The sequence below is a fragment of the Dendropsophus ebraccatus genome, chromosome 6 (genome assembly GCF_027789765.1).
Source record: "Dendropsophus ebraccatus isolate aDenEbr1 chromosome 6, aDenEbr1.pat, whole genome shotgun sequence".
In the NCBI taxonomy this organism is placed as follows: domain Eukaryota; kingdom Metazoa; phylum Chordata; class Amphibia; order Anura; family Hylidae; genus Dendropsophus; species Dendropsophus ebraccatus.
The window spans coordinates 39,615,808-39,904,165 of NC_091459.1; the positions used below are offsets into that span (position 1 = coordinate 39,615,808).

General features: G+C 43.5%; 2 protein-coding genes and 1 non-coding gene across 4 annotated transcripts; 1 reads left to right on the forward strand and 2 right to left on the reverse strand.

Moving 5' to 3' along the window:
* Positions 1–1,832: 1,832 nt before the first annotated feature.
* On the reverse strand, positions 1,833–25,403 carry TUBE1 (tubulin epsilon 1). The gene is made up of 12 exons (XM_069973637.1): positions 25,301–25,403; positions 23,598–23,671; positions 22,945–22,997; positions 21,225–21,282; positions 11,624–11,739; positions 11,024–11,145; positions 8,489–8,676; positions 7,762–7,931; positions 4,504–4,644; positions 3,921–4,061; positions 2,658–2,832; positions 1,833–2,171 (listed from the first exon to the last, which is right to left on the reverse strand). The coding sequence occupies exons 1-12, from the start codon at positions 25,323–25,325 to the stop codon at positions 2,013–2,015; spliced, it is 1,422 nt and encodes a 473-aa protein (XP_069829738.1). The 5' UTR covers positions 25,326–25,403; the 3' UTR covers positions 1,833–2,012.
* LOC138796080 (U2 spliceosomal RNA) lies at positions 3,192–3,382 on the forward strand. The gene has a single exon (XR_011363713.1). It is a non-coding gene; the product is annotated as a U2 spliceosomal RNA (small nuclear RNA).
* Positions 25,404–36,489: 11,086 nt separating the features above from the next.
* LAMA4 (laminin subunit alpha 4) lies at positions 36,490–147,405 on the reverse strand. Of its 2 annotated transcripts, none has more exons than XM_069974859.1 (40): positions 146,672–147,405; positions 125,268–125,369; positions 119,345–119,472; positions 116,405–116,485; positions 100,771–100,985; positions 96,698–96,798; positions 94,133–94,313; positions 93,099–93,191; positions 91,373–91,524; positions 84,394–84,504; positions 81,274–81,385; positions 78,727–78,894; positions 77,847–78,043; positions 76,046–76,162; positions 72,977–73,125; positions 70,386–70,527; positions 69,574–69,670; positions 68,751–68,855; positions 66,740–66,925; positions 65,031–65,170; positions 62,301–62,456; positions 61,199–61,344; positions 57,513–57,675; positions 55,907–56,040; positions 55,313–55,484; positions 55,089–55,220; positions 52,899–53,038; positions 52,668–52,803; positions 51,507–51,644; positions 50,845–50,978; positions 49,092–49,250; positions 46,434–46,584; positions 46,064–46,260; positions 45,182–45,371; positions 42,701–42,856; positions 41,145–41,304; positions 39,345–39,472; positions 37,932–38,025; positions 36,761–36,880; positions 36,490–36,673 (listed from the first exon to the last, which is right to left on the reverse strand). In XM_069974859.1, the coding sequence occupies exons 1-40, from the start codon at positions 146,903–146,905 to the stop codon at positions 36,528–36,530; spliced, it is 5,763 nt and encodes a 1,920-aa protein (XP_069830960.1). In that variant the 5' UTR covers positions 146,906–147,405; the 3' UTR covers positions 36,490–36,527. The 2 variants fall into 2 exon arrangements, with proteins under 2 accessions (XP_069830960.1, XP_069830959.1); XM_069974858.1 differs by having other exon boundaries at positions 39,345–39,475.
* Between the last annotated feature and the right edge of the window lie 140,953 nt (positions 147,406–288,358).

Sequence of the window (288,358 nt, forward strand, 5' to 3'; positions counted from 1 at the left end):
GAAGCGCTACCCTCTGTCCAGAAGATGCAGGAAAAAAAGGGCCAGGAGCCCTCACCTCTGTCCAGGATATGCAGGAAAAGGAGGGTCAGGAGCGCTCACCTCTGTCCAGGAGATGCAGGAAAAGAAGGGCCAGGAGCGCTCACCTCTGTCCAGGAGATGCAGGAAAAGGAGGGTCAGGAGCGCTCACCTCTGTCCAGGAGATGCAGGAAAAGGAGGGTCAGGAGCGCTCACCTCTGTCCAGGAGATGCAGGAAAAGAAGGGCCAGGAGCGCTCACCTCTGTCCAGGAGATGCAGGAAAAGGAGGGTCAGGAGCGCTCACCTCTGTCCAGGAGATGTAGGAAAAAGAAGGTAAGGAGCGCTCACCTCTGTCCAGGAGATGCAGGAAAAGAAGGGTCAGGAGCGCTCATCTCTGTCCAGGAGATGCAGGAAAAGGAGGGTCAGGAGCGCTCACCTCTGTCCAGGAGATGCAGGAAAAGGAGGGTCAGGAGCGCTCACCTCTGTCCAGGAGATGCAGGAAAAGAAGGGCCAGGAGCGCTCACCTCTGTCCAGGAGATGCAGGAAAAGGAGGGTCAGGAGCGCTCACCTCTGTCCAGGAGATGCAGGAAAAAGAAGGTAAGGAGCGCTCACCTCTGTCCAGGAGATGCAGGAAAAGAAGGGTCAGGAGCGCTCATCTCTGTCCAGGAGATGCAGGAAAAGGAGGGTCAGGAGCGCTCACCTCTGTCCAGGAGATGCAGGAAAAGGAGGGTCAGGAGCGCTCACCTCTGTCCAGGAGATGCAGGAAAAAGAGGGTCAGGAGCGCTCACCTCTGTCCAGGAGATGCAGGAAAAAGAGGGTCAGGAGCGCTCACCTCTGTCCAGGAGATGCAGGAAAAGGAGGGTCAGGAGCGCTCACCTCTGTCCAGGAGATGCAGGAAAAGAAGGGTCAGGAGCGCTCACCTCTGTCCAGGAGATGCAGGAAAAGAAGGGCCAGGAGCGCTAACCTCTGTCCAGGAGATGCAGGAAAAGGAGGGTCAGGAGCGCTCACCTCTGTCCAGGAGATGCAGGAAAAAGAAGGTAAGGAGCGCTCACCTCTGTCCAGGAGATGCAGGAAAAAGAAGGGTCAGGAGCGCTCACCTCTGTCCAGGAGATGCAGGAAAAAGAAGGGTCAGGAGCGCTCACCTCTGTCCAGGAGATGCAGGAAAAGGAAGCAGGAAAAGGAGGGTCAGGAGCGCTCACCTCTGTCCAGGAGATGCAGGAAAAGGAGGGTCAGGAGCGCTCACCTCTGTCCAGGAGATGCAGGAAAAGGAAGCAGGAAAAGGAGAGTCAGGAGCGCTCACCACTGTCCAGGAGATGCAGGAAAGGGAAGCAGGAAAAGGAGGGTAAGGAGCGCTCACCTCTGTCCAGGAGATGCAGGAAAAGGAAGCAGGAAAAGGAGGGTCAGGAGCGCTCACCTCTGTCCAGGAGATGCAGGAAAAGGAGGGTCAGGAGCGCTTACCTCTGTCCAGGAGATGCAGGAAAAGGAGGGTCAGGAGCGCTCACCACAGTCCAGGAGATGCAGGAAAGGGAAGCAGGAAAAGGAGGGTAAGGAGCACTCACCTCTGTCCAGGAGACCATGACCAATCACAGGTCCCTAACCTATTGTAAGTACAGAGCCTACACTGATAATGTAGGGCTGCCATTATTAGTGTAGTACCTCCATTAAAAGTCCCTGCTTTATAGAGTCCTGAATGATTTTAAAGTAAAAGTACAAACTCTCTTATTCCAAATGGATTTATTTTCAATTTCAGTAAAAAAAAAAGTAAAATACTCTACACAATAAATAGATGTTGAAAAATATAAACTATGTCCAAGATGAAATTGAAAAATTAGCAAGTAGTACTTTAATAAATACCCAAGGGAAAATACAAAAGCAGCATAAACATTTTTTTCAAGGCCCCAAATGCAGGTTAGAATTGGTATAGTGTCTGTAACCCAACTACCTTATATAAAATATATTCATACTTTACAAATTAAACAATAGTCTATAAAATACAGTTAAACTGCTATGTTAATTCTAGGCGGGTCAGGCATAGCTAGCCCCTTAGATGCATCAAGCTGGTTGTACTCATCGATTAGGGAGGATAAAGATGAGAGAGCATCTGTAAAGCAGCTCTGTTCCATGCCGTCCACTTGAAGGTAATGGTGCAGATGAGCCTACAGTGATGAAAAGCAGTCAATCAGCTGAGTCACATGGCTTCATGGGATAAATGATAGTTACATATTGCTGCATTAACACTATTAGCTATACTTATGTACCTGCTCACAGCATCATTAACTACAGGATCAGTTTACATAAAACTACAAGTGCCTAGGGGTCCGTTTACACACAGATTTATCTGACAGATTTTTGCAACCAAAGCCAGGAATGGACTATAAACAGGGAACAGGTCATATAGGAAAGACGAGATTTCTCTTTTTTTCAAATCCATTTCTGGTTTTGGCTGCAAAAATCTGGCAGATATCTGTCAGATAATCTGTGTGTAAACAGACCCTAAAACTCTACAATCCTCTATTCTGCAGGTTTACCCATAAAGTTTAAAATCCACATTTCTACAACGTTCCTTGTATAGAATATGTAAAGCATAAAACATGATGAAACAAGTGTATCCTAATATCCCCAGCTAACAGTTATCTACATACCTTCTTTCTGTACAGTCTAGTGAACCGGTCTTTGAGATCTATAAATGTGGGTTTTACACACGTGTTGTTGGCTAGAGCCAGGAGAGAATGGGTATGACCGACAGGAGGGACAGAACACAGACTCGTTTTCCATCCTTCTTGGTTCCAGGACACAAACTGCAGCGAAGGTTTTAGCCTAAAATAAAATACATTTACAGTTTATGTTAATCATGTGGGATGGGAAAAATTATTTTTGATAAATAAATCGCTGAACCATTCATTTGAATATATTACTATATATCTGCAGAGAAAATGCGTATCAAGTAGAATCATCTTTTGGCAGATGTTTTCTTGAGGCTCTTGGGCCCCAGTCCTGCTAGCACTCATTAATATGCATAGGATTAGTTTTTAAAAACCATATGTGAAACTTGGCTGGAAATGTGGCATGTTAAACCAATGTGAAAATAGCTTCCAACAAATTTAGTTTTTATAAAAACTGATTATTTACCTTAAAGGGGTTATCCAGAATAAAAAAGCAAAAAACAAAACAGAGCTATTGCTTCTCGGCCTTTTGGCTAAGATCAAGTGTAGTATCTGTTCTTATCAGTTTAATATCTGATACGTCCCCGATCTGGGGACCATATATTAAATGGAATTTTAGAACAGGGAGATGGTAAAAGAGCTTGCGCTGTCCTCTCAGAGCATTGACCTGGCATTGCAGTGCTTCCAGGTTCAGTGCACAAAAAAAAAAAAAACTGTTGGGTTGTATCAAAAATAGTGTCTATAGTTTTTGCGTGGGACAGCAGCAGAATGAATGGGGCTGATTTGTAATAGCACAAACTGTTTGTGTTGTTTGAGGAAAATAGTTATGTTTATTTATTTTTAGAGATTATCAGATTGGTTGCATCTACGTTCATGCATAGCTTATTGGTTACAGATTCCGCACTAGAAAGTATACCATATTTTCTGTTTTTTAAGATGCATTCCCCCCCCCCCCCAAAGTGTGTGTGTGGGGGACTTGGTGTGTCTTTTAAAACAAATGTGTGAACCCCAAACGGCCACCCCCGCCGCCGACACACACTCAGCCCGGCCGACATGACTTTGTTCATACACAGTGCAAGTGATATGTCATACACAGTGCAAGTGATATGTCATACACAGTGCAAGTGATATGTCAAAAATTGCACGTAAACTGACTTTACCCTTTCCACAATGGATTAAGATTAGGAAAAACAATATGGATTACCAATATATTATTCACAGATAACTCCTTCTCATGCTTACCGTTCAATATTTCTGCGGAGGTCTGATATATGGACATTTCCTCTCACCATCAGAGCACAGGCTAGGTAGAGACTGTGTTTGGGGTCTGCTCGGATTAACTGATGATCTTTGTTAAAGGCATCTGAAAACATCTGATCCAACCTGTATAAATATGTGTGTAGAATGAATGAATGTGAATGCAAAAGCAACTCTTAAAGCATTTTATTGTAGTGTACTCTCTACGGTCAGCCATTTTTCTATAATATAGGATTTAGCCCCTAGACGACCCATGACGTACAATTAAGTCATGGATGTCTGTCATCAGACGACCTCTGACGTAACTGTACGTCATGGGTCTCTAAGGTGCTATGAAGCGCGCTCCAGGGTGGCTCATTTACAGCTGTTTCCTGGCAGACCAAACAGTGATGTAATGAGATTCCTAAACCATACAGGGAAGACTTCCTAAGAGAGTGATCCAATAAATGACAATAAAACTACATGTAGTATTGATACAGTCACATTAGCCACGATTTTTATTATGTAACTAGTACAATATAAATGGACGAGAGAGAGAGAGAGAGAGAGAGAATATCACAGGTCTTACCTTCTTGTTGGCACATTCACATCAGCCAGTGTATAGAGAGGTGTCAGGCTTGAGGTGAGGTAATGAAGATGTGGAAAAGGGACTAAGTTCATTGTAATTTCATTGAGATCCATATTAAGTGGTCCTTCAAACCTTGAAGAGCTGAGTGAAAGAAAGACACAGAGTATTACCAACCAACTGAAAGTGGACAGACTCTTCCTTCTTCCAATGACAAGAGATCTGCTACATCAGGGTCCAGTTCTGCATATGGACCTTCAGGGTCTACGCTTCTTTACATGGCTGCTGAAAAGTCCATTGTAATAGCAGGAGGGGCTGTCCTCTGCAGTCATCAAAATTACATAGCAGCAGTAGGAAGGTAACAAATCTACTGTACTTCAAAATCTAGAAGAACTTCTGTTCCTGGTTGGGCCCCCTCCTTCCAAATCCTTTTCATCTATATATTGCAATAATTCTGGACTTTCTCTTGGCAGGTTAGGACAAAGGTCTGGACTACAATAGGATCATGGGAGGGGTGGATAATGTCCTGAAGCACTTCAGTGATATGTGGAAATCAAGGGTGACCATGCACATCATACAGATGGCATTGTACTATGTGTACGTGTTACACCAATGTGCAGACGAGCAGGGAACTTTCCTAAATTTTCAAGGAGTCTGCTCCCACATCACTGCACCCTAAAACAAATCCAGTAAAACCTGGCCTTCAAAAGCCTAAGGGCAGGCCTTCCCTTGTGAGCCCTTGCATGTACCCAAAAAGCATTTTCTTAGGGGCTAAAGCAATGCTTTAGTGTAAAAATTGGGACTGGTTGTTAGAGAGCACACTAGAGCGACACATTGGATGTTTTTAAAAACTGCAGAACCAGAGTAATACATAGTGACCACAGAGTTACTGAAAAAATGGATTTTCATGGAATATTTTTCAAAAAATTGTAATATGAAAAAAATCCTCTTGAATCCATTACTTCTATAGATAATTGCATTATAAAAAGGTATTCTCACAAAGTGACAGATTTAAAAAAAAAATGGGTAAATTTAGCGGTTTTCATACCTTATTTTATATCTAACGTTATGGTGCTTGTTCAAGTAAAAAGTCATCTTTTATCAACTGCAGATTATGTTAAGTGGGCAGGGCCTCGCGGCATTAGCGCCACTTAGCCCCACCCACAACTCCACCGTTGGCCCCAAACTCTCACCAACCATTGGAACAGGCTGGCCTAAAGGTCTAGGCCCCACCCCCTCTAGGTCGGCCCACCAATGGCCGCCAAGGGGATGGGGCCAATGGTGCAATTGTGGGCGGGGCTATGTGGCGCTACTGCCACGAGGCCCCGTCCACTTAACACAATCTGCTGTTCATAAAAGATTACTAAACATGCACCATGACGTATGATATAAAATAAGGTGTGAAAACTGCTAAATTTACCCATTACCCCTGTGTAGAGATGTCAAAATGCACAAAAGGGGGTGAAAGTGTCACTTTTAAATACCCATCTGGGACACTTATGGCATATCCACAATTGTCCCCTAGATGCTGGTCCCACCTCTGGGACTTGCACCTATCTTCTGATTAAGGACTCCCCAAGCCCCCTCTGGCCTCTTCATGGCCGCCTGGAGATGGTTGGAAATTAAAAAAATGCTAAATACAGCAAGTTACACAACTTAAGTAGCTCCCATTAAAGAACAACTCCGGCCAAAAGTATTTTTTAATATGTTATTACTTATGGAAAGTTAGACAAATTTCTAATATACATTAATTATGGGAAATGCACATATACTGCTATTTCCCTTAATTTAGTAGATCATGGAGACTTCAAATTCTTTGAAATACTGTGACGTCACAAATCAGGGTGTAATTCTTATAGAGTGTCCAGCAGGGGACGCACTATATATAGAAGTCAATGAGTATTATTGACTATATAGTGCGCCTCTTGCTGGACACTCTATTGAATCAATTGATGTGTATGTAAAAATGTTATGTACAGTACGTTTTGATTGAATACATTTATGGAATACTTTGGGGAGCAAGTGTCCTTGCTCCCCAAAGTATCCTATAAATGTATTCAATGAATACATTTGGAGGGCACCGAGCAGGGAGAGAGAGAGGTGCCTATGCATCTACCTCCCCCCTGCCTCCTCAGTGCTGGACACATATACACAGTACTACTCCTCCCATTATCTGCTCATAGTATGAGCAGATGATGGGAGGAGTAGTACCAGGGCCATCCCTAAACAGTCCGCATACCCCCCTCCCAGCCATACCTGCACTGTACTACTCCTCCCATCATATGCTCATAGTATGAGCAGATGATGGGGGAGTAGTACCTGTGCTATCCCCATCACATCTCCGCCCCTGCCGCACCTCACACAAGGGCTGTTTCATGCCCCCTCCGCTCTTCCTCCTCCTCCCAGCTTCAAACTATCCCGCTGCTGATTCCCCACCGCCGGCCGCCCGGCCAGGGACATCAGGAAGCACCGGGAGTGCCGTGCTCCCTGCGAGGTGGGGGAGGGCCGACATACAGTGTGAGCATAGTTTGAAGCTGGGGGGAGGAGGGGGAGCGGAGGGGGCATGAAGCAGCCCTTGTGCGAAGTGCGGCGCAGGCAGCGGCGATGTGATGGGGATAGCACAGGTACTTCTCCCCCATCATCTGCTCATGGTGCCCTCCCATCATCTGCTAATGCTATGAGCAGATGATGGGAGGAGTAGTACTGTGTATATGTGTCCAGCACCGAGCAGGGAGGGAGGGAGGGGGGAGGTAAATGCATAGGTGCCCTCTAAATGTATTCATTGAACACATTTATGGGATACTTTGGGGAGCAAGGACACTTGCTCCCCAAAGTATTCCATAAATGTATTCAATCAAAATGTACTGTACATAACATTTTTACACACACATCAATTGATTTAATAGAGTGTCCAGCAAGGGGTGCACTATATATAGAAGTCAATAGTACTCATTGTCATTTCTCTCTCATATTATATATATATATATATATATATATATATATATATATATATATATATATATAAGTGTGCCCCCTGATGGACACTCCATAGGAATTACACCTGATTCGTGACATCACGGTATTTCAGAGAATTCGAAATCTCCATAAGTAAGAACATATTAAAAAATATTTTTGGCTGGACTTAAGATACTTTGCTGAAAAGAGGGGATGACATAAAATACATTTTTGCCACTTGGTTTTTCTAACCTGGTGCATACAGGCCAACTCTGGACAGAACATAAGCTATAGTAAGCAGGTTACCTAGTCAGATTGAGGAGTAAATTAGCCACAATGTTGTTCATGGCATCAAACGGTTTCTCATTCTCTTTAACACCACGTTTATTAGAAGTAACCAGACTATTTGGCTTCACAACTCCAAGCTTTCCAGAACTTGCCATCTGGTGAATTTTATTCACAATGTCAACTAAAGACTAAAAGAAAAAACAAAAAAAGGAAGATTATTCAAACATTTATAACAAAATTTCATACATTACACTTTACTAAAAGAAATAAAGATGGTATCACTGCACCTGTAACTATAAAATTATCCATGTCAATTATTCTGCGTGATGAACGCTGTAAGGCTATGAAAATGCATGTGTGAACACATCCTTAGGGACCCACATTTCCAGAAATCAGCCTACAAATCAGTCTCTAAGGGCCCTATTACACCAGCAGATTATCTGACTGATTTTATTAAAGTGACTCTGTACCCACAATCTGACCCCCCCTACAAACCACTTGTACAGTCAGATAGCTGCTTTTAATCCAAGATCTGTCCTGGGGTCCATTTGGCAGGTGATGCAGTTATTGTCCTAAAAAACAACTTCTGTCAGATAATCTGCTGATGTAATAGGGCCCTTACACAGGGCAATAATTGCCTTGTTTAGCTGATAGTCGCCCTCTGTAATACGTCCTTTACTTTTCAGACACCTGACCCTATTACATTTTTTTTAAAATTTCCCTGGAAAACAGAAAAACATCTTACTTGATTTTCAATGGGCAGCACACAGTCAGCATGTTCTGTAAGTTCCCTCATGGCTAAAACACTGTTGTATGGAGAAGTGATAACGTCATCCTCGGCTGATGGATAGACAGAAGTGACAAATCTGTATACTTCAGGGAACTCATCCTCTAGCACATTCAGTACAAATGTACCTAAGCCAGAGCCTGTGCCTGAGGGCAAAAAGGAGTTACAACATAAAATGAAGAAACACTAAAAGCTTTGGCTTAAATAGAGCCTGAAAAAGACTTTTCCGACTGAGGACTGTATTAGACGACCAGATATGTAGGAGCAAGCGAGCGGCGACTTGTCAGCGCATGCTTGCTCCTGGCAGGGAACTATCCAGACTATCTAAAAAGCCCACAGAAGATAGCGGCGGTCTGCTGCTGCTGCCGCTCCTGTTGCACGAAGCAGTCTGACGCTATCGTTATAGGGATTTTGGTTAATTCAAAAAGGCAAGGATTAGCCGACATCATGCATCGTGCCTTTCTGCATGTGCTATTACACGAAATAAATATCGTCCGGTAATCGGTAGATTACGGCCAATAGTTGCATCGTGTAACAGTACCCTTAGTGTGGACATTCAAATGCAATAATGGGGAACTTTTGGCCCTTCAGCTATTGTAAAACTACAATTCCCATCATGCCTGGAAAGCAGAAGCCTCAGCTGTCAAGGCATAATGGGAATTGTAGTTTTGCAATAGCTGGAGGGGGGAAGGTTCCCCATCCCTGTTCTAATGAATGGTATTATGGATATATTTACACACACACATATATATATATATATATATATATATATATATATATATATATATATATATATATATATATATATATACACATACATACATACATACATACACACACACTACTGTTCAAAAGTTTGGGGTCACATTGAAATGTCCTTATTTTTGAAGGAAAAGCACTGTACTTTTCAATGAAGATAACTTAAACTAGTCCTAACTTTAAACAAATACACTCTATACATTGCTAATGTGGTAAATGACTATTCTAGCTGCAAATGTCTGGTTTTTGGTGCAATATCTACATAGGTGTATAGAGGCCCATTTCCATCAACTATCACTCCAGTCTTCTAATGGTACAATGTGTTTGGTCATTGGCTCAGAAGGCTAATTGATGATTAGAAAACCCTTGTGCAATCATGTTCACACATCTGAAAACAGTCTAGCTCGTTACAGAAGCTACAAAACTGACCTTCCTTTGAGCAGATTGTGTTTCTGGAGCATCACATTTGTGGGGTCAATTAAACGCTCAAAATGGCCAGAAAAGGAGAACTTTCATCTGAAACTCGAGAGTCTATTCTTGTTCTTAGAAATGAATGCTATTCCATGCGAGAAATTGTTAAGAAATTGAAGATTTCCTACAACGGTGTTTACTACTCCCTTCAGACGACAGCACAAACAGGCTCTAACCAGAGTAGAAAAAGAAGTGGGAGGCCGCGTTGCACAACTAAGCAAGAAGATAAGCACATTAGAGTCTCTAGTTTGAGAAACAGACGCCTCACAGGTCCCCAACTGGCATCTTCACTAAATAGTACCCGCAAAACACCAGTGTCAACATCTACAGTGAAGAGGTGGCTGCGGGATTTTGGGCTTCAGGGCAGAGTGGCAAAGAAAAAGCCATATCTGAGACTGGCCAATAAAAGAAAAAGATTAAGATGGGCAAAAGAACACAGACATTGGACAGAGGAAGACTGGAAAAAAGTGTTGTGGACGGATGAATCCAAGTTTGAGGTGTTTGGATCAGAAAGAAGAACGTTTGTGAGATGCAGAACAAATGAAAAGATACTGGAAGAATGCCTGACGCCATCTGTTAAGCATGGTGGAGGTAATGTGATAGTCTGGGGTTGCTTTGGTGCTGGTAAGGTGGGAGATTTGTACAGGGTAAAAGGGATTCTGAATAAGGAAGGCTATCACTCTGCACCGCCATGCCATACCCAGTGGACAGCGCTTGATTGGAGCCAATTTCATCCTACAACAGGACAATGACCCTAAACACACCTCCAAATTGTGCAAGAACTATTTACAGCAGAAGCAGGCAGCTGGTATTCTATCGGTAATGGAGTGGCCAGCGCAGTCACCAGATCTGAACCCCATTGAGCTGTTGTGGGAGCAGCTTGACCGTATGGTACGCCAGAAGTGCCCATCCAACCAATCCAACTTGTGGGAGCTGCTTCTAGAAGCGTGGGGTGCAATTTCTCCAGCTTACCTCAACAGATTAATAGCTAGAATGCCAAAGGTGTGCAATGCTGTAATTGCTGCAAAAGGTGGATTCTTTGACGAAAGGAAAGTTTGATGTAAAAACAATGTTATTTCAAATACAAATCATTATTTCTGACCTTGACTCTATTATCTATTCATTTCACAAGGTATGGTGGTGAAGAAGTGTGACTTTTCATGGAAAACACAAAATTGTTTGGGTGACCCCAAACTTTTGAACAGTCGTGTATATATAATAAAATTATGACCAGGTACATGTGCAATGAAATCCAGTTTTTACCTCCTCCCATAGAATGAATCACGAAGAAACACTGCAGGCAATCACACTGTTCTGCTGTCCTCCTTAGGTTCTCCACAATTTGCTCCCGATATTGGCAACCATACAGTTTGTGGCCAACTGCCCTGGGAAAATATACCAAGAAAAAGATTTTATATAATGTTTTTGGACTAATTTATCTTTGTCTTGTTGTTTTCTGAAAACATAGACATGGCTGCTTTTAATACTAGTAAATCAATTCTGGTTTGGATAGTGGTTTAGCCTATTCTGCTGTCTAACATGCCACTTATCAGCGTACAGTCGATTCTAACAGTGTACCAACTTCTGAGCTCCCAAAATACAATGACATTCTGCAGAATTCTAGCTGCAGAATAGGTGATAAGTGGCTAATAAGGTAGCTGAGGTGGGAGTCTGTCTGTTGGGACCTCCACAAATCACAAGACCATGAGCCCCTTCTCCCCCGTGTAGTAGTGGCAGCGTCAATGCTCGACCGCAATGCCATTAACTTGCTGTGGGACTTCCAACAACAACTGTTTTATTCTGCAGTCACACAGAGAGTGAATGGAGCAGCAGCCATGTTGTTCATAATAGTGGCGTACCTACCAATTATTTCCTGATCCCGATACATCAGTAATGAATTGTTTGCTCTCAAATAAGTCTCGAAGTGGCCCTTGCAATATTTCATTGACCACGCCTTCTTCCATGTCTATTAAAACAGCCTAAGGAGAAATAATAGAGTTTACACTTTATGTATAATGCAAATAACGCATTAGCTACTTCCTAATAAACAGATATTAGTCAAATTACTTCCAGTGCGCTCATCAAAGGGGTTATTTTGCGCTCTTCCAAAAACAGTCCTACATCTGTCCACAGGTTGTGTGTGGTATTGCAACCTGTCTCAATTCACTTCAATGGAACTAAGCTGCAATTCCACACACAACTTCAGCTTAACAGTGGTGATGTTTTTGGAAGAAAGTAGCCATGTCTTCTTAATCCTGGATAACCCCTTTAAAAAAAGGTATGGACTGTTTCAATAAAGTCTATAGAAAAGATCATGCAACCTCTGCAAATATAAACTACATGGGTATGTCTCTCATTGGAATGGGACTTCTTTGGCTAATGAATAATTATTAAATGCGTACTTGGAAAAAAAAAACTTTTGACATGTTCTAGAGACATACATAAATAGAGAAGTCCAACAGCATCTTTAACACACACACACAAAAAAAAAATCTTTATTTAAAATTAAAATTCTCAAGTTTTGTCCCCCTATGGGTCTTTATCAAGCCTTAGGGGGTCCAAAATAGTACCTAAGCATTTGTGAATCACTGTGTGTCACTGTGTCACCCTTTATCTCCTCTGACAGTCAGCACTGACCTCTGATTACAGCTGTCACCCAGCTCCGTGCCTAAAATCCTCTGTTATCTGCTTTCTGCTGCCGTCTAACTCCCTCCTTCCTCCTCCCCCCCCTCCCCTCTCCCTAGAGCAGACAGGGTACGTCTGATGCAACAAGTCACAATTTCCTTAATTTTTGCAGTGGATGGAAAAGAGGAGGGAGGGGGGGACCTGGGAAAATGCTTTTTAAATGCAGATAATGGCAGATTTGGCTAATAAACCCAATTACAAAGTTTCTTAAAATCGCCTGGACTATTGATTTCTGCAAAAAAAAATTAAAAATACGACGGACTCTTTAACCCTTTCAGGACATGGCCCATTTTCGTTTTTACGTTTTCGGTTTTTCCTCCTTGTGTTTAAAAGGTCATAGCACTTGCATTTTTCCACCTAGAAACCCACATGACCCCTTATTTTTTGCGTCACTAATTGTACTTTGCAATTATAGGCTGAATTTTTGCATAAAGTACTCTGCGAAACCAGAAAAAAATTCAAAGTGTGGTGAAATTGAAAAACGCATTTCTTTTATTTGGGGGAAATGTGTTTTTACGCCATTCGCCCTGGGGTAAAACTGACTTGTTATATATGTTCCTCAAGTCGTTACGATTAAAACGATATATAACATGTATAACTTATATTGTATCTGATGGCCTGTAAAAAATTCAAACCGTTGTTAACCAATATACGTTCCTTAAAATCGCTCCATTCCCAGGCTTATAGCGCTTTTATCCTTTGGTCTATGGGGCTGTGCGAGGTGTAATTTTTTGCGCCATGATGTGATCTTTCTATCGGTACCTTTATTGCCCATATACGTCTTTTTGATCGCTTTTTATTACATTTTTTCTGGATTTGATGCAACCAAAAATGCGCAATTTTGCACTTTGGGATTTTTTTTGCGCTGACGCCGTTTACCGTACGAGATCAGGAATGTGATTAATTAATAGTTCGGGCGATTACGCACGCGGCGATACCAAACATGTTTATTTATTTATTTATTTGTTTACTTTTATTTAAAACCTGGGAAAAGGGGGGTGATTCAGACTTTTATTAGGGGAGGGGGCTTTTTACTATAAGCAACACTTTATTTTTTTTTTTTACACATATACTAGAAGCCCCCCTGGGGGACTTCTAGTATATACACTGTGATCTCTCATTGAGATCTCTGCAGCATAGATATGCTGCAGAGATCCATGAGATCGGCACTCGTTTGCTTTCGGCTGCTGCAGCCGAAAACGAACGAGTGCCGAGCCGAGGACGGCGCCAACTTGGACGCGTCCCCGGCCGGCATCAGTAACGGAGATCGCTCCTCCGGGACAAGGTCCCGGAGGAGCGATCTCCCCCACTAGACACCAGGGAAACGTTGCCTCCGGTAATCGGAGGCAGCTGTCAACTTTGACAGCTGCCTCCGATTAGCTAATTAGCGGGCACGGCGATCAGACCGTGCCCGCTAATAGCAGCGGTCCCGGGCTACTCGCGGCACTTCAAAGCGGGGCCGCCACGCGGCCCCGCTTTGAAGTGCAAGTGCGGACATATGACGTACCGGTACGTCATATGTCCTTAAGAGGTTAAAGGAGAAGTCCGGCGAAAATTTTTATTAAAGTATTGTATTGCCCCTCAAAAGTTATACAAATTACCAATATACACTTATTATGGGATTTTTTTCCCCTGCACCTACTACTGCATCAAGGCTTCACTTCCTGGATAACATGGTGATGTCACGACCCGACTCTCAGAGCTGTGAGGGCTGTGGCTGCTCTAGAGGATGATGGCAGGGGGGCACTGAGGGACACAGGGCACTTGAGGGACACTGAGCGTCCCTCTGCCATAATCCTCTCCAGCAGCCACAGCCCGCACAGCTGTGGGAGTTGGATCGTGACATCACCATGTTATCCAGGAAGTGAAGCCTTGATGTAGTAGTAAGTGCAGGGAAAAAAAACACTTTATGTGCATTACCCGTAATAAGTGTATATTGGTGATTTGTATAACTTTTGGGGGGCAATACAATACTTTAATAAAAAATTTTGCCGGAATTCTCCTTTAATATACTTTGAAGATTTTGTATGATTGGATGCAGCCCAATCATATTCTGTATGTTCCTAAAGGCCTTAGTTTAGAATAGTTGGTAGAGATGATTGAACCTCGAGAATCTGAGCATGTGGCATTTGGTTACCAGCGACTGAAGAAGTTGGATGCAGCCCTAGGGAGTCCTGGAAAACATGGATACAGCCATTGGCCATAGGCTGTTTTCCAGGACTTCCTAGGCTGCAGCCAACTTCTTCAGCCATCGGTAAACAAATGCTGCACACTCGGGTTGGGATGGACACAAACATGCTCGAGGTTCGCTCAACTGTAATAGATATCGGTCTAGAGTTTGTCTTCCTCTCTCTAACAAGCCATACGAATATTTACTCCTTGGTGCTGCTGGACCCTTAGTTGGTTAGGTCCTGGAGACATGTTATAAGTTTTGATTGGTTAGGGTCTGGGTGTTCAGACCCCACTGATTGTTAGAAAGAGTTGCCAATAGCGCATCATTGTTTTTCCGTCCCGCTACAGGAGATGGTCTCGATGTTAAGTCTCTCGCAGTGAGCTGAGGATTGAAGTGCTTAGCAATGGGCTTCTCCTGGCTATATCTAACAATCAACGGGGGTCTGAACCTACAGGCCTTAACCCAACAAAACTTTTGACATGTCTTTAGGACGTGAAATGTGAAGGAATCCAACAGCTTCCTTGAAATTTGCAAAAAGTGTCAAAGATTTATTGCGTCACCAAGCAAAGAAGCAACAACGTTTTGATCAGAAGACGTTTTATGGTTGAAACGTTGCTATTTGTGCCGGTATATGTTGGTACCTGACACTGAGAGGCTGTTAACGTATATATGCAATGGAGAGTAGAATCATGATGTGAATGAGCCCATATTCTGATTTGCCCATAGCAACTGCCAAGTTTTTAGTTTACTAGAACAATAAGCGGAATGAAAGCCGAGCTGTAACTACCTGCTATGAGATATATCTTTACCAGTACTGTTTTCAGCAGTCAGTCACTTATGTGGTATTATACAGCAGGTTAGGAAAAGTTATGCTTGAAAGCCAGCAGTACATGGCTAGAGAGGAGTAATAAGTGTTCATAAGCCACCATTGCCCCCCTTACCCGCTGATGCTTGACAGATTTCTGCCCATTACTGTGCACAGAGGCACATCCATGAATCACTGTCCAATGGGCAGCAGCCGCTATTGGACAATTAGGGCTCTTCTCTGGCTTTCACATATAACTTCTCTAAAAGTAACTGTCGTTTTTTCTTTTTTGCAGAAATCAATAGTCCAGGCGATTTTAAGAAATTTTGTAATTGGGTTTATTAGGCAAATATGCCATTATCTGCATTCAAAAAGCCTTTCCCCAGCCCCCCACTCCTCTCCTCTATCTCTTTCTCATTCACTGCTCATTATCAGGAAATCTCGACTCTTTTACATCAGTCGGGCCCTGTATGTTCTATGGAGAGGGGAGGGGGAGAAGGGAGGAGGGAGATTAGTCGCCAGCAGAGATCAAAGGATTACACAGTGGGACCTGTGTAAAAGCCTGTATTCAGAGGTCAGTGCTGACTGTCAGAGGAGATAGCCCGGTGATGTAGCTGTAAATTAACTTTTTGTTGTCCTGTTTTGGTGCCTCATCTCCCTCCACCCCTCCCCTCTCCATCATGAAGACAGGGGGGAGAGCTTCACACTGCTTTCTCATGATAAAAATAAATTTTTCAGCTAATGAACCCAATTACAAAGTTTCTTAACCCCTTAAGGACCGGGCATAAAATGGCCTTAAGGACCGGAGCAAATTTTATGAATATGACCTGTGTCACTTTATTCATTAATAACTTCGGGATGCTTTTACCTATCCGGCTGATTCTGAGAATGTTTTCTCGTGACATATTGTACTTCACATTTCTTGTAAATTGGAGTCGATACTTATAACGAATCTTTATGAAAAAACCCAAAATAACATGAAAAATTGTAAAAAAATGCATTTTACCAACTTTAAAACTTTTCTGCTTATACAGAAAATGGTTATGCCACATAAAGTATATATTAAATAGCATTAGCAACATGTCTACTTTATGTTGGCGGCATTTATTAAACTATATTTCATTTTTTTTAGACAATAGAAAGCGTAAAACATTAGATATTTTTAGGGACCTGTTCAGGTTTAAAGTGTATTTGAGGGGCCTGTATGTTAGAAAGCCCCACAAAGCACCCCATTTCAGAAACTGCACCCCCAAAACTCTGCAAAAGCATATCCAGAAAGTTTTTTAACCCTTTAGGGGAGTCACAGAAATAAAAGCTAAGTGTGTAAGAAATTTGAAAATTTTAATTTTCTGTGCAGAGATTTTATTGTAGTCCAATATTTTTCATAATTATAAACTTATTACCAGAGAAATGCACCCCAATATTTACTGCCCCGTTTCTGCAGTTTATAGAAATACCCCATATGTGGCCCTATTGCGCTATTTGACGCAACCACAAGCCTCAGATATAAGGGAGCGCCTAGTGCATTTCAATGGCTCCGTTATATTTGGTCATTTCTGACTGTACCACTTCAGGTTGGCAGAGGCTCTGGGGTGCCAAAACCTAAAAAACACCACTAAAGGGACACCATTCAGAAAACTACACCCCTCAAGGAATTTAACTAGGGGTGCGGTGAGCATCTGGACCCCACAGGTGCTTCGCAGATTTTCCTAACAATATGGCGTGAAAAAAGACAAAAGTATTTTTTACACTAAAACGTTGTTCTAGCCTTCAATTTTTCATTTTCACAAAGGGATAAAAGGAAAAAAAAAAAAACACAAAACATGTAGCGCAGTTTCTCTCGAGTACAGAAATACCCCACATGTGGACATAAAGTGTCAAGCGGGCACAGGACGAGCCTCCAAAGGGAAGGAGCGCAAATTGGCTTTTGGAAGCTGGATTTCACTGGAATGGATTTCAAGGGCCACGTCGCATTTACAGAGCCCTCGTGCTGCCAAAACACTGGAAACCCCCCACAAGTGACCCCATTCTGGAAACTACACCCCTCAAGGAATCTAACAAGGGGTGCAGTGAGCATATGGACCCCACTGGTGACGGGCACAAATGTGGAACAGTGTGACGTGAAAGTGAAAATTTTCATTTTTTCACTTTCACGGCACAAATGTGCCCATCATCAAGGGGTCCATATCCTCACTGCACCCCTTGTTAGATTTCCTGAGGGGTGCAGTTTCCAGAATGGGGTCACTTGTGGGGGGTTTCCACTGTGTTGGCAGCACCAGGGCTCTGTAAATGCGACATGGCGTTCATCATCCATTCTAGCCAAATCCAACCTCCAAAATCCAATTGGCGCTCCTTCCCTTCGGAGGCTTGCCCTGCGCCCACATGGCGCTTTATGTCCACATGTGGGGTATTTACGGACTCGGGGGAAATTGCTCTAAACATTTTGTGTGTTTTTTTCTCTTTTAACCCCTTGTGAAAATGATAAATTCAAGGCTAGACCAACATTATAGTGTAAAAAATGTAATATTTCATTTTCACGCCACATTGTTCCCCATTTGTGCCCGTCACCAGTGGGGTCCATATGCTCACTACACCCCTTGTTACATTCCCTGAGGGGTGTAGTTTCCATAATGGGGTCACTTGTGGGGGGTTTCAACTGTCTTGGCAACACAGGGGCCTTATAAATGCAACATGGCCCCTCGAAATCCATTCCAGCCAAATCCAGCCTCAAAAAAACCAAATGGCGCTCCTTCCCTTTGGAGGCTTACCCTGCACCCGCATGGCGCTTTATGTCCACATGTGGGGTATTTCTGTACTCAGGGAAAATTGCTCTACAAATTGTGTTTTTTTTATTCTTTAGCCCCTTGTGAAAATGAAAAAATCAAGACAAGATCAATGATTTAGAGTAAAAATTTTAAACAAATTACACTAAATGTTGGTCTAGCCTTGATTTTTTTCCATTTCCACAAGGGGTTAAAAAAGAAAATAAACGCAAAGCGAGTAGGGTAATTTCCCCTGAGTACGAAAATACCCCACATGTGGATATAATGTGCCATATGGGCACAGGGCAAGCCACCAAAGGGACAGAGCGCCATTTAGAGGCTGGAATGGAGGATGGAGGCCATGTCGCAATTACAAAGCTCCTGTTCTGCCAAGACAGTAGAAACCCCCCACAAGTGACCCCATTCTGGAAACTACACCCCATAAGGAATCCAACAAGGGGTGCAGTGAGCATATGGACCCCACTGGTAACAGGCACATATGTAGAACATGTGCCGTGAAAATAAAAAATTCCATTTTTTTCATTTTCACTTCCAAAATGTGGCCGTCACCAGGGGGTCATATCCCCGCTGCCCCCCTTGTTAGATTCCTTATCGGGTGTAGTTTCCAGAATGGGGTCACTTGTGTGAGGTTTCTACTGTCCTGGCCGCACAGAGGCTTTGTAATTGCATCATGGTATCCTCTAATGGGAATGGCGGCCATGTCTATTTATCTGGGGAAAAGGGACAATTCTAATTTATTTGGGGGTATTAGGCCAATTATTAGTTTATAAGGTTGAAAATGACAGGTGTCCATCAAATTCAACCTGTGTTGATCCAGAGGAAGGCAAAAAACCCTCGTAAGGCAGATGACAGTAGCCTCATCACAGGGAAAAAATTCAGAATAATCCCTGGATCAACGTGACCCCTGAAATAGGAATAAGGACAATGTAGAACCCCAGTGACGTGTGGTGCGCCTTGAAGCGATCCAGTATGCAGAGGCCGGGGTGATCAGGACAGGTGGCACACTGGTAAATGGTGTCCTTCCTGATCCCCCTGTTACGCCACACTCTGCACTTCTTCTGGGGTCTCCTGTTTTCCAGTGTGGGGACGTCACCTGGAAAATGTTGCCCTTGTGCTATACGGGGTCCTTCATATCCAGAATCGCTGGGTTCGCTCCATGGCTGCTAAATATTAGGGCTCTATTACTACTTCTGATATGTTCGGATGCAAGCTACAGTAGCTCGGGCAGCGAGGGACCAGAAGAGGGGGTGCTGGTATAAAAATTATCCCTGTAGAGGTGGTAACCTTTATCCAGCAGTGGGAAGATCAGTTCCCCAACGATCTCCCCACTAACTCCGAGGATGGGGGGGGCATCTGCGGGCTGGATTCGGGTGTCCCTTCCTTCATACACTCTAAGGGTACGTGCACACTGCGGAATGGCGAAGGATAACCCTTTGTGCATTCCGCAGCTGGCACCCGCCGGCGGACTGATGGAGGCGTGATCTCTTATTGGGACGGTACTGGCGGAAAGACGTGTCTGGGGGGCAGCGTACGCTACGCTACCCCCAGACACGTCACTGGATGATGAGGATGAATGGAGGAAAGAAGGATCGGAGTGTCAGTGTCGGAGGCAATAATAGCGTATGCGTCCGACACCAAAAACACCCTGGGGGCCATCTTTATACGGGGATTGGTATATGGGGTATGTAAATGTGTAGTGGTGTAGTGTAAAACTTTATTCCGTTTAGTGTAATGGTGTTTTTTACATGTTTTTTTAACATTAAGTATAAAAAAAAAAACTACGCCAAGAAAGGAGTTGCCGATAAATGCCGCACTTATGTGGGGCACTTATAAGCAGACCGTGGCTGTAGGATATAGGAAAAAAACACCCTACGCCAAAAAGGAGGAGTTGCTGATCAGCGGCGCACTTACGTGCGATGCTGATCAGCACTCAGCGGCGATAGGGTGCGGAAAAAGAAAAAAAAAATACTTTCTTCAACCCTATAGCTACTGATATGTGTATTATATACACTTATCAGCCGCTAGGGGGCAGTAGAACGCAAACTCCGGAAAAAGCCGAAGTTTGACGACGCTGGAGCCGATGATTGCCGATGGGGACCGCCGGAAAAAGACGAAGACGCCGACGAAGAAGAGGACGCGATCAGAACCCGGAAGACGCGATCGGGACGCTGGATCCGGTGAGTATGGGTCAATACCTGCTCTGGACACCTCAGCTACCTAGCTGAGGTGTCCGCAGCAGGTATTTAACCCTTTCATGGGGTACTTATATCGCCGTGATCGGCCGGCCGGTCACGGCGATCGGAACGTGGCACCGTTACTTTTAACAGTAATGGCGGTCGATGCCGTTCTCGGACAGCACCGACCGCCATTGCTTTCCGGGCCATCGGGTCACCGATGACCCGGAAAGCTGCAGATCGCCGCCATAGGCTGATCTGAATTGATCAGCCAATAGCGGCGATCGTCAGCATGGGAGGGGTTAATCACCCCCCGTGCCGACAAGCAGGGATGGCCTGCTATACATTATAGCAGGCTATCTTCCCCGATCGCTGCGTGTGTACACGCAGCGATCGGGGAAACCGCGGGCGTAAATGTACGCCCGTTTGCGTTAAGGCACGGGTTTTGGGGGCGTACACTTACGCCCGCGGTCGTTAAGGGGTTGAAACCGCCTGTACTATTGATTTCTGCAAAAAAATTTACATGACAGTGACACTTTAACCTACAGTATATTACTTCAGAAGTGACAGACCTCCTAAAACAGCAAGGACAGCCAAACTAACATGACAGATTCACTTTGACAATACGTATCCTGCCCTCGGTGAGAAAACAGATACATAAACGATCCACTTCAAGTAAGGAATTAATAATCTCAATGTACAATGGTTCATGACCAAAAAAAAAAATAACGTGTAAAAAGTGGCAATTTGTTTAACATCTGATGGTGCTTTGTGTTTAGTTACGACATGATATTAGATGTATGGGTAAAACGGCTCAGGATGTAATCAGCATCATTTGTCTTACACGTGCTTTAAGGGAGCAAATCTTTCCTCTCTGAACATCTGCTCCAGCAGCGTCAGCTCTGGAAGACAAAAGCAACATTTCAACTTACAGAATGCTTTTACATGACATAACTTTTCTATTAAGTCCCTGCTGAGACAGCAATAAGCATCTTATACTGTAGCTAGGATCACAACAGAGAAAAGTGTCATATAAAGCAAGTAAAAAAACAATGTAGACTTGTCCTTGGGTGTGCAGAATAGGGTGTGAGGGTCTGCAGGGTTTTTTGTTTACAGCAGGGGTTGCAAAATTCAAACTCCCATCATGCCTGGACAGCCAAAGCTAAAGCTTTGGCTGTCCAGGCATGATGGGAGTTGGAGTTTTGCAATAACTGGAGAGCCAAGGTTCCCTACCGGAGCTCTAAAGGCTGGAGCTTCAGTAAGGTCATTGATTAATTGTGTATATGGTATTCTGCAGTCATTATGTGTCAGTCACCCTTCAATATATAAAGAAAGCTGCTAAATTGTATAGTCTGTGTTCTGGACAGGGCAGAATCTCTATTATATATTTAAAAATATAATGCGGCTACAGCCACATCGGGGTACATTAGTACTACTGCTTTAGTGCTGATGTCACCATATATACCACCCTTAACAAGAGTCTGTGTGTATATTTGTATGTGTGCTGGTCCTTTAACGTTTTAAAGCGACTCTGTACCCACAATCTGAACCCCCCCGAACCGCTTGTACCTTCAGATAGCGGCTTTTAATCCAAGATCTGTCCTGGGGTCCGTTCGGCAGGTGATGCAGTTATTGTCCTTAAAACAACTTTAAAACTTGCAGCCCTGTGTCAAACTGGCTTGGCCTAGGGTATCTATGCCCTAGGATTGCAACACCCGTCCGGCCCTCCTCATCATTAGGAATGCCCCTGGAACATTTTCTCCTATTCATCACCTGTGTGAACACGGCACATGAGCTGGATCATTAAGGCACCTGTGCCATGTTCAAACAGGTGAGGAATAGGAGGAAATGTTCTAGGGACATTCTTAATGATGGGGAGGGCGGAGAGGAGGGACGGAGGGGTGTCACAATCCTATTGCACAGACACTCTAACCCACGCCAATTTGACACAGGGCTGCAAGATTTAAAGTTCTTTTTTAGGACAATACCTGCATCACCTGCCGAACGGACCCCAGGACAGATCTTAGATTAAAAGCAGCTATCCGAAGGTAAACACGTTTTTTTGGTGGTCAGATTATGGGTACAGAGTCGCTTTAAGCAAACCCATTCTTCTTAAAGGGATACTATCAGCAGGTTAGAAGAATCTATATCCCTATAAGAACCTATATCCCTGTAGCACACCGAGGATGAAGGTAATTTTCTTAGCTTGACCCTCAGCGCCATTTTTGGGAACTTTGTAGTTTTTTAGATATGTAAATGAGAAGCTGTAAATGCACTGAAGAAATGTCAAAGTTTTGACTGTTCGGGGTCTGAGTGTTGAGACCCTGACTGATTGTAACAACGAGCTGAGAGAAGACCGTGGATCGGTGTGTTCCTCCCCCCAGCTCTGTGTCACATGATGAATTGGACTCATAGTGTAAGCCTATGAGGCCGGGTTTTTCTTTAGTGACGCAGAGTGGTGAGCGGACCGCGCGGCAGATCATTGCCTCTGCATTCTTCTGCTGTCATTTGGGATCCACAAGATCTTATAATGTACAATGTACAGAGCAATCTTTGAAACATACCTTGTATCAACATTTCTAAAAAAGCTGCAGAGTGCTTCATCGTATATTCCTTTCTAGAAGAAAAAAAAAAAAATTCTGACTTCATTTATGCATCCTGCACACATGTAGAAACCAAGTATACAAGTATAACAAGTACACACATTTCCCCTTACCCTTACATTTCTGGAAGAGCCCTGTTGCCTGATATCTATCTCCAGTATCCTTTTTTTTTAACAACGATATGTATGTCAATTAACATTTTCATGTGAATTGTTACAGCTATAACTTACGATTTACAGTATATGCTATACATATAAAAAAATATATACCGCGCTAAATGGCCGCAATAAGAAGAGATCCAAGAGATGAGCATGTTATTATATGAGTTTATTATTAGATAAGCATATTATTATATTATATGCATAAATCCTGCCATACAGGGTATCTGCTTGATGAATCTCCCCATGCTGGCTACCTGCAGCCACCACTAGAGGGAGCCTATGGGCAGACTGTGATATACTGACTGATAGTAAGCAGCTTTGCTTTTCCTAGTGAAAGCTACAGATGTTACGTGAAGCTCCGAGAGGTATAATTCCTACCAGCACCCACATTCTTATTTTTTTTTACTATTTTGGCTATGTATTATATATAATTTCAGTATCATATACTTTTACCTTGTTAACAGCGGCATGTTCTCTTAAGGCAAGGTCCCAGAACCTGCAGCCGATCTGATTTCCACACTGTCCAACTGGAAGGATAATAACAATGGTTAATGGTAAAATAGCATATACTACCGAGCATTATGGGTAAACGGGTGAAGTTTTCACAGTGAATCTGTAGAAAGATACAGGAGAACGTCTTCACACTGTTTGCCCTGTGGTAAAGCTGACATGTTATCTATGTCATTACCATAACAAAAATTTTTTTTAAAACTTACATTTGTTTAAAGTTGCTCTATTCTGATCCTTATAGCGCTTTTATCCTTTGGTCTGTGGGGCTGTGTGAGGTGTCATTTTTTCTGCCATGATCTGTACTTTCTATTTGTACCTTGATTGTGTATGCAACTCTTTCATCACTTTTTATTAATTTCTTTCTGGATGTGATGAGATCAAAAATCAGCAATTTTGTGCTTTGGTGGGTTTTTGCGCTTACGCCAAACCGCTCCATCCGTCCCTCGTGCTGACCCCCCTCTGCTGCGTCATCAGTTGCTCAACCGTGATTGGCTGAGCATAACTGTGCTCAGCCAATCGCGGCTGAGCAGCTGATGACGCAGCAGAGGGCGGCTGGCACTAGGAAAGGTCGGAGCGGTTCGGCCGGCCGCCCGAAGATGACATGATTGTCCCAAGATGGCGGACGGGGGTCGACACGAATCAGGTGTGTATAGAGCACTACACTTCTAGGTACACGGGGAAGGGGGCAATTCACTAACATAACATACATTACAAAGTTGTATAACTTTGTAATGTGTGTTATTTAGTAAATAATTGCTTACCGCCGCACTACCCCTTTAAAGGGGCTGTGTTGCGATCCAGTTACCCACGATCCTGACCCCAAAGTTGCAAAAAATTAATCTCGTATTAATTTCTTGCACCTGCTGGGTGGAGGTCGATGCCATTTATCAGTCGTGATGCGGCAAAATCCCTGGAACAACAATCTATCACTGCGCATCCCTTGCAGTTAAAGTCACCATTGTCGCCCAATTAAAGTGGTAGTTTACTAAAAAAAAAATAATGTTTTCGAATCTCCTGGTGCCAGAGGTTTGTAATTTACTTCTTTTACAAAAATCTCCAGTGTACCAGTACTTATCAGCTGATGTATGTCCTGCAGGAAGTGGTGTATTTTTTCCAGTCTGAACCAGTGCTCCAAATCTCTGGCACCAGTTGATTTGAAAGATTTTTTTTGTGAACTACCCCTTTAACTGTCATATGACAAGTGGAAATTTTTTTATTGATGGGGGTCCAAATGCTGACACACAAGGGCACTGGTTCTCCCAGCTGTATATGGGCTGGTAAGTCATGTGACCTTGTGCTCTCTATAGGGCTCTGTGCAGGATGCTAGGAAGCTATGAAGCCCCGGACAACCATTATACAGCTAAAGCACAGCAGCTCCTGCTCTCACGGCAGACTCCCTCACAGACTGCATAGGGAGGGCGCCATAGCTAACCTTGCTGCTTAAAGCAACCAATCAGAGCACAGCTTTCATTTTATTCCAGAGTAGTTTATGGAAGCCGAGTTCTGATTGGTTGCTAAGGACAGGTTTACTGGTAGACAGCAGTAGCCGCTCCATGGTAATGCCACCATGTATAAGGAGCTTACAGGTAACTAGAAGAGCTGACGGGTGAGAGGAGACTGTGCGGATCACTCTCTGCCGGACTCACCTTGTACTACTATGGACTGGGTCATTCCGCTTCCGTAACAACCGCCGTTACTGGCCGCTTCGGGCTGCCGAGCAACAGGACCTTACAGCGTGTCATGTGATCAGTCACGTGTGTGGGAGGAGTCAAGCCGTAAAACGTTCAGCAATAGCAGCCGCCCAATGTGTGCAGTGTATATCAGGGGCAATGAGTGTAACGAGGATAATGAGAGCTGTGTATGTACTGTGCATAATGCAGGTGTAGCAGAGCTGTGTGTACTGTGCATAATGAAGGTGTAGCAGAGCTGTGTGTACTGTGCATAATGAAGGTGTAGCAGAGCTGTGTGTACTGTGCATAATGAAGGTGTAGCAGAGCTGTGTGTGTGTGTGCTGTGCATAATGCAGGTGTAGCAGAGCTGTGTGTGTACTGTGCATAATGAAGGTGTAGCAGAGCTATGTGTGTCCTGTGCATAATGAAGGTGTAGCAGAGCTATGTGTGTCCTGTGCATAATGAAGGTGTAGCAGAGCTGTGTGTGCTGGTAATGGGGTGTAGCAGAGCTGTGTGTGTACTGTGCATAATGAAGGTGTAGCAGAGCTGTGTGTGTGCTGGTAATGGGGTGTAGCAGAGCTATTTGTGTACTGTGCATAATGAAGGTGTAGCAGAGCTGTGTGTGTACTGTGCATATGTAATGTACATGTAGCAGAGCTGTGTGTGTGTGTGTGTGTACTGTGCATATCTAATGTACATGTAGCAGAGCTGTGTGTGTGTGTGTACTGTGCATATGTAATGTACATGTAGCAGAGCTGTGTGTGTGCTGTGCATAATGCAGGTGTAGCAGGGCTGTTTGTGTACTGTGCAGGGCTGGCCTTAGAGTAGATGTCGCATAGAAGGCGTCTTCTCTGATCAAAGTCGTTCACTTTTTCTTCTTTTCTCCATTCTGCCTGGGCCATCTTGCAGTCCTCTCCTGGCCATGAATCCTCTCTCCAGAATCTGCCACAGAAACATTTTAGGCTCCTTTCTCCAGCACATATAATAGTTAGATCCCCTGTGCCCCTATATAGTAGTCTGACCCCTCTGTAAAGCCCTTATATAGAAGGGGGCCCTCTTCTGTGCCATCCCCATAGTAATCCCCCGCCGTGCTCCCCCATAGTAATCCCCCCTGTGCTCCCCCATAGTAATCCCCCCTGTGCTCCCCCATAGTAATCCCCCCTGTGCTCCCCCATAGTAATCCCCCCTGTGCTCCCCCATAGTAATACCCCCTGTGCTTCCCCAAAGTAATCCCCTCCTGTGCTCCCCCATAGTAATCCCCCCTGTGCTCCCCTATAGTAATCCCCTCCCATACTCCCCCATAGTAATCCCCCCTGTGCTCCCCTATAGTAATCCCCTCCCATACTCCCCCATAGTAATCCCCCTGTGCTCCCCCATAGTATTCCCCTCCTGTGCCCCCCATAGTAATCCCCTCCTGTGCTCTCCCATAGTAATCCCCTCCTGTGCTCCCCCATAGTAATACCCCCTGTGCTCCCCTATAGTAATCCCCCTGTGCTCCCCCATAGTAATCCCCTCCTGTGCTCCCCCATAGTAATCCCCTCCTATGCTCCCCCATAGTATTCCCCTCCTGTGCTCCCCAATAGTAATCCCCTCCTGTGCTCCCCCATAGTAACCCCCCCCTGTGCTCCCCCATAGTAATCCCCCCCTGTGCTCCCCCATAGTAATCCCCCCCTGTGCTCCCCCATAGTAATCCCCTCCTGTGCTCCCCAATAGTAATCCCCTCCTGTGCTCCCCCATAGTAATCCCCCCGTGCTCCCCCATAGTAATCCCCCCTATGCTCCCCCATAGTAATCCACCCCTATGCTCCCCCATAGTAATCCCCACTATGCTTCCCATAGTAATCCCCCCTATGCTCCCCCATAGTAATCCCCCTATGCTCCCCCATAGTAATCCCCCCTATGCTCCCCCATAGTAATCCCCCCTGTGCTCCCCCATAGTAATCCCCCCGTGCTCCCCATAGTAATCCCCCCCCATGCTCCCCCATAGTAATCCCCCTGTGCTCCCCATAGTAATTCCCCCCTGTGCTCCCCATAGTAATCCCCTCCTGTGCTCCCCCATAGTATTCCCCTCCTGTGCTCCCCCATAGTATTCCCCTCCTGTGCTCCCCCATAGTAATCCCCCCTTTGCTCCCCCATAGTAATCCCCCCTATGCTCTCCCCTAGTAATCCCCCCCATGCTCCCCCATAGTAATCCCCCCTATGCTCCCCCATAGTAATCCCCCCTATGCTCTCCCCTAGTAATCCCCCCCATGCTCCCCCATAGTAATCCCCCCTATGCTCCCCCATAGTAACTCCCCCCCGTGCTCCCCATAGTAATCCCCCCCGTGCTCCCCCATAGTAATCCCCCCTATGCTCCCCCATAGTAATTCCCCCCCGTGCTCCCCCATAGTAATCCCCTCCTGTGCTCGCCCATAGAAGTGCCCCCACAGAACATCAGAAGCAAACAAATAAACTCACCTAGTGCAAGCTCCACCGCAGCAGCGCGTCTCCCGGCAGCCGGCGCTCCTCTCCTCTCTTCTTCTCTCCTCCAGTACAGATGCTGCTGCCGCACACACACACACCGTACTCACCCGGAAAACCGGGAAGGGTGTCCTGGATTCCAGGGATGCCCCTGCAGCTATCGGAGCCCACCGGAGGCTCTTCTAAACCTCCAGTGGGCCTGTCCGACATTAAAAGAGTTTACCCGGCGGCGCCCCCTTTGATTGATGGGGTGATGCGCCCTATGTGGTTGCACAGGTCGGACACCCCTAAGGCCGGCCCTGGTACTGTGCATATGTCATGTACACAGGGGTGATTCTAGCCTCTCTGCTGCCCGAGGCGAACTATAGGATGACGCCCCCCCCCCCCCCCGTCAATCCGCCCACATTATAATCCACTACTGCCCCCCCCCACCCACCCACTGCTGTCCCCAACAAACATAATGTTTGGTCCCTTGCTGCAAAGAGGATGTCAGGAGAGGAGGGTGCTAATCCTATAGGAGAGGTCCCAGCAGCACAGAGGAGGTCAGGAGAGGAGGGTGCTAATCCTATAGGAGAGGTCCCAGCAGCACAGAGGAGGTCAGGAGAGGAGGGTGCTAATCCTATAGGAGAGGTCCCAGCAGCACAGAGGATGTCAGGAGAGGAGGGTGCTAATCCTATAGGAGAAGTCCCAGCAGCACAGAGGATGTCAGGAGAGGAGGGTGCTGATCTTTTAGGAGATGGTCCCCCTCTTCCCCCCTTATAGATGGACCCCCTCTTCCCCCCCTTATAGATGGCCCCCCTCTCCCCCCCCCTTATATATGGTCCCCTCTCCCTTATAGATGGTCCCCCTCTCCCCCTCCCTTATAGATGGTCCCCCTCTCCCCCCCCTTATAGATGGTCCCCCCCCCCTTATAGATGGTCCCCCTCTCCCCCTCCCTTATAGATGGTCCCCCTCTCCCCCTCCCTTATAGATGGTCCCCCTCTTTCCCCTCCCTTATAGATGGTCCCCCTCTTCCCTCTCCCCCCCCCCTTATAGATGGCCCCCCTCTCCCCCCCCCCTTTATAGATGGTCCCCCTCTCCCCTCTCCCTTATAGATGGTCCCCCTCTTCCCCCCCCCCTTATAGATGGTCCCCCTCTCCCTTATATATGGTCCCCCCCCCCCCTGCACAGCAGATAAAACAAAAACAAAAAACAGCACACAACTCACCTGTCATCCGTTCCCCCGTCGAGCCTCTCTGGTCTGGTCCCGGCTGATGTGCGGCTGCTGGGGGTATCCCGTCCTGTCCCCGGCAGCGCGCACATCAGAGAGCTCCCTGTGCGCCTGTGGCTGTGACTTCCGGCGCACAGGGAGCTCTCTGATGCGTGCGCTGCCGGGGACAAGATGGGACACCCCCGGCAGCCGCACATCAGCCGGGGGACTAAGGCTGCATTCCCACGTTCCGTGATCTGTTGGAATGCCGGTACCGGAGACCCCTGCGCCCGGACAGCATCTGTAATTAGATGCTGGGAGCGGGGGAGACTGTATTCATAAGCGCCGCGCTGTAGTAACAGCACCGCGCGGCTGATTCATTACAGCGCGGCACTTATGAATACATTCTCCCCCGCTCCCAGCATCTAATTACAGATACTGCCCGGGTGCGGGGGTCTCCGGTACATGGTACAATCAGTGGCGGATTATAATGTGGGCAACTGCCCATATTATAATCTGCCACTGAATGCCGCCCTATGCCGCCCCCATGATAACAGCTGGTGGCGCCGCCTGAGGCAGACGACTCAGGTCGCCTCATCATTGCGGCGCCACTGCATGTACATGTAGCAGAGCTGTGTGTGTACTGTACATATGTAATGTAAATGTCGCAGAGCTGTGTAGGTACTATGCATATGTAATGTACATGTAGCAGAGCTGTGTGTATACCGTGCATATGTAATGTACATGTAGCAGAGCTGTGTAGGTACCGTGCATATGTAATGTACATGTAGCATAGCTGTGTGTATACCGTGCAGTAGTGGATTATAACAGGGGCGTTTCGGGCGGCAGCCCGGGGCCCTGAGCTCCTGGGGGGCCCATGACCACCCAAAAAGACTTATACTTTCAATGGTGTACTGTCTCCTGGCTACACTTCCGCCATGATTTGCAAAAATCACAGGTTTTTTATGGCAATTTTGCACAAATCAGGACATCATGACATTATCTGTCCTGTACTATGAACGCCAGGCTAATGCTGCCTTAGTTACAGTGGGGTGGGGGGGCCCAGGCTTGGTGAACAGCCCGGGGCCTATGGTAAAGTTAATCCGCCCCTGATTACCGTGCATATGTAATGTACATGTAGCAGAGCTGTGTGTGTGCAGTGCATATGTAATGTACATGTAGTAGAGCTGTGTGTGTGCAGTGCATTATATGTAATGTACATGTAGCAGAGCTGTGTGTATACCGTGCATAAGTAATGTACATGTAGCAGAGCTGTGTGTATACCGTGTATATGTAATGTACATGTAGCAGAGCTGTGTGTATACCGTGCATATGTAATGTACATGTAGCAGAGCTGTGTGTATACCGTGCATATGTAATGTACATGTAGCAGAGCTGTGTGTGTGCAGTGCATATGTAATGTACATGTAGTAGAGCTGTGTGTGTGCAGTGCATTATATGTAATGTACATGTAGCAGAGCTGTGTGTATACTGTGCATATGTAATGTACATGTAGCAGAGCTGTGTGTATACCGTGCATATGTAATGTACATGTAGCAGAGCTGTGTGTATACTGTGCATATGTTATGTACATGTAGCAGAGCTGTGTGTACTGTGTATACTGTAACGCTTGTAGATCTAAAAGTACTGAAAAGCTGTGTGTTTCTGTGCATGTATGTTATGAGCTGTATAGGTAATATACATGTAGCAAAGCAGTATGTATAAAGCTGCGTTCACATTACAATTTGCCGACACTTTTCACCTATACACCATCCTGTGACAATTGGACTCCAGTGTTCTTACAAGCATGGATCCAAGAGTTTGATGGCCCCAACAGTCAGTAACTATACTTAGGTCATTTTCCAAGCATATACATGTATACTTCACCACCTTTCCATTTTGACTGGTTACCCATGTAAATATGAAACATGTCAGCAAATTGTAATGTGGCCTAATATGTGTGTAGCAGAGCTGTGTGCATTCTGTGGCATTCTTGGACTGGCCCACAGGGGATCAGGGGAATCCCCCGGTGGGCCCTACGCCTTGTTGGGCCCCTAAGCAGGAGGTGGGCCTCCCTGTCTAGCAGCTCCAGGAAGACATATAATGGGCCAGCACTGCTGCACATGCCTTTTACCCTATCACTCACTGCCTCTATCTAGTAACCTGGGGTTTCATCATATTATATAGAGGCAGGGGGTGACTGGGGTGACAGGCAGCAGCATGTAGGGTGCAGTGCAGTCCCTGTCCTCTCCCCTGGGACCCTCGGCCACCTCCTCCTGTCAGGCTGCCTCCATCTGCTCTATGTGCTGCTGCTGATAGAAGGGACACAGATGGGGAGGAGAGGAGGGAGAGGGGCTGCAGCCTGCACAGTGTGGCCCTGGAACAGCACCTGGAGCTGCAGATCTGACAGCATGTGTGCTGTACCTGGTGCTTTCCTGTATCAGAGGTAAATCCATGTGTGCATGTATGTATATTATGTGAGTCTGTGTGTATGGAGATGTGTAAATGTGCGTATTGTGCATGTGGGTGTACTATGTGTGTGTATATAGGTAACATGTATTTCTTTATATCTTTGTATGATGTGTGTGTGTATAATATTTGTATGTAATATATATGTACATGTTATGTGCACTAATTTGTAACTCCCCCTCCAATACCTAAATATACCTGCCGGGGGCTTCCAGGTGTCAATTAGGCAGGGAGGGAGGAGAAAGAAGCTATTTCAGCTTGCATCTATTCAGGAGCTTGGAGAAGCCTCTTTGACTCTTTGTACTAGAGAATAAAAAACCTTTTCTATGCTATGGAAGCACAGACCAATATATGTAAGGTACCATGTGTCTTCTTGACTTAACCTCTTCTAACAGTGTCAGCAGTTTGGAACACGAATTACAGCTGACAGATTCCCTTTAAAACCTTGTTCACACAACGTATCTTTTGTATAAATCACTGCCGGTCGTGATTTATATAAAACGTACGTTGTATGTGCATGAATGGAATCCTGCCTGGATTGATACGTAATGCTTTGGCCGGGTCACAGAACGCCCGGTGTTTTACAATGTGTGAACATGGCCTAAGGGTGCGTTCACACGCACAGGATCTGCAGCAGATTTGAAGTCGCAGATTCAAAGCAAATCAAATCTCCTGTATGTGTGAACAGACCCTAATTGAGAAGTCTTGTGAAATTAACAAATGACAGGCAGGCATGGGGGAGTGGGAAGATAATAAAGAAACTATACTCACCAGTCCCTGTCACTCTGCGCCGCTCTCTCCTCCACATGCGCTGAAAATAATTTTCAGTCGGGTTCCGTGTATGTCACGGCCCCAGCTCCTTTAGCTGCAATGTTATGGAGCGGCTGATGGATCGCCTGCTCAGCCAGTCAGTGACTGCAGCGGTGTTCATCCCAAGCCAGTGATTGGCTGAGTGGGCGATCAATCAGCCGAGTATGCAACGTTGCAGCTGGAGGAGCTGCAGGAGGCCGGAGACTAATGGTGCGTTTACACGAAACGATTATCGTACAAATTTGCGCGATAACGATCGAATTCGAACGATAATCGTACGTGTAAACGCAGCAAACGATCATACGACGAACGATACATCGCGCATTTTGATCTTTCAACATTGCAAAAAATTCTCAAATCGTTCCGTGTGAACAGTCGTTCGCCGATTTAACCAATGTGTGAGATAGGGTTAAGCGTTCGCAAAACGATCACACAACGAATTTTCCGTACGATATATCGTACCATCTAAACGCTGCTCGTTATGAAAAAAAACGTTACTCCGACATCGTTAATCGTACGATCGGGCCAATTATCGTTACGTGTAAACGCAGCATTACACTACGGGGCCCGGGTAAGTATACTTTCTTTGTTTTGTTAGTTTCATGGGACTTCTTTGAAAAAAACTTCCACAGTGGTGGGGCTGGTGCTCTCGCTAAAAACCATAGTATAGGGGATATCAAGCTGATTGGTGGGGTCCCACTGACCACTGTATAGGGCTTGTTATCCTGTGAATAACTTTGGGAGATGTTGCACTATTGCAATCTGGCATATGGCTTTTTTTTTGGTGTTGGTGGGGGGTGGGGGGTTCAATGCAATGGTAGCTGAGAGTCAATAGGGAAAAGTTAAACACAATACCCATAGGATATTTTTCTGCTTTTTGTTCATTTATGTGGCAGGCTATGCGTTTGATGTTTTACCAAAGACTTCTATAGGGGGGAAATTTGTGTTTTTTTTCTCAGTTCTTCAATAGAAACCTGAAATCACATGATAATGAATCACATGACTGAATAAAAACAAACACAGGGGATAAAACGCCAATAGTAATGTACAGAAAAAGAGAAAACAGCAGAAAAAGTGCCAGGAAAAAACACCAAAAAGCAGGAAAATGTTCAACAATCTTAATCTTGGTTCAGATTTGTAGTGAATTTTCTGCTGCGACTTTTGTGGATTTTGTAGAATTAAAGGGTTACTCTTTTAAAAAAAACTTCCAGTCTTCCAGTACACATCAGCTGCTGTATGTCCTGCAGGAAGTGGTGTATTCTTTGCAGGCTGAAACAGTGCCCTCTGCTGCCACCTCTGTCTGTGACAAGAACTGTCCAGAGTAGTAGAGGTTTTCTGTAGTGATTTGCTCCTGCTCTGGACAGTTCATGTCATGGACAGAGGTGGCAGCAGAGAGCACTGTGTTAGACTGTAAAAAATACTCCACTTCCTGCATGACATACAGCAGCTGATGAGTACTTGAAGACTTGACTTTTTAAAATAGAAGTAATTTACAAATATATATAACTTTCTAACATCAGTTGATTTGAGAAAAAAGCTACTTTTCGCCCGAGTACCCTTTTAAATAAAAAAAAAAAAGTAAATGGGGAAAAATTAGAAAACCTAGACTAGACAGTCTACAAATGTGCCATATTAAGGCCCCTTCACACCAGATTTTTACTCTTTTTGCAGGTGGAGCCTGCTGCAATAGCAAATACAAACCTATAGACAGGAGTGGAGCTGTTTCTGGGAGAAGGCTGTGTTCACACAATGCGGATATATATGTTGCATTTTTAACATGCAGTTTGATTGGTGAACTTATTGAGAGACTTGGAAGATCACCAACCAAATTGCATCATAAACGCACTGTGTGAACCCAGCCGAAAGCTGCCAAGTCTAATCATGCAGCAGCTGATAAGTACTGGTAGACTGGAGATTTTTATTAATAGAAGTAAATTAAAAATTTCTGCACCAGTTGATTTGTAAAACATTTTTTCTTGCTGGAGTACCCCTTTAATACTATTTTACTTTTTAACAACTAGACAGCCCCTTTCGTACAGTCAATGCGGTTTTTCCAGTGATCAAATAATGGGGTGATCCCCGATTTCCTATGAAAGCCTGGCAAATGTAGTGTTACATGCCACCCATACTGCTTGTGTCTACTCTGTAGGATTTCCAGGTGTGGATCCCCTCCGTGTCTTTTTATTTCACCAGCTTTATTAGTATTACTCATTGGCAGCCCTTTCCACATACAATTACATCAGATTGTCAGCAGTCTCCTTCATGTTAACAAATCTCCTGCATATAACCGTATACCAGTGGATTCTAAACTGACAGGTAATGCTGGGAATTGTAGTGTATAGAAATGTCTGTGAACCACAAGTGTCCCTCCAAAAAGTTGGGAGGTATGGAGGAAGGGCTGACTGCAAAGCATTATGGGTAAGCTTGATGTCATGCGTTTTCAGTCATCATCATAAGCTTTACAGCAATAGAGCAGCTTTATCATTCTGCCAGAGACAAAACATGGTCTGATTTGCCCATAGCAACCAATCACATATCACCTTTCAAGCTCTTTTAAAAATAAAGCGGAGCTGTGATTGGTTGCTATGGGCAGGTTAGACTGTCTGATGGTGCATTTACACAGACAGATTTATCTGACAGATCTTTGAAGCCAAAACCAGGAGCAGACTGTAAACGGATCAGGTCATAAAGGAAAGACTGGGATCCATCCTCTTTTTAAATCCATTCCTGGCTTTGGCTTCCAAAATCTGTCAGATAAATCTTTCTGTATAAACACACCCTAAGTTGTACATGGCAACCAATCACAATTTAGCTTTTATTTTAGCAGAGTAATTTGAGAAAGGAAAGTTTAGTGTTTTAGTGTTCTTAGGGTCAATTTACACAGAAAGATTATCTGACAGATTATCTGCCAAAGATTTGAAGCCAAAGCCAAAAATGGATTTGAAAAGAGGAAAAATTTCAGGCTTTCCTTTATGACCTGATCTCTGTTTATAGTCTATTCCTGGCTTTGGCTTCAAATCTTTGGCAGATTATCTGTTAAATAATCTTTCTGTGTAAATGGACCCTCAGTGTGGCCTAACAATAAGCTGTTTGCTTGTTTACAAGTGTGTTTAGTGACCTCTGCATGAAAAGAGAATCGCCAGTCATTAATGGGTTAATGCGTCAGATGTGTTTACCTGCAGTAACCATAGCAACCGTGCACTTTGATGACAAGCGCTTATGTCATAAAGAAGGTTCCATAAAGCAATGCACTGCACCCTGATCAGTGAGGACCTTGAGCTTGACTACTTTACTCCCCCCTACCCTTGAAATCATTTGGAGGTTCTAGCAGGGGAAAGGGTGTGGTCTGTTTTAGACTACCCCTTCATCAAGTCTCCACCTTCTTGAGAAGTAGATCTGGATCTGTGAGGAAGAAGTGATACATCCGCCTAGCCATCAATAAGGTGACAGATATTGCAGCCAGACCTTTTTCTCTTACATCCAGTTTATTATACTTATAGTATGGTTTTATCCTCTAAGCCCAGTGGAGGGGCAGCTCAACAGCCATGGCTCCCTCGAGGTTTCCCCCACAGGGTTTTTTTCCTCGCCTGAGTGCTGGAGGGTGACTCTTCGTGAGTCAGGGGTCTGCCATTTTTAGGTGTCATATAATTTTAAATAAAATTGGGACCCTTTGACACCTGATTACAATGTGTTGTGTCTTTATTTTGCGTTCTTTGGTTTCGCTTATTATGCTTGGGAGTTGGGGATTCATCACATTGCAGAGTCATAAAGCTGAACATCTGTCTGCTACTAGGTTTAGCATTTAAGATGGATCTGCAGCACAGCCATTTTTTTTACTATTTTTTACAATTTTTTATTGATTTTTCCTCTTTCTCTCCCTCCTCCTTTGTAACCACAACTTGACTTGCTTGTTTTTGTTCATCTCCTTCTCTTCTTATCTCATTCCTGGTCTTGGCAGACACTGAGCCACCATGCAAAAGACACTTGTAGGAAGACAGACATTTCCTACCTATGGATAGAGTGGGTGGAGCTAGATGCAAAGAGGAGGGGTGGAGCTACAGAGCTGTGATGTCACTGCTGACACTCTTCTTTATGTAAACAAACACAAATCCAGAAAGCAGCAGAGGAGGATGCCCAAGGACACAGAGACGAGAAAAGGTTAGAGAAAACCACTAATGGAAAGGAACAGATTACAAATTATTCCCTTTTCCAATAAGAAAAAAATGTTGGACAATCTCTTTAAGTAAACACACAAACTTTTATTGTACGTAGTGACTTAGAATGAAGGACAAGTATTGATGCTGACTGCCCCGTTGACAAAGGATGCTTTGCTGAAGCTCACTGCTGTCTTGTCTATCACAAAGTTGCGAATGCACCCTGTGAAAGAATTTCTTGTGGTCAAAGTTGGTGCAAGCAAAGGATCTAAAAATGGGAAGAAAACAGAAAAATATCAGGAAATTTTTATGGCAAGTATAAAGTGAGACTTGAATATTATATTAACTTGCATACCTGGTACGCCTCCAACAAACATAGGCTCTGTGAAGTTGACTTGTGTTCCATTTTGAGGTCCAACAACATGGTTTATCTCCGAATCCACATCCAGCTGCACCACATTTGCATCCCTTATAACTTTAAGAATACATATGGAGATTAGTATTTATTGTAATAAAAAAGTGTGTGTATATATATATATATATATATATATATATATATGTACACACACACACACACACACACAAACACTGTTTATATATTTTGCCAGATTGAATAGACAAACACAATGGCTCGATAACATAATAACATACTGAACCTTTCTTGAGATAAATAAAAAATAAATAAATAATTATATATACAGTGGTGCCTTGGTTTAAGGACTTACAGTATTTCAAAATTGTGACTTGGTTTAAGAGCATTCCTTTGGTTTAAGAGCTCCCTGTACTGGGGGAGTGGGGGAGGAGCATGGTCTGCATGGTGTGGTCTACAGCCCTGTACTTTGACCCAGGAAGTCTCCCTCACCTTTCAAATAATAGCAGATCCACTTCAGGCTGGGGCTTACATCAGGGGACAGGACTGTGGGGGTAATCTCTTCATAGCTGTAATCCCTCTCTCCCCGGACAGAGAGTGCTGCATGTATGTGCCCACATCTGCCCTGCTCATTCCTTCATGCTCCCTGCAGTCTCTGTCCGCCCTTGTGTTTCCCACCCTCTCTTACTGTACAGTAATTTATATTATCACATATTCTGCTGTTTCTGAATGTTTGTTTCATCTGTTTTACATGTTATTCAGAATAATAAATCATTATTTTTGGGGTGTGGAACCAATTGTCTGCATTTCTATGATTTCTTATGGGAAAATTTGCTTTGGTTTAAGAGTGGATTTGGATTAAAAGCGTGGTCCCGGAACGAATTATGCTCATAATCCAAGGCACCACTGTGTATATATATATATATATATATATATATATATATATATATATGCTCAAGTCCAGTTGTTTGGCATTTCAATATCGTTGGCTGACGATACTACATCAAAACCACAGAGTGGCCACAGGTATTGTAGATCAATAAGTGTAGATCAATATGTGTAGAATATATAAAGATATTGACACGTGTATGCCTAAATTTTACTAAGTTTATGTTACAGTAAAGTTATAATGTAAAAGTAAGAGAGTTTCACAAACCTGCTATCCTGTGCCATTGTCCGTCACATAGACTCTGCTTTGGAACAACATGGGTAGAGAACTCTTTAGTCCCAAAGTTCACTTTCACTACAACCTGTATTAAAATATAAATGTTAAAATATATTAACTGGACTGTAATATTGGTACAAGACCAAGCAGCTTACCACTTGCTTAGAAAAAGCGTTTGACATGTAGAAACAATGAAGAAAAGAGGGTCCAACAACAATGAGAATGTGATCAAATCCAAGTTTATTCACATAATCCGGCAGAGAGAAAGATTAAGTGAATAAACTGGATGCTGATCCTCTTCTCTTCAAGTTCCGTGCGCCTGTTTTCGGGATTGCAGTCATTTTCAGCATTCATCCAAACACTACTGTGGCTACATTAGACTGAGTTCCTTGGTTCTGTTGGACATGCTGCTTTTTATATTGTAAAGACAAAAGTTTTGTTCATAGGACAAGCGGGGAAAAAAGCCTGTTGACTAAGCAATTCTTCCCTTGCTTTCTGTGTGCATAACTGAAATGGTCCCATAGACTGTGTGTGGCTTGGAGCTGGGAGAGAACACACTTAGGGGCCTATTCCAAGGGAGCGATAATCGGCCCGATTCGGCCGATTGTCGCTCGGTGGAATAGAGAAAACAATCAGCCGATGATCGTGTCATCGGCTGATCGTTTATTTAGTGCCAGACCTAAAATCATCGGTCCCCCACCGCGCATCGCTACGGTGGAATAGCAGTGCGCGGCGGCCGGCGACCGGCGATTTGAGAAGAACCATACATTACCTGGCAGGACTTCTCCTCCACTCCGTCTTCCTCCCCAGGTCCCGGGGAGGAAGAAGGAGCATAGGAGAAGCCCTGCCAGGTAATGTATGGTGCAAGGGCTGCAAGGACATCGGTAACGATGACCCTGCAGCCCTCGTTCAAAGATCATCGGGCTGTGGAATAGTCCCAGTAAATGAGCGCCGATCTGCTAGATCGGCGCTCGTTTACATCGTTGATCGGGCCCTGCTCGGCCCGTGGAATAGGACCCTATAGGCTCCGTTCACACGGAGTAAAACTGGCGTGTCATAATGGCCGTCTATGGGAGGCTCGTGCGCCTCCTCTCTCTGCGCTGAAGAATGGACATGTCCATTCTTCAGCGTGGGGAGACGCGGAGAGACGAGGCGTGCAAGCCTCCCATAGACTGCCATTATGACACGGAGGCTGGCGGGATTCCGCGTTGGAGAATTCTGCTAGTTTTACTCCGTGTGAACAGAGCCTTAGTGTGCACTTCTCCCTGCAATTGGTCAGGGTCTTAACATTCAGAGTCTGACCAATGAAAACCTTTGACATGTCTCCACAGCATGTCAAAAGAGACAGTGCCCATTAAATTTGACAACCTTCAGTACAGTTCAGTATTGCAAACATATCTTTACCTGTCCGTCCTTCATGTGCAGATTTAGATATTCTCCATATGTATTTTGAATGTGGAATAAAATACCCGAGAGGCTTCTTGGACGAAATTCTACTACAAATTCAAATTTTACTCCGGAATTGAAAGATTCTGCTACAAAAAAGAAAATACACAATCTGTGTAGTTGGTTACCTATTGAGTGATCATTTAGATTTTGTGTGTCACTTAGAAATATTACTAAGGTCTAGAGATGAGCGAACCTCAAGCATGCTCGAGTCGATCCGAACCCGAACTTTCGGCATTTGATTAGCGGTGGCTGCTGAAGTTGGATAAAGCCCTAAGGCTATGTGGAAATCATGGATATAGTCACTGGCTGTATCCATGCTTTCCAGACAACCTTAGAGCTTTATCCAAGTTCCGCAGCCCCAGCTAATCAAATACCGAACGTTCGGGTTCGGATCGACTCGAACCCGAACCCGGTTTGCTCATCCTTACTAAGGTCTCTTCTGCATCTACGAATACAGGTCAGTCAGTTTAAAGACATTGGGGGAGATTTATCAAACATGGTGTAAAGTGAAACTGGCTCAGTTGCCCCCAACATCCAATCAGATTCCACTTTTTATTTTCCAAAGAGTCTGTGAGGAATGAGAGGTGGAATCTGATTGGTTGCTAGGGGCAACTGAGGCAGATTCACTTTACACCATGTTTGATAAATCTCTCCCATTGTCTTTTTTAAATCTGACGATGAGTCCCACAGTAAGTAGTCCACAAATCCTGTAATATAACATGCCTCTTGTTAGCCAAGATTTGTGTAGGTCCCTAATCTAATTTGAGTGTTAAAACTCTAGGGGGGAGATTTATCAAACATGGTGTAAAGTGAAACTGGCCCAGTTGCCCCTAGCAACCAATCAGATTCCACCTTTCATTTTCCAAAGAGTCTGTGAGAATTTACACTATGTTTAATAAATCTCCCCCTGTGTCTCTAACCTACTTTTGCTGAATAGAAGTGTAGCTGTGATGCTGTGTTTGCGGGGTTGTGTTGCGCAGATCCAGTGGGCTTGGTCCGGCAGCAGTGGTGTGTTGCTGAACCAGTTGGTCGCTCCCTCTATGGGTGCTGGTGCTGTGGCAGTAGTGGTTGCCCTCTGCCCTGCGCCATTTAGGAACTTACATTACCTTGCTTTTTTCAACTTCCCCTTTCCCCAATAAATAATAAAAACTAATCAATTATATCTGTATCCCAAAATAATATCAATAAGAACTACAACTCATCCTGCAAACAAGAACCCATATGACTAAGCTAATGAGAAAATAAAAATGTTAAGGGTCTTAAGGGAATGCAGCAACACAATAATTAAGTTTTTTGTACAAAAATACTAAAATGTAAAAAAAAAAGCACCCACAAAATACATATTTAGTATCACTGCATTAATATCAACCCACAGAAAAAAGAGAACATATTGTTTTAGTATATGGCTAAAAAGGCCAAATTGTTCCCTAAAACAACTTCTTTCACAACATTTTAAATGAGTAGAAATATAAAAAAAAGTTTGGCTCTTGGAATGTTCTATTAAAAAAATTGTAAATTCCTAAAGGCCCAAAATAGAAAGGGTAAGATGGTGTCCTCTGCTATATTAAAATTTAGTTTCTTTTATTGGGTGCAAGAAAACATTGTATCAACTGGATAACATAGTAGAATTTTTTTTTTCTTTTGAGGTGCTGGTATTGACTCACATATTCATGTTAAAGAATTGCTGTTGTCAGGACCGGCCAGACAGGGTCTAACTGCTGTATAACACAGTGTTTCTATTCATTAGGTCATTACCTAAAATGACATATCCTCCTTCTGAAGAAATATAGGTTCCGGATTCCATGGGGCCTTCAAAACAAGGTGTTACACTAAATGTCTGGGATGGAGTGGTTACAGTGCGCCCATTGAGCTGCAGGTCTCCGAGGCAGCCATTGAAACTGTACACTGAATTGATCTGAAGGAGAGTAAAACATGTAATTATATGCAACTCTACAAGTATAAAAATACACATTGCTTTAGAGGGACGTCATGTCTATCCAGGGCTGTATTATCCACTAGGCACCCATGGACCAGTGCCTAGGGCAGCACCTTGGGGGGGGGGGGGTCGGGGGGCAGCACCAGGGAGCAGGGGGAGGAAACAACTTTTTTTTTGTTTTTATATTTTTTGTCTCCCACCTCCAGTTCAGACTTGCCAGTTAATCCAGTGTCTTTTTGAGGGGGCAGGGGGGAGTATGGTGGTATTGGTTAGGTCTGGTATGGGGGTGTTATCCATTCACAGCAAGGCGGTATTGGTCAGGTCTGGTGTGGCGGTGGTAAATGTGACACCTGGAACTATTACCTACTAATCTACTAATTCTGTTGTTTAGAAACCATCTATCATTTGGTTCTTATTTTATTTATTGTTGTATTATTATCTATCATCAGTTTATACTATGGAATGTAACATATAATTCTCGGCACTCACCAGTTAATCTTTCAAGTCTTTATTGTATTATTCCATCATCGGTGTAAAAAACTTTACAGGACGCGTTATGGCTTCTCACCTTTATCAGACAGTTGATTAAGGTGAGAAGCCGAAACGCGTACTGTACTGTTTTTTGTTTCACCGATGATGGAATAATACAATAAAGATTTGAAAGATTAACTGGTGAGTGCCGAGAATTATATGTTATATACAGCGGGATTTGTTCTCATCTACAAGCACCACCCACTGACAGAGTGCCGAGCTTGTATAAGAATTATACTATGGAATGGACTGTTACAGGAAAAACAGAAAATTCTCCCACCCTATCAAAAAGTATCTACCTGATTATCCATCATGTTTAGTTCTCAAGGTCTTTCTACTTCAAAAATCTAACCTGCTGATATCTTCCTATAGTGCACAAGGTGCTGAAAATGAAGGTAAGTTTCTCACCTTCATCCTCAGCGCCATTTCTGTGCTATTAGCAGTTCAATCCTCATGCTAAATATGCGTTTTGGTGCGCTGGGGACTACATATAGCACGGAAACAGCACCAAGGATGAAGGTAAGAAATTTGCCTTCATCCTCAGTGCCCTGCGGCTATGGGAAGATATGGGATGATATGGAATGGGATGATCAGGCTCTCATAGTGAAACAATCCTCATGAAGCAATCAAAAGGTCTGGATTTTAAAGCGTTACAGTCATTTGCAGTAACTTTTCATACATTGTCAGACAAGCCGAGTACTATCCTCTGGCTGTATCTCTGGATAGCAGCAAGTCTGAAGAGTGAGACCTGGTGTGATCAGTAACTTTTAACATTTAAGTTACTGCAAATGATCATATAAGACCAAATAAAGGTTTAAAAAGACCAAAGAAGATTTGCGTGTACCTGGACATTCTTCATAGCTTTGTCAGGAGCTACGCCTCCTACATAAAGAGGGGCCATGACACTCCAGACAGCATGGCGCCCAGGAAGTCTGTCTTCAATCACTCTTAGACCATCAATTATTAGTTTACCCTTGTTCATATCACGAATGCATCTTATCTAGGAATAAATGTAGGACAAGAGAGTTTACTAGTGAGACATTTAACATACATTATCATTCAATTAGTAAATCAGACATTACTAACAGTGTTGTTTTATAGAACCCCCAGAATCTTATTGCTATTGAGACAGAAACTGTAGAAAGAAAAGAGGGTAACTAATGCACCGCAGAAAACATGACGGATTCTAGCACTATGGTACCCAAACATATATAAGATTTATGTAATATAAGAACGGCCTGTCTCACATCTAACAACATAGGATGAAAAGAGGGCTTCAGCCGGTTGAATTTCAGAGGGGTCATTGATACATCTGGCACATTTAAAGATTGTCTAGTCTAAAGGCCCCCAAACACCTTTAATAACTGATGACCGAACAGTCGTTTGGCTGTCAGTTTTATATCCCACCCACCACCCATCCTCCCCATACGCAGGAACGTTCTGCACGGCTGAGTGTTCCTATGCTGTCTATGGGAAGGGTAGAAGTAAACTGCAGCAAGAGTGCTCTCACTGTGGCTTATTTTTCTCTGAACAAGTGGATTGGCTATGATTTTCCATCACAGCCGACCCCTATCACCACAACATTATCAGTCGGTGGTTTTTCAGGATGGCCCCACACAACAGTGGTTATGGCTGACCTTGGTTAGACATTCAGTTTGCACATGGACAGTTTTAGTGAATCTAAGCCAATGTGAGTAGCCACCTCTAATCTTGTCAAGAACCTAATTACCCTATTAATGAAGATCAGACTCCCATAATCCATATTTCCACTGCAGTACTCCATACAGCTATATATATTGGGGGACATTTATTAAATTGCAGAGATGCCATTTCATGGTGCAGATGTGCCCAATGCGTATAAATATATTTGCATTTTTAATCCTGAAGGAAAAAAAGCCAGACTTAATAAATGTCCCCCATTCAGGTGTTTAATAGTATGTAATAGTATGTTGGGCCAGATTTATTAAGCTTGTGCAAGGTGCCAGTCACAAAATGTACATCTTTTTGCCAGCACACATGTGCCTGGATTTATGTAGCGGCATGGTGGATGGGAGATTACTAATGACAGTCTTAGTAAATCCCCCCCCCCCAGTTGTTGTTTTTACAACAAATAGAGTGTTACCTAATTTAGGGCCCTATTCCACCGGACGATTATCGTTCAAATTATCGTTAAATCATTCGAATCTAAACGCTAATCGTTCGGTTGAAATCGTTGATCGCTTTATAAGACCTGGACCTATTTTTATCGTTGCTCGTTCGCAAAACGTTCGCAAATCGTTCGCATTGAATAAGACATCGTTCGGTCGTTTGCAGTAGATACGAACGCAATAGCGAATAAATAGCGAAGAAGAAACGATCGCAAATACGATCATAAGTAACGATTATCGTTCCATGGAAATGAGTGAACGTTTTCAGGTCTTTTGTAATAGCGGTCGTTTGAGATCGTTAATCGTTAACGGTTATGCGGACGATAATCGTCCGGTGGAAAAGGGCCCTTATGGTACTTTTACACAGAGCGATAATTCGCCCGATCGCACGATTAACGATTTTGAATGAACGATGTTTTTTTTTTATAACGATCAGCATTTAGACGGAATGATACATAGTACGGAATAATCGTTTTGCGATCGTTTTGCGATCGCTTAAGCCTATCTGACACATAGGGGAAATCGTTGAAAGACTGTTTACACTGAACGATCTGCGAATTTTTTGCGAACGATGATTTAAGAACATGTTGAAAGATCAAAATGAACGATTTCTCGCTCGTCGCTTGATCGTTCGCTGCGTTTACAAGGAACGATTATCGCTCAAATGCGATCGTTATCGTGCAAAAACGAACGATAATCGCTCCGTGTAAAAGGACCATAATGGTCCTTTTACACGGAGCGATAATTTGCCCGATCGCACGATTAACGATTTTGAATGAACAATGTTTTTTTTATAACGATCAGCGTTTAGACGGAACGATACATCAAACGGAATAATCGTTTTGCGATCTCTTAAGCCTATCTCACACATAGGGGAAATTGTTGAAAGACTGTTTACACTGAGCGATCTGCAAATTTTTGCGAACGATCACCGATGATTTAAGAACATGTTGAAAGATCAAAATGAACGATTTTTCGCTCGTCACTTGATCGTTCGCAGTGTTTACAAGGAACGATTATCGCTCAAATGCGATCGTTATTGAGCAAAAATGAACGATAATCGTTCCATGCAAAAGGACCATTAGTCTCTCACCTCTCAGTTTATTACTACTCTCATACTACTATAATACTACTAAACTAATTAAAATCAAATGTCTTTTCAAGGGATCCTGACTTACAGCGTGCCAGACACCATCATTGTACGTCTCTTGGCTCTCAATGGTTAACTTTTGTTCGCCAACATTGAACTTAAAATGTAGTTGACCATCAGCAAGGAAAACTGTTAAAAAGTTGTTTTCATCTTCGTCTGATACATAAAAAATCATTCCATGGGATGAATGTGTCCGGAAGCGGAAGGTTAAGTCAGATCTGTCAGATATATAATAAGAGTACATTGATCACTGTCACCTTATATAACAATGTTCCCTTATCATCAACTCAGAATAAACAACTGAGGTTAAATAATAATAATAATAATAATAATAATAATAATAATAATTTTATTTATATAGTGCCAACCAGTGAAGGCCCTGATAGCAAAGGCTTACAATTAGTGTGCAGCGCATCTGTCAAAATGTTCGGGACTGATTTCTGAGGAAAACGGTAAGGGCTTATTCCCGCTGTCCATAAAACAGGGAACCTACAGATGGGGAAGCCCTGTAGTGGACTCTTTTCCCACCCGGCATCATGTATCAATTTGATGCCAGGAGTGGAAAATCTTCATGGCACTGTAATGAAGCAGCGGCATGGGAGTGTCATTACAGTGCCGCGAAGATTTAAACACTTTCCCCGCTCCTGGAATCATATAGATACAGTACATAATGCGGATTAGGGAGTCCACTGCAGGGCTTCCCCATTCATTGGTTCAGTGTTTCACAGAAAGTGGGAATAAGCCCTTAGGGGAAGAGGAGAAATAGAGCTGGTGAATGATACCCTGAAGGCGCGGTCAGAGAGGTACAAGGAAAAACCAGAAGAAAGCAGAATCTTTGGGGCCAATAGCGTGAAGTATAGAGTACAGCTAAACACAAATGTGGTCTTCATTGTGTAGGTCAACAACTTACTTTTGATTGAATTGTTTCGGAATGTGATTGAATTCATGATGACTGTTAGCAGTGCCGCCATACAGATAGGCATTTCGGACTGCTCTTGGTCTGCTGGGGGATGAACACTCAGATAGAATGCCTGGTTGCTCTTCTGTTTTTATGTTCTTAGCACCAATAATGCTGTGTGGTGAGGGATCTGCTTTATGTTTTCCAATCTGTGTATAAAGAAAAAAGGTAAGACATTCCTCCTACAATGGCTAGTGATAGCCATTTATGCTACACGATAATCATAATCTGTACAATCACCCAAAACCTATTATATACAATAGTTCTATTGGTCACCTTCTTCTTCATTTCCACTTTGTATATATTCATTTGTATTACTTACTCTGTGCTTTTGTTTTCCTTTGGCTTTTGAAGAGTTTTTGCGTTTATGGGTAAGAGCAATTGGAGGCGCCTCAACAGGACATCCATATAAAGACACCTGAACCTTTTCCATATATTTCTGAAAGTCTTCAACTTCTACATCTCTGTCAGTTCTATGAAGTGGCAAAGACAAATAATATGACTACATGTATGACACTACTGAGTTGAATTTTCAATTCACATAGTAAATTAGCCAGTCAGTTAAAGGGAAATCTGTGGCCTCACATTTATCGTGCTCGCAGGTGTAAATCACGATCCAAATCTACATATGTAGGTTTGGTACAGCAGGCCTAGGTACAGGCGTGCGCCTCTTAGTGAATTCGACCGGAGAAAAGGATTTGGGATTTAATTACAGGTACGCCGGTCTTCATAAATCCCCCCCCCCCCTTAGTGTACCCTTTGGCATAAGCCTAAAAGGAAAAGATCATCATAAAATCACTCCTACAGCTATAAATACGTTCCTACATGGCCCCAAGCACTCTTTCCAGGCATATAAGTAAACGCTATGAGCGTTACTTATATTGCCCTAAAACGTACTTTGTAAATCCTACCTATGTAGACATGGGAGTGGTCCTCAGCTGCCCACTAGTCACGGCTGGCCAGAAACCTCTTTGGCAATCATGCCTCCCTGGGAGCACCAGCGTATAGGAGCCTGCAGCATCACAGAGGGCCATCACAGGGACACTCTTATGGAGGCGTGATTGTTGAAGAAGTTTCACACCAGCCATGCCTAGTTAGCAGCAGAGGACTGCCTACATGTCTACATAGGTAGGATGTACAATTTATTACTAGCGTTTACTTATATCCCTGGGAAAAGTGCTCAGAGCGATACAGGAATGTATTTATAGCCGTAGGGGTGATTTTATGATGATTGGATCCCTTTAATACCACCAGTATACAGCAGTGCCAAGTAAGTGCATTGGAAGATGGCTCCACTACATCATAGATCCATCTATGAACAGCAGAGCTGGACTTGTCTAAAATGCCAGATTTTCCAGTACACTCTGTAGGTCAGTCCCATCCTTCTCCTGTCCCGGTGACTTCTAACCCCTCTACCATTGGGGAAAGGCCCAGAGAAAAGCCAGATCCGCCTTTGGAAGGCCAGTGTTGGACTGTCCAGCACTCCAGAGCTATCCCAGGAATCCAAGACACCTGTCCCACGGGCAAACGCCTCACAGCAAGTGGGCCTGTGTGCTCTGACATGCCAGAGGTGAGTTTCAGTCCCAGTCTGGCCCTGATGAACAGAGTAACATTTTGGCAATACTTTAACTTGCAGCATGACTTTAATGGTTCTCTGTGCTCAGAATGTACTATGCAACCATTGGCAATAGTCAAATTGGGAAACTCTGAAGTTTAAGTGCAAGGGGCGCTAATACAATGTGATTTTATCATGACTTATAATTAAAATGATAGTAGAGCCCATCCAAACCAATGGTGACCTTGGGTAGGTAGAAGGTAATGCCACCATAAGAGGGAGCGAACTGCATATGGATGTTCAACACTTCTATTACAGTCAACAGGAGCTGCATAATAACATATGGATTCAGCTCCCTGAAGTTATGGGCGCCAACTGAATCTTGAAAAAATATTTAGCAGCGACTAAGGAGTTAAGCTGGAGGAGGGGTTCTATCTTTGTCTATGGCAGAAGTTCTGAAAATTCCTCTGCTCCAAAGTCATAGGTTCAATCGTGCACAGGTCAGATAGGTAGCAGATTCCTTGTGTGATAAACATTATTTATTTTACTAAAACATAACGCGTTTCAATAGCAGTTTCTTTTCAAGTGTTACAGATGATTCAAGGTAAGACAGACATATTTATCATTCACCCATATGTATGACACCACACATGAGACTGCGTCATTAGCTTAGGTAGCAGTTTCATGATGACAAGTTCCCTTAAATAAAACCTATGGGATATGTTGAGGGTGCCTTCACACCTACCGTATCGCAGTAGAAAATCCGCTGCGGATCCGCAGCAGATCGGCAGCAGATTTAACTAAATGAACACAGCATTAAATACGCACTGTCAAATCCGCTGCGGATCCGCAGCAGATTTGTAAGTGCGGATTTAGTGCTGTGTTCATTCATTTAGTTAAATCCGCTGCGGATCTGCTGCGGATTTTCTACTGCGATACGGTAGGTGTGAAGGCACGCTGACTCTGCATTCTGGCTTTAGAAGTCCAAGTTATTCTGGCACAGCTATAGGTAGCAGATTTTATACTTGTGTTTAAACATGTTATTCTTTGATCTTTTTATGCCACTTATTATGAATTTTATGAAAATATAATGTAGAATATGTAATGACACAGTCCTACGAGTGATGTCATACGTATGGGTGAACCTTTGACTTTGGAGTGGAGACATTTTGAGATTTGTGTTTAATTCTGTGTGGATTACATAGGAGTGGCTGTGGTCTATTGCCCGGGCCATTATCCCGTCTATGATATGGAGTGTTGTGCCGCTCTCTGTCTCACTCTAACTCCATCAGGTGAGAAACACCAATACTTTTGCATATGAAATTTTACATTTTGGTGGTTACTACACCATGGAGCACTGTTTCTTTCCATTTAGCATAGCATGTTGTACGAATGGTAACCATTTTTCAGCAGTAAGTAACATACCTGGAGAAGTAAGCATTGCTAATGCACCCTGAGAAGTTAGCCTGTGACACACCATTAGGGGAGCCACCAAAGTAGAACTTTCTGGCAACTGGCAGGTGTATGTCTTTTTTATCCCGGTCCTGGGAATTGATGTCTGTTTCATCTACCAGCAGGTGATACCTACAGGAAGAAATACACGTGGTCATTGGAATGACATCTAATCCTGTTGAATTATATTTACAGAATTTTTGTTTATGGTGAGAAATCAAAAACCATCTGTAGCATCTGAGTTTTTCCCACTGCGATTACTCTTGTACTATGCCCCCCCCCCCAAAAAAAAATCCCTTTAAATTGAACACACCCCAAAAATCCTACTTTACATGGATGGTTGGGTGTGGAAGTCACCTAAATGACACTTTGCCCGGGGCTGCCCAGCCAAATTCAAGAAAGTATAGGGCTCCTAGATAACAAATCCTTGCACAGCAACTTAAAGCAGATGTATCACTAGGTACATTCGCTTTAAGTATTACCTATGTACAGAACAGCGCTGGCGCGGGAAAGCCGTGGTCCTCTTTTTGAACTGCGGCCCAGTTCCCGTGTAGGGTGCCATTCTATTCCAGGGAACCATGGCGAGGGTGAAGCACTGGATGCAGGCCGGCCCGCCCCCCCAATGGAGGGAAACCCCCGCCCCTCTATGACGCTGCTCACTGATGCTAAGTCAGTAAAAACAGTTGTGTGTTTACTGTGCAATAGTAATGACAGCAGTGGGCAGGAAAGAAAGCTAAGGGGGTGAGTACGCAAATGGACCAATCAGGCAAATGCATGATGGGAAATGTAGTTTCCTATCTTGGTTATTGATCGGCTTTTAGAAGAACTTGTAACTCAGGAATGGCAGCAGCTAGAAAGACAGGAGAAGGCTCAAAATACTCAGGGGGGACTTGGTGAGTAAGACCAACTAGCATTGAATTTTTTCGCTCTTAGGTCTCTCGATTATCTCCCTGATGCTTTGCTTTAAGTCTAGACTGCTTTAGGTCTAGTTCTTAGTTTTCTTTTCCTTTGTTAGTTTACATTGTAAACTTATACCTCACAATACAGTTCTGTTTTCTTTGTGTATAAATGACGATTTACTGTTTCCCAACTGTGTGGAGGACTGTTTCTACTTTTCCCGCTCTTGTGATTATTTTCTCTGCTCTGAAAATGGTGGTGTAAAAGTACTTGTTTTTCAATAAACGTTACTTAAAGGGAATGTGTTATCAGAAAATTACTTTTTACTATCTGTATTCTAAAATAAATATTAAATCTTGCATTTTTTATTCTCACCACTGGGGCTAAAACTAAGCTAAGACTTCCTGTTGTGTCTATGGTGATAAAAGGAGGCTGCTGTAAAGTGATCTGTACTGCATTGCAGCATCGTGTGACCCCATTAGATAGTGGAGACAATGGCAGCTTCCTGTGGAATGACCTCTTCAAAGATCACAGAGCACGCTCAGTAATGTTTCACATTTATCTCAAGGGGACAGGTCTTGTCTATTGACATCTATGTCCACAAGTCTTTTTGTAAAGCATGCCACTAAATGCTGTTAAGAACTGCCAAGGCAAGATGGCAGCCCCCATAATCATGTCCACAAAAAAAAAAGAAAAGAAATAAAAAACTATAGTCAGAAAATAGAAATAGATTAAAATAAAAGAATAACTTTTAGTAAACTTTTCTAACTTTTCTTTTAAAAAATAAAAATAAAAGCATTGAATAACCACTAATGAACAAATACTATACCTTGTTGGTGATACTGTAGCAACAATGAAGTGGTTGTGCCCATCGTTATATTGCATTTTTTTGGACTGTAACTTAATATCATTTACAGTTAAGACTACAGCACCTTTATCCATGGAAACGGAAAACATGTCAGCCTAAAGGTAAAAAAAAATAAATTGTTATATAATCACACTCCGCCAATACATGATCAATATGGCTTAGAGATTGCAAGTCGGGGTAAAATATGTCTTTCAACCCCATTTTGGGGGAACCTCTGGGCTGGCAATTTTAGATACTTACTTAAAGGGGTTATCCAGCTTTAGAAAAACATGGACACTTTCTTCCAGAGACAACACCACTTTTGTCTCCAGTTTGGGTGAACGTTATGCAACTTAGTTCCATTAAAGTGAATGGAGCTTAATTGCAAACCACACCTGAACTGGAGACAAGAATCATGTTTTCTCTGGAAGAAAGGGGCCATGTTTTTTTATGCTGGATAACCCCCTTTCAATTAAAAAAAAAAAAAAAGCATCATTGCAACAAATCATTTTTTGTATACAATAGTGTAGTCACTTGCACTTAGTATACAGCAAAATAAAACAGAATCAAATGGAAACTGAAATGTAACCATAAAGTGACCCCAAGATACACGATAACCAGCTTCATGGTAGATTTCTACTCACCCCTTCAGCATGATAAAGCAACAGTCCACTTGGCTGTAGTGTTTTGAAGCTAAAACCTCCTTCAAAAGAATCAAATGGAGCCAGTTTCTGACTGGATGCAAGAAAGCTTTGTCCATTAAAATAAGCACTGCGGGACATCTAGGAATAAACAAAAAAAAAAACAACACAAAAAAAACATGTAATAAATATATATATATATATATATATATATATATATATATATATATATATATTTATTTCCAGCAGGTGGTTGAGCTGCAGTGCTCCTTCAGTTAGGTCCTGGAAGTTGGACCTCCAATAGAAAATGACCACATATCTGAGTAACGGGTCAGCTTTTGTGGTGAGAAAACTTCTTCAGCTCTACTGTTTGTCTTATCCACTGTTCCTTATTAATTATCCATCGTCTCACTTCTCATCTGCAGCAAATTTAAATGCCAACCAAATGATCAGCATCCTAACATCAAACGCACTGGAGACAACAGGGCAACAACTGCATCAAATATAGCACATGTCCTTTTACATAGCCCAACGTGGAGCTGTGCAAGGACGCAAAGAACGCTGATCAGTGAGATCGGCATTTGTTTGCTCTGCCTTTACACTGCACAACAAATCGAGCTGCTATAGAAATTGACAGCACAGATATGCATACAACCGTGCTGTCAGTTTCCAGATCACAAGCAGTGCATACTTACCCTCTGTGCTGCTTGTGATCCAGCATCCCTCTCTCATCCCTCTGTCCCATCCTCCAGTCGCTGCTGTATCTTTAGACCACTGCCTCCTCCGACTGTCAATCATTCTGAAGAAGGCAGCGGCCTGAAGATACAGCAAAGGCTGAAGCATGGGAGAGCCTGAGAGTAGGATGCCGGATCAAAAGCAATGCAGAAGTAAGTATGCGCTGCTTGTGATCTGTAAACTGACAGCACGGATATATACCTATGCGTGCCATCAGTTCCTCTTTCTCATCACTATTAAATTACTCAGCTAACTTAAAATATTAAATATTAATTAACATAAAATAACTTTTATTATCTATAAATTGGTAGTAAATAATTTTATATAATACAAATAATAGTAAGAAGAATATATTAACTTTTCTTGTAAGTGTGTACTTGTATTTTTGATTAGAACCTGTGAACGTACGTATAATATTTTAAAACTTACTAATGACTCTTCAGGACATCCATAGCTGATACCGATGGTGTCTTGTTCTTCTAACAGATTAAAATCTTTCTTCTGGAACTGGAAACCTTTCATGCATCCTCGGAAAGCTATATCTGCAGCCAGGTGTGTCCGCATACTGTGCAACAGACATGAACATTAGCTAGTGTCTACTATATGTTTTGTCGCTATGTGGCTATGTTCACACTAATATTGAGAAAGTACTGAACACACCTTTGCAGAATCGTTGAAGGAGCTCCACCTATAAATATGTCCGTGAAGGGAATTGAGGTTTTATCATTGTCAACGCTCTTTACATGTTTTCTGTCCACCACCAAAATCATCTTCTTAGAATTGTGATAAATTACAGAAATCTGGAAAAATTTAAATTGTAGTATAAATCATGTAAATGACTGTGTTCATGCTGTATTCATCCCTCTTAAAGCATACCTGTTATTTCACAAGGTAAAAACTGTGTGGTTTTGTTGCCTTGAATCCTTCAGAGTGGTAACAATGGGCTCCCATTTAGAGATGAGCAAATTGCTGATCTCAACAAAGCGAAGCACTTCGTTTGATCAGCGCTCCAATCATCAAGCCCGCAGCCTTTCAGCGTTGCTCCTCTCCCTGCCGCTCCAGCCTGGGTTCCGGGGTGGAGCGGCAAGGTGAGGAGCAACGCTGAAAAGCTGCAGGCGGGTTTGCGCTTCTCTACTCTCATTGCTGTTATTTAGCCCACTGATGCTGCGTTTACACGGAACGATTATCGTGCGAATTCGCACGATAACGATCGAATTCGAACGATAATTGTACGAGTAAATGCAGCAAACGATCAAACGACGAGCGAGAAATCGTTCATTTTGATCTTTCAACAACTTCTCAAATCGTCGTTGATTGTTCGCAAAAAATTCGCAGATCGTTCCGTGTGAACAGTCGTTCGCCGATTTAACCAATGTGTGAGATAGGCTTAAGCGATCGCAAAAGGATCGCAAAACGAATTTTCCATACGATATAGCGTACCGTCTAAACGCTGATAGTTATGAAAAAAAAATCGTTACTCCAACATCGTTAATCGTACGATCGGGCGAATTATCGTTTCGAGTAAACGTAGCATGAGTCCCTTTAATGGTGCATGTTACTGACACTCCTGCCAATCGGTGATTCAGGTGGTGCTCATATGCAGATCCATAAGAATATATTCAAGAAGAATATGGACAGCAGCACAGCATCTTAAAACCTCAACCTATAATTCATCCAACAGTACATAGCAGAAACGCTCATTCCCTGCCCATGCATGTGTTGCGCTGTCAATCGCTTTCTCAAGGCATGGTGGGAAGTGAAATGTTCCCTCATATACACGGAATTCACATACATTTGCATAAAAACTATTAAAAGGATATACACAAAAAAACATAGAGAAATACACTGTAATCACTTCTGTTATTTAGACCAAGACTGCCCAATGCTTCTGTCTCTATAATAACCTGATTTTGTTCTTTTTACGACCTGAAAATTTTGTGAATTGTAAAGTATTGCATGGATCTGATAAAAATACTTTAAAATTCGCAGGTCTTAAAAGAATAAAATCGGATGGCAGAGGGAACTTCCTATAAGGAACTCCAGCAAGCGGAGGCTCCTGTTATTATAGAGACAGAAGCATTGGGCAGTCTCGGTCTAAATACCAGAAGTGATTACAGTGTATTTCTGTAAGGTTTTTTCTGTATATGCTTTTAATTGTTTTTATGCACATTTATGTGGATTATGTGTATATAGCGGAGGGAACTTCCCACTTTCCATCATGCCTTGAGAAAGTGCTTAACACAGTGAAACGTGCGTGGGCAGGGAGTGAGTGTTCCTTGGCGATTCGGCTATGTACTGTCAGATGAAATAAAGGTGAAGTTTTAAGGTGATCTGCTGATGTCCGCATTCTTCTTGAATTATTTCTTATTTTAGTACCGTGCAGTAGTTACTTCTTTCATTGCTCACAGCTAGAGATGAGAGAACATTGTGCTCGCTTGGGTCCGTCCGAACCGGAGCGTGTGGCATTTGATTACCAGTGGCTGAAGAAGTTGGATGCAGCCCTAGGCAGGCTTGGAAGACATGGATATAGCCTATGGTCTATGACTGTATCCTTGTTTTCCAGGCAGCCTTAGGGCTGCATCCAACTTCTTCAGCCACCGGTAACAAATACCACACGCTCGGGTTGGGACGGACCCAAGCGAGCACGATGTTTGCTCATCTCTAGTCACGGCACATGAATACTCTCTGCTATGCCAAATGGCCAAGAATTTACAACTTTTTTTCTGGGGTAAGGAGTACTGCAAATATGTTAATAATGGTGTAGGCTGTATCAGATGGAGGGATGTTGTCTAAAAGTGACAGTAACCATTTATTAACACTTGATTTATCATAGAGTGAGTTGGGTCATACCTCATGATATCTTGCATCATTGATCTGGGCTTTTTTCATCGAGTCATCCAGAAGCACTGGACCTTTACTAAATCCAAAGTCATACAACAGTCTCAGGTAGCCATCTTGGACTTCCAGACTAAAGAACTTAGTCTAGAAGAAAGTTAAAGATTTAGTATGTAGATAGCCAATGTTATATGTGATAAAAACAAAACAAAACAGGATTTAACAAAATGTATACTTACTCCATTAACCATTAGGAAAATGAGAGCATTATCCACAGCTGTTCGAACTTCAATGTCAAAACGAGTGACTTGGGTAAAGCGTCCTCTTTTTTCTATATTACGTATCACAGCATATCCAGAACCGTCAAAGAAGTAACTGGCCGCACGACTCTGGGTGAAAGCCAACCGATTTCTATACGAACGGAGAAGCAAATTGTCATTAAAGCTATGTTCACACATGGTACGGACAACGGCCGTTGTTTGGCACTCAAAAACAACGTCCGTTGTCTTGAGTGTCAAGTAATGACCGTTGTTGCATTGAAAGTAGCATTGAAATCAGTGCAGAAGGGCCTAGGGCAGGTGAGGCAAGTAGGTAGGGACAGCTGGGTGGGTTTAGCATTAGGGCTCACTGTTCTTGTCTTCCCTCTCCCTCCTGGAATTACTGCAGCAGCTGATACCTTATACTGTACCATATAACTTTTACTATGATAAAATAACTAAAGAGCAAACAAATGATGATGTTTTTCTGCAAATATTTACTTTGTATACAGAAAATAAGGAAATATATTGATTAAAAACCTTAAAATGAAGTTAGTAAAACAATGACCCTCTCACCTCCTGCAAGGTGGCGACGTGACTGTATTTATGTTATGTTTGTCCCGGAAATTGTATAAGCTGACAACTTCATCATTGACAGATGCCAGCTCCAGGCAACCCACAAAACTGGGCAGGTTCAGACTGTCGGGGAGCTGAAAAAAACAAATGACCAAAAAGAGATTTAAATTCCATTACAATACAGATTAATATGTGATCTGTAGAACAAGTAAGCTGTTATAAGTGCCTGTAACATCTCCATTATAACCGCATTTATAACAGCATATTTCTCACTATAAGCTTATAGTAAATCTGTGAATGGGAAATGTAGGCTGCATTAAAGGGGTTGTTCACCAATTTTTTTTCTTTCAAATCAACTGGTGCCATAAAGTGCCAGAGATTTGTATTTCACTTAAAAAATCTTAAGTCTTCCAGTACTTATCAGCTGCTGTGTGTCCTGCAGAAAGTGGTGTTTTCTTTCCTGTCTGACACAGTGCTCTCTGTTGCCTCCTCTGTCCATGTCAGGAACTGTCCAGAGCAGCAGCAAATCCCCATAGAAAACCTCTCCTGCTCTCCAGACTGGAAATAATACAACTTCCTGCTGGGCATACAGCAGCTGATAAGTACTGGAAGGCTTGAGATTTTTTTAATAGAAGTAAATTACAAATCTCTGGCACTTTATGGCAGCAGTTGATTTGAAAGAAATTTTTTTTTGTGTACAACCCCTTTAATTTGTTGACATGCAACAGTGCACAAGTTTCCCACAATCCCCCTTGCTTGCAGGCTTAGTGGAAACCAACTGCCAGTACTTCCTGGAGATTGCAGTGGAACCTAGCATGCCTGGTCCACCTTAACGAATGAACCCCACTGAAATCAATGGGAGACTCGAACATGTAACCAAGTGCTTGACAGAGTAGAGGGTGCCTGGTTCACCTTCAAAGGATGTGTAAAGGAAATATACAAAAATTAGAACGAAAAAAGGCATTATGTTACAGCAAGTCACATTAGAATTCCGGCGGTATGCAGTCAATTGATGACATAGCATAGTTCTAATGTGTCTTGCAGACACCCGAGCAGGTGCTCGGTCGAGCATAGTGCTTGAGTGGAGGGGTAAGCCACTGCCAGGCTCTTCTGGTGTCTTATCTCTCCAAGAACAATGTATGTATGTCCTGCAGGAAGTGGTGTTTTCTTCCCAGTCTCACATAGTGCTCTCTGCTGCCACCTCTGTCAGTGACAGGAACTGTCCACAGCAGTAGCAAATCAGCATAGAAAACCTCTTAAGCTTTGGACAGTTCCTGACATGGACTGAGGTGGCAGCAGAGAGCACTGTGTCAGACTGGAAAGAATATGCCACTTCCTGCAAGACATACAGCAACTGATAAGTACTAGAAGGCTTGAGATTTTTAAATAGAAGTAATTTAAGTATCTGTATAACTCTTTGGTACCAGTTGATTTGGGGAAAAAGATAATAAAAAAATGTCCTGACGTTTCCCTTTAAAGTTTTGAAATTCTAAAGATAAACTCAAGCAACACAACTCTTTGTAAATTAAAATATAGATTTCTAAGGCATGCTACAACTTGAAAGGACTCATACAGTAACACTACAGCTTGTGATAACAGTGCCTACCTTAAAGCCTTCAGGCACACCGCCAACATAGAAGACTGTGTTATGAGGTTCTAGATCAAGCAAAGAATCACTTCCAGAAGCCTCACCCTTCTTGATGAACTTCTCCTCTGCTGTACTGCTCTCACTGGGTATAGTAAGAAGCACTTTACCATGTCTTCCCAATCTATGAGAAAAATAACATATCACAGCATTATTACAATTTTCTCAATTTTCCAGTAGGTTACAAGTCAATATACTAATACAGCATTTATCTATGCACTATTGTATACTAAAAGAGTAATATAATAAATATCATGGGAAGAAGATTGTACACCCCTGGTCTATGGTTGACTTCCAACAGGCAAGTATAGACTACTGTCAACAGCAAGGAAAGGGGGGGTAAATTCACTATGACTGAATAAGAATAGGTTTGGATGGCGTATGCTTGCTATAGGAACCATTTGGATGTTAAAGAACTTCCAATGGAACTGTCCACAGCAGTAGCAAATCCCCATAGAAAACCTCTCCTGCTCTGGACAGTTCCTGACATGGACAGAGGTGGCAGCAGAGAGCACTGTGTCAGACTGGAAAGAAAACACCACTTCCTGCAGGACATTCGGCAGCTGATAAGTACTGGAACACTTGAGATTTTTAAATAGAAGTAAGTTACAAATCTGTATAACTTTCTGACACCAGTTAATTTTAAAGAAAGAATTACCAGAGGTCCCCTTTAAATATTCCTTTATATAGAAATTGAAGGCTTTACTTTGCATGTCAGTCTTTGCAGTGTCCATAAGGAGGATATTGCTGGAGTTACAGACCACCTAGGGCCCTCTGATTGACTGCTTTACTACTAATATGAATATTCCATATACTCCCATTATGGTATTTGCAGGGAATGTGTAACCCATGCTCCTGAGAGATGATGCAATTTGTGCATTTTACATTTGAATTCAATAATAAACCTCTTTAATATGACAAGAAGAAGTATTATCATGAGAGAGGATGAAGCCAATACATATTTTATCCAGATTATATGTAAATCATAATACCCCTGTGCCCAAACATCTAATTCCTAGGTTTCTATACTGCAGTGGCGTCGCTAGGCAGTTTTATTCGGGGCTCATGCCCCGAATAAAATGCCTGCTGCCCCGGATTTCTTCAGCCCCGGTCTTGCGAGACAGATGCGGCTCTTTTGATGGCCGCATCTGGCTCGCAGATCGCGGCTGCTGCCCGCCTCGCCAGCTGCTCATCTCATCTACTGCCCACCCGTAGCGCCCGCCGTGCATGCTGCTCCAATCCAATCAGCGGAGACCGGAAGTGCGGGGCCGCTGCGGCGGGCCGTGGCGCACGCGCTGATTGGATGCGTACACCACGGCCTGCCGCAGCGCAGCACATCCGGCGGCCGCTACGAGCGGCCAGTAGGTGAAACTCGGTGGAGGTGAGGTGGAGGTGACTGTGGAGGTGAGGAGGCATGGGGGAGAGAAGCATGGGGGAAGAGAGGTATGGGGGAGAGGACCACGGGGGAGAGAAGTATCTGGGGGAGAGGAGCAAGGGGGGAGAAAAGCATGGTGTAGAGAAGCATATGGGGGAGAAAAGCATATGGGGGAGAGAAGCATGGGGGAAGAGAAGCAAGGGGGAAGAAAAGCATGGTGGAGAGAAGCATATGTGGGAGAGAAGCATATGTGGGAGAGAAGCATGGGGGGAGAAAAGCATGGGGGGAGAAAAGCATATGGGGGAGAGAAGCATGGGGGGAGAAAAGCATGGTGTAGAGAAGCATATGGGGGAGAAAAGCATATGGGGGAGAGAAGCATGGGGGAAGAGAAGCAAGGGGGAAGAGAAGCAAGGGGGAAGAAAAGCATGGTGGAGAGAAGCATATGTGGGAGAAAAGCATGGGGGAGAGAAGCATATGGGGGAGAGAAGCATGGGGGGAGAAAAGCATGGGGGGAGAAAAGCATGGGGGAGAGAAGCATGGGGGGAGAAAAGCATGGGGGAGAGAAGCATATGGGGGAGAGAAGCATGGGGGGAGAGAAGCATATGGGGGAAGAGAAGCAAGGGGGGAGAAAAATATGGGGGAGAGAAGCATGGGGGGAGAAAAGCATGGGGGAGAGAAGCATATGGGGGAGAGAAGCATGGGGGGAAAGAAGCATATGGGGGAAGAGAAGCAAGGGGGGAGAAAAGCATGGTGGAGAGAAGCATATGGGGGAGAGAAGCATGGGGGGAGAGAAGCATGGGGGAGAGAAGCATGGGGGAGAGAAGCATATGGGGGAGAGAAGCATGGGGGGAGAAAAGCATGGGGGAGAGAAGCATGGGGGGAGAGAAGCAGGGTAGAGAAGCAGGGGGGAGAGAAGCAGGGAAGAAGTATGGGGGAGAAATATGGGGGAGAAGCATGGGAGAGAGAAGTGGGGGGAGAAGTATGGGGGAGAGAAGCAGAGGAGAGAAGCAGGGGGGAGAATTATGGGGGGAAAAGCAGGTGAGAGAAGCACAGGGGAGAAGTATGGGGGATAGAAGCAGGGAAGAGAAGCACGGGGAAGAGATGTATGGGGGAGAGAAGCAGGGGTGAGAAGTATGGGGAGAGAAGCAAGGGGAAGAAGTATGGGGGAGAAAAGCAGGGGGGAGAAGTATTGGGGAGAGAAGCATAGGGGAGAGAAGCGGGGGGGGGGGGGAGAAGCATGGGGAAAAGAGGGGGCCGGGTGGGGTAGTGTGTGTGGGTGGAGAAGGTGAGGTGGGGTAGTGTGTGTGGGTGGAAGGGGTCAGGTGGGGTAGTGTGTTTGGGGATGGCAGTCGGGTTAATTGCAGGCAGGATGGGAACTTTATTACTATGGTATGTACAGCAGGCGCATTATTACTATATAGGAGGCACAGCAGAGGGGGTATTACTATATGGAGGGTACAGCAGGAGGCATTATTACTACATAGGAGGCACAGCAGAGGGTGCATTATTACTATATGGAGGGTACAGCAGGGGGCATAATAACTATATAGGGCACAGCAGAGGGCATTATTACTATATAAGGGTACACAGCAGGGGGACATTTTACAATGTGGGGTAATACAGCAGGAGGCATTGTTACTATAGGGCACAACACTGGACATTATTACTATTTGGGGGCACAGCAGAGTATCCTACCTACAGGGGGCAACATACTTACCTACCTACTCACTGACACCAGGTAGTGGAATAACTACTGTATGGGAGCCTATAGGAGGGGAAAAGGGAAGGAAATTGAAGGAAAAGTGCAGAGCCTGAGATGTTTGTCTGGCAGGTTCTGAAGAGATGAATTGCAACTGAAAGAAATCATCATGGTGGTTTGGGCCGGATGGAGAGGAAAAGGGAAAGAGAACAACTCAGATCAAAGAAGACGTCACCTGTGAGTCACTGAATGAGGTTTTTGCATTTTGTAGAACGTTATCTGGTAGGAGTTCCCCGAGGTAGAAAAGGTTGGGAAACACTGGCCTAGAGGATAGGAGCTAGGGCAGACCTCCCAGAGGCTGTGTGTACAGGGGGAGCTGTGAAGGAGCTGTCTGTGCCTGCTTAGCCACAGTTATTAAGAGTGGAGGCAATAGAGCAGGACTAATTGAGCAGTCATTGGGGTTACTAGCTTCTGCATCGGGCTCCTTCGCTAAGCGCTTATGACGGCACTCAGAGGGCCCGGGCCCCGGATGTTTTAGGACCCTAGCAACGCCCCTGCTATACTGTATGTTACCTTTCTATTTTCACAAGACTGAAGTAGGATGGCCATGTACTGACAGGCTTGGAATCCAATGGAATCTCAACATCTCCTTTTCCCAGGTTGTAGACATATACAAGACTGTTACGTTTAATTGCAAGGCCCATGTAGTCTGATTTACCCTGTAAAATGTAAATAGATGAATTAAAGGGGGTTTCATTTTAGCAGTTTAATGAATTAATATATAAGTAAATGCAGTTATTTTACTTCTTTTACTATCTTTTTATGGCGTTCCATGCTTTTTCTTGGCTTCTGATGCAAACTGTCGTTTTTATTGCCCCACTTCATGTCTAGTGTACATCTGGTAATGAACTTCCTGCTCCTGCTGTACACTCTAACTGGGAATTCAGTCAACTCAACCACACTCCAACCTCTTGACTATAATCCCACCTATTATACCTTCAGAAAGAGTTGGCATAATTCCTAGCTGCAAAGTCAACAGAAATCTAGCAGAAACTTTTTCTTTTAGCCATTATACTTTATATTCATTTAGAAACAAAATGATTGGGCCTCATTATAAACCAATTGAAGGGCCCTTAGTAAAGAACACACTTTTTATTACTGGGTTTACTTTTACTGTTGACTTTTGTTTTGTTTTTTTCCCCTCTTGCCTTCTAAAAGCCATTACTCTTTTTTTTAAATATTAATATATATATATATATATATATATATATACAGAATAGTTTCGAGCAAACTCTTTGGGTTCGTCAATGTTCCCTGAACCTGAATGCTCGGCATTTGATTCCCGCCGGCTGGAGACCTAGGATGGTGCCCTAGGGCCTTTAGGAAAACATGGATAAAGTCCACGGCTAAGTTCAAACTACGGCGTTATATTGAGGTGCATTTTTATAACCCAATGTATTTTCCTGCTAGTACTCTAGCTTCACAGAGAGTTTCCTTGCAGAGTCCGGGATGTAGCAGCAGGTTGAAAAAAGATTTACATCTAAATTGTTTGCCTTAACACATACAATGTCTTTTTTAGGTGAAAAAACGCCTTTTTCATAATGATTAATGACGGCCATTTTTTTTTTGCCTAAAAAAGACGTTGTGGGAGCATAGCCTCACTAAGATCACTTACGTTTTTGTGCCCCAGATACATAATAAATCTGTCTTCTTGACGAGGCTCTGGGTTTATGTACAGACCAATGGAGGAATAAGCCTTCAGGTCAGCTAGGTTTGTTTTCATGTTCACATTAACGGCTGATTTGCCTTCAAACTTCATGGATACTTGAACCTTAAATGGGGACGACAGAACACAAGGGTAATCAGCACAGAGTAGGGATGAGCGAACTTTTGAAAAGTTCGGTTCGGTTCGATCCGGCGAACTTTCCTGAACTTTGGCTTTGTCTTAACCGAACCTAAAACGAACCTTGCAATAACGGCTGAATAATTGCAGCTACAATAGTGGGAGTGTGATAGGGTATAGTTTTGTTTAGTTGCTATTACAATGAAAAAAGTGGAATAAAAACAAAGTGCAAAAATAGTGGGAAAAAAAATTGCCGGCATTTGCCGCACCCTTTAATAGTTAATATTTAAATAATAAAACAAATTTTCGTTCTAAAAAAACAATTTTCGTTGTCTAATAGCATAATTAAAAGGAATCCATGCTTTTGCATTTAAATATACTGTTAATAAAAAAATAAATATGTAAATAAATGTGTGAGTGTGTATATATATATATATATATATATATATATTTATTTATAGTATATTTAATTGAAAAAGCATCGATCCGTTTCAATTATGTTATTGTACAACGATAATAACTTTCTTAGAATGAATATCTACTTTATTAATTAAATATTAACTATTTAATGGAGCTATATTAATGCATAGGTCGGGTGCAGTGCACCTGGTCCATGGAGTTTAAAGGGTTAAGTAGTGATGCAGTAGCATCACTACTAACCCTCTGTGGCTGTACAGTAAGGAGGGGTGCATAGCGCACCCCTCCTTACAGTACAGGAGCAGGGAATCCCTTAATTAAGTGGGGATTCCCTGCCCTACGGGGTTTCCCACCGAGAAGCAGAAAGCGGTCTGCTTCTCAGTGGGAAATTTAAAATCCCCTGCATAGAAGTTACAGTCTGGCTCCCAGGGGCTTAAGTCCTTGGGAGCCAGACTGTAACTCCCATGCCTATGCTGGAGGTCACCCAGCTTTCCCACCATCCTGTAAGGTTAACCCTAACAGGATCCTGGGAAAGTTGGGTGACCTCCTGCATAGGCATGGGGGTTACAGTCTGGCTCCCAGGGACTTAACCCCCCTGGGAACCAGACTGTTCTGGCACTGCACCTGTGCCAGCAAGGAAGGGGGTTAAGTGTCCCCTCCCTTGCTGGGGCAGATGCAGTGCGATCTCCATAGGGTGGGGGGTGAGGGGGGTGATGGCTGGGGCCCCGCCCCGTGATGATAAGCCCCGCCCCTGTATTGGCTGCAGCCTCGGGGGCGGGGCTTATCGGGACATTCCGGGACTGCTAGCAACTATGGACAAAGCAGCAGGTAAGCCCCAGCCATCACCCCCCTCCCCCACCACCCCATGCAGATCGCACTGCATCTGCCCCAGCAAGGGAGGGGACACTTAACCCCCTTCCTTGCTGGTGCAGATGCAGTGCCAGAACAGTCTGGCTCCCAGGGGATTAAGTCCCTGGGAGCCGGACTGTAACTCCCATGCCTATACTGGAGGTCACCCAGCTCTCCCAGGATCCTGTTAGGGTTAACCTTACAGGATGGTGGGAAAGCTGGGTGACCTCCAGCATAGGCATGGGAGTTACAGTCTGGCTCCCAAGGACTTAAGCCCCTGGGAGCCAGACTGTAACTTCTGTGCAGGGGATTTAAAATTTCCCGCTGAGAAGCAGACCGCTTTCTTCTTCTCGGTGGGAAACCCCGTAGGGCAGGGAATCCCCACTTAATTAAGGGATTCCCTGCTCCTGTACTGTAAGGAGGGGTGCGCTATGCACCCCTTCTTACTGTACAGCCACAGAGAGTTAGTAGTGATGCTACTGCATCACTACTTAACCCTTTAAACTCCATGGACCGGGTGCACTGCACCCGACCCATGAATTAATACAGCTCCATTAAATAGTTAATATTTAATTAATAAAGCAGATATTCGTTCTAAGAAAGTTATTTTCCTTGTACAATAACATATTTAAAACGAATCCATGCTTTTTCAATTAAATATACTGTAAATAAATCAATATATATATATATATATATATACACACACATTTATTTATATATTTATTTTTTTATTAACAGTATATTTAATTGCAAAAGCATGGATTCCTTTTAATTATGCTATTGAACAACAAAAATGTTTTTTTTTAGAATGAAAATGTGTTTTATTAATTAAATAATAACCATTAGAGGGATCGGCATTATTGTCGGGGATCGCTAACCCCGGTAATGCCGATTCCTGTAATACTGTTTCCCTGCTTTCCCAGATGCATTCCAGAGGTGTTTGCATCACTTTCTTAAGATTTTATTTGTTATTGTTATTTTAACCAGATTCGTTACAAACTCTCTCAAAGTTCGGTTCGGTGACGAACCGAACTTTTTGTAAAGTTCGTAACGAATCTGGTTCGTTACAGTTCGGTTCGCTCATCCCTAGCACAGAATAATTCAACTGCTAATCTCACTGTATAAAATACAGTGTTATAGGATGTTAAATTGATACAGCAAATAGAGGCTGATGTAGTTGTCGCTCCAAAAACTTCAAATCCATAGACATGAAGAAACTGTGACATACAAAATTCCCAATCCATTGTTGCCTCAGTGCCAAGATAACAATTGTTGTGGAGGCGTGAATTCTCTTACCTTACTGGCTATGCTTCTTGTCTGTGCAATCAGCTCACGGATACGGTTAATGCTGGATGAGATGTTGTTAGAAGGGACTTTGTATTCTACACTGCGCAGCTTATTCAGGAGTAATGGCATTACCGCTGTCAGGTTCTTAACTAAAAAAAAAAACTTTAAGTGTAGGTTCACACTGCATTTTTGCAGTTTATTTCTTAAATGGTAATTTAATGTACTGAAAAAAGTGGTCAATCACAATTTTGTGTACAACAATTTTTTTTTAAATGGATCCGTTTTGTTCCGCTTTTTTTTTTTTTCATAATGGAAGTCAATAGGAGAAGTGATTCAAATGGATGGAACACAATTGCATCTGTTTTTCCCCCCTATAAAAGTGCTGTATACATTATACTAAAAACAGATTAGAAACCCATCAGAGGTTAGCTGGACAACCTTTCTTATTGCTTTGGGTTGTTTTTCTCAACTTCCTATGAGGTCTAACCTTTTTTTTTTAAACAAAACATACACTACTCCCGATTACTGATCATCCAGCCATGTGAATATATATAGTCTAATAAAACCTCAATTCTAAGGAAAAATGGATCCTAGGCTTGTGTTATGCAGTTATGATATTAACATATATAGGGTATTTGGGTCTGTACTGTACCACAATCATACTTCCACACTGACATGACATTCCTGATTTTGGGAATCATCCCATCCTGGGACTGCCCCCATGTGTTACGCATGCTAATTAAATATCATGGCTCGGACTGGCCCTCCAGGGAATCATGCCAGTAGGCCCCAGAGTTATAGTAAACTCCTCTTGCCAGCATCAGCACTGGGTGCTGTGCATGGCCCTTTAACTGTCAGCGTTTACAGTTAAATGATGGGGTACCGTGGTTGACTGGGTCAAGAGCCATTGGCTCCCTGCTCTGCCAATCACTCCCCCAGAGCATACCAGTGATGTCACTTGTGCATTCGGAGAGCAGGTAGGGGAGATACCAGAGCACTGCGGCACTTCAGCTAGGTGAGTATGGATTTTCTTTTTATAATTACACAAGGGGTATGCCTATATGTAGGGGGGTCCTAACTAACAGGGGAAATGTCTACATGGGGGGTGGGGGTGGGAGGAGGGGGGAGGCTATCTAATGGGTGGCTCACTAGCAGGCGGACTACCTACAGAGGGATCCCTACTTTATTGTGGGATTCTGCATAATGGGGAGGGCGGCTAACCAACAGGGGGATTACCTACAGAAAAAAAATGCATTGCAAGCCTTTCATTTAGTGTGTTAATTCTGGGGAAGGGAGGGACATTAAAAACCATATACTTAATCCCCTCTGTGTCTTAGGGCCCTATTCCACCGGATGATTATCGTTCAGATTATCGTTAAATTGCTCGAATCTAAACGATTAACAACCGAACGAGAAATCGTTGATCGCTTTATAAGACCTGGACCTATTTTTATCATTGCTCGTTTGCAAAACGTTCACAAATCGTTCGCATTGAATAAGAAAAAAATGATCGCAAATACAATCATAAGTAACGATTATCGTTCCATGTTAATGAGTGAATGTTTTCAGGTCTTTCACAATAGCGGTCGTTTGAGATTGTTAACGATTATGCGAACTATAATCGTGCGGTGGAATACGGCCCTTACTGCCTCTCTCATCCTCCCATCCGGCTTTGTTTTTTCCCCTGCAGCAATGATGGTAGAGGGATCATTTTTTACCTGTTTCTCCAGCTGAGTTCACAACAGAGTTGAAGTCAGAGGCATCAAAATCTGAATTACTCAGGTTCTCTGCCCACATGTTGGCATTTTTTTCCATTGGGTCTGTCATCTCAGATACTGCAGCGGTGACATTTAGAGCCTTGTCTGCCAAGAGTTTAGAATTTGCAAGCTGTTTTCTAGTGTCATCTATCAGAAGGTCATAGAAACAAAATGATTTCACAATGACAAAACAAAATGCATCATATATCAATATACACAATGATCTGAATCACAGAGTTCTACTAACATGTTCTGTCACAGATGAGACCAACCACTTACACAATGCGTAAAAGTGTGTGTGTGGGAGTTTATAAAAGGGGTACTCAGGCGGAAATATTTGTTAATTTGTAATTTACTTCTATTTAAAAATCTCCAGTCTTCCAGTACTTATCAGCTGCTGTATGCCCTAAATGAAGCAGTGTTTTTTCTCTAATCTGACACAGGCTTCAGGTCCTGCCACTGATTTCCATGTCAGCAACTGTCCAGAACAAGAAAAATTTTCTATGGGATTTATTACTGCTCTGGACAGTTTGTGTCTTGGTTAGAGATAGCAGCTGAGAGCAGTTTGTCAGACTGGAAAGAATACACCACTTCCTGCAGGATATACAGCAGCTGATAGCTACTTGAAAGAGTTTTTTTTTTTTTCAATTACTTTAAGTAACTTACAAATCAATATAACTTTCTGAGACCAGTTCATCTGAATAAATAAATAAAACAATAAAATAAAAGGGGGTTTTCTGGGAAAAGTTAACTTTTCCCCTATGCACAGGATAGGGGAAAAGTAAGAGATCGCAGGGGACCGACCCCTTAACCCCACTACGATCTCTGTATTGGACCCTATTGGGTCTGTTATGGACAGAGCCCGGGGTCGTCAAGCGACCTGCGGCTCTATTCATTCCTATGGAACAATGGAAAGAGCCGAGTACAGCGCTCTTCCAGCATACTAGGCTCTTTCCGACGCTCCAACTGAATGAATAGAGGTGCGGGTTGGGTGCCACCCCTGGACTCTATTCATTAAAGCGTAACTCATTTCAGGGCCATTTTTCTGAAAACATTAAATATCAACAGTACAAGCGATTTTAAGAAACTCTGTAATAGGTTTTATGTAAAGAGTTTCCTTCTGGACTGAAAAAGCAATCTCCCAGCCTCCCCCCTCACTTCAGAAGAAGCAGGATTTCTGTCTCCATTATGTGGCTATGGAGAGGGGAGGGGCTGTTAGGAGTGACTGAGCACAGAGCAGTCCTGCACAGCACAACACCCTGCAATCTTCTCTCAGTAAGTTCATAGATAAGCACTGACCTTTCTGACCCCAGAATCCTGGTTTTAGGTGCCCAGAGAGTCTACAAACAGTTGCCCTTCATGACACCTCTTCCTGCTCCCTCATCTCCCTCAGCTCCTCCCCCCTTCATAGGCTTACAATGGAGAGAGCAGAACCCGTCTTCACTGGCTTCTCTGTAATGAAGACGTGTTTGCCTGATAATGCTCAGATAAGAAGTCAGGGGGGGAGGCTGGGAGATTGCTTCTTGAGTACAGAAGGAGGCTTTTTTGGCTGATGAAACCTATTACAGAGTTTCTTAAAATCGCTTATACTACTGATTTCTGCAATAAAAAAAAATATGACAGTTACGCTTTAAAGAACCACGGGGTCCGATACGGAGATCACCGATGGTGGTGGTGGGAAAGTCGGCAGGTGTCGGTGTGCCCCCCTCAATACTGCTTCCTTAGGCAGAGGACCACTAGTGTCCATGTAGACATACACAATACTGAATACAATATTGTTGGATACTCTCAATCCATCCAATGTGCAAAATTGCATTATTTCTTGTATTAGATGCAGCGGAGCAATAAATGGTTAATAAGAGGAACATAACTTTGAGACAATGTAAAACTAAGCTCACCAATTCACTTATGGTTGTATTTAGCCTTTTTATACAAATAATATTCTGTAATAGAATGAGAACTGCCTGCTTACCATCCTTATGGGCTTGAAGCTGAGCGAGAACGTTTGCCAGTCTATCGTTCAAGATTGCCCTCCTTAATGCAGCAGCTCTGATACGCTGTTTAGTCTCTGCTAAACCTAAAACAATGAGGAAATGGAGAAAAGGAATACAAAAATGACTATAGAAGACAACAGGGCCTCTAGATGTCCTCCTGGGTGGTAAGATGTTTCTATAAGAGGGCTCTGTATGAAATATCCAGCAATAGTCTATTGTAAGTTGTGGTTTTCCAATAAGGTATATACTGTAAATATAGCTATGAGTAATACTCAACACAAATGACTAGAGGTGAGCAAATTTACATTACAAACGAAGTGAAGCGCTTTGTTTGCTCGGCACTCGGCTTATAAGGCCTTTAATTTCTGTGCCGCTCCTCCACGGGTGCCTGGAAAAGCTGAATCCAGTCCTGGGAAACTGGGAGAAGTTTCTCAGGACTGGATGCAGTTTTTTAGGGATCTGGGGTGGAGCGGTACAGAAATCAAAGGCAACCGACATATAAGCCAAGTGCCGAGCAAACAAAGCGATTCACTTCGTTTGTAATGTAAATTCGCTCATCTCTACAAGTTACCGTTTGGATTAAAAGATAGTATAAAGCATAGTTAAAAAGGAATAATATTTTATACAACTGCAAATCCTTTAACCTGAGTGCATAGGTACATCTAAAAGTACAATCTGCAGAAGACCTCTATTGGTTGTGGTATATCTACCTGTGTTTCTGCAATGTAGAATATGTCTGTATAATGAGTAGATACAGTGTATTAACATTATGCCCAGTGATAACTAGGACTCCATCTTTACCTAAATCTGAGGGGTTCCGCAAGTCTCTAGCTTCCATCAAGAGTCGCTCACTTTCCCCTTTTTGGTAAACAATCTGGTTATTAGTGACATCCACAGCCTGGAAACAAAATGACATCATTTAATAATATAGCATATAGATAAGGAGTTAAAGGGGTACTTTGGCGAATCATTTTTTTTTCTTTCACATCAGCTGGGGATCAAAAGTTACAGATTTGTAATTTACTTCTGTTTTAAAATCTGAAATCTTCCAGTACCTATCAGCTGGTGTATGTCCTACAGGAAGTGGTGTATTTTTTTCCAGTCTGGAGAGCAGGATAGGTTTTCAATGGGGATTTGCTACTTCTCTGAAAAGTTCCTGTCTCAGACAGAGGTGGCAGCAGGGAGCACTGTGTCAGACTGGATAGAAAATTCCACATCCTGCAGGGTATACAGCAGCTGATAAGTGCTGGAAGACCAGATTATTAAGTAGAAGTAAATTACAGATCTCTAGAACTTTCTAACACCAGATGATTTGAGAAAAGTTTTTCGCCAGAGAACCCCTTTAAGTGTATTAATGAGAAAGAACTATTCTGCTTCCTAACAAAGAATATACAAGAGACTAGCAATTTTTGTTATTTCCTTACATCACAGCAAAACCAGTGACAAAAACGATGTGTGCATAGTAATTTTTCATAATAAAGAATAATTAAGGTAGAATTATTGTAAAAATAAATATTCTTACTGGCAAAAATCCCAAGAATTGAAACGTCACAGTCATGTAAGAGAACAGGTGTTCATATCAACAGGTATCAGACAGTGTCCCTGCGACTTACATCAATAACTCTTTCCGCAGTGCTCACTGCCAGAACAGATGTCTCGTTGGCATCCTCAACCAATGTTAGAATTTTCTCATAGACATTGGAGGCATCGATTGCTTTTTGGACCAGTCCATTTGTATCAACACTTTTTAAGTCTCTGTAGTTGTGGAAATGTAGAGTGGAAGAATTAGAACAAATATACAATATGTCATAGACTTTCCATCATTCTATCTAGGGCGGTTAGTTTATATAGTGTTATATTATATAACTGATTGAGCCTCATTATATCAGATAGTAATAGAAAATGCTTGGTGAATGTCACAACAGCTCTCAGACTCACTGAGAGTACTGCTGTACTTACCCCAGAATACAAGCAACGGCCATTCCGCAGCTAGCCACCGCTTCAACAAGCCTTGTTGTATCAGTGCTTAGCCACAAACCGTCTGGCTTGTTTTTTTACTCTGCACCTTGACCAGTTGTTTTTTGCAAATAAAAGTAGGAATACTTTTAAAGGAGAAGTCCCGTGAACTTGAAAAAAAGGACAAAGCCGGGGCGATTAACAAATTATTCTTACTCATCCTTGTGCCACTCCTGGGTCTTGTTGACAGCTCTCCTAGCTGCAACATCACATACACAGGTGACTGATTGCCCGCTCAGCCAATCAGTGACTGGGGCGGGACATTGTCCCAGTCACTGACTGGCTGAGCGGGCATTTGAGTTTACTCCCTTTTTTCAATTTTATGGGACTTCTCCTTTAAAGAGTTCAGTCGAGTGCCATCCTTTTAATTTTTTTTTTATCATTGGTTAATAACTAAATATTTCTATTTGGCAATTGGGAGATTATTCAATCACATCTGTTTAGGGGGGATTGTTCATTTTATATAGGAAGCATTCTCATCTGACTAATAATCGGACCTGCAGATAGGGGACATCTAAAGAGGAAAACCACATTAACAGGTAATATAAAATTTAAAAAATATATATATATATTGATTTTGAAACTACTTGGCAGATAACATAAGGGGGGTTACTTACTTAAAAATTCCAATCTATACTGCTATTATCAGAATTGTTTCTTTTAGTGACATGATTATACTGTATGCAATCCTAGATAGGGTTTCTCACACTACCAGGTTAGGAGTATCTCTAGAATCTATTCAACCTCTCTGGATATTTTTTTTCCAGCTCAGCACCACTTATACAGCAGCAGTATATAGCAGCTTTGGTTTGGATCTGTTTTAAAGTAATATAAGAGTTGAGTTAGAGGGGTGGAGCAGTGCCAAAGACACAGATCTGTAATGTCAACACCAGCGCTGACACGTCCATGGAATAAGGCAGAAACACATGACCGACACTGAGAGTGAAAGAAACGCCCCATTATCAGGAGAGCGATGTGGGCACTGAACACCAGGTACCAGGGATCTATAACAGTAGGCTGTATAACCCCTTTAAAATGTTATGTAAGATTTTTTTGGTGGTGTTTGGTGGTGTTTTATTTTCTATGTAACTTTAAAAAAAAAATCTACTTGAAAAAAAAATAAAAAATGAAATATTGCACTGTTCAGTCTTCAACACAGGGTCCCACCATTCACAATAGGGGATGGCCACAGCTCTCCTCCTTTTCCCGCTACCGACACAGTCACTTAGAAAACTCTCCAGCAGACAGGAAGAGTTAGCTTTACACTTTTTTTTCCATGGTCCATTTCACTACTGTAAAAAATATCTTTAACTGCAGTTTAAAGGGGTAGTTTACAAAAAAAAAAATAAAAAATCTTTAAATCAACTGGTGCCAGAGATTTGTAATTTACTTTGATTAAAAAATAGTTTTTCAGTACTTATTAAAAGGGTTATCCAGTGCTACAAAGACATGGCCACTCCCCCCCCCCTTTTTTTTTTTGTCTCCAGTTTGGGCGGGGTTTGAAACTTCCATTGAAGTAAATGGAGCTTAATTGCAAATCACACCCAATGTAGAGACAAGAGAGGGGGAAAAGTGTCCATGTTTTTGTAGCACTGGATAACCCCTTTAACTTTTGTATGCCCTGCAGAAAGTGATGTATTTCCTCCAGTTTGACACAGTGCTCTCTGCTGCCACCTACAGTATGTTCTTGTCAGTTACTGTCGTGCTTTTCACACTGGAAAGAATACACCACTTCCTGCGGGACATGCAGCAGCTGATAAGTATAGGAATGAAATTTTAATAGAAGTAAATTATTAATCTCCGGCACTTTCTGGCACCAGTTGATTTGAAAGAATTTATTTTTTGTGAACTACCCTTTTAAAGTAGGAATATAGCTGCCAATAGAATACAATACCTATAATCAGTAAGTAAAAGTAGCTAAGAAGAAAACAATATGTATCAGTTTTGGCTTTTCTTATTAAAAAAAATATAGATGATAAATTCCTTTTCAGGGTATGTTCACACTTACCGGATCCGCAGCTGATTTTCTGCTGCGGATCCACAGCGGATCTGCAGCAGATCCGCAGCAGATTTCATTTAAATAACTGAACACAGCATCAAATCTGCACCATCAAATCTGCTGTGGATCCTGTAGGTGTGAACGCACCCTCAATACATACACATCATATATCAAATAAGTTTCACCTACTTGGCCAGGTCATCTGCTTGTTTCTGAAGGTGTAGGGTATGGTTAACGCTTCTCTGTACTAAATCTTCAGCGTTGCCAGTCAAGTTACCTAATCGTTCCTGAAGACCATTATGAGCTCCATCGATCTCAGCATGATGGCCGGACGTATCCTACGTATAAAGTGATAGGAAAGGAGAACAAACATTAGAGACTATCAATGGTAATAAATTCTCATAAACCTTGTGCAAGTATATAAAATGACAGCCAGTCTGTCTAAAGGTCCTATTACTTGAAACGATTTTTGGCCGTACTTGGCTGATTACTGGCCGTTCTGACCGATAATCGTTTGGTGTAAAAGGACATGTTGAACGACCACAATCAGCCGACATGCATGATGTCGGCTGATCGTGGTCTTTCAACATGTTAAAAAATTATGATCATGTTAGCGATGGTCTTCTGTGAGTCTCTTCGCATAATAGGAGTGGCGACCGCTGCTGACTACAATAGGCAACCCAGGCGATGTAAGAATCATCTAGGCCGCCCCTCCTGCTGCTACCATTGCCCCCTCGCTCCTCCCCGCTCGCTGTCTGTATGTGTCATAGAACAAGCAGTGTGCAGGGGGAAGTGAGCGCTTACCTGACAGGTCAACGTTCGATTCCCCCTCATTTTCTACCCTTAAAGGGGTAGTGCGCCGCTAAACAATTATTCACTAAGTAACACACATTACAAAGTTATACAACTTTGTAATGTATGTTATGTTAGTGAATGGCCCCCTTCCCCGTTTTCCCACGCTAGACCTGGAAGTGTGATGCACTATACTCACCTGATTCGTGTCGACCCCCATCCGCCATCTTGTGACAATGATGTCATCTTCAGCCGGACCGCACCAGCCCTCCTTCATGCCGGCCCCCCTCTGCGGCGTCATCAGCTGCTCAGCCGCGATTGGCTGAGCACAGTTATGCTCAGCCAATCGCGGCTGAGCAGCTGATGATGCGGCAGAGGGGGGCCGGCATGAGGGACGGTCGGAGCGGTTCGGCCGGCCTCCCGAATACTACGTCATTGTCCCAAGATGGCGGACAGGGATCGACACGAATCAGGTGAGTATAGTGCATCACACTTCCGGGTCTAGCGTGTGTGTGGGGGGGGACACGGGGAAGGGGGCCATTCACATACATAACACACATTACAAAGTTGTATAACTTTGTAATGTGTGTTATTTATTGAATAATTGTTTAGCGCCGTACTACCCCTTTAAAGGGAACCTGTCACCAAGACAATGCTATCTAATCTAATGGCAACACGTTATAGAGCAGGAAGAACTCAGCAGATTGTTATATATCTTTCTGGGAAAGGATTCAGTATAACTTGTAACATTTTAAATGAAATCCAGGTTCATTCTGTGATAAGGAGTCCAGAGGGAGGTGTCACTAAATGGACTGGACTCTTTAGCATGGAAACATCAGAGATTTCAATCAATAAATTACAAGTTATACTGAATCTTTTCCCATAAAGATATATATATATATATATAACATGATGCCGATAGCTTAGGTAGAATTTTCACGGAGACAGGTTCCCTTTAACCCATGAGCTGATAGGGCAGGATTCATGTTCAGGGGAATGTGGTTATGAGCGTAGCACACTTAGCTTCACTCATTTTGCAATATAGGTTCTGCCCATCTGACAATAGAGCGAAAAGTGTAAATAGTCAACTAAATAGTAAAAAAACATTGTTTCAATTAGGGCACCTGAGACCACAAAGATATATATATATATATATATATTTTAAAACTGTCAAATTTACCCACAGCAACCAATTACAGCTCAGCTTTCATTTTACCAGAGCAATTTGAGAAAAGAAAGCTGAGCTTTGATTTGCTGCTGTGAGAAAATTAGATATTTTTGTTTCAGCTTTGATAAACCTGCCCCATAGAGTAATTATTACCATTATAGCAAGGCTAGAATGTGTGTGATTAGGAATAATTCCTGGAAGTATCCCTGGATACAGGATAAGGCTATGTTCACACGTTCTATGACACTGGCCGTTCAATGACCCGGCCGGGTCATGGAACTGCCGGTGTCAGAAAACATCATTCCGGCCTGTACTGCCACCGTTGAATTCTGATGCTGGCGCATCCGTGCGCGCCCGCATCAGAATTCCCCACTGCTCACAATGGAGTGTGCGGCCGGAGCCGCACGCTTCATTGTGTGAACTGACAGGGTTTTCTGTGGCCACTAATCAATGAATAGCGGCTGCAGAAAACTGACGTGTCAGTTTTCCACGGCGTCGCTAGGGATCCCGGCCGGAGTGTATGCTATGGAGGACATGTATCAAAAGGCGAAAATGCCTTTTTTGGGCGTAGATGGGGCTGATTAGTGTAAAAATATTCGCAAAGGGTATTTTTGCGAATATTTTATTCGCATCTGCCCCATCTGCCTCTGTGTGCGCCGCATTTATCATTTTTCTGGCGAAAAAATTACACTGAAACCTACGCCAGCTCTGAGCTGGCGTAGGTTTCAAAATTTTTGCACGGAGAGGCTCTGTGTGATCGGGATTTATGTAGAGGCAATGTGATATTACATAAATCCCCTGAGCTCCGGAGCTGCGGGGACATTTGTAAGCCCGGCGTAAAAAACGCCGGACTTCATAAATAGTATACATTCCAGCCGGGATTCCATAGAAGGCATTACTACTTAAGCTACGTAGTAATCATGGCCATTGTTGCAAATATGTAAGTCTAAATATGTGCGTATACATATATATATATATATATATATATATATAAACATGTACATATATACCTCACAAGTGTCCTGTATGCTGTATTTATGTTTGGAAATGCAAGGATAAGTAATAAAATAGAAGGATACAGGGAAGGTATGAATAGCAGAATATCTAATTGTATCTCATTACGGAGCTCCTGCGGTTTCATATATTATATCATGACATTAAACTGGCAGTATCCTCATTTGCATCTTTCAGAACAGGCAGAGCTTTCCATTTATAGCCTGATAACTGGCATCAGCAATGCAAACCTTCCTCCCTGCTTATACACGGTATTTCCATCTGAGTTGGTGATATGGTAGTACCTTAAGCAGATCTGTTATATCTGCAATGATCTCCAGAGTGTCATTCACTGTCTTCCTGGCCTCAGTTACAGTGTTACTGGCAGATGCTGCGGCTTCATTCACGTCAGCTATGTGGGACTAATAAAAGGAAAAGTTTCATTAAAACTGAACATATAATAACTCAGATCTCTGACTTCTTTGCCGCTTGAGTAAAAATAGTAATATTCAAAGTCCATATTACAAATGCAAATACTAGTGGGGAAGTCTGAATCATGTAAATGTAGTTACTGAAATAATTAAACATTTAATATGAATATTATTTAGAAAAGAAAATTGAACTTTCTTACATTTAAGTTGCAGTTACTATACTTAAAGGGGTACTCCGGCAAAAAAATGACATTCTTTCAAATCAACTGGTGTGAGACAGTCATAAAGATTTTTACTTTACTTCTATATAAAAATGACAAGTCTTCCAGTACTTAGCTGCTGTATGTCCTGCAGGAAGTGGTGTACACTTCCCAGTCTGACACAGTGCTCTCTGCTGCCACCTCTGTCCATGGCAGAAACTGTAAAAAGCAGTGGTAAATTTCCATAGAAAACTTCTCTTGCTCTGGACATTTCTTGACATGGACAGAGATGGCAGCAGAGAGCACTGTGTCAGACTGGGAAGAGTACACCACTTCCTGCAGAACATACAGCAGCTGAAAGCTACTGGACTTGAGATTTTCAAATAAACGTAAATTATAACTCTATAACTTTCTCAAACCCTTGATTTGAAAGAAAAAGCTATTTCGCTGTAGTACCCCTTTAAATCTACAATGTTCCCTTCGCTGGAATGTACCCCCAGCAGACAAGCACAAGCCAATAGGCAGGAATAAAGGATTCTCAAATAAATATCAACTACAGTGGTACCTTGGTTTAAGAGTAACTTGCAAAAAGAGCTCACAGTTTTTCAAAATTGTAACTTTGCTTAAGAGCATTGCTTTGGTTTAAGAGCTCCCTGTACTGGGTGGGAGGGGGAGTGGGGATGGGGCATAGTCTGCATAGCGGTCTACAGCCCTGTACTCTGACCTAGGACGTCTCCCTCACCTTCCAAATCATAGCAGATCCACTTAAAGGGACAAGACTGTGGAGGTTATCTTTCCATAGCTGTAACCAATCTCTCCCTGGACGGAGTGCTGCTATACTGTGCTCACCCTATACCCTGCTCATTCCTTCCTACAGTCTCTGTCAGCCCTTGTGTTTCCCATACTCTCCATTCCTGCTATAATGTGCCTGCACTCACACTCAGCTATACACACTGCTGCTATAATGTGCCTGCACTCACACTCAGCTATACACACTGCTGCTATAATGTGCCTGCACTCACACTCAGCTATACACACTGCTGCTATAATGTGCCAGAACTTACACTCAGCCATTCACACTTCTGCTATAATGTGTCTGCATTCACACTCAGCTATACACATTGCTGCTAAAATGTGCCTGCACTTATACTCAGCTTTACACACTGCTGTATAGAAAAGTTTCTGTCACTGTCCTCCTTTACAGGTCTGTGATTCTCACTTCCTGATTGGTCCATGCTGAACACACCCCCTTCCCCATTGCTGTCATGTGACCACACAGACCTCTGACGCTACTGCATTATGGGGATCTGCAGTTCCATCCTATATCTGCAAACTGCTGCTGATTTGGATTACAAGCACGGTCCCGGAATGAATTATGCTCCTAATCCAAGGCACCACTGTATATTTTCAACGTTGTCTATTTGTTCACCATGTAATCAGTTTTTATCCCCTGAAGGAAATAGTACAGATCTTACATCATGTATATGCAGTCTGCCACTGTTTTTCTCGTTTTTATCAGTTGTGTCCACGATGTGCTTGCGAGCTTCCTTTAAGGCCTCTTGAAGGTCAGTGAGCTTTTTATTGTATTCAGCGATAGGCTCCAGCACAATAGGGAAGAGTGATAGAGTGTTGTTGTGTGTCTGCAGCCAGTCCTCCTGAACCTCTGTTAACACTGTAACATCAAGAATGCGTCACTCACTCACAGTATAAGTAACACATACATGTGATTCTATAGACAACAGGAAAGGCACTATCATAGAGCAATAACATCTATGGGATATGGATAAGGAGACATGGATAAGTAATTACTCCCTATATGGAGACATGACAAGGGGAACTTCGGCTTTTTTTTTATTTCTTCAAATCAACTGGTAGCAGAAAATTCTATAAATTTGAAAATTACTTCTATTTTAGTCTTTCAGTACTTATCAGCTGCTGTATGTCCTGCAGGAAGTGGTATATTCTTTTCAATCTGAAACAGTGCTCTTTGCTGCCACTTCTGTCCATGACAGGAACTGTCCGGAGCAGTATCAAATCCTTATAGAAAACCTCTAGTGCTTTGGACAGTTCCTAACATGGACAAAGGTGGCAGCAGAGAGCACTTTTTTCAGATTGGAAAGAATACACCTTTTCCTGCAGGCCATATAGAACCTGATAAGTACTGGAAGACTTGAGATTTTTAAATGGAAGTAAGTTACCAGTTGATTTGAAATAAATATTTTTTTCACCAGAGTTTCCCTTTAAATGTATTGTTTTTTAATTATTATATTTTTATTCTTTTAATATAATATAGCAGGTAATATTACATCAAGCAACTAATATACTTCATACATGAATATACACAAAGTAACTTACAGTAATAGGCATTTTGTATCTCATCCAAAACTAATTTCCTTTGTAAACTAAAGTCTAGTAGTGCGAGGTCCTTGAGCATTTGTTCTGCGTCCTTCATGGTCTTAACACGATCAGATGAGCTGACCTCTCCTTGTAAGGATTCATAATGCTGTAGTTTTACAAGGGTCTCTGTGGAAATATATATTTCATTAAGAATGTTAGAAATGACAGATCAGCCTGTATCCATGGTAACAGACGACATGTAAACTCAGTGTAGTCTGATTCTAAAGTTGGATGATGGAGCCCCAACACAGCTGTATGATGCCCCAAAACCTCAACTGTTTTGGTGCTCCTCTTTTAGAGAGTCGTCCTTCCTACTCATTCTTTACTTTAGGTCATAATGCAGCACAAGGTTTGTTATATAATCATTTACATGGTTAGGTTAAAGGGGTTAGAAAAAACACAACTACTTTATTGCAAAAACAGCACCACCCCCCTGTCCCAAGGCTGTGCATGTTATTGCAATTCAATTCCATTGACTTCAATGGAACTGTTCTGCAAAACTCACATGCAAGCTGAGGACAACAGCTGTGGTGCTTCTGGAGGAAAGCGGCTGTAAGTTTGGATAACCCCTTTATCATGTACTTTTGAGGTTACGTTAGTAGTCTTTGTGACAGATTTAGCCAAAAATGACAGATGTCATGGTGCAGGATGCTGTGGGATGCTATGAAAGTCAATGGAAACTGTTGGGCACATTAGGTGTTTGGGGTGCCACGGAACCAATGTGGCAGTTATTTCACTGGTCAACGCCAACATCAAAGTAGCAAGGTAAAAGGAAAAATTAACAGTTGTGTGTACACAACCTTACTCTTACGCTACCTAACTAACAATAGTAGAAAGGTCAACATACACCATACCTATTTGCATTTTGACTGCTCTCCACAGATGTAAAGGGTAAATGTTACAGCTTTCATTACTTATTTTATATAATACCTCATGGTGCTTGTTCTGGTAAAAAGTCGTTTTTATCACCTGTGGATTGGTATATGTGGGCAGGGCCACGCCCCTAGTGCCACTTAGCCCCGCCCCATCTGTGACATCATCCCGCATAGGCCATTGGTGTGGGACAATCTAGAGGGGCGGGGCCTAGAGCTTTAGGCTGGCCCTTCTAATGGCTGCTGAGGGGGCGGGGCCTATTCGGTGATGGCGTCACAGATGGGCGGGGCTAAGTTGCACTAGGGATGGAGCGATGTGGCACATAGGGCGTGAGGCCCCGCCCACATATACCAATCCATAGGTGATAAAAACAACTTTTTACCAGAACAAGCACCATGAGGTGTGATATAAAATAAGTAATGAAAGCTGTAACATTTACCCTTTACACCTGTGGAGAGCAGTCAAAATGCCAATAGAGGTAACAGTGTCACTTTAAAGGGCCGACTAGATGGAACAGGTGGTCTTTTTCTGTCGACAATGAGGGAGATTTATCAAACATGGTGTAAAGTGAAACTGGCTCAGTTGCCCCTAGCAACCAATCAGATTCCACCTTTCATTCCTCACAGACTCTTTGGAAAATGAAAAGTGGAATCTGATTGGTTGCTAGGCGCAACTGAGCCACTTTACACCATGTTTGATAAATCTCCCCCAATGTGTCTTTGTTTGCCAGTCTTAGATAATGCCCTGCGCACAGTTACCCGCCGGATTCACTATGAAACGCATGACTCTTAAGGTCCTTCTAGGCACACAGATATCTGACAGATTATCTGAAGCCACAGCCAAGAACAGACTATAAACAGAAAAGGAAAGACTGAGATTTACACCTGCTCTTTACCTGGTTTACTACAGAGAAAAAGGTTTTCTTTCAAATCTACTGATTTCAGAAAATTATATAAATTTGTAATTTACTTCTATTTAAAAATCTTATCAGCTGCTGTATGTCCTGCAGGAAGTGGTGTATTCTTTCCAGTCTGACATGGTGCTCTCTGCTGCCATCTCCGTGACAGAAACCGTTGAGCGCAGTAGCAAATCCCCATAGAAAACCACTCCTGTTCTAAACAGTTCCTGTCATGGACAGAGGTGGCAGCAGAGAGCACTGTGTCAGACTGGAAAGAGTACACCACTTCCTGCAGGACATACAGCAGCTGGTAAGTACTGGAAGACTTGAGATTTTTAAATAGAAGTAAATTACAGATATATACAACGTTCTGACACCAGTTGATTTGAAACAAAAACATTGTCACCAGAGAACCCCTTTAATGTGGTCACTCTGGTGACAAAATGAAAGCAGTATAAATGAAAAAGAAAGCAATGAGGATACAGTAACCATGTTTATTTCATTAGTGCAGTTTGCGGCCAGTTACTTGAAAATACTTTTTGTTGTGTCTTTTTAACATTCCTTATTGTTCAGGGAGATATCCATGTCTCCGATGTTCCCTACTCCCTCCCGTAGATCATAAAACTCTGGAATTTGTTATGTTACCAGTAACGTTTTCTGATAAGACCATCTCTATTTATTTTAATAGTAACAACAAAAAAGTGTAACTGAACCAAAAATAATGTGTTGTTTACCTTGGATGCCATCTTCGATATCACTGATCTGTTCTGCGGTCATCTTTGCGCGGTCCAGCGTTGCTATGGTTTCTTTGTGTATGCGCTGGCCTTTCATCTCGGCAAGATTTCCCTACAAATAGCCAATGTCAATACAAGTTCACAGAGTTGTATTCTGTTTGGATAGATGTAAAGTGCATCACGTTCTGTTGTCTGTTCAGCACATTCCATGCACAGCTGGGTGCCGAGTGCACATACAGTACATGGTAATATTGCAGAAATACAACCAAAGTTTAGAATTGGCACACACAGGCCCAGACTTATTAAGCCGCTTAAGGCTTCGTTCACACAACAGGCGGAATCCTCCGCCGCGGAATCCCGCCAGCCTCCCTGTCATAGTGACAGTCATGTCCATTCTTTAGCGCAGAGATAGAAGGCGCGCGAGCCTCCCATAGACTGTCATTATGACAGGGAGGCTGGCGGGATTTCGTGGCAGAGAATTCTGTTTTGTTCCGTGTGGACGGAGCCTAACGCTGGTTTCACACATGGTAGTTTTTTGTTTTTTTTTAAACTGCTACTGCAGTTTTTGAGCCAAAGCCAGAAGAGGATCCGGCGGGTAGGAGACATATAAGTGCTTCCTTTATTTTACCCATTACTTCTGGTTTGGGCTCAACAACTGGAATGGTAGTTTTAAAAAAAACTGCCCTGTGTGAAACCAACCTAAAACCACAGCAACCATTCACAACTCAGGTTTTATACCTTAATTAGGCTGGGTTCACACTACGTATATTTGAGGCTGTATTTTAGAGGCTGTATTGCAACCAAAACCAGGAGTGGATTGAAAACACAGAAAGGATCTGTTCACATAATGTTGTAATTGAGTGGATGGCCGTCATTTAATGGCAAATATTTGCTGTTATTTTAAAACAACGGCTGTTATATTGAAATAATGGCAGTTATTTACTGTTATATGGCGGCCATCCACTCAATTTCACCATTGTGTGGACAGAGCCTTTCTGTGTTTTCAATCCACTCCTGGTTTTGGTTGCTATGAGGACCTGACTTGCGGACCAAATACTGCCTGAAATGTACGTAGTGTGAACATAGCCTAAAGGGGTATTCCAAGAATAATTAACTTATCCCCTATCCACAGGATAGGGAAAAAGTATGAGATCAGGGGGGTCCGACCTCCGCCCCACGGCAATCTCCGTATCGCCCCCCCCGGCTTCTGTGTTATGAATAGAATTGCGGGTACGGCACGAGACCTGTGGGTCTATTCATTCCTATGGAAGTGCCAGAGAGATTAGTAGGGAGAAAAAAAGAAGAAAAAAGCGGGCGCCGGCGCCTCGTGTGGTACCTCACAACACCAAGGATCAGGTGTACCTCAATTTCTTTTTTATTTAATTCACTTAGAGATGAGTAAGCACTCTTCCGGCTTACTCGGCTCTTTCCAGCGGCTCTATTCATTCCTATAAGGCCACCGGAGAAAGCCTAGTACAGCCCTCTTCCAGCTTACTTGACTCTTTTGCGAACCTCCATAGGAATGAATAAAGCCGTGGTTACGGCATGTCACATACTATAAATAACACAGAAACAGGGGGCTGATACGTAGATCACCGTGGCATTTGGAGGTCAGACACCCTGAGATCTCTTACTTAAGTTAATTTTTCTTGGAATACCCCTTTAACCTCTTAAGGACGCCTGACGTACCGGTACGTCATGCGTTCGCAAGAGGTGTTTAGGGCGAGGGCTGCGCGGCGACCCCGCTCTGAACCGCCGTGATCCCGGGTATTGCGTGTAGCCCGGGACCGCGGCTATTAGCGGGCACGGTCTGATTGCCGTGCCTGCTAATTCAGTAATCAGATGCAGCTGTCAAAGTTGCAGCACTTCCCTGGTGTCTAGTGGGGACAATCCACACATCCTGCTCTGGCCGGGGTCTTCGCCAAAATGGCGCTGATCCCGGCTCGGCACTCTGATGCTTTCAGCTGCAGCAGCCGAAAGCAAACGAGTGCCGATCTTATTGATCTTTGCTGTATAACTATACAGCAAAGATCTCAATGAGAGATGAGTGCACTTATACTAGAAGTCCCTCAGGGGGAATAACCATAACCCCAGAGGGGCTTCTAGTATAAGTGTAAAAAAAAAAAAGTATTGTTATTAGTAAAAAGCCCCCTCCCCTAATAAAAGTCTGAATCACCTCCCTTTTTCCATGTTTTAAATAAAAGTAAATAAATAAACATGTTTGGTATTGCCGCGTGCGAAATCGCCCGAACTATTAATTAATCACATTCCCGATCTCGCACGGTAAACGGCGTAAGCACACAAAAATTCCCCAAAAGCAAAATTGCGCATTTTTGGTCGCATCAAATCCAGAAAAAAATTTAATTAAAAGCGATCAAAAAGTCATATATGCGCAAACAAAGTACCGATAGAAAGTAAACATCATGGCGCAAAAAATGACACCTGACACAGCCCCATAGACCAAAGGATAAAAGCGCTATAAGCCTGGGAACGGAGCGATTTTAAGGAACATATATTTGTTAACAATGGTTTGAATTTTTTACAGGCCATCAGATAAAAGAAAAGTTATACATGTTATATATCGTTGTAATCGTAACGACTTGAGGAACATGCAAAACAAGTCAGTTTTACCCCAGGGCGAATGGCGTAAAAACAAATACCCCCCAAATAAAGTAAATGTATTTTTTTGCTCAATTTCACTACACATTGGTTTCACAGTGTACTTTATGCAAAAATTCAGCCTTTTAAAAACAAAGAAGGAAAAAACGAAGACACAAAAACGAAAATTGGCTCCGTCCTTAAGAGGTTAAGGGAAATATATCAGCGGGTTACACAAAACTTGCTAATAGGTTCTAATAGGACGGGCCGAGGAGTGCAACCATACTTTTATTAAGAGGGTGGCATTAATGATAAATCTTACTTTTTTCTCACTATGAGACAGTTCGGTGCACTGAGGGCGGTCCTGTAGTCCTCTGTGCACTGCTCTGCCCGTCTTCTCTCATTTTCTAATGACCATTTCCCTTTAACATTCCAACAAACATCCTCACAATACTTACATTCCATCCACAACAGACAAACAAATAATAAGCACATGCCATCTTCCCAGTACTTTGTACTAACCTTCTCTGCAAGCTTATTGACTTCTCCCTGAAGAGTATCTCCGTCAGATTCAACATTATCAATCTCGATATCTTGGTATAATGATTGATTTTTCTTCTCTAGTAATTTCTCCTTCAAATAATAAAAGAGAAGAATAATTATAAATAATGGTGTAAGAGAATAGGGATACATTTCTGTTAGAAAGGTCCTGATCACAGGGTGTCTCACTGCTGGGTCCTTAAATAATAATTTGTAATGTTTTGGGCTGGATTCACGCTACATTTTTGCAATCCATTTTTTTCCATCCGCCTTTGTGTGCATCCCTTTTGATCCGTTTTTCTATTGACTTCCATTATAAATAAAAAAGCAGATCCGTTTTTTAACAAACACAAACTTGGAGTCGAGTACATTTTTGTGTACGTTAAAAAAACAGATCCCTTTTGATCCGTTATTTTTTTTATAACGGCGTGGTGTGCCTCAGGATGATGTTGTAGTGGTGGGACGGCCACTCACTTGCTAGATGGAAGTGTGACGCCACAAATTGAGGTGGATGGCCGAGATACAGCTGGACCTTAAGGGTTTTGTAACGTGACGCCAGTGCCTGGTGGGCACACAGGTGTGATGGCACACCTAAAAAACAAAGAGTGGTCAGCACTCACAACATAAAAGTCCCTTTAGATGGAATGTGGTGTTCTTATTATGGCTGTATGCCTCTCCACGAGCACGCGAGAAAAAACCCCCGGACCCAAGGGCATCCAACAAGGTATAAGCACGAACAAGGTATAAGCACGAAAGTACTCTCCAGCTCGCTTGATTACTTTTAAACCTTTATTGTATAATGTTTAAAAGGTGTGATGGCACACCTGCTTTTAAAGAATAAAGCCGGTTGTACCCTTTTCCCCTGTGGTTGGTGCCCTGTCAGATTGCTGCAGGGTCCCTTGGGATAGTGTACCACCTACCACCTGAATGGTGGTAGGAACCACCCTCCCACAAAAAGGGGAAATGTCCCAAGGTTGCGGTGTAATTGCTGTGCAGGTGGTAGTGAATAATCACAGACTCGTTGATAACGTTAATGACGTTGACTGGGTTTACTACTTGTAAATGTGCAGCTTGTAGTACATCGAATCTTGAAATACACTTGATACAGTCCCAATAAATACACGAACATAGAGCCACCAGATTTGTCTGAGTTCATAGACTTTATTAACTTTGCTCCACCCGGATCAGTTCTTAGCTCTTTGGCTCTGTGGATACTGTCCTGCACGGTAGTTACTCCTAGTCCTCGGCGTGGGTTGAAATCATCTGTTGGCTAGTCCTCTATTGAAGGGCTTAACAGTGCATCAGACGCCGTGTTTGATGCTTCAAGAAAGAGGTTGGTAAGGGGGCTCTGTCCTGCGTCCTACCCATGCGGGGTACCGACTAAGAACTCAAACTGTAGAGGGGGGGACCTGTCAGAGGACTAGGGCCCAGGTAGAACCATAGTGGAGAGCTATCTGAGCTGCGTCCTTTCTCCACTGAAGCTTAGCTAAGACTCCTCCTTCACCCAAGGGACTAACTTCCTAACCAGCATGTAAGGTATGCTGTGTTTGGGTGGAAAGAGATCAATAGAAGAGTGGAACGGGTAGAGGTCATAGGACAGAAGAAAGGAAAGATCCTACTGGCTAACAGAATCTGGTACATATACATACAATAACCCTTTGAGATACTTCAGCTGTGCAGCTTCCATACTTTAGCTATACAATACATTGACATCTAGTTGCAATAAGACCACACAAAAGTACAGACTTTTACGAAGGGTGTGAATAGGAGCAACACCCATAATGGGACACCACATACTCTCCCACTTGAGAAAAGCCATCCACGGCGTAACACCTTGAGGAAAAGGCTGGACGTTAGTAAAGGCACAGCATGGGTTATGATAACATACTATAGCAAAAATACTTTAAGAGCATAGATACACATAAAACCTTTACTTTGGTGTTTGGGGCAATAATAAAATCGTCCACCATAAAACTCTTTTAGGGCACTGGATGCATCTGTCCATATGAACTCTGGGTAGTGCTGTGATGCACCAGTTCCTTTTGCTTTGTTTCAAAAACAGCAATAGTGAGGCACCTTCCTCACAAGAAAGGGAAAGTCAGGGAGAGGGATCACGTCTAGGCCGAGGCAATAGGACAGAAGAAAGGAAAGATCCTACTGGCTAACAGAATCTGGTACATACACATACAAATAACCCTTGAGATACTTCAGCTGTGCAGCTTCCACACTTTAGCTATACAATACAGCCAGGGCCGTATTTGCCACTAGACACCCGTGGTCCGGTGCCTAGGGTAGCGCCCAGCGGGGGGCGGCACCCGCAGGGAACACTTTTTTTATTATTTAAAAAAAAACAAAAAAAACTCCATAGGCACCGGCCCACGGGTGCCTAGTCCACGCCGGGGGAGGGGGGGGGGGGGGGTGACGGAGCGGCCGGGAGCAGGATGGGCAGGCAGGCTGGTTCCCTCCCCCCATGCAGCGCCGAGGTCCGGGGTGCGAGGCAGGGGGTGAGCTTCCGGCACACACAGCCTGACAGAGGCCTGAAGCTCACAGCTGCAGCCCCGCGGTCCCGGATCTTTTCTCCTGCTCGGCGGCGCTCACGTGATGTGACGTCATCGCCGAGCAGGAGAGAAGATTCGGGACCGCGGGGCTGCAGCTGTGAGCTTCCGGCCTCTGTCAGAACCAACCAACCTGCCTGCCCATCCTGCTCCCGGCCGCCCCGTCTCCCCCCAGCCTCTCCCCTGCCCCCCAACCTCTCCCCTGCCCCCCCCAGCCTCTCCCCCTAACCCCCAGCCTCTCCCCTGCCCCCCAGCCTCTTCCCTGCCCCCCAGCCTCTCCCCCTAACACCCAGCCTCTCCCCTGCCCCCCCAGCCTCTCCCCTACCCCCCCAGCCTCTCCCCTGACCCCCCCAGCCTCTCCCCTGACCCCCCCAGCCTCTCCCCTGACCCCCAGACTCTCCACCTCTCCCCTGCCCCCCAGACTCTCCGCCTCTCCCCTGCCCCCCCAGCCTCTCCCCCTAACCCTCAGCCTCTCCCCTGGTCCCCAGCCTCCCCCCCCCTGCATTCTCAGCCTCTCCCCTGACACCTCAGCCTCTCCCCTGCCCCCAGCCTCTCCCCCTAACCCCAAGCCTCTCCCCTGCCCCCCCAGCCTCTCCCCCTAACCCTCAGCCTCTCCCCCTAACCCTCAGCCTCTCCCCTGTCCCCCAGTGTCTCCCCTGGTCCCCAGCCTCTCCCCTGCCCCCCAGCCTCTCCCTCTGCCCCCCAGCCTCTCCCCTGGTCCCCAGCCTTTCCCTTGCCCCCAGCATTCTCAGCTGCTCCCCTGACCCCCAGCTTCTCCCTCTGACCCCCAGCCTCTCCCCCTGCCCCCAGCCACTCCCCCTGAATCCCAGCTTCTCCCCTGCCCCCCTACCGCTTTCCCTGACCCCCAGCCTCTCCCCCTGAACCCCAGCTGCTCCCCTGCCCCCCAGCTGCTCTCCCTTTCCCCCAGCTGCTCTCCCTGGCTCCCCCAGCTGCTCCCCCTGTCACCCCCAGCTGCCTCCCTTCCCCAGTCCCCCCCAGCTGCCTCCCTTCCCCAGTCCCCCCCCCCCCCCAGCTGCCTCCCTTCCCCAGTCCCCCCCAGCTGCCTCCCTTCCCCAGTCCCCCCCAGCTGCCTCCCTTCCCCAGTCCCCCCCCCAGCTGCCTCCCTTCCCCAGTCCCCCCCCCCCAGCTGCCTCCCTTCCCCAGTCCCCCCCAGCTGCCTCCTTTCCCCAGTCCCCCCCCCCCAGCTGCCTCCCTTCCCCAGTCACCCCCAGCTGCCTCCCTTCCCCAGTCCCCCTCACAGCTGCCTCCCTTCCCCAGTCACCCCCAGCTGCCTCCCTTCCCCAGTCCCCCCCCAGCTGCCTCCCTTCCTCAGTCCCCCCCAGCTGCCTCCCTTCCCCAGTCCCCCCCAGCTGCCTCCTTTCCCCAGTCCCCCCCCAGCTGCCTCCCTTCCCCAGTCCCCCCCCAGCTGCCTCCCTTCCCCAGTCACCCCCAGCTGCCTCCCTTCCCCAGTCCCCCTCCCAGCTGCCTCCCTTCCCCAGTCATCCCCAGCTGCCCGCCTGCAGACGAGTTGTGGTCGGAGAAGTCTTCATGATGCTGCGCCAGATGGAGAAGAAAGCAAAAAGTTAGCGACGGCAATTTGAGAAGACGTCACCGGTGAGTCATAAGTAACTGCACTGTAATCACTTCTATACTGTGCAGAGCCTGTGTACCATTGGGGTCTAAATGGGTCAGTGTATTGTTTGCGGTAGTGTACTGACACAGCCCTGCGGTCACTACAGTACACTAGCGCAAACTTTTAAACTAGGACCCAACTACAAGAGCCGCAGGCACTACAACTCCCAGCATATCCTTAGGGCTGTAGACTGTCAGTATATGCTGGGAGTTGTAGTGCCTGCAGCTGTTGTAGTTGGGTCCTAGGTGCATTATACACTGGATGCTTTGTGGCATATAAGTATACATAGATCTGTGGGGGCTCAGTGCAGGAAAGTGACCCCAGAACATCACTAATAGGGGATAGGGGGAGATGTTTTTGTTCTATCCCCTATTAGTTATGTTCTGGGGTCACTTCCCTGCACTGAGCCCCCACAAATCTCTGTATTCTTATATGCCACAAAGCATCCAGTGTATAATGCACCTAGGACCCAACTACAACAGCTGCAGGCACTACAACTTCCAGCATTTACTGACAGTCTGCAGCCCTCAGGATATGCTGGTAGTTATAGTAAAGTAGTACAATCCTCTGATAGCTGCCACTGTAGACAGATGTATTACTGGACCTTCAGGGCTGATGGTTGTCACCCACAGATTGCAGCCACCAGGAGCCTCTGCACACAGTGATTTATTACAGGGTTGTCCTCTCAGAGACTACAACTCCCAGCATACCCTGAGAGCTGTATAAATGGAGGGTGTTCTGAGATTTGTCACAGATACAGATGAATTCAGGAAAGGAGCGGGTCAGCATGTCGTATCTCACTGGTTGTATATTGGTGGGCTCCAGGTACCCCAGTCCAACACTGGACAGAACCAGTCCCCAAACTAAGACGTCCCCGGCCTCCTTCCTTCCTCCATCACGTCTGTTTGATGAGAACAGCGGGCATCAAGCAGAGCGGCACCCAAGTGCCAGGGTATATACCATGCATGTACAGTAACGGCGGGGGGGGGCACCTCTGCGTGCAAAGTGCCTAGGGCAGCATGAACTCTAAATACAGGCCTGAATACAGCGACATCTAGTGGTCATCTTTAGTAATACTGTAGTTGCAATAAGACCACACAAAAGTACAGACTTTTACGAAGGGTGTGAATAGGAGCAACACCCATAGTGGGACACCACAATGGAAGTCAATGGAAAAACAAATCAAAGCGGATGCACACAAAGGCATCCCTTTTTTTCATCCATTCTTTGCCAAAAACGGATGAAAAAAATGGATTGCAAAAACGTTGTGTGAACCCAGCCTAACCTGGCATCAAGTATTTGAAGAGGCACTGTCACGAACATGCTTGTGATCGCTTGTTTTACAATATACTCTCCTTTTTATGTTTAATTCAATGTTATATACAAGGCCACTGGGGGGCTTCCTTCCTGTAAACCTGTGGTCCTTGCTCCTTCAGTGCCGACATTTAGTCTTTTCTCTGTTAAAAAAAAAAAAGAGACCAAGCACAGGAAGTTCCAGTCCTGTGTGTGCTCACAGACAAGGATTGGTATTGATTGACAGCCATTCCTGAGTGTGTTAGGAGCAGGACAAGCCTTTACTGTGCATGTGTACAGCTGCTGCGCATCCACATTCAGTAGCAGAGAATCCTGGGGGTGCTTGCACTGTATGGTCAGCTCTCCTGTCCCACATCACCAAAACCTCTAACCAAATATTGACATTATACTGAATGAATTGTTGCATAACAAAGAGCATTGTCTCCTGGTAAGGCTAGGTTCACACTGCGTTTTCAGCATCCTTTTAACGCATCCGTTTTTTGCAAAAAACGCATGAAAAACGGATTGCAAAAAACGGATTCATTTGTGTGCATCCGTTTTTCCATTGACTTCCATTATAAAAAAAAACGGATCCGTTTTTTTTGACGGACCAAAACGGACCAAAAAACATTGCTGACCCTATTTTTCTGGACGTTAAAAAAAACGGATCCGTTAAACGGATGCTGAAAACGCAGTGTGAACCTAGCCTTAGCTGCAGAGCTGATAATAAAGGTAAAAAGTAAAAGCTAATGATATAATTAGTTTAAGTCAATTGCCCTCAGCTGAAATACAACCTGCATGATGAATAGTTGTCCTTCCTAGCATGAATGCACAAAGGACTGGGACTTCCTGTGTTTGGTCTCTTTTTTTTAACGGAAAAAAGACCAAATATTGGCACGGACGGAGCATGGACCACAGTTTGACAGGAAGTGAGACACCTAGTGGCCATATGATTTAAACATAGAAAATGTAAAAAAAAAAATTAAATGACTACATTGCAAAATTGCTTGTGATCAACCCCTGTTGATCGCAAGCAATTTGCAAATCTGAAGTAATGTACAAATCTGTACACCCTTCTGACAGCAGTTAATTTAAAAAATAATAATCTTACACCGGAGTACCCCTTTAACTACCTATACCTGGCAGTCACTATTATGACACAACAGATTTAGGATCAAATTCTTTGGGTATCTCCCCTGGAACTTCTTTTTTCCAGGTAACAGAAACGCATTGGTAGACACTTGCCTGTTTAACACTCTCTGGTGCCTAAATAAATTTTGACATCAGATGGTTAATATACTGTGTTATTCTGCCCTCTTCTAGGTACATCACATTCTTTATATTTTAAGTGGTGTGGTAACTCATTGTTTATAATTAGGCATCACTCTTTGATGTATTTTAGATGTACTAATAATCTAATCCATCTGTGGTAACATTCCAGCGAATACTCTTAAACACTACCAAAAAAAGAAATCTATACCTTGAGTAGGACCACAGAGGAATTAGTGTTGTCAAGGAGTCTGTTAACTGCAACCCCAGTGGATATACTCAGTATTGTCGACCTAGTTCCATTCATAAGTACTGCAGTGAGCCGGAGGTCATCGATCAGGTCCCAGATACATTTATCACAACCTAGGAAAAAGCAAAGACAATTTACAGTACATAATGTATCTGACAACATTTTCTACAATGCACAATTTCACATTTTCAACCTTCAAGGAAATTTCATATTTTCCATATGAATCAGGTACAATCTACTTGTAAGGGTTGTGCTGAAAAACCTCTGCTTGAGGCTATGTTCCCATGTTTTTTTTTGCGACTGGCTTTGTGAGGCCAAATAACGAAATGGCCAAAAAATAAAAAAAGACATAGAGGGAACATAGCCTATGTGTCCTATTAGGACATAAAGACATCATAGTGAGGGTTTGTCCATTCAAGTTGTCCCTCTACTAGCCAAAGCAAAGAACTGTTGTAAATAGTGGCGCCCTGGCAGACTATATGATTATGCATTACGTGTCATTTTTTTTGGCCGTGGCCCTTTTTTGGATGGCTGTCATTTTGGCGCCAAACCACTGCCATTTTATGTAGATTACTGCCAGTATTTTCATAGAACGTCCACGTTTTGGTGGTAAAATTACGGCCATCCAAAAAACAAGTACACAAAACAGCCTAAAAACCCATTGTTGGAACAAAGCCCATAAGTGTATTACATTGGACAAGGCAGTAGTTATGGGGAAGACCTTTGTCTGGACTTCTGGTCAGCAAACCCAATGTACTTGATAAGATATAGTTTATGTTTAGTATATAAACAAACCTGTCTCCCTTCAGATGCAGACGTTTGGACCACACTGATCCCAGCAATTGTTATACATACTGTATAACAATATTGTATGTATACTTTGCTACTGTCTTTTATTTAGTATCCTACATATCAGTAATGCACACAAAGTTGGAATTATGCTTGTACAATTTCCATTGGGAAAGTTGTGCCCCTTATTCACAGATAATCAGATCATTGGCCGTTTTTCTTAGTCATGATTTTTTATTAATATTCTATGTTTTGTTTGCACTTCTCTGAACATTATCTGAACACAGTTCTACTCTTTCTGCTATACTGATTGAATTCTTACTACACCCATCTCTTCCCTGCAGGTTCCTTCTGGCCACTTTACAGTTAACCTCTTCTTTGCTTTGGTGATTGACGTTCTTCCACTCACCCTGTGCTGTATCTGTCTGCGTGTGTGTGGTCCAATGACATTCCTGGATTGGGTCCATGACCTCCTTTAAAGTATCTCATAGCCCTGTAGTCCAAGCTGGCTATTAGACTTCTTTTCTAGCGAGTGTCTCCATAGCTCTTTCCGGTATTGTTACTTGGCTTCTCCTGACTACGGCTCTGTTACCTGACTATTCTCTTAGATTTTGTTTTAGTACTTTGTAGCACATTTGGTTTGACTCCAGCCTGTTGACTACCCCTTATATGTAAGTTTCAGTGGTTGTCTGCAGTCGAATAGGACTGTTGAGGCAAGTAGGCAGGGCCACTGGTGGGAACACATTATGCCACACTGTTTGTGTCCTACCCTGCCCTTTCTTAGGCTATACCCTACCTACAGACGTGTCACCATAAGGAAAAATAATTCTTCAGTTGATGATGACTCTTTTTTTTGTCAAGGATCATAAATTATTTCTTATTGGTATTCAAAACTTACTGAATGAACAGTCTGATCCACTTGGGGATTCAGGGTCTTCCAACAGACATTCTCCAGTTCTGTTGTTACAAGGACCACCACCACAGTTGCATTCTAGGTGAACAGGAAGAAGTGTTAGCTGTATCCACAATAAGCAAGGTATTACTTTACAGACGCTTGTTTAGGAGTATACATATACATTCATTCAAAAAGCCCCATCTTCTCAAATGTGATAAAAAAAACAAAACACAGATCACGGAATAAAAGAGGAGCCCTTACAGCTCCATAGGTGGAAAAATAAAAAGTTATAGGGGGTCAGAATATGGATATGCATAGATTTTATACACACATATATATATATATATATATATATATATATATTTATTTATTTATATATATATATATATATATATATATATATATATGTATTATATATAGTAAAACTAAACTAAAACAACTTAACTTTGATATAGTTGGATTTGAACTGATGTGTAGAATATTTTTTTATTTTGCCTTACAAATAAGTTGTTGTAATACATTATATTATTATATTCATTACATTAATTATATTAATATTGATTTTATTTTATTTTATGGTAAAATAAATATGCCAGTAAAATGTCCAACTTGTTTCGCAATAAAGAAACCCTCATATGACTCTGTCAGTAAAAAAACAAAACAAAACAGAATGTTATGGGTCTTAAAAGGTGCAAAGAAAGGAAACAAGCCAATAATCGTAATTAGGGAGGTTGGAAGGAGTTGAAGGGATTATTCAGCGCTACAAAAACATGGCCACTTTTCCCCTATTCTTGTCTCCAGTTTAGGTGCGGTTTGCAATTACGCTCCATTTACTTCAATGGAACTGAGTTTCAACCCCACCCAAATTGGAGAGAAGAGAGGGGGAAAAGTGACCATGTTTTTGTATAACCCCTTTAAATCTATGTATACAGATTTGTATTTTTTTAATCTTAAATTTGGTGATGATATCTATTCATAGGGAAATGAATTTTTGTAATTTTTGTACTGTATTCATGCAGTACTATGAAGGCACTTACTCTGGCAGCCATAAAGCCCATAATTCCAATATCCGGACTTGCATCTATCACATTTCAGACCCATCGCCCCAGGTCTACATCTGCACTGATGAGTTACGGGGTCACAATTGTTATCCAAGGAGGCCGCGCTGCACTGACACTTCTGACAGCCCAAACAACTGTTATAGCCATAGTACCCAATCTAGGAAATAACAGAGAAACATGAGCAGAGTGCTAGGATACAGTTTCACTTGGTGCAAATGGAGTATAGAAAACACAATCTACAGCTGTTATTGCAGTTTCTGGGAATAAATGTCGAAATATGGTATACAGGGTCCTATGGCAGTTGATGGGATTTTGGATGATGCATTGGACCCCAGGAAAAGCATTATTTGGCATTTTCTTTCCTTTTTTTATGTATAGTGCTCTCTCCGCTGCTGGATTTTCAAAAGATAAAAATTTGTCCCGGTCAAGTAATGGACACACAGGTGGGACTGATTACAATTATAGCATAGTCATCGAAGCTACGTCTTCTAACAAGCCAAGCCCCACTGTGTTGATCACATAACCAGAACAGAGTTCTATCTATTGAAGTTATGCTGCGTTTACACGGAACAATAACTCGCCCAATTGATTGTTTAATGATTTTGAAGCAACGATTTGGTTTTTATAACGATCAGCGTTTACACGAAAAAAACGATAGAAAAATCGTTAGAAAATTTGTTATTGCGATCATGTTTAAGATCGCTTAAGCCCATCTTTCACATCTTTGAAAGACTGTTTACACAAGGCGATCTGCGAATATTTAAAAATCTCAAGTCTCAACTGTTGTATGTCCTGCAGGAAGTGGTGTATTTTTTCTACTCTGACACTGTGCTCTCTGCTGCCACTTCTGTCCATGTCAGGAACTGTCAAGAGCAGCAGAAAATCCCCATAGAAAACCTTTCCTGCTTTGGACAGTTTCTGGCACGGACAGAGGAGGCAGCAGAGAGCACTGTGTCAGACTGGAAAGAATGCACCACTTCCTGCAGAACATACATCAGCTGAAGACTTGAGTCTTTGATATGGTGGGATGCAGGAATCCCTCCCTCCCCTCACTTCCCTCTTTTCTCCTCTGTTTCCTATACAACTTTCCCCTCCCCCTCCCATAGTTTTGTTGGTTCCTCCCCCCCCCTCTCACCTAAGACCCTCTCTATATTTTATATCTAGAAAAGACTGTTATGACTCTGCAACTTATATCTACATTATGTATTATAGTATGTACAGTTTTAAACTGAATCTAAAATGGGGTCCCCCCCTCCCCCCCTCTTTTCTCTCTGTATTCCCTTAAGTATCCCTAAAAAACTTCAATAAATAAAGATTGAAAAGAAAACCTCTCCTGCTCTGGACAGTTCCTGTTATGGACAGAGGTGGCAGCAGAGAGCACTGTGTCAGACTGGAGAGAATACACCACTTCCTGCAGGGCATAAGTACTGGAAGACTTTTTTCTATTTTTTAAATAGAAGTTATTTGTTAATTTGTATAATTTTCTGGCACCAGCTGATTTGAAAACAATTATTTTTTCACCCTCTTACGTATATTTTAAGGCCCATTAAATAGAATGATAGGTGATCATCCGACATATTGGCTGATTGCATCATTAAAACTTGCTAAAAACTGTTGATCACACATCATCCTGTATAGTGTAAGGTAATGTGGAGCCAACAACAAATGATCTAGAGATTGTTTGTGCGACCCTCCCCATGCAGTGGTCCAATGTTGTAATGGGATCTTTAAATAAGCGATGACCTAATGGTTGGCACTCGTTTACTGAAAGGGTCAGAGTGCGTAATAGATCCCTTACTAAGATTTATTTGTATACTTCACACAATTTTTAATTACATTCCAGTATTAATGGATTTTCAGATTATATTTGATTTAACTTAATCTGACATTACAAAATGCATCTGCAGGCGGAGGGTCCTAGGATAAGTTATTCATGTAAACCTCTGTTCACTCTGGACTAAGTAGTCATTGGGTGGTCCTATTCATTGACTGACAGCTCTTTTATATGTACATACTCTATGGGGGAGATTTATCAAACTGGTGTAAAGTAGAATTGTCTTAGTTGCCCCTAGCAACCAATCAGATTCCACTTTTCATTCCTCAAAGATTCTTTGAAAAATGAAAGGTGGAATCTGATTGGCTGCTAGGGGCAACTAAGACAATTCTACTTTACACCAGTTTGATAAATCTCCCCCTATGTTCCCACATAGTATTTCTGTCAGTCTTTTGGTCAGTATTTTTTCAACCAAAATCATGAGTGGAACTGACAGAGCAAAATTATAATGGAAAGATGTGTTTTTTTCTACCCACTCTTTGTTTGGGTTGAAAAAATACAGACCAAAAGACTGAGTGAAATATTGTGTGTGAACATAGCCATACTCAAATAGTTGTCAGTCACTGTCAGTCACTAGGTAGGACCACCTAATTGACTACTTATCCCGAAAAGATTTACATGAATAAATGACAAGTTATACACGTACAGTATGTGAGTACACCATTTCATATTTGTTTGTGTAAGGTAAAATGGAGATCAGTACTCACCTGACACTGATCACAGGTAATTCCAGTGACTCCGGGTTTGCAGTGACATTTTCCCGTTATGTGGTTGCAGAATTCTGTACCGCATTTAGAACACCTGCATTCTGAAACGGGAACACGGTCGTATGAATAACGAGTTCGCGCAAAATCACATATTAAATTAAGAACACAGACAAAGATTATTAAAAATGCATCTATTATTTATGTCAGCTATTCTCTACCAATACATTAAAGCATGAGAGCTGTGGTCCCTTATTCTAGCAGTCTGTAGGGAAAACAACTCATGATGCTATCCTGATGCTGTTTCCTTAGATTTCTTAATTACAGGACAGAAGATGAAGATAAACACTATGGGGGAGATTTATTGTATGGCGCACAGTCCTTTTATCGCGCAGAGGACCCACGTGCTCAGAAATCTATTGCAAACATTTGTTTTTCAAATAGTTTATGCGCAAGAGGGCTCTCTAGAGTGCTCGCACCATGGGGGCAGGGAGGGGGTGTGATGGGGGAGTGGGGGTGCAGCAGCACGCAGAGTGGGCGCAGCCTCTGCGTGCGCCACATTTACCTACACCAGCTCTTGGCTGGCGTAGATTTCACTTTGTTTGCATGGAGTGGCTCCATCTCCTGCGCTATGGAGATTTATGTAGAGGCGGACTGCCTCTACATAAATCCTGTGCGCGCCGCTGCATATGGCAGGAAACCTACTGTACGCCAGCTGAGAGGTGGAGTAGGTTTTCTGCATATCTTTAACACAAAGCAATGATAAATCGCGCAGACTCTGAGTCCGCGCCCCCCGTTCCTCCCCCTCCACACCTCCTCCCCGCCCCCCTGGCGTACGAGGCAGAAAGTGCCGATTTGCGAATATTTTATTCTCAAAACGGCCATTTTGCAAATAAAATATTTGCTAATCTGCACTTTCCGCCGAAAAACAAAGCTACGCCACTTGATACATGTCCCCCTGAGTCTATGTTCACACACACAGTATTTTTTATTATAATTTTTTCTTTGTTAGTTCCACTCCTGATTTTGGCTACAAATACTGACCAAAATACTGACAGAAATATTGACCAAAATAATATGTGTGAATATAGCCTAAGGTAGCTATGTAGAGATGAGCAAACCTCGAGCATGCTCGAGTCCATCCGAACCCGAACTTTCGGCATTTGATTAGCAGTGGCTGCTGAAGTTGGATAAAGCCCTATGGCTATGTGGAAATCATGGATATAGTCATTGGCTGTATCCATGTTTTCCAGACAACCTTAGAGCTTTATCCAAGTTCTGCAGCCACCGCTAATCAAATACCGATCGTTCGGGTTCTGATGGACTCGAACCTGAACCCGGTTCGCTCATCTCTATAGCTATGCATTTAAAATGTACTAAAATGTTCCTCCTTTCACCTTCGCCATGCCCTTCCCCATTTACACTATATACACCAAACTCTTTTCTGTTAATTGAACTTTTTTCGCAAGATGAAGCTATGTTTACACAACGTATGTGTTGTAGAAATCACGGCCGTTGTTGCAATTTCCCATGATTCATACAGCAAACACATTGTATAGGATCCTGGCCAGAGTGAATACACATGGGGGGAGATTTATCAAACATGGTGTAAAGTGAAACTGGCTCAGTTGCCCCTAGCAACCAATCAGATTCCACCATTTATTTTCCAAAGAACCTGTGAGAAATGAAAGGGGGAATCTGATTGGTTGCTAGGGGCAACTGGGCCAGTTTCACTTTACACCATGTTTCATAAATTTCCCCCATGGCATACACTCCGACTGGGATCCGTAGCTATTCATTGAATAGCAGCCGCAAGAGACATGTCAGTGCACACAATAGAGCGTGCGGCTACGGCCGCACGCTACATTGTATGCAGCAGGGAACTCGGACGTGGGTGCACATTGATGCTCCCGCATCCGAATTCAGCGGCAGTGAAGATCATCCGGCTGGTACTGCAGTACCAGCCGGGATGATCTTCTCTGACACCGGCCGTTCCATGACCCGGTCGGTCCATGGAATGGCCGGTGTCTTACTACGTGGGAAGATGGCCTGAAGGTAATTCTTAAAATATGTTGTAAATAATAGATGTAATATTTTTGAATATATGTGTACAGTCACCAAAAGGGACCTAAGGATATTATTTTTTGTTACTAGAAGCATTGACCACATGACTACTAACTATGAAGAGCCACAGTCAGAGTTAAGAAATCATTTTCATTAGGCTGCAAGTTAAACTTCAGAACCCTGCAATTGTGTTATAGTTTCATTTAATATTTTCTCCTGCCCTTTTGTCTCACATCTTCCCCTTTTTCAGAAGGAACACCTTTCCCATAATGTAAAACTTACAGAGATGAGTGAACCAAATCTTATATAACGAGATTTGTTACAAACTTTTTTGCAAAATTTGTAACAAATTCGTAAAGAAGGCGGCTGCACAATTTCATATCCAAAAAAAAAGGTTATGCTCAACTGCCCATGCTCCTCCCGTGTTCTCCTACAGGTCTTCGTTGTCTCCAGCCATCTCTAGCCTGTTCAGCCAATCACTGATTGAGACAGGACAGCGCCATGGTCAGTGATTGGCTGAGCAGGCTGGAGGCTACTACAGGGGACACCAAAGACCGGAGAAGGCGAACACCGCTTGGACAGGTAAGTAGTGAGCAACGAAACTTGCTGAACCTCACTAAAACACGGCTAAACGCCTGCAATCATTTACCTGTTTTCGTGCGGTTCATTTAAAGGGGTACTCTGGGCAAAATGTATTTTAAAATATGTTTTTACATAAGGAAATGTATATACACTAATTATGGGAAATGCACATAAAGTGCTATTTCCCTCAATTGAGTAGATCAGACAGGCTCAATGTTTCTAAAAAATCGTGACGCCACGTCTCAAGCGTATGTTCCAGCAGGGTCCAGCAGGGGCCGCACTATATGTAGAAGAACAGATGTCCCAAAATACTAGTGACCACTGTTCTACTGCGGTTTACAGCAGTGCTTTGTTGTTATAATGGTGCTGTGCCCGCATCTGTGTTAGGCTGTTCGTTTTAGGTGATAAAATGGCGCCTCAGCGATCAGCCCCATGCTGATTCCATTCTCTGTTTCACCTCTGTGGCATGTCTCCATGTAGGGACGCCGCTGCTGGGTGTTCTTCGAAGCAAAGAGGCAGGTTACTTAGGGCTGGTGCCGGGGTGCGTACCTCTGCTCTGATGTTACCATGACTGCAGCTCCGACGCGCCTGGTGGATCTGCTGCTGTACTTGAGGCCCCAGTCTCAGAGGAGAAATAGGCCGCAGGCGGGATTGGTGTTAAGGACCCCTGAATTTGGTCTCCTTTTATGTCCTGTGCAGGAGCGCTCACCCCACTGCATCCCCTGTAACATCAAAGATGTACGCACCCAGAACATCCAGCAGCAGCGTCCCTGCACGTCCCTCTCTGCTTCCCTGTGCTGCTTCACCACCGCGGCATGTCTCCGGGCCCTCTCTCTCCTCTTTAGGGCTGGTGTCGGGGTGCGGTGTTGTCGGGGTGCGGCTGAGATGCCATTTTATCACCTAAAATGAACAGCCTAACACAGATGCAGGCACAGCATCATTGTAACAACAAAGCACTGCTGTAAACTGCAGTAGAACTGTGGTCACTAGTATTTTGGGACTTCTGTTCTTCTACATATAGTGCACCCCCTGCTGGACCCTGCTGGAACATACGCTTGAGACGTGACATCACAATTTTTTATACTGAGTCTGACTGATACTGAGCCTGACTGATCTACTAAATTGAGAGAAATAGCAATACAAATGTGCATTTCCCATAATTAGTGTATATTAGGAATTTGTCTAACTTTCCTTATGTTATAACATATTTAAAAATACATTTTGCCTTGAGTACCCCTTTAAGGTCCTTGTTTGGATGAACCTGAACTTTGCTTCAAAGTATGGCTAACCTGCCGAATCAAACTTTTGAAAAGTTCGCTCATCTCTACTAACAAACAACAAATGTTAATATAATGATCTAATGATTTACCAGCTCAGAAACCTCAATTAAAAATGTCACCGATAAAGACTCTGCAGCCTCGGGTCAGTACCTTGACAGTTCTTGGCTACTTTGGCATCTCCATAATAGCCTGGAGCACAGCGCTCACAGTTAAATCCAGTAGTGTTGTGCAAGCAACTGTTGCATTGCCCGGTTACTTCATTGCAGTCTTCAAAAATCAAGTTAGGATCAGAGTTTCCACTACAGTCACATTTTTTACATGTGCCGCCTCTCTGTAGTGGGTTGCCATAATAGCCTGGGGCGCACCTAAAATAAAAACCAAGTAACCAAAACAAACAGAACCATTCAATTAAAGCCACCTTGTAAATCACATTGTAAAATGAAATGCAAATACTGTATCGAGTTAGCATTTTAGTGTAACATTTGAACGGGTCTTGTTAACAGTGTTTTATCGTATATGGTTCAGGTACTTGCTACATATATATATATATATATATATATATATATACTGTGTGTATATATATATATATATACACATATAAATACAGTATATATATATATATATATATATATATATATATATCACCATTTAAAAATGCTAACTTTACATGACGTGACGTGTAACATGTCTGTATGTAACTGGTGACAACATGGTCCATTTTTGGTGAAAATACCCATTGGAATCAAGGACAGTGGTCTGGAATTTTTATCGTACTTTTGTATCTGCTGAACCAAAGTTTATAGCTCATGGCTGTCCCTAGAGAAAGCCAGTTAGTATCTAAGCCTGGGGACAGGGGATATAGTGTGTCTCCTTAAAGAGACCACCAAGTCGTGCAATGCTCCATGGCAGGGGCGTAGCTAGGGGTTCAGCCTAGGTGGGGCGAGTGAGTCTGAGTGGGCCCCCAACCGACATGACCCAGCAGGTGACAAGGATTTCTGAATAATAAAGGGAATATTCTTCCACATTATTCATAGTGAATAAGGATAAAGAGCAGTGTAAGAGGCTTCTACATTTCACATATAGAACCACAAAAAAATTTAAAGTGCTTAAGATTAGAAAAATATAGCTGCCTTCTTCCACAGACAGCACCACTCTTGTCCTCAGTTTGTGTGTGGTATTCAACTGAAGTGAATGGAGTCAAGTTGTAATACCACACACAACCTAAGAGCAGGGGTGGCGGTGTTTTAGAAGAAAGCAACTATGTTTTTTGTTCTTAATCATCGTACTGAGTACAAGATGCTGCAAAGCTGGGTGACCTCCATTATACTAAGTACTAGATGCGGGGAAAGCTGGGTGACCTCCATCATACTGACTACAGCATGCCAGAAAGCTGGGTGACCTCTGTCATACTGACTACAGGATGCCAGAAAGCTGGGTGACCTCCATCATACTGACTACAGCATGCCAAAAAACTGGGTGACCTCCATGACTACCTCTGTCATACTGACTACAGGATGCCAGAAAGCTGAGTGACCTCCATTATACTGACTACAGGATGCCAGAAAGCTGGGTGACCTCCATCATACTGACTACCTCATGCCAGAAAGCTGGGTGACCTCCATTATACTGACTACAGAATGCCAGAAAGCTGGGTGACCTCCATTATACTGACTACAGAATGCCAGAAAGCTGGGTGACCTCCATTATACTGACTACAGCAAGGGTGTCACACACTTAGGCCCTCCAGCAGATATATATATACATATATATGGCTCCTGCAGGTCAATGCTGTATATATCTTCAAAAAGGCTGCGGCACTCCAATGATAGTGATAAACTGTGCAAAAATGTATTCACATCCCAAATACAAAAGCAGCGACATTTCTGACTACAACTGCGGTCTTTTTTCAAGCTATTTCAAGCAGTTGCGGTCAGAAACATCGCTGCTTTTGTATTTGGGATGTGAATACATTTTTGCCCAGTTTATCAATATCATTGGAGTGCCGCAGACTTTTTGAAGATATATACGGACAGCCTGGTGGACCCCTGGCTTGCTAGCTGGCACACAGCTGCTCTCCTCTTTTCCTGAGGGCCGAATACATTTTTTGTGTGTATATATATATATATATATATAAACAAAACACAACAATCACTGAACTCAGGGAGAACAGCGAAAAATTCCAATGGAGTACTCATTTACGAGTCTCCATTGATTGTCCCATACAAAATTTAAATATGCAAAAAACTGCAGTCTGTGGATGGATGCCTGCCTTGGTAACCCTTGTCTTATGTCGTTATACTCGCCACAGAGTTAAACTTTGACTTACAGGGGCCTCCCTGGTGTTTCCCTATTTAGGTCCCAAAGCTCGCAACAGAGTGAGGACCTGAGGGACTACGTATCAGGGTGGTTTGGTGCTCTCCCCACTAGGAGGCACCCCTTGGCAATGGGCTTCCTTATGGGATATCTGGCTATTCCCGTGTTTTGAGACTCGTAACTGAGGCTCCAGGGACCCCCTTTTTTGCATATATATATATATATATATATATATATATATATATATATATCAGGGACCAAATAACCAGGAGGAGCTATATATATATATATATATATATATATATATATATATATATATATATATATAGCAGTGATCAAATGACTAGGTGGAGATATATATATATATATATATATGCAGGGGCGGAACTACCGCCGTAGCGGCTGCTACGGGGCCCCTAACATCAGGGGGCCCGTGGCCTCGGCCCCCCGAAGATGACCGCTTGCAACACCCGGCGGCCGAGCGGGCCTCCCGGGTGTTCAGTGTTCTGACTGACAGCGCGAGAAGCCATAGGCTTCCCGCCCTGTCAATCATTCTTGTGACCGCAAGCAAGCATTCCGCTTGCGATCACAAGAGTGTCCCACCCAATGAGCAGCTCTTTGGTGAAGTCCCGGCAGCGTCATCGCTGAGCGCTCAGTGTGCGCCGCCGCGGCTGGGACTTCCGGTACTAAGAACACAAACCGGAAGTCCCAGCCGCCGCCACGCACACTGAGCGCTCAGCGATGACGCTGCCGGGACTTCACCAGAGGGCTGCTCATCGGGCGGAGGCAGAGAGAAGAGGAGACCGGCGACCGACGGGGGAGCGTGGGGTTAGGTGAGTTATGTGTTTGTTTTTTTTATCAGAGGGGCAACACTGCGGGCTATGTGGGGAAGGGGATGCACAATACTGGGGGCTATGTGGGGAAGGGGATGCACAACACTGCGGGCTATGTGGGGAAGGGGATGCACAACACTGCGGGCTATGTGGGGAAGGGGATGCACAACACTGCGGGCTATGTGGGGAAGGGGATGCACAATACTGGGGGCTATGTGGGGAAGGGGATGCACAATACTGGGGGCTATGTGGGGATGGGGATGCACAATACTGGGGCTATGTGGGGAAGGGGATGCACAATACTGGGGGCTATGTGGGGAAGGGGATGCACAATACTGGGGGCTATGTGGGGGCTGGGGATGGACAATACTGGGGGCTATGTGGGGAAGGGGATGCACAATACTGGGGGCTATGTGGGGAAGGGGATGCACAATACTGGGGGCTATGTGGGGGCTGGGGATGGACAATACTGGGGGCTATGTGGGGAAGGGGATGCACAATACTGGGGGCTATGTGGGGGCTGGGGATGCACAATACTGGGGGCTATGTGGGGGCTGGGGATGCACAATACTGGGGGCTATGTGGGGAAGGGGATGCACAATACTGGGGGCTATGTGGGGGCTGGGGATGCACAATACTGGGGGCTATGTGGGGGCTGGGGATGCACAATACTGGGGGCTATGTGGGGGCTGGGGATGCACAATACTGGGGGCTAAGGATGGACAACACTGGGGGCTATATGGGGGATGCACAATACTGGGGGCTATGTGGGGGATGCACAATACTGGGGGCTATATGGGGGATGCACAATACTGGGGGCTATATGGGGGATGCACAATACTGGGGGCTATATGGGGGATGCACAATACTGGGGGCTATATGGGGGATGCACAATACTGGGGGCTATATGGGGGGATGCACAATACTGGGGGCTATATGGGGGATGGGAATGCACAACACTGGGGGCTACCTATATGGGGGATGGACAACACTGGGGGCTACCTATATGCGGGACGGGGATGGACAACACTGGGGGCTACCTATATGCGGGACGGGGATGGACAACACTGGGGGCTACCTTTATGGGGAATGTGGGCCATCTAAAAGGGGAACTACACAGAGGGGCCATTTATGAAGGGGACTAGGGGGCATCTATAAGGGGAACTACACTGGGGGGGTTGACACAGAGGGGTCATCTAAGAGGACTACACAGAGGGGACCATATACTGTAGGGCAGGGATAGGGAACCTTGGCTCTCAAGCTATTGCAAAACTACAGCTTTATTTTTGACTGTCCATACATGATGGGAGTTGTAGTTTTGCAGAACCTGGAGAGCAGAGATTCCCTACCTCTGATATAGGTGATGCACAGAGGGTGTCATCTACTATAAATGGATTACACAGAGGGGGATCTCTACTATAGTAGATGCACATGGGGCCATCTATATGGAGGACTGAACAAGGGGCAATCTATAAGCTGTCTACACAGAGCCTAATTTGTCTGTCTGGCAGATTCTGTGGATTCGTGGCTCGGAGTTCTTATAATGGCCCAGGACAGATGGAGAAGAAAATGAAAAGGAAACAACTCTAATGAGAGAAGGCGTCCCCTGTGAGTCACTTAATATAACTGCAGTGTAATTTATATGGTGTATAGAACCTGTGTAGAGCTGGGTGTGTTGATGGCATAGTGGTTGGTCGAGGAGGGGGGGGGGGGCCCAATCAAAAGTTTGCTATGGGGCCCAGCCATTTCTAGTTACGCCCCTGTATATATGTGACCAATTGACCAGGGGGAGCCATTTATATATATACACTGTTATATATACAGCAGTGACCGAATGACCAGGAGTAGCTCTATCTATCTATCTACCTACCTACTCCTGGTCATTTGGCCACTGCTATATCTATAAATGGCTGCTGTGTGTGTGGTGTGTGTCCTCTCACACAGTCCTCACTCTGTACCTGACAACTTCCAGCACCACAGACACTGATGATGACCACCTACAGCTGCTGCTGCACTTCTTCTCAGTCCCTGGCAGCCATAGATGACAGGATCCCTCCAGCTCTCTCCTCCTCATACCATGCTCTGTCGGACAGTGGGGGAGGGGCCAGCAGCAGAGCAGGAAGAAGCATGGAGGAGGAAGTGAAGAGAACAGGGAGAAGATCCAGCCCTGGCCGGGCACTGCATCCGATGGCTGAGTGGGCCCCTGGCGAGCAGGGGGCCCGCTATTACCAGGTGCTGTTGCCGTGTTAGGGGCCCACTACACAGGTGCTAAGGCTGTCTGCAAAAGAAATAGCTTTTGCAGACAGCATTAAGCGTCTGAGACCTCAGTGGGCCCCGCCAGTGTGGGCCTGGGAGCGACCGCCCCCTTTGCACCCCTCTATTTTCGCCCCTGCTCCATGGACATAGAGTATGCAAAGTAGCTCACTGCCATAAGTAAAAGAATTTGCTCTACAGTGATATCTATTGGAGGCAGCCTTTTGATGTTTAACTTTTAGGCTACAAACCCACTTGGCGGGTCTGCAGCGAGTCCCCTTGCTGCGTTTTTGCAGCGAGACTCGCTGCAGATCCTGGCCCTATACTTTCATTAGCAGAGAAACTCGCAGCAGGGATGTACATTTTGATGTACATGTACATGTAGATTTTGTCTGCAGCCCTCCCCATTAACCCCCTAGCCGCCGGATATTATACATTACCGGGTCCCCGTTCCTGCTTGCTTCGGGGCTCCCGCTGTCTTCACGGCCCGCCCGGCCAATCAGTGCGCTGCAATCATGCGCCCCCAGCCCCCGGCCGCATGATCGCCCCCCGCACCCCCAGGCCGCAGGATCGCCCCCCCGCACCCCCCGGCCGTACGATCGCCCCCTGCAGCCCCCGGCCGCATGATCGCCCCCCACACCCCCCGGCCGCATGATCGCCCCCCGCACCCCCCGGCCGTACGATCGCCCCCCCCGCAGCCCCCGGCCGCACGATCGCCCCCCGCAGCCCCGATCGCCCCCTGCCCGTACGATCGCCCCCCGCAGCCCCCGGCCGCACGATCGCCCCCCGCAGCCCCTGGCCGCACGATCGCCCCCCACAGCCCGTGCTGCCGGGGGGTGCGGGGGGCGATCCTGCGGCCGGGGGGCGATCATGCAGCCGGGGGGTGCGGGGGGCGATCATGCGGCCGGGGGCGATCGGGGCTGCAGGGGGGGCGGGCAGGATATACATTACCAGGTCCCCTCTCCTGCCTGCTTCGGCGGCTCCTGGCGCGTTCTGCCCGGCCAATTAGTGCGCTGCCCTGCCGTAGCGCACTGATTGGCCGGGCGGGCCGTGAAGACACCGGGAGCCCCGAAGCAAGCAGGAACGGGGACCCGGTAATGTATAATGTCCGGCGGCTAGGGGGTTAATGGGGAGGGCTGCAGACAAAGTTCTCTGCTAATGAAAGTATAGGGCTGGGATCTGCAGCGAGTCTCGCTGCAAAAACGCAGCAAGGAGACTCGCTGCAGACCCGCCAAGTGGGTTTGTAGCCTTAGGCTATGTTCACACATTGTGTGACGCCGGGAGTTCCGTGAGCCGGCCGGGTCACGGAACGGCCGGTGTCAGATAAGATCAACTGCAGTACCGGCCGGATGATCCTTATCGCCACTGAGTTCTGATGCAGGCGCATCAGTGTGCGCCCGCATCAGAACGCCCCACTGCACACAATGGAGCATGCGGCTGGAGCCGCACTTTATTGTGTGCTCTGACAGGTTCTCTATGGCCGCTATCGACATGTCAGTTTTTTGTGGCACCGCTAGATATCCCATAGACGGGATTCCATAGATGGCAACGTAACGTATATTTTCATATTTATTATTCGTGCAATCGGCAACAACGACCGTACTTTTACAAAAATATACATTGTTTCCTAGCCTTAAAGTGGTTATCTATAGAGCAGAAAGGTCCTACTTCTTCTGCTCTCCAGTGCACCACTTACTCCCTCTGCCTGTCTGTGCCAATAACGTCCGCAGACAAAAGGGGGAAAGGAGCATGTTGTGGGCAATGACCAATAGCTGCCGGATGTTGCCCATATCTACTGGACTTTGCATGTTGGTAAGGTTTTGCTTGCATGCTCCCGATGGATGGAACAAGTGAAGTGAGACCATATGAGGTCTTCATTTTGCGAAACCAGTCATACTTTGTAATAACATACTTATTTTTTCCATAAAGTATGCTGCAAAAGAAAAAAATATTATTTGCATTTGGGGAGTGGGGGTAATCTTTCACTTGCATTTCTGACACCTGTCTGATGATATTGATGACCTACCCTGAGGATAGGGGAGAAAAGAGGGCTGAAACCTCTGCTCCAAGGCACTCATTTCCCGTGATTCCATGTCTTGGAAGTAAACCTTTGTAGACGTGAATGGGGGAGGTGTATGTCCTGATCATCACATGCAGGCGAAACCAGCCCAGCACGCGATGTCCAATAACTGCACAATGTCGCCACAACATTGGCTTCCACAGTCTTCTGCTTCTGGACAACCCCTTTAAGGTGAATGTTGCTGAACACCCTTTATGCTGGATTCACACATGGTTACAGTTGTAGATGAAAAAGGAATGGCAGATATAAAGAAAGGACTACACTTTACTTATTCCCACTTGACCGACTCTTTGGATTTGGTTCTGCCTGTGTGTTTCTAGCCTTTCATCAATTTCAGACGTACAGGAAAGTTGTGATACATCAGTTGTCCTCCATTTCTGACACAGATGTAAATATTCACTGATATCAGTAATAGAGTCGCTCTAGTGCATTAGAAATATGAGCTGCTTCTTGAGTTTAACAGAATGGTTCCCATCACACGTTTCTGTTTCTGGACAGCAGTGAGAAAGTTATGTCTTAAAGATCTATGTACTGCTTGCTGAATGTAGCATGACTGTGAGAATGTATGCGGTGCTGCGGGCAATCGTCTACAGAAACTTTTCTGTTCTCAAAGAGGGTTTACAAAGAATTCTACTAAAAACCACAGCAAAATCAGACGACCGAATCTTACATCTGTTATTAGCTAGAGGTTGCCGGAGATAGTAACAATAAGGCTGCTTCATGGTTCATTGTCTGTAATGACGTACTTTGCATCTGTGTGGATCAATTTGTTTGAACCTTAATCTTAATATACTAGGGATATGTATCTTTGGTCACTATCCCATAAAAAATGGGATACCGTTTCAAGAGGTGAAATAAACATCCTCTGGTGAAGCTTATCACAAAATTTTGTTCATAGGATGTATTATATGGCCCAATTTTCTATGTAAGTGAGCACGATCTGTTGATTGGCACTTGCCTAATGAGTCTATTATGCAGCTCGATAATCATGCAGAAAGGGCTGCACAGACATCGTTAGGAGATTGCAAGGTGGGTGGCTGGTGAAAGAGTATAGAAAATAATAAAGTTCTTACTTATCTTTCCAGGCTCCCCTGATGTCCTCCTGCCTGTTCCTCGTTCAGCGCAGCCACTGCTGGCTTTTCCGAAACCGTCTCAGCAGTGACTGGCCGCTCAGTCAATCACTGTCCGAGTAGGGACAGCACAGAGGCCAGTAATTGGCTAAGCTTGCTGCAAATATCAATGGCAGCTGAGATGTGCGGGGAACAGGGAGGAGGACAACGGGGGAGCCTGGAGAGGTAAGTAAGAACTTTATTATTTTATATACCCACCGGCTGATGACTTTTAAACTTGCTGAAAGACGATGATCAGCTGATCGGCTTCTCGGTTGATCATTGTCTTTTTAACACAGGGTGATATCTGCCGGATTTTGCCTGATTGAGGAGATAATTGCCCTGTGTAATAGGACCCTAAGTCCCTCCATATAATTAATAAAAAAATTGGTGCTACTGGCTGACTAACATCTATAGAGGCCCCCTGACTCTCTCCCTTCAGGGGGTGCCAGGAGGAAAGAAGGATTGAGCTTCAAGTTGGATTTAAAATACTCAGTCTTTTTGTTCCAGAAGAGTCTTGGGCTTCCATACTAACAAATATCTAATGTGTATGGTAAACTCGAGTATCTAGGCATTTTTTTAGCTGACGTAAGCATACCTGTAGTTTTAAGTGCATATATGTAGAATCATGTACTGTCACTTATACTTCAGCATAGTGGGGCATGTTACAAATGAAGACAAGTAATCACCTCTGAGGTCACATACACAAGCACTATAAGGCTATGTTCACACAACTTTTTTTTATGCAAAATAATGGCCATTGTTTTTAAGATAATGGCTGTTATTTTACAATGTTAACAAACATTATTTACGACCGTCATTATCAAACGATGGATGGACGTTTTTTTTGTTATTAGTTGAAGGCCGTTGTTTTGAAAAAATAGCCGTTATTCAGGCTCAAAGTGACGGCTGTCCAAAACAAAACATTGTGCGGTCTTGGCCAAATACTGATTGGTTGAGGTAAATGCAATAGGTAGGGATTCTCTTACACTACCCAGTCAAATGAAAATCTCTGACTTCACTCATTCTTTACAGCTACAGCACAAGTGGAAAACACTTTTAACACTAAATTTTGTTCTTTTTTCAGCCACCAGTCAAGAAATCAGTTTGTAAATCCAAGGATTAAATGGTCTTTCCAATCAAAGGAATTGTGTTACAGTTATAATGGACTGTGATGAAGTTATGTTTAATGGGAGACATGGCTCAGGTTACATTACTTGGCTTAAAAGAGTGGACATGGGTATCACCAGCTCATAGTTAGACAAAAGATCACTCCATTGTTTAGATACTAAATAAATATTCCTTCAATAGTCCTCAGAGATGTGAAATGGACCATATGCTGTGTCCCAACAATGCAGGATCAGTGTGTACACAGTCAGATAGAGGTATGAGCTTCACTTGACACCATACAGCTGTCCATTCTGCAAGCAGAAATCACAATACATGGGTGATGCAGATATCTACTTCAGCATTTCTTTAAAGGGAACATGCCACCATGAAAATGCTACCTAAGATATCGCCATCATGTAATAGAGCAGAAGAAGCTGAGCAGATTGATATATATCTTTATAGGAAAGTATTGGTATAACTTAATCTCTGATATTTCCATGCTAAGGAGTCCAGTCCATTGAGTGACACCGCCCACTGGACTCCGTAACACAGAATGGGCAGGGATTTCAATCAACATATTACAAGTTATACTGAATCCTGTCTAACAAAGCTATGTAGTTCCTTCTGTTCTATAACATGATGGTGCTAGATTAGATTGGCATTATCATTGTCTTGGTGACAGATTCCCTTTAAGTGAAGGTGCTTGTTCCTTTCTATCACTTACAAAAACGAATCCCAATCATTTTAGGATAGTAGTACTTTTGCTGATAAATTTTAGATGGATATACTGCTGAGGGACAACTGGAGAAAGGCACAGCTGAGGGACAACAACTCCGAAACAGCTGTCTACAGTTAGCCAAGTTTCCGGCTTAGGAAAGTCTTAGGGTCAATTTCCACAGAAAGATTATCTGCCAGATTATCTGCTAAAGATTTGAAGCCAAAGCCAAAAACAGACTGTAACCAGAGATTAGGTCATAAAGGAAAGCCTGAGATTTCTCCCCTTTTCATATCCATTCCTGGTTTTGGCTTCAAATCTTTGGCAGATAATCTTTCTGTGTAAATGGACCTTATGACATGTGCTAAGGCTTCTTAACCCCTTAGCGACCCATGACGTATCTGAACGGCGCTGATCCCGGCTGACACGTGCAGCCGGGCAGTGCCTCTGTTAGCCGGCGCGGGTCCCGTTGCCGCGCCGGGTAATTAAGCACTTCAATGCAGCTGTCAAACCTGACAGCTGCATTGAAGTGCTTTATGCACACTATCCCTGGTGTCTAGTGGGTCGGATCTCCCCCCCGCGATGCGATCGCGGGGGGGAGATCCGTTCTTCTGCCCGTGCCGGGCTTCAGCGTCGGAATGACGCTGATCCCGGCTCGGCAATAGATTGCTATGGCCTGCAGCAGGCCACAGTAATCTATGACCGATCTAATGGATCTTTGCTGTGTATATACACAGCATTGATCTCTATGAGAGATCAGTGCTGTCTATATACAAGTCCCCCAGGGGGGGCTTCTAGTCCATGTAAAAAAAAAAGTAAAAAAGTGTTTTTATTAATAAAAAATCCCCTCCCCTAATAAAAGTCCAAATCACCCCCCTTTTCCCATTTTATAAATATAAATTAATAAATAAACAAATAAATAAACATATTTAGTATCGCCGCACACGTAATCGCCCGAACTATTAATTAATCACATTCCTGATCTCGCACGGTAAATGGCGTCAGCGCAAAAAAATTCCAAAGTGCAAAATTGCGCATTTTTGGTCGCATCAAATCCAGAAAAAATGTAATAAAAAGTGATCAAAAAGTCATATATGCGCAATCAAGGTACCGATAGAAAGAACACATCATGGCGCAAAAAAACTGACACCTCAGACAGCCCCATAGACCAAAGGATAAAAGCGCTATAAGCCTGGGAATGGAGCGATTTTAAGGAACGTATATTTGTTAACAACGGTTTGAATTTTTTACAGGTCATCCGATACAATATAAGTTATACATGTTATATATCATAGTAATCGTAACGACTTGAGGAACATGCATAACAAGTCAGTTTTACCATGGGACGAACAGCGTAAATGGAAAACTCCCCGAAATCAAAACAAATTCGTTTTTTTTTCAATTTGACAGCGCAAATGATTTTTTTCCGGTTTTGCAGCATATGTTATGGAAAAATAATGCCTGTCATTACAAAGTACAATTGGTTTAGCAAAAAATAAGCGCTCATATACGTCTCTAGGTGAAAAAATGCAAGCGCTGTTGACTTTTAAACTTAAAATGGAATAAGCAAAAGCGCAAAAACGAAAATTGGCTTTGACCTTAAGGGGTTAAAGGGATCAATTGTTGACTTGAAGCTACAGGATATCCAGGTGGTTTCAGGCGTTGCAGGGACAATAATGTAATGGTTTGTGTTGTGGTTATTATGTAATTTTAGACAATGTAAAATAACATAATGAAATTGAATGGAACGGGATTATTTTTCTGTTCATGTAACTACACCCAGTTGGAATAGATTAAGCAGGTATGTCAATTACAGACCACTTACTGTATATTGGAAAGACATCCGGCTTTTTACAGCCGTCTATATTTTTAAAGGGCTTAGGGTACCACAGAACCTTTTTTTATCTTTTGCTATGGCAATTCTTTTTATTACCCACAGATTTACTGTGATGTTCAGCTAATGCCCATGGTTTTATACATGTGATGTTCAGCTGACTTCTAGTAGGGACTATCTTTCTAGAATTTATGGCTGGGTTAAGGAATTTATTAAAGGGGTACTCTGGCATTTTTTTTTTAAATCAACTGATGTAAGAAAGTTATACAAATGTGTAAATTAATTCTATTTAAAAGTCTAAAGTCTTTTAGTACTTATCAACTACTGTATGTTCTGCAGGAAGTGATGTATTCTCTCCAATCAGACACAGTGCCCTCTGCTGCTGCCACCACTGTCTGTGACAGGAACTGTCCAGAGCAGTAGCAAATTCCCATAAAAATCTCTCTTCATTTGGACAGAGGTGGCAGCAGAGAGCACTGTGTCAGACTGGAAAGAATACACCACTTCCTGCAGGACATACAGCAGTAGATAAGTTCTGGAAGACTTGAGATTTTTAAATAAAATAATTCACAAATCTGAATAACTTTGAAAACTGTGTTTTTTTTAAAATTTACTGGAGTACCCCTTTAATTACAATAACATCGATCTGGCACATACATCTTTTCAGTATTCTGTGACCCATCATTTACAGACGTAGCAATGGTTATTAGGTATGTTATCCCAATATAGCAAATGCAGCAGGGATTAAGACAAGGCCAGTAATTGTAATGCTAAATTTAGGATTGTAGCTAGAACACGTTGTGATATTGAAGTGGGGACGAGTTATCCTAACATGTCAAGCAGTGAGGTAAAGCATGCTACATCGGCATAATCTGCAAACAGAATATTATTCTCAGACGGTATTCTATTCTATTATTGCAGACGGTATTCTTAATGTGCAATGTTTGCTGTCATGCTTCAAAGTAGTTACTATGGTATTACTGTTTACCTCCTATACATGTGTGATTATAGACATCTGGATTCTAACAAAATTCTAGCACATTCACTTTGTTTCAAAAACTAAGGGACTTTCCATTCATTTGGTCCAAGTCAAACAGGACATTCTTATTCAGCTGAATACAATTATTATTTTAGTGTTACCCTCCTCAATAAGATTAACATCTTTTCATAAATACGTTTGCTGCATACAGCTGCTGCAAGAAATGGCTTGGCCAGCTGTGGTCAAGCTGCAGAGGGGAATATATGACTTCATACTGTGGACTATGACCTGATCAGTCAGTTATCTCTAATAATTCACCCAAGGCAAGTTTAGAGTTTGTTCACACTCTGTCGAAATTCCATCTGTTTTTATTACACGACTGTCATTTAAGGACAAATTGGGGCTGTTATCTTAAAACAACGGTTGTTATTCAGATATTTTGGCGGTGTGTAAACAAGGCCTTAAAGGGAATCTGTCAGAAGGTTTATGCTGCCTTAAAGTAATATTGTCACCCCTTCCCTATTGTCACCCCTTCCCTTAACTGATTGGTGTATTACATCATTTTGTTCTGCCATTCTCCTGATATGCAGGAGAATGGGCTATGTGCTGCGCCACTCCCCCCACCCTCCAGATGTTGATTGACAGCCGTCTGCCTATATACAGTATTGACAGACAACTGCCAATTAGCAGTCATTGGGCTGAGTGTGCTGGTGCTCATGTATATCCAGGACTAGTAAGTGCACACACACACACACATAATGGAGAGGACCAGTGTGCAGTACTCAAAGTCCTTGTTATTCAGAAGGATATCTCAGAATCAACTGCACAGAACAATGTAAGGGATGCATTATTCTGTTCTCTGTCACTAGTTTATGCTACCCTTAGATAGGACAGCATAAACCTGCTGATAGTCTCTTTAAAGAGAATATTCACCTTTTATCATCATACCACTTATATGCTTAAAATTCTGTGCTGATTATTTTCTCAACATAACTTTAGTATGGTTAATGCTTTGTTTTCCTCATATAGAGCTCCAGGTTTCTGGCATCAATATATATATATATATATATATATATATATATATATATATATATACTGTGTATATATATATATATATATATATACAGTGGTACCTTGGTTTAAGAGTAACTTGGTTTAAGAGCGTTTTGGTTTAAGAGCTCACAGTTTTTCAAAATTGTGACTTGGTTTAAGAGCATTGCTTTGGTTTAAGAGCTCCCTGTACTGGGTGGGAGCGCAAGTTGAGGAGCAGCATGGTCTGCATAGCGGGGGCTACAGCACTGTACTCTGACCCAGGAAGTCTCCCTCACCTTCCAAATCATAGCAGATTCAGTTCAGGCTGGGGCTTGCATCAGGGGACAGGACTGTGGAGGTAATCTCTTTATAGCTGTAAGTGCAACCCCTCTCTCCCCGGACAGAGAGTGCTGCATTTATGTGCCCACATCTGTCCTGCTCATTCCTTCATGCTCCCTGCAGTCTTTGTCCGCCCTTGTGTTTCCCATTCTCTTCATTACTGTACAGTAACTTATAATATTACATATTCTGCTGTTTCTGAATGTTTGTTTTACATGTTATTCAGAATATTAAATCATTATTTTTGGGGTGTGGACCCAATTGTCTACATCTCTATGATTTCTTTTTACTAGACCTGAAAGCTGAGCTGTGACTGGTTGCATTTTTTACAAGTTTTAATTTTATATACACTCTAGGCCATTGTCCTGACTGGCTGTAGCCACCACTAGAGGGCGCTTAGGAGATTAGTGAATACTGGTATGCAGTTATCTTCTAAACAGTCCTTAGTCTTATGTACAGATAGGCAGCATGTTATATTTTAAATGTCCAAGTTTTCAAAAAACTAACACTTCTGACGAAACTAAATGTCAAAGTTTGGATTAATAACATATTTTAACCAGAATTACTGTCTCAGTATTATATATTACGCTAAAGAACCACCTTAAAGGAGAAGTCCGGCTAAAATTTTTAAATTACCAATATACACTTATTACGGGCAATGCTTATAAAGTGCTTTTTTCCCTGCACTTACTACTGCATCAAGGCTTCACTTCCTGGATAAAATGGTGATGTCACGACCCGACTCCCAGAGCTGTGCGGGCTGTGGCTGCTGAAGAGGATGATGGCAGAGGGATGCTCAGTGTCTCTCCAGTGCCCTGTGTTGCTCAGTGTCCTCCTGCCATCATCCTCTCCAGCAGCCACAGCCCGCACAGCTCTGGGAGTCGGGTCGTGACATCACCATTTTATCCAGGAAGTGAAGCCTTGATGCAGAAGTAAGTGCAAGGAAAAAAGCACTTTATGTGCATTTCCCGTAATAAGTGTATATTAGTGATTTGTATAACTTTTTTTGGGGGGGGGGGCATACAATACTTTAATAAAAATTTTCACCGGACTTCTCCTTTAAAGGATTGTATCAAGTGCTCTTTTTCCCATATTTCTTTTTATACCAGTCTGTCCTGTATTTCTACATCTAAAGGATAATTTTATCTTACCAACCAACATATATGAGATAGCAGTTTAGTACTTGCCTTTCACATTTGGGTCCAGCAAAATTCTCCTTACAAATGCAGCGTATTGAACCTCTCTTTGGTGCACAAGTAAGAGCAAAGCTGTATAATGGCAGAGGGAGAAGAAGAAGAAATAGTTAAATTTACTTCCATACATTTATATAACGGTTATATAAAGAATCAAGTCATTGCTACATGATGTCATATACAAGTAGGAAGGATCCCACACTACCTCATAACCTGGATATCCTTCTATTTACTTGCTTCTTATTGTTATATTGTGCTGTTTCCTGCCATTTTGATATCTAGACTGTAGACAATTCTTTCTATGCTGCATTGTCGGACGCTAGGGAATTATCCTCATACTATACTGGAGCTACTATACATAGTCACTCTTAGGGTCTATTCACACGTCAGTATATTTTTCCAATCCGCAAATTTCAGTCAGTATACAATCCGCAAATTCAGTCCGTATTGCATCCGTATTGCATCCGTATTGCATCCGTATTGCTTCAGTAAAATACAGACCCCATAGAGTTGTATTGGATGTGTCAGTTACTGTCCGTACTAGGGTCTGTCCTTTTTTTTTTGCGGAACGGATTGCAGCCCAGTACACAACACGGATGTGTGTATAGGTCCATTGAAATACATTGGTCCTATATTATTGCGGATCCGCAATTGCGGACAGGAACAGGATGTGTGAATAGGGCCTTATATTGTAGTCACCGTATCTACTTTCAGGACTGTTTCATAGTTGAACTTGTGCAGCGATGGGACATCTGGTGTAATGAAGAGAGATTGTTACATCTGCTTCATCCTAGTAAAGCCGAATAGGAATCCAGTTCATGGGAACGATGCAAGAAACTTACTGTTCCCATCAGCCCTGCGATGAGATCATGTATTTTGTCACTCCACTTCTGCCCCTAGAGGGAAAATAAACTCTCCAGCTCCTGACAGTGGAAATGGCGAAATAGTTTTATGCTCAATAACTCCAATTGTCATGGAAATGTCAAAGACTAACAAAGATTTCAGTAAAGATAGACGACATGGTATATTCACATTGTTATTTTCCTTGTGACCCTAAAAGATCTGGTCTGGATGGTCTGTTATGGTGAATGCAGCTCTGCTGGTGTAGTAAATAGCGTTTTACTCCCCCAAAACATATAACAGGGAGAAAGTGTAAAAATAACACATTATGTATTCTTGCATTATTGCACAAAGGCAATTGAGATGTACATGTTTGAAGTTTGAAGGAGCAGACACAAAATATCTCTAATAGTATTATATGAAATACAATACACGTATTTGTAATAATAAATGTTCAGTGATAGACTTCACTCAACAGCAGAATATTACAGCATGTATAAAATTTACTGTACCATGCACCAGGTACAGGGCTCAGTGCTGGAAGCCATTAGCCAGGCATCCTGCAGCTCAGCACAGCATCATTAAAGCGACTCTGTACCCACAATCTGCCCCTCCCCCCCCCCAAACCGCTTGTACCTACTGATAGCTGCTTTTAATCCAAGATCTGTCCTGGGGTCCGTTCAGCAGGTGATGCAGTTATTGTTCTAAAAAAACAACTTTTAAACTTGCAGCCCTGTGTTAAATTGGCATGGCCTAAAATGTCTATGCCCTAGGCTTTCACCGCCTCTCCGTCCCTCCTCACTGCCCTCATCACCATTAGGAACACCCTAGGGCAGCATTTCTCCTATTTATCACTTGTTTGAACACTGCACAGGTGCCTTAACGATCCAACACATGTGCAGTGTTCACACAGGTGATGAATAGGAGAAATCCTGCCTGGGGCATTTCTAATGGTGAAAAGGGTGAGGAGGAGGGACGGAGGGGCGTCGCAATCCTAGGGAATGGGTACTCTAGGCCACACCAATTTGACACAGGGCTGCAAGTTTAAAAGTTGGTTTTTAGGACAATAACTGTATCACCTGCCGCATGGACCCTAGTACAGATCTTGGATTAAAAGCAGCTATTGAAAGGTACAAGCGGTTTGGAGGGGGAGGGGCAGATTGTGGGTACAGAGTCGCTTTAAGGGGTTATCTGATTAGGTAAAATACATGGTGAATCATCCTCCCTCCTGGAGGCTAACAATTCCTTCCATACTTTTTATTATCTTTTCAGTCTCCTTCCACCAGTTCTGAGCTGCTGCTTTCTGCTGAAGACACAGAAAACTGTGTGTGAGCTGCTCACTGTGTCACCGATCTGAACTCTGTTCTGAACTCACTTCCTTCTAAGACAGCTCGTGTAAAAAGTGTCCCTGACCGACTGTCTCTGCCCTCTGTAATTCCGGGAGGGTTAAAGTGAATGAACCAGCGGTACATCGCTTTTCTGCTCTTACCATGAATAGACTGGCGCCGGCACAGGGTCCTTTTTTGAAATAATAGCCCAGTTCCCGTTCACAGCGCTGGTCTATTACCAAGCACCTGACTGGCTTGAAGCACTCGAGTCGGTACAGCCCATCCCTAGTGGGAGGAAACCCCCTCCCCTCTATAAAGCGGGTCCATTAGAGTCAATGGACAGGTGCTGTGTGCAGGAACCGGGCCATGGTTTAACGGAAGGACCACAACACCAGCATCCCCGTTGCGGCATCGGTCTATTCATGGTAAAGACAGAAAAGTGATGTACCACTGGTGCAACAGTGAGGTCTCAGGTTAACCCTCCTGGCATTAAAGAGTGCAGAGACAGATGGCCAGAGGCACTGTTTACATGAGCCGTCTTGGAAGGGAGGGAGGAGGAGGTTCATTGCAGAGATGGCGTGAACAGCTCACAAACAGTTTTCTGTGTCTTCAGCAGAAAGCAGCAGCTCAGAACTCTTTTTCACGACTGCCAGACACAATGCACCAAAATGTTGATAAATGATGAATGATTTCTTGATAGAAATACTGACAGCTTTTTGTTCCGTGCATAAAAAATGAAACTGTGATGTATTAGGAAATCACCTACTTGTTAGAGCTAAAGTGAAGAGGACAGGGACACTGAAGGCAGGATCTTAAAACTCCATTGACCATGTCGGCCATATATCCCATTGGACATCTTTCACAATACTTCCCGGTTGTATTTCTTTGGCAGTCCTATGCAAAAAAGAAATGAACAACATAAAATTGAGAAATAAGGATGTGTTCACTTTTGCAGATTTCACATGGATTTCCGCACAGATTCCGTCTCAGAATCCACCTTTACATAGCTTATCATCACTCAGATCAGTCCCTGTCCCTACCAGGACTCACAATCTAAATTCCAAATTTACCTGTGCGATGAAAAGTGCCATATACAAGGGAAATTATGGCCAGAAATAGGTCTACTTTGCATGTACACTCCTGGCAACTCATCCTGAAGTCACTTCAACAGGGACACTTTAAAGGGGTTATCCTGCATTAGAAAAACATGGCCACTTTCTTCCAGAGACAATAACACTCTTGTCTCCAGGTTGGGTGGGGTTTTGCAACTCAGCTCCATTGAAGTGAATGGAGCTTAACTGCAAACCACACCTGAACTGGAGCTAAGAATTGTGTTGTCTCTGGAAGAAGGTGGCCATGTTTTTCTAATGCGTGATAACCAGAGATGAGTGAACCGGGTTCGGATTCGAGTCCATCCGAACCCGAATGTTTGGCATTTGATTAGCGGTGGCTGCTGAAGTTGGATAAAGCTCTAAGGTTGTCTGGAAAACATGGATACAGCCAATGACTATATCCATGTTTTCCACATAGCCTTAGGGCTTTATCCAACTTCAGCAGCCACCGCTAATCAAATGCCGAAAGTTCGGGTTCGGATGGACTCAAGCATGCTCCAGGTTCGCTCATCTCTAGTAATAACCCATTTAAGGGTTTTTAATAAAAAATTTTATCCAATCTTAGGAGTGGATTGTCAAGGTTGGGAAACGACATACAAAAAAATTCCACTTCTGGACTGTGGTGCAGTAAAATAAGGTGGCCTTGTCCGATGAATCACGTTTTATTTTGCATCATTTGGATGGCCTGAAGTATATATTGTGTGAATTGTGTCGAGAGGACTTGCTGAACTGTTTGGGTTCAGCAACCTTCTCTGAACCCAAAGGCTGCTCCAGTCTGTCCCACCACTGCAGCAGTTGTCGGCAGTTTATGTGACGTGACATCACCAACTTTCCAGACCTGAACCCGTCATGCTGTAGTAAGTGCATGGAAAATTCACTATAGGTGCATTTTCCATAATAAATGTAATTTATATTATATTTATATATTTAATTTATATATTATATTAATATTAGTAATTTTCATAAATTTTGTTGGGCAATAACATATATTACATTTTTTTTGCCCGGACTTCCCCTTTAAAGAAGAACTGTAACTTATGTTGTGCTGATGGGTACTAGTGTCTAATACCCCCCACAGTTACACCACATAGGGCATCTCACTTCATAGTCTTTTAAATAGAACCCTCTCCCACAAAAAGAGCCATCTGTTTACATATATGGTCTAAAAACTGTGTCTACAACCACAAAATGTCAACAGAGTTTCACCCAGTTAGGCCATTGTAGTGACAGTTATTTTACATTGGCCTGATACTCACCGCAGAAGGTCCATATATACATTGCATAGGATAACAAAGAGCATCTGCAGTTTAGAAACCATAAAGACATTTGTGTTGGCTCTAGTCCAGTGACCATAATAGTGAGTAGATGCACAGTACTCTGTTGTACCGTTGCTAATGAAAATAGCTGCATTGTCTCTTTCTTTACAGCTATTTGGGCCATAGTCAATAGGCAAATATAAAAAGCACCACAAAGTTTAGTGCATTTTGGGTCCATATATATATATATATATTTTTTTTTTTTTTTTTACATAATGTTGCATGTTCATGGCATGGATTTTTTTTACACATTTTTTCTTCTCTATAGGAATTTAAAAACACATGAAAAAAATATGGTAAACGATACATTAAGACCAAAACATGAGAAACCATAAAATAAATCTGTGTTAGGTCTTTTTTTTGGTGAAATAATGGTTATTATTTTCAATTTCCAGTGATTTCCATAGTTCACACAATGCATAGAATAACGGCCGTTGCCCACGGCAGATGTCAAATTAATGTTCAGGATATTTATTGGCTGTCGTTTTTTTTTTTTTTACCATCCTTTTACCATCTTTTTAACAAAATTCAATTACCTTTAAAATAGCCATACCAAAAGGGTGTTGAAAGCGGCCATCATTCAACCTAAATTAAAATTATGTACCAAAAGCCTTCATTGCAATGACAGCCACCAAAGTATGTTTGATACTCAAAATAATGGACGTTATTGAAAATAATTACCGTTATTTTAAAATAACAGCTCTTGTTTTGAAATAACGGCTGTTATTTGCTGTTAAATGACGGCCATTCACTGAATTTTAACAGTGTGTAAACATAGCCTTTCTGTGTTTTCAATCTACTCCTGGTTTTAGGTTGAAAAATACTGACCAAAATACTAGGCTAAAATGCTGTGTGGGTACATAGCCTTTTTTTGAAAAAGCTCAAAGCATCCTCTAATTTTGATAAACTACCATTGAGCTTCGAAACGCCAAAAAAAAACCGGCAAATGTTAATCCAGCCTTAATAATTTGATCAAAGCTAGAAACGTTTTCCCAAATGGCACAAGAAGGCTTAAAACTAAATAATAAATTACGCTGAGATGTTTGATAACGCTCCAATCCACACCATAGAGGAGGAATATTGTGATTTACAAATGTGTTTCTGTCATCAACTTGACAGTTTACCAGTTTTTGTTTCATTTACTAACGTTGTGCACCACAAAAATCTCTATGAACCTACACATCTGTCATTTTGTGCTTTACATTCAAAAAGTGGCCGTGTGGTGGGTGGGTCCCTTTTCAATAGAATTGCTGATTTCTGGCCAATACTGCAGTACCGTCCAGGATAAACTTCACTGACAGCAGCCGTTATGTGACACGGTCTGGTCACAGAACGGCTGGTGTCTTACTTAAAGGGGTTATCCAGCGCTACAAAAACATGGCCACTTTTCCCCCTACTGTTGTCTCCAGTTCAGGTGCAGTTTGCAATTAAGCTCCATTTACTTCAATGAAACTGAGTTTCAAAACCCCACCCAAACTGGAGACAACAGTAGGGGGAAAGTGGCCATGTTTTTGTAGCGCTGGATAACCCCTTTAATGTGAACCCGGGGTAAGGCTGGCCTCCCATTTCCATAGGCCCATAACAGCCTCATGTGCTGCTTTTTATAGGCACAACACTATAGTACGCCTGAAGAGGTGTTATCCACCACAGAGGACCACCAACCAAGGGTGTCAAGTCATGTTAAAGGGGTTATCCAGTGCTACAAAAACATGGCCACTTTCCCCCTCTCTTGTCTCCAGTTTGGGTGGGGTTTTGAAACTCAGTTCCATTAAAGTAAATGGAGCTTAATTGCAAACCGCACCTAAACTGGAGACAAGAGAGGGGGGAAAGTGGCCATGTTTTTGTAGTGCTGGATAACCCCTTTAAGCCTAATCTCTTATGGACATAAACAGTTAATCTTCCTCTACACAAAACAATGATCCGGTTATATTCTCTTTTCTGTCTTCCTGCCAAAAATGATTTAATAGAGACTACATGGTAGCTTGAAGGAAGTACAGTCATGGTAAACACTTGTCTCAGCTATCCCACATGTGATAATGATCCATGGACGCTCTGAGAGCGGAAACTCCAAACAAGAAAGACTTTTTATCCATGGTCACAGAATGATCTCATGTGGCAACGCGGCAGTACTTAAACATGTAGTACAGAAAACCAACAGGGCCCTTTATGTGAACTTGACTGGACAAGAGGTTAATGATTTACATGTGGTTTACATGTTTCCTAACATCTCCAAATATAAATGAGACACTTGCATATACTGTATATGCAAGGGAAAATTATGTTTCTTAGGACAAGGATACTGAATATAAGCAATTATCTGCAAATTTGTAGACTATTTTGAGGAATAATTTTTAATGGAATAATGGCAAAAACAGATTGAGCAATGTATGAGGGGGAACTTCAAACATCCATGCTTCTCTTATACTTCTCTTCTCATGTAAGCTTGTAAGAAGCTAGGAACCCTGTTTTTCAGTGGTGTTACTATTCTTGTCTCGTTGATGACACTAGGAACAATATTGTTGGGCTGCCACCCTTGCAGGAGGCAAAGGGATCATTCAGAAAGGGCCTTCACATGGTCCCTTGCATCTGAGTTGGTGGTGGACATTGCAGTGCTACAAACAATGTCTCTGGGTGAATGCGAGGTATATCCATATGACCTGGTATTCCTGGTGCCTCTGGGCAGTGTATGAGAAAAGACCCTATTACACCAACAGATTTCTGACCAAAACCTACAAATGTATTTGAAAAGAGTCTTTCCTTTATGACCTGTTCTCTGTTTATAGTCTGTTCCTTGTTTTTGTGTAATAGGGCCCTAACAGTGAGCCCTGCAAGACTGCTTGAAGGTCAGGGCCAGAGACAAGCCTAAAATGCCAGTAGGCCTTGGGAGAGAGAGGAAGGCCAGAGGAGTTTGGGGACACCTGAAGAGAAGTGGAGCCCATTAACCTACCATATAGAGAAGGTATACACTAAAATGTGAGATGGAGATATACGTCTTTAGGTGGGCTGAGCTGTATTGGTTGGTGAGTCTGAGAGACTGTTTCAAGGGAGCCAGCAGATCTGTAAAAATAAAGCCCCAACAAGATTGACTGGCTTGGATGTATATTCAAGTACTGAGACTCAAAGATAGTGTGTGCTGTGAGTGGAGATCATTCTCCTGTAGGATATTGCTATCATTCTCCTGTCGGATATTGCATTAACACTCTACAACGGTGGTTGGAGGAGACATATTTATTGTAAGTGAGACCTAAGGCCTAAGAGATGTGAGAATAATCTCTAAATTGTTGGCCCACGTACTCCACAAGTAAAGCATAGAATATAACGCACTGTACTGTAGCTTAGTTGACAGTTAATCACAGACAGCCCCTGTAATATGAGAGCCAATGCAGTGACTAGTTGGTTGCCAAGATTCCAGGTAAACAGCTCATTTTGCCAGGGAAGAATATGTCTAGCTGCAGCTATACAATTCCCTGGTTTCCAAATAGCTGCCATGTAGCCAAGTGGCTAGTCATGTAAAATATATTCACATTAGTAGTAGGGCGGAATAATCTTATGAGCTGAGATTCGTTACGAACTTTGCAAAGTCTCTGGTCTCCAGGCACCTCCGGCCCACTCAGCCAATCACTGACTGAGATGGGACAGCACCATGGGCAGTGACTGGCTTAGTCGGCTGTCAATTTTTGAGAGGAGAGTGACAGGCTGCTCAGTCATTCACTGGCTATGGACACAGGAGAATGAGAACACCGGGGAAGCACGGACAGGTAAGTATTGATAAGCAACCTTGCTGAATCGCACTAAAACAACGAAATGCCTGCAATAGTTTAGCTGTTTTAGTGCTTCTTATTTAACTTTGCTTCAAAGTTTGGCGAACCTGCTGAACCGAATTTTTGAAAAGTTGTCTCATCTCTAGTTAGCAGTTCTTTGCTCTAGGTCATGCATGGACCACAGAGAGCAGTCACATAAGGGAATCCCACACTGTAGGCCTAATAGAAGGTATTGACATAGACAACCACTTAACATATTTGGCGACAAAATTTTTTGTAAGTTTATTATACAGATTGTACAAAAACATGTGTATCATTAATCATAGAAAATCCGCGGATTGTCACTGTAAAATACCAACAAAAGGAAAGAGACACGAAGGAGTTTCAGATAATGGAAAGTCTGGTCACCATATGTACAGACCTCAGACAGTTAGTGAGCAGCATATCAGTTAGTGAGCAGATATGTAGAAAATATCAAATCATACTGAAAATAATCTTACCAAACAAGACCCCGAGCCGTCCAGGCATTTGTCTGAGTTTCCATTACATGTACATGGCAAACATTCTCCAGAAACTGAGTAGTAAAATCCTGGTTGACATCTCTAAAAAAAAAAGTATTAATTAATACATTTAGTGTAAGGTATATAACAAGATTGTAATATTTAGATTTTATGTAAAATATGAAATTTTTTTACTTTTTTCAAACTTATACTTGGGTAGTATCGCAACACATGTAGGGTCTTTTCTCGCCACACCAATGGTGTCTGTTTGTCAGAAAATCTTCTGGCACATACACTAAATAGACCTCTTTAACCTCACAGAGGCCAGAAAAGTGTCCTCCACTTGGGTGGTTTCCTGCCGGGTCTCTATTTTACTGCTGGATTGAATAACACTGACCTCTCTGCTAAGTGAAGAGACACATGAAGCAGTGGACTCTATTACAGAAGTAGAGTAGGTCCCTCAAATTCCAATATTAATTGGTTCCAGGATGACCATTGTACTGTATCCTGAGACCAAAACTCTATGGAAAACTGGTAATTTGTTGTAAAGCCCACAAAATATCATCCAAACATGAGAAAATGAAGATTTCAAGGAAAATAAGTAGATAACTAATATGGATAAAGCAAGTCCTTACATATAAGAGACAGAAAGAGCTACTGGAGGCTGTAGGTTAATTTCTATGAAGAAGACAAGATTGGTATTCAGGTATTCAGGATTCTGTACCCTCATCTGGTGCCCAAAGGAGCAGCTCATCCTGGCAGAGGTAAAGAGCAGTACAGGACATGTAGTATCATACTGTACTTTAGAGAGGAGATACTGGACAGCCAATAATATTGGGGTTTTACCAGTAAAATGGCCACATATTGGTTGATCATCTAGATATTCACATCTGCCGCAGATCCGAACTGTCTGTAGCATTGTATGTTGAGTCTAGTCTTAAGGTACAATGATAGTTAAAGTAAGGGCAATAATGGGGTGCTGTTCTTTCCAAAATACAAGTCACAGACCTGACTTCTGAGGGCAAACAACAACTTGTCTTGTATTATAACACTTGGAGGTAGACACAGGTGGTCACATAGCAAACATAGTAAAGATTTTCTTCTATAAGATATCACACACAATTGTCCTCAGAAGGTGTCACTTTCTGTCACCGGCTCCTAGTCAGCAATCGGTGGCAGGCCAGTCTTGGCTCCATTCAGCAATAGAAATAAAAATGTCAGCTCACCCTTCCTTGGCTGTAATAATTGCAGGTGTGTGTGGACCTCTTTAGTGTGAAGCTTGTGATGGCAGTATTGTGGGCCGCAACCCGAAGATTCCAATCACAAAAATAGGTTCCATCCACGGCTTGGTTAAAACGTAGAAAATTTATTTGAACATCACAAAAAACAAAACAAATAAATAAAAAACACGCCGACGCGTTGCTGGGTCAAAACCCCTTAATCATGGCCATGATTAAGGGGTTTTGACCCAGCAACGCGTCGGCGTGTTTTTTATTTATTTGTTTTGTTTTGTTTTTTGTGATGTTCAAATAAATTTTCTACGTTTTAACCAAGCCGTGGATGGAACCTATTCATGTGATTGGCTCCATTCAGTTTGAAGTGCACGCTGTAGTATTATTGAAATGTAGCCGTAGATGTCATGCTAGATGCTACTGATCCATCTGTAAAAGATTATGCTTTATGGGGAATTCCAATGAACAGTTAAAAAGAGTAAAGTATTTCATGTCCCGGTGAAGGCAATTTTCAGTTTAAAGTTCTGCTGTTTAGTGGCCCCTAGGTTCCTTTACAGGCCTTTTTCTAGTGCTTGTAAAATCTTTTTAAGACAGTACTACCTACAAAGTCACGTCTCCCAGGCTCTTTTCTATTTAATTACTATTCTATTACCTGTATTCCTGAGGATGTGGTTAACCTGAATACACATTACTCTAAGCATGCAGGAAGGACGCAACAAACAATGTCCAAGCAATGCTGAGCAGATACAAACCAACATGCATACTGGCCGATTACTAGCCAAGATGGGACAGCAACTTAGCAAGTGATTGGCTGAGTGACCTGTCTAGATTTAGATTCTCATGTGTGTGTCCTTCCTCCTGTACTCTACTTTTTCTCTACATGTGTACACAGCTTATGTGATTCTCCATTGTAAGCTGCCTTTTGCTTGCTATCCTCCCTATCTACAGCCTGTATGAGTTACCTTCTATGCAGGTCAGGTGTCAGAATTGGGCAAGTGTGGATGGCCCACTTAGCTGCTGCTAGCTGTTTGATAGTAATTGCTTGTAATGACAGATTTGGTCTTGTGGCTCCCCGTCCTGCCACCCAAACAGGGCACCCCTGTCACCTTTCCCAGTGCTCTGGTGCTCATTCGACTGACGTCTCTTGAGTACTTGTAGAACAGGGAGGATGAGGAGATGTATACATCAGGCAGTGGTTAATTACTGGGGGGGATGCTATTTACCAAGGAGGTAACCACCAGTGGGAATACCTGCAGAGGGATGCCTACATGGGGCATACTACCTACTGGGGGAAGCTGACGACTGAGGGGGAACTACCTACCATGAAAAAAAAATTTAAAGTTGCAATTGGTCCCACAAAGAAAGCCATTACATAGCTCTGTAAATGGCAAAGTTTAATAAATATGGCTTTTAGAAGGCAAGAAGAAAAAAAATTAAAACCCCAAACCAAAAATTGGCATTGTACTTAAAGGTTTATATAGTCAGGAAAGGTACATTCCTTCTATCTAAAATGTTACTGTACGAGATGAGATGGTTTCAAAGACAGTTACAAAACATCCCTGGAATCGGACATGGAAAGGATTTTAAGAGGGTGTTGGCATTTCTTGCTATTTACGCCAGTGAGATGGAAAATATTGGGAACGGCTGCAGAATGTTTCTCCAATGTAAAAATATCTGCTACTGAAGTGAGCTGCAGAACGCTGACTATGCATTACATACATACTGTATGGTGTATGAAGTTTAGCCAAAATTCATATACTTTTATTTCGAAAACTTTTATACATTTTCTTTGTATACTATAAGAAAAGAACTATGTAATTACTGATTTATGTATATATCTATGTGCTTATGCATTACAAAACCATGTTCACACAACGTATGTGTTGTATAAACCACCGTTGTTGTTGCAATTTGCAACAACACCTGTGTTTTATACAACACATGCAATGTATGTGAATGAAAGGAATTCCGGCTGGAGTGTGTATACATAGTATTAGGATGTACACCAATGCGCCACATCCCAATTCATCAGAAACTAAGATCATGCAGCCGGGATGATCTTCTCTGACACTGCCTGTTCTGTGACCCAGCTGGGTCACAGAACGGCTGTTGTCGTACGCCATGTGAACATGGACTAACATTGTTTAGTCTTCATTGTACAACAATTCTTCTGTCTTTTTTTTTTTTCTTTTGGGGGGGGGGGGGATGGGAGGCTGGGGCATTTGTTAGGTGTATTTAAATACATAATATATAATGTACGCTACCAATGTAATGAAAGCCACAAATTTAGCCCAAAATCACTACCTGTCCAACTTAAAATGTAACAAATGTCATGTGACATTAGATGTAGACATTTTTTGTCTCAAAAGAGACCCACGGTGGAGTCCACGAGGTCTTTGGTGTATCAGTCAAAACTTTTTCAAGTCCAAGTGCAGTATTAGGCCGTGTTCACATGTAGTTTTTTTCCCGGCCATGTGATGCCAAATAACAGCTGTTTATTTATAGTCACAGCAGCTATAATACAAATAATGGCCATCATTATAAAATATCAGCTATTTTGTGTCAAATGGCCAAAAAACATGGCATGTGAACATAGCCTAGACCTAACCTTAGTAGCAATCAGAAACCTTTTATTTTTGGACAAGTATAAACATGAGATTTTATAGCTTTAGGCTATGTTCACACAATGTAAATTTTCAATTAATCCTGGCCGTTGTTGCAAATTGCAAAAAACGTCCGTGATTAACCCTTTGAGGACCAGGCCCAAAATGACCCAGTGGACCGCGCAAATTTTGATCTTAGTGTTTCCGTTTTTCCCTCCTCCCCTTCTAAGAGCTCCAGCACTTTCAGTTTTTTATCTACAGGCCATGTAAGGGCTTATTTGTTACAGGAATAGTTGTACTGTGTAATGGCGTCTTTCATTTTACCATAACATGTATGATGGAATTCCAAATATATTATTTTTGAAGATATAAATTGGTGAAATCGCAAAAAAGAATGCAATATGGTAACGTTTGGGGGGTTCCTGTGTCTACGTAATGCACTATATGGTAAAAGCGACATGATACCATTACTCTATAGGTCAGTACGAACACAACCATATGCAGGTTTACGCAGATTCTCTAATGTTATATATTTTTTTTAAATGAAATCCTTTTTTTTGGCAATTAATTATAAATAAAATGGGCCTATTGTGACGCTTATAACGGTTTTATTTTTTCACCTACGGGGCTGTATGGGGTGTCATTTTTTCCGCCATGATCTTTAGTTTTTATTAATACCATATTTGTGAAGATCGGATGTTTTGATCACTTTTTATTAATTTTTTTATATATATAATGTAACATAAAATCGGTAATCCGCGCACTTTTTTCCCTCTTTTCGTGTACGCCGTTTACCGTTCACAATGACGCTTGTTATATTTTAATAGATCGGACAATTACGCACGCTACGGTATATTATATGTTTATCTATTTATTTATTTTTATATGTTTTATTTATATAATGGGAAAGGGGGGTGATTTCAACTTTTATTGGGGGAGGGGTTTTGGGGTAGTGTTTTTTTTTTTACACATTTGAAGTCCCTTTGGGGGACTTTTACATACACTACTTGGATTTTTACACTGATGAATGCTATGCCATAGGCATAGCATTGATCAGTGTTATTGGCGATCTGCTCATTGAGCCTGCCTGTGCAGGCTCAGTGACCAGAGCGCCGATCGGACCGCACGGAGGCAGGTGAGAGACCTCCGGCGGCCCGTTTTACCGATCGGGACCCCCGCAGTCACACTGCGGGGGTCCCGATCGGTAAGTGACAGGGGACTCCCCCTGTCACTTACACTTAAACGCCGCGGTCGCGCCGCGATCGCGGCGTTTAAGGAGTTAATGACACGCGGCAGCGCGATCGCTGCAGCGTGTCATTACCGTGAGGTCCCGGCTGCTGATTGCAGCCGGCCCCCACCTGCTATGAAGCGCGCTCCGCTCCGGAGCACGCTTCATAGCGGGAGAAACACCCAGGGCGTACAGTTACGCCCTAGGTCGTCTGGGGACAGACTTCCATGGCGTAACTATACGCCCTGGGTCGTCTAAGGGTTAATTGAAAATTTACATTGCACTGAAGTCAATGGATTCCTGGCCGGAGTGTATACACATAGGGGGAGATTTATCAAACATGCTGTAAAAAGAAACTGTCCCAGTTGCCCCTAGCAACCAATCAGATTCCACCTTTCATTTTCCAAAGAGCCTGTGAGGAATGAAAGGTGTAATCTGATTGTTTGCTAGGGGCAACTGAGCCAGTTTCACTTTACACCATGTTTGATAAATCTCCCCCATATTATACACTCTGATTCCAAGCCACCGCAGCTGAAATGTCAGTTTTGTGCGGCCGCTATTCATTGAATGGTGGCCGCACAACACTGACAGTTCACACAATGTAGAGTGCGGCTCTAGCACTTTACATTTTCCCACATCCCAATTCTAAAGAAATAAAGTTCATCTGGCCAGTACTGCAGTACCAGCTCGGATGAACTTCACAGACACCGGCCATTCTGTGACATGGCCGTATCACAGAACGGTCGTTGTCTTACGTAGTTTGGACCCGGCCTTAACGGGGTACTCCAGCGGAGGGGCACTTTTTTGCTGGGACCGGGGAGGAGGTGGCTGAGGGAAAAGACGTCCACTCACCTCCCCGGTACCAGCGGCGGGTCCCGCATCGCGGCGCTCCGGTGCCCGGTTCCCGTCCGCTTCCGGGTGTCTGACGTGGGCCCGAGACGTGGCGCTCAGCCAGTCAGTGACAGAGGCGGGATCTAATCGGACTTGAAACGGATCCCGCCTCCTTTACTGAGTGGCTGAGCGGACCTGAGACGTCACGTCTCGGGCCCGCGTCAGACACCCGGAAGTGGACGGGAACTGGGGAGGTGAGTGGACATCTTTTCCCTCGACCACCTCCTCCCCGGTCCCAGCAAAAAAGTGCCCCTCCGCTGGAGTACCCCTTTAAGATGTATGATAATTGAACTTAGTTATAGATGTGTTAAGTCATTCTGGCCAATTCACTCATCCACCAGGCCACTAAATATGATGGATGAAACAATTCACTGATTATTTTCTTTGCTTAGCTAAATCTGCTGATAATTCTTCCAATATAACAGTACCTGAACTATATATTGGTATGTATCATCACCATTAGAAAATTCCAGCCAAAAACATGTTAACGTTTTACCGGTTTATTACAATCTCAGAAACATCAAGAAAAATGAAAACATCCCGGCGCTGTAATTAATTCATGTAAATGTTGGCCCTCATTTCCATACACTCTGACAGCAATGGGATTTGTGGGAACCTGGGACTCATTTATTTATTGTATAACATCTGTTAGGAACAACCTAAAATAATTACTTGTGAAACATCCCATACTGATGAATAGCACGGCTAGTTATTCCTGTACGGTTAAAACTCTTAGCTTTTTGTTTAGAAAACATAGACCACGAATTCTCTTGAACTTCCATTATGTCTCCATTCCTTATCTGTTTGAGATATTCTGCAAAGCCATTCGTATTACGGGTGCTAAAGAACTAATATCTTTGTGGTATTATATGCACAAGCCAAAAAGACAGAAATGGCTGCACATCGCACCCACGGCTGACACGAAAGCCTATTCAGCTACATTTAAAACCAACATCAGAAGTTAATATATAATTTGGCCAAACCATATTGCCTTATTGTGGTATTATAGTTGCATTAGCCTTCCACTATAGAAAGCCAGTTTTAGGCTATGTTCACACAGTGTATATTTTTAAGACAAGAACGACCGTTCTTGCCTTAAAATAATGCACTGCATTGAACTCTATAGGGAACAATGGAAATTGTTCACACACTGTATTGAACAATGGTCGTTGTTCCCCTACGGTGGCAAAAATAACTGACATGACAATTATTTGTGGCCACCAATGCAGGAACAGCTTTTGTTTCTGCTCTGTTCAAACAATGTATGGCCGTTCTGACGGCCACACATTGCATAGACTTTAATGGTTAATTGGATTGCAGGCACACCCACATGTGCCCACAATTAAAAAAAAAATAAAATAATGTTCCTGCGGCTGATATGGTAATATCAGCGGCCGGAACATGTCAAACAACTGTCGTTGTTTTATACATAGTGTGAACATAGCCTTACTGTTATTGCTATGAAAAGGAAAGTTCCAGGCATTAAAGGCGTTGTCCATGTACATGAAAAGTTATTTGGTTGTTAGCATTAGTAAAACTTAATAAAACCTACCAATGTACTGTAATTGTGAATACTGTACTGATGTGCTGATTGCAGGCCCCTTCTTGGCTATGAAGCAGATTAGGGATGCAGCTACAGAGGCCTAGAACAGGCCCCCGGCTGCCTTGACAATTGATCTGCTCCCCATGATCAGTTTGCAGGGAACCAATCCCCCTACTATGCCAACACTGTTACCAGGGGCGGATTAAGGGTACCATGGGCCCTGGGCTGTTTAGAAATTGTGGGCCCCCTGATAACAACGCCCCCTTTTGCCCTGCCCCCGCCTCACTAACTACACCCCAGCTAACCCTGCCCGCTAACCAAATATCCTGGCTGAGGGGGCTATATAACATGTCCTCCGGCTATGTGAACTATAAATGCTGCACAGGGATTTTCTGTGGCCATTAACCATATAAATTAGCCCCCTCTCTGTAGCTTCCTCCTATATAGAATAGCCCCCTCTCTGTAGCTTCCTCCTATATAGAATAGCCCCCTCTCTGTAGCTTCCTCTTATATAGAATAGCCCCCTCTCTGTAGCTTCCTCTTATATAGAATAGCCCCCTCTCTGTAGCTTCCTCTTATATAGAATAGCCCCCTCTCTGTAGCTTCCTCATATATAGAATAGCCCCCTCTCTGTAGCTTCCTCTTATATAGAATAGCCCCCTCTCTGTAGCTTCCTCATATATAGAATAGTCCCCTCTCTGTAGCTTCCTCCTATATAGAATAGCCCCCTCTCTGTAGCTTCCTCCTAAATAGAATAGCCCCCTCTCTGTAGCTTCCTCATATATAGAATAGCCCCCTCTCTGTAGCTTCCTCTTATATAGAATAGCCCCCTCTCTGTAGCTTCCTCTTATATAGAATAGCCCCCTCTCTGTAGCTTCCTCATATATAGAATAGCCCCCTCTCTGTAGCTTCCTGCTCAATAGAATAGCCCCCTCTCTGTAGCTTCCTCATATATAGACTAGCCCCCTCTCTGTAGCTTCCTCCTATATAGAATAGCCCCCTCTCTGTAGCATCCCCTATATAGAATAGCTCCCTCTGTGTAGCATCCCCTATATAGAATAGCCCCCTCTCTTTAGCTTCCTTCTATACAGAATAGCCCCCTCTTTGTAGGGTAGAACAGCCCCCTCTCTGTAGCATCCCCTATACAGAATAGCCCCCTCTGTGTAGGGTACAATAGCCTTCTTTCTGTAGCTTCTTCCTATATAGAATAGCCCCCTCTCTGTAGCTTCCTCTTATATAGAATAGCCCCCTCTCTGTAGCTTCCTCCTATATAGAATATCCCCCTCTCTTTAGCTTCCTCTAATATAGAATAGCCCCCTCTCTGTAGCTTCCTCCTATATATAATAGCCCCCTCTCTGTAGATAGCTTCCTTCTTCCACCGCAGGATACCCTGAAAAAATCCTGCAGGTGTGCGGTCCTCTGATGTGGGTAAAGGATGGAATCCCCGGAAGTGCCATAGATGGCACTATAAGTGTATTACAATACGGTAAACTGCACTACTGGGAGTTCAGAAAAATCTAAGAGGCAGGGGAGAGTTTGGAGGAGTGAGATGCAGCTGATGCAATGCAGTGTAGAGGGGGGAAGCTGGCGGTGCAGCAGAGATGAGACATCCAATTGGCACAGACCACAGCTCCTGCTGTACATCACACAAGGAAGAGTCTGCCCATTCTGCAAGCATGGGGATGGAAATGTGCTTTTACAGAAACCAGTATAGAGGGGGAAAAAACAAGAATATGTGGTTTACAGCCATCATTTCTGTCCGCACTCCATCTAATAAACTACATCTGCTGCCAACACAGTGATCGTTTTTTGTAAAGATCTTCAGCCTAAAAACATTTAGACACTGTAAGAGATCAAGTACAACATTAACAATTGTATTTACTGTACGACTGTAACACAAACAGGATATGGCTGCTTACAAATGGTATTGGAAATGAGAAACAAATGTAATGCGGCCCCTTCTTTGTAGAAGCCAGCAATGCGGGGCAGTAAATCCCAAGCCCGCTGTCTTCTCTTTAATTGGATGCTGGATGATTACTTGTACTCTGACAGCTGATTCTCATTAATATCTCCGTGAGAAACTGATACACTTAAATGTGAAACATGTGTGGTTTAGATCTCCCTCTAAATTTAATGGTGTCGTTTCCACCAAAGAAAATAACATGACTAATCTGAAGGACTCACTTACCCAGCATAGGAAATAAAACATGCTTGCCCTTGTGACCCTGGTCTTATGCTGGGCAACATATGGTAAGTGCAATCATTTTTACTTGGAAAAGAAAGCAAACTTAGCAACACCCTCAAACATAAATTATTTATATCTGGTATTCGGCATTGGTTTAGTAGGAATTAGTTTCATAAACATTAGTCAAGTTCATGATCTAAACCCTGGGAAAAACTGAAAATTCAGTCTTCCAATGTAGTGTCTATGGACCTTTAGTTTGTCCTTATATATTTATTATTTTTTGTATCTTTTTTTGCTTTTTTTTTAAATCAACAATACTGCAAAATGTTTGCTGAAATGAAAAATGAGAGAAAATTACAGATCCTCTATCAGGTGTGCCTACCATGACAACCCAACATTGTTATCATAAGCCACCTAGACAATGTATAGGAAATACTCCAATTGCCAGCTATCATATAGAATATTTTATGTATTACATGCATTATATATAGAAAGTGTGGCCCAAGCAGTTTGCTCGCACTTAGTATCAGGGTGCACAAGGGTTTTTGGCCCAGTGTCTCAGTGCTATGAGCACCTTGCTCCACCATTCACTCTCGTAGGTTGCAGGCACAAAGGGCCTGCAGCCTGTGAGTTGCCAGGACAGGATCTCCACACTGGCTGGTGCAATCCTGTGACATCAATAATTGACATTGACAAGGAATCCTGTTCCAGCAGCTAATAAGCTACAGGCGACCTGAAGCGAGAGAGTGCAGCTCCATTCTTCGTGGGAACGGGCCTAAGAAGGTACAAGAATATTATGCTGCCTTTACACAAAGAGATAATTCGCCCAATCGATCGTTTAACGATTTTGAAGCAACGATTTGGTTTTTTATAAGGATCAGCGTTTAGATGAATAAATCGTTAGAAAAAAATCGTAAGAAAAATCTTTATTGCGATAGTTTTTAAGATCGCTTAAGCCCATCTTTCACATAGGGTGAATCTTTGAAAGACTGTTTACACAAAGCGATCTGCTAATTTTTAGCTAATGACGAACGATGATTTGAGAACATGTTGAAAAATCAAAAACTCACAGCTGCGTTGTACAATGTATTACGCAGAGAAACTGGTCAAAAATACGTGAAATAATTATATCGGCTCACGGAATCACGTATTAAAATATAACTTTTAATAATTCATTTAAAAGTGTTGTATAAACAACCTAGCTACAACAGCAAAACAAGAACACAAAATTATGTCCAAATATAAAAGGGCACGTTACAACAATGCTGGAGTATTAGATCTCCAGGTACCCTGTTTTACTCGTACTCAATGGTACTGATAGATACGTAAAACAAGGTAATCACTAATAGTGTACTATTTCTGTCTTACTATTTCTGTCTTTATTTCTGTCTTTACGCGTTTCACCCAGAGGTCACTCTGGGATCATCAGAAGACTATAAGATGATACAATGATTCATTATAGAGATTAGTAAAGTAACTATAAATGATACAGAGATGCAGATGTAATAGATTACCATGTATTAGGAGCCCAGCCGGGCAATATACATGTATACACCTGTTATGGGGGTGTGAGATAAAGGGCAACAATGTGGTTCCTGATGTCTGTAATCAGATGTCCATGCAGTTTATATTACACTCTCAGGAGGTAGGCCCCCGATATACACTTGGAGCGCCTAGTCAAGACAGTGTGGCGATATACAGAAGTGCAACAAGAATTCTGAATAAATGTAATAGTGTGTCAAAGACCATATTGTGCAGGATGAAACACACACTTTTCTGGCAGAGGGAGTCTATAGGATGCCGGGGTAGCAGCCTGCAGATACAGAGGTCTCACTCAGCTAAATGTGTTGGGGTTTAAGACAATGCTTATATCAATTCCCCTGATACCCCATAGGGCTTACTACACCTTTCTTGTATATATGACTCCCAGACTATTTCATAGTTTCCACCAAACAGTCATTGGTATCTGATGTCACAAAGCATATCACACAAGTTATATTATAGTCGCATAACCACAAACGAGACGGTCAGAACCACATGTCCCCTAAGGGATCACTCACTGTCCCCCACGTGCCCGAGATGGTGATTCCGGCAGCAGTCTGGTCACAATGGGTGGTTTATATACCTGATGGGAGGGAGGAATTATCCAGCTGATATCAAGGGACGGGGCGGGATCCAGAGGGGGGAGAGGAAAAAGGCCGTGACTCACGTCTATGCATGTTGTTACACCAAATCCCCTCCTCCATCCTGATGCAATAGTGTGTGGGCGGAGACTCTTTACAAGCGCGCCGGCTCGTTTGCTGACCCGCACTCAGCGTTCCATCATCACATGGAGTAACCTGGCTGGTTAGAATGACGTCATATTCGGGCGCCTGTCACATGATGCCTCTATCTCATCCATATTCATGAATTGGAACGCATTCTGCGCTCCACTCCCAGCCGAGGAGGTATTCGGGCAGGATAGAGCGCATCTTGCACTCCAATGATGGACCGCTAAGATAAAATTCAGGATTTATGAATATTTATGAAAATTCAGGATTTATGAATACAGGGTACTAGGTAGAGAGCATCTATTCATATCCATACACATGTATGTGAAGGACAGCTGATTCGCAGACATCTCTACAATATACCCTTTCAATATCCCGGATCTACAGGAAGAAGGTCCCAAAAGCCCAGCGTAAAGGCAAGATGAATATACATATATATATACACACGGACAGATACACACATGTGTACACATATATCTACACATACACACATATACATCTGTTAGCAGAGGTTAATTAGGTTAGTATGTAAGATAAGATTTATAGTAAGATTGGATAATACACTATAGTTAGTGAGGGTAAGTATGGGAGGGTTAATAGAAATGTTCCCTGCCTACCTATCCATAACTAAAAATCCCTATACTATATATAATCCCTACGTCATCCCTATAATGCCTAACTAATACGGAGCACTCGCCCTAGAAAGGGCGACCCCGTCCGGAACCTGTCCCTATCATCCTATTCATTCCCTACTCAGCTAATGTGTCCAACTGTAATTAACCCATCGTCCCAAAAAAAAAAAAAACTGTCCGGGCAGCTTTTCATTATACCTATTCACTAATTAGTAGCATACAAGGGAAATTACCCTAATTTGATAAAAATGATGTCTATTTCTTATACAATATAAGAGAGATTATATAATTGCTTAGCAAAAGACAACTTGCTGATATGCAGTGGCTAGTGTTTCGGGATTCTATATTGGTTATTTGTGCACAGAGCATAGGTTTTCTATCTAGCACTGAGGAATTATGCAGAAAGAAAATAGTAGTGAAAAAAAAAAAAAAAAAAAAAAAAAAAAAAAAGAAGGAAAAAATCATGCAAAAGTACATAAGTAGATAAATCAGGCGAATGAATTAGAGAAGTGAGTATGAAGTAAAGAGTAGATATTTAAATAAAACACATAAAGTCAAGTCTATCATTCAAGCCTAGTGGTCTCTGGGACTTCAACCTGTAGATCCATTCGGATTCTTTGCACAGTAATTTTTTGTCCCAATCCCCCTTCCTGACGGATGGTTTAACCCATTCTAAACCGATAAATTGTACGTCTCTTGGTGTTTCGGGGTGACACTGCAACATATGTTGTGCTAGAGGGGTGTCTCTCCTATTTTCAATATCGCACATATGTTCCAAGACCCTTCTTCTCATTTCTCTAAAAGTTTTGCTTATATAATTGCGAGGGCACGGACATGTGGCCTGATATATGACTCCCTTCGTTCTACAGTTAATAAAGTCACGTATGGCATATTCTTTGTTAGTGACAGCCGATTTAAACAACTTGGTGTTTTTAATATGTTTACATGCACTACATCTCCCACATTTGAAACAGCCTGGTATCTGCCGGTCAAGCCATGTCCCTTGTTGTCGAGGACGGTTATAGTGGCTATGGACAAGGCGATCCCCAATGCTGCGTCCTCTTCTGAATGTGATACTAGGGTGGTCATGTAACACTTCTGTAATGTCTGGATCAGCCTTAAGTATCGGCCAGTATCTCTGTAGGATATGACGTACTTCTGTTGTTTGGTTGTCAAAGGTGCCTATTAGCCTGACCAGGGAGTCATTGGTTTCCTTCTTTTTAGGTGTCATTAGTTCTGATCTACTTTTTTGTTGTGCATTGGTATAGGCCTGATTCAATACTCGGTGGGGATAGCCCCTATCTTGAAATCTCCTATGTAGGGTTTTTGCTTGACTACGGAAATCACCATCTTGGGTACAATTTCGCCTTACTCTCAGAAATTGTCCCTTCGGAATCCCACTCCTTAACGAGTAAGGGTGATGGCTTCTCCAATGCAATAAGTTATTGGAGGCCGTAGGTTTCCGATACAGGGATGACGCCAAGCCATGGTCTGTCTTAATCAGTTGTAAATCTAGGAAGCAGATGGAGTTTTCCTTAATTTCACTCGTAAAAGTCAATCCTATCTGGTTGTTATTCAGCTCACCCATAAATCTGGTGAAGTCATCCCTGGTGCCAGTCCATATAAGCAAAACATCATCGATGTATCGGGTCCAAAATGGAACAAACTCCATCCACCATTTATGTTCCTCAGGGAAGACAATGATGTCCTCCCACCAGCCCAGGAGGAGATTTGCATAAGTGGGGGCACAAGGGCTCCCCATAGCAGTCCCCCTGAGCTGGTGGAACACTCTACCATCATAAAGGAAATAATTATGAGTAAGGACATATTGGATGAGACTGAGTACAAACTCATTATGTTTTTCAAAGACCGGTCCCCGTTTCCTAAGATAATATTCTGCAGCTCTGAGGCCATCGGAATGGGGAATCGAGCTATACAGAGCCTCCACATCTATGCTTGCCAAGTATGACTCGGGGTCCACATCTAGATGTTCTATTTTCCGGAGGAGATCCATGCTATCCCTAGTATATGATGGCAGGTTCTCAACATAGCTTCTCAGGATCTTATCGATGTACTGACTAATATTTTGAGTGATTGAGTCTATACCAGACACAATCGGTCTTCCCCTTAGTGGGTGTAGACCCTTATGCACCTTTGGCAAAGCATAGAATGTGGCAAGCTGAGGATATCTTGGCAAAAGATAAAGAAATTCGTTCTTATCAATCAAATTGTCCTTAAGGGCTCCTTCCAGGATGTGTCTTAATTCTCCCAAAAATAAATCAGTAGGGTCTTTTGGTAAAACAGTATAACAGTCCTTATTGTTAAGCATAGTATAACACATAATCCTGTATTTTTGATGGTCGAGGACTACCAGATTGCCACCCTTGTCAGAAGGCTTGATAATGATTGTCTCATCCTTCTCTAGAGACAATAAAGCCTCCATTTCACTGTTGGACATGTTTGTCGATGTGTGTGTGCCTATTTCAAGTTGCTCTAAGTCTTGGGTCACCAACTGTAAAAAGATATCAATTGGTCCTGTTTCATTTAAGGGTGGCAATCTGGTACTCCTAGGGCGAAGGTCTGTAAATGGTCCCCTACCCGGTTCTCTCTGTCCCTCCTCATATAAGTCTGCTAGTTGTTGAACATCAGATAATTCATCAAGTGATATCCCTAACTCAGTACAGGTTCTACGGTTCACATGTTTAAAGAACTTATGCCATCGAAGTTTCCGAGAAAAAAGGTTTAGATCTTTTACCCAGGTAAAGGGATTAAATCGGGTAACTGGTACAAAAGACAGACCCTTTAAAAGCACCGTCTGTTCTATCGGGGATAAAGTCCGTTCAGAGAGGTTAATAATCTGCATTGTTGAAAAATCAAAATGAACGGTTTCTCGCTCGTCGCTTGATCGTTTGCTGTGTTTACACGGAACGATTGTCACTCAAATGCGATCGTTATTGTGAAAATTCGAACGATAATCGTTCTATGTGTAAACGCAGCATTAGGCATTGTTATTTAATAGGGATCCAAATGGTGTAGTATTATTAATACATGGGGACACAGGGATAATATTATGGGTGAGAGAAGCCTCTCGGTAAATCCAGGAAATCTGAGGGATCCTCAGAAATATGTCCGTCTGTCCGCCCATAAGATGTACCTTTGCAGAGTTTTGTGCAAACCAGGTGGTCCTCCTTTCTTATAGCTCTGTGATGTGCTTCTCTGTTCTTCTTACTAGAACTGTATGACTGAATAACTCAGTGGTTACCAGTTGAGGGCGTACGCCTATAGTGTGGCACTGTCAGCTCTGATTGGATAGTGTTGGACAGTGTAAGGACACATCCCCAATTGGTAACACCCACTTGGCTATTCTGTTACACATTTCTAGTACTGTGTGGACATTAACCTTCTGACCGATTGATTCTAAGGGTGGGTTCCCACATACCGTAATCTCAGCGGAATCTCATTGAAATCTGCTGCAATTCCTGGCACTGTTAGTTTTTTTACTTTAGTGGTCCGTCCTCTGGCCTGCTTCTGTGGCTTTTGGCTCCCTTGTGTCCCGCTCAGCCAATTAGTGCAATGTCCCGTCGCAGCCACTGATTGGCTGAACGGGACGTCAGGGAGTCGGGAGCCACAGAAGCAACCCTTAGCGCGGACTGGTACAGTATTCACCGGGCTGCGGCGGGTTAAGGGGGACGGGGTTTACATACAGTACTTGCAGCAGAATGAAAAATCCACAAACTTGCAGCGTGAAATCAACTGTATGTTTCGGTATGTGTGAACCCACCCATAATCCATTAAATGGTGAACATTTGAACACAAATCCATACCCGCCCATACCAGGTATACATTTTATTTTCTGATTTTGTTTCCTTTCCATCTTCATAATCTCTTTTTACGTTCAATTATAAAATAAGGACAATGTAGTGGTCATTGGGCAAGTAATAGAATAATCAGATTTTTACAGTAAGTCAACAGTGTCCCTGAAGCTGAACAGGTTAACAGGAAGAGTTACACTCATGGAGTTAACCGACCTATTATAAGCCCTTGAACAATCGGTGGGAAATACTCCAGTGTGTGTTAATGATTGAAACCATGACCAACGAGCCACGTTGCAGATCTGGTTTTTTACACTGCTGCCTCACATTTCTAAGGAGGGCATTGAGTATGTATCTCCAGATGTATTCAATGCTATTTCACACTCTACAAACCAGACAGGGATAACATTTAAGTCCAGCTTTGAAACGTATGTGCTATAGCAGCATGTCAAATAGCTGCATCTATTTTAGTATCTGAAAATATCTCAGTCTTTGGGCATCCTTCCCCTACATTATATATCTCACTTTTATTATCTTTTATTATTAGGCTTGTGGTAACATCTAGACAAAAGCATACGAAAATTACTCTTTCCACCATGTTTATATATATATACTGTATATACTATACCACATATCTTGGAATTTTCTTGCTTTATTTTACTGACAACTATACCTTACGTAGATTGTAATTTGTTATTCCATCGAACAATTCTGTAAGAAAAAAAGTCTGGTGTAGAAAACGGTGAAAAGAAATTGGTGGTGGTTTTAGCACTGGACCCCACTCTATTGGAATGAATGGAGCTGCATCATAGAGGGGCGGGTGTTTCCTCCCACTGAGGGTGGGCCGGCCCACCTCCGGTGCTTCAGCCTGGGCCGGCCCACCTCCGGTGCTTCAGCCCGGGCCGGGTCTCAGTAATAGAGTGGAACTCTGCACAGGTGGTTCAAAAAAGGACCGCGGCACCGGCTTCCCCACCCTGGTGCTGTTCTATTCGTGTGCAGCACTTAAAGCAACTGTGCCTGATGGTATATTCACTTTAACCTCACCTGGGCAAGCAGCATGTGCATTGTTGGAAGTCAAATTAGGGCTTTTATTTGAATATTGTGTGGTGGTATTAATTCACACACTTACTATAATTTCAAATTACTTATTACATGGGCGCAACTCAAGCAAGCTCGAGTCAGATCATTTGGCATTTGAATACCGTTGCAGCCCCAGGGAGTCCAGGAAAACATGGATACAGTCTATGGCTTATGGCTGCATCAATGTTTTCCCAGACTCTCTAGGGCTGCATCCAACTCCTTCATCCACCGATAATCAAATCCCAAATGATTGGACTAGAGCATGCTCTCACCTCTAGTCACCTGACGTGTCAAAATTATCACAGTGGGTCTAACTGCGATCTGGAGATCTGCCGCAGGAGAAAAAGGAAAGCCAATGCGCTCCACTCCCCGGCTGGCCAAAGATCCCACTCTTTCACCTCATAGACTATAATGAAGCAGAAGAGTCTGATTTGATTGACTCTCTCAGATTCGAAAAGATATTCAAAATGACAGTAACGCTTTAAAGGTTTTCTCGATTTTCACTTAATGTAACCTACCCTATTGCAACATGGCTCTCATTTATGTGCTTCATCTAGTATTAGAGTAGTTTTATTTGAACAGAGAGCTACAATACCACATTCAGAACACAGGTGAGAGAGGCCCTGTATGTAATAAACTTAAAATTATTAATAATAATAATAATAATAATAATAATAATAATAATAAAAAAAAATTGGTCACTTGTTAGCTTTCACATGGAACCTGTAGCTATAATTCTTAGGCAATTATTATCGCTATTTATGTCCCATACAATGACGGGGTAGAATGGCTAAAGTGTACGTAAACTTTAAATGGGCACTGTTCGTACCAATAAATAATGTTTAATCAGCAGGGGAGGTCATATACTACATCTTTGCAATTTACTTAATTTATTTTACTTTCTGTTTACTGCCTATATGGAATACAATGCTATAAATTCGGCCACTAATTGACCTTACACTGGAACACTGCAGTTGAGGCTCCGTCACTAAGGCCATTTGGTCTTTAGTAACAGCAGAAAAGAGACCAAACACAGGAAGTGATGTTAGTCGTTCCTCTGCTCTGCACAAATTGATCTAGTATAGATTAATGCTGATTGGTCAGCAGCCAGACACGCCCCTCTACACGCCCCTGTATACTGCTGCAGCAGGGTAAACTAACTGATCTTTTGGCCTTAGGAAAATGACATTTATTAAAAAGAAAAGGCCTTCCGATCAGCTTAAAGTGAAATGCAGGTTCATGAGAAGCGTAATGGGGCCCTAAAGGGGCCCCTGCAGAAGCAATATTAAAATGAAGATGGACATCATACAATGCAAGCATGAACTATATATTTGCTGTTTTTATTTTTTATATGTGATGAAAGGTAAACGTTCAACTAACTTATGACGTGGCACAGTGAGAAGAATTTTGATCTGTGCAGGTCTGGGTACTGAGACCCCTCTGATTGCTGAACATGGCTGAATGTTTAATTGTAGAGGCCTAAAGACCATTTTTGCCTAAGGGCCCTATTTCACGGGCCGAGCAACGATGTAAACGAGCGCCGATCTGCTAGATTGGCGCTTGTTTACTGGGCCTATTCCACAGCCCGATGATCGTTTAGTGAGGGCTGCAGGGACATTGTTACCGATGTCCGTTCAGCCTTTGCAGCATACATTACCTAGCAGTGCTTCTCCTGCGCTCCGTCTTCCTCCCGGGTCCCACGGCGCAGCATCAGCCTCGGTGCGGCCTGACTGAACTGTCAGACCGCTCAGCCAATCAGGCCACTCCGGAGTTAATGCTGCGCCGCGGGACCCAGGAGGAAGACGGAGCGCAGGAGAAGCCCTGCTAGGTAATGTATGCTGCTTGGATCGTTGGTCGCCGCCATGCACCGCTATTCCACCGTAGCGATGTGCGGGTGGCGAACGACGATTTTAGGTTTGAACCTAAATGAACGATCAGCCGATGACACGATCATCAGCTTACCGTTCTCTCTATTCCACCTAGCAATAATCGGACGAATCAGGCCGATTCGGCCAATTATCGCTCCTGTGGAATAGGCCCCCAAGCCATAATTCAGCATCTCACCCATTAGGGGGAAAAGTAGGGTGTAAATAAGCCCATGGCTAGATAGGGGTGGCCACAGTAGCGATACCTATTTTTATTTTAATAATTCAATACAAGCCATTGTCCGAATATGTAAATGAGGCTTAAGTGCCCAGGGGGTCTTTCCAAACATGGCAAGAGCCCAGAAGAGTCCAGCCTATCTCTGCCAGTAGTTGTCGAATCAAATGGGGTAGGCAGATGCACGTGGGCCTTTGAAATAAAAAGGTTATGTCTGAGAAGCCCCATCTAGCCGAGTGCTCATTTACACCCTTGTTTAATGTGTACAATACTGCTAGGCAGCAGCTTTTACTTTTTTCTCTATTTGGCCTAGAAGGGGCCTCTAATTTACTAACTGCTTTAATACATTTCTATGACTGTGCATCTTTCTGCTTGTGGTGTTATTTTTCCTTTATGTACTATAGGACATTGCAGGAATAACACATATTAGAACAAAAAGTTTTAGCTCTATAAGTTAATCAGTGACGCATATAATTCAAGGTGGTCGCATGCACAGTTTGTTTAACTCAATGTGAACCCCCTGAAGTTGCTTCACACTTAAAAATGGCAGATACTATAGCATTCCATTTCTTTATGAACTTAGGAGGTAGCAATAGTAATAATATACAATATCATATATTATATTACTTTAATATGAGTATAGAGAAACAGCTCAAGACACCCTCAGAGATGTAGCTATGTAAGGTGGAGAGTTATGAGATTACAATTTGCATTCACCTGCTGCAAACCAATACATGACTAGTCTGGGTCTCTGCTCAGAAATGGATACACCTGTACCTAGTCTAGGCAATGCTCTGTGAGCTACATATGTCAGTAGCTACTGCCTGAATCTCACTGGGATATATCGTTTTCAAATCAACTGGTGTTGGATTGTTGTATAGATTTGTAAATTACTTCTATTAAAAATTAAGTCTTCTAGTACTTATCACTTGCTGTATGTTCTGCAGGAAGCGGTGTATTATTTCTACGGTCTGGATGAATTCTGCATCTACTTGGAAGCTGCTTGTGGCCCAGAGAGCATGGGTGCTGCAATTCTTTTTATGCTTGATGGCTTGATATTGATTGACAGCCATTACTTAACCTGCACAGAGCAGGAATAGTTTTCACTGTGCATGTATAGAGCTTCTGCACATCTATATTCAGTAGCAGAGAATCCTGAAAGTGCTCGCATTGTATGGTCAGCTCTCCTGTCACACAGCACCAAAACCTTTGTAACCACACACTGACATTATACTATTGTTAGATAACAAATAGCATTGTCTCCTAGTAAGCATGAGTTGATAATATATTTAGCAAAAGTTATTTGCTAAGTTAAAGCTTTGTATTTTTTCCAGTCTGACAGTTCAGAAACTGTTGAGCAGTAGAAAAATCCTCATAGAAAACCTCTCCTGCATTGGACAGTTCATGTCACAGACAGAGGTGGCAGCAGAGAGCACTGTGTCAGACTGGAAAGAATACCCCACCTCCTGCAGGACAAACAGCACCTGATAAGTACTGGAAGACGGGATTTTCTTATACAAATGTGTATAACTTTCTGACACCAGTTAAAAAAAATTCCAGAGTACCCCTCTAAAGGTCAAGTTCCCAGTCTACATCCTTTTTAGGATAAACTAATGTTTGTGTAGAATTCCTCTCTGGGCATGTTCTCAAGTAGGCAAGTCTTAACCAATGGAAGCGCAGTTTATTCTTTGCTATTCTCATATAAATATGTTCCCTGTCCTATATGTTCTGTTACATGGAAAAAATAGACATTTTTGGTAACTTCCAATGATTTGCATTAATTCTCTTAATAAACCTAAGAAGATAAGACAATAAGGCGGCTTGTTACCTGGGATAATGGGATCAGCCTGGCAGGGATGTAAGATTGCTGGATGACTATAACATTGGAGTCTTGCTTGCTGTTGATGGCAGATGTGCTCCCTTCAGCCTCAAAGTGAAAAGCGCTCCCTTCAAATGATGCCTGACAAGGGTGCAGGCATGCTAGGACAGTGAGCAGCACACAGACATGCCACTTCTGGAACATACACGCCATTCTTTTCTTAAATTCTGAAATATTTCTCATTCTACAAGATCCAAGTCCAAGTTCAGACACACACCCTCCTTACTCCTGTCCAGCGTCCAACATTTAGACTTGTGCTGCGGCTTTGCTTTCCAGATGTGCAGCATAGAAGGCTCTCCAATGGCTAGCTGCTTTCTCGCTCACAGACAAGGAAACATTCTCGTTCTTCGTAGTACTGTCCCCCGGAGACTGGCATGCACTAATCTGTATGAGATTTCTTACAGCAGGGTGTTGTGCTCCGCAGACTTTGGAGACACCCTATCTTCTGTGTGTCAGGATACAGGATACACTGTACAGTTGTGTTTCACTCTCTGCAATGAAGTTTACCTTCAATGTTAGACCCTCCCTCTGGAGCTGTGCCTGGCTGCCCACTGGACATGATCAGAGGGAAGCAGAAATGAAGTCATGTTAGCCATTTCCCAGGCTGCCAGGCTTATCTCACATAGAGATTGGAGCCTGTCAAACTATCATTCACACTTGCACACTATAGGAGTGGAGATTATAGCCATGTAAGGCTGGGCGGACATGGCCAGATTCTCTTCTTCACGGTCAGTCTGACATCCAGATAAAGAATTAGTGGGTCTGAGCGCTGCGTTTGCATGCAATGACGTTTTGCTTATAACAATGGTAGGCGGTTATGTTTTTATTCTATCGATCTACTAGTAAAGCAGCATATCCAGTAATGTAAAGTGTCCAATTTAGCAAAAGTTACCTGGCGTAGTACAGTATTAGTTGGAGTGCTGCATCTCTCTCTCATCTATCTCTGCTTATATGTCTTATGCAGAGCTCTGAACATATGCTTCTCCCCTTTAAAGAGGCACTGTTGCAATTTTGTCATTTAGTTATGATCGCAAGCAGTTTTGCAATATACTCTTTTTTTTTTTTTTTTTTAAAGGGGTATTCCCCCCAAGAGCAAAAAAAATAAAATGGTCCCAAACCTAGCTGGTCTTACTCACCAAGTCCCCCTGAGTATTTTGAGCCATCTCCCGTCTTTCTAGCTGCTTCCGTTCCATAGTTACAAGTTTTTTAAAAAGCCGATCTATATCCAACATGGCGCTGGCCAGAAAACTACATCTCCCATCATGCAATGCTAATGTCTGATTGGTACATGATGTAGCAGGGCTGATATCCACCAGATATAGCAGTTGAGCCAGTGATACAGAGGTGAATGCTGGGGGCGCGTGGGCCGGGCGAGTTCCGGGTGATGGGGGTGCCGCCGCTGTCGGTGAGTTACCGGGCGGGGGGGGGGGGGGGGGGGCGAGGCGGGCGGGTTGGGGGAATGCTGGGGGCGCGCGGGCCGGGCGAGTTCCGGGGGGGGTGCAGCCGCCGGTATGCGCGGGTGACACGGGGGTGAGCAGTGGATGACACTAGCACGCTCCCTGAGTCCCGCGGCACCTCTGTCACACGCGACCCTCACGGGGGGGGGGGGCTCGGGGTGCCGCATGTATACCCCGCCGCGTGTGAGCCGCTGATGACAGGGGTGCAGTGAGGGACCTGTGCACTGTGTCTGTGCACAACCATAACGGGGGGAGTGCGCCGGTGCCGCAAATGATGCCAGCGGGTTGGTGGGGGGCCGGAGGGCGGTTGCCCGTAAGCGCCGCAGCTGGGGGGGGGGATAGGTTGCCGCCAGTAAGCGCCGACACGAGTGAGGGGGCACAGTCAGGGGGTGACAGGGGTGGCTGCTGTTAGAAAGGGAGACAGTGACAGCTGCACTGATCACTGTCTCCCTCTCTTACAGAAGCCATCCCCTGTCAGTGTCCTCCATCACTTCAGATTGGCTTGGTTAGAAGCGCTAACCCAGCCCATTGAAGAGACTGAGGACACGTGATGCCGTCTCGGAGGGTGCGGGCCAGCAGCAGGGAGCGTGTCGGAGTGGACTGAGAGCTGATGATTCTATGCAATCCGTGGGGCTGGGGGCACCTAGATAACAGCAAAACTGTGCAGAATCCGTTATAACTTTATATTGGAAAGATGGAAAGCTACAGGTGGGCAACGTATTAATGCAAAAATGATTTTGGGGGGAATACCCCTTTAAGTTTCTATGTTTAAAGCAATGTTACACATATGGCCACTAGGTGTCTCCCTTCCTGTCAAATGTGCTCCATGCTCCCCTCCTGTCTGTTGAGAAAAAGAGACCAAATGCAGGAAGTCCCAGTCCTTTGCACTCTCACACACATGGCTTGGTATTGAAAACACAGGAGAGGATGACATCATCACACCGGGAATAAGAACAGTCTTTATTCTTCCATTCTAAAATAAATAACAGCAGTGACATTTCGACAAAATGTTGTTTTGTTGAAAAAGACATTTTGTTGAAACGTAGCTTATTTTAAAATGGAAGAATAAAGAACTTTTTTAAACCCTGACTGATGCTGTCATCCTCTCCTGTGGTTTAAAGTATTGTTTGGCCGTGTGGAATCCATGGTCCGGATGAACCAAGCTGCTTGTGGCCCAAAGAGCATGGGTGCTGCGGTTCTTTTTATGCTTGATGGCTTTGTAATGATTAACAGCCATTACTGAGCCTGCACAAAGCGGGAAAAGTCTTCACTGGGATTGTTTAAAGCTTCTGCGCATCCAAATTCAGTAGCATAGAATCCTGAGGGTGCTTGCATTGTATGGTCAGCTCTCCTGTCAGACAGGATCAAAACCTCTGTAACCACACAGATATTATACTGACTAAATAGTTGTGTAACAAGGAGCATTATCTCCTGCTAAGCTGCATAGCTGTTAATATAATTAATAAAAGTTTATAACATAATTAGCCTAAGTTAATTGCCCTCAGTTCATATACAACCTGCATTATAGTGTCTTTCCTTCCCTATGTGAACGCACATGGGACTGGGACTACCTGTTTTGGTCTCTTTGAGAAAAGACCAAGTATTGACAGGGAGGGAGCATAGACCACAGTTTGGCTTTATGTATAGCATAGAAAACTTAAAAAAAAAACACTTAAAAATAAAGAGTATATTTTAAAACTGGTTGTGATCACAACCCCCTGATGATTTTTTTTTTTATGACAGGTGCACATCAATTTTGGCCAACAAGGCATAGTTTATAAATAGGTTTAGGTTACATAATGCCCTTTAGTAGTGTAGTCTGTATTACTACTAGTTTATATACAGCATTAGAATACGACATATCAGCCTTGCCTAGTCTGTGCTTTTTGGCATGTATAATCCTGTACACCAGTCTGTGCCTAAATGTTACTTCATCATTTCAGAAATGTGAACCTCTGTTTACAAAGACTGTTCTGTTTTCTCCTTAAAGAAATGCTTTGTGAAGCAACAGGAACAAGGCTGGTAGTGTATGAAGGAGACTGCATTGCCCAAGGCTGACCATTGCTTCTTACTGTAGGCTCATACAGTACATGGAATGTAACCTTTATATCACTTTTATTAATGGCTTATATGGAAATGTATACTTCCACAGTTCACGCATAAAATGTATTAAGGTTTGCAAAACTGAAAACCTGTGCATCAGCTGTGCATTCTGTAATAGAGGTAGATTACTGTATAAAAACTACAAGCTACAGTTTAGTGTCATTTGACATCTAGATGACATTTATATGTAGAATCATTGTGGTTGCAGGGGGGGCAAACATAACAGGGTATAAAGAGTAAGAGGCCACCCCTTGACCCATGTGAGCACCACTTTCAACTGAAGATGCAGACAGGTAGAAAACCATAGTTGCCAACATTTGAATTTTTTTTTTCCAGAGACACTTTAGGGGTGTGGCTTATTGTGAGTGTGGCCTCGGTGGGGTGTGACCTATCATGGGTATGGGTTCAGAATTTTCCAGTTACAATTTACAGTCATAACAATACAAAAGGAGCATTGCACACTCCAGTATTAGGTCCCCAGTATATTACACACCCCAGTATTAGGTCCCAAGTATATTTCACTCCCCAGTATTAGGTCCCCTGTATATTACACACCCCAGTTTCAGGTCCCCAGTATATTACACACCCCGCTCAGAGCAGGCTGAGACTCAGACATAGCACTCTACTAACTGACTGTAGATACTGGTAGTTTGTACCCATATGATGCAGCTGCGCCCCATATCATCATACTAGGGCTGGGCGATATGGCCAAAAAATAAAATCTCGATTTTTAAAAAATTTTGGACGATTCTCGATTTAAATCTCGATTTTTTTGTTTTTGCTAAATAAATAGGACATTTTTCTCCCTGCAGCATCAGATACGATTTTATTGACGTTTGAGACAACTATATTGTTTCCCAGTGTAACAGTGCTCCTCCTGTGCCCCCATGTAGTAGACAAACACATTGTGTGCCCCATATAAGTAGTTTTCCCAAATATGTGCCCTATGTACTCTGTGCCCCCATATAGTATAGGCGATCTTCTTTGTGCCTTCATCTAGGTAGGGAGTAGTAGTGAGGGTATAGTGGATAAGGGGTGTAATAGTACAGGTAAAGATGAGTGTGGTAGTAGTACAGGTATAGATGATGGGTGTAGTAGTACTACTGAGGGGGTATGGGGTGGACTGGGGGTCACTGAGTGGGTATGGGGCAGGCTGGGGGTCACTGAGGGGTATGGGGCAGGCTGGGGGTCACTGAGGGGTATGAGGCAGGCTGGGGGTCACTGAGGGGTATGGGGCAGGCTGGGGGTCACTGAGGGGTATGGGGCAGGCTGGGGGTCACTGAGGGGTATGGGGCAGGCTAAGGGTCACTGAGGGGTATGGGGCAGGCTGGGGGTCACTGAGGGGTATGAGGCAGGCTGGGGGTCACTGAGGGGTATGGGGCAGGCTGGGGGTCACTGAGGGGTATGGGGCAGCTGAGGGGACACTGAGGGGTATGGGGCAGGCTGGGGGTCACTGAGGGGTATGAGGCAGGCTGGGGGTCACTGAGGGGTATGGGGCAGGCTGGGGGTCACTGAGGGGTATGGGGCAGGCTGGGGGTCACTGAGGGATATGAAGCCGGCTGGGGGTCACTCAGGGGTATGGGGCAGCTGAGGGGACACTGAGGGGGTATGGGGCAGCTGAGGGGGTATGGGGCAGCTGAGGGGACACTGAGGGGGTATGGGGCAGCTGAGGGGACACTGAGGGGGAATGGGGCAGCTGAGAGGACACTGAGGCGGTATGGGGCAGCTGAGGGGACACTGAGGGGGTATGGGGCAGCTGAGGGGACACTGAGGGGGTATGAGGCAGCTGAGGGGACACTGAGGGGGTATGGGGCAGCTGAGGGGACACTGAGGGGGTATGGGGCAGCTGAGGAGACACTGAGGGGGTATGGGGCAGCTGAGGGGGACTAGGCAGGCGTGGTAAAGTGTCAGGACTGCGCGGTGAGGTGCAGGGCCGGCGGTCAGGAGAGATGTGGTACCGGCGGCTCCAGCCTCTTCACAGAGCCGCGGCTGACCTCTCCCGCCCCTTACACGTTAGTGCCGCGCTGAGCTGCGTCCCGCTCTCTTCCTGTCACACGTGCAGGTCCCGTTCTGTGGAGGAGGCGGCAGGGATCGCAGCAGAAGGAGAGAACGTCGCTGCGGGTCCTGGAGCTGTACAGCGGGCAGCGACGTTCTCTCCTTCTGCTGCGATCCCTGCCGCCTCCTCCACAGAACAGGACCTGCACGTGTGACAGGAAGAGAGCGGGACGCAGCTCAGCGCGGCACTAACGTGTAAGGGGCGGGAGAGGTCAGCCGCGGCTCTGTGAAGAGGCTGGAGCCGCCGATACCACATCTCTCCTGACTGCCGGCCCTGCACCTCACCGCGCCGTCCTGCAACTCTCTCCGGACCCGACAGTTTACCGCGCCGCCCGCAATGATTTTTTGTGAAAATCGAATTTACGATTTTCACAAAAAATCAAATCGATTCTAAATGTCTGGGCGATTAATCGAATTAATTCGATTAATCGCCCAGCCCTACATCATACTACTATGCCCTTCATGCTCCTGCCCCTCCATCATCATACTACTACCCACTTCGTCCTACTACTCCTCCATGATCATACTACTGCCCCCTTCATCCTCCTGCCCCTCCATCATCATATTACTACCCCTTTATCATCCTCCTGCCCCTCCATCATCAGATACTGACTGACTGACACTGAATGACTGACAGTGACAGACTGACACACTGCATTTACAGCTCAGTCTTCTCCCTTCCTTCCTGTCGGGCTGATCTCCACACTGTAAGGTTGAGGACCTTCTGGGAATGTGATCAGGTCCTTCACCCCCTCTCTCTGTGCAGGACACTCACAGGTCCTGCTCATTTCTCTTGTGTCTTCTGATGTTGAGCCCGCTCACCCTTCTCTACAGTGAGCGGGCTGAACATAAGAACTCTGGGCCCCTAGAGGCGCTGTGGGCCCTGGCTCTTGCCCGGGTAAGCCCTGTGCTGATGCCGGCCCTACAATTGCTCACTGTTGAAAAGGGTTAAGGGAATTTTAATTATTTTTAAAAATAAAACTGAATTAGGGCAAAGGGTACACTGCTAATTTCTTCCTGCTGTAGCAATTTTTGGCAATGACAATCATGTTTTTTCATTCCTACTTTCCAAGAGAAGAGACATTCTTTTCATATTTTTCTTTTAATGTTGCTGTATGAGGTATTGTCCTAGTACAGGTGTGCCACGAAGTCCTATGGGTGTTGATTTTCATTTTTCCCTATTGACTGTGGTCACAGTGTTATTGACCCCAAAAATACCATATGCCATATTTCTGAAAAACGCGCAGTCTGAGTCCAGCCATATAGTACATGAGAACATACTGTACCCCTCTCCCAAAGGATAAGGCATAACAAGACCTACAGTATAGAGAATTCATAGAGCACTGTCCAGGGCTGTGGAGTCAGAGTCGTGGAGTCGGAACTAGTTTTGGCTGGAATCGGAGTCTGAAAAAATGTACCGACTCCGACTCCAGCTTTAAATTTTTTTTAGAACTATTTAAAATTGAGTTTTGATATGAAGTTTTGCTCATCAATATATATTATGAGCAACATTCTAATAGGACACTGGCCCTATTAGATAAGGGTGGTCAAGGAAAAGTTGTCAGTCACTATTTGTTTCTGAGCTGGAAGAGTCCATTATGGGGGGGGGGGGGGGGGTGGGCGATCTGTGCTGCTCTCTTCCTGAATGCTGGATGACTGTATATGAGCAGCAGTGTAATATGAAAATATCCTATGTAATATAGAGGAGGAGGAGAAGAAAAAAGTAGTGCAGCAGTAACCGCAGTCCTCAATGTGGTGTTTTTCTTCAGTATTTTATGGCTGCAGCTGTGTGTGTGTGCTATGGCTGCAGCTGTGTGTGTGTGTGTGTGCGCTATGGCTGCAGCAGGCTGTGTGTGTGCTCTATGGCTGCAGCAGGCTGTGTGTGTATGTGTGTGCTATGGCGTGCCCCCACACCCACAGTGACCCCTCTATATCACTATGTGTGACCCACTCTATATCACTATAGCTGTCATCTATATCACAGGGATCTGGCAGTGTTAGCAATGTATCTTTGTGTGTGGTGACTATTTAGTTAGAAACATAGAAACCAGTGCTCCATCTGGTCTAGTTGTGAGTAATTCAGGACATGGAGGCTGGAGACTGGCTGCTTCCACTGCACACACAGGAGAAGCTGCCTTATATCTTTTCTCATTCCCTCAGAAGTCGCCCCAGGATCATGTAGGACATTAGGGAGAAGCTGCTGAGCCAGTGTGATATATAAGTCCCCTGGTATATGACCGGCCATTTATGAAGGAGCAGGAGTCGGACTCGGTCCTGATAAAATTCAGGAGTCAGAGTCTAAGCTGCGGCTTACCGACTCCACTGCCCTGGCACTGTCCCCACCTTTTATTTGAGGGGGAAACGTCCCCCACATTCTCGTCAACACTGGGACCAATTAGCAGGATATCCCCTATCCTGTGGATTTTATTTTAATTATTTTTTTTTTTTTTTTGGGGGGGGGGGGGGGGGGGGCTACTGTACCTAGGACACACCTGGATGTATGTGTGTGGGGGAGCAATGCTTTGCCTTGCCCTTGATGCTGCCCACACACACAAGAGCCACTGGGTTGTGTGTATATGATGTATATTTATGGTGGTGTCTATGTTGCTATCATTTGCTATGATTGAAAAAACCTTTTGACTTTTCTTCAAGATTTGAGTGTCCCTCTAATCCAGGGATATGCACATACATGCAGGAGTTCTACTATCCACTGCTCCATCCTACTTGCGCTTATTGTGCAGGTGATAGATCTGTGTAGCAGGCAGATGTCAAGCTTTATGACTCTGCAGTAAGTGATGGATTACCAACTCCCAAGCAAAATAAGTTAAATTAAAGAACACAAAATAAAGACACAACACATTGTAATCAGGTGTCAAAGGGTCCCAATTTTATTTAAAATTACATGACACCAAAAATGGCAGACCCCCGACTCATGAAGAGTCACCCTCCAGCATTTAGGCAAGGAAAAAAACCCTGTGGGGGAAACCTCGAGGGAGCCATGGCTGTAGAGTTGCCCCTCCTCTGGGCTTAGAGGGTAATACCATACTATAAATATAATAAGCTGGATATAAGAGAAATCTGGATGCAATATCTGTCACCTTATTGATGGCTAGTCAGATGTATCTCTTCTTCCTCACAGATCCCCTGAAGAAGGGGTAGTCGATGAAGGGTTAGTCTAAAGAAGATCATCCCTTTTCCTCTGCTAGAACCTCCAAATGATATCAAGGGTAGGTGGGAGTAATGTTCAAGCTCAAGGTCCTCAGGTACTGCAGAGGTCATTAAACACACTTGTGACCAAGCAAACAGCTTATGGTTAGGCCACACTAAGAACACTAAATAGTATGGTTTGATGTGGCCCATAGCAACCAATCACGGATCAGCTTTCCTTTCTCAAATGACTCTGCTAAAATAAAAGCTAAACTGTGATTGGTTGCCATGCACAACTTAGACAGTCTAACCTGCCCATAGCAACCAATCAAAGCTCAGCTTTAATTTCATAAGAGTTTGAAAGGTTAGCTGTGATTGGTTGCTATGAGCAAATTAGGCTATGTTTTGTCTCTGGCATATTGATAAAACTGGCATTGCTATAAAGCGATTCCCCCCCCCCCCCCCCGGGTTCCGATGGCGGAGGGGAAATCCCTTCTCCTTACCGGGCCGGGGCTCAGCATTCCTGGCTCGGCAATCGATGAATCTGGTCTGCTGCAGACCAGAGTAATACAGCAATGATCTAATCAATCATTGCTGTATTAAAGGGGAGCTCCAGGTAGAGGGGAAAAAATTAATCTTCTGCAGAAGCATATAGCATTACTTACCTATCTATCCCAGTTTTGAAACTACCAAAAATCCATTTGTTTTGGGGGGTTTTGTTCTGTATTGTGTGGTTGTACTTCCTATTTGAGCAGTTGTACACAGTACTACAGGTTCCAGAATGCAATGCTTTTCCTCAGCTGTTCATCACAGTCCCCTACCCTGCCCATTCTCGTCCAAAGCTGTTGCAGAACATCTAGGCTGTGTTCACACATTGCAGTTTTATTGTGTTACTGAGTTCTTTGCAGTACTTTATCATTTCATTGTGGTCCCACCCACACAGCATGCTGTATTCTCTACCTGTAACACCACACAGCACGCTGTATTCTCTACCTGTAACACAGATATTGGAATAAAGTAAAGAACTTTTCAAATTTAATTTAATTTTTTCTTCTTTTCATCACCACGCACATATTATGATCAAGCATCTTTTATCTTTGAGGTTGAGCTCCACAATAAGGAGTTTACCTGATATTAAGTTACATGGGATACACTGTTTATACCTTGTTTTTTGTCCACGTGGGATTGGTAGTGGCGGCTCTGATCCTCTTTGCTGTTTAGCATCATTTAATTGTGTTAATGCATCATTTTTGTGAAGACGCTGCAGTGAAGAGTTTTGCACAATTAGTGAAATTGCAGCACCTGGCTTCTGGCTGATCAGAGATATTTAATCACCCAGGGGATTGGGGGATCCAGCCAAGCCTCCTGTGACATCACGCCCTGCCCCCTATCTGCATCATCAGCCTGTCCTCAGCAAACACACACAATGTGAGACAGAGGCATGGAATTTTTGTCTCCTAAGGGGGGAGAGCAGTGGGAGCAGGAGACTGTTCATTGGCACAGAGGCCATTTTTCTTAACTTCCTGGATTTCTATCAGCTACCAGTGTGGCAGAACTACACATATATGGTAATACATTATATAGACACATCTATATAACTTTTAATGTACTTTTAATAGAAAACAAGTTTTCCTTATGTGGAGTTCCCCTTTAAGTATACTGCAGTGATCTCTATGGGAGATCACTGCAGTAATGCTAAAAGTCCCCCAGGGGGACTAAAAGTTAAAGTATGAAGTAAAAAAAAAAGTTTTTTTATTAATAAAAAATCCCCTCCCCTAATAAAAGTTTGAATCACCCCCCTTTTGCCATTTTGTAACTAAATAAATAAACAATAAGTAAATAAGTAAATAAACTGCTTACCAGTTACATGTGCTTGTTCTTTTCTGTCCTATCTCTTCTTTTCTCTCTCTCACACACCTTCAGCCCCACCACTCACAGAAGGGTTTTGTTTAGCCCCTGCAGGAAGAGATAGTTTTGGTGGAATGAGATAGTGAGTCTCTAGATAGTATTTAGTGTGAGAGGAAGCAAACACAAACCAGTCTCTGCAGGAGTTAAGCCAGGGCCTGGCTTTGCCCAGGACCCCTGCAAGGACAAAAGACAGCAACTTTATTCTGTATGAAAGTAACTAAGACTAGTATGCAGTGCTAAGCTCTACCTAGAGGAGAAAAGCAACCTAGGAAAACTGTTGCCCACATCAAAAAACCTCTCTAAAAGTGCAGGGCAGTCTCCTGAAGCAAGAGAAACTGACTCCAGTAGGACAAAGCTACCATGCATAGGTCTACATATCCTACTGCGCAGTGCAAGATGACTGGGAAACCTCAGAAGTCTGCTACACCCAGATAACCAAAGACTGGGGCTCAAATTACCCACTTAGGATGGGTATCCTGCAACTAGGGGGCATAAGGCGGTTCAGAGCCACTACTGGCATCCATAAGTACAAGTATCTTCTTATGCCTTGTGTATCTACACCTGTTCAAGCAGAGCACATTCACTACATTGGGCAGGCTTCTCTGGCAACTCCTCTCCTCTTCCCTTTACAAAGCACCTACTACTTCAAGCACTGGTTTTACCTCACTGTCAGCACCAGCGTTCTGTGTCAATACCTGCACTATTACTGCTATAAGCAGATGTTCAAACTTGGGACTTGTACCTGACACTCTGTGAGCTCTTCTAGCAAAAGGCGGTCTTCTTTTTCTTTCTTAGTCTTAACCGTGATTATGAGCTTCTTCTTGTTCTAAACAAGTCTACAAGTTATGCCGGCAGAGTCCTGCACTTATTAGATAAAGCCCCAAAACAGTGCCTTAACCTACTCTACTCTTGTTGTCCATCAGAAGAAAGGACCCTATTCAATGAGATTATCTTTTGCACACTGTTCATTTTCAAAATTACTAAGTTGTATTGCACTGAAGATTCCTTAAAGGAGAAGTCTGGCGATTTTTAAAAACCGGCAGCCTGCAAGGGGAGGGGGGAAATTGATTAAAAGCAACAACTTACCTCTCCCCGTGCCCGAGGTGAGCGATGGGAGTGTCCACAGGACCCTCGCCGGGCTCTGGAATCTCCAGCGTGTCCACATCACAACCCGGCTGATGGACTGGCCGCTCAGCCAGTCATTGACTGGGATGGAACACGCTTCAGTCACTAACAGTCCATCAGCCAAGACAGGCATTTTACCCCAAGTAGTGATGTCATAACAACTGGGGGGGGAAATTACTTTTAGGGGGAGGGCCCACGGCCACTACCGACCCTCACCGTGGGCATGGGGAGAGGTAAGTTCCTACTTCTAATCATTTCCCCCCCTCCTCCTGCAGGCTTCTGGGTTTTAGAAATCACCGGACTTCTTCTTTAAAGGACAACTCCTGTGCTTAGAAAAAAAAACAACAAATACTTATCACCCCGTCCCGAGCTGTTACTGTTTGAATTTCCCACCGTCTGCATACCGCTTGAGATCCAGTCTCGGTCTTTATTTCTTCTTTACTTCCTGGTTCCAGCTTCCCATGATGCACTTTGGCTGCTGTGACGTTGCAAGTGCCTGCCCCTCCATTCATTTCAACTCCCATCATATACTAAACATGGCCCTCTATGTAGTGTACATTGCAAAGTGAAATCTGCATGATAGCCATCCCTAATTAGGCCAGGGCAGCAGGGGAGAGATAAAATGGGGTCTGTGCAGCTCATCTGCCGGGAGTCAAGTCACGGAGGAAAGATAAGCAAGTGACTCATTCACTCATTCCACTTGGCAGCAGGAGAGAGTATGGGGGCGGGGGGAGGGGGGCTGCCTATGTGGTGGGAGTCAGTCACGGGGGAAGATAAGCAAGTGACATGACTCAGATGGCTTTCAGCTTGCTCAGCCAATGGTAGCTGAGCAAGCAGAGTCATCTGACAAGGCAGGAGAGGGGAAGGCTGGACTAACGGGACCTAGAGCAGCCTTCCTCCTAATGACAACATTGTCACAAGGTGGAGCTGAGCGAAAAGCCTGGGGTCGATGGTAATTAGGTATGTATGAGTTTAGTATACTTCCTGGTGGGGGATTGAGGGGGGGAAAGATACGGAAGGGGGGCAGAAAGGTGATTGAAGCACATTACAGAGTTATATAACTTTGTAATGTGCTTCAATTACTGGGAAAAAGTTTTTCATGGGAGTTGTCCTTTAAGTAAGAGTTATTGAGGTTAAGTGCTGGACTCCATGGTCATTGCTCTCCACCGCACCTGCACCCACACACTCCTGGCAGTTAGGGCTGTGGCGGTGTCCCATGCTCCGGGTCCCCACGGATGCTGGAGCCCACATGCTGGCGACGCTTCCCCTTGGCCCCCCTGGGCACCTTATGTGTCCCAGCTCCAGTCTCCTGCTCCCTTGGTGGGTGCGCGTCCCGCCGCCTCCTAGGAATTGAAAGGGACAGTACGTCCCTAATTGGTTAATGTGCACTAACACCTCACTATAAATTCCTGCTCTGCCATGACCCTAGTGTTAAAGCCTCTGCATACTTCTTAGTGTGTGTTCCCAGCTTTTCCCACTGTGATTCCTGCCCGTGGTTCCTGCTGCCTGCCTGTGGTTCCTGATGCCTGCCAGTGGTTCCAGCCCGTGATTACTGTCCCCGTTTCAGCCCTGACTCCTGCTGTGTCCCTGCCTACGTGTCTAAAGCTGCACCTTGCCTGCTGCCACTAGTAAGCCAAGCCAGGAGTAATGACCTGGGGGTCACCTGCGGCAGCAAGTCCATCCCACCTTGCGGTGAGCGCTGGTGAGAACCAGGGGCCCCTTAGACTCTGCTCCCTGGTATGGCTTACGCCATCATTTGCGGTGGTACAACACATGCAAGACTCCAGTCGTTACACTGGCCACCATCACAAGTGCTTACTTGGTACCACCACACCTAGCCCACTGCTCACAACACCTAGCAACACCGGGTTACGGCACCCTGAGAGGTGGAGTCAATGTAAAAGCTGTATGTTCTTCAAACTTTATTGGGGACATTTAGTAACCCTTAGATGACCTAGGACGTAAATTTATGCCCTAGCGCTGCTAGTGGAGTTCAGATGGGGGCTGCGCGCTGACCCAGCTCTGAACTGCCTCGTTCCAACCTGCTATGTGGAGCCCATGACCACAGCAGTTAGCAGGCACGGTCCAATCGCCTAGCCCCCTAATTAGGCATTTAGATGCAGCTGTCAAAATTGACAGCTGCATTTAAATGCCTCCCCCCCCCCATACCTTTTTTTTTGCGAAGGAGCAGTCCCTGCAAGGGGAGAGGGACGAATCTGCGCTTTCTCCCTGCCGTATGCCTTTTGCTGAACAATAATAAATCTTCTCTTATAGTTACTATTGACTTTTTCAGTTTTCATGTGAATTCATCCATTTATATGATAAGATAGTAAAATGTAAACCATAAATGTACAGCATTGTTAACATTTTTCACTGTCTAAAAAGGAAATGAGGTATATCATGGGATAAAGCACATTTCCTATGATTGTCTTATGTTTACAATCACACAGAATATGAAATGTAATGTCGAAGCAGTTTCTGTAGCCATGTTTGCTTTCCAGTCTTTATGGTAATAAAAGGAAGATGCACAGGGACTGTATGACCATACATTATCTTAGAAGCTAGTCTTAGCCTTTCCGAAAGCTGCTTCTTTTATGATTTATGAAAAGAACTATACATGTCCTTGGTTTATTCTTCATCTTCTTTGTACAGCCCCTGACCTAAAGTGTCTTTATATTCCTTTGTATCCTAAGTATGATTGGACAGCAGTGTTCCCTCAATAACATTCACATTGTGCAGTGACAATAATTGAACTTGGTCCAGAAATTCACTTTAGTGCAGCTAAATCTTTCTCTTTTCCCATAAAAGCACGGCACTTGGAACATGTAGACTAAAAAAGACACTGTTTGTTGTGCATAACAGCCAGTCGGGGCTTAGATTTAAAGGGGTATGCCAGTAATTTTTCCCCTAAATGACAGGTGCCAGAAACTTATACAGATTTGTAAATTACTTTGATTTAAAAAAACTCAAGTCTTCCTGTACTTATCAGCTGCTGTATGTCCTGCAGGAAGTGGTGTATTCTTTCCAGTCTAAGGGTAGCTTCAGATGTACTAGATCCGCAGCGGATTTCATACTGCGAGTTTGCAGCAAAATCCACTGCGGTTCCTAGTAGCGTGAAGTGAATGGGTCAGATACCCGCAGCTGAATTTTCATTCCGCTCCCAGTATGTGACCCGGCCCCTTTATCCCCCGCATCGCGCCGTCCGCAGCATACATTACCTGCTCGGCGCCACGGCTGTGTGTGAGGCTCCCGGATCCCCATCAGCCAAACAGTGCACTTGTTCTTGAAATAAACAAGCCCTTACATGGCCCTTTAGATGGAAAAATAAAAGCGCTATGGCTCTTAGGTGAGGAGTAAAAAACCGAAAGCACAAAAATGAAAATTGGTCCGGTCATTTAGGCTATTCCAGACACTGTCCATAAAAGATTAAAGAGGAACTCCAGTGATTTTTTTTTCTTTCAAATTAACCGGTGTCAGAAAGTTATATAGAAAAAAAAAATTCTCAAGTCTCCCGATACTTATCAGCTGCTGTATGTCCTGCAGGAAGTGGTATATTCTTTCCAGGCTGACACAATGCTCTCTGTTGCCACCTCTGTCCAAATATCTAGCTCTTTCTGGCATCAGTTTATTTGGGGAAAAAAAAAAACCAAAAACATTATTTTTGCTGGCGCACCCCTTTAATAAGTCTGCTATACTGTAGATACTCTTAAGAGTCAGTCTCAATAAATTCTTCATTTAGGCAATAAGTGTTTAGAGAATGAGAATGACAGAAAACAGAGGGCCATTATATTGCTTTACAATTAGTTTTCATATATATAATTATTTTCCCCCAGTAGGATGAATATAACACATACTGTTTGTCATCTATCAAAAGAAAAGGTCTTTAGAGTGTGTGGAGATTATATATCGGGTAGGGTCCTATTGTCAATATTGGAGCTAAGGGTGGGTTCACACTGAGGAATCCTCGCAGATTAACTTCGCGGAATTCCGCCGGCTGGACGTGCTAACGAACCCGCGCCTTTCCGCCGGTTCCATAGACACCATTCTGTGGGTTGGCTAATTCAGCATTCCGCCGAAAGAATTGACATGTCAGTTCTTTCGGCGGAATGTGGAATCAGCCGGCCCATAGAATGGTGTCTATAGAGCCGGCAGAAAGGCGCATGTCTGTGAGCGCGTCCAGCCGGCGGAATTCCGCACAGTTTATCCGCGAGAATTCCGTAGTGTGAACTCACCCTAAGAGAGGAATGTGTTCAGTTGAACTGATGTTTAATACCTGTGTTGGCTCTGTGATCCAGAGCTGTGTGTGATGAGGATATAGTATAGAGAAAGCGGGCACCATTGTACAAAACAATGCAGCAATTGAGTGCAGCAAGCAATACTGCTAAAGAGAAGAAGTACACCAAAATTTAAAACATTAAAAACATTTGAAAACATGCCAAACAACGCCCTGAGATAAAGGGTGTACTCCCCAACTGAACTGGGAACAAATACATCCGCAATAGGGGCCGGGCATGGGATAGATGTATGCAAAAAATGCACATCAATAAAAATATAATCAAAATAAATGCAAGATGTCTACAATAAATGCATGAGGGACAATACAACCTGTAATAGGCAGTACAGCAACTTGGAACAGTCTCTTTTCTACCAGAGAAAGGATTTTTCTACATGGAAGCCAGAAGTAGGGCTAGCTTTTCCTGCACCGGGGGCAGAGATTGTTATTATAGACAATATCTGTGCCCCTATATAGTAGTTAGCTACCCTATCTGTCCCATTTAATAGTTAGGTCCCTTACTGTACAAATAGTTTAAACAGAAAACAACTCCAGTTGATTTTATTTCAAATATTCATTAAACCAGTATAGTGACACGGCGCAAAACACTCCTCTGTACACAGAGCAGTTATTGGTATTTGTGCACACTGGATTGGAGTGAGTTCTGTGCAAGCCGGCAGATGTAACTGGAGTGGTAAGCTGGCAACCCTACTACTTTGCTGTTATACTTTTCATGTAGTAGTTAGACCCCTCTGTGCCACCATATAGTAGTTAGGCTGTTCTTTGCCCCCATAAAGTAGTTAGGCCCCCTCTGTGCTTCCACATAGTAGGCCTCTCAGAAGGTTGTAGTGTGGTGCTGCCATGGATCGTGTTGAGTAGTGACAGACGGACAGTCACGGGTTATCTGGAACAGCGTGACTCCACTGGTGTAGTGGTTGGCTGAGGTATAGTCTAGTGGTAATTTGTCGTGACGCCAGTGCTGGTTGGGCACACAAGTATGGTGGCACACCTGCTTTTAATTTTTTTGTGGGCTGGCTACACCTTTTTCCCCTGTGGACAGTCACCTGTCGGGCTGTTTGGAGGTCCCTTTGGCGATTATCACGGTGGTCCGGATTGGAGTAGTGACCCACCCAGACTATTGGCACTGCCACCCACAGAAAGGAGAGATAACCCAAGGAAGTGATTACTGTGCCGGTGCTTAGTAAAGAACCACAGAGTCCCGTTAAAATAAATACAATCTTGTTTATTGTGAAGATACTTGATACAGGAGAATACAGTATACTTTCGTCTTGATAAGTTACTTTACACTTTAGGCAGGAACAGATCTGTACTGAGAATTGAAAGAGTGGTACAGCCGTACTGGCTGGGTTGCGTGCTGAGAGGTAGAATAGAATCAGAAGAGTAGAGAGGAGGATGTCGAGAGAGTTCCAACCCAAGTAGTAATGTGCTCTGCCGGAACTTCAGAGGTAGAATAAGTAAAATACTTGAAAGTAGAGAGAATACTTGTGCCTGTGTTTTAACTCTTTCAGTCTTTACACCACCTACTGCCCACCAGTGTCGTGTAACCCGTCCTAGAGGGTGAAACAAGCCCTAGACCTTGTTACCTGGGATGAGCAGAGTGGTCAGAGTTCTCTGATTACACCCACAGTGCGAGATAGAATGCATAGGCTTCTAGCAACTTTGCTCTATCCGGACCAGTTCCTTGAATACTTCTTTGTGGATACTGTCGTGCACTGTGTTCCACTGGTCCACGGCGTGGGTTAGGATGATCCCTGTCCTCTCTAGTAGTGGCGTGACACTGCATAGTGCGGAGTAAGGTTGCTTGAAGAGAAACGGTACATGTTCTCTATGTCTAGACCATAACTTAGACTGGGGACCTGGCAGAAGCCAGGGCCCAACTTTACTGCTGTAGGAGGCGTCATAGCTTGCGTCCTTCCTCTACATAATCTCAGGCAAAAGACCTCACACTTCCTCTACCCATGTGACTTCCTTCCTACAGCTTATGTAAACTGTGCTGTGAGTGGGTGAGGTGTGTGTGTAAAAAAGTAAAGAGAGAGATGATAGGTTAAGAGAAGAAATAACTCTCATTGGTGTACAGATCCATGTGATACACAAACAAAACAATAACCATTTCCTTTCTACAGCTGTGCAATATCAGAATACACATACTTACAACAATGACATCTAGTGGTAAAACTCTGGTACTACTACATTACCACTTACACTTATAAGTACAGGCTTTTGCGAAGGGTGTAACCAATTGCAACACCCCCTCTCCCGCCTTTCCCCTATAGGTAGTCTCCCTGTTAGGTAGTCATACCCCTTGTAGGTCATGCCACCGCAGTAGGTGCTACCTCGCATGTGTGCATACCCCTGTAGGTAACCCCCCTGTAGTTAGTCCCCCCAGTAGATATTATCTCTCAATGTAGGCATCCCTCTCCGGGTAATCCACCTGAATAATTTGCTTCCTTTTATCCAGGAAGCATTGCTATTATGAATCCCTACACCAGGGAGATTCCTATGGAGCTTTAGTTTGTATCATTGATGTGTAATGCTAAATTTAACCCTAGAAAACATGAGTAGGTGGGGGAATTTCTCTCAATTCCAAACATGCACGATATGTTATACTGTAGACATGCAGCATATGTGGGTGAAGGGACATGATGTGAAATAGGAAGTTATTTGTGATAGGTCATAGTTGCATCTGAGAACAATCTAAGCGAAATTTGGGGGGGTGCAGGGGGGGCAGTGGCTCCTGGGCCCACACTGGCAGGGGCCCACTGAGGTCTCAGAGGCTTAAAGGACAACTCCGGCGAAAATTTTTTTTGGCTTATTTAACACACATTACAAAGTTATATAACTTTGTAATGTGCTTAAATACCCGGTCTGGCCCCCTTCCCCCACTTTCCGACCCCCCACCCCGGAAGTTAAAGAATGTATACATTACCTATTACGGTCATCACGGTCCTCTTCTCCCGGGCGGCATCTGGTGACGGGTGACGTCAGAGCTGGGGGGCGGTCCGGGTCTTCTTCCTCTTCGGCGTCTTCATTGAGAGTGAATGGGAGAGAAAAGGCTGCTGGTGCACATGCGCACCAGCAGCCTTTTCATTGGCTGGAGCGCATCACATGGCTTCCAGCTTGCTCAGCCCTGATTGGCTGAGCTTGCTGGAAGCCATGTGATGCGCTCCAGCCAATGAAAAGGCTGCCGGTGCGCAAGCTCACTGGCAGCCTTTTCTCTCTCATGGACCCCGAAGCAAGAGACATCGCTGGACGGCGGACGCAGGTGACGGTGAGGCGGACGGCGGGCGAATGGAGTGCCGATCGTCACCGGAGGGATGGTGAGTATGGTGTCTGTGTGTATCTGTGTTTTTTTTTTGGGGGGGGTCCCTCCGGAGTTGTCCTTTAACCCCTAGACGACCCTGGACGTAGGGTTACGTCATGGAAGTCTGTCCCCAGACGACCCATGACGTAACCTTACGTCCTGGGTGTTTTTCCCGCTATGAAGTGCGCTCCGGAGCGGAGCGCGCTTCATAGGAGGTGGGGGCCGGCTGCAATCAGCAGCCGGGACCTCACCGGTAATGAAACGCTGCAGCGATCGTGCTGCCGCGTGTCATTAACCCCTTAAATGCCGCGATCGCGACGCGACCGCGGCGTTTAAGTGTAAGTGACAGGGAGAGTCCCCTGGCACTTACCGATCGGGACCCCCGCAGTGTGACTGCGGGGGTCCCGATCGTTGAAACGGACTGCCGGAGGTCTCTTACCTGCCTCCGTGCGGTCCGATCGGCGATCTGCTACACTGAGCCTGCACAGGCAGGCTCAATGAGCAGAGCGCCGATAACACTGATCAATGCTATGCCTATGGCATAGCATTCATCAGTGTAGAAATCAAAGTAATGTATGTAGAAGTCCCCCAAAGGGACTTCAAAAGTGTAAAAAAAAAAAAGTTCAAAACACTAACACACTACCCCAAAACCCCTCCCCCAATAAAAGTCTAAATCACCCCCCTTTCCCATTATATAAATAAAACATATAAAAATGAATAAATAGATAAACATATAATATACCGTAGCGTGCGTAATTGTCCGATCTATTAAAATATAACAAGTGTCATTGCGACCGGTAAACGGCGTACACGAAAAGAGGGGGGAAAGTGCGCAGATTACCGATTTTATGTTACATTATATATTTAAAAAAATCAATAAAAAGTGATCAAAACGTCCGATCTTCACAAATATCGTATTAATAAAAACTAGAGATCATGGCGGAAAAAATGACACCCCATACAGCCCCGTAGGTGAAAAAATAAAACCGTTATAAGCGTCACAATAGGCCCATTTTATTAATATTTAATTGCCAAAAAAAAGGATTTCATAAAAAAATATATATATAACATTAGAGAATCTGTGTAACCTGCATATGGTTGTGTTCGGACTGACCTATAGAATAATGTTATCATGTCGCTGTTACCATATAGTGCATTACGTAGACACAGGAACCCCCCAAACGTTACCATATTGCATTCTTTCTTACGATTTCACCTATTTATATCTTCATAAATAATATATTTGGAATTCCATCATACATGTTATGGTAAAATGAATGACGCCATTACAAAGTACAACTATTCCTGTAACAAACAAGCCATTACATGGCCTTGTAGATAGAAAACTGAGAGTGCTAGAGCTCTTAGAAGGGGAGGAGGGAAAAACGAAAACACTAAGATCAAAATTTGCGCGGTCCACTGGGTCATTTTGGGCCTGGTCCTCAAAGGGTTAATGCTGTCTGCAAAAGCTATTTCTTTTGCAGACAGCCTGCAGAGCGATGAGGAAAGACCTGTGGTGATGTTATAAGGGGGCGGGGCTGAGAACTGGAGAGGATTCTTGTGGATGAAGGACCTGTGGTGATGTCATGAGGGGGCGGGGCTGAGAAGATGCTGGTGCATGAAGGACATGTGATCATTGTCCTCTTATATCTCCTGTAATGTGATAGATAGATAGATAGGAAATGGATATCTAGCAGCTCATCACATATCTTGGATTGTACATGTATGATCACAACCAGCTCACCCCTTTGAGGCTATGTTCACACTGCGTATGTTTCTGCACGTAGTTTTGAGGTTAATGCGTTCGCTGGAAAGTATACGATATACGCCCGCACAATACACACTATGTATGAACTTACGGCCGGATCGTATACGGCGCAGTGAAAAATGAACAAGACCATTGTTTGAGGACGGAAATGTTCCAACTCACGGCCGTGGATTTCCATGCGGTCCCGTACGGAGTACTTATTTCAGCCAAATTGAACTTAATTTTTCGATCCAAAAGGTTCTGTGAGTTTTATTGGGCTGGGCGAAGATTTCCAAGTAAATGACCTGGTTGCTGTGGGCAGTTTACACCAGGTGTATATTTACACCCTTTCATAAATCTCCCCCATAGTGTACACTCCGGCCGGGATCCCTAGCAGCGCCACAGAAATCCCTGTTAGTTTACACAATGGAGCATGCGGCTCAGGCCCCAAGCTCCATTGTGAGCGGCGGGGAATTCGGATGACGGCGCGCACGGTTGTGCCAGCATCTGAATTTAGCGGCAATACAGATGATCTTTTCTGACAACGTACGTTCCGTGACAACGTGTGAACATAGCCTTCGGCTATGTTCACACTGCGTATGAGTCCGGCCATAGTGCGAACCGCGAATATACGCACGTAGTTTTGAGGTTGATGCGTTCGCTTGAAAGTATACGATATACGCCCGCACAGTGCACACTACGTATGAGCTTACGGCCGGATCGTATGCGGCACCGTGAAAAATGAACAAGACCATTGTTTGAGGACGGAAATGTTCCAACTCACGGCCTTGCATTACCATGCGGTCCCGTACGAAGTACTTATTTCAGCCAAATTGAACTTGATTTTTCAGTCCAAAAGGTTCTGTGAGTTTTATTGGGCTTGGCGAAGATTTCCAAGTAAATGACCTGTTTCAGATCGCTTCGAAACAAGCTAGGGAAGCATAACTGTACTACGGGCGTATGTTCGCAGTTCGTACACATCCGGCCGCATGTCGATTTTTCCCACGCCCGTAGTTTCAGCTGCACATGTACGGCGGCGTACAAATGCGTCCGGACTCATACGCAGTGTGAACATAGCCTTATACTGCAAAAAAAAAAAAAAAAAAAAAAGAACTGGTCCACTAATGTATACTGCACTGATAGATGCCAAAGGAACACGTTACCTACACTGAGACTTTCCCAGTTTATACTCCAAGTATTATCATCAAATAGGATGTGTACATAACATTATAGAAGAGACTAAGGCCCCGTTCCCACTGAGCAAAGGTAGCGGAATTCCGCGACAGAATTGTCCGCCGCGGAATGCCGTTAGCCTCCCGCTCATAATGGGAGTCTATGGGAGGCGCGTGCTCCTGCCCTGTCCGCGCTGAAGAATGAACATGTTCATTCTTCAGCGCGTACAGAGCAGCAGCGCGCGCCTCCCATAGACTCCCATTATGAGCGGGAGGCTAACGGCATTCCGCGGCGGACAATTCCTTCGCGGAATTCTGCTAGCTTTGCTCAGTGGGAACGGGGCCTAACTGTCTTGTAATAGGGGAAGAAAAAAAAAAAACAACCCCCCCCCCCCCAACAAATCTAGTTACGCTAGATTGGGTTAAAATGATGCTACAATGTATGAAGGTTACAGGAAATGTTGCATTGTTAAATGTTACATTCCCAAATTATAATGGAAGCCAGATGGAGAAGAGAAATTATACTCCTCTACTATAATGTTCAACATAAACTGCTACAGAGGAGAACTTGTCTACTTTTAAAAACTCACTCCAATGTCATTTACAATATTTATAAGCAGTAAATAGCAGACTTGTCTAAAAGTTTTCCAAGTGGGAAAAAAAATGTGTTTAGAACATTCCTTTACTTCCTCGGAAAATCTTCCCATGTCATTCACAGTTAGGGTACTGTGCACAGCTGGAAGATGTCCGCTATGAAATACAGTACTAATAGGTAATGGTGTATGTGCTGGCCCATGCTGTAGGAGGCTAGCTATGTGTAGCCTAGTGTTGCTGTCAGAGTCGGACACCGGCTGGAATGTACTGTGAAGAAAAGATTTAAGGATATTTAGTAATGGCTCCATTACATCTGCTGGTTTCATTGAACTGGGAATAGTTTTCAACTGACATAATGCCTAGGGATTGCAAGGACAATGTGCCCTCTCTTCACAGCCGGGCTGGGAATTACCCCTAGCCACATTTTCCGCATCATTTAGGCATGTTCAACAAAGAAATCTCTGAAAATCTAGAATATTACTAAATTAAGCCTCAAGTCAGACACGTTTACTGTTCTAGTCTAATTGCTTGAGAATAAAATGGAATTTTTGTGTTTTTTCCTTGTATTTTTTATGTTTCATAGGCTTTTAAATTGTTTTGGCTTTTCTACAATTGTTAATGATTTTTAATCCTTTTTTTTTATTGCATTAACAGCCCAGGGCTCAATGGTGGTATGGGGTTGCCCAGCAGTTTTGATAGTAGAGCAGCATTACAACCAATTGCAAATGTTCTCAATGTTTAGGAGAGGAAAAGCAAAGTAACAATTGTAAAAATTTCTACATGGTCTGAATTCTTGTGGTTGTTGTAAATGTAATAAAACATTGAGGTCACTCATAAGTTATGGTAATGCTGTCGTTTTGCCCTGACCTATAGGCAACTTAATTTTGGGAATTTATTTATTGGTATTTACACACCTGGCGTACACCAGGAGAATGCACAGATTTGACTGCAAACCTCATAATTTGTGCAAAAATCTGCGCCTTTTCCCTGGCAAACACCCTGCTCACCTTATGGGCTGGAAAGCTGGGTAAACCCTTTAATATCCATTGATATTACCTTACTGATTATGTCTATATGAAGTTACCGCAATGAAAAATTCAAAAGTTATGGGTCAAGACAAATGCACAAAAGTAGTTCAATACAAAAAAATGTCCATATCTTATATTGGTGGAAACAGAATGACTTAAGAATAAAAGGTTAAATATTATTTATACAAGATGATGAATAGAATAAAAAATACAGAAGAATTGCTTTTTCATTCTCCCTTTTCCCACCCAAAAGAGTTAATAAATGAGTTATACCAGGGGTGTCAAACTCACGGCCCTCCAGCTGTTGCAAAACTACAATTTTCAGTTTGACACTTGTGAGTTAGGGGTAGATTACACAGGTCAACAGCATTTTTGGGGCCAAAGATATTTCAACGAATTTAGGGTAACTTTGGGGTGCTGATTCTGAATATGTCATCAGTTTTGCCAGATTGGGTCAAGTTTTTGAGAATTTTCGTGAAATGTGTAAAAAAAAAAAAGACGTAATTTGCTACACGCGCATTAACTTTATTGCTATTGTCATGAATACAATAAATTTTACAAAGTAAATGTTGATTTTAGTTTATTTTAACTAGTTTTAGAAAGTAATCTTCAAAAATGAACAAGACATGAAAAAAAACTTGAGCCAATCTGGCAAAACTGATAGCATATTCAGAATCAGCACCCCAAAAATACCCCAAAATCATTAAAATATTTTGGACACCAGTAAATTTTTTTTTTTGTTGTTGACCTGTGTTATAGATAGTCATAGTGGGCAGGCCCCTTTATGCTAGTCGGCCATTCACCTCATTCATGTAATATGTTTTTGATTGTGTAATGCTCAGCTTGGTAACCCCTATCACTTGTATAGTGCTCTGGAATAAAATAAAATAATAATTTACATACCCTTAAATAGTACAACTGAAAAATCTGTCCCACCACCCCCGCACGTGTACCCGGAAGTGTTCGGCTGTCCGTCCGAAGATGACGTCCTGGCACAAGATGGCGGACATGCGCGACACGGCTCAGGTATGTATAATGCACCACACTTCCGGGTACACGTGCGGGGGTGGTGGGACACGGGAAGGGGGCGATTCACAGACATAACATACATTACAAAGTTGTATAACTTTGTAATGTGTGTTATTCTGTGAATAATTGTTTACCGCCGCACTACCCCTTTAAGTTTGTAGTTTATTCCCTATGCAAATGAGGTGGTTTGGTGAACTGGGGGTGGGGCCGGGCTGTCCAGTAATGTCAGTGAATATTCACTAGGAGCAGCAGGCCAGCAAGGGCAGCTTGGTAGCCCACCCCCCTGCATACCAAACCACCTAATTTACATAGAGAATGAACTACAAACAAAAATAGCGCTGAGATCAAGGTAAGGAAATTACTTTCTAATTGTCTTTAGTGCCATGTACGCTATCAGGACATAACAGCAGGTTAGATGTATGTAACTGCTATTAGTTTCCCTTTAAGAGAAGATAAGGAAATTTGTCTAATTATATCAGCCTGCTAACAGTTACAGAGCTACACTAATGGCCACCATCTCCGAAAATAGAAGTTTTAGAACAGAGGTGAATGCCATTAATAGGGCAGTTTCTAGATCATTTTGGCAACAGGGTGAATCTTGATAATCGCCCCCCCCCCCCCCTCACTCATTTCAGTCCTGGAGAAGGAAGGGGGGGCTTTTATCAGGATTTGGGTTATTAGGAAGAAGCAGGGTGTGTATTATGGCATAGAGCAATACTGCACCCTTAACAGATAATGTTCAACCAAATACAAAATAATCATAATCAGGGACTCACAAAGTGACGTTTTCTTTGATCTGCGGCGCCATTTTCCTTTTCTTCTCCAACCGGACCACCATGATGATTTCTTGCAGCTACAATTCGTCTCTTCAGAACCTGCCAGACAAACATCTCAGGCTCTGCACTTATCCAGCAACTTCTTTCCTTCACACACAAAAAACCCCATTAAACTCACCTTATTCTGGCAAAGGGGTCCCTTTCTCCTCTTCTTCTCTTTTTCTCCAGCCTGCAAGGAGCAGCCTGCTGCCGCCCCTGCACACATTTCTCTCCAGCAAACGCAGGAGAGAGAAGATGTCTGCAGGTGCAGAGTGCTCAGCTGGGTCGGAGCGGTTCAGGGCGGGGCTACAGGCAGTCCGGGTTCGGGGCTACGGGCGATCCGGAGCTACCGGCGGGTGGGCGGAGGGCAGTCTTGCCAGGTGGTGGGACAGAGGGGCAGGTGATGGGGAGAGCGAGTGGGCGGGTGGCCGGGGGTGCGTGCAGCTAAGTGGAGTCCATGGGGTGCCACCAGCGCCCTCTAGCTGTCGGCGCCCCGTGTGGTTGCCCGGCCTGCCCGCCTCTAGAAACGTCCCTGGCCTTTAAAAGTGACCAAAATTACTACAAAAAATCTGTACTAGTTCAGTCAATGACTACAGTATGTTCCCACTTTGGGAACCTGTCGGATAAAGGCGGTTGTGTTGTTAAATAGACGGCCGCTAATAATGATCATGATTCCCAATATTTTTCCAAAATGGGAACATAGCCAAGGAATGATCAAACATCTCAGGAGAATTTCTACAGAACTGCAAGCCCCTGTGCACAAATATGATGCTACATGGCATCCAGTATTGCTGTATAGCAGGATGTTGTGCCGAATAAAAGCCATAGAGATCTCTGTCCCTATTTTTAGCATTGAGAAGGCATGGTATCTAAAGTGTAGGAACCTCACAGAACATAAGGTATGGAATGGTTTAGCAATATACCATTAGATTCTATGATGGAAAGAATCCTAAAAGGGAATATACTGTAAGGTACATTGCTTTTTTTCTTAACAGCAGCAGATTGTTGCCAGCGCGGGAATCCCAGTGGTGCAGCCTTTTTTTGGAAACGCCACGTGGTTCTTGCACTTGGCGCTGTTTTTTGGCCGTGCACCGGCTCGGCTCTATGCACTGATTGATCTAGTTCATAGAGTCGGGCTGTGCAAGGACAAAGAACGTCCAAGTTTGGGAATTAGGTGGCATTTTAAGAAAAAGGACCACTCCACTACCTAATGTTATATTCTCTTTTATAAAGACTAGTACAGTATGTTGATTACTGAGCTCATATGGTTAGATTTGGAACTTGAAAGAATCAGTTCATTTACAAAATAAGTGTGAAGCCGATTTACCCACTTGTCTGCTAATGAAAGGACAACAATATTTGTTGAAACAAAACTAGAAACAAAGAATTTCCATAAAAAAGGCTTTATTACCAATATTCAGTTAAAATGATGTCTGAACAGATGTCTGTGCCCTACAGTACTCTTTATATTAGAGATGCATCTGTCAACTAATGAAAAACAGCAAGATGTTCAGTCTTTATGTTTTCAATTATCCAGTTGAAACATCCTGTAACCACTTAAAGGGGATATCCCACTAAGCAATGCAGATAAAAGTAGATGTGTACCACATATATAATGTAACGTACAAATGTGCCATTGAGTAGGTAAATACCCAACATTTCGGGACTGCTCCCCTATTGATCTGATCAATTCCTGGTTACCCCTCTAAACTGAGGCCATACTGTTGTTCCCCCTTTCTTCCTTGATTAGAGGAGATTAGGGTCCGTTTACACAGATTATTTTACAGATATCTGCCAGATTTTTGCAGCCAAAGCCAGGAATGGACTATAAACAGGGAACAGGTCATAAAGGAAAGACTGAGATTTGTCTTTTTTTCAAATCCATTTCTGTTTTTGGCTGCAAAAATCTGGCAGATAATCTGTGTGTGTAAATGGACCCTAATGCTGGGTTTACACGGAACGATTATCGTGCGAATTTGCACGATAACGATCGAATTCGAACGATAAACGCGGCGAACGATCGAACGACGAGCGAAAAATCGTTCATTTTGATCTTTTAACAGGTTCTTAAATCCTCGTTCATCGTTCGCAAAAAATTTGCCGATCGTTCCGTGTAAACAGTCGTTGCGCGATAGTCTGGCCGCCTGCCGCTCGCAGCCCCGCCCGCCGCCCGGCCCCCCGCTCATCCGCAGCCCCCTGTGCCCGCTCGATCGCCACCCCCGCCGCCGCTCTGATCACCACCCCCGCTGCCGCCGCTCTGATCGCCACCCCCGCCGCTCCGATCGCCACCCCCGCAGCCGCTCTGATCACCAACCTGCCGCCGCTCTGATCACCAACCCGCCGCCGCTCCGATCGCCACCCCCGCCGCTCCGATCGCCACCCCCGCCGCTCCGATCGCCCCCGCCGCCCCGGCCGCGACCATACGTTACCTGCTCCGCGTAGCAGGTCTTCCACATCCATCGGGAATTTCAAACGGCTCCTCTTCAGCCAATCAGTGCTGCCGTGCATTGATTGGCTGAAGAGGGGAGCCGGGCGGGCCGGGCTGTGGGCGCGCGATCGCAAAACAATTTTTCCGTACGATATATCGTACCGTCTAAACGCTGATCGTTATAAAAAAAATCGTTACTTCGAAATCGTTAATCGTGCGATCGGCCAATTATTGCTCCGTGTAAACTTAGCATTAGTAGCCAGTATTTCAAGAGCTGAAAACAGGAGAATACATACATAGGCTGGGTTCACACACAGTATATTTCAGTCAGTATTGTGGTCCTCATAGCAACCAAAACCAGGAGTGGATGGAAAACACAGAAAGGCTCTGTTCACACAATGTTGTAATTGAGTGGATGGCCGCCATTTAATGGCAAATATTTGCTGTTATTTTAAAACAACGGCTGTTATATTGAAATAATGGCCGTTATTTACTGTTATATGACGGCCATCCACTCAATTACAACATTGTGTCAACAGATCCTTTCTGTGTTTTCCATCCACTCCTGGTTTTGGTTGCTATGAGGACCTGACATGAGGACCAAATACTGCCTGAAATATACATAGTGTGAACCCAGCCTTACAGCGCAATTGACATCTCGCTGTGAGTATGTAAGTGCTTCAGGGGTTTCCGGCTGGAAGTCCTGCTCAGCCAATCAGTACGCTAGCCCGTCGCAGCCACTGATTGGTTGAGCGGGACGTCCAGCCGGAAACCCCTGAAGCAAGCCAGAGCGTGGAGCAGGTAATGTATGCTCCAGATGGCAGGGGGGTTAAGGGGGCTGACACTTACATATTTGCAGCTGGATGTCTAATTGAAAATGACAAGCATGGCATCCACTGTGGATTTTGCTGTGAATTTGCAGCGTGAAATCTGCTGCGGATCCGTTACGTGTGAAACTGGCCTAAAGGGGTTATCCAGGCTAACAAAAACATAGTCACTTTCTTTTCGAAAGACTGACACTCTTGTGTTCAATTTGGTGTGTGGGTTTTGCAGCACAGTTTCATTACAGGGGTGGTGCTGTTTTTGCAAGAAAGTAGCTGTGCTTCTTTAATCCTGGATAACCCCTTTCATGGATTATATAAGGTGAATGTAACAAGGGCAAAATAGGGCAGGAACACAGGAAATTAGTAAATCTCTCAAACTGTACATTTTCAAAAATGCTTGAAATATCTTAAACTTTTTATGTAAAAAAAAAGCTGCAGTGCGACTAATTTTCAAACACGTGATTAGTCTTTTAGACAATTTGTCGTTTCAGGTGAAACACTCTTCACCTCCCTTACAAACTGATTTTACATCTCTTCCTTATTGTAGAAATGTATTGAAACGCAGCGCACCCTGGTGGTTACTTTTCTCTAGGCGGGCTGAGTTTAGAGTGTAAAGGTTTTTCCATGTAAGTTCTTATGCTAAGTGGGTAGATTTTAATTTATGTCGAGCATCTGACTTATACAATGTAGTAAAACGTTAATGCAAACAATGTCATGGCTACAGTATGCCTAAATGGCTATATACAGGTTCTGGATTATTGACAGATGTTCTTTAGATTCCATGCAGATCACAAGACGGCCGGCGAATGGCCAAAAAAAGATGTTGTGTGAACCTAGCCTAAGGCCATGTTCACATGGCGTATGAGACCAGCCGTTCTGTGACCCGGTTGGTCTCTGAAAAGATCATCCCGGCCGCTACTGCAATACCGGCCAGATGATCTTTTGGCCCGCAGAGTTCTGATGCGGGCGCATCAGCGCATGGCCACATCAGAACTCCTCACAGCACATAATGAAGCAAGCGGCCTGAGCCGCTGACTTCATTGTGTGAACTGACAGGGTTTCCTACGGCCGCAATTCACTGAATTGCGGCCTCAGAAAACTACGATGTGTATAAGCTCCGGCCGGGATGCCATAGGGCAACATGAGGCTAGTCCACTGGTATAAAGTACGGCCGTTGTTGCCAATGGCAACAATGGCCGTACTTTTACGCTGTGTGAACATGACCTATATTCACACTATGTAAAAATTGCTTACGTCTTTCAATAGATGTCATTGTGCAAATAATGGCTGTCGTGTTTTAAATAACAGATGTTGTTTGTACAATGGCAGCTGTTGTTATGAAAGACGTCTGTCATTTTTACATTGTGTGAACCTAGTCCAACCCTGTAGATGTATACCAAAATACAGCCGTAAAATTGTTTAAAAAAAAAAATAAAAAAAAAAATTAGTGAACAGATGAAAAAGCAGGTAAAAATAATGAGCATGTTCATTATTTGGACAGTCGTAATCAGTTCTGGCCATTATTTTATATACACTGCTGCAAGAAACAACAGAAAAAAAACATAATGGTCGGGGGACTTAAAACATGCAGAAAATCTTGCATCACAGACCCATGATAAAATGTGTGATCGCAAACCCAACAAAGAACAATAAAGCGTGCAGGTACAGGTATATGAATCAAGTCACATAAAAGATGATAAATATAACCCTATAATAACAATAATACAGTATCAGGCTATGTTCACACTACATAAGTGCCGTGGAAATCATGGCTGTTGCGTAGTGCTGCAGCCTGAGGGAATCCTGGCAAGAGTGTATACACATAGTATACTGCAGCTGCTATTCAGTGAATAGCGGCCGCAGAAAACCCTGTCAGTTCACACAATAGAGCGATCGGCCAGAGCTATTGTGTGCTGTGGGGAGTTCTGATGCGGGCACGCACTGATGTGCCCGCATCAGAACTCTACGGCCCGAAAGATCATCCGGCCGGTACTGCCGGATTATTTCACGGAACGGCCGGTCTTTTACTATGTATGAACATAGCCTGATATTCTATTATTGCCAACATTATGGTTTATTTACTCTGTCTGACAAATCGGTTTCAGAGTAATCAAAGTTAGACCTCTGGCAGAGAATGGGCTTCCTAGTCATGGATGCTGTACCTGGCAACCTTGTTTTTAGATATCTGCCTATTTACATACTCAGAGAGAGAGAGATCTGTTAATCATGGTTGAGAGGCCAACCTAATGCCTCGAAACTAGAGATGAGCGCAATTTTATCATGCTCAAGTCTGAGCATGGTGGCATTTGAATACCGATGGCTGAAGAAGTTGGATGCTGCCCAAAGCTGCCTGGAAAACATGGATACAGCCATAGGCCATAGGCTGTATCCATGTTTTTCCAGACTCCCTAGGACTGCATTAAACTTCTTCAGCCATCGGTATTCAAATGCTGAATGATTGGACTAGAGAGTGCTCGAATTGCGCTCATCTCTACTCAAAACCCAATTCCTAGCCTAAGTTACATCTATGACTACTCTGAAACAGCGCAACTGTTCACACTCACAGTATATGATGTTTTGCTATGATAAGGGAACCTGTCTCTGCTTCATGCTGCCCGTGGTTTGTGCAGCATTAGACTAGTGACAAGTGTCCTGCAATGGGAATCTATCAGCAAGTTAGACAAATCTTACCTGCTGATATCTCTCTCTTCTGCATGGGGCACTGAGGATGAAGGTATGTCTTTTGCCTTCATCCTTTACACCATTTCCATGTATTTTGTAGTTATATCCACAGGCTAATCGGGCACTTTGGCGCACTAAGGGCAGGACTATGGCCCCCAGAGCAGTAATCCACCCACAGCCCCCCCCCCCCCAAATGAATATCAATGGAGCAGGTCACAAAAGGGTTTCCCTTTAAGCATGCTTTTGTAACTTATTTGCTGAGTACATTTCTGCACATGCTATAAGGAGCTCTCTTCATATTTTGGTTGCCACCTCAGGCTATGTTTCCACTTCAGGAACAAAGCAGGTGAAGGCGACCACCTTGTTATAGTCACGAATCATGAACATTATTCGCGGCTGTGATTATAACGAGACGGCCGCCTTTCCCCGCTATGCTACCGAAGTGGGAACATAACTCAATTCTCATGTTTCAAATGGAAATAAAGTCAATATAATACTATCGCACTTTGGACTTGTGTACATGACTACATTACAGATGAGGACTCTCATTTCATGTGGTATAGATTTGGAATGTGCTAATGTTGTTTTATGTAAGTTTCTACTGCTCCATGTGTCAGTTTATGTGGTGAATGCTGCTTAACGAAAAAGAAAGAAAATACAGTGGTCCGGGGGGGGGGCAACTACAATATAGTAAGTGAAGACAGAGTAGATGGAGAGCTGGGCCTAGATTATGGAACTGGGGGTGGAGCGGCGGGAGGGGTTAGAATAGTCACTAGTGATAAAAGGAAAGGGAATATGGACAAATATATTAAATGTATGTATACTAATGCTCGAAGCCTCACTAATAAAGCTGAGGAATTAGAACTCATAATGGTTGAAGAGAAATATGATATAGTGGGGATAAGCGAGACATGGCTGGACGAGACCTATGACTGGGCCGTTAATATCCAGGGTTATAGTCTATTCAGAAATAACCGTAAAAATAAGAAAGGGGGAGGGGTCTGTCTATATGTTAAATCATGCCTTAAGCCTATTCTGCGGGAGGATATATGTGATGATAATGTGGAGTCTCTTTGGGTAGAAATAAGGGGAGGGACGAAGAATAATAAAATTCTTATAGGAGTGATTTATAAACCGCCAAGTATAGTGGAAGAATCAGAAAATCTTCTTATAAGACAAATAGATGCGGCAGCGAAGCAGGGGGAAGTCATTATTATGGGGGACTTTAACTACCCAAATATCAACTGGAAAGCAGAAACCTGCAGCTCCAGGAAGGGAAGCGTGTTTTTGGAAATAGTAAAAGATAATTACCTTTCCCAACTAGTAGAGGAACCAACAAGAGGGGGGGCCCTTCTGGACCTGATCTTAACCAATAGGCCAGACAGAATATCAAAAATAGAGGTGGGGGGTCACCTAGGTAATAGTGACCATAACATAGTAAGTTTTCAATTATCCTTCAATAAAATGATTAGCAAAGGGGCTACAAAAACATTAAATTTCAGGAAGGCTAATTTCCAAAAACTAAGAGAGGACCTTGGGAACATAGACTGGGACAATGCCTTCAGAAATAAAAGTACACAAGAGAAATGGGACATATTTAAGAGCATCCTGGGTAAATCGTGTGAACGACACATACCATATGGGAATAAACGTAGTAGAAATAAGAGAAATCCAATGTGGTTAACTACAGCTGTAAGGGGTGCAATAAATGATAAGAAACAAGCATTCAGACAACTAAAACAAGAAGGTAGTGGGGAAGCATTGAGCAACTATAGACAGAAGAATAGAATGTGTAAAACGCAAATAAAAGAAGCAAAAATAGCAACAGAAAGAAGGATAGCAAGAGAAAGTAAAACAAATCCCAAAAAGTTCTTCACATATATAAATAACAAAAGACTTAAAACCGAAAATGTTGGTCCCCTCAAAAATAATCTGGGTGTAATGGTGGAGGGGGAAGAGGAAAAGGCCAATCTACTAAATACATTCTTCTCTACTGTATTCACAGAGGAGAATCCCATAACAGACGATATGACTAGGGATAATGTTAATCCTCCCATAAATCTCACCTGCCTAACACAACAAGAAGTGGGGAAACGCCTTAAAAATATTAAAATCCATAAGTCACCGGGCCCAGAAGGTATCCATCCTAGAGTTTTGCAAGAATTAAATACTGTGTTAGACAGACCGTTATTCCTATTATTTAAAGATTCTATTACGACAGGGATTCTTCCACAGGACTGGCGCATAGCTAATGTGGTACCAATATTCAAGAAGGGGTCAAGGAGTGATCCTGGAAACTACAGGCCCGTAAGTCTAACATCTATAGTAGGTAAAGTATTTGAGGGGATTGTAAGAGATGCTATACTGGAGTATCTTAATGAAAATAATCTTATGACTCAGCACCAGCATGGATTTATGAGGGATCGGTCCTGTCAGACTAATCTGATCGGCTTCTATGAAGAGGTAAGTTATAGACTGGACCTGGGGGAGGCTGTGGATGTTGTGTATCTGGACTTTTCAAAGGCATTTGATACTGTGCCGCATGAAAGGTTGGTCTACAAAATGAGGATGCTGGGACTCGGGGAAAACGTATGCAAATGGGTAAGTAACTGGTTGTGTGATAGAAAACAGAGGGTGGTCATTGATGGAACATATTCAGATTGGGTTTTAGTTACTAGTGGGGTACCACAGGGGTCAGTGTTGGGTCCACTTCTTTTTAATATTTTTATTAATGATCTTGTAGAGGGGCTACAGAGCAGAATCTCCATTTTTGCAGATGATACTAAACTGGGTAAAGTAATCAGTACAGAGGAGGATAATATCATATTACAGAGGGATTTGGAGAAGCTAGAGGCTTGGGCGGAGAAATGGCAAATGAAGTTTAATGTGGATAAATGTAAGGTTATGCATTTGGGCCATAGAAATAATAAGTACAGTTATGTGCTAAATAATAAAACACTGGGTAAAACTACTTCCGAAAAGGACCTGGGGGTATTGGTGGACAGTAAACTCAACTTTAGTGATCAGTGCCAGGCAGCAGCTGCCAAGGCTAATAAAATAATGGGATGCATCAAAAGAGGTATAGATGCTAAAGATGAGAACATAGTTTTGCCTCTTTATAAATCACTGGTCAGACCACACTTGGAATACTGTGTACAGTTTTGGGCACCGGTATATAAGAAGGACACAGCTGACCTAGAGCGGGTGCAGAGGAGGGCAACAAAGGTCATTAAGGGAATGGGTGGGTTACAGTACCAGGACAGGTTATCACGCTTGGGGTTATTTACGCTAGAAAAAAGACGTCTTAGGGGCGATCTGATCACAATGTACAAATATATGAATGGACAGTACAGAGATTTTTGTAGTGGTCTTTTTACTCCTAGGTCTGTAACAATGACAAGGGGGCATCCTCTACGTCTAGAGGAAAGAAGATTTCATCATCAGCATCGACGCGGGTTCTTTACTGTACGAGCGGTAAGACTGTGGAACTCTCTGCCACATGATGTTGTCATGGCCGATTCATTAAATAAGTTCAAGGGAGGCCTGGATGATTTTCTTGAACAATATAATATTACAAGTTATGGGCATTAGATTTCTGGTGATACGTTGATCCGGGGATTGTTCTGGTTGCCATTGCAGTCGGGGGAGGGGGGAGGGGGGGGGAGTTTCTCCCTGTGGTGGGGCGTTTGTCTTCTGCCTCATAGGGGTTTTTCGCCTTCCTGGATCAACACAGTAGGATTTTCCTAGGTTGAACCTGATGGACTCTTGTCTTCTTTCAACCTTATTTACTATGTTACTATGTTACTATGACTTGGATTATGAGCAAAATTCATTCCGGGACTTAGTTTGTAATCCAAATCCACTCTTACACCGCAGCAAATTTTCCCATAAGAAATCACTAAGATGCAGACAATTGGTTCCACACCCCTAAAATAATGATTTTGTATTCAGAATAACATGTAGAACAGATGAAACAAACAATGAGAAACAGCTGAATATGTCATATTATAAGTTACTGTACAGTATAGCAATCAGCATGTGGAGTATTATGCATAGTATAAACCTGAAGAAACAGCAGCAGTTTGTAGATACAGAATGGAGCTGCAGATCCCAATAATACAGTAGCATAGTACAACAGGGTAGCATAGAGAAGCAGGGCTGCTGTCAGAGGTCTGTGTGGTCACATGACAGCAATGGGGAAGGGGTGTGTTTAGCATGGACCAATCAGGAAGTGAGAATCACAGAGCTGTGCAGGAGGACAGAGACAGAAACTTTATATACAGCAGTATGTATAGCTGAGTGTCAGTGCAGGCACATTATAGCAGCAGTGTGTATAGCTGAGTGTAAGTGCAGGCACATTATAGCAGGAATGGAGAGGATGGGAAACACAAGGACTAACAATTACTGCAGGGAGCATGAAGGAATGAGCAGGGCAGATGTGGGCACATAAATGCAGTGCTCTCTCTCTTCCCTCTCTACCCCCGCCGACTTCCGTAGCCAGGAAACCGGAAGCCTGAGGTTCCGGCTTCTATGGCTATCATCGGGGCTCTGCGATGACTTCGCAGAGCCCCGATGGACACCGGAGAGAAAATTCTCCCTCTGTAGAGGGAGAATTCTCTATCTGGAGCCCTATAGATGCTGCGGTCGTGCTGACCGCAGTATCTATAGGGTTAACTCTCAGCACCGGAGTGGAGCTCCAGTGCTGAGAGTTGTGGCGGGTACCCGGCTATCACTGATAGGTGGGACCCGCCACGGATGACACAGGCGCAGCTCCTGCGCCTGTGTCATCCTGGATTGTTAATTAATGTCACTGCAGCATCGAGCATAGGCTGCAGCGACGTTGATTAACAGTGTGGCGACGGGAGGGGTTTAACCCCTTAGCGACCCATGACGTATCTGATACGTCATGGTGCCGCGGGGGGTGTTCAGAGCGGGGTCCCGCCGGGCGCTGATCCCGGCTGACACGTGCAGCCGGGCAGTGCCTCTATTAGCCGGCGCGGGTCCCGTTGCCGCGCCAGCTACTTAAGCCTCTAAGTGCAGCTGTCAAACCTGACAGCTGCACTTAGATGCTGTGTTCACACTGCCCTGGCGTCTAGTGGGACGGATCTCCCCCCCGCGATGCGATCGCGGGGGGGAGATCCGTTCTTCTGCCCGTGCCGGGCCTCAGCGTCGGAAAGACGCTGATCCCGGCTCGGCAATAGATTGCTATGGCCTGCAGCAGGCCATAGTAATCTATGACCGATCTAATGGATCTTTGCTGTGTATATACACAGCATTGATCTCTATGAGAGATCAGTGCTATGTATATACAAGCCCCCCAGGGGGGCTTCTAGTTACAGTAAAAAAAAAAGTAAAAAAGTGTTTTTATTAATAAAAAATCCCCTCCCCTAATAAAAGTCCAAATCACCCCCCTTTTCCCATTTTATAAATATAAATTAATAAATAAATAAATAAACATATTTAGTATCGCCGCACGCGTAATCGCCCGAACTATTAATTAATCACATTCCTGATCTCACACGGTAAACGGCGTCAGCGCAAAAAAATTCCAAAGTGCAAAATTGCGCATTTTTGGTCGCATCAAATCCAGAAAAAATGTAATAAAAATCGATCAAAAAGTCGTATATGCGCAATCAAGGTACCGATAGAAAGAACACATCATGGCGCAAAAACTGACACCTCACACAGCCCCATAGACCAAAGGATCAAAGCGCTATAAGTCTGGGAATGGAGCGATTTTAAGGAACGTATATTTGTTAACAATGGTTTGAATTTTTTACAGGCCATCCGATACAATATAAGTTATACATGTTATATATCATAGTAATCGTAACGACTTGAGGAACATGCATAACAAGTCAGTTTTACCATAGGACGGACGGCGTAAATGCAAAACTCCCCGAAATCAAAACAAATTCGTTTTTTTTTTCAATTTGACAGCGCAAATGATTTTTTTCCGGTTTCGCAGCATATGTTATGGAAAAATAATGCCTGTCATTGCAAAGTACAATTGGTTTCGCAAAAAATAAGCGCTCATATACGTCTCTAGGTGAAAAAATGCAAGCGCTATGGACTTTTAAACTTAAAATGGAATAAGCAAAAGCGCAAAAACGAAAATAGGCTTTGACCTTAAGGGGTTAAACAAAAGTGGTACATATTTTTTAACCATTGCAAAATTATTAAAATAATTTGAATTCAACTGTATTGAAAAAAAAACAAAGACTAGGTTTTGAGTGTTGGTTCTGCCAACATCCCATTAAATGGAGCCAGGAATCCTGGGTTCTGAAGTTTATTTTGCTTGCTCAACAAGTGGTAGCTTCACAACCAGACATTTTCAAATCTAACATAAGTATAATCTCTAGCAGCTGGGAGAAAATATTTCACTGTTTCTGGAACCCACATGAAAGAAATAGATAGAAACTTTCTGTTGTCTGGACTGTTTTCTTTTATAGCTTTTACAATTCTATGAGAAATGTGTATACCATTGTAGAATATGTCTGATAATTAGGCCAATAAGTTGGCTTTCATTGATAATTCCATTATTTATTCCTGAATATTATCAATGAAAGCCAACTTATTGCATTGCGTCTCATCCTCAGGCCTTTATGGTACGACACCCTGTATTCTGCGAAATATGGACATCACTAGTGATAAATAAAATTTTGTATATCATGCTGGTTGCATCATTCTTGAACAGTGGATAACACTTCTGCTTTGCCTTGTCATGGACTTTTTTTTTTACCATAAACGTTCAATCTGGATTGTCTGCTGGATATGTCATTGAATGAATATACTTCGCCTAAAGTGAAGCTTTAGGGTACAAACTCACTGGGAGGATCCGCAGCGAGTTTGTACACATAGCAAGCTTGTGTACAAACGAGCAAACTTGCATCAGAATGCACATCCCGCTGCAAGTATGTCAGCGGCCCGCCCTGTTAACCCCCCCCCCCCCCCCCCCCCCGCTGGCTGGAGCGTATACATCCCCGGGTCCCCGCTCCGGCTTGCTTCAGGGGTCCCGACACGTCCCGCTCGGCCAATCAATGTGCTGCCCCCCCGCAGTGCACTGATTGGCTGAGCGGGGCGTGAAGACACTGGGAGCCCTTAACAGACTTTGCTCTTTGGCAAGATGCATTAACCTCCTAAGAAATATCTGCATGATCCTCTATCAAGGAAATAGAGTTGTAAAGCGCTGCGGAATCTGTTGGCGCTATATAAATAAAAATTATTAAAAAATTTTAAAATTAAAAATAGCAAATCTATTGAGAATAGCAACATAGGATCTTAAAAATTATTTCACAGTATTAGGCTATGTTTACACACCATCTTTTTTGGGCAATTTGCCACCAGTCTTTCAGGAAGGGGTATTTTTGAGTCCAAATAACAACCGTTATTTCCCAATTTTAGTACTTTCACGGCTGTCAATATAAAATAAAAAGACTTCAAATGGCCCAAAAAAAGACACACCAAAGATAACACCAAGCAGCCAGCAGGAGATTAGGGAGGTCAACAAGATGGCTTGTGAACTGATGTAGGAAGGAGAGGTTTCCTAGTTGGTTACAGGCTCTATGCATGTGAATGGGGAAGGTGCATCTGTGTTAAGGGAGAATATGGCTAGAAGGTTGGAAGATGTGTTTAAAGCATACCTATTATTTGGCTGGTGTGGCAGGATTCGTTAAAAAACTCCAGCAGGTATGCTTCCCTCCTGGGAGCAATATAGACTGCATTGTAAGTGTTATTACACAGCAGTCTATGGCACTTCCGCCATTTTGTCAACTGCCCATGGCTGACGGCGTACCGGTAAAAGTTTTCCAAATACAAATGAAGATCTTCCCATACCTATTAGCTGCTATATGTCCTGCAGGAAATGTTTTATTTTCAGTCTGACACACTGCTCTCTGCTGACATCTCTGGCCGAGACAGGAACTGTCCAGAGCAAGAGAAGTGTTTAAAGGGGATACCTGTACATCCAGGGCCTCCAACGTGTGTTCAGAGCGCGGCCGCCGCTCTCTGAACCGCTGCGGTCCCGGGTGCCGCATGTAGCCGCTATTAGCGGGCACGGTCCGATCGCCGTGCCCGCTAATAAAGTAATCGGATGCAGCTGTCAAAGTTGACAGCTGCATCGGATTACTTGTATGCAGCCCTTCCTGGTGTCTAGTGGGGTGGATCGCTTCGGATCCGCACGTCCTGCTCCGTCTGGGCTCAGCGCCTTAGTGGCGCTGATCCCGGCTCGGCACTCGATTGCTTCCGGCTGCAGCAGTCTGAAGCAATTAAAGTGCCTATCTCAGTGATCTATGCTGTATTACTATACAGCATAGATCTCAATGAGAGATCAGAGTACTTATACTAGAAGTCCCCCAGGGGGGCTTCTAGTATAAATGTAAAAGTAAAAAAAAAGTGTTGTTATTAATAAAAATCCCCTCCCCTAATAAAAGTGATCAAAAAGTCGTATATGCGCAATCAAGGTACCGATAAAAAGTAAACATCATTGCGCAAAAAATGACACCTCACACAGCCCAATAGACCAAAGGATAAAAGCGATATAAGCCTGAGCGATTTTAAGGAACATATATTTGTTAACAATGGATAAGGAAATGGAGAGAGAACCTCAAAGTGAAAGCATATTATGTTGATTTATTTGTGACAATATCTAAAATCTGTATTCATAAACCTCATGTGTAAAAAATAGATATAGATATAAAATATTAAATAGATACAGATATACAAACAATATAAAAATATTGCATCCGAGTAGTTCGCTACTGATGAGGGAAAGAACTTTCCGACACGCGTCTAGCTAGCACCCCAAAAAATATCAAGCACTTTATAATTATTTCCAGGACTACTATACCTTTTATCCATTCAGTTCCAGCTTTTCTTTTGCTTGCTGCTCACAGCTTGTTCTGATTGCCGGATCTCCTCCCCTCTTTCACCTTTGATTCTACGAGCCGTGGCCATGGCACGCCGATGTGCATGTGCAAGTGAGATCCATTGGGAGCCTGACTGCTAGAGACCCCGCAGCACGTCCCGGAACGCTCCGATCATCAGTAACTTGCCCACGAACTGTTACAACGGACCGGTAAGATTACATTATCATCAGCAAATTGCCTATGAACTGCAGCATCGGACCGGTAAGATTACAAGATATACAGCAAGCATTACAGATACTGTGAGATATACGGACATAATAGACTTTTAGCTATTGGTACATTGCCATGAACATCTCCTTATTGCCTATATAAGATCGAATGCAATATTTTTATATTGTTTGTATATCTGTATTTATTCTATATTTTATATCGATATCTATTTTTTACACATGAGGTTTATGAATACAGATTTTAAATATTGTCACAAATAAATCAACGTAGTAGGTTCTCTTTCCATTTCCTTATCTGTTTTTCTCCTTCACCTGGTGTGAACAGGGACACACCGCTGAGAGTTACCCAGTGACTGCAGCAGTAATTCTGTGGTGGCACATACCTATCTATTTTTTCTCTATTTGTTAACAATGGTTAAAAATTTTTACAGGCCATCAGATACAATAAAATACATGTTACATATATATGAACATATATAACAAGTCAGTTTTACCCCAGGGCGAGCGGCGTAAAAACAACAAAAAAAAACAAATAAAAGTAATGCGTTTTTTTTTTCAATTTCACTACACATTGAATTTTTTTTCTGGTTTTGCAGTTTCCTTTATGAAAAAATTCAGCCTGTCATTGCCAAGTACAATTAGTGGCGCAATAAATAAGGGCTCATGTGGGTTTCTAGGTGAAAAAATGCAAGTGCTATGGCCTTTTAAGCACAAGGAGGAAAAAACAAAAACGCAAAAATTTAAATTGGCCCGGTCCTCTAAGGGTTAAGAGAAAAAATTTAGAAACCTCTAAACTGCATGGTGACCAAAGTCTGACGAATAAAACTGATGAACTGGACTTGATAATGTCTGACGTAGTTTGAGATATAGGTAATAAGATATAGTATAAGTAAAGACCAATATACATGGAACAGATTAGGCAGAGATATAAACTATGGTAGATCCTTAAAGGGGTAGTGCAGCAAAAAGCTTTTTCCCCCATTCCCTCCCCACATAAAATATAGATACATTCCCTCCCCACAGTTATATAGATGAATAATATACATTGGTAGCAAATTACAGCCCCTTACCCTACTTTTCCTGGTCCTGCTGGCTACCAGAAGTGGCTTAGTTCCGGGTTCGGCAAGGACCATGTTACAGCCCAGGGCCGCCATCTGTGGTCAACACGTAGGGCCCATACGTCACAATCTGGGGCGTTCCTGGGGCTCCCGACACTCCCCCCTGCCTTGGCACGCCTCCTAAGCTCTGCTATTGGTTATCCTCTAGCACAGTAATTCCACTACTATTAGTACTGCAAGTCCCAGTGCACCCAATAGCTAGACACATGTCAGTTTAGTGTATGGCCATCGGGTGCACTGGGACTTGCAGTTCTAATATTAGTGATATTACTGTGCTAGAGGATAACCAATAGCAGAGCTTAGGAGGCGTGCCAAGGCAGGGGGGAGTGTCGGGAGCCCCAGGAACGCCCCAGATTGTGATGTACGGGCCCTACAGTACATGTCGACCACAGATGGTGCCCGGGGCTGTAACATGGTCCTTGCCGAACCCGGAAGTAAGCAACTTCTGGTAGCCAGCAGGACCAGGAGAAGTCGGGTAAGGGGCTGGAATTTGCTACCAATGTATATTATGCATCTATATAACTTTTCATGTGGGGAGGGAATGAGAGAAAAAGTTTTCTGCTGCACTACCCCTTTAAAAAGCGTAATAAGATTTAGTATAAGTAAAGACCAATATACATGGAACAGATTAGGCAGAGATATAAACTATGGTAGATCCTTAAAAAGCTTGATGAACATGGGGCTAAACAAAAGACAGAACTAAGCAAAAACAAAGCATGGATCAACAATTCTGGCATCCACTAGATTACTGTTGCTTAAAAACTAACTTTAAAAACAGAAGGTAACATGGTGGAAAAGGTCCTGTTATGCCTGATGGGAGGGCTGAAGAAACCTTAAGGCCCTATTACAGAGAGTGATGGTCAACCGAATCAGGCAGATTCAGCAGATTATCACTTTGTGTAATAGAGACAACGATCAGCCTATGACAACAATCATCTGCTGATCGTGTCTTGTGGTCCTGACCTAAAATCATCGGGTGCCAACCACCATGTAATAGCAATGCGTGGCTGATGACTGATGATTGTATAAAGAAAATAATAAACTGTTTACATTACCTGTCCTCGACCCCACTGTGTTCTTCTGCTTTCTGCTCGCTTCCCGGAGCTGCTGCTGTAGCTTTAGAGCGGGTCTAGTGGTTGGCTAAGCGGGTTTAGTGGTTGGCTAAGCGGCCTATCATTTCGGAAACCCACTCGGAAGCTACAATGGGGGCTTTATCATTATTATTATTATAAATATTTTAATGAAGAATTGTGGAATTTTATCTGGTCCCCCGCTGAGCAATGGCGTGTATACTCACCAGAGATGATTGTGTCCTGGGGCGCGGCTTCGTTTCAGTCCTGCAGTAACGTTCAAATTCCGGGCGTTTTCACGTCACCGCTCTTCTGACCCCTCTTCTGTCTCCATGTTGATTGAAGGCTGGAAGTCACGCTCTCTCATAGAGAATGCATTGGAGAGCATGACTTCCAGCCTTCAATCAACATGGAGACAGAAAAGCAATGATGCGAGCACGCGTGGGATTTGAACGACGCCACAGGACTGGAACGAAGCTGCGCCGCAGGACACCGATCATTGCTGGTGAGTATAAGCACCAGCATGCAGAGGGGGGACAATTTTTTTTCCCGGGGATGGTTCTACAACTCCATAATGTGGTGTCCCACCATAGTTGTTGCAAATCCCCCCCCCTCCCTCGCAAAAGCCTGTACTCAAAGTTACAGTGGTAATGAAGTTATGCCTGTTTTGCCACTAGATGTCGCTAGTATGTATCTTTGTACTTGTATATTGCACAGGTGTAGTAAACAAAGGGTTACTGTTTATTTGTGATCTGTGCACCAATATCAGCTTTTCCTTTTATCTATCTCTATCTTCTTTTTCTAATCTTTCTTCACCAGTCACAGGAGTTATTACATAACCTGTAGGAAGTTGGCACATGAGGAGAGGAAGTGCACAACCACACTTAGTCAGTCCAGTGTAGTCTAGTCTGGAGTGTGGTAGTAGACAGACGCACATGGGAAACACAGACTCTTTCTTCTCAAGCAACACTTATCCTAACTATGCAGTGCTAAACCACTAAAGAGAGGACAAGTCAGGGATCATCCCAACCCACGCCGTGAACATCTCTAAAAGTGCTGGACAGTATCCTAGAGCCAGAGGAACTGATCCGGATAGAGCAAAGTTGCTAGAAGCCTATGTACTCTATCTCACAGCGCAGGTGTAATTTTGGCCACTTTGCTCAACTTAGGTAACAAGGACTGGGGCTTGTGTCACCCTAACCGGATGGGTCACTCGACACTGTAGGGCAATAGGTGGTATCACGACAGATGTCTAAACACGGGCACAAGTATTCTTCTACTCTCAAGTATTCTACCTCTTCTTCTTCTAAAGTTCTGGCAGAACACAGTCCTAAACTGGGTTGGGACTCTCAAGACAAATTCTTCTCCACTACTCTGAACTCTCACCACCTACTCCTCTCCTCTACTCTGAACTTACTCTACTTAGCACGCGACCAAGTCAGCACTGCTGTTCTACCTCTAAACTGCTCCTTCACTAAAGAAGAGTTTATTTATGATAACAGAACTCAGTGGTTATTGCTCAAGCACCTACACAGTACTTACACTGTCCTTGGGTCATCTCCTCTTTCTGCGGGTGGTCGTACCAACAGTCCGGGTAGGCCACAACTCCATTTCGGACCACCGTGATAAACGCCCAAGGGACCCACAGACTGGCAGGTCAAAGACCGCAGGGGAAAGGGTATAGCCAGCCATCCTAAACTAAAAGCAGGTGTGCCTCCATACCTGTATGCCCAAACGGCACTGGCGTCACAACAACCTACCATCTGGCTGAGCTATACACCACAGTAGTGGCGTCTCACAGCACCATCTGGCAAGTGATTGGTCAAGCACACACCACAATACCATGCTTTACTTGTAGGTATGCTGCCTAAAAATCTGCCTATTCCTCGAAGGGTCCTAGCAGCACAACTGTCACGATCTGGCTTCAGGATATGGAATTTTGATCCACTACTGTATTTTATCAGATTTAGTATTGTTCTAAACCATGAACAAAGGCTAAGGTTTTTAACAATTTTGCCTTTAAAATCTCTACCCCAAGACCAAATGTAGAAATACTGTACATTAGCAGGTTGAATTATGTCAGTCTTGCAACAATTTACATATTTAAACATTATTATTGTGACATGGAGAAGAGAGCTTTACAAGAGGGGTTCCAGCAGCACCAGTCTATCAGTAGGCTAGTAGGTACGAAGGAGGCACTATTGGGATGCACGCAAGTTAACAATCCCAATAGTGAACCTGAACATCAAGTAAATCCTGAGTCCAGCAGCATCCAAGATGTGGTAATCCAGAAGAGTTTAATCAGTCGTGTCAATAAAAAGTTTTGACCAGGTGTGGGACATCTTGTTCTCAATGGATATGACTGTGTTTGTCTATAATGGCTTAAATGAGCAATCTGGTATAAAAAAAAATAAAAAATTAAATTGACTTAAAAAAAAATAAAAAGATAGAGTGAAAACACAAGTTTATTAGAGAAAACAATACAATTGAAAGGAGGCTGTAGATGAGATATGAGGTGACTGGCTTACGTAGGTAATCATCACTGCAGCAGTTGGGGCAGTGTTGCTTTACAGCAAAGTTAGAATTGGAGCACCTCTAGACAACAATTTCTCCATACTACATACTAGAACCTAACAATCAGTGAATCCCAAGCAAAATCTAGATTAATTGCTAAAGATGACATGGTTCCAGTCCCTAGCAGATCAGGCTTTTCATTCTAGAAACCACTGCAGATGAAGGCAAAAGAGGCTGTCTGTCAATGGTAGGACATCTAATGGGTGCTGTGAAACCAAACACAATTTTTATACTGACCTTCCAAGGCCTTAAAGGGGTACTCCGGTGAAATAAAATTAACCTACAATGAAAGGGTTATGTAAAGTTATATAACATTGCAATATACTTACATAATGGGTTCCTGCAGCTTGGTCTTCTTTTTGGTCCCATTTTCTCTTCACAGGAAGTTGAAAAGCTGAAGTCCTCCACTTGACTGTCGACCCCCGTTTTCCGCCGCCATTTTGTGACAATACGTCACTAACCGAACTTCTGCCTCTCCTAAATATGTCAATCATTCGGGGGTAGTCCGGGTCTTCCTGGTTACCTTTGATTGGTTTGCATCTGCAGCCAATCAGCGCCCTGCCCCTGTGCACGTGCTCCGTCGCTCATCCGTTTTCATTCAGGAAATGCAGAGGGATTATTGCAAATGTTGGGCCAGTTCACACAGAGTAAAACTGGTGGAAGCCTCCATATCATACTGTCTATGGGAGTCTTGCGCACCTTCTCTCTCCACCTCTCTGCTCGGAAGAATTGACTGTGTGCGGCATATGACATATACTGTACACTGTGTGCGGCAATACACTGTGCGGCATATGATATATACTATACACTGTGTGCGGCAAGGAGTGTGCTGTGCTATGTGTGTGTGATGAGGTAAGGAGTGTGCTGTGCTATGTGTGTGTGTGAGGTAAGGAGTGTGCTGTGCTATGTGTGTGTGTGAGCTAAGGAGTGTGCTGTGCTATGTGTGTGTGTGAGCTAAGGAGTGTGCTGTGCTATGTGTGTGTGTGAGGTAAGGAGTGTGCTGTGCTATGTGTGTGTGTGAGGTAAGGAGTGTGCTGTGCTATGTGTGTGTGTGAGCTAAGGAGTGTGCTGTGCTATGTGTGTGTGTGAGCTAAGGAGTGTGCTGTGCTATGTGTGTGTGTGAGCTAAGGAGTGTGCTGTGCTATGTGTGTGTGTGAGGTAAGGAGTGTGCTGTGCTATGTGTGTGTGTGAGGTAAGGAGTGTGCTGTGCTATGTGTGTGTGTGAGCTAAGGAGTGTGCTGTGCTATGTGTGTGTGTGAGCTAAGGAGTGTGCTGTGCTATGTGTGTGTGTGAGGTAAGGAGTGTGCTGTGCTATGTGTGTGTGTGAGGTAGGGAGTGTGCTGTGCTATGTGTGTGTGATGAGGTGAGGAGGGTGCTGTGCTATGTGTGTGTGATGAGGTAAGGAGTGTGCTGTGTGAGGTAAGGAGTGTGCTGTGCTATGTGTGTGTGATGAGGTAAGGAGTGTGCTGTGCTATGTGTGTGTGATGAGGTAAGGAGTGTGCTGTGCTATGTGTGTGTGAGGTAAGGAGTGTGCTGTGCTATGTGTATGTGAGGTAAGGAGTGTGCTGTGCTATGTGTGTGTGTGAGGTAAGGAGTGTGCTGTGATGTGTGTGAGGTAAGGAGTGTGCTGTGCTATGTGTGTGTGTGAGGTAAGGAGTGTGCTGTGATGTGTGTGAGGTAAGGAGTGTGCTGTGCTATGTGTGTGTGTGAGCTAAGGAGTGTGCTGTGCTATGTGTGTGAGCTAAGGAGTGTGCTGTGCTATTTGTGTGAGGTAAGGAGTGTGCTGTGCTATGTGTGTGTGTGAGCTAAGGAGTGTGCTGTGCTATGTGTGTGAGGTAAGGAGTGTGCTGTGCTATGTGTGTGTGATGAGGTAAGGAGGGTGCTGTGCTATGTGTGTGTGATGAGGTAAGGAGTGTGCTGTGTGATGTAAGGAGTGTGCTGTGCTATGTGTGAAGATGTAAGGAGTGTGTGATGAGGTAAGTGTGCTGTGATCAGTGTGACTGCGGTTCAGAGCAGCCTGCAACCCACCTCCATATCATACCCCCCCCCCCCCAGGCTTGGGACAGAGCATCAGAGCGGGACCATCAACAACACCCCCACTACCAGAACAGTGAATCAAAGTGGTCTGCACCGCTCCACCCCCCCCCCCCTCAAGGACGGCAGAAGTGTTGCAGGTGATGGATACAGTTTCATATATACATGCATATATCTCTCTTCAGCCATAAGAGCCTCCTCCATACACATGCTCACCTTGCCTGGTGCAGCATTCGTACATTCTCCCTTTTGCACGAGTGACACACCAGGGGATTGTGCCAGGCCAGGTGAGTATGTTCAGGTATGTGGTGAGCATGGTTTGCTTCTGGGGGGCCCATGCACATTTTTTGCACAGAGGCCCTATGCAGTTTGGGTCCACCCCTGACCAGACCGACGGGGGAGGAGGGGGCCATGTGTCTTGCTGACAGGGGGCAGTGAGGTGATTCAGATAGATAAAAGATAGATAGGAGATAGATAGATAGAGAGATATTAGATAGATAGGAGATAGATAGATAATAGATAGGAGAGAGATAGATAGATAGGAGATAGATAGATAATAGATAGGAGAGAGATAGATAGATAGATAGATAGATAGATAGATAGATAGATAGATAGATAGATAGATAGATAGATAGATAGATAGATACCACATGCTTCCCCATCAGCCCCTCCGTGACTCTCCATCTAGTGTGGCTCCTCAGATTGCACACCTACAACTCCCAGTATGCCATGGTGACATTACATGATGGGAGTTATAGTTATGCAACCAGGAGATCTAAAGGTGGCTGAACTGCAACTCCCATCTTGTAATGTCACCACAAGATGAGGCTGGGGCTTTTAGTTATGCAACCAGGAGAGATCAAAGTTGGAAAACTACAATGCCCATACACAGCTCCATCCTCATCTTGTGGTGATAGTACATGATGGTAGGTGTAGTTCTGCCACCTGAAGCTCTTCCGGTTGCATAACTACTACTCCCATCATGTAATGTTACCAGGTCACCCTGGGATTTGTAGCAATGCAACATCTACAGGAGCCACAACAAATGGAGAGTCACAGAGGGGGTGACGACAAAGCCAGTAGTGAAATACCCCTCCCCATACTACAGAGTCGCCAACACGTACTGGGGGGGTGGTGGTGAGGATTCGCGGGGGTGGGAACCTTGCTCAGGTAGAACGGTAGTGGAGGTGAGCACAACAATTCCTGCATGGTAAAACTACAGATATGTATATTAAGGCCAGTTCACACTGAGTAAACACGGCGGAATCCCACCATGCTCAGTGTGCTGCTGTAAGTAAATGAGAGGGTGTGCGCTCGTCTGCTCCCTCTCCTCTCCGCTCAAAGAAGTAACATGTTACTTCCTTGAGCGGAGAGCAGCGGCAGTGGACGAGCGCATACCCTCTCATTCACTTACAGCAGCACACTGAGCATGGCGGGATTCCGCCGTGTTTACTCAGTGTGAACTCACCCTTACCATGTCAGCAGGGTTTTTTCTGTGAGGACAATCTTTCCACACAAAGTATGCTGCTAAGGCTAGGTTCACACTGCGTTTTCAGCATCCGTTTAACGGATCCGTTTTTTTTAACGTCCAGAAAAATAGGGTCAGCAACGTTTTTTGGTCCGTTTTGGTCCGCCAAAAAAAACGGATCCGTTTTTTTTTTTATAATGGAAGTCAATGGAAAAACGGATGCACACAAATGAATCCGTTTTTTGCAATCCGTTTTTCATGCTTTTTTTGCAAAAAACGGATGCGTTAAACGGATGCTGAAAACGCAGTGTGAACCTAGCCTTAGCAACACAATTGGCAGTTGGTTATGAGGGAGGGCAGTGAGGAGAAACAGAGGGGACCATAGAGAGGCCAGGGGACTCCTAGAGCGTCTTGACAGCCAGAGGGGAATATAGAGAGTCAGACTGGAGCACATGCCCTGGAGATGTTGATGAAACAGGAAGCAGGTAAGTTTTTTATTGAATCAATGTAAGTACATGGGGGCTACAAAGGGGAGTTTAAAAAAAAAATAACACAACAAAACAATGTAATGACACACCCTGCAGATGTATGAACAAATTAGTTTTTTTCCTTGATCACTGGAGTACCCCTTTAAGGTCAATTCAATATTTTATTTTTTTTTCCCCAATAAATTAGCAAAAGATTTGTCACATGTTCACAATATTTATTTCCTAATGTTGGCAAGTATGGGTTTAAGTTAGGAAAACAGAAGTACATACATATGGCTGCTGTATGATTTGCCATCGAACTTGAAAAGAATGCACAGCCAAATGAAATGCCCACAAGGTATCTGGGTGCTCGGTCTCTATATAGGAGGGACCTAATACTAATACAAGAACAAAGTAAAAAAAATAAAAATAAAAAATAATATATATATATATATATATATATATATATATATATATATATATATACAAATTGTATGATACTCTATGTGTTCCGTCCACCTCCTGGACTTTCTCAAGGGCCCTTGAGATCTTCCAGGATGTGGACAGAACGTGTGGGGTAGCATACACCCCGCCCTGGGACCTCCCTAGCTTGCCTTTACTGGTGATATTGTGTGTTGCTGCTCGGCACTTTAGGTTTTTAGATTGAGGACTGTATACTTGTCATTTCACTTGTTTACACTGCATTGTCTATTTCTATTTGTATTGCACTTGCACTTTAGTGTTAAATGGTGCAGCTTATTACACATACTTTATTGTATTTCCTTATATTGTACATGCACCTGCAGTTCAGTGTTTGTTGGCGCAGCATACTATACACATCCACCTATACATACTAGGGGTAGTCTTACAGATACTGCAGGATGGGGTGCGAGCTGGTGCTATAACTTTCAGCTCTTGTTCGGGGTTTTAATTGTTTTTACGGGTTAGGATCATGTTTGTAGTAATTTGTTTTGCTTACTATGTGGATACTAATAAAGTGACCTGTTTGATCATATTGGTGTGCCAGTCAATTGTTCTCTATACTTTGTTCTTGTGTTAGTGCTGTATGTTTTGCTCTATGAAAAGAAACAGAAAACTGCAGATAGTAAACTAGAGACTGTCGATCTGTAGAGCTGTGACTGAGAGCTGAAGATTCCCGGCTACTGATATTATGACATCTCTCCCACTGATGCTATCCTGAGTTTCTTGGACCCTGACACATCTATCTGTGACATATTTGAATAGTTCTAGTAAAATATACCTACAATAAAGGAAATGGCATATGCCCGAGCAGCGGACTGTTGCGTACTGGAACTGTTACTGGAAAAATCAGCTGTATAGCTTCATTTATCTTCGGAAATTTGCTGAAACTATCTAGTAAGGGGCACGAGAATCTGCTGTACGCTTTGCCTATCTATTATTTCATTGAACTGAAAGCAGCCATAATGAACACATGACCTGAATATTTAATCAGCCAAGAGGAAAAAAGCACCAGCATTTTAGTATGCAGTCTGGAGTGTAATCCACCATGTTATTCCAATGAGACACACTAGATGGTAGTGTAACCCCCTCTTTCCGAGTGTAGAGTAGATTCTAGTCCCATACAAACTGGTATTGAAAACCAGTACACTGCATTTTGGGCGGTCCTAATAAATTCACCAGGTCACATAGGAAACTATGGACGCGGGGGGAGGGGGTGTTAGAGACGCAGGGAAATCAGTTGTCTCTAAAAAGCGCTTTCGGTCAGTTGGCCAGACATGGCTATGGGAGTTACAGCAGCATAAAAATGCCATTGTGAGGTTTACAGTCAGTGGACTTATTTCTAGGTGAAAGTGCTCTCGGTGATGAAGCATTTTGTTTAGAGGCAATTCTTATGTAATAAGTTCTTATTTTGGAACAGTCTTTTCTTACGTATTCCAGGATTTTTTATTATTATTATTATTATTATTATTATTATTATTATTATTATTATTATTTGTCATGTTTGTGTGTTTACTGCTTCCCATGACTGTAAAGTGTAGTGGAATATATCAATGCCCTAGCACCATTATATGGCGTTATATATGGCATAAAAATTGTACATCACATGTTTAAAGCTATGACATTGCTTCTATCCTTTGTTTATCACTAAAGATCACTATGAACTAGGAATGGAAAGCTACTTGTTTACACAATCGCTGTCCTGATCATGTTCAATGGTGTAAGGTTTTCTCGACTATTATAATATACTGTACTTTAGAAACAAACAAGAGGGCGCTTCCTAGTGATATACAATCAGCACAGGTGAGCACACACAAAATTGTATTGAAATGAACTCATCTAGTTGAGTTGTGCAGAAATAGGCGCAACTCTATAGAAGCGTGTTGTGGTATACATAAGTCACCGCAGCTCAAAGGAAGAGGGATCACCACCCGTGTCCACTGGTGCCAGAAATATGTAAGACTGAACGGCTCGATCCAGACCTATTGTGCCACTTGATCCTCTATGAAATCCCAACCGCAGGTGAGCGGTAGAGATGATCAAACAGGGCCAAGGTTCAGGTTTGTACGAACCCAAACCATCAGCATTTTACTCTCGCTGCCTTCCCGTTCCGTGGGAAAGGTGGAGACCGCCCCAGTACCTCCTGGAAAACAGGAATACAGCCTAGGTAATAGGCTGTATCCCTATTTTCCAGGTGGTACTTGGGCTGTCTCCACCTTCCCAATGAAATGGGAAGGCAGCAGGAGTCAAACCGATGGTTCGGGTTCGTACAAACCTGAACCTTGGCCCTGTTCGATCATCTCTAGTGAGCGGTTACCACAGTCTGTGATAGATGAAGTAGAGATGGACCATCAATTAAGGAGCACAAATAATTTATGAATAAGCGCAACGCGTTTCGGCACCCACATCTAACGGAGCCTTTCGCAAGAATGTCATAACAAAGTACATAACAAAGGTGGGAGCTGCTATATATCTACAAGCGGGATGCTGCCTGTGTTCCAAATACCAGACACGGTTCAGGGAAGAAACAGAGTGCTGCACCTCACACCTATGGCTGATACTAGTGCCGCTAGGCTAAATAAAAAACACATCAGAATTTTGTGTATGAATTGATCAAGCCATACTGCCCCATGTACCTCGTGCCGGTATCTGATACACATGGGTCCCTACACTAAGTCCACACCGTGCCAGTCAGTGGCCACCAACCCCGCAGGCCTGCACAGTCAGGGAACGGGGGCCATGGGACGGCCCTGCGACCCCCATGCCACAGGACCAGACCCAAAAACACCACACCAGAACCCGGACAGCACTGACGGCAGAGAAGGTCGCCCCCAAACAGCACAAGTCTGGATAAGGTATTACACTCACCATAGCTGCAGCAAACAGAATGGGAAAAAAACAGGAGGGATTAAAACCATGTGCACTTAGGTGTCTCCTGCTAATTGCGGTCATGTGGGTCTCACCAGGAGAAGTGCAAAACACGGAGAAAAGAGAGAAACAAAATGCGGTTCAGGGAAGAAACAGAGTGCTGCACCTCACACCTATGGCTGATACTAGTGCCGCTAGGCTAAATAAAAAACACATCAGAATTTTGTGAATGAATTGATCAAGCCATACTGCCCCATGTACCTTGTGCCGGTATCTGATACAATTTGGTATTTGGTACACGGGGCAATATGGCTTGATCAATTCATATACAGACACTCTGGTGTTGATTTTTAATATAGGCCTAGCGGCATTAGTATCAGCCATAGATGGGATGTGCAGCCGTTCCACTCTCTCCAGTTCGTGTTTCACAGTTCTCCCTCTCTGAACAGCTAGCACTCCTTTATAAGACCCACATGACCAAAATTAGCAGGATATGCCTGTGCTCACATGTCTGGACCCTATGTCTTCCCCATTCTGTGAGAGCAGCAATGGTAAGTGTAATACCATATCCATACTTGTGTCGTTTGGGGGCAGCCTTCCCCGCCGGTGGTGCTGGCTGGGTTTTGGTGGGACTTTTTGGGTCTGGTCCTGTGACATTGGGGTTGCAGGGCCGTTCCATGGCCTCCCTTCCCTGCATGTGCACGCTTTGCGGTCGCTGACCGACACGGTGTGGAGTTAGCGTAGGGACCCGTGTGGACCAGAGGACCTGCGCGGTGGTACACGGGGCAATATGGCTTGATCAATTCATATACAGACACTCTGGTGTTGATTTTTAATATAGGCCTAGCGGCATTAGTATCAGCCATAGATGGGATGTGCAGCCGTTCCACTCTCTCCAGTTCGTGTTTCAAATACCAGACACACTAAGTATAGACACAGAAAAACACCACAATGGCGCACCCACAAACATATGACAAATCTATTAAATCCTCAATAATATCTTTTTTATAACATATACAAAAAACAAACGCAGATAGACAATACATGTAAAAACACCTAAAAACCCAATGAGGCTAAACCATCTTCACAGGAACACCACATGAAATATGCATGTTGTTCCCACCGTAGTCCCCCCAAAAACAATAATGCTTCCAGGCCCTGTGTCTTATGTATAAAAATTCCTCTTAGTAGCAGACACTAATAACAAATTAAAGTGCAAGTGCTCATGTAAATACATCCATAAATAAATAAATAAATATCATCATCAGTGAAAAAATATACCATATAAATCTGTAAAAAATGAGTGTATACTGAAACACCTGTATGCAGAAAAAGAGATGTCAGCTAATAAGAACAAGCCATGAATATCCTAAAGGGGGGCTCCGGACTGCAGACCCTACACATATCGTCACATCACGTGACTTTGTCAGGGGTGCACTGGTCTAATGTCCATTCCTTGTGTTCTTTAGCCCAAACAAGTCTCTTCTGCTTGTTGCCTGTCCTTAGCAGTGGTTTCCTAGCAGCTATTTTACCATGTAGGCCTGCTGTATAAAGTCTCCTCTTACCAGTTGTTGTAGAGATGTGTCTGCTGCTAGAACTCTATGTGCCATTGATCTGGTCTCTAATCTGAGCTGCTGGTAACCTTCAATTTCTGAGGCTGGTGACCCAGATGAATGCATCCTCCGCAGCAGAGGTGACTCTTGCTCTTACTTTCCTGGGGCGGTCCTCATGTCAGCCAGTTTCTTTGTAGCACTTGATGGTTTTTGCAACTGCACTTAGGGACACCTTCAAAGTTTTCCCAATTTTTCGGACTGACTGACCTTGATTTCTTAAAGTAATGATGGCCACTCGTTTTTCTTTACTTAGCTGTTTTTTTCTTGCCATAATACAAATTCTAACAGTCTATTCAGTAGAACTATCAGCTGTGTATCCACCTGACTTCTGCACAACACAACTGATGGTCCCAACTCCATTTATAAGGCAAGAAAGGACACTTATTACACCTGACAGGGCATACCTGTGACGTGACAACCATTTCAGGTGACTACCCCTTGAAGCTCATCAAGAGAATTCCGAGAATGTGAAAAGCAGTAATCAAAGCAAAAGGCGGCTACTTTGAAGAACCTAGAATATAAGACATACTGTATATCCTATTGTTTCACACTTTTTTCTTAAGTATATAATTCCACATGTGTTAATTCATAGTAATTTCATAGTCATGAAAATACAGAAAACTCTTTGAATGAGAAGGTGTGTCCAAACTTTTGGTCTGTACTGTATATATATATATATATATATATATATATATATATATATATATATGTGTATATAGCGCAAGTATATTACAAAGCTGCTTGTGATCAAACCCCCAGTTGATTTCTTTAAAAAATAGTATAAGCGTCAGGTATCCTTTAAGCTTTAAAGTGACACTGTCAACCCCATTTTTCATTTTTTCATCTTTAAAAACGTTTAAATCACTAATTTTGCTCTATCCATACCTTATTTCACATGTTTAATCATGGTGCTGGTTGATGAGAAAACTGAACTTTGATGAGCTTGTTATTGCGCCACTGGGCGGGGCTTAGCCTCTGAAGCGCCACATCACTCTGCCCACTACACCGCCATTGACCCCGCCCCTTTGGCTACGTCATCTCTCCAGGCCGCCACTCCTACTTGTTTGGCCCTCCCAGCCTTCACCTGGATGTCGGGACGTGTGCGGCCACATCACCCAGCGTAATATGCGTGCGGCCCCGTCATTTCTCGCGCAGGCGCACTGGGTGAGTGCCGGGTACGTCCACAGCCGGGCTGTGCATGCGGTCGCACAGCCCGCATATTTTAGCAGGCGTCAGCATGGTGGGGCTGTCTGAATGTTCGTCGGCGTCCTGATGCCCCCTGAGCTCTCGCTGCGGCTGTAAAAGTCTCCTCACAGCCAGCAGCGAGGTGCGGAGTTAGTGCGCAGTACAAGTAGGACGGCCGCACTGCGCCTGCGCACTAACTCAGCGCCTCGCTGCTGGCTGTGAGGAGACTTTCACAGCCGCAGCGAGAGCCCAGGGGGCATCAGGACGCCGACGGACATTCAGACAGCCCCACCATGCTGGCGCCTGCTAAAATCCACGGGCTTTGAGACCAGCACACGCACGCACAGCCCGGCTGTGGACGTACCCGGCACTCACCCAGTGCGCCTGCGCGAGAAATGATGGAGCCGCACACGCATTACGCTGGGTGATGTGGCGGCGCACGTCCCGACATCCAGGTGAAGGCTGGGAGGGCCAAACAAGTAGAAGCGGCGGCCTGGAGAGATGACGTAGCCAAGGGGGCGGGGTCAACGTTGGTGTAGTGGGCGGAGCGATGTGGCGCTTCAAAGGCTAAGCCCCGCCCAGTGGCGCAATAACAAGCTCATCAAAGTTCAGTTTTCTCATCAACCAGCACCATGATTAAACATGTGAAATAAGGTATGGATAGAGCAAAATTAGTGATTTAAACGTTTTTAAAAATGAAAAATGGGGGTGACAGTGTCACTTTAATCATGAGAAATCACTACCACTTGGAGTTATTTAGGGCAACGTCTCATACATTCTGCAGCCAAACATCTGGCCTAGATTTATCAATCTGTCTGAAACAAAACTGTGTCCGATTGTCTCAGACAGATAGCTACCCATCACTGCTCATTTTGAGAAACAGCTGCTGAGCTGCGATTGGTTGTTATGCATGAAAATCCTTTCTCCTTCTCTTAAGGTGCAGGCTGCATTCTCTCGCCATTATTTACTGCCTTCTAAGTGGACGGTATTGATCCCATTTAGAAGTGTTGTAATTCTTCACAGCAGAGAGCCTCGGCACTGAATAAACACATCTTTGGAGTTTAGTGGGCAAAAGGCTTTTCTTGACCCAATTGCGTGTGTCTGGTCTGCTGAAAAATAAGTAATTCTTAATGAGATCAGACACACATAATTAATAGAGCAATGGCGACATTGTAGCAGTGAGAGAGGCCAAGAAGCTTAGTGTGTGTCTGGGTGACCTTAAGAGTCTGCTTGCCGCGGCAGTGTCCCCGAGTATGTCTGCACATAACAAATGGCTCCTGTTTACATCAAGACAGTGATCTGCACTTATCACTTACATGATGACAAATAATTAGAGCGATGTACCTTATATTGAGCTGAAATAAAATCTATTGAAACAAAAAGCAGCAGTTAGTTTGCAGAGTTATTATGTTTATATAACTGCCTATAAAGTCATGGCAAGAAAAACTGCCAAAGATTATCTTAGCACTTTTTTAAATATTTTTGTAATATTATTAAAAAAAAACCCCAAAAAACAGAATTGGCTTGAAAACACAGAAGCTATGCAAATTTTTTCATTATAACTGAATTCCATTGAACTCTGTTGGAGAGACATGCCAGTTTGGACAAAATACACACCAAACTCTTACTATTCTGCATTTTGGAAAAACTGCCACAGAGCCAAAAAAAAAAAAAAAAACTTCAGTAGAAAAAAACACTCCCAACACCTCCATGCGGGTATAACTGGGGGCGGGTCCAAGGAAGTAAATAGATAATGAGATAAGAATGTGTTTATTGCGATCCAAGGTGTTTCCAAGCCGTACTGGTTTCTTTTTCAAAAGTCAAAACTCTTAAAAAAGAAACCAGTAAGGTTTGGAAATGCGTTGGGTCGCAATAAACACATTCTTATCTCATTATCTATTTGCCTCCTTGGACCTGCACCCGGTTATACCTGTTTGGAGGTATTGGGAGCGTGGATATCAGGAGGGGCTGCGGTCTGTTGTATGCACAACTCGCACAGGTGAGAGTTACCTGTTTTTCCCTTTCCCAGCACACACTGATTGTCGCCATGGAGTGCTGTCCTTTTGTTTCCTTAAAAAAAAAAACTTCAGGGAGGGCCCGCGCCCGACCACTATGCATATTCATATATGCATAGTAATGCCACTTGTTATAGGCTGCTTCCTACACAAGCACAGCTCCCACTGAAAATGGCCACTCGTCATAGACAGTATCAAATGTGTGCTGAGCGGCCATTTCTGGTAGGAGCTGCACACCAGGGGATGTTGCTGAAATATTGAGAGCGCTGGAGGGAGGAGCGGGACAGGTTAATTATAAATTTATCCCAGACAACCCCTTTAAAGTAATATTGTCACCCCCTTTCCATATAAGAAGTTCTCAGCACCCTTCTTAAGCTTTTATTGTGAAAATTCGATATCTTACCGTAAAGGATTTCTTTGTAGTCTCTCCCCTCAAAAATGCATGTTATTGTTGGTGGACAGTGTAGTAGGGGCTGGGCTTAACTGACGTGGAACCCCTATACCCCCGCCCATATTGGCGGCATAGGCCCTGTACCCATGTGATGTCATCTGTGTCTAGGCTCCTCCCCTTCACAGCTAATGGAATTGGCCGAAGTAGAGGGTTGGGGCCTACGTCTGCCCATTTTCCTTAGATGGAAAGGAGGTGACTATCACTTTGAGCTCCCTGCACCATATCTACAATGATTTTGGACAAATACAATGATTAAAGAAATTATAAAGGGATGAAGTCAACACTTCCTTTTTTATCAGAGTATGGTACCAAGGGCAAGATATCACAGAGGTATATAGACATGTGATAATTGGTCTCAACCGTCACTAAGTAGACAGTCAAGTCACATTATTATGACCACTTCCTACTTTCAACATTGGCAACATGTAGCTCATGTATGGTGAAAAAGCTTGGTGAATATATAAGTTGTGTTACACACATGCACACACATCCCTGGATGCTGTCATGGATAATGGGGGTGATTTATCAGAGCTCCAAAAAGGGATAATTATAGGCTTTTGGGACAAGGGTGGAAGTATTTCTAAAGCTGCACAGTCTGTAAACTGGTAATGTAATGCACTGGTGAAAGTGTATTTGAAATGGTCAAATAGCACCATTATGAATAGATGAGGTGGATACTGTTAAGCACCATTTGTCATTGGTGAGAGAATAGAACATGGTGCTGTACAAGGGCAGACCAACAAGCTACAGTGGAGCAACTGACTGCCAAAATGGACCAAGGGCTACTAGACATGTGTCTGAAACAATGCACCTCGGCTAACAAAGTTGCATCAGTTTTCATTCCAGTATCAGGATTGGACTTCCACCGAACTTCAGTTCTGATACTGCTGTGAAACCTCCTGCAACCATTGCTGGAAGAACAGATTATGGTGGTGACAGCATTATGGTCTGGGGTAGGTTTTCATGGTATTCTCTCAGCCCACTTATCCATGTGGAAGGTACTTTCAACTGATTTGGGTATGAATCCATCCTTGTGATTTTTGTTGTTGCAGCTTTAGTGGGTTGCTTCTGTGATACTGTTGTCTGGCATCCAATGGAGATGTCCATACATGCCAACAGATCGAGCTGGTGATTTATTCTTTAGGCTACTACCAGTATCCTGTTTCTAAAGGTCTGTTAGTATGGAGTTAAGAATATTGAGAAATAATAAACTTTTAATAAAAAGTAAATATAATGGAAATCTGTTTTTGGCTTTGGGTGATATCGGGATAATAGATCATACAATATTTACTGCAAGAAGTACACTACTTATCTGTTCCCAGAGACGTGTTTTGTTCTGTGTTTATACAGTATATCTAATCATGAGAAAATTTTTTGAAGACTTCATCAGAATGTATAATATAAACTACTTATAAACGGGAAAGTCACTTATTATTTCTTTCAGATCACATTCATTCCTCTATTCCGGGTGGACACCCTGCCTGTAGAATAGCTAGAATGTTGTAATAACTGGCACCTACGTAGAAAACATTTCCCAGTCCCATGAATTTTCATTTTTGAAACATATTTTCTGCTGACAGATTGCGTAAATATGTGGGGCATTAATTTCTTCATGCGAAAAAATGAAGATAAAGGGGAACCAAATTCCAATAAGCATGGTATTGCCCTATGATACTGAGAAGGACACTGTAACAACCAGGATGGCAAGTTTTCTAGAATCAATTCTATGAAAGATAAAAGAGCCAAGACAAGATTTATCTGACAGATTCTTGAAGCCAAAGCCAGGAATGGATTTGAAAAGAGGAGAAATCTCAGACCTTTATGACCTTATCTCTGTATATAGTCTGTTCCTGGCTTTGGCATCAATGATCTGTCAGATACTGTATATCTGTGTGTGTAATAGGGCCTTAAGATGCGCCACCTTGCAGTAGGAGGAGGGCAGACATAATCAGGATACTCTCCAGTTGTGATGTGACTACAAGTATTTTGTAATGCACAGTATCTGATTCTGATTAAAACATATCCTAATTAAGTGCAATATCTAATTTCTCTGGATTGCATTCCTAATACCAGATATTTCTAGAGGAGTGATCTTATTAAATTACTCTTTTTGCTAAACGTGAGGTATCCCTGACAATCTGTGCCAGTGTGGTGGTTATTATGACAGTGGTTAGCCTGGTGGTGAGCTCAGCCAGTGGTGTTATATGTCGTGACGCCAGTGGTAGTCCAGCACACAGGTGTAATGTTGATACCTGCTTGTTTGTATGACTGGCTGTGTTCCCCAAATGGTCTGCAACCTGCTGGGTTGTTGAGGGTCCCTTGGGCTCTTGTCACAACAGTCCACCGCCACCCACGGAAGGGGGAAAAATAACCCAAGGTGTACTGTGGTGTGTGTTTAGGTGTAGGTGCAGACAGAGCATAACAGAGTCCCAAGTGTTGTATAAAAATATAACAGCTTTACTGTAAGGCTTTGCAGTTTCACAGTACACGGTTTCACAGAGAATAAATCTTGAAACACTTGAAGGCTTGACCTTAGTGCTTGAGGTGCTTGAGAGAAGTAAGAGAGGTAGTTGTAGCGATGCTTGTAGAGTGAAGAGTAGAGCAGAGGAGTTTGCCAGAGGAGCCCCAACCCAGTGTATCTTTGTACTCTGCCGGAACATTTAGATACCTTGAGTGAAGTGATAATTGATGCTCTAGGCCCTGCCTCATTGACACTGCACCACTAAAATTAAAGTTGTTTTCATCCTGAAAAGCGTCCCCCAGAGGCATGGATTGAGCAAGACAACAGAATGGTACTGGTGGTTTGGGGGCCCTGTCCGGTGGTACAGATTTGCTTGAATAGCAGTTAAGTTTTAATGTGATCTAGTACGATTTCTTCAAATTATGATCCAGCACTGAAGGATAGTGTGGAGTGTTGAAATTCAGGTTTTTCAGGTTTGGCCCAACCATAACCCTATTGAATTCAATAAGGACCTGAATTTATGGGCTCAATAATGGCTGTAAAATTGGTGTAGGAAGAGGTAGAGGCCTTAAAATGGAGGTAAAAACGGGGCAATTGCCATAAAATAAATGGGGTAGGGAAACTACATAACATAATATAATAAAAAAATAAATGAAATCATAATTTGGAAAGAAGACACAGAGGTACAAGTGGAGGAGGAGGAGGCAGCAGTGGAAGAGGCAGAGGAGGAGGTAGCCCACACTGTAAATGTGAATATTGTCTCCTCATTAAGGTACTGGGATCCACAAGTCCTGTGGGATCTATGCCTGGTTTATTTTTATGAATATCAGCTTGTCCACATTTGCTGTTGATAGGCAAATCTAGCATAGAAGACAAGCTCTGGTTAGGCGTCTGATTTAGAAACCCAGAAATTGAATGGAGAAGACCCATCACTCAGTACCAGGAGAAGTGTGGACACATACTCATCCATCATGTAGCTAAAAGTTTGCCTTTTGCTAATACGTGCCATATCAGATGATGGTGGATGTTATGAAGTGCTGAGGAAGGTGTTCCACATTGTGGCCATACTCACCCTCAGGGGCTGGCTGGCAAATTTTAGCCCGGGGGGCAAGTACACAGCACTGGCCCATGAGTAGCAGGCTGGCGGCCCATCCTTAAATGACCACTCTGGCCTCTAACCTCTTACCTATAACATCTTCGGTCCTTCCAGTCATTGGTGACCAAATATCCTACTGTGGCCTGTGAAAGGGTCAGAACTCACTTTCCTGTATAAGTCTATTGGGCAGCTCAGTGATGACACAAAATGGTCCCATAGACAGATGCTAGGAAAGCTGGGTGACCTCTATCATACTGAGTATAAGATGCTGGAGAGCTGGGTGACCTCCTTCATACTGAGTATAAGATGCTGGGAAAGCTGGGGTTACTGTATTTTTACAATAGTTTATATCAAACGATGTACTTCTGTATATATGTCTCCTCTATGTACTCCTGTAAATATGTCTCCTCTATGTACTCTTGTATATATATGTATCCTCTATGTACTACTGTATATATGCCTCCCCCTGTATATATGTATCCTCTATGTACTGCTGTATATATGTATCCTCTATGTAGCAGGGACACATGCAGGCAGGGGCATTTCCGGGATAAGCGAGGGGGTGGGGGTGGGGATAGCGGGACACATGGTGCCTCCATCTAGGTAGAGTGTAGTAGTGGAGGTATAGTGGATAAGGGGTGTAGTAGTACAGGTATAGATATGGGGTGTATTAGTAATACAGATGAGGGGCATTAGTAGTAGTAGTAGAGGTAAAGATGAAGAGTGAGGTAGTACAGGTATAGATATGGGGTGTATTAGTAATACAGATGAGGGGGATTAGTAGTAGTACAGGTAAAGATGAGGGGTGTATTAGTAGTAAAGATGAGGGGAATTAGTAGTACAGGTATAGATGTGGGCTGTAGTAGTACAGGTATAGATGAGGGGTGTAGTAGAAGTAGTAGTAGTAGTACAGGTAAAGATGAGGGGTGTAGTAGTAATAAAGGTATAAATGAGAGGTGACAGGGGCATACTGGGGGAAACTGGGGCAGCTGGGCGTGATTGGGGCAGGAGTGCACATATCCCTCCTCCTCTCACCCCGGCACACAGGTTCCCCTCCCGGCCACACGTGCAGGTCCCGGTCTCTGGAGGAGGCCGCAGGCAGGGCTGTATTAACAGCTGCTGCTGCCCTAGGCACTAAACCTGGAGACGCCCTATCTTCACGCACCTATTGGCGATACCAGACCTGACCAATACCACCATACCCCCCACCCCCCTGGAAAAGACACCAGATTTACTGGCAAGTCTGAAAGGGAGAAGGGAAACTAAAAAAATAAAAACAAAATAATTACTTTTTTCTGTCCCCCTGCTCCCTGGTGCTGCCCCCCTGCAAGGTGCTGCCCTAGGCATCGGACCACAGGTGCCTAGTGGTAAATACGGCCCTGGCCGCAGGGACTGTAGTGGTGATAGCGTCACTGCCATTACTGGAGCTGTACAGCGGGATCGGGGGATGCAGATCCCGCTGTTCAGCTCCAGGACCTGAAGCGACGCTATCACCACTACAGTCCCTGCAGCCTCCTCCAGAGACCAGGGACCTGCACGTGTGGCCGGGAGGGGAACTGGACGTGATATGTATAGCTGGGGCAGGTCAGTCGCGGCTCTGTTAGGCGGACTGCCCGACACCTCACCTCCGGCGCGACACTCCACGCACCGCCGCCCGCCATGCACCTCACCTCCGCGCCGCCTGCTTGACCTGCAACTCCAGCCCAGCCGCCAACCCATCACTCTACGCTGCTCTGCCTGCAGTGATTTTTTGTGAAAATTTAATTTATGATTTTAATCGAAATCGATTATAACCTTCTGGGCAAATTTATTTGATTAATCGCCCAGCCCTAACTCCTCTGTATGTCTCCTCCTGTATATATGTATACTCTATATACCCCTGTATATATGTCTCCTCCTGTATATATGTCTCCTCTATATACTCCTCTGTATGTCTCCTCCTGTATATATGTATCCTCTATGTACTGCTGTGTATGTCTCCTCCTGTATATATGTATCCTCTATATACTCCTCTGTATGTATCCTCTATGTACTGCTGTGTATGTCTCCTCCTGTATATATGTATCCTCTATATACTCCTGTGTATGTCTCCTCCTGTACATATGTATCCTCTATATACTCCTGTGTATGTCTCCTCCTGTATTTATGTATCCTCTATGTACTGCTGTGTATGTCTCCTCCTGTATATATGTATCCTCTATGTACTGCTGTGTATGTCTCCTCCTGTATATATGTATCCTCTATATACTCCTCTGTATGTATCCTCTATGTACTGCTGTGTATGTCTCCTCCTGTATATATGTATCCTCTATATACTCCTCTGTATGTCTCCTCCTGTATATATGTATCCTCTATGTACTGCTGTGTATGTCTCCTCCTGTATATATGTATCCTCTATATACTCCTCTGTATGTATCCTCTATGTACTGCTGTGTATGTCTCCTCCTGTATATACGTATCCTCTATATACTCCTCTGTATGTATCCTCCTGTATATATGTATCCTCTATGTACCCTTGTATATATGTCTCCTCCTGTATATATGTATCCTCTATATACTCCTCTGTATGTATCCTCTATGTACTGCTGTGTATGTCTCCTCCTGTATATATGTATCCTCTATATACTCCTCTGTATGTCTCCTCCTGTATATATGTATCCTCTATGTACTGCTGTGTATGTCTCCTCCTGTATATATGTATCCTCTATATACTCCTCTGTATGTATCCTCTATGTACTGCTGTGTATGTCTCCTCCTGTATATACGTATCCTCTATATACTCCTCTGTATGTATCCTCCTGTACATATGTATCCTCTATATACTCCTGTGTATGTCTCCTCCTGTATATATGTATCCTCTATGTACCCTTGTATATATGTCTCCTCCAGTATATATGTATCCTCTATGTACTCCTCTGTATGTCTCCTCCTGTATATATGTATCCTCTATATACTCCTCTGTATGTCTCCTCCTGTATATATGTATCCTCTATGTACCCGCTGTGTATGTCTCCTCTTGTATATATGTATCCTCTATATACTCCTCTGTATGTCTCCTCCTGTATATATGTATCCTCTATGTACTGCTGTGTATGTCTCCTCTTGTATATATGTATCCTCTATATACTCCTCTGTATGTCTCCTCCTGTATATATGTATCCTCTGTATGTCTCCTCCTGTATATATGTATCCTCCTGTGTAGGTCTCCTGTATATATGTATCCTCCTGTGTAGGTCTCCTGTATATATGTATCCTCCTGTGTAGGTCTCCTGTATATATGTATCCTCCTGTATATATGTATCCTCTATGTCAGGAATAGGGAACCTTGGCTCTTCAGCTGTTGCAAAACTACAACTCCCATCATCTATGGTAAGCCTATGGCTGCCCAGGTATGATGGGAGTTGTAGTTTTGCAACATCTGGAGAGCCTTGGTTCCCTCCCCCTGCCCTATGTCCTGCTGTGTAGGTACCTGGCTTCCTGCAGACACCATCTTCTCGGTCTTCAGGCTCTTCTAGCCCAGACACAGGAGAACCAGCTGGGAGGAGAGAGCGGCCTCTGGTGGCCGGAGGAAGATACTGCGTACAGCAGTTTGCTTTTACCATAAGCCTCATAGGCTTATAGGAAAACATAATGGCCATAAAGGAGGCGGGGCTTACCGTCATGGGGGGGGGGGCTTCAGCGGCCGCTTCCATCACAGTCCGGATCCACAGCACAGCCACAGGTAAATATGACAGAAGAGGGCCGGGGCTGTAAGCAGGGGAGGCACTGAGGACTCCAGCCAGCTGTCAGCAGCCATGCGGCCCTGACAACTGGGGGAAGACCGGCCCGGGGGGCATATGCCCCCCTGCCCCCCGGCCCAGCCCGCCCCTGCTCACCCTTCCTTCTAAGGTGGTGCTGGTCCCCCAGCTGCCTTGGCGATTTCCTCCTCCTTGGCCTTGTGATCCCACTAAGCCCCATGCCCTCTCTCATCTGTCAGATGGGAACTCTGACAGTAGTGCGTCTACCAGCTTGCCCTTGTATTTCTGCATCACCCTCCACTTATGGTAATAAGGATGCAATATTGTCCTCTTAGCGGAGATCCTTCACAGTCATTGCACAGGCACTGAAGCATGCAATTGCTCAGGGTGCCAAGAGGCAAAGACAAGTTATCCTTGGTGGGAAGTGTTCCCTCTGACTCCTCTGCATCCCCCCAGCAGCGTTTCAGTGATGCCCATGAGCTGTTCTTGGTGCGACCCTATTGTGAGGAAAAATTCTCCTTCTTCTCATTCTTCTCCAAAACTATTCCCTGGCTGGACAGTAGTGTGGACAACTGCATGGACAATGGCCGTTACGATGGTGTTTTCAGTGCTGACCATATTAGTAACGTATTAAAAAACACCACAATACAACACACATGTCCTGCATGGTTGGCCACTTGTTGGTGGTGAAGTGCTGCTGGTCTGCCCTGCGAGTCACTTGTGTGTTCTGCAGCTGGAACTCTACTATGGCCTGCTGCTTGCAGCATTTTTAAGGTGGAATTCCAGCTTGTGGGTACGTCACATATTAGGCAGTCAGTTGGAAGGCCAAAATTCCGCTGCAGCCCAGACAGGCAAGCCGATTTCGCCCATTGTCACACACCCCCTTGCCAGGCTTTAACTTGCTATTTTGTTTCCCTCAGGATGCTGAGAATAGAGGTAGTTAAATGTTCAGTTTAAATAATATTTAAATTAGGTAATTTGGTGCTCCGGGAGCATCCTGCCGACCCTCCTTTTCAAATGAATATCCGTCGCTCTGCTGTGCTTTCCTGCAGAACATTGCCTCAATATTCATTATTCTATATTTTGGATATGTTTATTATTTTTAACATTTTTTGGACAGTCTAACTTCACTAGATGGGTCAAAAAAGTGATTTGAAAAATCTGGCATATTAATCATGCATTAAGCTACAATTTAATGAATTTAGCACATTTGATATTTATCACACAAGACAGCTCCCTTTGAATCAACTTTATTGTTATATTAAAATCAATACATAAAAAACATGACTACAGAGGTGTAAACAGTACGACCTATCAACAGGGGAGCACCAACAAGACATCCATATATATGGACTTAAATATAACAACAACAGCGTAACTTATTGCACTAAGCCTATTATGTGAGACCTGTGCCATCGAAAGACCATGACGTCTATAGACAGTACATATGTTGTAACCCACTAAACCTCCGCATCTCAACATGCCGGCCTCCGGTATTGTAGATATAGAAATAAAGGTAACTGATTACACTACAACAAATGAATCAAAAGACTCACCCATGGTGAATGTAGTGATGGTGCCAAACCCCAAACAAAATGGAGCAAGCAAAAGGCATAGATGATACATCCCGCTCCTGTGTAGCTCTAGCTTTAAGAAAACTCACATTTCTGCAAATATAAATTTAGAATCTTTTAATTACATTGAAGGAATCTGACTGATTTATTTCTGATCCTCCTAGGTTTCCAACTGGGTACAGCTGTGTTCAGCAACCATGATTTATCAGTAAGAAGCTAGGTTTTACCAGCAAAATTGCGAAGTTCTTCGCCACCAGAGTGAGAACCCAGCCTGAATAGCGAGCTGAAAATGTTACCTCAGGCTATATTTCCATACAGTATTTTTGCTCAGTATTTTTAAACCAAAACAGGAGTGGATTGAAAACACAGAAAGGCTATGTTCACACACTGTTGAAAATGAATGGACGGCCGACATCTAACAGCAAATGAAGACCGTTGTTTTAAAATAACTCTAATTATTTGTATGCATGTAAGAACAAGTGGCCATTCTCCTAAAGAGTTAATAGAATTCAAAAGTAATTTTTTTTTGCCAAAAAACATCCAGATTACATGCATTTTACAAAAACAAATGAGCAAAAAATGTTAGAGCATAGCTGTAGGTTGGTTTGGCTCAGCCTTAGTAACCACACATGTTTTAACACTATTTGCCATGGCATAGAACTACAATAGTTAGTGATGAACTTTATTCTAGCCTAAGTTACCAGATGAACTGTAACAAAAAATGAACGCACACTTTGCTGTAATATCCATAAAAATGTGTTATTAGATCATACACACATTCTCTGCACTAAAGTAGTAAGTGCAGGGAAAAAAGCACTTTATAAGCATTTCCCGTAATAAGTGTATATTGGTGATTTGTATAACTTTTGGGGGGCAATACAATACTTCAATAAAAATCTTCGCTAAACTTCTCCTTTAACCCTTTGAGGACCAGGCCCAAAATGACACAGTGGACCGCGCAAATTTTGATCTTTGCTCTTTTGTTCCACCCCCCCTTCTAAGAGCTCTAGAACTTTCAGTTTTCTATCTACAAGGCCATGTAATGGTTTGTTTGTTACAGGAATAGTTGTACTTTGAACGCAATATGGTAACGTGTGGGGGGTTCCTGTGTCTACGTAATGCACTATATGGTAAAAGCGACATGATACAATTATTCTATAGGTCAGTCCGAACACAACCATATGCAGGTTTACACAGATTCTCTAATGTTATATATATATTTTTAATTAAATCCTTTTTTTTGGCAATAAATTATTAATAAAATGAGCCTATTAGGACGCTTATAACAGTTTTATTTTTTCACCTACGGGGCTGTATGGGGTGTCATTTTTTCCGCCATGATCTCTAGTTTTTATTAATACCATATTTGTGAAGATCGGACGTTTTGATCACTTTTTGTAAATTTTTTTTTATATATAATGTAACAATTTGCGCGCTTTTTTCCCTCTTTTCATTTACGCTGTTCGCAATGACGCTTGTTATATTTTAATAGATCGGACAATTATGCACGCTACGGTATAGGCATAACATTGATCAGTGTTATCCGCGCTCTGCTCATTGAGCCTGCCTGTGCAGGCTCAGTGAACAGATCGCCGATCGGACCGCACGGAGGAAGGTGAGAGACCTCCGGCGGACCGTTTTTACGATCGGGACCCTGCGGGGGTCCCGATCGGTAAGTGACAGGGGACTCCCCCTGTCACTTACACTTAAACGCCGCGGCCGTGCGTTTAAGGAGTTAATGGCACGCTGCAGCGCAATCTCTGCAGCGTGTCATTAACGGTGAGGTGCCGGGCGCAGTTGTGAAAAATACCTTTTTAATTTTATTTTTCGGGTCAGTACAAATACAGTACAAATAGTTACCTATTTTTTTTTTACACTTTACTAGTTTAGCAGAAAAACATAAAAGCCATGTCGCTAAAGAGCGAATCCAACTTCATGAACCAAGATTTGTTACTTTTGCAATGAACCTGGTCCAAGATGGCGGTTGCACTATTTAATACACATAGAAAACAAAAAAGAGCCTATGGGTCTCGGCCCGCTTAGCCAATCAATGACTGAGTGGGATGGGACGGCACCGTGGCCAGTGATTGAGCAGGCTGTCACTCTCATCTCAGTCAGGAAGTGAAGGCAGCTGTGATCAGTAGAGGACACCAGGGGGAGCGCTGACAGTTAAAGAGAACCTATCAAAAAAATCTGACTGTCCCTGTTAAAAAAGTTTACCTCTCCCCAAGTCTATTTATGAAGTTACAGACTGTCTGTGCAGTCTGTATCTTATACTTAACCTAATCCTTAACCTACCAGTGCCCTAAAGCATGGCACCGACATCTTAATGACATCACTTGCGTTGCAGCGGTGAGTTCCAGTGCTGGAACGCAAGGGCAGTCTGTATCTTCATGAATAGATTAATATAATAAGGAACAGATAGAAATATACAGCAACTTTGTGCTGTGTAGCGCAAGATTACTGTGTATTGCGGCGGGCAAAAGCTCATGGGAGCCCTTTCCACCACTCTGCATACTAGGAGCTGCTGGTCTCGTTCAGACTCTTTTGAAAAGAGCCAATAAAGAAAATGTAAATAACTGCAAAATTAATTAATTATATTTAGAAATATTAATAGAAATTAGTTGAAATCAAATGGTAGAAAGAATTAAAAAAAATTAATAAAAAATCAGCCAGGATTGGTTCTCTTTAAGTAATGATAAGCAAACCTCCTGAACTGCTCTAAAACAGCTAAATGATTGCAGGTGTTTAAGGTTAAAGGGCCATTTAAGTTTCGGTTTGGATCAACCTGAACTTTTCTTCAAATTTAGGTGAACCTGCCGAACCAAACTTTTAAAAAGTCCACTCATCTCTGTGTGTCGCCACATTCAGAACATATAGGCTTTTTATTTTATTTTTTAATGGAGCCTTCGTTTTTATCGTTATTATTTTCAGGTACATTTGTTTTTTTATTGCTCTCTTTACCATTTTTTGGCTGGAAGGCTAATTTGTATTTGTAATTTTTGCATAAATTTTTGCATGTCGCATTAATAATAATAATAATATAGTTTTATGCTTCAGATCGTTATGGACATGGGTATACCAAATACTATTGTTATTTTGATATCCCCCCCCTCTTTTTTAACTAGTCCAATCCCTTAGAGGTAACAGATCTGCTGTGATTTGACCATGGCATGTAATGGGTTCAACTGCCGGGATCAGAGGTTTCTCCAAACCAGGCAGTTAGTGTGAAAGTCAGCTGTCATACTCATACTGAGCATGCCGAGCTCCCGCGAACCCCACATGGGAGACATGTGCTGAGCTGCTAGACTGCTACTGTAAAAAGACAGCTGCCTAGCCCAAGTGACCACCATAAAAACATGGATGGGCAGTCACTAAGTAGTTAAACTGTAGCCTTTTATGAATGACATATGTCAAGGAATTCCATGGAATACACACCAATATAATGTTTTGACATTGAAGACCGAAATGTTTTGTGATAAACTAATTTTGTAATAATGTCTTATCCATCACACGTTTACGAAAATAATTGTTATAATTATTTTTACTCCTTTTTGAAGAGGCCCATCATAAAAGTCATAAAGCTGTTCTCCAGCAAAGTCCCAACACTGACACAGAATGATCACATTCCTGAAACAGATGTTAGGCATTGAAATATTTGGTGGTGCAGATGGCTGGGAAAATCTACGGACAGTGCTGGGAATAATTTGCATCAATGAAATACTTGTTTTCAGTTTTCACGTGGGAGAATAGCTCAAGAATGTTAAATATTTAATGCTTTGTGCCCCTAATTTACCTTATCAAATTCGGGAGTGCCATACTAAATGTAAATAAAACCTTGTATAATGTTAGCAGTCCATAAGAAAGATACCTGTCCTTTCTCTATTGTGGTTTGCCACCTGAAATGAATATTTCATATAAGTTTGGCTTCCAGTGGTAACCTTGTATAAAAATTATTACCACAAGGCTTAAAGTGTCACCAATGTTTTGAAAAACTGTTGACATGTCATAGAGACATGAAAAACGAATCCAACAGCATCCAATCTTAAAAGGAATCTTCAAATCTTTATTGGGCTCACCAGCAAATATGTATGCCAGCCGTAACCCCTGCTCATCTTATTGGTGGGCGGGGGACATGGCAAGGCAGGGAAGAGGCATGAATTCTTCCTGCACCTAATTTATCAAGAATTCCGCCTGGAAAGAGGCGTAAACCATGCAAAAATCTACACTTGCTCAGCCACCGGTAATCGGATGCCATGCTTCAGGTTCAATCATTTATAGAAAATACCATTTTTAAAATTGCACTTCAAATTACATATGTGGTAAAAATAATGAAAATGATAAAGGTGTATTGGATAGGGGACTGTGGTGCAAAAGGTCATTATGGTTCTCTTGACCTGGTGCTTAATGATCAAATGTAGGATTTGGTCTTCAATTTGTAGCTCATTTTGGTCAGTTTTGTAGCCAAAAACAACAGTTAAACCAACATAGAGAAAAACTACAATAGAACGATTTGCACGTTTTTCTGTGCTTTAAATCACTTACTAGTTTAAAGCGAATGTACCATCGGGTACATTCGCTTTAATTTGACCCACGGATAGATCGGCGCTGATGCAGGGAAGCTGGTGCAGTGATCCATTTTTTGAACCGCAGCCCGGTTCCCGTTTACGGTGCTTTTCTATCCACGGGTACTGGGGCGGGGCTGAAGCACTGCAGGCGGGTCGGGCTGCCCCCAGTGGGAAGAATCTCCCACCCCTCTATGATGCAGCTACATTGATTCTAACGGAGCCGCGTCATAGAGGGGCAGGGGATTCCTCCCACTGGGGACGGTCTGGCCCGCCTCCAGTGCTTCAGCCCGGCCCAGTACCCGTAGATAGAACGGCGCCATACACGGGATCCGGGCCGCGGTTCAAAATATGGACCTCAGCACTGACTTCCCTGTGCCGATCTATCTGTGGGTCAAATTAAAGCGAATGTACCTGATGGTACATTGGCTTTAAGTACTTGCAATGACAGGTTGCACCTCTTGTTTGCTAATTTTAAGGAGGCTAAGGAAGGTCCGGCCCTCTATAGGCGCACATGCTGTTCAATGAGAAGCTAAGTCCCCTCTGCACCAAAGCAACACTGACTACACCATTAATATAAATGTATTCTTAGTAATACACCTTATAACATTACTAATACTTGCATAAATTGCTAATGTACAAATATTGAATAAAGCAAGTTAAAGATTCTCTGGATTAGGCATTATAATCTTTATTATGATGGCATTATCTCAGCTGCACATGTAACAGTAGGGGGAACTGATTACATAAGTCATTTGTATATGCCAGGGAGCAAAGCAGCATGCTTTGTTGTTAAACTAGTATTAATAGAAGCAATTTCAATTGTGTCTCTTAAGAACTTGATTTCCTACTCATTGCTCATCAATTTGTAATTCAGGCCCTGTCACAAGCACAAGTAATGTACAAGTACAATTGGATGGATCAAATTAACAACATTATCTACTTTCTTGATACTTTCCAATTCCAAAGCACAACGGATTCGGTGATTCTGTTTAGGCATATCCGACTAATGATCTTTTTTTAATTGGATTTTAAATGCTTGGCAAATAAGTTGTGAAAACGTTGAAAGGAGACGTAATGGAAGGAAATTTGATTACAGCAATTAAAATGATATTTGTTGTGAATAATGTATTAATTTGAATTGTGCCTGTTATTTGGGGAAAACATCTCCTACAACAGAGGTCTACAATCTTTTATAGATTCAAAGTCTTATTCATATTTCTTGCTGTTCAAAGCAGATGTACAGTTTTTGTGCTGAAAGCTCATAGTGCGCCCAGATAGTTCTAGTGCATGTCCTCTTTATCTAGTGGCTAATAGTCAAATAGAATAGGTGGATGCAAGTAGGTCATGGGACAATGATGACGAGAATATGGATTTGAATTACCTGGGCTTTTGTTGTGATGGGTAGCACCTCTAGAGGACTTGTACCTCATTTGCATATAAAATGGCAAATCTCCTTAATGAGGACTATTGAAATAAAAAGGGTATGCTTGGCTTCATTATGACTAGCCATATCTAGGCATGTGCTCATTTACAACCCTGTTTTCCTTCTGACATGTCCACTTTAAATCCGTAGGAAGTGGGAAATGGGGATTCTTGGGTCCTGTGTGACAAGAGCCCCATATTCTAGTTTTCAGTAAGCCCCCATCCCCTTTGCTAGGTCCTTTCCTGGAGCGATATCTGGATTTTTATGCATCTAATTCCCAGGTTTTTACTGCGTTGATCACTTTAACTAGCAGCCTACAGTGTCTTCTTTAGCTACTCTCCCTGAGTTCAGTGATCATTTTGCTGTGGGGGTCTACTAGCCATTGCTCCCGCCTAGCTAGAATCCTACTGCACACCGATGAGGTGCAACACCCCTAAACAGCTGTCTGTGGATGGATACCTTTGGTTTAGTTTTTACCTTTTTGGATGGCTTTGGTATTCCCTTCCCTTCATATCACTAGACTCGTAAATTGAGTTAGATAATGGGTTGGTTTGGGTGGTTTTGGCCAAGGACCTAGCCACCCTTTCCTGGACGGATATCTAGCTAGTCCCGTGTTTCAAGATTCTTAATTGAGGCTCCACAGACTCTTTTGCACTTATTATAAGAAGTTCTGCCGTGGCCAGTACGCTGGATACTGGTATTGAACCAGCCAGTGGGCTTTGGTGTTTTGGGGGCTACTTGTCTTGGTGGCCAGGAGTGGTAAAACCTACCCCCAGACACACAGCAACCGGACCTTGAAATAGAACCAATGTGAGGTGTAGAGTGTGGGTGCAGGTGTGACGGCAGAGATGACACAGTCCCGCTTTAAACAATACTCAACTTTACTGGAACTTATCTTCAGTGCCATACAAGGGTAACAGTGCCTAGGTACTTAGTGCAAAAAAAGTAAGAAGAAGAACTTGCAACAGGACATAGGGGCCGGATAGGAGGGCCCTTGTCTAATTTAGTAAGTGCTCTGCCATGATGTAGGTGAAGTGTGTGAAATATCTTGAAGAACTCTTCATACTCACATATAGATGTCATAGTTATTTTATCTGACTGCAGCGTAGCAGCAGCATGGGGTTGCTGGTGGCCGGGGTAGCTCTGGCGGTGTTGTGGCTGCTAGGTGGGTGTGGATCGCTTGGGCACTTGGTCACAGTAGCCTGGTGGGGCTGTATGCACAAGAGAAAGCAAAGGAGATAGGACAGAAAAGAAGGGAAACAGGCCTGCACCTGTAATTGGACATAAGAACAGTATGTGACATACAACAGTTAATCCAGTGCATTCCTTCAGCTGTGCATTAGAGAATACAGAAAAACATAGTAGTGACACCTAGTGGGTAAAATACAGAGTACACTCAGGCCTCTGTCTCTGGGGGGGTAGCTAATTAGTATTTTCTCAAAAAACTGGATCCAGTCCTGCGATATTAGGAGAAGTTTCACAGGACTGCATCTAGTTTTTCCAGGTACCTTGGAAGGAGTGGCATGGAGTTCAGAGTCAGCCGGCTGATAAGGCAACTGCTGAGCTAACAGAGCAATTTGCTTCATTTATACTGTAAATTCGCTTATCTCTAATTGTGAACCAAAAGTGGAGTAAATGCTCTCTTTGCACAATGTACCTAATGGTACATTTGCTTTAAAGGGGTTATCCAGCGCTACAAAAACATGGCCACTTTCCCCCTACTGTTGTGTCCAGTTTGGGTGGTGTTTTGAAACTCAGTTCCATTGAAGTAAATGGAGCTTAATTGCAAACTGCACCTGAACTGGAGACAACAGTAGGGGGAAAAGTGGCCATGTTTTTGTAGCGCTGGATGAAATGAGATCCACCAGGATCTGTTTTAACGTGGATCTTTTGTATGAGGTAGGGCTCCATTGCCAGCAGAAGTTATAATGCCATTGTAAAGTGTCCTAAGAAAGCAATGCATATCAGTGTAAAGTAGTGTAAGAATTTCATAGAAACTACATCTTTTGACTTATATTTAACAGGATCCTCTTGCTGTCTCTTCATGTTTTTTGCCTGCTTCTGCCCGCTCCCTGGTATCTTTCTGGCTTCTGCCCACTACCCGCAGCTGGCGGCTGTGGCAGAAGCCAGAAGATACAGGGCAGCGGGAAGAAGCACCAGGGAGCGTGGACAGGTATGTATACAGGGGCGTAACTAGAAATGGCTGGGCCCCATAGCAAACTTTTGATTGGGGCCCCCCCCCTCTCGATCGACCACTATGCCATCAACACACTCAGCTCTACACAGGTCCTGTACACCATATAAATTACAGTACAGTTACATCAGGTGACTTACAGGAGACGTCTTCTCTGATCGGAGTTCTTCCCTTTTCATTTTCTTTTCCATCTGCCCTGGGCCGTTATGAAAACTTCTCCAAGCCACGAATCCACAGAATCTGCCAGACAGACATATTAGGCTCCACACTCTGCCACCATCCTCATCTCTAACAACTGCACATCTGTATTGGCCCCTTTACACCCACATTTAGTGGGTAGGCTGACTCTATGTGATCCCATTTTAGTATATGGCCCTCCTCTCTGTCGCCCCTCCTTATAGATAGCTTCCTTATGTTGCCCCCCTCCGCTGTCCCCCTTATAGATGCCCCCCCATGTTGTCTCCTTATAGATGGTCCCCTATGTTGCCCCCCCTATAGATGGCCCCCTCTTCCCCTATATTGTCCCCTTATAGATGGCCCCCTTTCCCCCTTTATTGTCCTCTTATAGATGTTCCCCTCTCCCCCAATGTTGTACGTTTATATCCCCCTCTCCCCCTATGTTGTCCCCCTCTCCCCCTATGTTCTCCCCTTATAGATGGCCTGCTCTCCCCCTATGGTGTCCCCCCCTTATAGATGGCCCCCCTCCCCCCCTTCCTTATAGATGCCCCCCTCCCCCCCCTTCCTTACAGATGTCCCCCTCCCCCCCTTCCTTATAGATGGTCTCTCTCTCCCCCCTCCCTTATAGATGCCCCCCTCTCCCCCCCTTCCTTATAGATGCCCCCCTCTCCCCCCTTCCTTATAGATGCCCCCCTCTCCCCCCTTCCTTATAGATACCCCCTTCTCCTCTCCCCCCCTTCCTTATAGATGCCCCCTCCTCTTCTCCCCCCCCTTCATTATAGATTCCCCCTTCTCTTCTCCCCCCTTCCTTATAGATGCCCCCTCCTCTTCTCCCCCCCTTCCTTATAGATGCCCCCTTCTCTTCTCCCCCCTTCCTTATAGATGCCCCCTCCTCTTCTCCCCCCTTCCTTATAGATGCCCCCTCCTCTTCTCCCCCCCTTCCTTATAGATGCCCCCTCCTCTTCTCCCCCCCTTCCTTATAGATGCCCCCTTCTCTCCTCCCCCCTTCCTTATAGATGCCCATGCCCCCTTCTCTTCTCCCCTCCCCCCTTCCTTATAGATGCCCATGCCCCCTTCTCTTCTCCCCTCCCCCCTTCCTTATAGATGCCCCCTCCTCTTCTCCCCCCTTCCTTATAGATGCCTCCTTCTCCCCCCCCCTTATAGATGCCCCCTTCTCTTCTCCCCCCTTCCTTATAGATGCCACCTCCTCTTCTCCCCCCTTCCTTATAGATGCCCCCTCCTCTTCTCCCCCCCTTCCTTATAGATGCCCATGCCCCCTTCTCTTCTCCCCTCCCCCCTTCCTTATAGATGCCCCCTTCTCCTTCCCCTTATAGATGCCCCCTTCTCTTCTCCCCCTTCCTTATAGATGCCCCCTCCTCTTCTCCCCCCTTCCTTATAGATGCCCCCTCCTCTTCTCCCCCCCTTCCTTATAGATGCCCCCTCCTCTTCTCCCCCCCTTCCTTATAGATGCCCATGCCCCCTTCTCTTCTCCCCTCCCCCCTTCCTTATAGATGCCCCCTTCTCCCCCCCCCTTATAGATGCCCCCTTCTCTTCTCCCCCCTTCCTTATAGATGCCCCCTCCTCTTCTCCCCCCTTCCTTATAGATGCCCCCTCCTCTTCTCCCCCCCTTCCTTATAGATGCCCATGCCCCCTTCTCTTCCCCCCTCCCCCCTTCCTTATAGATGCCCCCTTCTCCCCCCCCTTATAGATGCCCCCTTCTCTTCTCCCCCCTTCCTTATAGATGCCCCCTCCTCTTCTCCCCCCTTCCTTATAGATGCCCCCTCCTCTTCTCCCCCCCTTCCTTATAGATGCCCATGACCCCTTCTCTTCTCCCCTCCCCCCTTCCTTATAGATGCCCCCTCCTCTTCTCCCCCCCTTCCTTATAGATGCCCCCTTCTCTCCTCCCCCCTTCCTTATAGATGCCCCCTTCTCCCCCCCCTTATAGATGCCCCCTTCTCTTCTCCCCCCTTCCTTATAGATGCCCCCTCCTCTTCTCCCCCCCTTCCTTATAGATGCCCATGCCCCCTTCTCTTCTCCCCTCCCCCCTTCCTTATAGATGCCCCCTCCTCTTCTCCCCCCCTTACTTATAGATGCCCCCTTCTCTCCTCCCCCCTTCCTTATAGATGCCCCCTTCTCTCCTCCCCCCTTCCTTATAGATGCCCCCTTCTCCCCCCTTCCTTATAGATGCCCCCTTCTCCCCCCCCTTATAGATGCCCCCTTCTCCCCCCCCTTATAGATGCCCCCTTCTCTTCTCCCCTCCCCCCTTCCTTATAGATGCCCCCTCCTCTTCTCCCCCCCCTTCCTTATAGATGCCCCCTTCTCCCCCCCCTTATAGATGCCCCCTTCTCTTCTCCCCCCTTCCTTATAGATGCCCCCTCCTCTTCTCCCCCCCTTCCTTATAGATGCCCATGCCCCCTTCTCTTCTCCCCTCCCCCCTTCCTTATAGATGCCCCCTCCTCTTCTCCCCCCCCCTTCCTTATAGATGCCCCCTTCTCTCCTCCCCCCTTCCTTATAGATGCCCCCTTCTCCCCCCCCTTATAGATGCCCCCTTCTCCCCCCCCCCCCTTATAGATGCCCCCTTCTCCCCCCCCCCCCTTATAGATGCCCCCTTCTCCCCCCCCCCCCCCCCCCGAGAAAAGCAAGTTTAAAAAAAAGAAAAAAACTCACCTAACAACACGCTCCCCCGTCGAGCCTTCTTCCTGTCACCCCCTGTCTGATACGCGGCTGCCGTCTGATGCCGCGTCCTAGCCCCGGCAGCGCGCGTATCATAGAGTTCTGTGTGGGCCTGTAGCCGCGACTTCCGGCACACGTCTCTGTGCCGGAAGTCGGGGCCGCAGCACAAGCCCACACAGAACTCTGATACGCGCGCTGCCGGGGCTAGGACGCGGCATCAGACGGCAGCCGCGCATCAGACGGTGGGTGACAGGAGCGCTGTGGACCGGTCCCGTGCTCCTCCTGGCCCAGTGACTCCTTTTCCCTATGGTTGGGGAAAGGAGTCTCCGGGTCGGGAGGAGCACGGGACCGGCCCCCGGCTACAGCACCCGGGAGGCATGCTCAGCCGCCGGGTGCTGCAGGATATGTCAGCTCCAGGGGCCCGCGTCACGGGCCCCTGATGCGGCGGGGCCCCGTAGCAGCCGCTACGGCTGCTACGGCGGTAGTTCCGCCAGTGTATGTATATATTTTATTATTTAACACTTAAGGCAAGGGCTGCACGAACATCACTAATAATATATACAGCCCTTGCTCCACGGTAGTTGATCCGTGTATTAGGCTCAGTAAAGTCGTTTACATTGGTGATCGGACAGTGTAATACGGCCCTAAGTACATTTACTCTTAATACATAGACAAGTTTTAACGCTGTACCTTTTCCCACATAGGACATGCTGAACGTGAAACCGTATAACAGATAACTTTTGTATGGATCACTGCTTGTGAGTCATTCACTGATATGCAATTAGCTTCCTATTCCTTTATCGTATCGCAAATAGAACATAAAGGAATAATTATCTAGTATTAAGCCTACCAAAGACAAGATTACATGGTATAAAAAATACTGTTTTTCAGTGAATATTTGACCTTTTTAGCTAATATAAAGCTCTTAGTAAATCCTGTAAATGTATGGCTGTAGGTGTTAAAACCTATAAAAAATACATAAAAATAAAAGAAATTCCAGCAATTCCTCCTTCATTTCCTCATTTATGTAATGCTATTTTGCTCACTATTGTAATGACTGGAGTTGTGGAACCGCTGTACCACAGCTAGTGATGACATAAGCCGTACCAGGGAACAGAGGGCCGCTAGTCTCCATTAGTGCCCACCCTAAGTTCGCACGTGACCCCCAGGTCGTTACCCCTGGCTTCGCTTGCTAGTGGCGGTGGACGAAATGCAGCTGGAGACAGATAGGCAGGCAGGCTGGAACACAGCAGGACTCATGGCTGGAACCGGGATAGCAGTCACAGGTTGGAACCACAGATAGCTGGAGCTAGGAACAGCAGGAACCAGGAATGGCTGGAACCACGGGTAGGAATAATGGAAGAACTGGGACTACACAGCGTACAGAGGCTCCAACAGGGAATGTCAGCACAGGTGCACTGTCCCTTTAAATCACCGAGAGCCAGGGAGCAAGCATCCTAGGAGGTGGGAACACATGCGTCGGGCAGAGCAGGAGGAGACAGAAGCGTGGCCGGAAAAGGCGCCCCCAGGGACCAGATCCTACACTGTACTATGGCCTCTCCATGGCGTGTAATACGCCTATGCTCTGGGCATGCAAGATCCGTCTAATACCTGCCAAAATAATTACACCACCTGGGTGAGACAGGTGGAGAGCACGACCAAATAGAGGCAGCCACTCCCCCAACTGGAACACAGAAAAAAAAGAAAAAATTGGTCAGCTCTCCTAAAACAATGTTCACACTAGGCAGGAGCACAGTATAGGATCTGCCTCGATATGAGTCCACCTTATCGTGGTGAGGCAGTTTACGCTGTTTGCAAATAGTAACCAAGAGACTCATTATTTTTGTGGGAATTTTTTTTTTGGCAGTTGGGGGGGCTGCTTTTAACTATTTTCATGTCTATGGTGGGTCTGTATCTTGCTGTTGCGGTGAGCTGTTGCATTTTTCTGTGTTTTTGTGTGTTTGCAATTTCAGCCATAGCAACGTGCTCCTGCCTAGTGTGAACAGTGTTTTAGGAGAGCTGACCAATTTTTCCTTTTTTTCTTTAAAACATAGAAATATGTGACTTTATGTAAAAGTATTATTACTAGAGATGAGCGAACTGGGTTCGAGTTCGAGTCCATCTGAACCCGAACGTTCGGCATTTGATTAGCAGGGGCTGCTGAACTTGGATAAAGCTCTAAGGTTGTCTGGAAAACATGGATACAGCCAATGACTTTATCCATGTTTTCCACATAGCCTTAGGGCTTTATCCAAGTTCAGCAGCCACCGCTAATCAAATGCCGAAAGTTCGGGTTCGGATGGACTTGAGCATGCTCCAGGTTCACTCATCTCTAATTATTACTGTCTGAATTTTTAAAACAACAATTTACTAACTGATAATTAACCCTTTAACCCCTTAGTGACCGCCATGCTGCCTTTTCACGGCGGCCACTAATGGGCTTTATTCCGATGCGTACGCCTTTTAACGGCGGGCGCATCGGAATAAATTACCGCCCGGCGGCGGCTGCAGGACGGGTGATCAGCGGTCAGTGTGACCGCTGACACCCTCCTGTAACTGCCCGGAGCGGAGGATTCTCCGCTCCGGGCAGTTTAACCCGTTAAATGCCGCTGTCAAACCATGACAGCGGCATCTAACGGGTCCCGGTGGATCCCGGACGGCGCCGTGGGTCACTTACATGATCGCGATGTCCCGCGGTGCCGTCCGGGGTCCCGATGTCTCCATGGTGATTCCGGGGTCCTAATGAAGGTCCCCGGGGTCACCATGGAGATGCCTGATGCTGACAGGGGTGGCCGCGGCTATTGCCTGTCAGCATGAGGCATGATACAATACATTGCAGTACATCAGGTACTGCAATGTATTGTATCAGTGATCTAAGTATTTTACACTAGTGTACAGTAATGTACACTAGTGTAAAAGTAAAAGAAAGTGAAAAAAAGTGTGCACCAAACACAACACAGCCCCCCCCCCCAGCCCCCCAATAATAAAGATGCATTACATTCCCCATACACTATAAAACATTACATAAAAGTGATCAAAAACACAAATCCTATACATATTTGGTATCGTTACGTCCGTAACGACCCAATCTATAAAACTATATCAATAATTATATTGCACGACACACGCTGTAAAAAAAAAATAAAAAAACAGTACTAGAATAGCTGTATTTTATCAATCCACTTTAGAAAATACGTCATAAAAGAGATCAAAAAGTCATATACATATAAAACTTGGTATCAATAGAAACTACAGATCTTCCCGCAAAAAATAAGCCCAAAACCAGCTCTGTCGCGCAAAAGATGAGAACGCTATGGATCTTGCAATGCAGGGACAGTTTTTGTGGGTTTTGGCTAGGAAGATAGTTTCTATTGCGCCAAAGCGGTAATAGTTAAAAAAAACTATACAAATGTGGTATCGCCGTAACCGTAGTGACCCAGAGAATACATGTGTTATGTTATTATTGACCGCCGATACGGATTTTTACGGCGATCACTAATGGGCTCTATTCTTCTGCCATCAGCTCTTTATGGCGATGGTGCAGAATAGTGCAGCGGCGCCGGTAATGCCCGCAGCCTCCTCCTCTCAGCTATCGGAGGTAGCTGAGGGGTTGGGGGAGAGTGTGGGGTCAGTCCCGGCCTGTCCCCTCACCGGTGATCGCCGTTATTATCAGTATAAAGGCGGCTACCGGTAACGGGCATTGCCAGCGCAGCTGAACGCTTTAATCTCTTCTCACCGTGAATCCACAGTGAGAGGAGATGAAAACATGTCCCCCCATCCCCAGAATTAACCCTAGTGACCTGGCCACTGACCCTCCCCTCCCTGGGCGGCCATCTGATCCAAGATGGCCGCCGTCATCACTGTGAACAGACTCTGTTCACAGTCATGGATTCCTAAAAATGATCCAAGCTTCATTCTTTCCACCACAGGAGGTGGCGGAGAGCATGGGGCAATGATCGGTGACCACCCGGTGTGGTCCTAGTACAAGTGATCAGCGGTATATACTATATACCACTGATCGCTTGTTCCAAATGGTGCCGGCACTTTTTTACGCCTGTCACCAAAGTCAAGTGCCCTGGATTACCCGTAACCACCCTGGATTACTTGTAACCACCCCAGATTACCTGTAACCACCCCAGATTACCCATCACCACCCCAGATTGCCCGTAACCACCCCATATTGCCCGTAACCACCCCATATTGCCCGTAACCACCCCAGATTGCCTGTAACCACCCTAGATTGCCTGTAACCTCCCCAGATTGTCTGTAACCTCCCCAGATTGTCCGTATCCACCCCAGATTGCCCGTATCCACCCCAGACAGCCCATAACCATCCCAGACAGCCCATAACCATCCCAGACAGCCCATAACCATCCCAAACAGCCCATAACCATCCCAGACAGCCCATAACCACCCCAGATTGCCTGTCACCACCCCAGAATGCCCGTAATCTCCACAGATTGCCCGTAATCTCCCCAGATTGCCCGTATCCCCCCCCATAGCCCATAACCATTCCAGACAGCCCGTAACCACCCCAGATTGCCACAGACTGCCTGTAACTACCCCAAATTGCCTGTAACCACCACAGATTGCTCGCAACCACCCCAGATTTCCCGTCACCACCCCAGATTTTCCGTCACCACCCCAGATTGCCAGTTGCATCCCCAGATAGTCAGTGAACACCACCAGATTGCCCGTCACCTCCCCAGATAGCCAGTAACCACCCCTAGATAGCCAGTAAACACCCCAAGATTGCCCATAACCACCCCATACAGCCAGTAACCACCCCAGATTGCCCGTAACCACCCCAGATTGCCTGTGACCACCCCAGATTGCCTGTGACCACCCCAGATTGACCGTAACCACCCCAGATTGACCGTAACCACCCCAGATTGACCGTAACCACCCCAGATTGGCACAGACTGCTCGTAACCACCCCAGATTGCCCATAACCCCACCAGATTGCCTGCTGCCACCTCAGATAGCCAGTAAACACCCTGAGATTGTCTATTACCACCCCAGATAACCAGTAAACACCCACATATTGCCTGTAACTAAAATGACACTCCTTCTCTTCTGAGCCCTGCTGTGTGCCCATACAGTGGTTTATGCCCACATATGGGGTACCATTGTACTCAGGAGAACCTCCGTTACAAGTTTTGGGGTGCTTTTTCTCCCTTGTTCCTAGTGAAATTGAGAAATTTAAAACTAAACAAACATGTTATTGAAAAAATTCAATTTTTCTCATTTTTACGGTCTAGTTTTGAATACTTTCCTCCAATACCTGTGGGGTCAAAATGGTCACCACACCCCAAGATAAATTCCTTGAGGGGTGTACTTTCCAAAATGGGGTGATTTTGGGGGGGAGGGTTCTATTCTGTAGACATTACAGGGGCACTGCAAACGCACCTGGCGCTCAGAAACTTCTTCAGGAAAATCATGCACTGAAAATGCTTGGCGCTCCCTCCCTACTGAGCCCTGCTGTGTGCCCACACAGTGGTTTATGCCCACATATGGGGTACTGTTCTACTCAGGAGTACCTGCCTTACATATATTGGGGTGAGTTTTCTCCCCTGTTTCTCGTGAAATTGAGAAATTTCAAACTAAACAAACATGTTATTGGAAAAATTATATTTTTTCATTTTTACTGTCTTCTTTTGAATACTTTCCTCTAATACCTGTGGGGTCAAAATGGTCACCACACCCCAAGATGTATTCTTTGATGGGTGTACTTTCCAAAATGGGGTGACTTTTGGGGGGGTTCTATTCTGCTGACACTACAGGGGCTCTGCAAACGCACCTGGCGCTCAGAAATTTCTTCAGCAAAATCTGAACTGGAAATGCTAATTGGCGCTCCTTCCCTTCTGAGCCCCGCTGTGTGCCCACACAGTGGTTTATGCCCACATATGGGGTATCGTTCTACTCAGGAGTACCTGCCTTACATATATTGGGGTGAGTTTTCTCCCCTGTTCCTCGTGAAATTGAGAAATTTCAAACTAAACAAACATGTTATTGGAAAAATTCTATTTTTTCATTTTTACTGTCTTCTTTTGAATACTTTCCTCTAATACCTGTGGGGTCAAAATGGTCACCACACCCCAAGATGTATTCTTTGATGGGTGTACTTTCCAAAATGGGGTGACTTTTGGGGGGGTTCTATTCTGCTGACACTACAGGGGCTCTGCAAACGCACCTGGCGCTCAGAAATTTCTTCAGCAAAATCTGAACTGGAAATGCTAATAGGTGCTCCCTTCCTTCTGAGGCCTGCTGTGTGCCCATACAGTGGTTTACGCCCACATATGGGGTACCGTTCTACTCAGGAGAACCTGCATTACAAAATTTGGGGTGCATTTTCTCTCATGTTTATTATGAAAATGAGATACTTTAATCTTAACAAATATATTATTGGAAAATTTCTATTTTCCATTTTTTTCTGGCCTAATTGTGAATACTTTCCTCCAGCCCCTGTAGGGTTAAAATGCTCATTATACCCCTAGATTAATTCTTTAAGGTGTCTAGTTTCCAAAATGGGGTCACTTATGGGGGTTTCCAGTATACAAGCCTCCTAAATCAACTTAAAAAAAGAACTGGTCCCTAAAGAAATCAGTTTTGGAAATTTCATGAAAATTTGATAATTTGCTGATACATTTCTAAGCCCCGTAACACCCTAAAAAAGTGAAATATGTTTACGAAATGAAGCCAGAATAAAGAGGACATATTGATAATGTGACTTACTAACTAATTTTTGTCATGTGCCTTTTTTTTTTAGAAGCAAAGAATTTCAAAGTTCGTAAAGTGCAAAATTTTCTAATTTTTCATTATATTTTGATGTTTTTCACAAAAAACACACAAGACAGTAACCAAATTTTGCCACTAACATAAAGTACCATATGTTACGAAAAAACAATCTCAGAATCGCTAGCATACGTTAAAGCATCACTGAGCTATAAGCGCATAAAGTGAGACAGGTCAGATTTTGAAAAATGAGCCTGGTCATTTAGGCCCAAACAGGCTTGGTCCCTAAGGGGTTAATGACCAGGCGAATGTATCACCTAGATTTTTCTTTTGTTTTTACTGATAGGAGCCAGATATAGAAACATGTTCTCTTTTTATGTTCTGTTTTTATTTTCTTATGGGACACATCTGTAAGCATGCTCTCTGAACTATGTGACCTATGCAGAGGTCATTCTACAGGGAGGGGGAGGCTAAACTGTGAGCTTAGTCTATTATCTCCATCAAATGGCGTAGTTTTTTTGCTGCAATTCTGTATAGATCACTTATTAGCAGCTGTTTCTTCCATGAGGTGAAAGGAGTGTATTGCTCAGGTGGCAGATTTGTAGGGGAGGCAGATTTTATGGAGTGGCCATAAATTATACTGTCTGCTACACACCACTGACTTCATTGACCCCATGACCTGCAAATGATAGCTAGACACAAACATAGAATGCAAGGAAGTCAGGATGGCAAATACTTTTCAGGTATTGTTATATGTGTCGGACATCACTACACTACTAGTGATAACTGCCCCTTTATAAGGAGCACAAGGTGTAATGGTAGTATGACCATGAATAAGATCACCAGGAGTAGTCACAATGCATTGACTCCTGTAAAGTAAGTAAGTAAGTCTCAGCTTAATATTAGGCCCAGAGGACAGATTGAAAACTGCAAGATTTTTTAGTACAGGGAGTATAATGGAAAGATCACTTGAAATGTTTTAAAAATTTATTTAACATAATATTCCTCCTCCTCGCATTATGGTGCTCCGAGAATGTGTGAGTGTTCTTTGTGCCAACATGCTGCATATAAGGGTCTAGGTGCTGCAGAAAAAGTAATGATAGACTCTCCATTTACCTAAGGCCTGCTGTTTCCACATTTCTCTTTTGTTTCCATCAACTGACTGTTGCTGGTGGCGGTGTTTGACATTATTTGGTACTCCAGGACCTGCTGGGTTAGCTGCAGGAGAGTGTCTTTTCATCTGGCTACAGAGGGCAAAGAAAACATGGGAAGAGTTTCTACCACTAATTTAAATCCTAAATGATAAATGCTTTAGGAATCTCTGAACTTTCTGTATTTTAAGTGGGAAAGGCTTCTTAGGCTGGGTTCACACTACATTTTTGCAATCTGTTTTTTGCAAAAAAACGATGAAAAAATGATGAAAAAAAGGATCAGCCACTCCAACGTCTTTACTATGCTGCGCATGCGCAGTACAGCGGGAGAGGCCGCTGCTGTACTACGCTGCGCAGGCGCAGTACAGCAGCGTCTTTTCCGGCTTCACTGTACATGCGCAGCATAGTAAAGATGTCGTCGTGGCCAATGTGCAATGCCGGCCCCCTGAGTGACGGCAGCATGCGGTGCTTTCCAACACGCCCAGAGGGGCGTGATTACAGCGCGGGAGCCGGCCCAGGACCGTGACTACTTGAACAAGCCACCCGCCCACCTTGACTACTTGGCTGGTAATTTACATACAGTGCGGGAGATTATTAAACTAACTTTGCATTCTATATGTACATGGTTTGCAGGCTACAAGGGTATGTTTGGTAAGCGTGCTGGGTGATGTACCAGCACATTTCCTTAGCTTTATGGCCAATTTTAGCGTGATTGGTTCCCTTTAAACATGTCATGTCATGGGTCAGCACAACATGCCTAACACAGCTCTATGCACTTTGTGTTGAACTGTGTACTGTAGATTCCTACAGTGCTCTGCCCTTAAACCATAAAGTCCTTTCTGCATGTAAAGTAAGCTAGGGAAGCTTTATGCATGCATAGATTACTGTCAGTCAATTCATACGGTCAGATGCATTGCCTTTGACCCTGAGAATCTTAACCGTCTGCACTATAATGGCACACAGTGCCCGAAAAACATTCACTGCCCATAGCAGTAAACACAGAGATTGCTGAAGTGGTAAGTATGGCTTTTATTTTTACCCTTTTGATTTTTATTTAATAACTTTGTTTTTCCTGGACTACTTTAGGAAACAGATAAATAAACATGTGTCGGGTGCCCTATTTTCCATAACCAGCAAGGTCCAAGCAGTAGCAGCCTGGCATTACCAGGACGATAAGAGCCCTTTATATATTCCCTCCCCAGTCTAATAGTGGCCAGCGGTTACCACTTCAGACCTGAAGAACCATTTTTTGATGCTCTGAGTTTGGCAGTACCCTGTTCTTTCCAGTAGAGTGGCAGTATTAGATGACTTTTACTACTCAGCTACTAATAAGCAAGAAAAAACACACAGAGTAACCAAATTTGCCCCCCCCCATTGACCTGTTTGTTAAATAATTAAAATAAAAACTTCTCTCTTTGTTGTCTCCATTTGCAATAACAAGCTACGCTAAAAGCATAACGCATTATGGACAAAATGTAAGGCAAACATTAAAGTTACCCTTTGTCAGACTTGAACCCAGGACCCCAGTGCTGCAACACAACACAACAATGCTTACCACTGGGCCACTGTTCTGTTTCTATAATTTTTTTCTTGCAATTCTAATATCCTTCAGGAATGTTTGATTGTATGATTATTCAATTGTAAAACAAAACGAAAATTGCAATTTTGTAAAAATATACAATTCAATTTTCCAATATAATATTCATTTTCTAGAGGTTATCTACTTATATTGTTAACTATTGTTTATATAGAAGGATTACAAGTTTAATGTATATATGCGTAGCACAGCAAGGTCTCATGTAATCCACAAAGTCAACATTTATTGCCAGAGAAATGACGAAGTTACCAGGGATAAGGAAGATGAAAAATAAACAAAAGACAGATTGCCAGCACTTAATTCTGTGTAATATTACACTGTCTGCCTGATTCCAATGATACGAAGAAGAAAGTTTGACTAAAAGTTCAAAAATTCACATATAAGTTCTCTTTGGAAAGTGCATGCTTGTTTTCTTAGTAATTCATAACCAACAGGCATTATTTATATAAAAGAAAATGTTATATGAAGTGTGAACTCTTCCTTACTTTGCAAATATTGCCTTTGTGGCACTAAAGTTCTTCATCCTTATCTTCATCATAACATAAAATAAGATTTTATGCAATAACATTCCACTGAATTATGTATGTATAGAAAAAGACCACTTGGTCCACCTAGTCTGCACTTTTACTAATTCCTTTCTTATTATCTTAGATAGATAGACAGGCAGACAAACCAGACAGACAGACAGGTAGATAGATTGGGAGATAGATATAGGTTTATCCCAGGCAGGTTTACATTCAGTTATTGTAGATTTACCAACCATATCTGCTGAAAGTTTATTCCAAGCATCTACTACTCTTTCAATAAAGTCCTATTTTCTCACATCTTCTGATCTTTACTCCAACTAACCTCTCACTGTGTTCTCTTGTTCTTGATTTCAGTTTTTTTTTTCTAAAAACACTTCCCCCTTTAGCCTTATTTAGTCCCTTATATTTAAAGGTTTCAGTCATGCCCCCCCCCCCCTTTGTCTTCTTTCCTCCACACTATACAGATCTAAATACTTAATTTATTCCTGATATGTTTTGTGCCTGACATTTTTGTAGCCTGTCTTTCATTTTTGTAGCCCTAGCATCTTTAACTAACCCTAAATCCATCTCTTCTAAGATCTTTTCCAACACAGAACCACTGATATGATACTTGGATAGAGGATTCCTCCTTCCCAAGTGCATTATTTTACATTGTTTGGACCACATTAAAATATTAAGTAAAACTAAATAATTTTCCTTATTACTGACAATTCCAGCCATATCAACCCTAATGACACTTTTATGTCATCGGCAGAAAAACCTTACCTACCAAACCTTCTCAATGTCACTTACAAACATATTAAAAAGAATAGGACCCAGAACAGACCCATGTGGCCACCCCTTGTAACCAGTCTCTGCTGGGAATATACACCAATAACAACAACCCTCTGATATCTATCCTTCAGCCAACAACAAATCCACTAAACTATCCAGGGATTAAGTCCAATATCCTTTAACTTCTCTATCAGCTCTTTATGAGGAACTGTATCATAGGCAAGAGAGGCGATATCCACCGCATCACCTTTATCCAATAGTTTTAAGACATAATAAAGAAAATCAATGAGATTAGTCTGACATGATCGACCTGCAGTAAAGCCATGCTGGTTTGGATACATCAAATTGTTGATTTTTAGGTGCTCTTGAACTTGGACAGTACACACGAAAGAAGGAGTCAAATGTAGTATAATGACTGATGCTATTTTATAATATCGTACCTTTTAGACCCTGGTGTCTAACCTTGTACTACAGATCAGTTGGTTTAATTTACAATTACACTTACAAAGCAAACAAAATAATGGCATTGTGCAAAGAAACAAATCCCTTGTCAATCTGCATACATTAGCCTTCTGAGAAATGACAGCATGTGATTGGCTGCTATACTGTAGGTTATCATGGTATTCTGCTTAGTATATCATTTGATCAAACCATATTGCCTCATGTACCACGTGCAGGTCTTCTGATACACATGAGTCCCTACTCTAGCCATGGTGCAGCGTTTGCCGGCAACCACCACCACCACCGCAAAGCCAGTGCCCAAAGGGGGCAGCAGCCCAGCGTTCCAGCAACCCCAGTGTTGCAGAACCAATCACCCTAGGCCAGAGCCACACTGCCCCACAGACACGGCCAGCAGAGGCAATGGCCGGCAGCCAACACCTAGTGTGAACAGATCCCACCCTAGACTGGGAAAGAGGAGGTACTTACCATGCACATCTGCTAATTGGTCACATATGGGTCTTACTGGGGGGAGTGCAAAACCACAAAGAAAAGTGACAAAATACATAAAATGCACAAGCCTGGAGAACACAGAAATGGCTTCACATCGCACCCATGGTTGATACTAAAGCTTGTTCAGCTAAATTAAAAACCAGAAGTTAGTATATAATTTGATCAAACCATATTACCTCATGTACCATGTGCAGGTCCCTACTCTAGTCATGTGTATTAGAAGACCTGCACATGGTACATGAGGCAATATGGTTTGATCAAATTATATACTTCTGATGTTGGTTTTTAATGTAGCTGAGAAGCTTTAGTATCAACCATGGGTGCGATGTGCAGCCATTTCTGTGTTCTCCAGGCTTGTGCATGACCCTGGATTAGTTGCTTATGGGCAAACGAAACACAAGCTTATGGACAAACTAATATTTTACCAATGTATGTTACTTAACATTGGACAATTGACATTGTTCTCATAAGGTTTCTGCTTTTGTCTTTTAACCATTGACTAAAACTGTTTCAACACTTAGTCAGTTAGTGTTATTAGCTGTACTGATCAGGTCCTCTGCCCAGGATGCAAACTCCAGCGGTTCATACGAACCAGAAATCCGGCGGCTCATCTCTAGGTGGGGGTAGCTGTCCAGAGCCCTCAAAGCCCCTAAGTGTGAAATCTCCCACTGATAGTTAGATCTCTCAAGCCAAACAATGGTGGATCAGGGAATACATGCAGACCGCTAGGATCCGCAATTACTATGGCCACATAACAGTTACATTTCCTAGGTCTGAGGCAAAGGTGGATAGATCCTGAGGATCGGCTAGAAAACATGGCTACAGCCCTACGCCATATGCTGTATCTATGTTTTCAATGCGGTCCTCGGAATGTATCCACCTTTTTCCAAGCAAGCAGCAGACATCGGGATTCCAAAGCCGATGGTTCTGCTTCCTACAAAGCTTAACAAAGCCCACTTCACTCCTCTCTAGTAATGAGAAAGCAGCAATATAGGAAATGCTAGAGAGAAAGATGCCCATTTAATCCTCCCTTGCTGGGAGAGTGTGGGCTGCTGGTCTTGCCTCTGATTGGCTCGGCATGCTCACTCTCCTATTACCTGACTGGCCCTGCAGTCATCAGGGTCGCTTGTGAGGGAAACCCTGCTTTGTTTCCTTTGGCTGCGGCCCTGCATGGAGGACAATGAAGGGCAGAGAGTTAACTTCATAATAGGCAGTCTTCGTATTGCCAACATAGATAGCATCCTTTATTTTTGTTTTGTACACATTTACTGCATACATAAATATTTTATAGAGGGGTCTTTTTGCAATCTTTGCAAATGTTTGTTTTACCAGCTTCAATAATTTATGTGGTCTATTAATGAGAATTTAAGTAAAGTTAATATAAGTGCCTCCATACTGTTTTATAAGCCTCCAGCCCTTTGTTCCCTTCCTCCTGAGCTGCGCAGTAATAAACCCCACAAGCGCATTTGAATAACGGTGCCCTCTCTGCCTGTTTTAATCCAAGGTTGTTACAGTCCAGATCTAGCCATGCGGTCACCATCACAAATTGATTCAAACATCAATCGCAGCAGTCATTAAAACTGCTAGAAGTCCCAGCCAAGCTGATGAATTGCAGCTGAATGTGAAATGAGACTCTGAGTCCCTTTCCCACCATCTAATATCAAAGGCCATTGTGTTCCTGAAAAGTAAAGGTCGGAGGTTCAGCATGAAGTTCAACAATAGACTCAGCCAAATGAGAGGGCCCTATTCACATTGGCATTCCACAGTGCACTTGACTGTAAGTGGACCTTCCATATTTTGTTGTAATGTAGTTACATTCAACTAATTCAGTAGCCTGGTCTGAAGACATATCACGTAGCGAATATCTATGCTGTTATTAATTATGGAGATACATACTGTATGCAAAATCAACCGAGCTAATTTTTATGTTTTCTGGTAGAAGATACAGCAAATAGAAAGTGCTATGATGAAGTATGAAACGGGATCTAATCCAGGAATGGGTTTACATACAGAGAAAAATTATAATTTTCGTTTGGATTTAGCTTCAACCCCAGACTGACACACTGTAGCAAACTACCAGCGAGATCTCTGAAGCTGCCCTGCTGTTGTATTTTACGCAAACATCATTGCACAGATTGAATACCATTGTGTCTACTTAGATTAAATAAGGGCTTGCTATGTAGTGATGAGCGAACATCCTGATGTTCAGTCCGGATCCTAAATGCGAACATAAAAAAATAAATAAAAATAAATCGTAATCGGTTTGTGTTCGTGTTCGCCAAACATTCACAAACAAATAACGAACATACAGTAAAAGCACACATTTTGGTCTACACATATGCATACAGATAATCAGGTGCAAAGCGTAAATTACGCAATTACGCATTTCATTTGCATTCACTTGCATACAGGTTGCACACAGATCGCGTTGGTTTCGGTCTAGAGTTATGTATACGCGTACAAATTATCAGGTGCAAAGCGAAAACTACGCTGTGGCGTATGTTCGCAAGTTTAAATATGTTCGAAAATGATTGTTATAACCATTCTGACCATCTAACAAATTGTTTGTGATTGGCAAACACGAACAATTAGCGTCATGTTCGTACGAACATACAAACATTTACGAACATGTTTGCTCATCGCTTTCTTTCAACCATGAAACTCTTATATTTTTAGGGTGCTTTTACAGATGAGTGCAACTCATGCTTGAGCATGTTTGAGTCTGATTGTTCACTATTAAAATACTAGTGGTTAAAGAAGTTGGATGCAGCCCTAGGGAGTCTAGGAAAAAAATGGATACAGTCTGTGGCTCATAGTTTTTCAAAATTGTGACTTGGTTTAAGAGCATTGCTTTTGTTTAAGAGCTCCCTGTACTGGGTGGGAGGGCGAGTGGTGGAGGGGCATGGTCTGCATAGCGGGGTCTACAGCCCTGTACTCTGACCCAGGAAGTCTCCCTCACCTTCCAAATCATAGCAGATCCACTTCAGGCTGGGGCTTACATCAGGGGACTGGACTGTGGGGGTAATCTCTCCATAGCTGTAACCCCTCTGTTCTCGGACAGAGAGTGCTGCTATACTGTGCCCACATCTGTCCTGCTCATTCCTTCATGCTCCCCGTAGTCTCTGTCAGCTCTTGTGTTTCCCATCCTCTCCATTACTGTACAGTAGCTTATAATATCACATATTCAGCTGTTTCTAAATGTTTGTTTAATTTGTTTTACAGGTTATTCTGAATAAAAAAATCATTATTTTTGGGGTGAGGAACCAATTGTCTACATTTCAATTATTTCTTATGGTTAAATTTGCCTAGCTTTAAAGTGACTTTGTACCCACAATCTGCCCCCTCCTAACAGCTTGTACCTTCTTATAGCTGTTTTTAATCCAAGATCTGTCCTGGGGTCCGTTTGGCAGGTGATGCAGTTATTGTCCTAAAAACAACTTTTAAATTTGCAGCCCTGTGTCAAATTAGCGTGGCCTAGAGTGTTTATGCCCTAGGCTTGCACCACCTCTTCATCCCTCCTCCTCACCCTCTTCACCATTAGGAAAGCCCCTGGGCAGGTTTTTTTCTATTCATCACTTGTCTGAACACTGCACAGGTGCCTTAACGATCCAGCTCATGTGCAGTGTTTACACAGGTGATGATTAAGAAAAATCCTGCCTGGGGCATCCCTAATGCTAAAGAGGGTGGGGAGGAGGGATGGAGGGGTGATGCAAGCCTAATGCACAGACACTCTAGGCCATGCCAGTTTGACACAGGGCGGCAAGTTTAAAAGTTGTTTTTTAGGACACTAACTGCATCACCTGACAAACGGACCCCAGGACAGATCTTGGATTAAAAGCAGCTATAAGAAGGTACAAGCGGTTTGTGGGGGGCAGATTGTGGGTACACTTTAAGAGTGATTTTGATTACAAGCATGGTCCCGGAATTAAATATGCTCGTAGTCCAAGGCACCACTGTATTTCTATATACAGTATGTAGTATATTTACATGGTGTGAAGGTGGTGTGAAGGTGGTGTGAATTTAGCCTTATGAACTATAGACCTTGTTTAAATGAGGCCTAATGAAAGAGTCATTTCTTTTACAGATACATTTAGAGACTTAAAGCATTGTAATACACAATGTGGGAAAGGTATAAGAATTATGAAAAGAAATACATTACTTCTATTATTTACGAAGAGTTATGTAAAAAATCTGAGCTGCAATCTAGTTGCTATGGATAACTGCTCCACATTTAGTTTGCAATCACTTCTGATAAATTTCACCAAATTTGTTCCCACATACAACAACAAAATATACAGTATATGTGACAATCCATTTGAATGTTACTGCAGCCTGGGGGAAAATACACTTAAGACTATTGATGAGCAAACTTGCCGAACGCTTAGCCATTGACTCCCGCTGGAAGTTGGATGCAGCCCTAAGGAGCCCAAGGAAACTTACTGATCTATTACTGACATGTTGTGATGGGATCTTATTTTTGGAGCAAAGCGACAGTGTCAAGATCTATAGTTCCCTTATCTTGTTATTGAAGTTCCCTTTCAATAACAAATCATGCCTCATGACTAGAGAAGAGTGAATATTCAAAATAGCCTTCACACCTCTCAAGCAAAGAGATGTCCCTTCAAGTCAAGTCTCGCTCAGTCAAGGAGCCTTAAAACATTGACTGGGGATTTTTTGCCAAGCCAAACTATCTCTCCAAAAGGAAAGATATCTTGCGAAAATTTGTCTTACGAGGTTCACAAATAAGCGGTTGTATTTGTAAATATTCGTAAATCGCATGCAAACAAATCTCATTAAAACAACCAAACTATAGTAGCTACAATAGTGGGACTATTACAAAATAATGTTTTCTTTAACAGCTGTCAAATTTAAAAAAATGTCAAACAGCATTTCAATTATTCAATTATTATTAGTAAAACATTCAGTTTCGCCCGATCAGTAGTGGACTTTGGTGGATCAGCTACATAAAATATATAAACTTTCTAATTAACCATTTAACACTTTACAATCCCCCTCCAAGTATCCTTTCACCTCCCCTTGTGTGGCACCCTTTGTATCCCCTGTTAGTGGCACCAACATGAGTGGCAATTTAATTTTTTAAATTTATTTAATTTAGAACTTTGAAGTTAATTTTGATTAAAATAAATTATCCTCAGCAACGACATCGAAGCGTTTAAAGAAGTCTGGCCCTTTTTAGGGTTTGGCCAGTGGCAGCGGGAGAGGTAGCAGTCAAGGGGGTGGAGGTGGTGAAACATGAAGTTCTAGTGGTGGCAATCCTAACGGGCTTGGGTGAAGGTCGCAGATCCCAGTAAGACCCAGTGGTCAGGTGAATACTAGCCAGGCTGGTACTGTGAAATGGATCCTTCAAATTTCCAGCTCCACAACAGTCAGTAGTCGATCTCGGAGCCAGCAATCACCTGAAGGGTCCTCAGTGTCTTCAGTTTATTTGTAGGGATTTGCCGCTCATATTGGAAGAAATCGATCTGGTTACATGTGATATTAGACCAGACTTCTATAACTGAGCGCTCAGCTTGAGGCCATTGAAAGTAGAACACAGCCAGGCATAGTAGGTAGCACAACTGTGGACTCACTCTGCTTCCCTTATTAGGTTGTAGGCGTAGCGTGAGCAGCAGTCTAACAGTTCAATTGATGGGCCATGATCTTTAACAGCCTTCAGCTCACCCACCAGTGAAGCTTCCAGGTAGGGATGGTCCGACCCTGCCAAGGTTCGGGTTCGTATGAACCCGGACTCTCGGCAATGATTCCCGCTGTCTTAAACCTCCGTGCAGAGGGTGGATACAGCGGGAAGACCACCTGGAAAACTGGGATACAGCCTATGGCTGTGTCTGTCTCCCGGTTTTCCAGGCGGTCCTCCCGCTGTATCCACCCTCTGCACGGAGGTTTAAGACAGCGGGAATCATTGCCGAGAGCCCGGGTTCGTACGAACCCGAACCTCGGCAGGTTCGGACCATCCCTACTTCCAGGGCTGGTGAAGAATGTGCTTCACATGGGATGTTGCAGGGTTTTACCACTCACATGGGAAGAAATTGTAACACAGGGTTGTGGTAGTGGCAATTCTAACAAGCTTGGGAGAAGGTTGCAGCTCCCAGTAAGACCCAGTGGTCAGGTGAATACTAGCCAGGCTGGTATTATGGAAAAGATCCTTCAAAGTTCCAGCTCCATGGCAGTCAGTAGTCATACACGGAGCCAGTGATCATCAAAAGGGTCCTCAAAAAGTAGATTGGAAAGCAGCATTGAGACTCCAGGAGTTTCTAGGCCACAAGGCAGTCAGGAGAGCAAGGGAGGGGCAGCCTATGACAAAAGTACAGGATCGCACCACATGCCACTGGAAAAAAAGAGAGTTTAAGAGAGGATAACTTTGTCCCAAACTACAATGATGATGTAGCAGACCCTATGTGAGATCTCGGTCATCTCCCCAGATGTCATCATCATCATCATCATTATCATCATCATCATCATCATCAGGGGATGAAGATGTATTAGTTCCACTGAGCTAGCATCAGTGGAAGGGGTGCAGGGTAAGCGGTGCAGCGTCAGTAAGTGCCCAGAATGGTGTTCAGGAAGCCACAGACACTCGACGGGCACCCTAAGGCAGTGGTAGATATCAACAACAGTCTAGCAGTGCGCCTGCTCCAAAGAACCACCCACTGCAATCATTAATAATATGGTTGTTTTTCCGTACCAGTGACAACAAAGACAATGATGCTATCTGTAGCATCTGTGACCAGAAAGTGGGCCGGGTTTGGGTTCAAACATAGGTACTCCATCTATACATGACCACATGGAACGGAACCCCCCAATTACATGGAATAACAGGGACCTCTATGCCACTTCTTGCAGCTACCATCACGCAGCCCCATCTCTGCAAGTCAGGATTATGCAGCCTCAGTTGGAAGCAGTAGGTCAATTACATCTATCTCTGCCTCCTACATCTGGACCAGGATAAGAGCACCGCCACTGCTGAGATTATAGTCGCTGTCTGAAGCCATCACCAGGAAACAGCACTACTCCAACAACCACCCTACAGCAATGATGATAAATAGACAACTGCCCTGTATTGCTTTTATTACATTTTTACACACTACCCATCCTGGCTTTCCCCCACCCCCACACAGACTACCCATCCTGGCTTTCCCCACCCCCACACAGACTACCCATCCTGGCTGCCCCCCATCCTCACACAATACACTTCCTGGCTGACCCCCATCCTCCCACAGAACCCATCCTGGCTGCCCTCCACCCTCACACATAATACCCCACCCAGCCCCCATCCTCGCACACTACACATCGGGCCTTGGGTGGCGGGATGATACATATCACCTATGTGGCGGGGCCTGGGTCAGTGGAGGGGCCCTTAAGGCTAAGGCTCAGAGTCTGAGCCTGAGTGGCCCCTCTGTCGGCCTGGGCCCCTGTGCAGCTGAACGGACTGCACAAGTGATATGTCCACCACTGGCTTGTGCACAACCAAGATGGAGAGTGCCAAGTCACCATTTCTTTGCCAACAAGGCTATTCTATCTCTGCATGGATACCTGTAGATAAGGTTGTTGACTCTTTGCAGCTCTTTGTCTCACATCGGGTGCACCTAAGCATAGACCTCTAGAATTCCAGCTATGGCCAGGAGCAGTCTATGTCCGTGACTGCACACTAGATAACAGTCCTACCGGGAGAGCTGCAGCGGCAGCAGCAACAAGAAATTACGGTCACACTGCTATCTCCTCCTTGATTTCTGCCTGGACATAATCTAGAGACCTCATCGCCTTCCTCAACCACCTTTTCCAGTCATCATGTCTAAACAAACCCTGTCCCTGTGGCGTACCAGTGATGCTAAGTCCAGTGCTTTCAGGCTGTCCTTCCCAGGACTAAAGGATTTCCTAAAGATGGGGAGGAAACTTTGAACCCACTTCAGCCATTCATACATGGCATGTAACACCCTTTGCTAGATCCAACGAAATTGTGGAATACAACAACATTGGCTGATCTGCCATATGCTGTTGAGATGGAACTTATCCCTTCACATGTTGCATAGACTGTAACAACAGAGATCGGTAGATTCACGCAGAATTGCAATTTCCAGGTCACCCATTGGCAGATAATGCATGATGTCTGCCATTTTGTGGTACCGTTTGAGGTAGATACTGACATCAACCCCCTGCCTCACGTCATAAAGGCTGCATTGAGGAACACCATCACAGAGGGGAGCAGTGCTACGGTCTACCATGTAAACCTGAACCCAGAGAGGGACAAAATAGTAGTGACGGTGGAATTATATGGGCAGAGGGTTCCAAACACTAACGGGTGGGCATCTCTGGCCAAGGTCACATAAAACAGCAAGCAGAGGTACCAAATCCTGATCCACAGGAAAGTCCAGTCACGATAGCCAAAGGTCAGGGAAACCAGATGACGAAGAGAGTTGGGGTACAAAAGAAGAGCCAAAAGTAAAAAGGAACAAACCAGTCAACCCTACCCTCAAGTCTCCCTCCAGCAGCAGCTGTAATTACACGTCAAGTCATACTTGGAGTCACCCTTGCCTCTAAATATTTTTGACCTGCTGCACTTCTGGATAGAAGGGGTGATATCTGTCCAAGTCTGGATGAGTTTGTTCTTTCCCGGCTGTCCTGCCCAGCCATCAATGTTGCATCTGAGAGGATATTTAGTGCGGCATGAGCCATTGAGAAACCTAGGAGGACAAGGCTGTCTTTCCCCAGTGTGAAGAGGCTGACTTTTATCAAATTGAACTAAACCTAGATAGGGCCTGATTTTAAGCACGGAAACATGAGCCAGAAGTCAGCTACTGGGCACATGCCTTTGTCTCTCCAAGAAAAGTCCCCATGAAAATATTTGCCCACCATAGGTATTTACTTTTTTTTTTTTTTTTTACAAATACCGTAATGTTCCCCCTTTATACCCCCAATAATACGATAATCTTCTAGGAAATACACATAGTAAATTTGTAAACTTTTACAAAAACCCCATCTATATATTTACTGCCCATGGGGCAGACCAATTAAACCATTTTTTAAAGCGACTCTGTACACACAATCTGTCCCACCCAAACCACTTGTACCTTCAGAATAGCTGCTTTTAATCCAAGATCTGTCCTGGGGTCTGTTCGGCAGGGGATGCAGTTATTGTCCTAAAAAAACTTTTAAACTTGCAGCCCTGAGTCAAACTGGCGTGGACTAGAGTACCCATGCCCTAGCATTCCGACACCCCTGAGTGATTCACCATCTTGAACCAGCCAGAAGCAGGTGTTGCACTGATTTTTTCTAATTGTGCAGAAGTGTGCAGTGAAATTAGGGCTGTGTTCACACATGTTGGAGTGTTATTGCAGTACTGCAACGTATTCACAGCGTGCTGTGTGGTGTTACAGGTAGAGAATACATTGTGCTGTGTGGTGTTACAGGTAGAGAATACATTGTGCTGTGTGGTGTTACAGGTAGAGAATACAGTGTGCTGTGTGGTGTTACGGGTAGAGAATACAGCGTGATGTGTGGTGTTACGGGTAGAGAATACAGTGTGCTGTGTGGTGTTACAGGTAGAGAATACAGTGTGCTGTGTGGTGTTACAGGTAGAGAATACATTGTGCTGTGTGGTGTTACAGGTAGAGAATACAGTGTGCTGTGTAGTGTTACAGGTAGAGAATACAACGTGCTGTGTGGTGTTACAGGTAGAGAATACAGTGTGCTGTGTGGTGTTACAGGTAGAGAATACAGCGTGCTGTGTGGTGTTACAGGTAGAGAATAGAGTGTGCTGTGCGGGTGGGACCACAATGAAATCATAAATTACTGCAAATAATTCAGTCACACAATGAAACTGCAATGTGTGAACACAGCCTAGATGTTCTGCAACAGCTTTGGGTGGGGAATAGGCAGGGTGGAGGACTGTGATGAACAGCTGAGGGAAAGCATTGCATTCTGGAACCTGTAGTACTTAGTACAACTGATAAACCAGGAAGTGCAGAAACACAAAACAGAACAAAACCCCCCAAAACAAATGGATTTTTGGTAGTTTCAAAAATGGAATAGATAGGTAAGTAATGCTTTATGCTTCTGCAGAAGTTTCATTTTTTTTAACCTCTACCCATAGTTCCCCTTTAAGATGGAGCCAGTTAAGTCATTTATTTCGGGAATAATGACACTACTGGTGCCTCAATAGACGGGAAAGGCCACAAATGTAAATTAATGGTGAGGGTCCACTGGGAATGGACGGTGTTAAATACTTTATTGTACAGAGGTTAATAGGGGTTTGATGGGGATTTGAATGTGTTTTGTATTATTTTTGTCACGTGTGTTTATCAAGAACAGTAAAGATTTACAGGAACCCATTAGCCAGTAATCCAACTAAGCAGAAACTCCACTAAGCAGGAACACTGGGTTAACTTCAACCACATTACCCACTAATTGATAATGGAGACTAGCTTTACAGCACCCACTGATTTGATAATGGACACTGATTTCACAGCACCCACTGAGTGATAGGACACTGATTTCACAGCATTTACCGACCAATAATGGACACTGGCTTTACAGCACACACTGACTAATAATGGACGCTGATTTCACAGCAACCACTGATTGATAATGGACACTGAATTCACAGCACCCACTCACTGATAATAGACACTGGCTTTACAGCACACACTGACTGATAATGGACACTGGTTTCAGAACACCCACTCACTGATAATGAACACTGTTTTCACAGCACCCATTGATTGATAATGGACACTGTTTTCACACCACGCACAGACTGATAATAGACACTGTTTCACAGCACCCACTCACTGATAATGGACACTTTTTTCACAGCAGCTACTGACTGATAATAGACCATTTTTTCACAGCAGCCACAGACAACCACCCACAATGTACCTTACTATCCTCTCTATTTCTCTTCCTGCACTCATCTCTACTCATTACATTCTCAGACTCTTTAGGCAGTACAATATACTGTATATGTTAACATCTGATAACTTTGAGTAGACCTCTTCAAGATACATTGATTTATCTATTACCACAGTAGCTCTGCCCTCATCAGTGCCCTTGAAGATAATTCTTTCATCATTACGTAGTGATTTCAATGCCTTTCGTTCCTCTCTCGTAAAATTATGAATGATGACCCTGTGTATTTTCTTTTAAGAACCTCTGGATCTCTTGATTGGTTAGTTTGATGTAAGTCTACGCTGGGTGAGAGGTCTTTTGAGGCATACATTTTCTTTTGTTTCTGAAACAAAGATTTTTAATGTTCAGCTGATCATTGCTCCAGTGAGTTGATTTAAATAATCTTATTAGAGAAATATGTTTTCAACCAAACGTTCCTGTAAAACCTTTGGAGTAAGGTGTTTAAAGGACTTGTGTTACACTGACAAGCAACATACTGTACTAGGTTATACCTCTGGCACAGCCTAATACAGAATATTACCACGGCAGCCCTGGAAGCATTTTTCAGACTCACAGCTGCCATGGCACACAGCGATAACTATTGCTGTGTACCGATAGTGATAGTAAGCTCTCTTCCCCTGTCAGAGCCTTCACATGCACTGTGATTTCTACTGACTGCCAGGTATGTTTACGGGGGTGTAACTACCACCATAGCAGCCATAGCGGCTGCTATGGGGCCCACGGCATCAGGTGACCCAGTGTCCCACTCCTGCAATACACTGGGCCCCCTGAGCCATCATCATTTGCAGCACTCAATGTCCCTTTAAACTGCAAGCACTACTGACGAGCACCTAAAATTTATTGTTATAGGTTATGACTACACTCAATGGGTTTGTGGTCAGTCGGGGGGGGGGGGGGCACCCAAGCACCCAAGCACCCAAGCACCCAAGCACCCAAGCACCCAATCAAAAGTTTGCTATGGGGCCCAGCCATTCCAGTTATGCCCCTGTATGCGTAGAGTTCCTCTATTCCTGGCAGTAGAAATAATAGTTTAGTGGTAAAAAGTAACAAAGCTCCCTTTCTCTGTCATTTACTTTACATGCTGCAGTCAATAGAGAGAGAGATAGTAAAGAGTTCACAACTGTTGCAGGAGGGTCCAGGCCATGTTTTATAGCCAGCAGCTCCCTCTGTAAATCTCTTCACACGGCGTGTGACTGCATCATAGAAAGGGTTAAACGGCTTGGAGCTGACTCTTCCACTTTCCCGGAAGTTGTAGCACGGCCCCTGCTGATTACAAGGTGACCAGTCTAGGATGAGAGAAGGGACATAAGAGAGCAATCACTTAGCGAGGAGGGTCATGGGAGCAATGTGTGTGTGTGTGTGTGTGTGTGTGTGTGTGGAAAAAAAGGGGAGGGGGTATTTGGTTAATTGGGGGTCTAAATAAATTACAGCTTCTGTATTTAGTGGTCTGGTTGTGGTCTGGGATAATGTTGTGAATTAATTTGGGGGAGGGGGCAGTACCTTATTTTATACTTAACCCCTGATGACTGTCCTCCAAATGTTAAGAAACAAGATGAAAAACAAAAACAAATTAAAACAAAACAAAAACCTTTTTTAAAATTTTTTTACCATAAAATGAAACATGAAACTTGGTATTACTGGACGTGGAAATGTCCAAACTATTTATAGTGTACCTATATGGACAATGACCATTGAGCTGCGCTGGGTACAATAGTAATTTTTCTATATTACTTCCATTTTGAATTTGGCACCAAAATACCTTAACAGAGTTGCTATTGTTTTCTCTCCCCGCTGTTTGTAACCCGGCATTAGGAAATGGGAATTTCTACTCTGTCTCCAGAGCACTCATCTCCAACCTTGTGCCATAAAGTCACATTACACTGGGGCTCATGCTCGTGAGGGGTTCTATGGAGATGGATCAGAAAGCAGTGCCATTCTGCAACATGACGTCCCTGGACGTTATGCCTTCTCTGCCTCCCCCCGCTGTCCCTATATGCGATCGGGAAGCAGGAGGAGGCTGTGTCACACAGCCTCCTCCTGCTGCCACTGCCCAGAGGGGAGCCATGCTCCCCCCGGGCAGTTAACCCTATAAACGCTGCGGTCGTTGTGACCGCAGCGTCTATGGGAAGATTTGTTGTGTCCTGGTGATCGGGCGGCAGGAGGAGGCTGCAGCACGTTGCCTCCTCCTGGCGCCACTGCTGTAATGCTCCCCCCAAGCCTTCCTTGCTTCCCGATGTAGTGTACAGGCTCCCCCGCCTCGATCCAGCCCCCCCCCGGTCCCGATCCAGCTCCCCCTGCCAGATCCAGCTGCCTCCGCCCCGATCCAGCTCCCTCCGTGCTCCCCTGTATTCCCCCCGTGTCAGCTCCCTCCGTGCTTCCCCCCCCGTGTTAGCCCCCTCCATGCTCCCCCCCCGTGTTCCTCCAGTGCCTGCCCCGTGTCAGCTCCCTCCGTGTTCCCCCGTGTTAGCTCCCTCCGTGCTCCCCCCGTGTTCCCCGTTCTCCTCTCCTCCCGGTCATGCCTCCTCTCCCTCCCTCCCCTTGTCGTCGCCCCCCCCCCCCCCCCCCCCCCGGATTCAGCACACTCACCCTCCCTTTACTGCTGAACGATCCGGTCCCTGCACTGATTGTTTGAATCAGCTGCAGGGACCTGATCGTTTGAATGAGTGTCACCTGCAAAAGTAAAAAAAACAACAACACACACAGATAGATAAATAAATAAATAATTAAAAGAAATAAATTAAATAATTAAATACATAAATAAATAATTAATTAAAATAAATATACACATTCCCTATCCCCCTTTATAAATGATCCCCTATAAATAAGATACACATATTTGGTATCATTGCATCCGTAATGACCCCGTCTATTAACCCGTTACATTAATTATACCATCCGATTAACGCCCTTCAAAAAATAAATAAAAAACTAACCAAAATGACAATTTTTTTGTTAATCCCGCCCCCTAAAAAGATAGAAAAAGCTATCAAAACATCACATGTACCCAAAAGGTGTACCACTATGAACGTCAGCTTATGCCGCAAAAAAAAAGAGCCCTCACATAACTTCATTGGCGAAAAAATAAAAATATTACTGCTCTTACACTATGCAAGACACAAACAGTATTTATAGTATAAATTCCATAAAGTATACCAAAAGCTGTATAAAATGGATATCACTGTAATCGTACTGACCTGACGAATGAAGTTAACATGCCATGAGTAATGTATAGTAAAGGGCGTACAAAAAAATGGTGGAAAACAGCTGCTAAATTGTGTTTTTTATTCGTACCACTTCATAAAAAATTAAATAAATAATGATCAGGGTGTAACATGTCCCTAAGAATGGTACCAATGGAAACGTCAACTTGTCTTACACAAATATTTTGGCACTGCAAGGCCTCTGTGACATGATATAATGGCTAAAAAAAACCTGAAATAAAAAAAGGCCCCAAAATTCGCCAGGTCTTTGTCATGTCTGTGGCCTGTGGTTGAGTCAGGTGACGCACTGCGGCCACATATGGGGGATTTCTTGAAACACTGGAATAAGGGGAATAAATAGTGAGTGATATTTCTCAGTTAGTATTTGCTGTGTTAGAGGAAAAAAAAATGTAAAATGTAATATCTGCCAAAAAATGAAAATTTAAAATTTCCCCTCCAACTTGCTTAAATTTCTGCAAAACACCTAAAGGGTTAATAAACTTATGAAATGTCACTTTGAATACTTTGAGGGGTGCAGTTTTTACAGTGGCGGGATTTATGGGGATAACTAACATACAGGCCCCACAAATACACTTCAGAACTGGACTGGTCACTAAAAAGTCTAAATTTGAAATTTTCCTAAAAATTTGAAAAATTGCTGCAGAATTTTGAAGCCCTCTAACATCCTAACAAGTAAAAAGACGTTCACCAAATTACGTCACTGTAAAGTAGACATGTCATAGATGTTGCAGTAATAATTAGTTCATGTGGCATGACTATCTTTCTCAGAAAAAGAGAATTTTGAATATAAAGGATTGTAAATTTTTCAAATTTTTGCGCAAATGTTGTGATTTTTACAAAAAACTACTGTGCATCAACCAAAGTATACCACAAACATAAAGAGGAATATGTCACGAAAAAACTCAGAATAAAAAGTTAAAAGCACCGCAGAGTTATCACTACATAAAGAGACACAGGTCAGATTTGCAAAATAAGCCCTGGTCATTAAGGCCAAAACAGGCTGTGGAGGCAAGGGGTTAAGGTACTTAGGCACCAAATTCAAAATAGAAGTACTTTAGAAAATGCAGAGTGATCACAGTGCTGCCTGAAAATAATATTATATAAAACTTTACTGGTGTACACAGTAACTATGGCACTATTTATCCCATACTATGAACACCACTTTGGTGCTGCCATAGTTACAAGGGGTGTGGTGGGGTCAAAGTTTAGTGAGTGGCAGAGCCCCCCATGTTCAGTCCAAGTCAGAATGGATCGGTGAAATGTCAAATTCTTGAAAACTGTTGTGGGTCGGTAAAAGTGGTGACCATGACTCTAGGGTTAAGAGAGTCAAAACTGCCTAGACAAAAATGTCTTTATTGCCCATAGACACCAGTCAGAGCTTAGCTTTTATTTTACCAGAGCAGTTTAGAAAATGAACGTTAAGCTCTGATAGTATAAGGACTGTGCCGACCTGTAAAGCTCTAAACACTTTATGAGACAGTACATCAGTGCTAGGGCAGATAAGTCTGAAATCGCCTTTCTGTACAAAGTGTGTAGACTATGTGGTTGAAAATCAATACTCTTCTCTCCAGTAATATTATGGAGAATGCTTTTCTCTGATAACAAACTAGAATGAAGCCCCTGTTCACTATTAATAGCATGAGCGCACAGATATGTTATATTTCCCGTTACTTATCCAGAATGGAGTTTTTATCATGTGTAAATCACCCCCAAAGCACCACGTGTCTGCTTGAAAACATCAGTTTCCTTGCACTAAAATGCAAATGAGGCCTCATTTTTCGACCATGTTACTGGTAAAGACTATGCATTCAATGTTCTCATTTTGCATTATAGCTATTAGTTACCATGGCAACAAGAGTCTGAATCATTCGGCGGTGGAAGCTGGGACTGCAGGTGGTTTACTGTAAACACACACTCGTTTTCTCACCAGAAATCAGGACAGCTCTCGTAATTCATCAATTTGACATTGTAAAATATGTTCATTTGTAGTATTCTGCTCAGGATTTGGAGTCGAAACTAGACATGGAAGCGACCAGGAATAACAAGAATGTTTTGGAGCCAAATACTGACAAAAATGCGAATATGTTTTTTGAATTTTCACTGGTTATCTAACAAATGTCCACCATATTCTTTTGATCAGTATTTTAAAGTGGATGTACCTTCAGCAGGGGCGAATTAACATTACCATAGGCCCCGGGCTGTTCACCAAGCCTGGGCCCCCCCAACCCACTGTAACTGAGGCACCACTAGCGCAGTGTTCAAAGTACAGCATAGATAATGTCATGATGGCCTGAATTGTGCAAAATTGCTGTAGAAAAGCCTCAATTTTTTACAAATCATGGCAGAACTGTAGCCAGGATACATTTCACCACTAAAAGTATCAGTCTTTTTGGGTAGCCATGGGCCCCCCAGGAGCTCAGGGCCCCAGGCTACCACCTGAAACCGACCTATTATAATCCGCTACTGACCTTCAGATATATCGTTTTAAGATTTTTACATCAATTGACTGGCTCCGGCATGGGGATGCTGGCACCTCAGTCCTTTTTTGAAACGCGGCCTGGTTCCTGCGCCCGGCGCCAGTCTATTCCCGGGCACCGGCCCAGCCTGAAGCACTAGAGGCAGGCCCACCCCCAGTGTGATGTTCTGCCCACCTCTCTGTTACACAGCTCTATTAGAATTAATGGAGCTGCGTCACAGAGGGAAGGGGTTTTGTCCCATTGGTGGTGTGTTTCAGGCTGGGCTGGTGCCTGGGAATAGACCATACCAGCCTGGCCTGGAGTACTGGAGGCAGGCCAGTCTGCCCCAGTGTGATGTTCTGTCCTCCCCTCTGTGATGTGGCTTCATTAGAATCAATGGAGCTGCATCACAGAGGGAAGGGGTTTTGTCACTGGGGGCGGACGGGCCCGCCTCCAGTGCTTAAGGCTGGGCCGATGCCTGGGAATAGACCGTACCAGCCCGGCCTGGAGCACTGGAGGCATGCCCCCCCGCCCCCAGTGTTATGATCTGCCCTCCCCTCTGTGACACTTGTCCATTAGAATCAATCAATTAGAAGCAATCTATTAATGCAAAAATCTTAAAGCAATGTACCTGATGGTACATTCGCTTTAACTCCTTCCGGACACATGCCATACAGTACATCTATGGCTTGGGCGATTGGGCTTTTGCGCATTATGTTGTACGTGTAAGCTTTGAAGCAAGCTCAAAAACTGGGCTTGCTTAATTGCAGGTGAGGACAGCTCACCTTCTCACAGTCTATGATGGACAGCAGTGATCACATTGGAGTCCGCCATTAACCCCATTAAACACTCATTTTGCTCCAAATTTTGCAACTTTTTATCATCTGCGTTGCTTGCAAAAGTAATATGGGGAGGTGGGTGGTGGTGGTTGTAGTTATTCATGGAAGGGCTGTGTCCTTTGCTCACATTATTTATCAAAATCTTTGCCTTTAAGCAGGTGAAAATTGTTGCCAGAACCTGTGCCCCATCCGCGCTTAGAATTTACTAAGTCCAATGCACTAGCATTTATGTAGAGCGTTCGCCTATTCATACATCCAGAATGCCTGTGCAGGGGATTTTTTTGAGAGACAGTGGCCTTGATAAATCTGCCCAATAAGTATCATATTCTAAATGTTTGTAGACACAGATCAATGATGTATGTTTCCATTTCCTGTTGTGAGCAAAAGCTTTATGTGAGCCGACATATGTAATCGATTACTGAAACGTATTTTGTAGCATTGTTTCCATTGATTTAGACACAGAGTCCTCTTCAAATGAGAACATGTGCATCTGCAACAACAGATCTAATGTCACAGCACAGTTTGGAAATACACTATTGATGGAGCTGGTGAGTCAAGCTTAAAGGATAGATCTTTAAGGTCATTGTTGGTTACTAAGCAACACTGTTGAAGTACAAGAGTGTAATGTGAATTTCAGTAACCTTCTCACACAGTTTTACATGACTTCCCTTGGCAGAACTGGAAAGATATATTTTGGAATGGAAATAAATACAGACAGAATATCACAAAGTTCAGTGTCATATCTTATGGAATATGATTAAAAAGAGGAAAATCAGTATCATTGAGAAACCCTGCACATGTAATACACAATATGGCTTCTGTTAGTCATTTTAACGATTTGCATACAAACTAAGCCTTATTTACACACTGGAGACTTACTGTAGGCCTCATGCCTAGGCTGAAGGGTTGCCAAGCTTCTCCTCTTTTTCTTTTGGGTAATTGAGCCACAAATTAAGGACAGTCCAAAATGTTCACAGATGCTTGTCATGCGCCTTTAAATAGGCCACACCCCTTAATGAACCATGATGTACCACATAGGTCATGGCACCAATAAGGGGGTATAGAGAGGATTCATTATGTGAGCCCTCTTTGTACACGGCGTCTCATTGCAGCAATTTATCTGACTGCAATGCAATGCACACATTGGACTTCCAATGCACACAATATATTGACTAACGGACGTTATCACCACGGATGTCAAAAGAATGATCATGACAACTGTTTTTGGATGTCTTTTGCAAACAGCGGACAATGTTTTTTATTAGTTGTTCACACACAGTTTTTCTTTTTTGAATGTTCTTTCTCCGTTTTTACTAACCCTTAGAGGACAGAGCCAATTTCATTTTTTGCGTTTTCGTTTTTTCCTCCTCGTGCTTAAAAGGCCATAGCACTTGCATTTTTCACCTAGAAACCCCATATGAGCCCTTATTTTTTGCACCACTAATTGTACTTTGCAATGACAGGCTGAATTTTTTCATAAAGTTCACTGCAAAACCAGAAAAAAATTCAATGTGTGCTGAAATTGAAAAAAAAAAAATAATGTTTATTTATTTTTATTTTTTTTTTGGGGGGGGGGGGGGCTGTTGTTTTTGCGCCGTTCGCCCTGGGGTAAAACTGTCTTGTTATATATGTTTCTCAAGTCGTTAAGATTACAACGATATATAACATGTCTAACTTATTTTATTTGGTGGCTTGTAAAAAATTCAAACCATTGTTAACAAATATATGTTCCTTAACCCCTTAAGGACCGGGCCTGAAATGGCCTTAAGGACCGGAGCAAATTTTATGAATTTGACCAGTGTCACTTTATTCATTAATAACTTCGGGATGCTTTTACCTATCCGGCTGATTCTGAGATTGTTTTCTCGTGACATATTGTACTTCACATTTCTTGTAAATTGAAGTCGATACTTATAACGAATCTTTATGAAAAAAACCAAAATAATGTGAAAAATTGTTAAAAAATGCACTTTTCCAACTTTAAAACTTTTCTGCTTATACAGAAAATGGTTATGCCACATAAATTATATATTAAATAGCATTAGCAACATGTCTACTTTATGTTGGCGGCATTTATTAAACTCTCTTTGATTTTTTTTAGACAATAGAAAGCGTAAAACATAAGCAGCAAATTTCCAAATTTTCTGTAAAATTTTAAAATCAGATATTTTTAGGGACCTGTTCATGTTTAAAGTGTATTTGAGGGGACTGTGTTTTAGAAAGCCCCACAAAGCACCCCATTTCAGAAACTGCACCCCCCACACTCTGCAAAAGCATATCCAGAAAGTGTTTTAACCCTTTAGGGGAGTCACAGAAATAAAAGCTAAGTGTGTAAGAAATTTGAAAATTTTAATTTTCTGTGCAGAGATTTTTTTCTAATCCAATATCTTTCATAATTGTAAACCTATTAACAGAGAAATGCACCCCAATATTGATTGCCCCATTTCTGAAGTTTATAGAAATACCCCATATGTGGCCCTATTGCGCTATTTGACGCAACCACAAGCCTCAGATACAAAGGAGCGCCTAGTGAATTCCAACGCCTCCGTTATATTTGGTCATTTCTGACTGTACCACTTCAGGTTGGCAGAGGCTCTGGAGTGCCAAAACCTAAAAAACACCCCTAAAGGGACACCATTTAGAAAACTACACCCCTCAAGGAATGTAACAAGGGGTGCGGTGAGGATCTGGACCCCACAGGTGATTCACAGATTTTCAGAACAATGTAGCGTGAAAAAATAAAAATTATTTCTTTATACTGAAACGTTGTTCTAGCCTTCAATTTTTCATTTCCACAAAGGGATACAAGGAAAAAAATGCACAAAACATGTAGCGCAGTTTCTCCCGAGTACAGAAATACCCCACATGTGGCGATAAAGTGCCAAGCGGGCGCAGGACGAGCCTCCAAAGGGAAGGAGCGCCAATTGGCTTTTGGAAGCTGAATTTCACTGGAATGGATTTCAAGGGCCATGTCGCATTTACAGAGCCCTCGTGCTGCCAAAACACTGGAAACCCCCCACAAGTGACCCCATTCTGGAAACTACACCCCTTAACGAATCTAACAAGGGGTGCATTGAGCACATGGACCCCACTGGTGACGGGCACAAATGTGGAAAAATGTGACGTGAAAGGGAAAAATTTCATTTTTTCACTTTCAAGGCACAAATGTGCCCATCATCAAGTGGTCCATATGCTCACTGCACCCCTTGTTAGATTCCCTGAGGGGTGTAGTTTCCAGAATGGGGTCACTTGTGGGGGGTTTCAGTGATTTGGCAGCACGACGGCTCTGTAAATGCGACATGGCGTTCATCATCCATTCTGGCCAAATCCAGCCTCCAAAATCCAAATGGCGCTCCTTCCCTTCAGAGGCTTGCCCTGCGCCCACATGGCGCTTTATGTCCACATGTGGGGTATTTACGGACTCGGGGGAAATTGCTCTACACATTTTATGTGTTTTTTTCTCTTTTAACCCCTTGTGAAAATGAAAAATTCAAGGCTAGACTAACATTATAGTGTAAAAAATGTAGTATTTCATTTTCACGCCACATTGTTCCACATTTGTGCCTGTCACCAGTGGGGTCGATATGCTTACTACACCCATTGTTACATTCCCTGAGGGGTGTAGTTTCCATAATGGGGTCACTTGTGGGGGCTTTTACTGCCTTGGCAGCACAGGGAGTTTTTAAATGCAACATGGCCCTCTAAATCCATTCTACCCAAATCCAGCCCCAAAAAGCTAAATGGCGCTCCTTCCCTTCAGAGGCCCGTCTCGCGGCTGCATAGCGCCTTAAGTACACATTTGGGGTATTTCTGTACTCGGGGGAAATTTCTTTACATGTTTTGTTTTGTTTCTTCTCTTTTAACCCCTTGTGCAAATGAGAAACATCAAAACTAGATCAATGATGTGGTGTAAAAATTACATTTTTACACTTAAACATTGGCCTAGCCGTGAATTTTTCATTTTCACAAGGGTTTAAAAGAGAAAAAAAACACAAAACGTGTAGAGCAGTTTGTCCCGAGTACGAAAATACCCCACATGTGCACATAAAGCACCATGCGGCCGCAAGACGGGCCTCCGAAGGGAAGGAGCGCCATTTGGCTTTTGCAGGTTGGATTTGGCTGGAATAGATTTTTAAGGGCCATGTCGCATTTACAGAGCCCTCGTGCTGCCAGGACAGTGGTAAACCCCCACAAGTGACCCCATTCTGGAAACTACACCCCTCAAAGAATCTAACAAGGGGTGCAGTGGGCATATGGACCCCACTGGTGATGGGCACAAATGTGGAACAATGTGACATGAAAGTGAAAAATTTCGTTTTTTCATTTTCACAGCACAAATGTGCCCGTCATCGAGGGGTCCATATCCTCACTGCACCCCTTATTAGATTCCTTGAGGGGTGTAGTTTCCAGAATGGGGTCACTTCTGGGGGGTTTTCAATGTCTTGGCAACACAGGGCCTTTGTAAATGCGACATGGCATTCATCATCCATTCTAGCCAAATGGCGCTCCTTCCCTTCGGAGGCTTACCCTGCACCCACGTGGTGCTTTATGTCCACATGTGGGGTATTTCCGTACTCAGGGGAAATTGTTCTACACATTTCGTGGTTTTTTTTATCTTTTAACCCCTTGTGAAAATGAAAAAATAAAGACTAGATCAATAATTTAGTGTAAAAATGTAGATTTTTTTTACAGTAAATGTTGGTCTAGCCTTGATTTTTTTATTTCCACAAGGGGTTAAAAGAGAAAATAAACACAAAACGTGTAGAGTAATTTCCCCTGAGTACGAAAATACCCCACATGTGGACATAGTATGCCATATGGGCACAGGGCAAGCCACCAAAGGGACAGAGCGCCATTTAGAGGCTGGAATGGAGGATGGAGGCCATGTCGCAATTACAAAGCTCCTGTGCTGCCAGGACAGTAGAAACCCCCCACAAAAGACCCCATTCTGGAAACTACACCCCATAAGGAATCTAACAAGGGCTATAGTGAGCACATAGAGCCCACTGGTGACAAGCACAATGTGCCATGAAAATGGAAAATTAATTTTTTTTTACACTAAAACGTTGGTCTAGCCTTAAATTTTTCATGTTCACAAAGAGTTAAAAGAAAAAAATAAAACGAAAACATGCAGAGCAATTACCCACGAGTAAGGAAATACCCCACAAGTAAATTTTTCCTACTGTTTGGCTACATGGCAGGGATCAGCAGGAAAGTCCACCAGTGAACTCGCTTGAATTGTTTATAGTTCACATGATGTGTGAACATGTATTCATCTAGGGGTATAATGAGTGTTTAGTTTTGTTATATGGTTTTTTTCACTGTCCAATTTTCAAATGGGTAATACTAGAATGATAAATGAATGGGTGAAAGGTGGGATTTAAAAATGTAACATTTCTAATCCAGGGAGGTGTGGTAGATGCGGAAGCATTCATTCATGCACAGTCCGGGTTTGGACGGACAGGTGTTACATTGATAAATTGAATCCTTGCGGATACCCCGTTTTGAGCAGACCCGGCACCTCTTTTGCGCCCTGCGTTTTTTTCCTGTGCAAGGCACTTCACCAGGGAAGTGCTGCCCAGGAATAATTCGGGGAACATCATTTGAGGAAGCAGAAGTTTCCCCAGGCTCTTCTCCAAGTAATAGAATTTTAATAACTTTCTCCTGGTACTCCAAATATGTACCAGGATGGCCAGCTTTCCGGTAAATGACAAATGAGTTATAAAGTGCCAACTGGACAAAATGTACTGCCAGTTTCTTGTACCAGACTTTACCTTTTCTCATGGCACTATAGGGTTTTAAAATTTGATCATTTAGATCTACCCCTCCCATAAACTTATTGTATGCTTGTATGCACACAGGCTTCATTGTGGAAGATGTAAATCCACGAGTGGGTACAGGGGTGCAGCTGGCATCATGGATAGATGTCAACATGCAGACATCTTTTTTGTCTCTAAACTTGAGACAAAGGACCCCATCATGGACCATTGCCCTGCTTTCACCAATTTTCAGGGTTTGGCCGATAAGGGTCTTGGGAAGGTGCTTCTGGTTTTTTTCTGACCGTCCCACACGCCACAGTTTTTTTGGCCAGAAGGCATTTGAACAAGGGTACACTTGTGTACCAGTTGTCCAGGTACAAATTGTATCCCTTATCCAAAAGTGGGTGCAGCAGATCCCAGACTATTTTTCCAGTTGTTGTTAGGGAAGATGGACAGTCTGGAGGCTGTATATTGCGGTCCTTCCCTTCATAAACCCGAAAAGCTTGTGTGTATCCGGTCTCAGATTCACATAGCTTATATACCTTCATACCGTACCTTGCACGCTTATTAGGCATATACTGCCGAAACTTTAGCCTGCCCTTAAAGTGCACAAGGGACTCATCAATTGAAATTTCTTTTTGGAGGGTGTAAACTCGGGAGAAACTTAAGGCTAAAATATTAATTAGGGGTCTAATTTTAAAAAGTCTATCGAAATTGGGGTCATTCTGGGGAGGGCATTGAGAATTATCTGTAAAATGGAGAAATTTCTGGATGGCTTCATATCGGGCTCTGGTCATTGTATTTCGGTACAATGGACAGTGGTACAAGATGTCTGTCGACCAGTATGATCTTACTTCAGGCTTTTTAGTGAGACCCATGTTCAGTGTCAATCCCCAGTATTTTAAGAGTTCTTCACAGCTAGTTGGATGCCACTTATTAGACACAGCATGAAAGGAGTTGGGGTGTGCAGAAATAAACTGCTGTGCGTACAGGTTGGTTTGGACCACCATAAGCTGTACCAATTCATCTGTAAAAAATAGCTTAAAAAATCCCATTGCAGAAAGCCCATCTGTCTGCACATTAATTCCTGCCACAGCAGAAAATTCTGGGATTTGGGGGGTGTAATTATATGGGGGTGACCAATCAGAAGTGGCATGTTGCGGGTCAGGCAGGACCTGGGCACTAACCCTTCTGCGACTGTGAGAAGGTCTATCACTGTCACTTGAGGAGGAGGAGAAGCCCATGAAATCCAGTTCTTCCTCGCTCGCTGTGTCTGTATCTGATGCTATCATGGCATATGCCTCTTCAGCGGTGTATAGTCTCCCTGCCATTATACAAATAGGTGTGTGTATATATATATATATATATATATATATATATATTTATTTATTTATATGTATGAGATGTATATACACACTTATCCTTTGTAGATTTTTTTTTTTTTTTTTTTTTAAAGAACACACTAAACACTTACTAACTTAAAAAACACTGACAACTGATGCCACAGATTAACTTTGACAGACTGCCAAGATAAAGAATGGAAACTGAAGTTTTTTTGTTTTTTTTTTTATATTTTTGTTATTAAAAAAACAAAAACTAACTACCTACTACACCAACTGACACTTACTGACAAGCAGACACTGACAACTGATATCTCTGGTGGACTGACAACTAGACAGCTGACAAAATAACTTAACTAAAGCTGACTAACTGACAGCTGACACAACAGACTAGTAAACTGACGCTGACTATCTGACAGAATCAATTGATGCTGACTGACAGCTGACAGGATATACTGACAATGACTAATGGACAGCTGACAGGATGTACTGACAGCTGACAGAATGAACTAACAACTGACTGACAGTTGACAACTGACAGGATGTACTGACACTGACTGACAGCTGACAGAATGAATTGATGCTTATTGACAGCTGACAGAATGAACTAACAACTGACTGACTGACAGTTGACAACTGACAGGATGACTGACGCTGACTAACTGACAGCACCCAATAACTGACTAACAACTATATAACTACTTATAAATACTTATATAACTTTTGATTTATAAAAAAAAAAATCTCCCTTATATAGTGGGAGGTTGTGGGGTCACAGACTGGTGACACGGAGGGTATGTGGAAGGATGTGGGATGACCAGACAGGCTCTGTTCTCTCTCTGCTCACACTTCTAACTGAGAGATCAGAGCCTGTCAGATAAGGCGTCGATCTTTGGTCCCGCCCCCAGGAGATGAACAGCCAATCAGCATGAGCTGACGATGGGCCACTACTATTGGTCCATAGGTGGTGGAGGGGCGGGACTTAATGAAGCGATGCCGCAACCGAACTGATGCCGTTCCCGGACAGATGTAAGTACCGGGAATGCATCAATAAAACCCCGCTGACACCGGCAATGGACCAGCGATCACTGTAATCGGTGGATCAGTAAGGATCCACTGAATACGGTGATCGTCAGTACTGGATCGCTGCTGCACGTCCATTGCTGCTTACAGAGGACTGTCGGCTGTCAGGGCGAGCTAATCTTCCGGTTCCCGGACACTGTCAGTCACGACAGTGAGCACGGGAAACCGGTCAGTAACTGTACTTCCTGGAGCGGAAAGTCACCTCTCTCCAGGACGTACAGTCACGTCCTTATGCGGGAAGGGGTTAAAATCGCTCTATTCATAGGCTTATAGCGCTTTTATCCTTTGGTCTATGGGGCTGTTTGAGGCAACATTTTTTGAGCCATGATGTGATTTTTTTTTTTTTACACATAATAAAAGCCCCCCTGATCTCTCATTGAGATCTATGCAGTATAGTTATACTGCATAGATCCATGAGATCGGCACTCGATTGCTTTCAGCTGTATTCAGATGTAGCTGTTAACTTTGACAGCTATATCTGAATACTTAATCAGCAGGCACTGCGATCGGACCGTGCCCGTTAATAGCTGTGGTCCAGGGCTACAAGCGGCTTCCGGGACTGCGGCGGTTCAGAGCCCTGCTCTGAAACTTCCCTAGGCGATCCAAGACGTACGGGTACGCCCAGAGTCGTCTAGGGGTTAAATTCAATGGACTTTTCAATTAAGCCACAGACAAATGCCAATTAGTAAACCCAAACTAGAATAATGTACCAACAGCCATTATTGCAGTGAGGGGAGGCCAGAGACAGCTAAATGACGTCCGGTATTTTAGACTCAAAATGACTACCGTAATTTTAAACAGAGCTGAAAACACGTTGTATGAACGTAGCATATATACATATATATATATATATATATATATATATATATATAATTCCATAACAAAAGGTTAAATCACCCACTTTTCCTATTTGTTAAGTTAAAAAAAACAAAAAAAATGTTTGGTATCACCACATGCAGAATCGCCCAAATTATTAAATGATCATGTTCTCACACGGTAAATGCAAAAGAACACGAAAGTGCTGATTTTTTGGGTCATATCCTAGAAAAAGATGGACTATTATATGGAAAATATCTCCATATTTTTACCTCAAAATTAGGGGCATATTTTACCTTTATCTTATGGTGTGTGAACATAGGATGCAGCTCAATTTCTTTTTTCTGTAATTTTTGTTAGGGCTTATTTTTATTGTGACATACTAATAGCACCCCTTATTTTATTATATAATGAATGAAATGAAAAAAGAGGTGTTTGTGTGGTTTATGGGGCTTTTTGCCACCTTACAAAAATTGCTTTGCAACCCTTATAACTTTTACTGTCTACGCTGGTCGTTCGCTGATATTTTGCAGATCGGTTCATCAAAATAGTCGTTCACAGATTCACCCTGGTGTGTGGGCTGACCTTAAAGGCATGAACAATCTATTGCAAGATATCGAAGAGATCGAAATAACAAATTTTTGGAGCGATTTATCTCATCATGTCAACGACAATAATTTCAAACCACAAACAATCGCTAAACAATTTTCAAACAATTGTTTAAGCGACTTACTTGCTCATGTTAAAGCATGATTAGAGCGATGGATACGCCCGACTATAAGGTGTATAGGGACCTTAAAAGTATCCTCTGGGGGAAAACTTGTCACTTTAACATGTATTTCTTTACCCATAGTGTATGTGATGTCTGTGAACACTGGAAATCAATTCAACGGGATATCAACATAAAACTATTGCGGCAGCTATAACTACAATATTGATAGAACCGAGCATAACGAGATGTATGCACAACAATACAACTAATCCATTAGTACCACCTTTCACCTATTAATATCTATTGTATTAAGAACTTTGACTGTATTGAATAAATATATCAAGGCAAGTCATGATGAAATTGACATCTAGACTATTTTTAGCATAGGGGAAGGTTTATAAACTTAACACATGATTAAGCGAAACTGGAACTTCAATTATTTCCTTAACGTCTTCCATTTTATATAGCTTAAAATACTTTAATTACTATGTGTGTGTGTTTTAATTAGGGCTGGATGTGAGCAATAAGAAGGGGGTATGAATAAGTCTATACTAGTTGCCATAGCAACACTTTAGGCATCTGTTGACTGTAGAGTGATATTGATTTAATCGCTCATGCTATTTTTGCTTTATAGATTAAGATAATCACGTAAGAAAGCTCTTAAGCAATGCTTATTTAAACATGTATAATTGATATAATCAGCGGTAACAATATGACTTTTTCATCCAGTCTTCTAAGCACACAGAAGTGCCATATAATGTTAAATAATGTGTATTATCAAACACGCAATGCATATAATGTGAGACGCTCACTGTACTGTATGGCTGCAGTAAAACATACATACATATATATATACAGTATATATATATATATATATATATATATATATATATATATAAAAATATATATATATTGTAGACGTGTCACTGGAGAAGTGTTCGAGGGGGTGTACATCTCACCTAGGTTACTTCATAATGTGAGATGGTGAGTCCAGGAGGGATCTGTTGCTCAGCAGTGCTATGCTGCTGAGTTGTTATTTATTTTTACCGGGCCTGGATTTACATGGAATGGCAGGTAGGTTTTGGTAGTGGGACTTGCCATTCCCTCCCCTCGATCCAGTTCAGGTGTTGGGATCAGGTGAGCTCTGACCCTAATCAGCCTGAGAAGGTAAGAGCTCACACAGTGTGCAGATGGTTGCTCTCAGCCAGGAGTGATCAGCCTATGTGTTTGGTGGAAGCTGTGAATGCAGCCATTGCTGGAGCTTATACATACCCTGCGGTATCCAGGTGAAAGACGCTGTGTTGTAGTGTCAGATAGGTGATGAAACCTGTTAGTAAGCGCCCAGACGGGCAAGACCTTTTTGTTTGTTTTGTTCTTAAAAGCACGGTGTTGCTGTATTTCTGTTTACTGGACTGTTTATGCTGCAAATAAACGCCAAGTTGATCTCTTATAAGTCCAAGCCTGATGTGAACTGTGTCCAAACACACCATCCCCCGGAAGATCCCTACAATATATATATATATATAATATTATATATATATATATATATATATATATATATATATATATATATATATATACACACATATACAGTAGCTGTCTTCCAAAAGGAAAAGAAAGTTTCCTCCTATAAGGATCCATGAAACCCATGAATACCCTTCCGTAGACAGCTTTCTTGGGGCTCTTGTACATTGCCACTGCAGAGCAGGTGGGTGAATAGCTACAGATGTGTAGGTGAGAGGCCTTCAATGTGAGACTGAAGGGCTATAGCAAATGTACCACTTTGATTAGTGAAAATTTTTCTTTAATACTACCATGTTGGCATGTTCATCCCGGTGGTGCGGTATAATTTTATAATGCTGACTGCGTCGGTTTCTGATATGCGAATTGGGGCGCTCTATGCACTGGAGACAGGTCCGGCACCTCCAGTGTACCGATATCCCCACCCCTCTGTGATACAGGTAGACTTGATTCTGATGGGGGCGCGTCTCAGAGGGAAGAGGATTGCACTATTGCATTATAGCTGCAAACTTATTAAAAGTTTATTTACTGAAAACAGCATATCTTCGTTTCTGTTTTGCTTTTTTAAACAGAAAATAGCTAAATTAGAATGAAAATATGCTGTACTAAGTTAATATATAGTACAAAAGCTGGCGACTGTCTTGCATTAGACACAATCCTCTTTCATTATAGTCACCAGCTATTTTACTATATATTTACTTAATACAGTATATTTTCATTCTACTTTTGCTATTTTTTGTTTAGAGAAGCAAAACAAAAATATGGCGTTTTATGTTAATATACTACAGCCACCGGCCAATACTGCAATATTGGCCCGGATGAACATTATTTTATTTTAATTGGAATGCAGGCCCATAATGTAAAGTAAACCATGTGTACAGGCTATCTTGTACGGTCGCTGTTCACTGAATATTAGCCGCACAAAATAGACCTGTCAGTTATTTTGTGCAGCCACAGAGAACCAGTGTGTATACACTATGGCCCTGATTCCATACACTGTAATGTAATTAATCAATGTCATTAAACCATGGCCTTGTTGCAACCTGCAACAACATCCATTGTTTAATGGCAAAATACAATGTGTGAACATGGCCTAAAGTGTACCTTCTGGATCAGTGGCAAGATTCTCTGCTAATCCGGAAGGTTGAGTGTCCATGGATGGAATATCCATGGAGATCCAACCTTCCAGATCAGCAGAGGTCCCACAGCTAATCTGAAAGGTCATACAAGTGGGAGGTGAGATAATTATACTTACTACACCTGTCTATCTGTCTTCATTATTGCCACTCAGTCAATCAGCGGCTAAGGCAGGGCACTTTTTAAAAAATATATATTTATTTAAAAAAAAAAGAAGAAGTTTAAGTGAGGATGTATATAATCCCTACTTAACCCCTTGAGAGCCAGACTAAACAGATAAATTTGGCCCCAGTGGGTTAAATGGGGATGCATAACATCTCCACTTAACTTCATGAGGGCTAGACAGTGCCCTGTTGGGGGAGGGGGGTTGTATCTTCAGCAACCCAGCACAAACAGCACTCCCTGTGTGCCAGGCCATCTCTTGTAATTTCGCTCAGCCAATCAGTAAATGACTTAAATGGGACAGCCCCACAGCCAGTGATTGGCTGAGTGGTCTGTCACTCTCCAGACAAGAGTTACAGCCAAGAAAAAAGAAATCAGTAACTAATACAACAATAGGAGGTAAACAGCTGCATATCAGGAGAAGGAGGCAAGTTTGCTAAATTGTATTGTATTTGCAAAAGTATTTAACTTCACAAGCCCTACAAGCATAACTATATTATTGAGCTAGGAATACCCCTTTACCCTTTAAGGTCAAAGCCAATTTTCATTTTTGCACTTTTGCTTTTTCCACTTTATGTTTAAAAGGCCATAGCGCTTGCATTTTTTCACCTAGAGACCTATATGAGCCCTTATTTTTTGCGAAACCAATTGTACTTTGCAATGACAGGCATTATTTTTTCATAACATATGCTGCAAAACGGAAAAAAATCATTTGCGCTGTCAAATTTTTTTAAAAAAAAGGAATTTGTTTTGATTTCGGGGAGTTTCGCATCTACCCCGTTCGCCCTATGGTAAAACTGACATGTTATCTATGTTCCTCACATCAGTACAACGATTATGTAACATGTATAACTTTTATTTTATCTGATGGCTTTTAAAAAATTCAATCCATTGTTAACAAATATATGTTTCTTAAAATCGCTCTATTACCATGGTTATAGCGCTTTTATCCTTTTGTCTATGGGGCTGTGAGAAGGGTAATTTTTTGCGCCATCTGTACTTTCAATCGGTACCTTGTTTGCACATATGCGACTTTTGTGATTTGGGCTTTTATTATGGGAGGGGATTTTTTTATTAATAAAAACACTTTTTTACTATTTTTTTTACATTATCTAGAAGCCCCCCTAGGGGACTTGTATATACACAGCACTGATCTCATAGAGATCAATGCTGTGTATATACACAGCAAAGATCCATTAGATCGGTGATAGATTGCTCTGGCCTGCTACGGGCCACAGCAATCTATTGCCAAGCCGGGATCAGCGTTGTTGCGACGCTGAGGCCAGGCATGGGCAGAAGAATCCATCTCCCCCCCCACGATGCCATCCGTCCCACTAGACACCAGGGAAGTGAGTGATAAAGCATTTCAATGCAGCTGTCAGGTTTGACAGCTGTATTGAAATGCTTAATTAGCCCGTGCGGCAACGGGACCTGCGGGGATCACAGCCGGGAGCGGCGCCATTCAGAGCGGGGTCCCGGCGGGATCCCTCTCTGAACTCCCCCCGCGTCACCATGACATACCAAGTCTGTCATGGGACGCTTAGGGGTTAAGCATAAAGAATTACCCTTCCCTACTATACATGAGTGTCTTTATTGCAACTATAAATTTAACTTCTCAAAAGGTCTTAATTGCTCAGGTATATAATTTACTGTAAAAAAATGAGCTGTAGGGAATATGCTCTACGAAGTTAGGACAGATGGAACAATGACCTTCATGTTTAGCTCCCTATTCAATTGGATTGAGTTTATTCAAACAAAGAAGATCAATCTTTTAATGCTTTTTATAGAACTTTGTAGTAGATTATTGCTAATAGACTACAGTAGCACTCTGATTTATTATAGAAAATGATTGTAAGGGAGAATTCTGAATTTCCAATGTTTCATTAAGATAGAGCCAGTGTGATCCTTCCATATAGACAACGTCACAGACTTCCCAGATATTAGAGGGGAGTGTCAGTCACTTCTTCGCTTAGTCATATTGGATTGCCCTTTGTTTACTAGGATGATGCAAGTAGAATGAAAGGTTGAAATTGATATTTGGTTATACCTAAGCCTCTAGGAATTTCAGTATTGGGTGAATGGAAAACAAGATTATGGAGAATGTATTATAAGACAAATTAGTTTACGTGAAAAATAATTAACCCCTTGCCGCAAAATGACGTTTGGGGAACGTCATGTAAAGTAGGTAGTTAATGCAACATGACGTTCCCCAAACGTCATGTTGTTCCTGCCTCCCCCCGCTGTCTGTAAGTGAGATCGGGCAGCGGGAGGAGGCAGTATCACACCACATCCTCCCGCTGCCTCTGCCCGGAGGGGAGCCGCACTCCCCCCGGGCAGTAAACCCCATAAACGCCGCGGTCGATGCGACCGCAGCGTCTATGGGGGAGATGTGGTGTTTTCCGCCGATCGGGCGGCGGGAGGAGGCGGCAGCACGTTGCCTCCTCCCGCCGCCACTGTCACAGTGTCCCCTGGCCCCCCTTCCACTGCCGCCGGTACCGGAGATCGCCGATATCAACATTATACCGGCAATCTCCGGTACCGGCGCCGCCGACAGCTTTCATCTCCCCCCACCGTGAATCCACGGTGGGGGGAGATGAAAATGTAATAATCAGACCCCAGATCAGCCCCCCTAGTGCCCCGATCACTAACCCGCTCCCTCCCCGGGTGGCCATCAGATCCAAGATGGCCGCCCCCATCCCAGCGAACAAACGATGTTTGTTCGCAGGGATGGAAATGAAAGAATGATCAAAGCCCCATGCTCTCCGCCAGCGGAGGTAGCGGAGAGCATGGGGCAGTGATCGGGGACCCCCCCGTGTGGTCCCGGAGCAGGCGATCGGCGGTATATACTATATACCGCCGATCGCCTGTTCCCAGTGCTGCCGGCACTTTTTATCCCCTGTCACCATAAATCATTGGTGACAGGGGATAAAAAGTGTTACAGTGTCGCCCCCCAAGTCGCCCCCCACCCCCCCAGTCACCCCCGTCCCCCAGTCACCTGCCCTTCCCATTATACAATACCTGATCCTGGAGCTCCTTCCTCTTCGGTGTCCTGGCTGCTTCTGATGTGCGCATGTGCGCCAGAAGCATCCAGCTCTGAAAATTTAAAGTGACAGAGACCAATTTGGTCTCTGTCACTAAACTATGATTACTGTGATAGAAAATATCACAGTAATCATAGTAATACAGTGAAAATGAATGGATAAAGTACAAAAAGTGAAAAACACACAAAAAAAAAAACACACTTTTTATTATAGTAATAATTGCAGTTTACTCCCAAATTACCCCTAACCCCCCCCAGATTACCCGTAACCACCGCATGTTGCCCATAACCGCCCCAGGTTGGCCGAAATCACGCCAGATTGCACGTAACCACCGCACGTTGCCCGTAACAACCGCAAATTGCCCGTAACCACCGCACGTTGCCCGTAACCACCGCACGTTGCTCGTAACCACCGCATGTTGCCCGTAATCATGCCAGATTGCCCGTAACAACCACACGTTGCCCCTAACCACCGCACGTTGCCACTAACCACTCCAGGTTGCATGTAATCACAACAGATTACCCGTAACCACCCCAGGTTGCCCGTAATCACGCCAGATTACACTTAACCACCGCACATTGCCCGTAACAACTGCACATTGCCCGTAACCACCGCACGTTGCCCGTAACCACCGCACGTTGCCCGTAACCACCGCACGTTGCCGGTAACCACCGCACGTTGCCCGTAACCACCGCACGTTGCCCGTAATCACGCCAGATTGCACGTAACCACCGCACGTTGCCCCTAACCGCCCCCGGTCGCCCGTAATCACTCCAGATTACCCGTAACCACTGTACGTTGCCCCTAATCACCCCAGGTTGCCCGTAATCACGCCAGATTACACGTAACCACCGCACGTTGCCACTGACGGCCACACGTTGCCACTGACGGCCGCACGTTGCCACTGACGGCCGCACGTTGCCACTGACGGCCGCACGTTGCCACTGACGGCCGCACGTTGCCTCTAACCACCCCAAATTGCCAAAGACCCCCTCCAGATTGCCGTAACCAACCCAAATTACATATAAGCACTTCAGTTTATCCGTAACCAACCCAGATTATCCGTAACCACCCCACGTTGGCCGTAACCACAGCAGGTTACCTGTAACCACCCCAGATTGCCTGTAACCACCGCAGATTACCCATAACCACCTCCAGATTACCCATAACCACCCCACATTACCTGTAATCTAATTTTTTTATTGTATTTTAGTAACTGCGCTATTCTAATAACTGTTTCTAGCTGCGGTTTTGCTCCAGCAAATTGGCGCTCCCTTCCTTCTGAGCCCTGCTGTGTGCCCATACAGTGGTTTATGCCCACATATGGGGTACCGTTCTACTCAGGAGAACCTGCGTTACAGATTTTGGGGTACGATTTCTTTCCTGTTCCTCGTGAAATTTAGAAATTTCCAACTAAAGGAACATATTACTGGAAAAATTCGAGTTTTTCATTTTTACTGTCTACTTTTGAATACTTTCCTCTAATACCTGTGGGGTCAAAATGGTCACCACACCCCAAGATGAATTCTTTGAGGGGTGTACTTTCCAAAATGGGATGACTTATGGCGAGATTTTACTACGCTGGCACTACAGGTGCACTAAAAAATGCACCTGGCGCTCAGTATCTTCTTCAGCAAAATCTGCACTGAAAATGCTAATTGGCGCTCCCTTCCTTCTGATCCCTGCTGTGTGCCCATAGAGTGGTTTATACCCACATATGCGGTACCGTTCTACTCACGAGAACCTGCGTTATAAATTTTTGGGTAAATTTTCTCTCCTGTTCCTCGTGAAATTGAGAAATTTCAAACTAAACAAACATATTATTGGAAAAATTTGAGTTTTTCTTTTTTACTCTCTACTTTTAAATACTTTCCTCTAATACCTGTTGGGTCAAAATGGTCACCACACCCCAAGATGAATTCTTTGAGGGGTGTACTTTCCTAAATGGGGTGACTTTTGGGGGGTTCTATTCTGCTGACACTACAGGGGCGCTGCAAACGCACCTGGCGCTCAGAAACTTCTTCGTAAAAATCTGCACTGAAAATGCTAATTGGCGCTCCTTCTCTTCTGAGCCCAGCTGGGTGCCCATACAGTGGTTTATGCCCACATATGGGGTACCATTCTACTCAGGAGAACCTGCGTTACAGATTTTGGCATGCAGCTTCTCCCCTGTTCCTCGTGAAATTGAGAAATTTCCAACTAAACAAACATATTATTGGAAAAATTCTAGTTTTTCAATTTTACTGTCTTATTTTGAATACTTTCCTCTAATACCTGTGGGGTCAAAATGGTCACCACACCCAAAGATGAATTCCTTGAGGGGTGTACTTTCCAAAATGGAGTGACTTATGGGGGGTTTCTCGTCTGCGGACACTACAGGGGCGCTGCAAACGCTCCTGGCGCTCAGAAACTTCTTCAGAAAAATCTGCATTGAAAAAGCTAATTGGCGCTCCTTCCCTTCTGAGCCCGGCTGTGTGGCCATACAGTGGTTTACGCCCACATATGGGGTACCGTTGTATTCAGGAGAACCTGCGTTACAAATTTTGGGGTACTTTTTTTCTCTTGTTCCTCGTGAAATTGAGAAATTTCAAACTAAACAAACATATTATTGGAAAAATTCGTGTTTTTCATTTTTACTGTCTAATTCTGAATACTTTCCTCTAATACCTGTGGGGTCAAAGTGCTCATCCTACCCAAAGATGAATTCTTTGAGGGGTGTACTTTCGAAAATGGGGTGACTTTTGGGGGGATTCTATTCTGCGGACACTACAGGGGCTCTGCAAACGCACCTGGCGCTCAGAAACTTCTTCAGCAAAATCTGCATTAAAAAAGCCAATTGTCGCTCCCTTCCTTCTGAGCCCTGCTGTGTGCCCATACAGTGGTTTACGCCCACATATGGGGTACCGTTGTATTCAGGAAAACCTGCGTTACAAATTTTGGCATGCTTTTTTACTCATGTTCCTTTTGAAAATGAGAAACTTTAATCTAAACGTTTATATTATTTGAAAATTTAAATTTTCGATTTTTTTACGGCCTAATTGTGAATACTTTCCTCCAGCCCCTGTAGGGTTAAAATGCTCATTATACCCCTAGATTAATTCTTTAAGGTGTCTAGTTTCCAAAATGGGGTCACTTATGGGGGTTTCCAGTATACAAGCCTTCTAAATCCATTTAAAAAAAGAACTGGTCCCTAAAAAAAATCAGTTTTGGAAATTTTCACAAAATGTGATAATTTGCTAATAAATTTCTAAGCCCAGTAACACCCTAAAAAAGTAAAATATGTTTCCAAAATTATGCCAGAATAAAGAGGACATATTGGTAATGTGATTTAGCAACTAATTTATGTGCTATGACTTGCTTTTTTAGAAGCAGAGAATTTCAGAAGTTCATAAAATGCAAAATTTTCTAATTTTTCATGATATTTTTATGTTTTTCACAAAAAATACACAAAGTAGTGACCAAATTTTGCTACTAATATAAAGTGCCATATGTGACGAAAAAACAATCTCAGAATCGCTAGCATACGTTACAGCATCACTGAGCTATAAGCGCATGAAGTGAGACAGGTCAGATTTTGAAAAATGAGCCTGGTTATTAAGGACAAAACAGGCTGCGGAGGCAAGGGGTTAAAGACAAAATGTACTGATATATGGGAAAAATGGATTAAAAGTACTTCATCATAAGCAAGCAGTGCCTTTACTTTTCAGGTCCATTAGATGTCATTGGTGGATTAAAACTGCTTTGACTCTCACTAATATAACCTTTTCATTTTTTTTATCTACACAGCTGTGTAAGGGATAGTTTTTGGTACTATAATCTCATGTTTTTATCAGTACCATTTTAGGGTGAAAAATACTTCTTGATCACTTGTTTCTGAGATGTAGTCAGCAGTTCTGTGGGTTTTTATTTTTGTGGTTTATGTTGTTCCCCTTTTAAGGTAACACTTTAGGGACACAGCCAGTCTTCATTTTTGTATTTTAGCTTTTTTTTTCCTTCTTGTGTATAAAAGGCCATACTGCTTGCATTTCACCATTTACCTACAGGCTCATATGAGGTTTTATTTTTTTGTGAAAAAAAGTTACTCTGTACCCACAATCTGTCTCCCCCAAACCATAGTAACATAGTAAATAAGGTTGAAAGAAGACAAGAGTCCATCAGGTTCAACCTAGGAGAATCCTACTGTGTTGATCCAGAAAGGCGAAAAAACCCCTATGGGGCAGAAGACAACCGCCCCACCACAGGGAGAAACTCCCCCCCCCCCCCCTCCGACTGCAATGGCAACCAGAACAATCCCCGGGTCAACGTATCACCAGAAATCTAATGCCCATAACTTGTTATATTATATTGTTCGAGAAAAGTATCAAGGCCTCCCTTGAACTTATTTAATGAATCGGCCATGACAACATCATGTGGCAGAGAGTTTCACAGTCTTACCGCTCGTACAGTAAAGAACCCGCGTCGATGCTGATGATGAAATCTTCTTTCCTCTAGACGTAGAGGATGCCCCCTTGTCATTGTTACAGACCTAGGAGTAAAAAGACCACTACAAAGATCTCTGTACTGTCCATTCATATATTTGTATATTGTGATCAGATCGCCCCTAAGACGTCTTTTTTCTAGCGTAAATAACCCCAAGCTTGATAACCTGTCCTGGTACTGTAACCCACCCTTTTCCTTAATGACCTTTGTTGCCCTCCTCTGCACCCGCTCCAGTTCACCTATGTCCTTCTTATATACCGGTGCCCAAAACTGTACACAGTATTCCATATGTGGTCTGACTAGTGATTTATAAAGAGGCAAAACTATGTTCTCATCTTTAGCATCTATACCTCTTTTGATGCATCCCATTATTTTATTAGCCTTGGCAGCTACTGCCTGGCACTGATCACTAAAGTTGAGTTTACTGTCCACCAATACCCCCAGGTCCTTTTCGGAAGTAGTTTTACCCAGTGTTTTATTATTTAGCACATAACTGTACTTATTATTTCTATGGCCCAAATGCATAACCTTACATTTATCCACATTAAACTTCATTTGCCATTTCTCCGCCCAAGCCTCTAGCTTCTCCAAATCCCTCTGTAATATGATATTATCCTCCTCTGTACTGATTACTTTACCCAGTTTAGTATCATCTGCAAAAATGGAGATTCTACTCTGTAGGCCCTCTACAAGATCATTAATAAAAATATTAAAAAGAAGTGGACCCAACACTGACCCCTGTGGTACCCCACTAGTAACTAAAACCCAATCTGAATATTTTCCATCAATGACCACCCTCTGTTTTCTATCACACAACCAGTTACTTACCCATTTGCATACGTTTTCCCCAAGTCCCAGCATCCTCATTTTGTAGACCAACCTTTCATGCGGCACAGTATCAAATGCCTTTGAAAAGTCCAGATACACAACATCCACAGCCTCCCCCAGGTCCAGTCTATAACTTACCTCTTCATAGAAGCCGATCAGATTAGTCTGACAGGACCGATCCCTCATAAATCCATGCTGGTGCTGCGTCATAAGATTATTTTCATTAAGATACTCCAGTATATTATCTCTTACAATCCCCTCAAATACTTTACCTACTATAGATGTTAGACTTACGGGCCTGTAGTTTCCAGGATCACTCCTTGACCCCTTCTTGAATATTGGTACCACATTGGCTATGCGCCAGTCCTGTGGAACAATCCCTGTCGTAATAGAATCTTTAAATAATAGGAATAAAGGTCTGTCTAACACAGTATTTAATTCTTGCAAAACTCTAGGATGGATACCTTCTGGGCCCGGTGACTTATGGATTTTAATGTTTTTAAGGCGTTTCCCCACTTCTTGTTGTGTTAGGCAGGTGAGATTTATGGGAGGATTAACATTATCCCTAGTCATGTCGTCTGTTATGGGATTCTCCTCTGTGAATACAGTAGAGAAGAATGTATTTAGTAGTTTGGCCTTTTCCTCTTCCCCCTCCACCATTACACCCAGATTATTTTTGAGGGGACCAACATTTTCGGTTTTAAGTCTTTTGTTATTTATATAGGTGAAGAACATTTTGGGATTCGTTTTACTTTCTGTGGCTATCCTTCTTTCTGTTGCTATTTTTGCTTCTTTTATTTGCGTTTTACACATTCTATTCTGTCTATAGTTGCTCAATGCTTCCCCACTACCTTCTTGTTTTAGTAGTCTGAATGCTTGTTTCTTATCATTTATTGCACCCCTTACAGCTGTAGTTAACCACATTGGATTTCTCTTATTTCTACTACGTTTATTCCCATATGGTATGTGTCGTTCACACGATTTACCCAGGATGCTCTTAAATATGTCCCATTTCTCTTGTGTACTTTTATTTCTGAAGGCATTGTCCCAGTCTATGTTCCCAAGGTCCTCTCTTAGTTTTTGGAAATTAGCCTTCCTGAAATTTAATGTTTTTGTAGCCCCTCTGCTAATTATTTTATTGAAGGATAATTGAAAACTTACTATATTATGGTCACTATTACCTAGGTGACCCCCCACCTCTATTTTTGATATTCTGTCAGGCCTATTGGTTAAGATCAGGTCCAGAAGGGCTCCCCCTCTTGTTGGTTCCTCTACTAGTTGGGAAAGGTAATTATCTTTTACTATTTCCAAAAACCCGCTTCCCTTCCTGGAGCTGCAGGTTTCTGCTTTCCAGTTGATATTTGGGTAGTTAAAGTCCCCCATAATAATGACTTCCCCCTGCTTCGCTGCCGCATCTATTTGTCTTATAAGAAGATTTTCTGATTCTTCCACTATACTTGGAGGTTTATAACTCACTCCTATAAGAATTTTATTATTCTTCGTCCCTTCCCTTATTTTTACCCAAAGAGACTCCACATTATCATCACATATATCCTCCCGCAGAATGGGCTTAAGGCAGGATTTAACATATAGACAGACCCCTCCCCCTTTCTTATTTTTACGGTCATTTCTGAATAGACTATAACCCTGGATATTAACGGCCCAGTCATAGGTCTCGTCCAGCCATGTCTCGCTTATCCCCACTATATCATATTTCTCTTCAACCATTATGAGTTCTAATTCCTCAGCTTTATTAGTGAGGCTTCGAGCATTAGTATACATACATTTAATATATTTGTCCATATTCCCTTTCCTTTTATCACTAGTGACTATTCTAACCCCTCCCGCCGCTCCACCCCCAGTTCCATAATCTAGGCCCAGCTCTCCATCTACTCTGTCTTTACTTACTATATTGTAGTTGCCCTCCCCCCCGGTCCCTAGTTTAAACACTCCTTCAACCCCTTAGCCATCTTCTCCCCCAGCACGGCTGCACCCTCCCCATTGAGATGCAGCCCGTCCCTACCGTAGAGCCTGTAACCGACCGAGAAGTCGGCCCAGTTCTCCATGAACCCAAACCCCTCTACCCTACACCAGCTCTTGAGCCACTTATTTACCTCCCTAATCTCCCGCTGTCTCTCAGGTGTGGCTCGTGGTACAGGTAATATTTCGGAAAATATCACCTTGGAGGTCCTAGTTTTAAGCTTCCTGCCTAAGTCCCTGAAATCGTTTTTAAGGACCCGCCACCTACCTCTAACTTTATCATTGGTGCCAATGTGCACCATGACTGCTGGGTCATCGCCAGCCCCTCCCAGTAATCTGTCAGCCCGATCCGCGATGTGACGAACTTGAGCACCAGGAAGGCAACACACTGTTCGACGATCCCGGCCTTTGTGACAGATTGCCCTTTCTGTCCCCCTAATAATTGAGTCCCCCACTACCAGTACCTGCCTGGCCTGCCCTGAAACCGATTGTACATTCGGATAGCTGCTTTTAATCCAAGATCTGTCCTGGGGTCCGTTCGGCAGGTGATGCAGTTATTGTCCTAAAAACAACTATTAAACTTGCAGCCCTGTGCCCAACAGCCGTGGCCTAGATTGTGTATGCATTAGGCTGGCACAACCTCTCTGTCTCTCCTCCCTACCCTCCTCATCATTAGGAATGCTCCAGGCAGATTTTCTACTATTCATCACCTGTGTCAGCACGACACATGGGCTGGATCGTTAAGGCACCTGTGTAGTTTTCACTGCAGAGGAATAGGAAAAATGGTGAAGAGGGCGGGGAGGAGGGACAGAGGGGTGGTGCAAAGTTAGGGCACAGATACTGCAAGCCACGGCCGTTGGGCATAGGGCTGCAAGTTTAAAAGTTGTTTTTTAGGACAATAACTGCATCACCTGCCGAACAGACCCCAGGACAGATCTTGAATTAAAAGCAGCTATCCGAAGGTACAAGTGGTTTGGGAGGGACAGATTGTGGGTAAAGAGTCGCTTTAATTTTTCCCTGAAATATGCTGCAAAACCGGATAAAATTATTTGTGCAGGGAAATTGGGGGGAAAAAGCTATTTTGAAATTTGTCTTTACACCATTCCCCCTGTGGTAAAACTGAAATCTTATCTATGTTCTTTATATAACTTTTATTTTATTTTACTACTTTTAAAAAAAATTAAACTTGCATCAAATGAAATGTGTTTAGAATTTCTATTACTTATTATTTTTTTTTTAAATTTTCATGGGAAGTCCCATGAAAATATAAACAAACAGGCCGGGTGCATTAAATTAATAAACATTGTATACTTACCCGTCTACATGCCACAGGCTTAGCGCTGCTCCCAGGTCCTGCTGACGGCCACCGGCTGTCATTTTCTTCTGAAATCCAGGTACATCACATATCTTGCTCTTCCAGTTGCAATGTCATGGTTCAGCCACTCAGTGACGGATTGGTGACATTGCAACTGGAAGAGCTGCAGGAGGCACCCTTTAGCAATGAATTTCCTTCCCAGGAAGGATATCTGGCTATTCCCGTGTTTTGAGACTGGTAACATGGGATAGGTTTCTCATTATTGCATCAAAAGAAGTATCCCGAATGAACCACCAGTGAAGCTATTTCAACATAATTTAAATGCAGCTGTCAGTTTTAACAGCGCCTTTTAAATGGTTAAATAGGTGGCCTGGGCGATCACTGTGTTCCGTCTATTAATGGTGTCCCCAAGCTAATGATAGCAGCCAGGGCCTGCCTGGGGTAGAGAGGGATTATGTTGTGATCCCCCTCTATATCATCGTACCGCCATCACAATGCAACTGTACATCATAGTGCTGAAAGGGGTTAAAGGATTAATAATTATATATATATTTTTTCATTTGTTTATATTTTTATTTTAAAATCGCATATGGCTTATGGCATATCTGGTGGATATACCATAAGTGTCCCAGATGGGTATACCCCTTTAAGAGCATGAGCAAGAAGAGACAACTCTTAGGACCAATGCATATAGTTTTTCAGGATCAGTGTCATGTATTCACATATTCATTTAGATAAATATTGTTATATTTTTGACAATTTGTATGTCTTCACCTACACTTTTCATGAAAATTTTTAATTTTGTTTTACTCCCTCCTGTGTCACATCTCCTTGAGGCCACCTACACATTCTAAACATAGATAGCTATTTGCGTCATTTTGCAGTGGCTGTCGCTCTAGAAACAGGAATTGAACTTTTAGTGGCTTCTAAGAGCTCATCATACATGTTGACATGCAACAGATTGCGCTATGGCAGCTATACAAACATGTAACTAATTATAAATTGCATATGTCTTTTTACACAAATAGAAATGAGTTTGCATTCTATTATTATTACAGTAACAAAATATTTTCTGATTAAAACTTAAAGAGTACCTGTCACTTTAAAAAAAAAAAACATTTGACATGTCAAAGTTGGGTGGGACCCCCATGGTTGCTAGGCCTGGCTAGGACCCCCATGATTGCTAGGACAGAAAACTGCTAAGGGTTGCACTGCTTATCCTGGCTCTGGGAGTAACAGGAGTTGGGCCCCTAAACTTTCTATAGAAGTCTGTCTCTGCCCCTCAGAAAATGCTGTAGTGACCCGGTACGGGCCCCTAAGTCTTATTGCACCTGAGCAAGATAACTCTCTTGGGCTCACACAGGGATGAGGTATCTGTTGTAGCTAGCTTTGTTCCCATTAGGTGTCACTACTGTGTATCTGTGTAACTTACTCTATGCACAGCTGAAGTCTTTCAGGTGTTAACTGTTCTGCCTTTCTGAACACTCACAGGTGCAGTTGCTTCCCCTTTTTTTCTCTAACCTATCTTCTTCACTCTCTCTCTCCATAGAAACATAAAAACATAGAAGATTGTCGGCAGAAAACGACCATTGGGTCCATCTAGTCTGCCCTTTTAGTATTTACTTTCTTATTATCTTAGGATAGATGTATGTTTATCCCAGGCGTGTTTGAATTCTGTTATTGTAGATTTACCAACCACCTCTGCTGGAAGTTTGTTCCAGGTATCTACTACTCTTTTAGTAAAATAATATTTTCTCACATTGCTTCTGATCTTTCCCCCAACTAACCTCTCACTGTGTCCTCTTGTTCTTGAGCTCAGTTTTTTTTTTACTAAAAACACTCCCCTCTTGAACCTTTAGTCCTTTAACATACTTAAAGGGTTTAATCATGTCCCCCCTTTCCCTTCTTTTCTCCAGACTATACAGATTCAAATCCTTAAGTCTTTCCTGATATGGTTTATGCCTCACACCCTCCACATTTTTGTAGCCCGTCTTTGGACCCATTCTATTTTATCAATGTCCTTTTTTAGGTGAGGTCTCCAGAACTGGACACAGTATTCCAGATGTGGCCTCACCAGAGCTCTATACAGCGGGATCCACACACACAGCACCAGCAATCACAGACAGGGTTAGATAGATCCCTGGAGTTAGGACTTAGTTTATGGTGGGAGGAGTTAGTGAGTCTAGTTGCAGTTTCATTGAGAGAGAGAGAGCACAACAGACTAGCCTCTGCAGAAGCCAAGCCAGGGCCTGGCTTTAGCCAGGCCTTTTGACAGGGACACAGCTAAGCAAACTATAGTTTCTTCTTATGAGCACTAGAACAGCTATTCAGTTCTAAGCTTTCACAAGGGGAGAGAAGCCTAACAGGGATCACCTTGTCCACGTCGTGAACCTCTCTAAAATGTGCAGGGCAGTTACCTTCAGAGTCATAGAACTGACCCCAGTAGAACAAAGGTATTCAGAAAAGTGTAGATATTCTACTTTGCAGGGCAGGACAATTGGAAAGGCTCAGAAGTCTGCTCAACCCAGAAAATAAGGCCTGGGGCTCGTATTACCCACCTAGGACAAGTAGCTCGCAACTAGGGGGCATATGGCAGTCAAGACTAGAAGTCATCCGTGAGTACGAGTATTCTCAATCTCTTCTTCTACACACCTCTACTGTTCTGGCAAAGTACACTTCTATCTTGAGCAAGGGCCCTCTGGCAACTCCTCTCCTCTACTCTCTCTACTGTAAAGCACCTTCTTACTATAAGCACCTGGTTTCTACCTCAACTACTAGCACCTGAGTTATGACAAGATTGTAACTATTGTATTACATTGGATTATATTGTTGCCACCAGTATTCTTTTGTATTGCACTACGGGTATCCTAAGTAAACTGTTCTATTCTACTGAAGCACTGGACTCTGGCTTATCTCTTCCACACCCACACACACATCTCTACACTTGGGTTAATTTCCTTTTTTGTGCTGGTTAGGTACCAGACTGTCCGGGTGGGTCCTACATCACTCCAGGCAAGTGCCTAAGTGACCCTAGACTCACTCAGCTACCATACTACCGTACCAGCTGACCCAGCGAAAGTTCACCACAAACAAACACTCCCCCGCTCCTCACTGCAGAGCCAGGGTATAATATGCCTAGCACATACTTCTCACAGCTATATCTAGGGTTCGGTGGCAACACTGAGATCCTGACCAATGAATACTTTGACATGTCTATATTTCAAATATTTTTTGAAGTGAAACTGCCCATTTAAAGCTACCCAAGATCTGAAGTTACAATCCCCATACATCTTAGACTTAAGTTGTGCCAGCTGCTTGCCATCATTCGGCCATTAATCTAAAGTGTGTGGGGCTCTCCTGAATGACCACAGAGAGATGATGTTGGTGGTGATAGGGGTTGGGTGTGATGGAAAATAACTGCACTACGCCTTTATTCAGGGAGAGATAAGAGAGCTCTTGTTACAGCTTATCCCTCCCCTCCTCCATAGAAAACACAGGGAAAAATCTGCTGTGTCAAATGTTTCTGTGTATGGGTGCGGCATAAAAGGTCTTTCAATTTAAAGTCTTACCTCATTTCAAGATATGACTGCCCATATGTAAAGTCCCTATTACACGGGGCGACGGAGAAGAGCAAACGAGCGCTGTCAGTGCTCGCTTACTCCTTGTTCCCTGCTCACTGCCGGTGCTATTTCACATGTCAGCATCGAGCGGGTAAGTACAGGGGGGCCGCAGGGAGCTGCAGGAGGGCTGCCCAGGTTTTTGATAGCCTGTTGGGGCTGTAATGGAATATAGCCTGTTGGGGCTATAATGGAATAGATGGGATCCCCTTTGTCTATTCCATTATAGCAGGAAATTAGCTAACTTTATATTTAATTAAAAAAGCTAAAGTTTGTTCTAATTTTCTATTGTAAAATATCAATATTAGAACGATAATTTGCTGTTTTAATTAAATATAAACTGTTACAGGGATCGGTATTTAGTGATATTTTAGCGGTCCCTGGCAGTAATACAGCTCCATGTAATAGTTAATATTTAATTAAAAACAGCAAATTTTCATTTTCATGTTGCCATTTTTCGTTTACAATAGCAAAACTGAAATGAAGAAATGCTGTTTCAATTAAATATATTATAAATAAATAAATATCCTTTAGGGATCATGGTGGCATAATTATTCAGTTCAGGGATCACATGTGTGACATTGTGTGACAATAGAAGCAGATAATATAGAGGGATCCAAAGACATCTGGGCAGAAAACTTTGGACAAATGAGATGTGACTAGAAAAAGTCTTCTTGGCCGCCTGGCTGGATGGAGAAGATAACGACGGCCTTGCAGGATTGAAAAGATAGCGAAAATGATCGACTCTGATCAAAAAAGACATCGTCTGTGAGTCACTGGTGTTTATTATGCATCTGACTGGAGGGGGGCCCAAGCTGACATTTTGCATCAGGGCTCCACTCCTCCTCACAATTTTTGTTTACTTCCCTGCCCGTATACCCTGTTATACCCTGTCAATCACTGGTCTCAGCAGTAGATGACAAAGACCCCTAAAGCCTAAAGCTACCTGCCTCACTGGGGGTAGGGGCAGGGCCGTATTTACCACTAGGCACCCGTGGTCCGGTGCCTAGGGCAGCACCTTGCAGGGGGACAGAAAAAACTAATTTTTTTGTTTTTATTTTTTTAGTTTCCCTCCTCCCGTTCAGACTTGCCAGTAAATCTGGTGTCTTTTCCAGGGGGGTGGGGGGTATGGTGGTATTGGTCAGGTCTGGTATCTCCAATAGGTGCGTGAAGATGTAGCGTCTTCAGGTTTAGTGCCTAGGGCAGCAGCAGCTGTTAATACAGCCCTCGGTAGGGGGCGGAGGTGTCAAACTTGCGGCCCTCCAGCTGTTGCAAAACTACAGTTTCCATTATGCCTGGACAGCCAATGCCAAAGCTTTAGTTGTCCAGGCATGATGGGAATTGTAGTCAAACCAATACACCCGGTTACAGAAAGGGAAACATATGGCTTTATCAATGTACAATATATTTTTCATAGATTCACATATAAATAGATTGTTCATATGAACCTAATCAAACTGGTGATAATTCTTACTGCTTTAGAAATTGGATTTTCTGCATTAAACTGTTGTGTATTATGTGACTAAGAAGAACAAAAAAAAGTTTTCTTATTATGAATGGTGCAACCTGCAGTGACTTGTAATAATAAAATCAGCATGAAAAGATAATTGCTAATTTTCTTGCAGCTTGTCTAATGGTTTCTATCATTCCTCACTGCTTTGCCTGTCTATCTTTGTAAAGGATCTTACTTTTACATTTTTGTAGCCCCCTTACTTATCTCAGTTGATCTACCAGGACCAAATAAAATCCAAATATTACTTTTGGCTTTAGGGGCTTGCCACTGTAAATATTGTGGTTTATTACAGAATACAAATAGTATTAGTACTTGGTGCACCATTTTTATCAGATCATTTTTGTATTCCTATTTGTAAAAATCTTGAAGTGTATCTTTCATAACATATATAAAAACAAAAAACAAAAACAGCAAATATAGTTAAAGGGGTACTCCACCCCCCCCCCAAAAAAAAATCAATGAAATTAATTTGTGCCAGAAAGTGACAGAGATTTGTAATTTACTTTTATTAAAATTCCAATATTTTAGTACTTATCAGCTGCTGTATGTCCTGCAGGAAGTTATGTTTTTCCAGTATGGAAAACAGGAGAGGTTTTCTATAGGGATTTGCTACTGCTCTGGACATGAGATGAGACAGAGAGGAGACATTGTATCAGACTGGAAAGAATACACCACATCCTGCAGGACATACAGCAGCTGAAAAGAAATGGAAGACTCACTAAAATTACTTACATAACTTGTGTCAGCTGTGTGCTGGGATTGGTGTGTTCATTTTCCCATTGGATATATTGTTACAGTAGCCTTCATTAAGTGCACAGCTTATCATTGTATTAGGTGCTGTATGTCAGGCAGATGGGGATAGTACAGTATTTATAAATCCCAATGCTGTGGCCATTTTGATACCGAAAGGGTTTTGTGCATTTATACTGGAGCTTATATTTACTAGTTCATTTGCTCTATACCAAATCACCATGGCAATGCTTCCTGTCCTGTAATCTGGCATTTATGCAGCCATCCATGTCAGCATGTATAGCTGTAGTCAGGATGTGATCCATGAAAAGTCTTGTTATAAAAGTGTCAAACTGTGAGAGGACACAGGGAATGTTGCTGTGTGTTGGACACAGCAGAAGTGCGGGCTTTGGACCTGGAAGTTTAATAGATTTGTTATCCTTGCAGACAGGAAATAGGAATGCTTCATAGATTTTATAGGCTTTGTATAGGATCCTGTCCAGAACAGTGGCAAATGCCCAAGGAAAAGCTCTGCTGCTTAGGACAGTTCTTGCCACAGACAGAGGTGGCAGCAGAGAGCACAGTTTCAGACTGGGAAGAATACATCACTTCCTGCAGGACATATGTAGTGTCCCAGTACAGGGGTCACTAACTTGTTTAGTAAAAATAACTCTGTCAGGTGCCACCCCAAGAAGTGGGAGCTGTGATTTTCCGCTTCAGCCACTAGGTGTCTCACTCTCCCCTGTGCACAGCTTCAGTGTCATTGTTTAGCTTTGTCTGTGTTTAGTCAATCACAGGTTTAAGAAACTTTACCCTTTCCTTCTCTATTCTTCTCTCTTTCTGTCACACGACCCTATATAGGAAAGGGGGTTCCTGTTCTATGTGGGGTTAGTGGTAGTTGCTGTTGGAGTTTAGCACAGTACAGTTCAGTATGGAGTCTAAGACCACTAGTATGCAGTACTTAGCTTCAGAAGTGGGGTATCCATGGGTTGGGAAACCCCTGTCTATTCCATGAAGGATCTTAGACTTCAGGACAGTCACCACCTAGGATAGAGGCAAAGGGACTGATCTTCAGTTAAAAAAAAAAAAGATGCTAAGTGCGTATCTTCCTGGCAATGCTGGTCCACTTGGGGGAATCTTCAGTGGGAGTCCAACCTAGAGACAAAGACCCCTATGACTACCTCACATGGTGGCTTCTGAACTTGTGTAGGCAGAAGGTGGTCATATATGTCCAGTCCATATATATACGTGAGTACAAGAAGTATCTACACCACAATCCTGGCAGAGTACTGCACTAATTAGACAAGGCCCCTACACGGCCCCTACACTACCCTCGCTACCAAGTTGTTTCTCTATTCTTCTCCTTATATCACTTTTACATTAAGCATCTGTGAGCAGTTACCTACTGTGTGTTTTTGTATTGCACCGCAGTTACCTAAGCAAAGTATTAACTGTTGGTTTAGTGCTGGACTCTGTCACCTCTTTGGCGGCGTACCTGCACCCTCACATCTCACTACTGTTCTACCAATGGACCAGTGCGCGTGGGTCTGGGGGTGGGTACTACCACTCCTGGCCACCTTGACAAAACCAAGGCCAAACACCAGAAGCCCACCAGCTGCCACAGCATCCCCACACAGCACCCGGGCCACGGCATATACAGCAGATGATAAGTTCTGGAAGACTTGTAATTTTTAAATAGAAGTAATTGACAGATCTATATAACTTTCTGATACCAGGTTACTTCAAAACAATTTTTTTTATTTTTTATTTTACCGCTGCAACCCAGAATATATTATAAAAAAATCACTAGGGGCAGGGGGTGGAGGGAAATTGGAAAGGCAAATATACTTACCAGCAAATATATCCCACCAGCTGTCATCTTCTTCCTCGTTCTGGGTACATTGTGACCCAGTATCCACATCACGGAGGAGCGGGATTTCCCGCTCAGAAAACAGCTGGTGTAGTCCAGGAGCAGGATGCGGCTCTGGGTTGGCACCGGGACAGCTAACTATAAGTTTTTAATATTCTGAATTCTGTACTTTTAGATTAGATAATTATATAAAATCAAATATATCTAACTATCTATCTAGAAAAAGCAAATTTCATGCAGCACTCAAGTGAAAAAATCTTGCTGGGTGCCTGCTGTCACACCCTGACCCACAGGTGTCTATTTAGATAAAGAAAATTCAACTGCAGCACCTCCAGACTTAAAGTTGAAAAATACGTGATTTATTCCATACGTGATATACAGGGAAACAACAGCGACGTTTCGCTCCTCCAATAGGAGCTTTCTCAAGCCAGTGGCTTGAGAAAGCTCCTATTGGAGGAGCGAAACGTCGCTGTTGTTTCCCTGTATATCACGTATGGAATAAATCACATATTTTTCAACTTTAAGTCTGGAGGTGCTGCAGTTGAATTTTCTTTAACTATCTATCTATCTATCTATCTATCTATCTATCTATCTATCTATCTATCTATAAAAATGCCTTTTCCGCTCAGTTCTACAGTAGCAATCTCCGCAAGCAAGTCTCTTGATTCTGGACTGGCGGGACAACTCCAGAAGATATTATTGTGTGACATTGTATTTACACAGCAATACAGAGATTTAGGGATATACTGTAGTTATCACTAATGTTACTCAAAGACAGTTATTCTGCTGCATAGAAAAGGTCGTCATGTAATTAGTTTGGGATCATTCACCATGTTCTTATGAGTTTGTATTCATTGCTTGACTAGAAATACTATTGGCATTTGTAAATGCTAGCTATTATACAGTAAACCTGAGTAGTAGAAAGGTAACAATGAATGATGTCTTTGTTCTACAATACGGCCTAAACCCCTTTGAAGAGAAACCATAATAAGTGAGTTAATAAAACATATTATACAGGATCTTGGGATGCTTATTATCTATTTATCTTGTGCATATTTAGAAAAAATATGACCATGGCTTCTAAAACTGGGACTGATCATCTCATCTAGGTGAATTAGCCTTTATAGTGTATTTTGCAATTTATTTTTTTTATATCTTTATAATTGTAGAAATTCTGTTTGTAAACATTGAGCTATTAAGACAGTGATATGTTGTTGGGTTATACCCACCAATGTCATTGGCTTTTATTTCCATAAATTCTTTGAGATGAGTAATTGCATGCTTCTACTTAAATCCCAGACTTTCATCATATAATATCCATGTAGTGTGAACCTGTTACGTTTTTCATAAATGTCACTTTTTTTGAGTAGTACATTTTAAAAAAGCTAGTGGGTTATTGTATTTTATGCAATATTTTAAATAGTATTTGAATAAACTTTTAAGGTAATTAAAAAAAACATCACCTAGACTAAAGTTGTGATGTGGATTGTACACAAAAAGAAATGTGGTTTTACACACCGAATTTGTTAGAAAAAAGGTGTAGTTTTTAGTGCATTATTTCACCCAGTGTCAGGAATGAAATAAAAAGATTTGGGAATTTTAAAGGAACTACCTCCAGCTTTGGTTAAAAAAAAAAAAAAAACTGCATCAAAAATTGTTGCCTGTGAAACCGCCCTTATCAAGAAAATCCTGCATACACAATCGCATGACAGGGTTATATTGGCAACAATAAATGCAGGCTACAATAATAAAATTATCCCTAATAGTGTCAATTATATCTAAATCAGGAGGTCTCTGTCAATAGTGACAATGGCATCTAGGTAAGTTATAAACTGTGTGCCATGCACTTTTGGCCCCTGTTAGCCCCTGCCATGATGCAGTCGCAGGACGCCAATAATTTTTCATGGCAGTTGGGGACTTTCCGAAGGTGAGCTGTAATGGGACAAATACCATTTAACAGATGACTTTAGGGGGCGGTGCCTAATTTAAATCCACTCTCTTAGTCCGTTTACAGAACACAAGTCATGGTTCTTCCCTCCCAAATGACACCTATGCCCAGTGGTCACAGTACACTCAGTATTTCTAGGGAAGGGAGACCCCTCTCACTTTTTAGGGGGGTTCCAGGGATCAATCACAAGGAACTTTCTTACTGCAGACTATTTAGCTTCTTATCCCTGACCATTATTTATTGTCTGCTAAGGTAGTGCAGGGTATTGAGGGGGGAGGGGATGTGTGTCTGTCGCTCTTCACCCCCAGTCTCATAAGGCCTCTGTCTAGTCTATTAGTCTACAAACTGTCTCTATGATGAACTCTTCCATGCAGCTACCAGTGTGCATTCACACTACTACCATTTAATGCACAACTCTCAAAGCATCCACGTGAGGGATAAGAAGGCATCCTTTACCCCACCCAATGGACATCTTGGTACAATGCGAGAATGTTACTGTACTGTGGTTACAGGGATAATGCAGTAAAGATTTTAAATAGTTATTTTCCCTTTTTTTCATA

What these genes read in the sequence shown, in the direction of transcription:
- TUBE1 (XM_069973637.1), bottom strand. Translation starts at nt 25,325, where the DNA reads ATGACCCAGTCCATAGTAGTACAAG. An exon ending in TTTAGAAATGTTGATACAAG is followed by an intron (nt 21,283 to 22,944) that starts GTATGTTTCAAA and finishes TTTGTCTTCCAG; the next exon opens with AGCTGACGCTGCTGGAGCAG. An exon ending in TCGGGATCAGGAAATAATTG is followed by an intron (nt 11,146 to 11,623) that starts GTAGGTACGCCA and finishes ATATTTTCCCAG; the next exon opens with GGCAGTTGGCCACAAACTGT.
- LAMA4 (XM_069974858.1), bottom strand. Translation starts at nt 146,905, where the DNA reads ATGAGAAATATTTCAGAATTTAAGAAAAGAATGGCGTGTATGTTCCAG. An exon ending in GCTGGACCCAAATGTGAAAG is followed by an intron (nt 100,986 to 116,404) that starts GCAAGTACTAAA and finishes TTTTTATTTTAG; the next exon opens with GTGCGCCCCAGGCTATTATG. An exon ending in AGTCTTGTGAAAATAGAAAG is followed by an intron (nt 57,676 to 61,198) that starts GTAACATACAGT and finishes TTTTTCTCATAG; the next exon opens with ATTGGGAAGACATGGTAAAG.